Source organism: Dama dama, chromosome 17 (genome assembly GCF_033118175.1).
Source record: "Dama dama isolate Ldn47 chromosome 17, ASM3311817v1, whole genome shotgun sequence".
Classification (NCBI taxonomy): Eukaryota; Metazoa; Chordata; class Mammalia; order Artiodactyla; family Cervidae; genus Dama; species Dama dama.
Genome location: NC_083697.1, coordinates 23,878,946 through 24,150,675, shown reverse-complemented (window position 1 = coordinate 24,150,675; position 271,730 = coordinate 23,878,946). Strand labels below are relative to the sequence as shown.

The window sequence follows — 271,730 nt, the reverse complement described above, 5'->3', positions numbered from 1 at the left end:
TCCAGGCAAAAACACTGGAGTGTGTTGCCATTTCCTCCAATAGAACATAATTACTGTCATGCACCTTAGCCTTACACAGGTTGCAGGGTGGGTGGGGGGGTTGGTTGGGGAGTGCATAAGGCTTTATCTCTAAATATGACTCTCAGGGATTAGTCTCGAGGGGAAATCAAAAGGAGAAAGTGATACAGTGACCTGCTTTCAAAGGACAGCAAAGCTCTGAGGAAATGGAACAGAGTCTTGGGACATATAGTAGTCTGGGTTGATTCTGGACTCCCCAAGGGACCAAAGTGAAGCCATAGGATTGTTTGGCCCTAGTGTGAACTGGTGAGTTCTCCGTACTAAAAATCTGCCCAACACATGTGCTTGCATCCAACCAAGTGTCTGAGCACACTTTACCTCAGTTCTTGTATCCAAGAAGTTACCTCTTTCTCTACCTAAGTGCCTTTAAGCTACCATGGATCAGGCATTGCAAGTTGGTGTCCTCTTGTTTAACACCAGGCAAATCTCATTATGCTCCTTTTACGCTTGAAGGAATTCTGACTCAGAGAGATAAATGGGGCAAGGAGCCCTGCTGATGGGCACATGACTGCCCAAAGCCCGTAATTTTCCCATTGCACCAGTGGGATGGAAGAACCACCCCACGCGGGAGGAATGAAGGAGAAGAAGAATGGCCTCTTGCAGAAATCTTGACAACCAAGTTTTGTGTTGTTGAGAGCAAAGTAAAGGTGTGTGTGACCTTGAGCTCTGTAAGATGCTATGACCCACATTCTGCAGATGTCCTGTCTCCACGTTAACTCTAGTCCTTTCATCTATATGTTCTTGTCCTCTTTATAACCCCATGCCCTGTAACCGATGTGCAATGATAGCATCTTCCCTCTCCCCTCATCACACACCTGCCTCCGGCAGATGGCAGGAGCCGGGGGTCTGCAAGGAGACTCACCCCCAGAGCACACACCCCAGGGTCCCCAGGCACACAGGGCTTGGCAGGGAGGAAGCGATGCTTTTTGAACGTACTTTGTATTACATCTGGTCAATTTCCCAGTCCATGGTTTGAAGGGAATGTTTACATTTGACACCAGGGGAAAGACATTTCCCTGATGTCCTAGTCATTTAAGCTGTTTTAACAAAACACCATAAACTGAGTAGCTTAAACAACAAACACGTCTCCTGGTTGTGAAGGTTGGGAAGTCGGAGGCCAGGGTGCCAGCATGGTCAGTTTCTGGTGAGGCCCGACTTCCCTGTTTCCTGTCACATGGGACATGGCAAGTAGAGAGAGCTCTGATCTCTTTCTCTTCTTCTAAGGACCCTCCTTTCATTACCCCTCTGACCTCCTCTAAACCCAATAACCTCCCAAAGACCACACCTTTGAATACAGTCCTCTAGAGGTTAATATTTCAACATGATGGATTTTTTTTTTTTTTTTTTGGTGGGCGGGGGGAACACAAACATGTAGTCCATAACATCTGGGTTTCTTGATTTTAGACAAATACATTTTTTAAAAGCAATGTGCACTTTTTATAAGCTCTGAAGCTCTTTGGGCTCCGAGTCTCTGATCTGTGAGCCTGTTGATGGATGCAGGGCACTTCTCCGCTGCTTCAGGGAGCAGCGCCCTCTGTCCTGGCCAGGCTGGTCTCATCCCGGTCTGCTGCACTGCAGCGCCCCGTCCAACCACGAGAGGTGCTTCCCCAGACAGCCTGTCAACTGTCTGCAGAAGGCAGGGGACACGGCGGCCCCGTGCCCTCTGGGTTTGAATCTCACTTCTTCCAGCAATGGCTGAGGTGAAGACCTGAAACAAGAAACCTCTGCGCCTTGGTTTCTTTATCTGTGGGATGGAAATCATAACAGTCCCTGTCTCTCAGAACTGTTGAAAGAAATGAAAGAGGTTGTTATAAGGTACACATTCAGTGTTAGCCAGATGCAGCTAAATCTTTTAGGTACAGTAGTTCTAGCTCTGAAATTATTCGTGTATATCCAGATCTTGCTTGTCCTGAAAGTTCAGCAGAAGTCTCGTCTCCTGAAAGCTTTGCCTTACTTCTCTGAATCTGAATCCCTCCCTAAAAGATACATACAAAAAAATTGTCAAAATGTGAGATACACTCACTGGTTTAAGATCTTAAAAGACAAGCCCTGTTAATATATCAAATTAAAGTTCCTTCAGAGAAAGCATTGTCTTAGTATTCATCCCAGTGTCTAATAAAGTTCTTACCACAGCAAGTATTTGTTGAATGATATTTTTCAACCTCCTAACATCATGTTGCAGATTGGAGGTAATGTATAGTAAAGCAGTGGATACTGCCTGATTATATACATCTATTATATATTAGACATATATAATAATGTCTAATTAGAAAATAAACTTCATGGAATTTTAAAATTTTATTGGAAGTTTTAGAATTTTTAAACTGCAAGAATTTAATAACTTTCTACTTAATACAAGATACATATGTTTGTCATGCTGTACATGCTTTTTGGATTTCAGTTGAGAACAATGTCAGGTGCTTGAGCTTATATTTCTAAAGTCCCCACTCCACCTACCTTCCCCACATTTACCACACTAGATAAAAACAAGCCCCCCATATTTATTCCGGTATAATTTTAATAGAAATCGGAAATAAACTAGGTATTTCTTAACAGAGGATTGGATTAACATTGTGACATACTTGTAGTCTTGTTCATCTCTGCCCCTTTAGAGAACAGTCAAAATGATTCTATTAAAACATCAGTGTTAAGTAAGAGCAGATTAGAAAACCAAAAACACAGTATGATGCCACTGATGGGGCAGCAGGGGGAATCTATGTAAGCATGTACGTAATCCCAGAGGAAATACATCCCACTTTTCACAGAGATTCTCTCTCAGTGGTAGAAGGACAAAGTGCATGGGTGTATGTGTGTGTATATGTGTGTATGTACTTTGTTCTATCGGTACTTTGGTCTTAGTACCAATCTATTTCTTGGTATTTATCTTACTGAAATAATCACAGGTATATATATATCACATTATTGTTCATAATAGCAAAAAAATCGAAAATAGCTTATGTTGACAATAGGATATTGGTCAGATAAATTTTGAAATATTCCTAGACAATGAACAAGATTTTTAAAAGTCCAGAAGTCAGCAGATAATGGCCTGCAGAATAAGTCTAGCTGGTTGCCTGTTTTACTGAAATATGGCCATGACCATTTATTTATTGCCTATGGCTACTAGCCAGCTCCCACAGCACAACTGTAGAGTTGTGACAGAGATCAAATTGCCAACAAAACCAAAAACATTTACTGTTTGGTCCTTTACAGGAAAGTGTTGCTGAATCCTTGGGCTAGAAGAGAGTAATTAAAAATAATTTGTGGGAGAACATGAAAAATGTTAATGACATATACATATTTACTTATAAAGATTAAAAATATCATAGATATATGAATTAAAAGACTGGAAGGATACATACAGAAATATAATAAATTAACCCTCGGTGGAAAAAAAGATTATTATTTTCTCCTTTACAGTTTCTTGCATTTTCAAATTTTCTACAAAACTATGTATTGCCATTTTAAAAATCAGAATGAAACTATTGACTTTCAAATATCTGATTTGCTATAAGTATGTTCTTGCTTAAAGGAAAGAGTAGGTAACCTTTCAAGTGAAATTTGCTCAGTCATGTCCGACTCTTTGCGACCCCATGGGCTGTATAGTCCGTAGAATTCTCCAGGCCAGAATACTGGGGTGGGTAGCTGTTCCCTTCTCCAGGGGATCTTCCCAACACAGGGATCTAACCTAGGTTTCCCACATTACAGGTGGATTCTTTACCCACTCGTGTCCCTCCTAAAACATGATTCTACACAAGACTTAGAAACTTAGAGGCTTCATTATTAGCCAAAGCATGCTGACTGCCACCAGGAAGTAAAAGCCCTATGCTGTGTTGAGGCAAAGGGCTTATACTTGACCTTGGGAATGCACTTTATTTTTTTCAGGTTTTATTAACTAAACATGTTATTAATCAAGGGCCAAATTCAAGGTCCTGACAATCTACTTAAGAGGGCAAATCTTAGGGACCGGAGGCATTTTAGAGCCTTGGATTAAGCTCCCTCATTTTACAGTGAAGAAGTCAGAAAGGTTAACAACTTGTCCACGCAGCCCGTTTAGATCTAGGCAGACTCTATGCTGAGTTCTGCAAAATAAATGGAAGTAAATGAGGGAGAAAAGAGGAACAGGGATTCCAGCTTGCTTTGGCTTACATAAAAGTCAAAGTCCACAGTCTGTAACCATATGGCCAGGCTAATTAAATTAAGGTTATGTTTATTTTTTAAGAGGAATATTACTATTTAACCACTTTCTTTCCTATCTCTACTTACATACTAAAGTACTGGTCACTCTTGTTATAACAATACATCACATAACGTTTCTTGGGCATGCATTTCACAATAGGTAGATAAGTCTTCTTACTTCACCAGTGTCTTTTCTTTCCAAGATACTGGATTTCATTTTTTTTAAAATTTGTTTTACTGAGACAAAATTTACCTTCAGTGAAATGTACAGTTCAGTTTTGACAAATGTGTATGCCCAAGGTAACCAATACCCCAATCAAGACATAAAACATTTCTACCTCGCCCCCTGGAAAAATGTTTCATGTCCCTTTCTCAGTCAGTCCTGCCCTCTGCCCTGATTTATATCACCATGAGTTAGGTGTGCCTTTCTAGAACTTGTTATAAATGAGTTCTTTCAGTATGTAGTCTTTTATGTCTGGCTCTTTCACTCAGAATAGTATTTTTTTTTTTTTTTTTAGAATCATCATGCTGCGGGGTGTACCATAGGTTATTCCTTTTTACTGATGAGTAGTAGTCTATTTTGGGCTTCCCTGGTGGCTCAGACAATAAAGCATCTACCTGCAATGCAGGAGACCCAGGTTCGATCTCTGGGCCAGGAAGATCCCTTGGCTACCCACTCCAGCATTCTTGCCTGGAGAATCCCATGGACGGAGGAGCCTGGTGGGCTACAGTCCAAGGGGTTGCAAAGAGTCAGACATGACTGAGCAATTAAGTACAGTAATCTATTTTACAAAGAGATGGAATCCCCCTCCTCTTCTGTTGAAGGACATCTGGACATCTGGACCGGTTTGGGCATTAAACAAAAATATATGCTCCGATCCTACTTTAAAAAGTTTTGAGAATTGGATTTTGTTACTATTGAGATTCTGCCTTCTATCAATACTTTTCAGGGTCCTCCCTCCCCTCATCTCCTCTCCAGGAAAATCATAATACATTCAACTAAAGAAGAATGATACAGGTAATATTGAAGATGGGCCAGTTTATTTATTCATCATACAAGTCTGAAAGGCTGAATATAGAAAACAAGTTAATATACTGGCCAGTCTCACAATCTAATTTTGAAAAAGGCAGGTAAAGTTGCAAGAGGTGAAAAAGGAAGGCAATACCACTAACCTGTAGAGTCAGGGCCCAGAGATAATTATTACTATTACAGCTTGTACTCATTGAGACTGAACTAAAAGCTAGACATTGTGCTAATTACTTCATGTAATCCTTACACTTGATGTAGGCACATTGGTTAACCCAGTTTCCTGTAGGGCAAATGGATGCTCAGAGAATGTGCACAGAAGTACCTATATACTATATGTGGAAGTATGCATGAAGGAGTATATATGAAGCAAATCATAGGAACTTAAAGGAAATGAAGGAATTAATTTTTAAATGGCTAGTAGAGTTGTGCAACTAAATAATATAATTAGCATTTCAACTTTTCCTTTCATTAGCATTTTGCAAACTCTTCTTAAGCCATAAGCTCTCTCTGTTCATGCTCACTGACTCTGGATGGGTATCCAGTGTAGCATTTACCTCCCAGGGAACTACAAGCCAGCTGGACAATTGTAGTTTTACAAATAGAGTAATTTAACACCTCTCTTTTAAAGATTTAACACCACTCTTGATAACAAAATAATAGTACTTAGATATTTTGGATATACTGTTACCAACAATTCTGGCTGAAATCCAGCAAGAAGGATTCCAGTGGGAAGGTGAGTGGTTTAAATGATCTTTGGGGATTCTATTTAAAAATGTTTCCCTTAATACTCCTCTCCTCTTCCTTTCCCTCTCTCCCCACCCCCAAAGATCTTTTGGTATTCCTTTCCTTTACTGCCACTGATTATTATATTATTCCTCTATTTAAAATAGGATGGATGATGCAGAAAGTATTCCTTTTTCTGACAAGAAAGGCCTGAGTATCATTTGGGAAAATTCATCCTTAAGAAGCACTGGGTGAGCTATATGTTTCATGTTAAAATAATTTATCCATAGTATGTATTATGAACAAGGTGCCTTTCTGAATTGGTTTGCAAGGGCTGCCATAACAAAGTACTCCAGACTTATTTCCTTAAAGTTCTGGAGGTTAGAAATCTAAGAATCAAGGTGTTGGTAGGGTTGATCTCTTTTGAGTCCTTTCTCCCTGTCTTGTAGATGGCCATCTTCCTCCTGTGTTTTCCCATGGTCTTCCCTCTGTGTCTGTCGCTGTCCGAACCTCTTCTTCTTCCTACCGGGTTAGGGTCCACTTACAGGACCTCATCTTACTCTACCTTTTTTAAAGGCCCTGTCTCCAAATACAGTCACATTCTGAGGTACTCGGGGCTACGACTTCAATACATGAATTTCAGGTGAACACAATTCAGCCCATAATACTTCCTATCTGCATCACAGAAATAAGAGACTTACTTAGGAAAACAACGTGAATGCAATCATGTCCTGTGTAATGTCAGAGAAAAGGGAGGAGCCATAATTACGGAAAATTAAAGACAGACTTCGAAAGCATTACACAATTCTTAGTATGTCAACCTCAGCATTTCTGGGTCGGTATCATAGCGAGAACGATACTGTCACCCCTCCTCGCCCAATTTGCTGTTTATATTGTTAGCTACTTAAACCCTCCAAGCAAATTTCTGGATTAGGTCTCGTGCTTTACCTCGGCCACACGCTGAAAAGCACGCTGAGCTTTCACTTTCCGCACAAAAGAGATATTACCACTGTCTACCGCAAGTTCTAAGCGCTTTACTCCATCACCCGCCCTCCCCCACCTTCTCACGGCTATTCCCCACCCGTCCTTTCAGAGCGTTGGTCACCTACATCTACAAATTCTACCCACTGCATTTCCATCATCCTGCTATTTCTGGGTGGAGGAAAGGGGTCCTTTCTTTCTCCGAATCCCGATTTAGATAAAGCAGCAATCCTGTCTTTTTGCTGCAGGAGACGGGGCGAGGACCTCTCTCCCAGCTCAGGGTCAAAGTGCTAATGTTCAGGCTGAGTCATATGAGCGGCCTATTGAGACCTGGCACGGTTCAAGCACGCAACTGACAATGGACACAGGAAGTCCGACAACCAATCAGAGCGTAAATATGTGCGAGCATCTTTTTTTCAGGGGTAGGTCATTGCCCCAGCGGAGGGGCACGACCCGGCTAGAGCAACCGACTCAGACCGCGCGGCCACCCTGGGCCGCAGACGCCAGCAGCGCGGTCGCGAGCGCGTCCCCGTTTCCGCTCGGGCGCCGCTGATTGGACGGACAGGCGGTGGGCGCAGCCAATCCGGAGTGGCATCCGCGTCTCCTCCCCGCCCCTGGGCGTCCCGAGGAGTTGGCTCTGAGGCCGGGCACCAGTGTCGGGGAACAGGCTCGTGGGGTCTGCGGCAAGAGCCCGGGGCTGCGGACACCGGCGCTCAGGCCATGGCCTCCCCCGGGCTTCCCCAGCCCCCCACCGAGGACGCGCCCTGGCCTCTGCGCCTCCTGCACGCGCCCCCGGGGCTGCTGCGGCTGGACCCCACGGGCGGCGCGCTGCTGCTGCTCGTCCTCGCCGCGCTGCTGGGCTGGAGCTGGCTGTGGCGGTTCCCGGAGCGGGGCATCCCCCCCGGGCCCGCGCCCTGGCCCGTGGTGGGCAACTTCGGCTTCGTGCTGCTGCCGCCTTTTCTCCGAAGGAAGAGCTGGCCGTATCGCCGGGCGAGAACCGGAGAAATGAATACCTCGGGCCAGGGCGTGCAGTGGCTCCTGACCGACCTGGGCCGTGTCTACGGCAACATCTTTAGCTTCTTCATCGGCCACTACCTGGTGGTGGTCCTCAACGACTTCCACAGCGTGCGGGAGGCGCTGGTGCAGCAGGCCGAGGTCTTCAGCGACCGCCCGCGGGTGCCGCTCACTTCCATAATGACCAAGGGGAAGGGTGAGCTGGGCCGCGCCTTGGGGGTCACGGGCCGTGTGAACGCGCGGATGGGGCTGCAGGTGCGCGGAGGCTGTGGGTTCTGGGCCCCTGCGGCCGCGCACCTGGTCCGCCTCACACCCGGAGGTGGAGGGAGGCGCGCCTCCCACTCCCGGTGCCTTTGAGATCCCTTCCGTCCAGCTGTGATAGGCTCCATCCGCCCCAGGAGTATTCACTCCTTCCCAGAACAAGGCCTCACTCTTCAGGCTGTGTTCCCGACGAGAACCTTTGGCCTGGTTAAAAAGAGAGAGAGGGATATTTACACTGTTGGCCTTCTGAGTGCAAGAATTTAATGTGATTATTTTCCCATAAGATAGGAGCCAATTGACAAACCTAATACATAAGGTTCAGAGCCTCACTGATTCCTGCTTATGGAAGTCTAAGTTGGGCAGTTTTGAGGGTTGGTAAACACCTTATCTGCTGCTGTCGAATAGCACAGTTGCCCTTTGTTTATCAGTGTTCCCTCTGTTGTATTGGCCGGCACGGGTCCCAGGCTATTTTTCCTTCTGTGCCAATCCTCACCTTAACTCAGGTGTTAATTTCAATGCCTTTCCTGCAGGGAGGTTTGGTTTTGTATTTTTTTCCCCTCTCTTCTGCTCTAGGTAAGTTAGGCTCCCTTGTTAGAACTTGTTTAATTGCAAAAGAACTTTTCCTTCGCTGAAGTTATCAGTCCTGAGGCTTCAGAATTTTGTAACCTTGGGCTCAAAGGTGTGTCTTCACCACTAGACTGACGTCTAGGAGGACAGAGTACTTCCTTGTCCTCCCTAGCACGCAGTATCGTAGTAGTGTGTGTGTGTGTGTGTGTGCTCAGTTGTGTCTGTAGCCCACCAGGCTCCTCTGTCCATGGAATTTTTCAGATAAGAACGCTGGAGTGGGTTGCCATTCCCTTCTCCAGGGAATCTCCTGACCCAGGGGTTGAACACCTTGTCTCTTACATCTCCTGCAGTGGCAGGCAGATACTTTAGCATTGTGCCACCTGAAAGGAGGAGTCAGTAACTGTTAAGTAAGCTTCTTGGAATGTGGCATAAAGAAATTCAGGCTTTTTAGACCCTGATGAAGCCAGATTTTTGCATCAGGATTTTAAATGAATAGTAAAGATGACCTTAATATTTTAATGTTTAAAACATTAATTTTGATATTACTGAAAAACAAACTACACACATCATAGTCCATACATCTCCCTCCCCACGTCTTCACACAGCCTGCTGCTTCTACCTGGAATTCTCTTCTGATCTCATGACCACCTGGAGAACTGCCTGCTTTTCTTCTCTCTCTCTCTCTTTTTTTAGTGTGGTGAAGTACAGATAGCATAAAATTTACCATCTTAATCATTTTTAAGCATACAGTTCAGCGGCATTAAGTCAATAACATTGTTTGTGAAACCATCACTGCTATCTCCAGAACTGTCTTCATCTTTCAAAACTGGAACTTTATACCCATTAAACAAACACTAAACACCCGCTAAACATTAAAGTCTCTAACCTCTGGCAACCACCATTCTATTTTCCATTCTAGGTAATTTATTTAAGTGGAATCATGCAGTATTTATCCTTTTGTGACTGATATATTTCACCTCATATAATGTTTTAAGGTTCACCCGTTTTGTGGCATGTGTGAGAATTTTCTTCCTTTTTAAGAGTGACACCTGTTCCATTTAATGTTTGCACTGCACTTTGTTTATCCATTTCTCCTTGATGGAATATTGGGTACTTCTGTCTTTAGACTATTGTGAAAATTGCTGCTTTGAACATGGTATATCTACAAATGACCGCTCAAAGTCCTGCTATCAGTTCTTTTGGGTGTAAATCCAGAAGTGGAATTGCTTGATCATAGGTAACTCTATGTTTAATTTTTGAGTAACTGTCATACCATTTTCCATAGCAGCTGCACCATTTTCCATTCCTACCGGCAATAACCAGTTTCTCCACATCCTCACCAATACTTGTGCTCTTGTTTTCTCATACCTGCTTAAATGTCTCCTCTCTGAGAATATGTTCTATGGCATATTTCTCTACCCTCCCAGGCAGAGGTGAGCTACTCTTTTCTCTGTGATACCACTGTTTTCATTTAAACTCTCATCCCATTCCCTACCAGTCCGTCAATAAGTCTTGTCAGTTCCTACTGCAGCAGATACATCCATGTGCTGTATCCATTCACTTTTCCCCATCTCCATCTTATCCAAGCTACAATCAGTTCTCATCTCTTACTGCAGAAACCTCTTAACTAGCCTGCTTGCTTCTGCTCCGATCATTCATATATAAAGCAATCAAAGGGATCTCTTAAAAAACACGAATCAGAACAAATCATGTCACTCTGCCACTGAAACTAATTGCTTCTGACCCCGTTCTTGACCTGTATGCCCTAAAGGATCTGGCGTCTGTTTGCCTTTTGTACTTTATCTTTTTCTACTCTCCCTTTGCTTGTTCATTTCAAGTACAGTGTCTGTTCTGGATACCCTAAGCTGATTCCTGGCAAGTTGGTGACTGCCTCAGGCTACTGGGTTTTGTTACTCTTGGACCTGGAATAGCTTTTTACTTGGCTGACTCTTTCTCATCTCTTAGGTCAGATGTCACCTTTCACTCCTGTTTTAGACATTGACCAATGTCATAACTTAATCTCATTCATATTTCCCTAAACTCATTCATTAAACCTTTTGAAAGCATTTAGCCTATTACCAACCACACCTACCTCCAGAATGTGACCTCTGTGAGGGTAAAGATTTAGGTCATCTTCTTAACCACTGTACCCCCACTAATTGGCACACAGTAGGTAGTCAGGAAATGAATGAATGCATGCACCCAAGCACCTATTGTTGTACTTACCACATTGTATTGTCACTGTTGATGCTTGCCTGTCTTTTCCTCCTGATTTTTTTTTTTTTTTTTTTTCCTCCTGATTTTTTAAAGGTAAGAATTAGATTTTCTTCGTTGAGGTCCTTCTTGGTGGATGTATAGTTTGGTCAATAATCCATAATAAGGCAGTTTTTTTTTTAATTGGAAGATAATTGCTTTATAATACTGTGCTGGTTTCTGCCATACATCACCGTGATTCAGTCACAGGTATACATATGTCCTCTCCCTCTTAAACCTCCCTCCCATCTCCCCCCTCATCCCACCCCTCTAGATTGTCACAGAGCACTGGGTTGAGCTCCATATGTCTCCAGCAAATTCCCACTGGCTCTCTGTTTTACATACGGTAATGAATATGTTTCCATGCTACTCTCTCAATTCTTCCCACCCTCTCCCTCCCACACTGTGTCCCCAAGTCTGTTCTCTATGTCTGTGTCCCCATCGCTGCCCTGCAAATAGGTTCATCAGTACCATCTTTCTAGATTCCATACACATGCATTAATATACAATATTTGTCTTTCTCTTTCTGACTTACTTCACTCTGTACAATAGGCTCTGTCTCTTGGAGGAATTAATACTTTAAGTGAAGCACCAAATTATCCCGGACTCTCAAGACTTTCCTAAATAAGGAGGGATCTAATAACAAGCTGTGATTTGACTAATACTTAAAAACTGCTTTATTATATATAATAAGGCAGTTATTGTTATATGTAATATAATAAGGCAGTTATTATACATAAATACATTGTAAGGCTGTTATTATTATACATAATAAGGTAGTTATATATAATAAGGTGGTTGTTATTACATATATAAGGCAGTTGTTATATATAACAAGGCAGTTTTTAAGTATCAGTTGGATCACAGCTTGTTATTAGATCCCTCCTTATTTAGGAAAGTCTTGGGTGCCCAGGATGATTTGCTTTAACCTAAAAGTGTTAATTCCCCCAAGACACAGTTAGGACTTCTCAGGTGATGCTGCTCTGGTGTTCTGGTGGACACATGTTGGGCAAATGTGCTGGAAGAAATTTCTGTTGCTAGTGAAGGTGATTGACAGGAGACGGTAAAGCAAGAACCATATGTAACAAGGGAAATGCTTATGGATTTTACTTGGAATAAACAGTAGGCCATCTGCATAGGGATATGTAGATAGTCAAGGAATCTTTTAATGGAATTGTTTCAAGGGCGAAGAATAAAATGGGAGAAGGTGAATTTTTCTCAAGATGCCCATCAAGGGACAAAGGAGCAGATGAGTTCTGGGTTGACTTCATAGATCTAGAAGTGGATGGCATGGTCAGCTTGCAGGAGATCGGCCACAGGAGTGAAAGGCTGAGAGACTCAGCTCAGCAAGACTTGAGGAGTGCCCAGGCAATCCTCTCTCCCTTTGGTGCTCAATCCCTTCAGTGTTTTTTCCAAAGGCAACATTATACAATGTGAAATTGTCCAGAAGGAGGATGTGTAGGCTGTAAGAGAAGGTGATAGTAGGAACTGGAGACCAATAGTGTTATTAAATGTTTCTTACAAGATGTTTTTTAAAGAATTTTGCTACTAAAGTTGGTGAGACTAGCAGAGAAGGAATGTTTCATGAACAGTGATGTGCTGGAAATTGTTCACTTAACACATTGTCAGCGAATTCTAGCATGTAGGGAAGTTATTTATTTGAGTTTTTCAAATGATTGTGCTTGGACAGGTTGATGTTCTTTTTAAGCATAAAAACTATAGTCAGCTAGATTTGCCGTAAAGATGTTCTACATTAGCTATGCCCATCAAACCTACTGATCCATCTGATTCTGTTCCTGAGCAGGAATAGTTAATAAAGCTACAAAGTCAGGTTAAGAGGTACAAACTACTAGGTAGGAAATAAATAAGCTACAAGGGTATATTGTACATCACAAAGAATATAGCCAATGTTTATAATAATGTTAAATAGAGTATAATTTTAAAATACCGAATCATCTTGTATACCTGAAACTAATTTTGTATACCTGAAATTAATATAATATTGTAGATCAACTCTACTTCAAATTTAAAAAGTTTATTAAGTCAGAGCCAAGGCTACCCAAGAAGTACTTTAATTACCAGAATGGCATAGTTTGAAAACCTCAAGGCAAAACTAATGGATGTTAATTATTCCAAAGTGGTGTCACCATGGAATACCTGACTGAAACATTTGAGTTCTTCTCCAGCATTTTTCAGGTTATAACTAGAGAATAGAGGGTTTTAGAAGGGCTTTTCTCTCTAGCGGTGAAAATGGGAGAAGGGGCATCTCAGGGTAGCTCCTGATCCTTGGAGGAGCTGGTTCACAGTAAGAAAGAAGAAAGGCAGGCAGAAAGAAGTGAAAGTGGGTGTGGAGAGAAGGAGTTCTGTGACATTTAGTCCTCTCTGAGGTGGTGATACCCACCTCTTTTTGCTTTTTGATTCCATCCACAGCCTACTTGGCCTTTTTGCCAAACTAACTTGAGGGTATGTTTTGTCATTTCCAAACCAGAGTCCTCATTTTGCTTTGGAGTAATTTTTATTTTTCAGTGTTTTTTATCCCCCTTGAGATGAAGTCTTTGTAGACAACCATTGTATACGTAAGAATGGAGATGTCAAAAAAAAAGAAAAAGAATGGAGGCGTCAGCAATTGGAAGATGTGCCTGAACCTCTTCCAAACACTCTCAGACTCTAAGCCATTCTGGCTTCCCGACCAGGGTATTTTACAAGGTTTGAAACCCTGATGCCATTAATTCTGTCCATGCCTCTCATCCCTGGCATTCTCAGACACTGTCTCCTTGATCACCTCTGTCTTGCACTTCATAGCTGTCAAAGTGTTAGTCGCTCAGTCGTGTCTGACTTTTGCAACCCCATAGACTGTAGCCCCCCAGGCTCCTCTATCCCTGGAATTCTCCAGGTAAGAATACTGGAGTGGGTTGCCATTTCCTACTCCAGGGGATCTTACTAACTCAGGGATCAAACCCGGGTCTCCTGCATTTGAGGCAGATTCTTTACCATCTGAGCTACGGGGGAAGTCCTCATACCTGTTAAGTTGTTGTCAATACCCAATGCCCAAGTACCAGCCTCTCTTGAGAGGGTTCCCTCCTTTTCCCTGCCTTATCTAAACCTGAATTTTTCCCTAAAGATAATCCAGCCCCTCTTTAACTTTCCCCAAGTTCTTTTTTTTCTAAAATATGCCTTCATATACATCCTTATTTACAAATGAAGTATCACTCAGATGTCCTGAGAAGTACTGCTTTCACTCAGCTGACGGGGTGCTCTTTCCTCTGTCTACATTGAGACCTCAATAGCCTCCGACATACATTTAATACAATGTATCCCAACAGTGGAACATTCAGTATAGTCCAAAATATAGCGTCCAATCCTGTACAGTCCAACAATGCAACATTCAATACTATACATATGAATTATGCAACTTTAGTGCGACCCACCATACAACATTCAATATGCTATGCAACTTCAGTAGAGTCCCGTGTAAAACAGTATATTAGAGTTGTTGATTTATCCAGTTCCTCGAAAAACTGAAAGCATCTTGAGAACAGCGACTGTGTCTTTTAAATCCATATGCCCTTAATAGCTGGCACATAGGGGACTCTAAATATTGGAAAAACTAACAGAGGGCATTTTGCTAGATAAAATGTTTCTAAAATCCAAATGTATGGATTTAAACATGAGTTTAAAGGTGAGAGTTTGAAAGATGATGAGTAGGTGACACAGACTGAGGACCTAACAAAAGAATACAATCCCTTGAGAAATAGGACAGACCGGAGATGTCATGTGTGACATCTTAAATTAGATGGTAGTTAAAATTAGGATAAAATCCTGAAGTTAGAGTCAGAGACTGTATGTTTCCAAGAAAAGAGAAGGGAGCCCAATAACACAGCCTCTGAATGCTGACAGCAGCAAAAGATTTGGGCATGGTTAAAGACAGGAAGTGTGACTAAGCTGTGGTTCCCTAGAAAATAGTTTATAGGGCTTTAGTAAACAAAGAGAGTCTAGTTTCAGGAATAGTTAATGTATTTTTATTCCCTTTTTGTCTTGAAAATCACACACTACACCAGAGGGACTTTTCACAGAAGCACTTACTCCATCCATGATGAAATGTACCACAACATCTGAAGACAAAAAGCAGAGACAGGATTGGCAAATGACTTCAAAGAGTGGTGGATGACCACCCTGAAGTTTCTACAGAGGGAGGTACTAGTGGAGTGTGGTACAGTTCTTCCTAAGGAATCCCAGAAAGGCTCGGGAATTGAAAGTACCAGTGATCACAGGAGATAGGGATGAGCCAGAGAGCTGAAAATAGCAATTGCTTGAAGTGCATATAAACTGTAGTTAGACCAGTTCCTTATCACCACCACCTTCCCTGCAGAAAATAGAAAATAGATGCTTTTGAAGAACTTTGGATTTTAGTGACCTCTTGGTCAGCCAGTGATTTGAAGTAGGGAGGGGAATGAGGGCAGAGAGGTATGACCTTGTACCATGCAAGATGAAAATCTGCCACAATGAGGAGCCTGTGCGCTGCAACTAGAGAGTAGCCCCCACTTGCCGCAACTAGAGACAGCCGGGGTGCAGAAATGAAGACCTAGCACACCCTAAAACTACAGAAATAAAGAATAAGGAAGGCATTACATGATGATAAGAGGAACCCTTTTTTTTAACCAGGCAGATAAAATATTTCTAAATTTGAATGTAGCTGACAGTGTTGTCTGGCATATATTAATATATGTACCTGATATATGTACAACATAGATACATAAATTTTTTGTGCATTTTAATTATATATTTTAATTCTTAAAATATTTTTATATGCATATATATATAGATATATAGATAGACACATAACAAAAACTTATATAATTGTAAAAAGAAATTGACAAGTACTGTTAGAGCAAAATATTTTAACGTAAGTGTTTGAATAGTTGAGAGATCAGGCAGATAAAAATTTGGTAAGGATAAAGAAGATTTGATTCTAACAGTTATCTAGCGTTCTTTGTTGGAAAGGACCACACAGGGGCATGCTTAGTGTATTTATCACCTGTAGTGGATCATTTCTTAGTGCTCTCGTCCTTCATATGAAAGAAAGTTTAATAAGGTCATGTAACAATATGCAAAAATCACTATCTTTTCAGTTTCTTCTTTAGTTTCAAAATGACAATTTTAAAATGCTGAATTTCAATTGTATCAGATACATGTATATGTATGGCTGAGTCCCTTTGGCTGTTCACCAGAGATTATCACAACATTGTTAATTGGCTATACTCCAATATAAAATTAAAAGTTTTTTAAAAATTTCAAAAAAAAGAGGACCTTATTGCTTATATAAAAATTCTTCCCTACTTTATTTGGAGATTTATTAAAATTGATCACATACTAGACTAAAAAGCTAGCCTCATCGATGTAAAAAATCAGCATAAGCCAGTTAACCTAGGTGGCAAAAGAGAATTATAATAGAACAAAAAGTTTATACTTCAAATGCACTGCAGACAATACTTGTGGACTGCAGCTAAAGCGGATCTCAAAGGCAACTGTAGAGTCTTGAAAAGTGAACGTGTTAGTCTCTCAATAGTGTCAGACTCTTTGCAACTCCGTGGACTGTAGCCCAAGGCTCCTCTGTCCATGGGATTCTCCAGGCGAGAATACTGGAGTGGGTAGCCATTCCCCTCTCCAGGGGATCTTCCCAGCCCAGGGCTGTCTTCTGCATTGGCGTGCAGATTCTTTACACTGACCCGCCAAGGAAGCCCTTGTGAAGCCTTCACTATCCTTTATCAGGATGAAGGTCTGAAAATTAATGGGCTTCCCTGGTGGCTCAGTGATAAAGAAGCTGCATGCTAATGCAGAAAATGTGGGTTTGATCCCTGGGTCGGGAAGATCCCCTAGAGAAGGAAATGGCAATACACTCCAGTATTCTTGCCTGGGAAATCCCATGGACAGAGGAGCCTGGTGGGCTACAGTCCATGGGGTCCCAAAGAGTTGGACACAACTTAGCAACTAAACAACAACAACAAAATACAGTAAAGCAGCCTAGAAAGGCTGGAAATGGAGCTGCCTGTATACGGTAAATGCATGACAGAGGCCATGTTGTAGGTCAGTTGGGAAAAGGAGGAGCTGTTCCACAAATGGTGCTTGATTATCAAAGTAGGGGGTAAAGTGGATTCCCTCTTCACAACAAGTAGGAATACCCTTCATAAGTATAAACTCCAGGTAGGCTATGGAGACTTAAATGTGCAAAAGCAAAATGTTTTAATTTTATAAGAAAATAGTTGTATTTATGAACCTGTGGTAGGAAGAGATTTTTAAAATAAGATACACAGCACAAACCACTAAGAAAAGATCGGCAAATGCAACTACCCTCATATTTAAAACTTGTTTATCAAGTAATAGCATGAAAACATGAAAAAAGCAATTCACGTGATGGAAGGCAATATCTGCTTTGCATATAGAATATGTAAGAAGAAGAAAATTGCACAGTTTATAACTACAAGTCACAGAATAGGAAACTTGGGCAATAGCTATATGAGAAGCTGTTCCAACTCACTGTAACAATCAGGGACATGCAAATAAAAATCAGATGAGATGCATTTCAGCCCTCTGATTGGCAAAAATAAAATGTTGACAATTGATTGCCAAGTGATGGCAACTATTTGATGAGAGATCATTAATATACTTCTGGTAGGCACACTTTTGGGGTCTTTCCAACTTTGGAGAGGAGTTTGGCAATATCTAGTCACATTGAAGGTGAATGTATTTTATGACACATCAGTGTACTCTTAGCAATGTTTTCAAAATTCTGATGGAGGGGGAAAGGTACAATTAATACATTTGTTAAAAGTCTTTAGAAATTTCTCTCTGATGTAGCCTTTCCCAGGAAACTGCTAGAGAATGGGCTTCAACAAAATACAGGAGTGAAAGAAGAAAAAGACATAGATTCCAGGGAAATGGGTTCAACACAGGAGGGTCCAAAAAAATTTCTATGCTGCACTAGAACGCTTCAGTTGTGTTCAGTTCTTTGCAACCCCAGGGAATGTAGCCCACCAGGTTCCTCTGTCCATGAGATTCTGCAGGCAAGAAAACTGGAATGGGTTGCCATGCCCTCCTTCAGGGGATCTTCCCGATCCAGGGCTCAAACCCATGTCTCATTATGTCTCCTGCTTTAGCAGGCAGGTTCTTTACCACTAGCACCACCTGGGAAGCCCCTAAAAAAATTCTAGATGATGACAAATGGAAGTCATAAAACACCTAAACAAAAGACCTTGAAAGAATATCATATTTGAGCAGATGTGTGGAAGATTCCAGGAAGGAAAATGAACCTGATAAATCATTCAAAACATTTGACCATATGGCTGTTTTTTTTATTGAGAATAATTTTACATAGACAGTCTTAACCACTGAGAGAGGTCTTTCTTTCATTCTCAGCTGTATTCACAGCATCCCAATGTCTGGTACATAGTAGTCATTCAGAAATATTTGTTAAGCATGTCCTTGAAGTTAGCAGGAATGAAGTAGATGAAAAATGGGAAGGAAGGAGGAGAGCTGGCTGAAACAATAAAGCACACCATGGAAAAGAGGAGGATGAAGTAAGTGACAGGAAGCAAGGAATGTTTGAGAACAATTTGATACAACATCTGAGAGCAATTCTGTTGGGTTTGATGGTGAAAGATGTAAAACATAAGTGAGAATCAAATAAGATGTAGTTGTGAATGTCCTAGAGTTCAGATGTTTTTAAATTAGGGCTGTTTGCAACAATAGACATTTTAGATTACTTGCCAGTTCTTTGATCCAAGCTTTGATGAGCACTGTTCTAATTCAGTTGGGTCATTGATTTATTCAGCTAATACTTAACAAGCTCCTCCTCTGTATGTAGCACTATGCCAGAAGTTTGGCTTTTAATGATGAGCAAACTCAGATATCGTCCCTGCCCTCATGTGCACTCTTATGTGCTGCTTCTTCTGTTCAGAATGTTTAGAATATGGGTGTACCTAGCTTGAGATATTTTCTAAGTCTGGGTTCACTTTAAGAAAATAAGATTTTGAAATTTATGTAACTCTAGAAATCGAAACTTGTTTTCTCTTATTTCACCAGTTGTAATAATAAGCTTTTTAGCAAAGTTTTCTAATGAAATTAGATATGATTTTTGTTATTAGAAACATACACTATCTGGATAACTAAATTTTGCCAGTCGTTCTTCTTGACTGGTCGTCCTTATCTGTACGTATATGAGCTTTGCACAAGTGACTGGAGAAATACAAGTCCACTTCATGGTTGGCCCTCTTCAGTATTAATTGTCAAGCTTTGCTGTCTCTCACCTTCTTTCCTTGGTTTCCTTTTGCAGGGATTGTATTTGCACATTATGGTCCAGTCTGGAGACAACAGAGGAAGTTCTCTCATTCAACTCTTCGTCATTTTGGCTTGGGAAAGCTGAGCTTGGAGCCCAAGATCATTGAGGAGTTCAGATATGTGAAAGAGGAAATTCAGAAGCATGGAGAAGCCCCCTTCAATCCTTTCCCCATCGTCAACAACGCTGTCTCTAACATCATTTGCTCTTTGTGCTTTGGTCGGCGCTTTGATTACACCAACAGTGAATTTAAGAAAATGCTTAATTTTATGTCACGAGCTTTAGAAATTTGTCTGAACACCCAGCTTCTCCTGGTCAACATATGCTCCTGGCTTTATTACCTTCCTTTTGGACCATTTAAGGAATTAAGACAGATTGAAAAGGATTTAACCATTTTCCTTAAAAAAATCATCAAAGACCATCGAGAATCTTTGGATGTAGAGAACCCTCAGGACTTCATAGACATGTATCTTCTCCATGTGGAGGAGGAGAAGAAAAATAATAGCAATAGTGGTTTTGATGAAGATTACTTATTTTATATCATTGGCGATCTCTTCATTGCTGGCACTGATACCACAACTAACTCTTTGCTTTGGTGCCTCCTGTATATGTCACTGCACCCCAACATTCAAGGTAATAAACAGATGTTTCCTTTATTCATGGCAAAACCAGGATATTTAAATCAGGATCAACAACCTTGGTGATCCTATGGCTCCTATCAATAAGCAACGTCTTCAGGCTGGAAAACAAAATGGAAATGCTTGCATCTCATAGGGAATTGGTAAGGTGTTAACAATGAAACTCCAAGATTTTAGACAGTGGCTCTAAGGTCACAGCTTGCATGCATCTGCTTTAAATCTCTACAGGTCTGATTCTGTGTGAAATCTAGGATGAAGAAAGAACTTTAGAGAAGATTCTTTTAGAGTTGAAGAGTATCATAATCATCTGAACCCATCCATCTTTTTTGAAAATGAGACCAGAGGCTCAGAGTTCTGTGATTTTCACATGGTCACAGAGCTAGTTCCACCACATCAATACTAGTAGGTAGTGAATATCAGTGGAAGTTCACAGTGGAAGGACAGGGGGAAGAAGTGTATTCATTTTCCATTGCTCCTACAACAAATAACCACGCACTTAGTGACTTAACACAAATTTGTTATATTAGAGTTCTGTACATTAGAAGTCTGACACTGTCTCAGTGAGCTAAAATCAAGACATTGGCAGGGCTGCGTGCCTTGCTGGACACTCTGGAGGAGAATGCATCTCCTTGCCATTTCTAGCTTCCTTGGCTGGGCCCCCTTGCTCCCATCTTTGAAGCCAGCAATCTTGTATCCCTCTGGCCAATTTTTTGTAGTCACATCTCCCTCTGACTCTAAACGCAACTGGGAAAAGTTCTCCAGTTTTAAAACCCATATAATTAGACTGGGCACGCCAAGAAAATCCAGCATCATCTCCCCAGCTCAAGGTCCTTCATTTAATCAAGGTCCCTTTACCATATAAGATAGCATATTCACAGGTTCTAAGGGATTATGGACATCTTGGGGGACCGTTTGCTGCCTACTATAGATGGGATTTTGCCTACCTACATTCATTAACTATTGATGAGTAGCAAATTATCCCAAAATTTAGCATCTTAAAAGAACCATCATTCATTATGTCATATAGTTTCTGAGGATCAGGAGTTTGGAGCAGCAGAGCCTGGGTGTTCTGCATAGAATTTCTTACAAAATTATCATCAAGTTGTTGGCCGGGGTGACAGATACCTGTAGACTTGACTAGGACTGAAGGATCTTCTGGCAAGATTGTTCATCCACATGACAGCTGGTGGGCCTTACCCTTCAGACCTTGACTTGGCTGCCAGCTTCTCCCAGAGTGAATGACCCGAGAGTGAGTGGTCCAGACAAAAGCCATAGTGGTCAACTCTAACTCCAGCTCAGAATGGTCATACCATTACTTCTCCCTATTCTGTTGGTCACAGAGACCAGTTTGGTATCAAGTGGGAGGGGACGGCACAAAGATGTGACCACTAAGAGGTGGGGTCACTGGGGGTCATGTTGAGCTGTCACACGTTGTCACAGGTTTAGCTTAGAGAACTGGCTTAGAGAGCCAATTCAAAGTTGATATGAGAGAGTGATTCAGGCGGGTCCTGAATCCAGTGCACCTTCCCCTGGGCCCCTCTATCTGCTCTGCCGTGCTCTGTTAAGAGACCCAGGCTGGTACGGTGTCCCTGGGACCAGCTGCCTCTACTGGGATATCTGACCGGTGCTTCGCTTCACGGAGGCTAGGTCAGGTTCTCCTGCCCACTTCCCAGCTGTGTGGGTGTGGTGATGGGAAGTGTGCATGGGAGGGCAGTCTCTTCTGGCTTATCCTTTGGATTCTGCTTTCCTCTTGTTTTTGTACAGAAAAGGTTCATGAAGAAATTGCAAGGGTCATTGGTGCTGAGCGCGCCCCCTCCCTCACTGACAAGGCGCAGATGCCCTACACAGAAGCCACCATCATGGAGGTGCAGAGGCTGAGCACCGTGGTGCCGCTCTCCATCCCTCACATGACCTCAGAGAAAACAGGCGAGTCCAGGGCCCTTGAGGGGAACCCAGCCCCCTCTCCCAGAGGACCTGAGGTGCGGGTGCGGCGGGGGTTTGGCACTGTCGTGGGTGATCAGATGTCCAGGGGATGCTTCAGCCCCACTGTCCCTCTTTGCTGTCCTGGCTGGCGTTCCAGCACTGCCTCCTGGTAAACAGCTCTCCAGCCTTCAAATCATGCTCAGGTACACTGGTCAGGCAAATTGTGCTGCCATTTAAGGTGGCCGTATTGGCAGATACAATAATTAACAAAGGTCCCTCTCGGTCCTCCTGTTCTTGGCGGTCCGAAGAGCTAGCCTAAACTTGGAATTAAGGAGTTCAACCGGGAGTTACCCTGCATTGTTTTTTTTTAACAATTCTGCAACTGAAGCACAAATGGTGAAGGATTAGAAGAGCCCATCTGATTCTGAGGGCACACGTTTCAGCCTCTCACCCTCAGTCACATACAGGCGCTCAGACTCTGTAAAGGTCCTTCATAGCCAGGGGTTGTCCTCTGGAGACAGCCTGTGATGAAATGGGCTTACATCTACTTATAAGACAATTGTAGGAGGCAATCACTTATAAATGACATTGGATCACTCAACAGTTTCCTTGGTGGAAATTAGATACGAAGTGTGTCCTACATGTGATGTCCTACATATCCCTCTACCTTCATTGCATTGTTGTGTGGACATAAAAGACTCTGTGAGCTGTAAAAGTACATATAAGAATTGTTGTTGTCTGAAGTGAAGTGAAGTGAAAGTCGCTCAGTCATGTCTGACTTTGCGACCCCATGGACTGTAACCTGCCAGGCTCCTCCTGTCCATGGAATTCTCCAGACAAGAATGGAGTTGGTAACTGTTCCCTTCTCCAGGGGATATTCCCGACCCAGGGATCAAAGACAGGTCTCCTGCATTGCAGGTGGATTCTTTAACATCTGAGTTTAGTTGCTAAGTTATGTCCGACTCTTGGTGACCCCATGGAGTGTGGCTGCCAGGCTCCTCTGTCCATGGGATTCTCCAGTCAAGAATACAGGACTGGGTTGCCATGCCCTCCTCCAGGGGATCTTCCCAACCCAGGGATCAAACCTTTGTCTCCTGTATTGGCAGGTGGGTTCTTTACCACTGAGCCACCAGGGAGGAATTTATAATTTACTTGAAATGCCACATGATTTCTATTTTAATGTTTCTCTTAATTATAATTTTTAATGGTTTGATTGAATTGATTAACTCAACATGCATCAGAGCAGCTCCTGTGCTCTGTCTTAGGCTGGGTCCAGGGACCATGTGGAGATGATGACAGTTAATAAGGTCTTTTCCCCTGCCCTCAAAGTACCTGAAAGTTTACTCTCAGAAGTTTGCTGCTGCTGCTGCTGCTAAGTCACTTCAGTCGTGTCCGACTCTGTGTGACCCCATAGACGCCAGCCCACCAGGCTCCCCCATCCCTGGGATTCTCCAGGCAAGAACACTGGAGCAGGTTGCCATTTCCCTCTCCAATGCATGAAAGTGAAAAGTGAAAGTGAAGTCGCTCAGTCATGTCCGACTCTTAGCTACCTCATGGACTGCAGTCTACCAGGCTCCTCCGTCCATGGGATTTTCCAGGCAAGAGTACTGGAGTGGGTTGCCATTGCCGTCTCCATTCAGAAGGTTAAGAACCTAGATGTGTAACTAGCTCTTTTTTTTCAAACAGTGATGTTTACCAGGAGCTATTAGTAAAAGCATGTTGAATGATTCTGTGGTTTTGTTCTGTTTTAGTGCTCCAAGGGTATACCATTCCTAAAGGCACGATAATATTACCCAACCTATGGTCAGTACACAGAGACCCAGCCATCTGGGAGAAACCAAATGATTTCTACCCTGATCGATTTCTGGATGATCAAGGACAACTTATTAAAAAGGAAACGTTTATTCCTTTTGGCATAGGTCAGTTAAACTTTTATTTTCTTAATGGTATAATTAAGAAAGAAGTAGAACCAGAAGAATCTTTCATTATTTTGTGATATTGTTTTAAAAATGTGTCTTTCTTGACAAGCTAATATATGAGAGAAATAATTTAGATAATGCATCTCCACTATGTTCAGTTCGTATTTTAAAAAATGAAAGCAGTTGATTTTAAATTGTTAAATGTGACTAGACATCTTCCTTTTTGAGTTGTCCAGGTGATTGTTTAAGTCCCAGAGACTTATTAAAGAGCAGCTTTCTACCTGCCTGAATGGTGGGTGAGAGGGTGGGATCTCTGATCTCAGCAGTTTACTCTTTTAGGTTCCTAGATGAGGGCAAGGAGGCTTCTTTCTATAGAAAAGGAATGCTCCAGAGATTCTCATGTGATGTCTCTTCTCTTCAATCTTCCAGGTAAGAGCAGGGAAAGAGATAAATAGGTATGGAGGAGACGAGCTAGCCTGCCTTGTTCGTTCCATCTCCAGTTTCTATCTAGGATGAGCCTAGATTTTTGTGAGTAGGAGTTAGCTAAAATGTGAACTTGGTAAAAATTCTGATCCACATAGACTCTGGGAAGCCCTGGGTTATGTGTGGCAGTTTTATTTCAAGCCTCTCTGTGTCTACCTTTAAAACACTCAACTTAGAGTTTTCGTATAAATGTATCCCTTTTGAGGTAGGAAAAGGGGTGGTCTTGTAATCCCTTTTTTCTGGTCTCATTTTTAGGGAAGCGGGTGTGTATGGGAGAGCAGCTGGCAAAGATGGAGCTGTTCCTGATGTTCGTGAGCCTAATGCAGAGTTTCACGTTTGTTTTGCCTAAGGACTCAAAGCCAATCCTGACTGGGAAATATGGTCTAACTTTAGCCCCACATCCATTTAATATAATCATTTCAAAGAGATAACATCTCCATGAAGAGATGGTGCAGAGAATGTAAATACACATCCTTCTAAACAGATTCTTCCTTCTGTAATTGACAGTGGATCTGGCAACTCTGAAGATCTAGGTTGGGCTCAGACTAGAGAGAGATTGGAAAGAGGGGCTTGTGGGACTTTTCCTTTTGGGGGGCGCATTCCTCTGCAGGAAACTTCAGCCATTTCAGTAATGCATGTGACTTGGGGGATGGCGACCAAAGTAGTGGATGGGGAAGCAGGGGATATGGATTTTTATGCCCAGCAGGCTCCACCAGTGGGCATTTCATCTCATCTCTCAGTGCCTCAGTCTTTCCACACGGAAGGTGGAGGTAACAAAACCTGCCTTATGTCTTGGCATGCATGTGTGCGTGCGAAGTCACTCCAGTTGTCTCTGACTCTGTGATCCTATGGACTGTAGCCCACCAGGCCCCTGTGTCCATGAGATTCTCCAGACAAGAATACTGGAATGGGTTGCCGTTCCCGTCTCCAGGGGATCTTCCAGACCTGTGGATTGAACCTGGGTCTCCTGCAGCTCCTGCATTGCAGGCAGATTCTTTACCACTGAGCTACTGCAGACACTCATCTCGGCTTGAACGATGGTCAAATGCCCCATATCTTTTCTGACATCACTAAGATGTCTGGAGAACAAATTCGGGAGAAGGAAGACCTACCTGTTTAAGACCCATGGCAACATGAAAGTGGTGTTCAGACTTTTAATACTTTATCAGAGAAGGATGTGGGCTTGAGTGACAATGAGTTAGAACTTATCTTGGAACAGAGCTTATGTCAGTTTTAGGGGACTTGTTATCGTTACCCTTTTATGATTTTAGTTTTTATTTTTTTAGACATAGGATGAAGAGAACCCTTGTTCAGTATGTTGAGGAATGGATATGGTCTGAGTGTATATGTCTGCCTTCTATTTCAACTACATGAAGAGTGAGCCTAGATGAAAAAGTGGCTTCATGGCAGGATTCCTTTCTGCTGTGTTTACCCACAAGGATGTAGCTCTAGCTTTTGACTTGAGCCCTGAATAGTGAGCTCAGGAATTTTGATACTGGGATTTATAAGGGAAGGATTCGAGCTGTACTGAATGTTCCTTTCCTGTTCTTCCTTCCTGCCACTAGACCTAACATATCTCATCCTTGAAGACTCGCAAAGACAGGAAGGCATTCTTTTGCTTATTAAGATAACTAAATTGTTTCTTAATAAATAAGCTCTTTCTGAAAGAGCAGTTCTTGAAAAAGGTAATGACCTCTTTCAGGAGGTGTTTGGAAATACAGGGTTGTGTTTTCAGCTATCACAATCATGGGGGTGCCTCTGGCCTTTTTTTGCTGCCACGAAGCCAGGATGATAAATGTCTGAGCAGTCCTTGACAATGAAGAGCAGACCTGTCCATGGAGAACATGCTCCAAAAGTGGACAGGACTTTCCTTTATTCTCCCATTATACTCTGTATATAGAAGGAATCGTGATACAGTATGAGCAGCTGTACTTTTTGAGCCTTCCTCATTCTGGCACCATACTTTATGCTTCAGTTGAATACTTATGTAATTCTTACAGACTGTCCAGTAACAGGATGATATTTTGTAGCTGATGAAGGTCAAGCTTAGAAAAGTTAAGGACTTCCTGTAGTTATTAATAAGAAAGTACCACTGTTTCAAACCTACCAGTCTATAACAGGAGAGTTCTTCCTGTACCACTTCTTAGTACCGCCTCGACTAGATCCATTGCAGCCTATCTCTCTGCATTTTCAACATGGATAAATGAACTACAGGCCAATCTTTAGGTGCCTTGAGCATTTTTTGTTAATTAAAAAAGAAAAACTAATGAATGAAATGCCTAGGCACTTAAGAGTGAATGGAGAGTTTGTCGTGCGGATCTTGGATGGATTGTGTGGATTACCCTGCGTGGTGAGCAGGGCAGTTTGTTCCTCATTTGGAATTGCATATGCTTTGGAATTGTACTATTAACTTTGCAATAGCAAATGTATTACTCCTCAACTTATAAATACATTTTCAGTATTCCCTAAACAGTTTGCAGCTAATTTGAGAAAAAACTATTCTGTGAGAAATCAGATGTTTATTAAACTTTAAAACATAATGCCTTAAACTGTAGCACTTTAAAAACATCTGTTTATGGCAAATCACTGCAAAGACTGTTAGTGCTTTCCTATGTGTTGATGTTCTACGATTTTATACTTTATGATTTACTTGAAGTGTAAAAAGAATAGTACTTTGTTTTATGAGTCTGCCTGATACCTATTTTTAGCCCTCATCATGGACATAATTTTTGATGTTTTTATTAAACTTTTAATTTTAACTGAGATAGTGTCACTTCTGGGTTTTGGGGGGTTTATTTCAGTTGCTAAGCAAAATTCTCTTTTACCAGATGTCAAGTAAGGAAGTGCAAGAGGGACAAACCTCCAGAAAGAGAGAGATGGCCACATATAAGCATGATCTCTAGGCAGAAGGATACTTCTTTTAAAATATGCCCTCTTTTACACAGTTACCCTTAGGGCTGTCTTAAAGCCCATATTTCTTACTTCCCACATCAAAATCCAGCATGATTTGAAGGATGGATGAATCTGTACAAGCCCATGGTGGCAAAGTATCAAGTGCTTGTCTTGATTACACTTCTTAGCTCAGGAAGACAAGTTTTTAAAATATCCCACCCTATGGATTTTTCCTCTAGATGAGCCAGCCCACTGCCAACCTTTTTCCATGGCCCAGTCTTCCTCCTGTAGGTTACAGCTCAGAGGTCACCTCCTCAGGCTCAGCTTCCGCTAAAGTCCAATCTAAAGTGGCCTTTCCCAAGAACTCTGCTATAAACTGAATGTTTGTGTCCCTCGGCAAGAATTCATTAGTTGAAATCTGATCCCCAGTGTGATGATATTTGGAGGTAGAATCTTTGGCAGGTGATTATGTCATGAGAGTGGAGCCCTCATGAATGATTAGGGTCCTTATAAGAGCCCGAGAACTGCCTGACCCCTTCTGTTAAATCAGAACGGAGTGCAAAGACAGCCATCCATGAACCAGGAAGCAGGCGCTCACCCGACTCTGAATCTGCAGATGCCTTGAGTTGGACTTCTAGCCTCCAGGAAGGGCTTCCCTGGTGGCTCAGTGGTAAGGAATCTGCCTATCAATGTAGGAGACGCAGGTTTGATCCCTGGGTCAGAAAGATCCCCTAGAGAAGGGAATGGCAACCTACTTCAGCATTCTTGCCTGGGAAATCCCATGGATAGAGGACCCTGGTGGGCCACAGTCCACCGTGTCACAAGAGAGTCAGACACGACTTAGCGACTAAACTACAGCCTCCAGAACCATGAGAAATAAATTTATCTGTAAGAATCTCAAGTCTATGGTGTTTTGTTATAATACCATAAATATATAAAATACTCCCTGATTTATCACCCAGTTTATTTCCTCCAGAGACGACCTCATTATTTACAGTTACCCTGTTTATTAAAACCCTCAGTTTCCATCATCTCTTCCACCTCTGGCCAGAGGACCATTGATGCAAAAGTTTTCAGTTTTGATGAAGTCCAGTCCATCTATTTTTTTCTTTTGTTGCCTGTGTCTTCAGTGTCATATGCAAGAAATCATTGCCAAATCTAATGTCATGAGGCTTTTCCCCTGTTTTCTTCTAAGAGTTTTATAATTTTAGCTTTTATGTGTAGGTCTTTGATCCATTTTGAATTGATTTTTGTATATGGTGTAAGGTAAGGGTCTAACTTTTGTGTGTGTGGATAACAATTTTCCCAACACTATTTATTGAAAAGGCTGTCTTCTCCAATTAATGATCTTGATACTTTTGTCCAAAATTATTTGACCATATACACAAGGATTTATTTCTTGGTGGATACTATCTTTTTTTTTTTTCTTTCATTGTCTTTTTATTTTGGCTGCACAGCGAAGCATGCAGGATCCTAATTTCCTGACCAGCGATGGAACCTGCATCCACTGCATTGGAAGTGTGGGGTCTTAGCCACTGGACCTCCAGGGAAGTCATTGGATAGTACTTTTAAAGTAATGAATCACTAAACAGTTTTGCACTAACACCAGAATGTTCAGATGAATCAATGAAACAAAATAGCACATCCTCTACATATAAAAGTGGCATCACGCTGTTATTCAGTCAGTCGTGTCCAACTCTTTGCGACTTCATGGACTGCAGCACACCAGGCTTACCTGTCCTTCACTGTCTCCTGAAGTTTGCTCAAATTCATGCCCATTGTGTCAATGATGCCATCCAACCGTCTCATCCTCTGTTGCCCCCTTCTCTTCCTGCCCTCAATCTTTCCTAGTATCAGGGTCTTTTCCAATGAGCCGGCTCTTTGCATCAGGTGGCCAAAGTATTGGAGCTTCAGCGTCAGTCCTTTCAATGAATATCAGGGTTGATTTCCTTTAGGATTCACTGGATTGATCTCTTTGCTATCCAAGGGACTCTTTCAAGAGTCTCCTCTGGCATCACATTATGAAAGAACAAAATATTAGAAAAAAAAACACACAAAAAAACAGTGCTAGGGTAATTGGCTGTTGCTGTGTGCGTGCTCAGTCATGTCCACTCTTGACCCCGTGGACTGTAGCTCGCCAGGCTCCTCTGACCATGGAATTTTCCAGGCAAGAATACTGGACTGGGTTGCTGTTTCCTTCTCCAGGGGATCAAACACATATCTCTTGCATTTCCTGCATTGTCGGGTGGATTCATTACCACTGGTGCAACCTGGGAAAGGCAATTGGTTAATTACTTAGAAAATTAAACAACTCTTCCCTCTTTTCCAAACACCCAAATTAATCCCAAGAGGTCTAATAAGTAAACATAATACATTTGTATGCATTTCTGAAATATGTTATATGGGAATGGGAAGCGACTTTTCCAAGCATAAAAAAGTTATGGACATTTTGAAACACAGAATTTAAGGTCAAATCTTGTTTCATCTACATTATCCCACTTCCCACCCGCCTCATTCTGTACTTATTTATTAAGAAGCAAATCTCAGATACATCACACTAGCATATTCATAATGTAAAATATGTCTTGCAAGGATGGCTCATCTCGAGTTGTAGTTGTATTTCAGAGAAATATTGATAAGGGGTATAGGTGCTGCAGTGGTAAAGAATCCACTTGCCAATGCAGGAGACACAGGTCCAATCCCTGGGTCAGGAAGATCCCCTGGAGAAGGAAATAGCAACTTACTACAGTATTCTTGCCTGGAAAATTCCACAGATAGAGGAGCCTAGCAGGCTACAGTCCACCGGGTTGCAAAGAGTCAGACACGATTGAGCACAGCACAGCACAAATATACTGACAAAATAGCCCTAGAAAATATTTTAGAATGTCAAACAGACCAGAAGAATATGGTTATTTTTCTCAAATATGTTTAAATTACTAATGCAACAATGAAAAGAATACTACTAAATGACCTATATTGTATAGTTCCTTCTTATTCAGATTTACTATTCAGTTTTCTTTCTTTAGGTTGTGCCTCATTTAAAAGAAAATTTTCCACAACAATTATACCAGTTTGGCATTTCTAATACATGACACTAATGATGGACGTTCCGCCACTGAAAACTCTCTTCTCCGTTATACCCCACTTGGCAGCGTTTGTTCTCACTGTGCTTTTTTCCCAGTCTGAGTTTGTTGAGCAATCCTCTTCCTACTTGAAATGCAAAGACTTGTAGTGAGTTGTTGATTATTATAGTTTCTGAAAGATACCTTCCAAGGATATTTGGCCCTTTCTATGGTTTCCTTGTATACAAACTCATGTTCATGGGAAAGCTGGTGCTTCAACATAAAAACAAATTAAAACTTCAATAAAGCTGTTATTGTAAAGAGGAAGAGAAAGAGACAGGAACAGTCTAGACGCATGCCATATGTGACTCTAGACTGGACTAAGTACTAGAAGAAAAAAAACTATAGAGGACATTACTGGATCAATTAACTAAACTGGATTACAGGTGCCCAAATGGATAGAAATGTTGTATCAATATTAAATTTACTAAAGTTGATAACTATCGTTATGTAAGAGAATCACCCTATCCCTAGGAAACATGCACTGAAATATTATAAAGGACCATGATGTATGTAACTTACCTTTAAATGGTTCAGAAATTATTCATCATATGTATATAAAATATCTATTATAGATAAATAAATATAGACAGTTGATAAGATAAAGCAATTTGATAAAACATTAGCAATAGGTAAATATGGGTAAGAGGTATATGGGTTTCTATCCACTATTCTTGCAACTTTTCTATAAGTTCAATTATTTCTAAACAAAAAAACTGAAAAGAACATGATTGTGATTATGATTCTCATAAAAACATCCACTCTGATCTGGCCCCTGCCTACCTTCCTTCACCCGAAAGTTCCCCAGGCTTTTGTTATTCATTCTGCATTAACTGTATTTCTAGACCACTCTCTATGCTTCGTTCCTGTACAGGCTACATATACATTTTTCTGTCTGAAATGTGCTTATAATGTCTTCTCTGCTTGAAAACCTTCTAATTATCCTCACCACTCTGCTGTAACACATCCATCATGATGAAGTAGGTTAAGACACCGGTTATAAGCAACAATTTTGCACTCGGGTAGCCTGGAGCTCAACACCTGTCTCTGTACTCTCTCCCTATCACACATCAGGCAAGTTATTTTCTGCTCTAAGCTTCAGTTGTCCCAGATGTGAAACATATACATTATGAAATATACATACACATTATGAGTATAATTAGGTATTATTATATGTAATTATATGAATATAGTGAATGAATATAAATAAACATATACATTATGAAACCGTAACGTTAGATGGGAGTGAATGAGAAGATACACATCACATGCTTGGCACAGAGCCTGGCAAATTAAGCATTCGTTAAATGCTTGTTTTACCCTTGCTTCCTCCCCTTCAATAAAATAATAAATAAATACCTGGCTCTGAAGATCTCAGAAGTATAGTTAGTCAAAATATATTTTACCCTTCAACTCATTTATAAATATTAGGATCTTTATATCAGATAGTTTCCAATTTATAAGCTAGGAAATCGACTTGGTTCTTTGTGGCTAGGATTTAAAGTATTTGAGAAGGAGTAGAAGGAAATAAGTGAGTTGAGAGTACTGAGGCCAGGATTTGAGAAGTTAGGTTATTATCCTGTGGACAAAGTTTTTAAAAGGATGGGAGTGCAGTGATCCAGTTTATAACTTGAGAAATCAGTCTGAGAAGAATGTGAAACGTTAACTGGGAGGAAGAGACCTTAGTTTCATCAAGGCATGTTAGGAATGGGCTCAGCCTCTACTCGGGAGACAGTTTGAATAAATGCAGAGGAGGACAAAAGGGAGGACTCCTGGATGAAATCAATGAGGTGGAATTGATGACATCTGACCAACCAACATGGTGGTGAGGGGGAAGGAAAATACTCTTGGTTGATGACCAGGGTCATCATGAACTGAGATGATGAATGCAAGAGGAGGCAACAAGCATCGTGGGAGGAGAAAAATAATAGGTTCAAATTTGGTAAGTTACAGTGAAGTAGCTGAGGGGTTTCCCAGTAGAGGTGATCAGTAGACAATTACCAATGGATGTTTCCGTTTGAAAAGCATTGAGTCCACGTGCTGGAAATCAGGATAGTATAAAACACATGGCCGTGTAGAGTGTTCAGGTGTAAATGCTGGAATCACTGTGCAAAACTTACAGCACTGGGGCTACTTAGCAGGAAGGTCTAAAAAAGTTAATCTGCTTAACCTTAATGATTACATCAGTATAACAGTTAAAGCTCCAAATCTAGACATACAGATGTGTTACTAGAGCCCACTCCCCAATTTCTTTCCTCTCTAGCAGCAGCAGCACTTTCTAAGGAGTATGAAATTATGAAAGGAGTGACATTAGAATGGATTCAAATCCGAGCCTAGCCAGTGATTAATCTGAGTTACATTTAACAAATGACTTAATCACTCAGAACCTCAGTTTCTTCACCTTTGGAGTTGGATAGCAGTGGTAACCTTAGGGTTGCTATGAAGGGAGGGAAAAAAACACAGTGGTCAAGAACATGAGTCCTTAAAACAGACTGTCTTGGGGTTGAATTCTAATGTGCCATTCATTAGCTGTGTGACTTCAGTTAAGTTTCTGACCCTCTCTGGGCCTCAGTTTCCTTACCTGTAAAAAGGGATACCCTTTCCTTTGCTGTTTCTGAATTAATCGGTGACCGGGGCCATGCTTCCCAATATACCACTCTTCCTGCAGAGAGAAATGAAGCACTCCCCCAAGAACAGGGTGAAGGTGCAAGTCAAGGACCACAGAAATTGTTACCAGGTGCCCAAAAGCCCCAGGCTGCACTTAGGAAAAGAATTGCAATTCTGGCGAAAAGAAGAATGCCTCTATTGTAACTGTCATCCTATCAGGACTGGGCAGGAATAGAGGTCAGTGTGGCCTTCCTGGTTCAGAAGAGCGTAAATGAGGGTTAGATTCTGAGTATGTAACAGCTGGAAAGGCACCTGTCCAGTACTTTCTTTTCAAAGATGAGGACCTGAAGCTTAGGAAGGTTGTCTGCAGATGGTCATACTCCATACCAGGGACTGAGCAGGACTCCTGACTCTCACTCCAGTGCTCCTTTCTTCACATAATACAGACGGCCTCAGATTTGCTAAAAAATACTGTGTGGTTGTTCTTTCTTTTCTGAGGAAAGGAAATCAGAGATCTGAAAATGGACCAATCACCCAGGCATTATGTTTTACATTACACACAGTAAAGCACTTCCCAGGTGGTGCTAGTGGTGAAGAAACTGCCTGCTAGTGAGATCCATGAATTCCATCCACGTGGGGAAGATCCCCTGGAGGAGGGCATGGCAACCCACTCCAGTATTGCCTGGAGAATTCCATGGTCAGAGGAGACTGGTGGGCTACAGGCCATAGGATCACAAAGAGTTGGACTGAAGTGACTTAGCATTCAGACTCATTAAAAAAAATGTATGTTGTGATGACAATATAATTAGAATATGTTTGGCTTAGCATTAGACACAACTTTGAAATGAGAACGAAAATCCACTGACAGAATCATCTGTGCAACCTCCTATTCTACCATCCTAGCTTCACCCCCAAACGTATCTAATTTCTCATCCTTTTCACATGGGCAATATTTTTTTACATTTCTACCTTTACATGTGCACCTTCCTGTGCCTGGAATGCTTTTTTCTTCATAAATTAACTCATCTGTTCAAGTTATTAGGTTTTCTGTGTAATCTACTCATTCTAATTCTAGTCTTGTTGGTTTTTGCAAGAGGAGTCTGGCAGGCTACAGTCAATAGAGTCGCAAAGACTCTGACACGACTGAGCAACTAACACATGCACACACACACACACACACTCTATAGCACTTAACAGACTTTATTTGGATGTGACAGTGTCTTCAGCCAATAATGATCTCCTTAGAAAAATGTCCCAAGCCTAATGGAGTGCTCAACACAAGCACTTCTCCCATATTTTTTACAGAATTAGAAACAGAAATGAGATGAAAGCAAAGGAATGGTGAACAAGGGATTCACTATGTAAGTTACTTCCAATAGGAAGAGGCTGACTTTGGATGGTGGGTTGGTGAATCCTTATAAAATATTTTAAAATAAAATTTAAGAATGCCGTATTACTAAGGCACAGTAACTAAAAATTACTCAGGCGAGAAGACTGGCCTATTGTTATGAGTTACACTACAAAGGTTGCTCTTTGACTAAACTGTCCACACGTTCGTTCCCTGCATTGATAAAGATGTAAAGTTGAAACGGGGAATTAAAGGTTAAACCTCTTTCGCTTAGTGGGCCTGATTTTTACATTCAAACTCGTGTGTCAGTAGACATTGCTTTGGGTGTGAGCACTTTGTTTCCTTCCGTTTTTAGCAGGAACAATACGCACTGGGTTAGAATATTCCCTAGACTTGGTTATTTGGTGACGTGAACGGAAGGTGCTCATTTTTGCTCTCCCCATCACCACTGCCAAATAGCACGTATTTACTCGGCGCCGAGTTATACACTAGGACTAACGGCGAGGATTCAACAAGGCAACACCACCGACTTCCTCTTACAAGCGGCCCGTGGCTTTTCCGAGGAAACGCTTGCCCTGGGCCGGTGCCCGAGTGCTAACCACCCCTCCGCGCCTGGCCTGGCGACGGTGACTTAGTCCAGGTCCTTGGGATTTCCAGAGGAGGGCGGCTGCCGGAACCAGCCTAACTGGGCTTGGACGCCGCGCTCGGACGTTCGAACGCCGTCCTTGGGGGCCTCGGCCAATGGGGAAAGCGGGCCCCGAGGCCACGCCCCTCCGTCGATGACGTCACGGCGACGCCCAGGGCGCGCGGGCTCCTGGGCGCCTGGGCCTCCGCCCCCTGACGTCGGCTAGCAGCTCTTTCTTGGGCTCTGTGCAGGTTGCTTCTCCGCCAGGTCTCGTGCCTGTTGCTGCCTTCGCCTTCTGCACCATGGCTTTCGTAACCAGGCAGTTCGTGCGCTCCATGTCCTCCTCCTCCACCGCCGCGGCCTCGGCGAAGAAAATCCTCGTCAAGCACGTGACGGTCATCGGTGGTGGGTTGATGGGCGCCGGCATTGCCCAGGTGGGCCGTCCGCGGGCACCAATGCCCGCTCGCTTTTCTGCCCGTCCTGACAGGAAGGCGCTGGCGGGCCGTGACACGGAATGGGGTGTCCGGCCCGAGGCCAGCGCCCACGGAGACTCGGGGAGTCTTCATCCCGACCCTCCCACGTGTAGTTTGAAATTTCTGGGCCTGTGAGTCTCCACTCCTCCGAAGGTCTAGTGTCTTTGGGCCGAGCCTGTTTCTGGGGTTTGCTTCTCGAGACCCGGACTGCGATCAGTTTTAATTTTATCAGTTATTCTGCAGTCGTTAGTCAGAGCAGTTTTTTGCCCTCCTAAATGGTCTTCTTTCTCCCATCCGAATGTTTCCTTTGCTTGCTGAAAAGAATAGTAGTCAGCACTTTTGTAGCATTTTGTAAAGTTACCTAATCGGAGCGTATGAGGCCCTGAGACTTCACTAACAGCTGCACGAGATGTCTTTGACCCAGTGCCCTCTGGCGCTGGGGAGACTGGGGGAGCGGGCGACTGAGGGCTCTGAAGAAGCCTTTAATCTCGCTGCATCTGCAGGACTCTGCCCGGTTCCAGCTGGGCTGTGATTCAGGGTCAGGTGTGCAGTTATTACCTAGGTCCTGGGTTGGGAAGATCCCCTGGAGGAGGAAATGGCAACCCACTCCAGGATTCTTGCCTGGAGAATTCCATGGACAGAGGAGCCTGGCGGGTTGCAGTCCATGGGGTCACAAAGAGTCGGACACGACTGAGCACGCGCGCGCACACACACGCTGTGATACTTGTATTTTTACTTACTGATATTTAGCGGTTATTTTCCAGATCGGATCAGGTAGCCGTGATTTTCATAGCTTAGCTGATAATATTCTCAGCATTTCAGCGCTTTGCTACTTGTATTGTGGGCGGGGAGGCATTTATCTAATTTTTCTTGGAGGAGTACTCAAGTGGCTATGATCATGAAAGAGTTTAATTTTTTTGTTTTTTTTTTAGTGTCTGTTGCTAGCCACAGCGTCTGTTTTCTGTGCTTCCTTTTTAGAAAAATATTTTATTATTATTACTATATACCTTAAACTTTCCTACACTGCAGGTTTTTTGCAACATATTAATTTGATAGCACTTTCTCCTGAAATCTGTATTTCATTAATTTTTTACCCTGAGACGCTCCTATTTCTTCTCAGATCACCCTGTTTATTGTGTACATGCCTGGTGCTGGGTTATGGAATCTTTATTATATGTGAGGTGGGAGGGGTAAGTCCCTTTAACCTTGAAAGTTCCACACTTTACATACTACATGATACTCAAGAGAAAGTTTAGGTTGAGTGCATTTGTATTTACCTGCTCCACCCAAATCTCCCAATGCCACGAGAGAGAGAGATTTATCATGGGCAGGTATAAAATACTATATTTGCTTAAAAACCTGTAAACAGCATCTTAGTGGTGAGATACTAGAGTCTAAGCTCCCAATAACAATACAGGAAAGGGGTTAGAAACTATAGTTGATGGTCCCTTCAAGACATCAGTGGAAGAGGTTTAGAAGCTAAGTTGAGTGTCACTTCAGCTTTTGTACAAATTCAAGTTGCTCAGTTCTTGGAATGTTGTATCCATTACTGGCCAAAAAAGAGTGTTATGTTGTACAAAAATGCACACAGGTAGAACCTAAAATTATAAGTATGATGTTGGAGCTTTCATCTGAGAAAGAAGGGAGGAGCTTGACACTGACACAGTTCAGACTGTGGATCACATCCTTGCATGTTTGGACCAAGGTGCGCCTTTTGCAAACCTAAGGTGTTTAAAAAAGAAAGCTATTTAACCCCTCAGAATGGAGGTATAATGGAACTGTCACTCAAGAAGTTGATAAAGACCAAAGATTTAAGTAATTCTGTCCTTACATAACAAGGTTTAAAAGAGCCTCGGCCACTGTGGGTGGCAGTTTTAATCCTGTGGAGGGGAACCACCCTTTCCTGAAGGATATCTCTGTGCCACTTTCTGCCCGTTGGTTGGCTTTGATCTGTTTTTGCCACTCTACCCTAGATCATGCTGTTTGAGGCAGTGTTGCCTCATTTTTTATGCTCCTTGACCTACAGCTTTTGGTACTGGGTAAATCTGTTTTGCTTATTTAGTGCCATAGACTTATTAGTTGACATATCTTGACTGTAGATTGTATTCAGTTCACTGTGGGGAGCTGGGATGGCCTTTGCTGGCCTGCCTCACGTTGGCTGTATCGACATGGGAAACGTGCTTCTGTGCCTTATTTTACTAATCTCTAGGGTAGGACCAGCCTCCTAGGAGAGTGGAGAGGGTTAAATGGATTAGCACACATCAAGCACTTAGCCCAGTGGCATTTAGTAGGAACTTGAATGTTAGCTGTCTTGAGGGTTATTACCTTTATAGTGTTACCCTTGTTCTTTTGCCATTGTCCCCTTGCACCATTCCCATCTCTGATCTTGCTGCTGTTGTAGGACTGTAACCTTAAGATGGAGAGTGTTGGTTGTGATTCTGTCCCTTCTTGCTTGATCTTCAAGGTGAATGCCAGTTGGCAATGTAGTTTGTTCAGGGACCTCTGAAGAGAGGGGAGGCATTTTTTATTGTCCTCAGTAAAGCTTTAAAAGCATAAGCACAAAGTAACACCTAAATTACGCCCTTAATTTGCATTTAGCTTCATTCTCCAGAACTCTTTCTGAAGTAGTTTAAATTTTAATCAAGGTGTAGTTCTATTTACATTTTTAATACTTTAAAAATGTCATTTTTGGCATGTGTTCCAGTTCATGTTGAGTAGGATGAAAAAAAAAAAAAAAAACCCTAGATTTTGTGGGAGCCTGACACATTTCGCAAGCAATTAAGCAATTTAAGACAAGTGAGTTCTGTGTTTAATAATACGTAGTTGATCAGAGCACAGACCATATGTATATTTGTTTTGTCCAAGAGTACTTTGCCTGTCATTTTTTTTTTTTTTGCTTGTTTTAAATTAAAAAAAAAACAAACTGACTCATGGTTAATATTTAAGTAAGGTTAACTTGTTTTGTGTGTTCACACATTATTCTTACTTGGGTCTGATTGCCAATTTATCTTCAGCTGGATACTTAGGCCAGCAAAGAAGCTTCCACCAGTAATTGACCCTCGAGTAGGGGATGGGTTGTTTTTTGCTTTTTAAAGAAGGGAAAAAAGAAAGTTATTAGCTGTGCATTTCTTCAGTTTGTAGAATGAGTTTAAGCTTTGCTTCCTGAATTGCCTTTTTTTAACATAAGGAGCTCAGAGAGTTTATGGCTTTCATTTAGTTACTGGTGGGCAGCCAGTGGGATTTCTGGGATGGCATTTCAGGAGTGGACTTCTTGGATTTCTGGTTTACCTTCATTTTAGTATGCCATACTTTGAGGAAGAGAGAGTTTGCATCTTGAAGGGGATTGGAGCTGGGTTTGCACCCAAAGATTTTTTTTTTGGTCCCTCTTAAAGAGCAAAAAGTGCACACTTTTTCCAGGGAGAACTCCTTAGGCTGTTAAAACAGGATGGGGTTGGGGGAGCCGTATTCTAAACTACAGATATGTTTCCCTGACATTGTATTGCTCAAGTAGGTTAGAAGTCTTCTCTCTCGGCTCTGCATTGGTTCGCCCATCTCTTTTTCCTGCCCCGCCCCACCCCCACCCAACTCTGAATTTTCTGATGCTGGATAGAAGAACGATCAGAATTGCTTTGTGTTATTCAGCTGTACGTTTCCCCTGTTGCCTCAGTGAGTTTGCCTCTGTTGAAATTTGCTTGAAAGCAGCGCAGGGGCCTAAGAGAAGTTTTAAGATCTCAGGAGACTGGCACCACCGTTAAGTTGTAAGCTGTCCTTTGGGACTCAGACTTCTTTATGGAGGGAATAGTTTTATTCCCAGGTATTAACTTCGTCCTCAGGCACATGGGGTGGGTGTGTCGTGAAGTTCTTCCCTCACTTCCTGTGTTGTCACACAGTTCTTTATTGGGCTGTTCTCTGATCTCCGTGATGTACTGGTGACAGTAAAATCAGCTTCTGTTGGCATGTTAGTCTTTGGACTTGGAGTGTGGCTGGGGATACTCTAGAAGAGATAGACCTGACAGGCAGAAAAGTGAATGCCACGCGGAACATGTTTGGACATTGTGGAGCAGAAATGGTACCTCAGTCAGGTTTTGGGTTTTCTCTGACGTGTCCTGGATGCACCTCACAATTATTTGCCCCTTTCTTGAGTTTCTAATTTTAGTTCCCCGCCCTCCGTCTTCTCCCCAGTTCTGCCTTAGGCACATACCTCACTGCCTGGCTCTCCTGGGTCCACAGGTAGGTGATGCTGCTGGTTGCTGTGCTGTAGCTTCCTCTAGGTCATGCTGAAATGTGTGATGGTTTCTGCTGAGTGTGGTTGAAAGTGAGCAAGCTGTAAGGTGCCTGCTGGAGTTGGGTTCCAGCCCTTCTGCTCCTGGCTGTGGGAATCTTTAGCGAGTCTCTTAGCCTCTCCCCGCTTCTTCCCTTATCAACAGATAATGTTACTTGTCTTAGTGTTCTGAGGGTGGAAATGAGCTAAGAGCTGTGCTAGTGTGTTCAGTGGAAGCTGTTTAATAATTGTTAGCTGCTTTTATGTAGTGTAGATCCATCAGCTCTGATCTGGTGATGACTTCTCTTAGTTTAGATTCTATTAGCAATGCTTGAAGATCTGATCGTGAGCTTGGGAGAGTTCAGGCAATTCGAAAGATTTTAAGACTAATTGTGTGGGTTGTTGAGAGATAATCTTAGTGCTTTCTTTACTTGTATTTGGTTATTACAGTAAGTTCATACTCATAGAGCATTTAAATCAGCCTGGCACTTAAAAAACACTACAGATGTGTGGTCTTTTTTGTGCACTTTTTTCCTGTTCTAAGTACTTTAATGTCTCTGTCATTTCATGTGACCATTATAATAATCATCCCAGCAGAGCTGTCACCTGGGCCCAAGGGTCAGAGGCAGAGCTGAGGCTGGAACTCAGGTCTTTTCACTTAGGGTTCTGCTGGCTGGAGATTCCTGTGGCTGAGATGACCACAGTCCTACCTGTACCTTTTGGCCTCTACTGTCTTTTGGGGAGAAGTGTGGCCTCCTTGGGCAAGGGGCTCTGTGGGTGTCTGGAGTTAACAGTTTGCAGCTTGTCCTTTCTTCAGCTCCAGGTTCAGCTGATCATCTCCATCCTCTGCTACCATCTTTCTGCCCATAATAGACTCAGGCTCCCCTGGCATGACTTCTTTGTTCTCTCCAGCTTTTCCAGAGAGCTTCCTCCCTCTGTGATTGCCACTGTTGACTTTGTGGCCACCTCATGCCCTCTGAAGACAGGGTTCCTGTTGGAATGTCTACCATTTTGCAGAAGGCTCTGAGGAGTGCTCCTGCCCCTGTTCTTTCCCTTCTAATTCCTAGAACAAGGATTGATTCCTGAATTGTTGAGGAAGCATCTTAATTGGTTCATTTCAGCAGAATCTAATAGAGGAAAAAACCCTCATCCTAATAACCATTGCCATATTAATCTTCCTGGAGAATAGTTAGGATTTGCAGCTCTCTTCTCTACTCAGAAAGTGTCCATTCTGGCAATGTCCTTCAGAGATTCTTAATATAACTGAGAGCTGGTTGATGCCACTGATGGGTCCGTCTATCCCATCTCCTTTCCAGAATTTATGGGAGATGGGAGTAGAGAGTCCAGGAAGAGAAGTTATTTTTTCTCTCCATCACCAAACCCAGATCCTTATTGAATTTTTAAAAAAATTGTGTATTTAACAGACTCATTTAAAAAATGGAGGCACATTCCTTTGGCTTTTTAGAAATACTTTTTTAGGTATAAAAATCTAAGTTAAAAAAAGAGACCAACCAATGAACTTAATGGTTTTTAGTATAAACCAGCTGTGGTGGTGGTTGAACACTTCAACAGAAGGCCTTTTTCTGATTGTTAAAGTCAGTGAACACAGCTTGTGTTGATGGCAAAGTTCAAGGCATTGCATAACCAGAGATAATCATGAACCCAGACTTGCCAGCTCTGGGAGATAAAACTGATTTATGACTTTTTTCCTCCTTGGATCAAGTCCTGAGAACTCAAGGGCAGGTCTTAATGCAGAGGTGCAGCAGCCTCAGGGGGAGGAGTGACTCAGTATACTTATTCTGGGTGAACACCTCCTCTGGGTATCAAGAAGTCAGAATTTGGTTGTGGCAGAGGGTACATACAGCTCAGTGGTTTTCAGAGAGAATGTAATGTTGAAATGCAGCCCTCCTGTAGTGTAAGGGCACTTGGAACCCCTCACTGGACCAGTTGCTGCAATTCTCACAAATTGATCACTCAAGTAATAATTCAGAGAAGGGGCTTCAAATCTCGTGGTATGTTTGCAAAAATATAGAAATCCAGTATGCTTCTGCTTGGCATGTTTCCTTGGCCCTGTGACTGGAGTACTCGGGCATTTTGACAAATGTGCTGTTTACTGGGCCTATTTTTATAGCTCTGAAGCATCCTTGTCCAAAAATATTTCTCTTTGGCTAAGCCTGCTTTCCACCAAAGCTAGAGAAGTCGTGGAGTTGAGGACATAGCCTTCAAATACATTTTTTTTTTTCCATTGCAGACTTCTTGTCTTGGAGGTCTTGTAGTCACTATCATATAAAACTAGAGTCCTCAGTAGATCTTCAATGGGTTGATTCAGATTATTGGCACTCAAGTTAAAGTGCCAGGGAAAGTCCTCCTTATTTATTGAAAGTATATCTATGGGAGATGAAAAAAGATCGCTTCTTTTTGTGATCTACTCTTCCACTGCCATCTCCTCAGGAAGTTGGGAATAATTCATTGATTAATTTGGGAAAAATTAGTGTGATTGGTTTCCTTGCATCCAAGACATGTGAAATTCTTTTCTAAGTAAGAACCTTCAATAATGTAACTTTAAAAATCAGGTGTGAATCATCAGTATCACTCTTATCAGCAGTGTTGATAAGTTGATACAAACCACCCCCAGACTTCTTAATGTTACAAAGCAACACTGTGAAGCAGTAGCTTTCACGCCTGGACCAGGGGTCACTGTGATGCGGGAACTTCAGCAGAGCTACTCGGGCTGATTCTAGACCTGCTGGAATCAGCCCTCACAGCACTGTTGCTATCCACAGTCATGGTCCTGTCTTTTGATACACACGTGTGCATGTTTCTCTTGGGTGAAACTGCTGGATTACAAAATATGAATATATTCAACTTCAGTAGGTAATGCTGAACCGTTTTCCAAAGTGGTTATATCAGTTTAGAGTTCTACCATCAGGGTTGGAAGGTCCTCCTTGCTCTATAGGATTATGTTGTTGTTCCTTTAGTCATTCTAGTAGTTTAGTGGTATTTCATTGTATTTTTATTGGAATTTCCTGTTTACTAATGAGGTGAACCCCTTTTCATATGTTTATTGGCCATATATATTCTTATATAATGTCTTATTAGATTTCATTCCTATTTTAGTATTGTGTTGTACATTTTCCCCTAATTGATTTGTAGGAAATGTTTATGAATTTTGATTATGAATTCTTATATGTATTTCAGATATCTTCAATTTCCTGCATTGACTTTAATTTTCTTTGTGGTTACCATAAGGCTAACATATAGTAACTTGTATGTGTAACAGTCTGTATTTGATTTAATAACAACTTAAGTTTGACCCTATTCTGAAGCTCAACATTAATAACCCTCCTTGGTTTATGTTTTTGATATCACATTTCACACTTTTTTATCTTGTGTATCCCTTAACTATTCTATTCCAGTAGAACTATTCGAAACCCTAAAGAATGATGCCAATGGTGTTGCATTCAATATGTCAGCCAATCTGGAAGACCTAACAGTGGCCACAGGACTGGACCTTTTCTTATCCCAATTCCCAAGAAGGGTGGTACTGAAGAATGTGCTAACCATTGGACAATTGCACTCATCTCTCATGCTAGTAAGGTCATGCTTAAAATCTTTCATGCTAGGCTTCAGCATTATGTGAACCAAGAACTTCCACATGTCCATGCTGGGTTTAGAAAAGGAAGAGGAACTAGAGGTCAAATTGCCAACATTTGCTAGATCATAGAGAAAGCTAGGAAATTCCAGAAAAACATCTACCTCTGTTTCATTGACTGTGCTAAAGCCTTTGTGTGGTCATAATAAACTGTGGAAAGCCCTTAAAGAGATGGGAATACCAGCGCATCTTATCTGTCTCCTGAGAAATCTGTACGGTCAAGAAGCAACAGTTAGAACACTGTATGGAACAGCTGATTGGTTCAAGATTGAAAAAGGAGTACGACAGGGCTGTCTGCTGTCAACCTGTTTTGTTTAACCTATATGCTGAGCACATCATGAGAAATGCTGAACGGAATGAGTTACAAGCTGGAATCAAGATAGGCAGAGAAATACCAACAACCTCAGATATGCGGCTGATACCACTCTAATGGCTGAAAGCCAAGAGGAACTCAAGAGCCTCTTGATGAGGGTGAAGGAGGAGAGTGAAAGAGCCAGCTTAAAACTAAATATTAAAAAAGCTAAGATCGTGGCATCCAGCCTCATTGCTTCATGGCAAATAGAAGGGGAAAAGGTGGAGGTAGTGACAAATTTCCTCTTCTTGTTCTCTAAAATCACCGCAGATGGTGACTGCAGCCATGAAATCAGAAATCAACTGCTTCTTGGCGGGAAAGTGATGACAAACCTAGACAGTGTGTTGAAAAGCAGACACATTACTCTGCTGACAAAGGTCTGTATAGTCAAGGCTATAGTCTTCCCAGTGGTCACGCAGGGTTGTGAGAACTCGACTGTAAAGAAGGCAGATTACCAAAGAATTGATGCCTTCGAACTGGGGTGCTGGAGAAGACTCCTAAGAGCCCCTTGGACAACAAGGAGATCAAACCAGTCAGCTTTAAGGGAAATCAACCCTGAATACTCGTTGGAAGGACTGATGCTGAAGCTAAAGCTCCAGTGTCTTGGTCATCTGATGTGAACAGGTGACTCATTGGAAAAGTCCCTGATGCCGGGAAAAATTGAGGGGAGAAGGAGAAGAGGGCGTCAGAAGATGAGATGACTGGATGGCATCACTGATGCAATGGACATAACTTGGGCAAACTCTGGGACATGGTGAGGGACAGGGAGGCCTGGCGTGCTACAGTTCATGGGGTTGCACAGAGTTGGATACGATTGGGTGACTGAACAACAACAGTAACCCCTGAACTAATTACAGTAATCATAGCCTTTTTTTTAACTGCTTTTTTGTCTTTTAACATTCATACTAGCTTTGTAAATGATTAATCTACTACCTTTGTTACTACCTTCCTAGTGAGATTTATTCTTTCATATGTGTTCTTGTTACTAATGGGTGCCCTTTCTTTTCAGCTTAAAGTCCCACTAACATTTCTTGTAATACAGATTTAGTAGTGAGGAAGTCCTTCACTCTGAGCTTTGCCAGGGAGGATGTTCTTGGTTGTAAGTTTTTGCTTTTGTTTTCAGTACTTTGAATACAGTGTTTCTGCTGTTGGTCTTATTGGGAATTCCCTTGTGTTTAGCAAGTTGGTTTTCTCCTGATGCTTTTAATATTTTACAATATTAATCTTTGTCTTTGACTTTTGACATTTTAATTACAGTGTGTCTTGGTGTGGGTCTCATTTAGTCAGAATCCAGGAGGAGGGTCTTCCTTGGTAGCTCAGCTGGAAAGGAATCCGCCTGCAATGCAGGAGACCTTGGTTCGATTCCTGTATCAGGAAGATCCCCTGGAGAAGGGATAGGCTACCCACTCCAGGATTCTTGGGCTTCCCTGGTGGCTCAGACAGTGAAGAATCTGCCCTCAATGTGGGAGACCTGGGTTTGATTCCTGGGTTGGGAAGATCCCCTGGAGAAGGAAATGGCAACCCACTCCAGTATTCCTGCCTAGAGAATCCCCATGGACAGAGGTGCCTGGTGGGCTACAGTCCATGGGGTTGCAGAGGTCGGACACGACCGAGGGACTGGGTGCTAGGCACAGGAGTGGGGGAGATGGCGCTGGAACGGGTGGCCGTAACCCAGCGTGGTGGTGCAGCGGTGAGGGTGTGCAGGCTGTTGCTGGAACACGGAGGACTCCTTGTTTGGGACTCAGAGGGTCTTGGGGGTGGCAATGCTTAGTTAATGAGGCGGGGGGGAGGAATGGACAGTACAGAGGCCTGGAGGTGAGAGGTGATAGCAGATGTAGGCACCTACACGCCTTGCGGTGGTCTCTGGCAACAGTGAGCAATGTGTCTGGAGAGGAGGTGGATCCCTTTCCTGGAGGGCCTTGCATGCCATGTGTAGGCGCTTTTATTTTGTGATCACCAGGAGCCATTGAAAAGCTTAGTTAGTAATCTAGACAGAAGTACCTTTTACAGAATTATGATTTGGATAGATATGTGATCTTAGGTGAATAATAATTTTGCTTTCGTTGCTGCTACTTTTCTCAGTAAAATGAAGGTATGCTGGATTAAAGGTTTTTGTGTGTTGTATGTGGTAAAAAAAAAAACAAAAAACAACATACAGGAAAACTTACTTTAAAATTGTACAGTTCAGTGACATTTAAGTACATGCCTGTTAAATAATAATTTCCCATCTCTCCTTCCCCCAGCCCTTGGCAGCCATCTTTTTACTTTCAGTCTCAATGAATTTGTTCTGGATTTTTCGTATGAGAGAAATCACTCAGTATTTGTCCTTTTGTGACTGCTTTGTTTCATCTGAAAATCTTAAAGTTTCATCTGTGTTGTAGCATGTGCCAGAATTTCTTTCCTTTTTGAGGAATAATATTACAGCGGGATACTTTTAGTGGAGTCATATTCCACATTTTATTTGCCCATTCATCCATCAGTGGACACTTGGGCTGCTCCCACCTTTTGGTTATTGGGGATGCTGCCGTGAACATGGTCTGCAGCTATGTTAGAGTCTTGCTGGTCTGCAGCTATGTTAGAGTCTTGCTTCGAAGTCTGTGTTAGAGTTCTTTTGGATATATATCCAGAAGTGGAATTCCTGGATAATATGGTAATTATTTTTAGTATTTTGAGGAACTCTTATAGCACGATCCACAGGGGCTGCATCAGCAGTGTGCAGGAGTTCCAGTTTCTCCATGTTTGCTAACACTTATTTTATGTTTTTGTTCCTTTTTTTTTAAAAAAAAATAATAGCCATCATAGTAGGCCTGAATAGATCAGAGGTTTTTTTTTTTTTTTTTTTTTTTTAATTTAAAAAAAATTTTAATTGGAGGCTAATTACTTTACAGATCAGAGGTTTTTAACACTATACTCTGATGGACTTTAGGGTTAGGAGTTCAGTGCGGTTCCTTGGTGGTTCCCAAACCCCTCTCCCCTGACATATGCTTTATGTATTGCTCTTCTGCATACCTTCTTAGGAGGAATAATTTCATGGCTAAAAAGCCTGAAAACTGTTGCACTGCTTTCCTGCTCTGGTAGTTGATGATCTCTGTTATCCGTAGCTACTAAAGCTGAACAGTAAATGCTTTCCCTCTCTGATCTTGCAGTAGTCGAGAGACTAAGGTGCCTCTCACTCTCTCCCCACTGTGATAGAGAAGAGAGCGGCATTGGAGGGAAAGCTGTGTCGTGTGTCTGCGGCCATCCCCGACCTGGCTCACACGTGCCCCTCACACATGACGGACGCACACAGGGTCTGCAGGTCTCTTTGCCCACAGCCCCTTGGATAAATGGTATAGGACACATTGACATGCTGGAGGAGATTAAGCATGAATCCAGTTTTGAAAGTACAGAGGTGGTCATGTCACACGGCAGTTGCGCTCTAGTTCCCCTTTGGCCTGGCATCTCCACCACCAGTGCCAGAAAATGGTTGGTCTGCCCACCAAAATAATAGAGATTGTTTGTGGTTTTTTTTTTTTTTTTAATTTGGTAATTGACTAAAGAATCCAGTTGTTATTTTTTTTTTCTGTCCTTTTTTTGTGTGTGATTTTTCATAATTATATTAATAACTTGATTGTGTAAAATTTGTTATAAAGGGTTTCTAGTAGCAAAACCAGTCATGATTTCTTGAGAACTTATTCCTGAGATAATTCACAAATTGAAGATTTTAAAAACTAGATCTGTTATTCATGCATTCTTTTCACGAAGATTAAGTGTACCTTTGTGCTAGACATTGAAGCGGGTGAGAGGTAATGTGTGGTTGCTGCTCTTGAGTTGCTCACCATCCGGAGGAGGTACAGGTATGAACAGCTAACTGTCATGAAGGCACAGATGACCTGCTTATCGTATCTGGGGTGTCAGCTGATACAGATGAAAGTTTCAGTGGGTTAAATACCTTACCTTAAGATACAGTCTTTAGACACTGAAAATATGATGTTATAGATACATAGGATATATCTTCTTAGGTAAGGAAAAAGGGACATTAAAAAGTATATGTTTAAAGAAAGGCGTATGTATGTAACTGCACTACATATATGTATATGAAATTTGCATTACTGGAAATTTTGGTTGGACTGAAGTTCAGCGTATGACAGAACTGCCCTATGTTGGGCTTTGTGGTAACAGCTACTTTGGATTCTGAAGAAATGGACGATGTGGCAGGTCTTTTGAAAAGGTTTCTAGCTATTATTCAGTATTTTGAGTTCATCATCAAAAGCTGATGGTAGTTAACTTTTCCATATCTAATTTATCTTTCACATGTGGAATTTCTCTTACATCCTCATTGGTTTATGACCTTTATTCTAAAATTTGTGAGATTTTTGCAACTTGAAATCGCTTACAACCGTTTGTTTCTTATTTCTCTCTTATATTCATGTCCTGGGGTTTGGGCTGCTGTTAACATCACTGAGTGATCATTGGTAGCTGTAACTCTCACCAGCTCCACACTGTTTTTTTTTTTTCTTTCTATATTTAGGGTCCTGCAGGAAGGACCTGCTGTATCTGTAAATCAGTAGAGGCACAAAGGAGTGACTGCCTGTGCTCGAGGTTGACAGAGCTTTCACCGAGGGAGAGAGGGCCTCTCTGTCCGATTATGGGTTGGCATCCGTGAGGTGGAGGCGCTTCCTGGTGGAGGGAACCTCGGGGTGGGGTGGTGGAGCCGGGAAGCAGCCCACAGAGCAGTGTGACGGGGCTGGGGGAGGGCACAGGCTTGGGTCACTCTGCTCTCGGCACCTGGTATTGAGCAGTTAGTTACTGGACAAGCACCGCATGCAGGTGACGAGTGGCAGGGGCCGCAAGGACCAGATCAATGCCTGCCACTAAGAGAGTCAGATCTAAGAACAGAGGCCACATGGCACCGTGGACTTTGGCATCAGGCAGCCTGGTGACAGCAGTAAAAACCTAGCTCTAAGGTTTAAAACAAGAAAAAGGACATGCGTGTGGAGAGGGTAGCTTTTGAAATGGGCCTTAAATGATGAATAGAACTTCTTTGGATGTAATTAGGGCGGAAGTTAAGAAAAAAAAGTGTTGTCCAGCAACGCTTGTGACCCTCAGGATAGTGGTAACATTAATGGAGTCAAGAGAACTGGCTTTAGGGTCACGAGGTATTGACTGCAGGCTTCCCAGGTGGCTCAGTGGTACCGAACCCGCCTGCCAATGTAGGAGACGTAAGAGACACAGGTTCGATCCCTGGGTCGGGAAGATCCCCTGGAGGAGGGCCTGGTAACCCACTTCAGTATTCTTGCCTGGAGAATCCCATGGACAGTTGAGCCTGGCGGGCTACAGTCCATGGGGTCACAGAGTCGGACACGCCTGAAGCAACCTAGCACGCCCGCACGTGGTACGGACTGTAGCCTAGGACAGAATGTGCTGGTTTCACAGCTAGCTGGAATCATGAGAATGAGTAAGGTTCCAGAAAGAAAAGGTGTAAAGCCAGAGGAGAATACTGAAGGCAGAACCTTGAGAGATTCCTTTGAGAAGATTGAGAGAATTAATATGGCTAAAAGGAACAGATAGAGATAAGAAATTGGAGAATTTAAAACAGGGGGGCTTAGTTGGCAGTGTGTAGTGCTGTGGGAAAGTAGAAGATGAGGCCGAAGAACAGGCATTGACTTTAACACTTAGAGGACCATTGATGCGTTCTTGCATCCCGTAGTGCTGGAGCTCCACATACAGCTGGGTCCCCCGGTAATTAAAGGACTTCTGTAGTGAAGCAAAGGTCAGCTTCAGGTGGCTAATGAAGTTTGTGGGTGTTCCCCCTGCTTTTTAAACGTTCTTTTTAAATGAAGAGGGATCGTAACCTGTTTGTAAAAATGTAGGGACAGGGACACAGAAAAGAAAACCTGGAAATGAAAACCAGAAAGGGGGCAAGTCGTGAGATCCAAAGATGTAATTTTAAAGGCAAAGTAAAATAGTTTCCTTTAGAGGCAGTACCTGGATCTATTATTAGGCCTTGGACTCTTAGAGAAGGAAGAAGGGGCCTGCCTAGAATAAAATCATTAAGCTGTTGTGATATCCTGGGCACTGTTCTGGGTGCCTAGCATATCACATGTTCTTTAACTCTTAATGCTCTCAGCAATTCTACTGTGTTAACTCTCTTAATCCTCTCAACAAGTATTAACTCTTTTGAACCTCTCAGCAACTCTTCTGCTCCAATTTTAGATGAGGAGACAGCCTATGAGAGTTAAGGAATTTTTCTGTCTCACAGTTGGTAGACAGGCTCCAGAGTCTGGCTCTAGCCCACTTCAGAGCTGTTTCAGACCGTTCCCCTCGGACCCAGCCATGCCTTGGCTCCCCTTGGAGGCAGCATGTGAGCTCGGGATACAGGCAGGCCTAGCTTCAAAGCCCCTCACATCCAGACTTTGTTGGCTTACTGTTACAGGGCCTCCTCCGAAGGCTATTATGAAGACCAGACAGGATAATTTGTGAGGAGTGAAAGCTGCTGAGAGCAGGGGATTTGTTTTGTTCATCACTCTCTCCCGGGGCCTGAAACAGGCACCGCGTGGTTTTGAGTCGAGAGGAGGCGGCAGTAGTGAAGGGAGTGAATGCAGAGCTGTGCCCTGCGTGCTGCCGTAAGGGGGTTCCTCTCTACCCCAGGGGAGCTCAGGTGTTGGGGTGGTGGGGCAAGAGTGCTCACCTCAGAGAAGCCAAAGTTTTTGTGTGGCCCTTGGTCATTTGGTGTAAATCATTTTCTAATAATCTGCATTTTTTTCACCCAAACTATTTGAAGGCTTCCCCCACTGTCCAGATTGTTTGTATATCCCAGTACAATTACTTGGCTTCCAAGAAAAACACAGCACTTCTTGTTATGTTTTTTCTGGCTTTAGCCTTCAAACCAGCATGTAGCTGAAGCTATGAGTGAAGATCTAACTACTGGCCATGCTTAAGGTTGCATCTGCTTATTGCGCCAGTCTGGGATGCAGTCATGCAGCTTTCAGGTCTGACATGGATTGCATGGGGCCGAGGGACAGGCTGCCTGCATGCTCACTCTATCTCGATGATAGCCTGTTAGACACAGCAGTAGGGAGGAATACCAACCCCACTTGGAGTAGATGAATAAAATCAGAACACTGGACTCATGCCATGGAAATGTCAGGTATCTGCCACATACCAGGCAGTGGGCTCCCTGTGGTTTGTTTGTTCATTTACTTATTCAGCAGATATACATTGAGTGCCTGCCGAAAGGTTGTTGTTGCGCCATGAAAGACGCTGGGATTCTTGGCCTCTGGAGGAGAAGAATTCTCTCCGGGGCCAGTGACAAGGCTTGATCGCTCAGAGCTTTTGTGTAATAAAGCTTTATTAAAGTAGAAAAGAGATAGAGAAATCTTCTGACATAGACATCAGAAGGGGGCAGAGAGAGTGCCCTGCTGCTAGTCTTTAGCCGGACTTTATACAGCTACTAGCAGGCTGCTAGTTGGAGAAAGGAAGCGTCTCAGAACTCAGAGACTGGCACCAGCCCTCACCCGCAGCATGCCTTTTGGCATAACACTGGCACCGGGCGAGTTGTCTGGGGCCATTAGGCAATGGTAAACACATAGTTCATTAACATAGCTTAAGACATATTTCCAGAGGAAAAATGCATTGGTTAGCTCAAGGTTTGAGAAAAGTTAAGGGTGGAACCACATGTTGTCATGGCAACACAGAAGAAACCTGTTTTTAAATTTGTGTAGAGACGGGTGGGGGGGGGGGAATCTAACAGTTGTTTGTTTCTTCCTACCGCTTAAGAGAGAGAGAGGGAGAAAATTCTCTGACACTTGCAGCCTATTTCCTCTCTTTGGAGACCCCTGGTCTTCCTGCCTATTACCCTCTCACCACCATGCACCAGGCACTGGGTTTGTGAAGATGAATAGGACAGGAAGTTACCCTCAAGATGTTGCCAACCTTGTGTCTCTTGGGTATGTCTGCAAACAAATGATTGTAAGGGAAGTTCTTTAGGTTGGATGGGGTTGCTGTCTGCAGATGGGTAGAATGAAAGTACTGCTTTCATTGAAATTACTTGAAGTTGTGCTAAAATGGTAGTTTATTGCTATGCAGCCAAGAACTTCATCCTAAAATGGATAATATTTCAAGAATTTAAATTTATCTTTTTCATCTGTGTTTCCTCCATTCAGTCTTAATTGTATCCCGTTTGGGTGAGGTTTTGTTGTTGTTGTAGTTTTTTTGGCCACGCCATGCAGCTTGTGAGATCTTAGTTCCCTGACCAGGGTTTGAACAAAGGCCATGGCAGTGAAATCTACCTGGAGTCCTAACCGCTGGACTGCCAGGAAATTCCTCACCAGCCATCTCTACTTTGGGTTTAAGCTAGAGTATCTTTTTCTGCCTGTGGAATAGCAATACTATAAGATTTTCTTCATATTTTATTGAAGCTTTATGAGTAAATCAAGATAAGGAAAGCTAAAGTAGAAAGTGTTCAGAGGGATAACCATTTAGAGCATGCAATTATTGCTTTCTCAGTAGTCTAGGCATTTTGAAGATCCCGAAATTGTAGAAAATGTTCAAGGCAACAGAGGGAAATTTAGGAAAAACAGTTAAACTAAGTTCCTACAAGAGCAACCTCTGTAAAGACCATTGAGGCACTGTGGGGCTGAGGGACGTTTTGCAGAGTGAGGCTGTGATCAGTGACACGCTGGGAAGGTCTGTCTGCTACCTTTCTGAGACTTGGCCCCTCCTTGCACCTCCTGTATATTCTGGTTGATATGGGAAAGTAAACAGACATTTTAGGCACACAGTAACTTTGACATGGATCATTTGACATGTGCACTTTGTTCTTCTAGAACATTGCCTAGAAGGCTTTGATTTAATAGCTATTTTTGCTGGTGTCTGCATATTGTATCACCTCCAGTGTGCTTATGCAGACGCGGGATGAAGAAAAGCAATGACTGAATTGCCCAGTGTCTCGTTATGGGTCGAAGTGGGGGTGGGGGAGCTGGGGGTGTTTATCAGAGGACTTTGGATAAGTCCTCATTTAGGCTGAAAATACTCTTGGCCACGGATTTTCCCAGTTGAATTTTAGTGTTCTTGTAAGTCTGTCTTGGTTCACTTGAATTTTTGAGGGTTGCTTCATCTCTTGGTTTGGTTCTGTTTGCAGTTTTTTAAAAAAGTAATCTTAAGGGGATAGCGTTATAGCTTATCTGCAACATAACCAAAGATGCCCCGTGACTCTCACAGTCAAACATGATACTAACTCTGCAAGTGGCTTTCTAGGGAGATGGCGTGATCCCACCTCCCTCACTGACTCCGCTCCACCTCTTTAAGCTTAATACCTTATTCCTTGGGAAAATGGCGTCTTCCAGGTGTACCCCTCCTTCTGGGTACAGAAGGTGTACCCAGCCTTCTGAGATCTGATTCCTGACAGAGTTCTTCACCATGTGGCTTTTATTTTCTTTGACATCCGACATACGGAGCTTTGTATTCTTGAGTGTTCCCCACCACCCGCCCCCACCCTGTGTTTTCTCAATGGGATTTTAAAGTTTCAAAACAAAAGGACATTGCTTTAACTTTCTCTTTTTATTTCTTTGGCCACTCGCTGTAGCTTCTGAGATCTTAGTTCTTGAACCTGGGATCGAACATGTGCCTCCTGCAGTGGAAGCACAGAGTCCTAGCCACTGAACCACCAGAGAATCCCTCTGCTGTCTTTCTTTGCCTCTGTTGCCTTCAGCTTTTTCTCTTGTTCCAAATGTGCTTGAATTTTCCTCCCCAACCCCCTGAGGGCAAAAAAGGCTGAGTGATGCTGGAAGTGGACATGAGGGAAAGCGTATTGGGACTGGGCAGGGAGGAATCTGAGGAATCCTGTCTGGCTTATTCAAAGCATGAGCTAGGGCAGAGGTTAAGAGGAACAAGGTGAAAATCACCTGTGTTATTCCAGAGGGACTGTCGCACAGAGGATCTGAGACAAGAATAGAAGGTCCCCAAGCCAGCACCTCTGCTTGCCCCCTTGTGGGGGAAAGTACCCCACTGGTGGTCATCACTCCTCCTTTCAGCTGTTGCACCTCAGGGGTGCCTGTCTCTGAGCAGTTCAGTTTCACCATTAGATGCATCTGAAATCTGAGATTTGTTTTCTTAGTTTCTATGTCAGGGTTCCCCACCAAATTCACCCCTCTTCTCCAGCTTTGGTGACCTTCTCACCTCTCTCAGTGTTAGGTGCTCAGTCCTGTCTGACTGTTTGTGACCCCGTGGGCTGTAGCCCGCCAGGCTCCTCTCTCCATGGAATTCTCCATACAAGAACACCTGAGTGGGCTGCCATTCCCTTCTCCAGGGGGTCTTCCTAACACGGGGTCTCCCACATTGCAGGCGGATTCCTTAACATCTGAGCCACCTGGGAAGCCCAGCACTGGCGTATAGTCATCGTCATGGCTATAATTTATTAAAGCAGAAGGACACAGAGCAGAATCAGCAGAGGGGAGAGTCACACGGGCCAAGGTCTGGAGGAAAGCAGGGACCAGCTTCTTGAGTCCTCTCCTGCTGATGCCCACACAGGACACACTTCGTTCCTCCAGCAGCCAGTTATGATGGGTCCTGTGAATGTCTGCCAGGGGTGCTCATCAGAGATCCAGAGCCAAGAGTTTTTATTGGGGCTGGTCACACAGGCCCCCTCTTCCTGGCCAGTGCCAAAATTTCAGACTCTCAGAAGGAAAGCAGATGTGAGTGTAAGCCACATTGTGCAAACAATTTAGATATGTCGAGCGTGGACCCTCTCCAAATGTCCGTCTCCAGACACCAGTGTGTGATTGTGGGCCCATCTCTTAATCTTCTTGTAAGGTTGTTTTGAGAGTTGTTGTCACCCATGTTAAGGATTGAAAGCAGTGCCTGAGAAGAAGTGTGTGTTTAATTACTGTTGGTTTATTATTGTGTTTATGTGGTATTTTCAGTCGAATAGTGCTAGAGTTCATGTAGAGTATGAAACTCTACCAGGTTTTGTTTGTTTGTTTTGGCTGCACTGCGCAGCTTGCAGGATCTTAGTTACCCAACTAAGAACTGAACCCAGGCCCTGGCAGTGAGAGTGCCAAGTCTGACCACTGGCCTGCAGAGAATTCCTATCTACTAATTTTTTTTTTTTTTTAATTTTATGTTTCCTTGCTTTTTTTTTTTTTTTTTTCTTGTTCTAGGTTGCTGCAGCAACTGGCCACACAGTAGTGTTGGTGGACCAAACAGAGGACATCCTGGCAAAATCTAGAAAGGGAATTGAGGAAAGTCTTCGGAAAGTGGCCAAGAAGAAGTTTGCAGAAAACCCCAAGGTGATTTTTTTGTCATCAGTATCTTCAATACCAGTTCTCTGACCACTTCACATTTGTGAAGGGGTTCTGGCCTTTGCTTGCTCTTTAAATGTTTGAATTGAAACTTGAGGCCAATAAAACAGGCCTGACTTTAGGCCAGTATAATAGCATAATCACTAAATGGGATAACAGAACAGGAGAAATAAATAGCCATGTTGTTGGTTCTTTTCACCTTGTGGCTATTGTGAATAGTGCCGTAGTGAACATGAGTGTACTGTCCCTCTTTTCAGTTCTTCCAGGTACACACCTAGCAGTGTGATCACTGGGTCATACAGCAATCCTAGGCTTAGCTTTTTGGGGAACCACCATACTGTCTTCCTCAATGGCTGGACCATCTTACATTCCTACAAGTAATGTACAGAGGTTCCAATTTCTCCACATCCTGACCTACAATTATTATTGTTATTTTTGTAAATCATAGGAGGTGTGAAGTGGTATCTCATTGTGATTTGGGTTTGCATCTTCTTAAAATCTAGTCATCTTTTAAAATCAGAGGAGCAGGGGAGGAGACCATTTTATTTTCTCCCTAAAGAAGTCTGAGCAGAATGTATCACAGCAGATTAAGATCTCCTTCACATGGCCTCACTGTCCTTAGTGATTGTGATAGAGAGGAGCTTGTTGTGACGAGGGTCTGGTCAGGTGGGATTTGAAGAGGGCTGAGGGAAGCAAGGACAGAGTGAGTGGAATCCAGATAACCCGCACTCTCACTTGTTCACTCCGCACACCTCTGCCAGTTGTCCCTCTTTGGGCCGAGGCTCTGGGCCCCATCCTGAGGGCAAAAAGGTGGCATCTGTTCTCAAGATGATTTGCTCCTGACTGGTCACTCCTCAGGAGTCTGGTCTCCTGGTGTTTCCCACCTCTGCCAGGGACGTGCCTGAAGGGTCAGCTTCCACTTGCTGAGTTGACATAAGCTGTATTCATCCAGCTCTCCACTGACAAGGACAGTTGCCACTGACTACAGGTGGCTTTTGAGCACTTTACCTGCGGCTAGTCCAAACCGAGGTAGACATCAGATTTCAAAGACTGAGTAGAAAAAGAACACAAGACATCTCTATACGGATTAGATGTTGAAATGATAGTAGCTTAGATATCTTAGGGTTAAATAAAATTACTTGGACCTGTTTTCACATGTTAAAATGCAACTGATAGAAATTTAAAATCAGCTGTCAACTTGTATTACATTTCTGTTGATCAGCGCTGATAGTTTTTTTTTTTTTAACTTTTTATCTTATACTGGAATATGGCCGATTAACAATGTTGTGATAGTTTGTGGTGGCCAGCAAAGGGCCTCAGCCACACATATACATGTATCTACTCTCCCCTAAACTCCCCTCCTACCCAGGCTGCCACATAACATTGGAACAGCTCTGAGAATTGTTTATTCCTTGATAATTTTGGATGCCTTTGCTGGACTGTTTTGAATCCTCATGGGCAAATTATATCTTGAAGTAAAATGGCAGCTAATAAGGGGACCACCCGTTTCTGCCCTGATTGAGATCTGTTTGTGGAAACCTGGAGGTACAAATGAGGAAAAAACAGGACTGCACGCTCTTCTAGGGCAGAGGCTATGTCTGGTGTGTGCTCTTGAACCACCAGTTGCTGGCACATGATGGGTGATTATTAGTTGATAAACAACTGCTGAGTCAGGCAGCTCTTCCCTGCCTCCTACTAGAGGGGAATAGTCAGCACCACCTCTCAGACTTGTGGATGGGGCTGAGATCCACTTTTACCCTTTTCTGGAAGACAGATCACAGGCTTCCAAGAAGCCCGTCATGGAACAGTACATGGCTGTCTACACAGAGCAGATAGGACAGGCCAGCACCGATGCTGTGAACAAACAGCTCAGTGACCTGAGCAGAGCCGGCTAAGAGCCTGAAAGGTTATGACTGACACACGGCAGTGTGCTGACCAGCACTTAAGGTCGTTCACAGACTGGTTCTTGCCCTAGGGTCCAGAAGTACATTGAGATGCCATCTACCCTAAGAAGAGACGTAGACAGTTTTATTTCTCGGAATTTCAGAGCACGTTCAGGTTGTCTGGAGTATTCTGGCCTATCCTCGCCCTCCTGCTTCCTCCCTCCTTTGCAGCGCATCAACCATTTTCCAGTGAGCCCAGTGACTGTTCTCTTCTCCTTCCTCCACGGCACTAGGGTGCTGACGAGTTTGTGGCGAAGACCCTGAGCAGCATATCGACCAGCACGGATGCAGCGTCCGTGGTCCACAGCACAGACTTGGTGGTGGAGGCCATCGTAGAGAATCTGCAGGTGAAGAACGAGCTGTTCAAGAGGCTGGACAAGTTTGCCGCCGAGTACGTGATCTCTCGGAGACCTCGTTGGTGCTGGGGGCTCCCTTCCTGGTGCTTGGGCTTTCCTCCTGGGAAGGAGTCTCCTGACACTAAGACTTCTTTTTATTACTCTACAGCTGTTTCCAACACTGTTTCCATTGTTCTCCATCCTTCACCCCCAGTTTGCTTCCTGAGGTGTGGGCTGCCCTGAATCTGATCCTTGTCCCCAAAGGAGGGTAGAGTTTTTCCCACGTGAATTGGAGGGTCCATCCAGGGACAGGTCTTGGTCTCTTGCAGTGTCTGTGTCATGGCCCCTCCCAGGCCAGAGGATGGAGGCGCTCGGTCCTTAAACGTCTGTGAGCAACATCAGAGCAATTTGGTGTGTCCCCTCTTTTGGATGAAACCAACAGAACAATGTAATTGAAGGAAATGCCTTCTGTTTCCATGGTTTTCCAGGATCCTCTTGCTTTGAGCCTTCTGTGGGTTAAGTCAAAACTGTTGGGATCCTTTAAGGAGCACAGAGTTGTTACCCAGCTTCCTAGCAAAGGGTGGGCAAGGAGAGCTAGCCTCGTGCAGGTCAGACACAGGGCCCCTGGCTCAGGACTGTCTGTGGCATCAGCGAGCCGTGCACATGTGCAGCTCTAGTTCTGCCTGTGGCTCCTGGTGATGTTGACCCCTGACATATTCATTCAGGCTCATCTTGTGGTTTGCTTGGCCATGCGTCACCCATCTTGATTGGGACTCAAAGTCAGATTAAGATTGTATAACAACCGTAATTCTTAGGCAGCCACCAATGAGCAGTGGCTAAAGAGAGACACTTGCAGACTGGCCTGCTGAACTGACAGCCCTTGGTGGTGTGGTCTGGGGACCCTGACAAAGAGAAGAGGGCTGTCTTTGTGTCCCCTGGGTGTCACTCAGCTGATCAGCATGCTCATGTACCTTACAGGCTTCCCTGGTGGCTCAGAGGGTAAAGCGTCTACCTGCATTGCAGGAGACCCAGGTTCGATCCCTGGGTTGGGAAGACCCCTGGAGAAGGAGATGGCAACCCACTCCAGTACCCTTGCCTGGAAAATTCCATGGACGGAGGAGCCTGGTAGGACTACAGTCCATGGGATCGCAAAGAGTCATGCACGACTGAGCAGCGTCACTTCTCTTAGGGGCTGTAGCGCCATGTGACAGAAACCAGACTGTCTTGGTTAGGGGTGTTGGCTAAAAAGGTTTTTTTTGTTTTGTTTTTTTAAGGAGAAGCCCCTTTGCCTGGCCTTTAAATCGGCCAACTTGGAAGTTGTTTGAGAAAGGTCACTGTTCTCATGCCTTAAAGGTGAAGTGCTGTTTATGTAGGAGAGTGTTATGCCCCTGTTTTCCTCCAAGAGTTTTATTGTATCTGGCCTTACATTTAGGTCTTTAATCCATTTTTAGTTTATTTTTGCATACAGTGTTCTAATTTTATTCTTTTACATGTAGCTATCCAGTTTTCCCAGCATCACTTATTGAAGAGACTGTCTTTTCTCCACTGTATACTTTTGCCTCGTCTTGTCATAGATGGAGTGACTGTCGGTGCGTAGGTTTATCTCTGGGCTTTCTGTCCTGTTCTGTTGATCTGTAAATCACAGCAAGATCTTTTTCAATCCACCTCCTAGAGTAATGAAAATAAAAATAAAAATAAACAAATGGGACCTAATTAAATGTGAAATGTTTTGCATTGCAAAGGAAAGCATAAACAAAATGAAAAGACAACCCTCAGAATGAGGAAAAAGTACTTCCATCAGATGTTATCGTGTCCGACCCTTTGCAACCCCATGGACTGTAGCCTGCCAGGCTCCTCTGTCCATGGGATTTTCCAGGGAAGAATACTGGAGTGGGTTGCCATTTCCTTCTCCAGGGGATTTTCCCGATCCAGGGATCAAACCCAGATCTCCTGCATTGCAGGCAGATTCTTTAGTGTCTGAGCCGTCAGGGAAGCCCTATGAAATGTTGGCCATCCAAAGTATACAGACAACTCATGAAGCCCAATATCAAAAAACCATTCAACCCAATCAGAAAATGGGCAAAAGATGTAAATAGATGTTTCTCAGAAAAAGATACAGATGGCCAAAAGGCACATGAAAAGCTGCTCAGCATCACTAATTATTAGAGAAATGCACATTAAAACTACAGAGAGGTATCACCAGTCAGAATGGCCATCAAAAAATCTGCACAGTTAGTGCTGGAGAGAATGTGGAGAAAAGGGAACCCTCTCGCACTGTTCCTCGGAATGTAAACAGGTGCAGCCACTATGGAGAACAGTACGCATGCTCAGTCCCTTCAGTTATGTCTGACTCTTTGCGATCCCATGGACTGTAGCCCACCAGGCTCCTCTGTCCATGGGATTATCCCAGCAAGCATGCTGGAGTGTGTTGCCATTTCCTCCTCCAGGGGATCATCCCAACCCAGGAATTGAACCCCCATCTCCTGTTTCTCCTGCATTGGCAGGAGGATTCTAGAACAGTTTGGAGGTTCCTTAAATAACCAAAAATAGAGCTATCATATGATACAGCAATTCCACTCCTGGGCATATATCCGGAGAAAACCATAATTCAAAAGATACATGCACCTCAATGTTCATTGCAGCACTATTTACAATAGCCAAGACATGGAAGCAACCTAAATATCCATTGACAGAGGAAAGCATAAGGAAGATGTGGTACATATATACAGTGGAATACTACTCATGAAATTGGTCAGTTTTTTTTCTATCAGCATTTTTAAATTGAAGTATACCAGCTCAGTGGTAAAGAATCTGCCTGCATTGCAGAAGACCCGGGTCTGATCCCTGGGTTGGGAAGATCCCCTGGAAGAGGGCATGGCAACATACTCTAGTATTCTTGCCAGGAGAATCCCCATGGACACAGGAGCCTGGCAGGCTGCAGTCCATAGGGTCGCACAGTTGGATATGACTGAAGCAGCTAAGAAGCAGCAGCATAGTGAATTTACAGTGTGTGATTTCTGCTATACAGCTAAGTGATTCAGCGATACATACATTCTCTTTTTATATTCTCTTCCGTTATGGTTTATCATAGGATATGAATGTAGTTCTCTCTGTTGTACAGTAGCACCTTGCTGTTTATCCATCCTCTGTATAAAACCTCACATCTGTAACCCCAGCCTCCCACTCTGTCCCTCTCCCAAACCCCTGCCCCTTGACAACCACTAGTCTGCTCTCTATGTCCATGATTCTGTTTGTTTCATAGATAGGTTCATTTATGCCACAGTTTAGATTCCACCTGTAAGTGATATCATGTGATATCTGTCTCTCTCTGACTGACTTCACTCAGTATGATAATCTCTAGGTCCGTCCATGTTGCTGCAGATGGCGTGATTTTCTCCTTTCTTCGTGGCTGAGTGTATTCCATTGCATGGCTGTACCGGTGCACACCACCAGCACACCAGCTGCTTTCACCTCACTCTTCTCGGCTCTTCCCAGATTGCTGGTTTCTTCCCCCTTCCCTTCTTCTCTCCTCCCACTCGCTCCTGATTTCAGGAGGACTGGAGTACTGCCCTCTGGGCAAGCAGGAGCACCCTAATCTGGCCGTGAGGAACCACTGCCCTTCCTGTGCTGTGTGTGGACAAGCCCTCGTGGTGGTTAGAAGAGTTAGGCTGTTTTGTGTAAATTTATCCACAAGGTGGTGCTCTAGGAAAGCTGACAAGTCTTGCCCATCTCTGAAGATTTGCCTGTCATGCCTTTGGCACCCCACTCTACTGAGGTCATTAAAAATTAAATTTGCTTGAAATCAGCATGGAGTTTTTAAAATTAATAATTTAATATTTTATATACACAAAAGAAGATGGTACTGCTTTTTAAGGAGATTTTATAATAAGAATAGGGCTTCGTTGGTGGCTCAGACGGTAAAAATTCTTCCTGTAATGCAGGAGACCTGAGTTTGATCCCTGGGTCGGGAAGATCCCCTGGAGAAGGAAATGGTTGGAGTAGAAACCCACTCCAGTATTCTTGCCTGGAGAATTCCATGGACAGATGAGCTTGGTGGGCTGCATTCTATGGGGTTATAAAGAGTTGGACACGACTGAGCGACTAACACTTTCACTACAATAAGAATATGTTGAACCGTGTTTATCATGCATATACAGGTATCCTTCCTTCCCCAAATCTACCAGTGTAACCTTAAAACTTCTTTTGGACCATGTTGGTTTTCTTCTGTTTTCATTTTAATTCCCAATCAGTGGGAAAGTAAAGCTTTTCAGTTGAGGGGAGATGATTTTAGTTCATGTCAGATGTTTCTCATGGAGGATTCATGTGTCTTCACAGTTTTTTGTTTATTTTGAGTGTCTGTGATGCATCCTGTCTTTCCTCAGTCTTTGTTCGCTTGCAGTTTCATCTTGTGACAGACGTTATTGCCTCTTGTGTTCTTCACGTACCATATAAACTAAATAATGCAAGTAACCAGGAGAAATTTTGTTCCCTAAAATTAAGGAAGGATTAGCAAAGACTAAGCAGACTTTTGGAGCAAGTAACTTTTAAATTAAAAATTTCAGAATTTAAATGAGCACGTCACTTGATTTCAGCCTAATGTTAGTGAAGTTGTGTCTTTTCCTTGACTGTTTCCAAAGATGGGACTCATTCCAACACTCCAATGTCTTTCTCTCCACAGACACACAATCTTTGCCAGCAACACTTCCTCTTTGCAGATCACAAGCCTAGCCAATTCCACCACCAGACAGGACCGATTTGGCGGGCTCCATTTCTTCAACCCAGTGCCTTTGATGAAGCTTGTGGAGGTCAGTGGGGGTCTGCTTGTGCATGCCTGCTTGCTCTGCCCGCTCTCAGCCCCGCTTCTGAGTGGCACCTGCCCTGCCACCGTGGATTGCACTGCACGGATTTTAGGGGGAGGTTGGCAGGTTGGTTGTGCTTATGCTTGGGTTTCTCTAGCCAGAGTCTCCTTTCAGAGCCAAAGGAAGAAACAGCACCTAATTTCTAGGAAGGCGCCTGGGCTTTATTTCTCTGCAGACCTCTTTTGACCAGTGGTGTCCAGGAGGGCTGTCAACTGTGTGGATTATCACTTACTGTTTGTGCCGTAGCTGATGAGCAGTGCAGAGAGAAGCATCAGATTGGGAAGGTAGTACTGAAGACCACTGGCCTGATGAGACCACGGAGGGGAGAACCACACGTGTGCGTGTTGTCTTGTCCAGGCTGGATGAGAAATTTTATTAGAAGCCTGGCTTCCTGCAGGAGCTGCTGTATTTCACTGTCCACTGCTGGTGGGTCACAGTGGTGTCAGCTCCAGGTGACGGGCCTTTGTGCTGTCCCCACAGGAGGCACAGCCCCTCTGTGTTGTGACCAGAGCTATGAAAGCATCTCCTCATAGCCTCGAACCTCCTGACCTCAGCCCCGGCGGGGGGAGGGAAGTGGCCAGGGAGGGCTGCTGGGCTGCTGCCGCTGGCTTGCTTGAGACTCAGGTACAAGGGAGGTGGAGTCACGGTGGATAATTTGCACTGAAATGCGGCAACTTGCCTTTTATAGGGGGGCTAATTACAGGGTCTGAGGAGCAGCTTCTATTAAAACAGCATTTGTTCTGAGGTTGAAGAGTTATTGCCGTGCGAAGTGTGGGGGCTGTGGATCCAGGCAGCCCTCCAGAGACTAGCTGGGGCTCCCTGGGAGAGAGTGGAGATGTGGTCTTCCACTGCTGCCTTCTCCTCCAGGCCCCCTTCCCTCCGGTGTCCCCTTGTGTCTGCCACGTCCTGATGCTCAGCCCCTCTGCTCTGTAAGCATTAGCATCTAGTTTAAGCATGACTGAATTTCCTTACAGTTTTCTTTCAGGTACTACTCTGAACCATCCTGTGATAGGAATTCTCTCTTCCACTCTCATTGCTTCTTGGCTTCTTCCAATTTACTGCCAACCTCTAAGGCTGTTTTTGAAGAAGTTGAGGAATGAAAGGGGCACAGGGAATAGAAAGCATTTTTCCTTATGCAGGAAAGAGCATGGAAGTGAAATGAAATTTTCCATGTTTTCGGTTACTATATCATGTACCATACGTCTTTTGAAGATAAAGACATATTCCAACTCTAATACTGTTTTCAACTGCATTTACCTGATAATGTCCATGTGTGTCTTTGGAAATATGGTACGTTGATTATTAACAGTTAATGTTTGACAAATGTTAACATTTTCTAGAAAATGTTTTCTAAAAGCCCTCTTCTTTATGCAACTTTTATTCTTAAACTTGAGCATTTGAGTGTATGTCCTTGGTGGTAAACACCAAAATGAATGGTAAGCTGAGCGGCTCTTCTCCTTCACTTGGAACTGGGCACATTTATATGTGTATGTGTGTAATTTTTCAGACCCTGCTTTGGAACAGAATATCTGCAGCACATTGTTGGATGAGTGAATAAATATGCATTCGTCCTGTTAGAAACAAAACAAAACTCCTTCCTGTTGACTCCTTCAAGTCACCAGATTATTGTTAAAACCCCCTGACCCGCAGCGCCTGTCACAGCCCAGTCTGCGTGGCCCTGATGGCGGTGGCGTTCCCGCGTCTTCTGGAACACGCCTCAGGTTGCTGCTTGCTTTGTGACACCTGCAGAGCAGCACCATTCCCACTCCTCAGCCCCGTCTCAGTGGCGCCTCTTTTCTGTTTTCACTCGTTAACTTCCCTCTCGCCATAGCATATCAGCACTTCCCAAGCTGTGGTCACATTAAAAGGTCCTCTTCATTTATATAGCGCTTTCCTTCCTGCACAGACACTAGCTCATTACACCATACAGTCCTCTTAAAGAGGGAAGATGTGTCAGATATCGTCATCCCTGTTTCACATGCGAAAGGTGAGGCACCAGGGGTTGCTTTGACTCACCCGAGCTTATATAAAGGGTCTGCTGTAGAGGCCAAGCCTGTTCGGCCTTGACTCTCATTGAAGTCCCTTAACTGGCGTTTAAATTACATATTTAGTTTATATAAATTCTGGGTCTCTCTTCATCGGCTGAAATCTAACTCCTGACAGGCGAGTTCTTTCCTGCCAGCTGACTGCCGGGCGTGGTGCTGGGTGCGGGCCCCCGCTGAGCCCCGCAGCCGCCGTGACAGGGCAGCAGCCGTGCTCCTGCCGTGCCCCCCACAGAGAGGGTCGGGGGCGGCCTGGGCCCTCCCGCGGTCCTGGCGGGTGGCGTGCCCCAGCCATATGGGATGAGCCTGTTCTGAGGCAGAGCGAGCTGCTGGCCTTTGGGGCATCTGTGTGGGAGAGGGTGGAGTAATAGCGGGTTACTCATCTCAGAGTCCACAGGACCTTGGTGGCCTGGGCGCATCACTCAGTTTTCTGGGGGCTCCTTCACTTCATCTTGTACTAAGAGAAGGTGCGTTTTCATGCAGAGTGTTAAAGGCAAGCCTTGTACTCTAGTAGACTTCCAGTTGCTTCCCTGAACTCATGAACAGCCTCAAGTAAAACCCTAGTAAGATCCAGCATTTACTGAGCATTTCCTTGGAGCTGCCCGTAATGCTTTACTTCCTAATCTAATTCCATTCTCATCTCAGCTCCTTGAGGGTAGGTAGAGTGATTTCAATATTATTACAATTTCTAGAAACATTCCCAGGATCACAGAGCCAGTAAGAGGTGTGATTGGGGTTTGAACCCAAGTCTCAGTGACAAAGTCTGTAAAACTCTCCTACACACATACACACACATTTTATATCCGTTTTTTTAGCCTTGATTTTGTGTGTTCTGTGATAATCCAGTGTCTTGAAGTGGACATTTTGTTTCTGGCTTGAGATCCTTCTTTTCTGAAACTAAAAATTATTTTTGCCACCCGTGTGGCTGTTTTTTCTCAATGTTTCCTTTAACTGTTCTATTGAAATTGTTTGCTGATTTTATGGTTATAATTCTTCTCTGCTTTGCATTTCCAGGTCATTAAAACACCAATGACCAGCCAGAAGACATTTGAATCTCTGCTAGACTTCAGCAGAGCCCTGGGAAAGCATCCTGTTGCCTGCAAGGTGGTGTATGGGTAGCGGGGGAGGGGTGATTTTTCCGGGACCCGGACTTATTCCAGGAGGGACTCTTCTGCTGTAGGCTGATGTGGGAGAGGGGCGCTCTTACTGCAGGTCTGTCCACAGGCTGTGAAGGGCAAGCTGCATCTAGCAAGGAATCCTGGTGATTATGTGTAAAATCATTCCTGGTGCTCTCACCTACTTTGCTCTGATTACCTTCAGTCTCTGCATTTGCTGTAGTTCTTGTTTAGTTTCCCCAAATTTAGGAACGGCACTTCTGCATGACCCAGGTAGTTTTTCTGTAAGGACAATTGTGTCACAAGATGCCGTTACAAATTTTTATGATGGTTGGTGGTTTAGTCACTAAGTCGTGTCCGACCCTTGTGATTCCATGAACTGTAGTCTGCCCCTCTGTCCATGGGGTTTCCCAGGCAAGAATACTGGAGTGGGTTGTGTCTCCTACCTTTCAGGTGGTCTCCTGCATTCTAGGCGGATTCTTTACTGACTGAGCCACCAGGGAAGCCCAATTATTTGTAAATATGTCATTTATCTTTTTGACCATAATTTAATTTTTTTACATTTTTTAAAGTTTTTATTTTTTAATGTAATTTTTAAAGGTTACTTTGCATTTACAGTTATTACAAAATATTGGCTCTATTCCCCGTGTTGTGCAATAATAATACATCCTTGACCTGTCTTATATCCATTAGTTTGTTTCTCCCACTCTCACCCCTATATTGTCCATACCCCACCCCCACCCCATGGTAACCACTAATTTGGTCTCTATATCTGTGAGTCTGCTCTTTTGTTCTGTTCATTCATTTGTTGTATTTTTTAGATTCCACATGTAAGTGATGTACAGTATTTGTCTTTCTCTGTCTGACTTATTTCACTTAGCATAGTACTCTCCCAGGTCCATCCACGTTGCTGCACAGGCACAATTTCACTCTTCTTTATGTGGCTGAGCAGTGTCCCATTGTATAGACACCTTGTCTCCTCACGTCAGTGTCTGCGGATGGGCACTTGGGTTGTTTGCATGTCTTGGCTGTGAACACTGGGGCGCACATAGCTTTTTGAATTAGTGTTTTTGTTTTTTTCAGATATATACCCAGGTGTGGAATAGCTAGTTGACTGTAATCTTTTCAATATCGTTGTGGTTCTTCTCATAGCATACTTTTACTTTCCAAAATAGTCTCAAGTGTGAACTCACAGTATTGTATTAATCCATGAAAGCTCCAGTTGTTTATGAATCATCTGAATAAGTCATCTGTCAGTGTGGACCCCAACAGCCAAAGAGAGCAGACTTAAGCCTGCCAGTCCCCTGCCTTCCAGGACTGTCGTGTTATATTAGGGAATCTCATTTTTTAACACTCATTTTTTTGTTGGTGTAGTTTTATGGTTTTAAATCTTCTGGATTAAAAAATATATATATCACATTAGTAACCAGAGGGTATGGTTGTACTTTGCTACCAGTTTTTGCTTTGTTCATGGCAAGAAGTAGCCATTGTGTTAGAAAAGACATTAGTGTGCAGCAAATGAAACGCTAGGTGTGAAGTGAGTGCAGGAACAAGCCAGAGGTGGTCTTCAGCAGCAAGGTCATTAATTCATGGAGTGCGATGAACCATTTTTCCATCGGGATAGCCATGGCAGCTGCAGGCCTGGGAACTGTGGTCTCATGAAACTGCACTTGTTACGTCATCACAGAACTCTCTTTTTAGGTGCTACCTTAGGCGTTCAGAGAGTCTTTTAGACCCTGATTAACTCTCAGGGTCAGTTATTCAGGCCCTTAGTGAGGCATCCAGAGAGCAGAGGAAATCACTTAGAACAAACGTCAGCAGACTTTCCTGTCAAGGGCCAGATGGTAGTATTCTAGGGTGTAGAGTCTCTGCTGCAACTACTGGATGCTGCTGCTGCAACAGGAAAGCAGCGTGGGCCATACCCGCAAGGAGTAATGTGCGTGTGCTCCGCTAAAACTTGATTTACACAATAGATGTGGATTTGGCCTCCAGGATGATAGCTTAGGAACACCCAGCATAGTAGAATGACATCAGTGTGCCTAAAATGGATCTTTCTTCATAGGAAGACTTCACAGGCAAAGTGTGCTGTGAAAAGGTGAAGGCCATGGCCTCGGGCCAGCCTGCCTGGGCCCACATCCTGGCTTTGGCACTAACTGGATGTGTAACCTGAGGCCTGTCTTGCAGCCTCCCTGTGCCTTGGTATCCTCTCCCTCGCACAGAGGCGACAATAGGAGTCATCTCACAGGGTTACTGTGAAGAATAAGTGAATGACTATTTGCAAAGTACTTAGGACAAACAATTCCTGCTATATAATAAGTATAGTATATAAAGTGTGTTTAATAAATAAGTAAATGTGTATGAAAAATGTAAGGTGTATGAGCACGTAAAGTTAAATTGCTTTATCAAAGGGCCGCGTCTTGTTTACATTCCACTGTTATGAGAGTATCTCTCTGTATCTTCAACAGCATTGAATATCATAATGGGGAAAAAGCCCCTTGCCAGTAACCTTACTGGTAACATGCTATTTTGTTCTACTGAATATTTCTTCGGTTTTTTGTTGTTTAGTTGCTAAGGTGTGTCCGACTCTTTTGCAACCCAGTGGACTGTAGCCTGCAAGGTTTCTCTGTCCATGGGATTTCCTAGGCAGGAATGTTGGGGTGGGTTGCCGTTTCCTTCTCCAGGGGATCTTCCCGACCCAGGGACTGAACCCATGTCTCCTGCATTGGCAGGCAGATTCTTTACCACTGAGCCACCAGAGCAGCCTTGTAACGATATTATATGAACACTCCATATATTGTAGAAAATATTTTTCCCAGGCTACTTTCCAATTTCTAACCCTGTGTATGGTGTGGCCTCCTGTAGTCAGGCACCCTACCCTGTCCTGAATTTCTGCAATAAACTTTTTGAAGTTAAAAAACAGGTTTGCCCTCGTTATTATTAATAAATCAGCATAATTATATTAATATAGTCTTGGTTACACAGATAAAGCCCTTTTGTGCATCTCTGTATTCCTGGGAGGTAGGGTGGGGTGGTTCCAGTGTGTCCAGTGAAAGGAGGAACGACCCTGAGGTCACAGTATGCAGGCAGGCGGGCAGTAAGAGCAGTACAGGAGCTTGGGCGTCTTCTGTTCAGATGTTCATGGGGTGCCCAGCGTGTGCTTGACACGGGACTCACAGCCTGGCCCAGGGTGAAGGTTTTTTCCTGAGGGAGGGTCACAGCCTTTTGTTAAAAGAGGGGAACTCTGTTTACCTAGGGGAGATCAACTTCCCATAAAAGCCACCGAAAAGTTACCAAGCACGCCTGCCCCACAAGCTCGCAGGAGAGCTCAGTAGGCAGAATCCGCATGCCCACCATCCCTCCAGGAGAGATGGTGAAGTGTTTGAGTGAGGAGGCACATGAAGAAAGGGGTCTTCCGGAGAGGAGTCTTGGTCGGTGAGCTGTGAGAGGCCCTCGGTCCATCGGGACCTGCTTGTTTGTCCCGGGCCCTGTCCCCAGCTCCACCATCCTGTGCCAAGCACCGGACTGCACATAGGAAAGAGCCTGAGGAAATCCTCAACAGCTGGGAAGTTGTGCTCCCGAGGCGTGCTCAGGATGGAGTGCGACTTTTTCTAGACTCGTTAAGAAATGCAGGAGAGGAGTGGAGTAAAAGGCCTACTGTTTGAGTGGAGCGTAATAATGCTGTATGCGCAGCATTTTATGTGCTTTCATTTGCCTTCACAACTAGTGAGGTAGAAATTACTGCTCCTGTTTCACAGATGATGAAACTGAGTTTCAGAATGATGCAAGGTCAAAGAGTATTTGAACCTGAGCCCAGATCCACCCGCTCCCAAAGCTGTGCCCTTTCTAGTGACCCCCTTTCTAGTGACCCAGGCAGTAGGGGCTTCTGGTTACTGTAATAGTTGGTTAAATTGTCATGTGGCCTAGAAATGAGGCTGTCTCGGCACTTTGAAACATTGAAAATGTATAGCTTGATAAATGTGTGTGATAATCCAGGGTGAGAAGGAGCGACCTGGTGACTTTACAGAAGGTAAAGTTCACAGAAATTCACTTGTTGCCTGTTTTTCTCTCTCCTCTGACAGGACACGCCTGGGTTTATTGTGAACCGTCTTCTGGTGCCGTACCTCATGGAAGCAGTCAGGCTGTGTGAACGAGGTAGCTGTCCCCACCCAGGCCGGGAGCAGCAGGCCTGTAGTCCTTCTGTGGGAAGGGCTGGGCCCTGTGGAGCAGGAGAGGCACTTCTGTTTTCAGACTCTTGTGAATCAGCCTCACCCTGAGCCTGGTCCCTTTGTCACTGTGTTCCCAGGACCCCCTCGATTCCCTTGGAGGCCCCTGGGGTGACTCTGGGGACTTCCCACTCCGCCACCTCCAACTACAGTCTCAGCCAGAGCAGTCATAGGCCAATGTGGGTTTATATCCTGGATCTCTGGCTAAGAGGTTTATTGTCTAAAACGGTGACAGTGATATAAAAATCACTGGGCTAGGGAACCTTTAAAATTCCCTAAGGTTGTAAAATTGTGACAGGAGATGGGAAATTAGTAACAAGATTGTAATGTGACAGGGAATGTTTCTGACAGTGGTGTCCGTCCTTACTGAATGATGTTATGATGCATTTTTTTTTAACCTTAAGAATGGTCCAAAATGGTTTTTCCTCACTGGTAGATTGACAAAGAATGATTTTCCCTGTTGTAGAAATAGACTTGGGACATGATCCAAGGTTAGAAAATGTCATGTATCCTCCTGCCTACCTTCCCTACGGCATTTGTGGAAAGGTAACTGTTTCATCTCTGCTTCAAAGGCAAACAGGCCTTAATAAGACTGAATGAAAAGCAACTGTAATTGTTTTCAGTTACTTCATTCACAAATGCTTGCTCCTGAGAATGTCATTTTTGAAACAAAACATTTATACCAGCTCTTCCAGAGAGATGAAAGCATATTTGCTTCCTCAAAATCTGCTTTAAATATTAAAACTTTTCTCTGTGTTTTTTGGAGGCATTTGCCTCACTTTTGCTTCAAGATCAAACCAACACTTCTGTGTTTCTCTATCAACAAATACATCTAATTACACCTCAAAGACAGCATGAAGCGTTTTGCCCTACTTTGAAAGACAGGGGTTTTCTTGGTAATGTAATGTTTTAGAATATAGCATGTGGGTGATCCACCTCTTAATGGTGTTCTTCTCACTGACACATACTGTCACTTGGATATGTTTTCACCTGAACTGTGTGTCTGGCTGTAAGTTGAAAGTCACTTTCTTGTCTTCTGTTTTCCTCCCGTCAGCAGTGGTCCTTTTCTGTACAGATGGAGTCCCTTTGACCTTCACCATCTCTAGCCACCTGGGAGATGAAACTGGGCAGGGAATCTGAGCCCACGGGGGAAGTGCTCTTAGTTTGCCCTTGGTGCTGCTTGTATCCTGGAGGTGCTGAGTTTTATGAGTGGGTGGGTGCTGTTTCCTGGAAAGCCACACTGTGGTCCGGACTCCTCAGCCTCAGGCTTCTTACTGTGTCCCTTCTGCCACCTCATGGTTCTGCCAGCAGCAAGCATGCTCACATGCCCGCCTGCCATCCCATTTGCATTCACCTCCTTGGAGTGACTGACTGAGCTGCCTCCATTCTACTTTGAAATCTCAAAGTGTTTTGGATTACCCTCTCTCACCTGCCATGTCTGTTCATTTGTCACTTGACTCCTCCTGTCATCTGGTCTCCCTGTGCCAGTCAGCCTGCCTTTAGTGCGGCTCCTCAGGCAACAAGGGATTCGCACTTATCTTGTGTCTTTTCCAAACTGGTCTCTGCAAATATTATGTTGTCTGGGAGGGTGAGGGGGCCGTGCATCCCGTTTCTGCATGGCAGCAGAATTGGACCATGAAGGCAGCTTAGCCCAGCCCTTTCGGAACTCATGGTGGAGAACGTCTCTGCGTGACATTATCTTGGTCAGCTTATGTGCTCTTAAAAAGAAATAGCAATATAGACTGGGTGGCATATAAATGACCACAGTTTATTTCTCACATTTCTGGAGACAATAGTCCAAGACTAGGGTGCCAGCACGATTGAGTATCTGGTGGGAGCCCTCCTCTGGCCGCCGACTTCTTGGGTCCTCACATGGTAGAGAGCAGAGCGAGGAAACCAGCTCTCCTGTGACTCTGGGAAGGGCTCTGATCCCTTTCATGCGCGCTCCACCCCCGTGACTCTTGTAATTGCTACAAGGTCCCACTTCCTTACACCACTGTATTTAGGGAGTAGGGTTTCAATGTGAATTTGGAGCACATAACAGATACTTGATATACCTGAGGTGAGCATGCCTCTAAGAGAGGTAGGCAGAATGCTGCTTTGAGCGGTAGGGGGTCATCAGAAGGATGCGTGGGGTGTTAGAACAGACAGTCAGCTCCACCACTGTCCAGTCGGGCCTCCTGGGCAGCTGAGCAGCTTTCAGAGTTCACAGGCCCTTAGCAATGCTTCTGCCAGCTGTCCGTGGGGTCTCGGGTGCACCACTGCCCCTCAGCACTGCTCAGTGGCTGTGGGCCTCCTTGCTTCTGGGTCAGGCCTTCCTCCCCAGTGCCTCGCAGCCTCTGTCCTCTCTCCTGGTGCTGTTGGCATTCCCACGATAATCTCTTCCCTGGGGTCGGGGCGCTCTCTGCAGACCTCTGAGCAGGCTGGTGACCGCAGCAGACAGCACCTCCTGTCGAACCCACTGAGCACTCAGAGTCAGCTCTGGAGGGTGATGGGGCTGCGTGGTTAGCTTTTCTTGGGCGACACCTGGGGTGTCACGAGCCTGTCCCCCAGTCACGTGTGACATCCTGCTCACAGTGTCCCTGCCGTGCTCAGGACACGGTCAGTGGTTCCGTCGGAGCCGACCAGATACCATGCCCTCGCCAGGGAGCCTTCTTCTCCTCACCCTCTGCCTTCTTTCTCGCCTCACGCCTTACTCCCACCTTCTCTCAGGGCCCCACGGGACCGTCCCCAGTGCTCCAAGTTGGATGTAATCTTGGTTGTTGTCAACTCTGTGCTCCTGCTTCGGGGCATGTGCCTGCCGCATGGCGCATGGCTTTCTTCTCCTACTGTGCTCCGTTTTCTGTGTTTGGGTCCTCATCTTCCTACTTCCAAAGTGCTTGTGTAAGCCAGGCTTTCGGTAGCTGTTGATGCATAAAGGAATGGTGGCTGCACTGCAGTTCTGATCCTGTTGCCTGTGACCCTGGCTGGTTGTTTTGCCAAGAATGGTCGGTAGGTGGTGGTGATGAGCCAGCAGAAGAAGCCTATTCGGGCAGGTCCCCAGTTCCCAGGCCTGTAGAAGAGCTGGGAGTTCACTGAGGATGCTTTTCTTTGTTGTTGAGAGTTAGGGGATGGGGAGGGGGGCCCTATCAACCTTCTAAGGTTGATGCAGAATTTCACGTGTATGCACATTTTCTTTGGAGAAGGTGTCAGATTTTAAGTGCTTGACTCTAAAGATTAGGAATTAATGGTCTAAAGCATGATACCATGTTTAACTCCCACTTGGCATACCAGTCTCTATTGTATATTCTCTCTCTTTTTTCCCCCCTTTTACTGTCTTACTCAGAACAGAATTTTTAGAATTGTGCTGACTTTGTAAAACTGTTCAGACTTTTTCCCCATGATGTGCCATGTCTTCATATTATTTTTTAGAAGTAAAATAGTCAAGTGAGTCTCTGAAAATAGGATAACAGTCTTGACTCTAGGGTTTATTGTCTCTCCTGAATATTGATTTGATTAAATGGCTTTAAGGTAAGTTGGAACCATTATGCTATGAGATTTCTATCCGTAGGAAGCTGATATTCTAATAAGGGGAGACAGCCTATAGCGAGTGAACCAATAGATAACATGTTAGGTGTGACCAATAATCCTTGAGAAAGATAAATATACAGTCTAGGAGGTGGCAGGAGTCCTAGCCTGGAGTCTTGATAGCTCCCAGCTTATATGCAGAGAGCAGGGGAGTCTCTGATGCTCTGACACCTGAGCAGAGGTCTGCAGATATGGAGGACAGGATCCCAATACAAGGAGCAGCAGGAGCGAGCCCCAGGAGCATGCTAGGCTTGCTTCAGCATTCTGGCGTCTGCACCGCAGAAGGCTGGGAGCCTAATGAAATCCTCCCAGCAGACTCTTTTATCAGCTGCCATGTTCTTTCTCATTCCTGCTTTGCACATGCTGTTCTTGCCGCCTGGGATGCCCTTCCCTGCCCGCTCTTCCCTGGGGATTCTCTTCAGGACCATCAGGACCCATGCCTGGGTGGTGGTTTTGGTGAAGTCATAGCATTGTGAGTAAACCTCTCCATCTTTGCCCACACAGCCATGTGAATCTTCTTGAATCTTCAGCACTTGTTAGATGAAAGTTTTGGTTTGCACATCTGAATCCTCCTATTAAATCATGGACACTGCAGTGCTTGTTTTTCTTCGTTTCATTCCAAGTCTCTGGTGCCTGATACATAACAGATATTAAACAGAAGTTGAATGAATGAGTGAGGCTGCCTGATAAGGCTAATGTCTGTGTGATCATTTTTGCTTTCTTCTGACCTGAAACTCAAATCATTCTCAGGAACCTTTGGTTGACTAATCAGAGGAGTACCGATAAAGTCACCCAGGAAAAATAATTTGTTGGTATTTTAATCATCTTGAACCACCTTGAAATCCTTTGGCATTATCTTAGTACTTCATATGCTTTTAAAAATAGAACCTTTATGCATGTTTAAGTAGTTCTTGTTCCTCATGCCTAAAATATCTGAAATATTTAGGTTGTGACGTCCTCTCTTAAGTTTTTTTAATCACTTTTTAAATTTAGTTTTGTTTTAACTGACCGTTTCTTTATGCTTTGGAACAAAATTCTAGATAGACACTTGTTACAGGCTAGTTGTGTTCCTGATTTTGGAGAAAGGGGACAAGTTGCTCTCTATAAAGACCTTTGGTCCACAGACATTATGTGAAAGATAATACTCCATGGATAAAGCACTTTGGTTCTTGTCTTCGTTTCCTCAGCACACTTTCAAACTTGAGTGGCAGTTCTAAATCAGGTTTGGGCATTTCTTTAAACATTATCTTGACTAAAGAGTTTATATGCATGGGATTCCAAAGGAATGACTCATTACTTACAAAACCAAGAAAGGTAAAAAAGAAAAATATACATACAATACATAGAAAAACATACAGCTTCATTGTTTCCTTTTTTAAAAAAGTCCCTTTATCAATCACAAACATGCTGTAGTTTTAAAGGATTTTTTAGTAAGTTATTTCAGAGAAGGAGAATCCCAATCCATTAGAAAGTAACTAATGTTTCCAGGCCACTGGGGCCTTCTCTCTCCATGAACGGAATAATAGTGCTTGCGAGTTTACCTCACAGAGTAACTTCATGTAGTAGCTTTGAAAATCTTGTGACCTCTTAGAAAAATCTTACCCAAGCTGGAAATCCTGACTCCAGAACTTTCTTGAATGTGCATTATATGTAAAACACTAGTAATTCCGGGACTAATTACGTGATTCTAATACTAATTCCGGGACTAGTAATTACGTGACAAAGCAAATTACGTGACAGGATGATCATGGGAAGGACGGTGGTGACTCAGTGCTGCCCCCTTCTGCTTAGGTGAAGCATCCAAGGAAGACATTGACACTGCTATGAAGCTGGGTGCCGGGTACCCCATGGGTCCATTTGAGCTTCTCGATTATGTTGGGCTGGATACTACGAAGTTCATCCTGGATGGTAAGAACTGGAATTCTCTGTTGTCTGTCTTTAGCTGAGTTGAGATAGTCTCTTTCAACTGTGAATTAAATTAAATGCCTATTTAAATAGATAAGGAGTCTTAGTAGACCTTCCAAAGTCCTGTCCCACCAGCTGAAAGATTCAAGTAACATGACAGAAGGAAAAATATGACCGCCTAGTCTCCTCATGAGGCAACTTTTAAAAAATCTTTTCGTTTTGAAAGAATTATAAATTCATAGGAAGTCCCACATTCAGCAGAATATAGCAGACAGGGCCTGTGTACCCCTCTCTGGTTTCCCCTTAGGGTTGTATCTCATACGGCAACCACAGTACAGTACCAGAGCCAGGAAGCTGGCATTGGTGCACAGTCATTCTGTCAGGCGTCCTGATTTGTGTAGCCACTGCATTCAAGATGCAAAACCACTTAAAAATGTGTGTTCATGTTACTGTAGTGGCTACTAAAGTTGAATGCAGCTCATAGTACCAATTTGTACAAAGAATACCTATGGGAAGGAGCAAGGGGAGGTCCTAGTGGAAGCAAGAACTTCAAAATTTTATGAGGATACAAAATACCAGTAGCAGCAAATTCAGATTTTTAACATGCCTGAAAGTCATTTCACTGTGTCACTGAGGGGTCCAGCCACCAGATTAATGGACACCTTTAGCATCAGCTATTTCCAGGAAGGGGTTGGATGAACAGAAGGGCCATGGGAGAGCTGGGCCGCAAGCGAGACATGGCCCAGTGATGACCCCTGCTTTGAGGGGTCTGCGAGTCTGGAGGCAGAGCGTGGGGAGAAGGGTTCCTACTCTGATGTGGGAGAGGCCCATGGGCCTTACTTATGCCACTTGGACCAACAGACTCACCCTGGGAATGCCGAGATGTAAAATAAACCCAGCACTTCATCCTAAGCTCTTTTTCCTTCTCTCAATAGGTTGGCATGAAATGGACTCAAAGAACCCCCTGTTTCAGCCCTGCCCATCCCTGAATAAGCTGGTAGCAGAGAAAAAGTTTGGCAAGAAGTCTGGAGAAGGATTTTACAAATACAAGTGAGCAGCTTCTCTGGCTCCAGGACGAAGCCCCGTAAGCACATACCAGCAGCTCCCCAAGTGCCCGCGGGAATGCTCTTTGGTCAGATGTTCCCTCCCACAGCACGATCTGTTCGATGTACATTTTGATTGTAATCTATCTGAATTAATCATTTACAAGAGTTAGAGTAATAGCAGATTCCTCCATTGAGAAACTAATTCCCTTTCCCTTTTTGAGTCTGTTCATTTCTGTGTATCTTCTAAAAAGCTTTACACCCTTGGTGCCTTGGAGCAAACATTTCTGTTGTTTTCATAAAGAGTGCCAGAACCTGAATTCGTTTACTTGTAATGAGAGCATCCTGTGTCCATTGTTGCCACACGGGAAAGTCGCCAGCCACCGACACACCCGTGTTGTGTCTGTGGAGGGCTGCGAGGCAGCACCTGCCTCTTGCCTTTGCCGGGTTATCTACTGCCTGCAGCCTCAAGCCTTACCCTCCTTCGGGCATGATGTCAGGTATCATGTCTTGATTCCACTCATCATTGAGATGTTGCTGCTGGATTCGTGGGAAGATCTCCAAGTGCAGGAAGATGTTTTGTTCACATCCGAAATCTGAGTGATTATTGTCTGTCTCTTTTTTTTTTGCCCATGAGAAATCATTGCCGCAAATTGACTCTAATGAAATGCTGTTTTTTTAATCTATGAAAATTTGAATTGAAATAAACATGTATAGTTTAAAATCATAATATGTTTAAATGGTTATAAAAGTAAAGGTTGGTAATTTAGGTGGAAGCTGTGCCATCTTTGGCCTGTAGTCACTTTTTTGAGTGGTAACGGTGAGGAAGGAGTGGCAGGAGACGGTGTTTATGTACAACCTGCCTGTAGCTGTCACTCCAGATTTCTTACCAGGAAAGCAGTAATAAAGGCACAAAAACCAGTTTTTAAGGAACATCTGTTTCTTCTTTGCCAACAAAAAGAAATAGTGTAACATAAGCTTCTTATAATCATTGGCTTGAGAAAGTGTCTTCCAGGATAGAATTTTGAGGCTGGAAAGACATCAGAAACCCTGAGGTCCAGTGGCCCCATTAACAGAGAGCTGACGTGATGTGCTCAGGGCGACCAGAAGTTTTGTGACAGAGCCAGGATTAGAACTAGGTTTTGATAAAATATAAGGTAGCAAATTTGAAAATTTCAAATCCAGACTTCCATATAGGACTGTCCCTAAAACGGGCATCCTTGTTTGGAATTCTTGGTCACAGTGCTCATGCTTAAGAGATTGTCCTCCACCCGTTTCATGATGGATAAAGGGGAGCTTATTAAATTTTTTTACTTGACTCTTAAGTAGAGCATAATGGAAAAGTAACTATGTACATACATTTCTACCACACATAGAACCTGGTTTAGGAAACTTGTAGGTTATTCTTATATTTCCTAACGAAAAAAAGGAAGCACCTGTGACACCATCACCATTTCCATTACTGAAGGTTACCCTGTGGTCTGACAGCCCCCTGCTCACTCTCAGGCTGGCTCCTGGCCTTTGACAGGAGCCCCAGGCTTAGGAGGGGCATTCTTTGCTTTTCATCCTCTGCCTGGACTGCCCACAGGATGAGGGCCCTCATCCTGGAAATGGATTCCAGGAAAGAGCAAACGCAGTGATGTGGCGTCAGCCTGCCCGGCGTGAGGGTGGGGGTCGCCGCTGGCTTTCCCTGGCTGCGGTGTCTCGGTGTGCTCTCAGCCTGCCAGAAAGTCCGACCACCTGGCCTCTGCATGTTCTTTTGTTGTTTTCGAAAATCCTCTTGCATGTGTCATGTTTGGGTCTGGGACGGAACTTTGAACATCTTCTTACACACAGGAGTGGAGAGTGGCTTTCTCAGCCTTGTGCTCCAGCCTCTGCCTTCTCAGGGGAGCACAGCTACTGCCTGCCAAGGGCTGCGAGGGGAGAAGGGTCTTTGCGGTCAGTCAGGTCCCCTGCTTTTAAATCAGGACTGGCTACTGTACGGTCACCGCTTAAACAACATACACTAGTTACACTTCCATAGTTTGCAAATTACACTTTTCACACTTTGAAACAAGCTTTTGTCTTGACCCACCTTGGTTTTAATCCCTTTAACATTTCAATCTAAGTAACCGATTAAGTCTTACCAAAATACAAGGTGTGGCTGTAATTTTGTGGAACCAATTTTCCTGTAAACTGGCACTGATGGCACATAAATATTAATCAAAAGTACTTTGAACAATGGAAGCATTGCTGCATTTTCAACGCATTTGGTTGTGTAAATTGTTCTTAAAATCACTCAATATTTCATAATCACAGTTTTTATTTCTATGATAGAACAAATTTTAACTCCTGAAAGAAAAATCTAATTCTATTTAATGTTTTATTTAAAATGACCAACTATGGTTGTTGCAGAATTAATTGGTATAAATGATTAACACCAAGGGCTTTGGTATTAAACAGACTTGGGATCTAGTGCTGAGCTCCACTCTTACCTATGCAGCCTAACCTTGGGGGGTTACTTGTCTTCTGGAGAGAGCTGGCAGAATGGGCAGAATGATGGGTCCTGTCCCACAAGGTGGCTGAGACTAAATGAGATGATGGATGTCAGGTGTTGAGCTCTCTGCCGGGCTTAATAGACGGATTGCGACCACCTCCCTCCTCTGCGCCCTATTTGAAAGGAAGTCACGGTTCACCTCAAACCTACAGGCTTACAGACAGCCTGAACTTTAACCCTTGGGGGAGTGGGCTGACATTGGGAACAGTCCCACTGGTCTAGTAAAAGAGAGTCATAGAAGTGAAGTCATGGGGCCACTTCCGCAGCTGCTCCGGAAGTGCTTCCCAAAGTGGTGGGAGCCGTGCTGGCCTTTCCAGGCTGACCCGGAAAAAGAAACTCACAGGAAGCGTCCAGCAAGCCGGCGAGGCATCTGTCTCGCAGGTATTTGAAATTTTGTGTTTGGTAGACTGCGGATGATTTAAGACCTCGGAAAAAAGGCTCCTAAGAGAGACGGAAATCAGGGCAGGGGTGGTAAGCGAACAGGATCAATGCGAGGGCCACTGGTCAGCAAGGCAGAGCGAAGGGCAGGCCTCACAAGGACAGGGCTGTGGCGGGGCTGGGTGTCCAGGCCTCGTGCCCGCCAGAGACACGGAGCCTGTTCTCAGGCGAGCGAGCACGTGCCGGAAGGGAAAACCTATAAGAACTCATAAATAATCACTTGCCTCGATGAGGTTTAGAAGATAGGAAACAGAAGCGTCCCCCACAGACCTGGGGAGTAAGGCGTGCTTGAGCCAAACTTTATGGTCGCAGTGTTTGAAGGGCTGAACTCTGGAGGCCTGTGGAGGTTTCACCGCCTGCTCGTGGGAGGTGGATTTCCAGAGCTTTTCCACTCGTGTTGAAGTTCCAGGGAAGCGTGCGGGTACAGCAGCAGCTTGCCTTACCACATGGATTCGGGGCAGGCCAGGCAGGCAGAGGGGGTGCGTCCCGTTTGGTCCTGTAGACTTCCATCCTCCAGCCACGTCCAGGGGAGAGGCTGTCCACCCTGAGTGCCCCCAGGTGACACTCCTGCTTAACTGGCGTCAGGGAAAAGGTGATGCGTGAGGGAGGGAAGCCGTCATCCTGAGAGGAGGCCTGCACGCCTGGCAGAGCTTCAGCGGATGCCCGCACATCCTAGGCTGAGAACCTACTCGTGTGGGGATGTTTAGAGAGAATTCTGCTGCCCTTTGGGTGGGTGGGGGGGGTTGGCTCCCAGGTGGCCCAGTGATAAAGAACCTCCCTGCCAATGAAAGAGACGTCGGAAGACTCAGATTGGATCCCTGTGTCGGGAAGATCCCCTGGAGGAGGGCATGGCAAACCACTCCAGTATTCTTGCCTAGAGAAGCACATGGACAGAGGAGCCTAGTGGGCCAGGGTCTATGGGGCTGCAAGGAGTTGAATAGGACTTCGCAACTGAACAATTTCTGTACAGCAAAGTGATTCAGTTATATATATATACATGTACATTCTTTTTTTATATTCTTTTTCATTATGGTTTATTATACAATGTTGAATATAGTTCTCTGTGCTATACAGTAGGACCTTGTTATTTATCCATCCTCTATATAAAATCTTACATCCCCTAACCTCCCACTCCATCCCTCTCTCAAATCCCTCCCCCTTGACAGCCACTAGTCTATTCTGTTTGTCCCTGAGCATGTTTGTTTCTTAGATAGGTTCCTTTGTGTTATGTTTTAGATTCCACACGTTATATCATACGGTATTTTGATTTCTCTTTCTGAATTCCATTATTATGAATAATCTGTAAGTCCATCCATGTTGCTGCAAATGACATTTTGTTCTTTTTATGGCTGAGTAGTATCCCATTGTATATATGTATCACATCTTTACCACATCTTCTTTATCCATTCATCTGTCATTGGACATTTAATTTGTTTCCATGGCTTGGCTATTGTGAATAATGTTGCAATGAACATAGGAGTGCAAGTATATTTTTTAATTATCCTGTTTTTTTCCTGGATATATGCCCAGGAGTGGGATTGCTGGATCATATGGTAATTCTCTTTTTAGTTTTCTAAGGAACCTCCGTACTATCTTCCACAGTGACTGCACCAACTTGCATTCCTACCAGCTGTGTAGGAGGGTTTCCTTTTCTCCACACTCTCTCCGGCATTTTTTTGTAGACTTTCTGATGATGGCATTCTGAGTGGTGTGAGGTGGTACCTCATTGTAGCTTTGATTTGTATTTCTTTGTTAATTAGCAGTGTTGAGCATCTTTCCATGTGCCTGCCTATTTGCCATCTGTATTTCTTTGAAGAAGTGTCTCTTTAGGTCTTCTGGAAAATGGGCCATTTTTGTAAGGGGTGCCTGGATGGGTTGGAGCTCTCTGAGATCAGGCACTGAGGAAAGAAGAATCCCAGCTAATTGGAACATTGGAATTGGAGCAGGCACAGCCTGTGCTAGATGCTGGCATGTGGGGAACAGATGAAGTTGTTCAGCAGGTACCTCTGGGCTTTTTAAAGCCCCCGTGAGCACTGCACAGGCTTTGCTTTATGTACAGCTTGATGGCTAGAACCAGGCATTAGAGTGAGCTAGATTTTAAAACCGTGGGTTGCCTTTCTCCAATTGAGCAAGATTGATAGGACCTGTCAGAACTACAGGCCACTTTGTGCTGTCAGAACTACAGGCCACTTTGTGTAAGGCTCTATTTTACTTTGCTTGTTTTGTACCTTTTTCCTGATGAGAGAAAATATTATTACAGTGTAGAACATAAGTCAGTGATTCTACTCAGGTCAAATTCTGAGACAATTAAGTTACAAACAGAAGAGACTAACTAATCTACTAATCCCTCTGTGACTACAAAGAGAAACCGTTGTGTGATTGTCTGTTTGTAGGCAGTTTTCTCATTCCATTCAGCAAATAATACATTTCCTACCAGATTTTCCATGTATTTAATGGAGATCAAAAATTAACTTAGGTGGTAACATCTCAAGGTATTATAGGTAAAGAAAAATAATAAACACAGCAGTGTAAATGACACAATAAAATCCAGACTCTGCCCCCTTTGTGTAAGTATTTCCTCTGTCTTTGGTCCAAAACAGAATAGTTAGGTCTGGTTACTAACTGCTTCCATGGATAGAAGAAATATGTTCCCATGTTCTATGGCTATAGGCATGATAAAAACAAAGTATATTTTTACATTGGGGGGGAACCTGTTTAATAATAGATTATGAGGCAATTCAAAGACAAATTCATTTGCTAGTTATTTTGTATGTGTGGAGCATCTCTCATTTTCCACTCGCTGTCCGTTCAGTGAGGTCAGTGAGGTCTCCTCCAGCCCAAGAGGAGGTGTGGACTGAGGGTTGGAGGACACTGTCCAGCTCTCCAAACCTGGGCTTTCCCCACTGTGAACCTCTTTCCATTATAAGAACTTGATATTTAAAGTTTACTATTGGAAGAGAAGGATGCCTGTGTGTTATAACAAATGCAGGTGGTGAACAAGCTTACCAACAGCAAAAAACATTTTACTAGGGGGCAAGTTATTTCAATAGAGCCTGTGGGCAAGTGCCCAGTAAATAGGTATTGAATGAGTGCATTGACCATTTGTGTTTAACGCTGGTTTACTATGCCTATGACACTGCTGAGGATCACATTCTTCTATTAGTATTAAGATGCTTAACTTAGTTCAGTCGCTCAGTCGTGTCCGACTCTTTGCGACCCCATGGACTGCAGCATGCCAGGCCTCCCTGTCTATCACCAACTCCCGGAGTTTACTCAAACTCATATCCATTGCGTTGGTCATGCCATCCAACCATCTCATCCTCTGTCGTCCCCTTCTCCTGCCTTCAATCGTTCTCAGCATAAGGGTCTTTTTCAGTGAGTTGGTTCTTTGCATCAGGTGGCTAAAGTATTGGAGGTTCAGCTTCAGCATCAGTCCTTCTAATGAATATTCAGGACTGATCTCCTTTAGGATGGACTGGTTGGATCTCCTTGCAGTCCAAGGGACTCTCAAGAGTCTTCTCCAACACCACACTTAAAAGCATCAATTCGGCACTCAAGCTTTCTTTTTTTTTTTTTTTCAAGCTTTCTTTATAGTCCAGCTCTCACATCCATAACATGACTACTGGAAAAACCATAGCTGTGACTAGATGGCCCTTTGTTAGTCTATTCAATTTCTATTAAAAAGTAGTTCAAATCTTGTGTGCATGTATCTGTATGTATCCCTAGGTTTCACAGGGCAGCTCTTAAAGTTTCTGTGTATGAACAATAACATCCTGTGGCAGATGTAATCATTTGTACAACTACTATGTCACGTGGAATTTCTCTTCTCTCCCTCGTGACTTCTCTCCTTTAAAAGGAAACCTATGCAGACATCTCATTATTGCTCATGGGCCTCTGATCAGAGGTTTCCATATTGTTGGAACCTTAGACCAAAGTATAGAGGAAAAAAGTGACATTTAGGACAGTGAAACTGTTCAAGATTTCTTCCAGCTAAACAGGTAGTTGCAAGCAAACAAACTAAAGCCAGGAGGAAAGCACCCCTCTGTGAGGGCCAGCCGTAACCTCAAGAAAAGCTGAGCCCCAACAGGAAGGCTGGCCTGTCCTTCTCTTGGCCCAGCTCCGAGCTCACTGTGGGGAAGGAGGCAGAATCACTGCAAGACTGGAGAAGCAGGGGCCGGAGTCCCTCTGCCCTGATGCCCCAGGAGAGCGTCCCGGTTCTGTGTGTGCCTCTCGGGCACTCTGGACTCTCCTGTCCGCAGAAGCAGGATTTGGGTAGAATGGGCCAGGATGGGCACTGCCAGGACATCCAAGTTACCTGGGAAGAGTTATTCTGAAGGAAATACAGGAGGGACCAAGTTGTAGGAGAAACAGCTGGCTCAGGAGATTCAAACAAGCCATTCTTCAATATCATTTATTCATTTTTTAAATGCAGAGGAGGAACCCGGGAGAGGAGACGTGAGTGGGCTTTGGCTGAGGCTTGAGTCTCACTTGTATCCTTGCTCTATTTGCTTGGTGGACAGACTTTTTACTACTAATCAGTTTCTTTCTAAAACTCAAGAAGAGACAATGTGTTGCTTCTACTGTTTTTTCCCTCCAAAGTACAGTGTCACTTCCTACAGCATTTTCTAGTTAACTCTGGAGAGAACACAGTGGCAGCTTTAAACAGTTACAACCACTTGGTTCATGTATGTTAAGAAAACAGAATTTCAAATGAATATGAAACCTTTAACAAGTAGGTCCCCTGAACATAATAGATATTTTCCCCTGGTTCAAGTTTAGGGCTAAATGAGAAGGGATTGGAGAGGTTCCAGAGGATAGTAATGAAAATGATTAAAGGACCAATGATGAAAGGTTCAAGGAATTGGGATTACTTAGCCTGGAGAAGAGAAATTTGAGGGGTGATTTAATGGCAATCTTCAAGTACAGTATGTGGAGGGTTATTACAAGTATGGTAGCCAGCTGTTATCCAGCTGTATTGAAGGTTGAAAAAAGGAAAGAGAACTAGAATTTCAGCAAGAGATTGAAGTTAGACCGGTTGTGTCAGTGGTTCTCAAACTAGCTCAATGGATTGTGGAACCTTTGTGGAAGATCATGAAATATTGATGTTTTAAACTTAAAATATGTAGGATTTGCTAAATCTGATACCAGGCTATATAGTAGTATAACAGAAACTTTTAAGGGAGGGAGAATTATGGACTCAAAGTTGGGAAACTACCGACTTGGGGAGATGCGTGGGAGTTACACACAGGGACGCCTTGACTGGGGGAGACCAGTTTGAGAAGCAGTGGGTCTGACTGGGCGGCACCGGCACACCTGCGGAGGTGCCGAGAGCTGACGGCAGAGCCCGTCAGGGTGTCCGCGGGCTCGGGAAGGAAGAGCATCACTCCCACCTGAATCCTGTGGCCCCGACCTTCACACCGACCCTGGCAGAGGCAGCGGCAGTGGTCCAGGCCGCGCACACAAGGGCCTCTGGGGACTCGGGGCCTGCGGACGGGGCGGCCGTGGGCCCGGCCTCACGCAGGCTGCGCCGGCAGGCCTTCTGTCACGAGCTCCACCCAGCTCTGGCCTGGCCTGTGGGTTCAGGTAACCATTACCAACTGGAGATTATCAGGAATTTCACTCTTTAAAAAAAAACTTTTTAAATGTTTTATTACAAAGCTTCTTTTAAAAAATGCTCAGCACGTTAACTCAAACTGGAATGACAAACGTTAGATTGACAGTTTGGGGCAAAGGCTGTGCCTTGCTACTTAGAAAAAAAAAATGGGTACATCAATGCTCATTTTAACAACTGGCATAAAATCCCACTAATTGGCTAATAAAAACAGATACAAATACAGAACATTTAAAGTAATAACAGTTCAAGTGCTGGGCTTTTTACAACAAGGGTTGAGAAGGAAAAAAATGAAAATTCACTGCAAACTGGTCTGCTGAAAGTATCTGGTAAGGTTTACCATTTAAAAAAAGAGATCATAAGAAAAATAAAGAGGACTGCCAACTGCTACCCACAGAGTGGATTGGCTGTTATGTTTATTTAGTTCTATCAGACACCTTACAAAGACAGAGAGGCCACTATTGTTACAGGTAATTCACGGAGAAGCCACTTAGCAGACGAGATCTCTCTCAGAAGAAGGAGGCTTCTTTTCATTTCGTTTTTATTTCAAACAGTTCAAGATCTTTGAATTTTACTTAAAAAGCTCATAGCTAGCAAAATATACAAGAAAAATAAAAGAAGTGTAAATTAAAAAAAATTCAAGTTTAAAAAAAGAAGCAAACAAGATAGATCCTTTTGCACTGTTAAATAAAAGCTTGAGAAGAAAAAGAAACATGAAGCCAGAAACAGAGGGAACTCTTCCCCACATCCCTGCGGGGACGCTGACCGCTGCAGCCGCGCCCAGTGTGCAGGTGCTTGGGGCAGGCGAAAGCAGCCCAGGTACTGTCCTTGCCAGAAGGTTGCAGATACGGATGCAGGGTGCTCTGGGAAGTGCACGGCGGAGACGGGAGGAAAGCGGCTCAGCTGGCCCAGGGCCTGCCAGCATTCTCATGTGCTTTTTAATTTTTCTTTTAAAAAAACCTTGTATGCTTTCTTGTGGAACTTGGCTCTTGCAGTAGATGAAAGGGGGTTGGCAGTGATTGTCTTTATGGATCAGCGTCTCTAGCAGTGACCTCAGGGTGAAGTTGGTGTTATTTTCTCCTTTGGGGTCAACTGGGCAAGCCGTGGAGACAGTCTGGGTTTTCAACAAGCTTCCATCTCCAGGAGAGGTCCCGGGGTCGCTGCCTTGGCTTTGCATGTTGGGAATGAGCTTCGTTTTCCACCTCGAGAAGGAACAAATAAAATGCTGTTAAGCATTTGCCACAGACCTTTACAGATTTTGAACCTCAGCTACATAAAACACGTCACGTCTTAAGAGCTCTGCATTTAATTAATCCTCTTTGTTGATCTGGTGATAGCTAAGACAGATTGCCCTAAGGTAGCCCTAAATCCTTAGATTACATTAGAGAATAAGTGTACTTTACTGAAGTGTTTACCTTGGTTCCATGTATATGTATATATATGTGTACAGAGTTATGATGTGAAATACACATAATACTTTGGATCATGGTTTTTAAAAATAAATCTGAAAAACATCAGAAGAGAATGGCCAAACATGAACTGTAATGGCAGACAATGGCCAGATCTCGGAAGGATCCATCATTCTGAGGTGTTTGGTCTTTTTAGTCCACTGTGCGGAGCCACTGTAGGACTCTGCATGCTTTCGCACATGCTGAGTCGCTCCAGTGGCGCCCCACTCTCTGCAGCCCTGACAGGAGACTAAGCACACTCAAGTGCGTGAGGGCCCCACACCCCCACCACAAACAGCTATGCGGCCGGGACGTCTCTTGTCCGCTCATATTCGGTCTGAGGTGTGCAAGCTCCAATATTCAGGCTTCAATTCTCAAGTGTTTTTTTTTTTTTCCCCTTTCTAATAACTGGGATCTCTAATATTACGCTTCGGATGTACACTCAACAAGTATTTAAAGATGTTGCCAATGACAAGAGCATTCAGAAAGGATAATCCCTAAATCCCCAAAGTTTTAACAATCTGAGACCTAGAGTGATTACAAATAAAACATTGCAACAGAATCAGAGACAAAAGGACAGCAAAAGCACCCCCCAAGTTCAGCTCCTCTGTGGAAAGCATCCAATGCCCCTGCTTTGCAACTGGGGAGACGGCCTCGTCCAGCTGCAGGGAAGTCACCTCCCCCACCTGGTCCCCCGGCAGCTCAGACGAATCTCAACTGTCTGTGCTGCAATGTCCTTTTATTAGCAAACATTTCCTTTAGGAAAAAATTAATTCTAAATAGTTGAGTGCATTCCTTTATGCTTTTTATCTGAGTAAAAAGAAACCTTGGAGAAGTAAAAGGCAACTTTGAAATAATTTAATAGTGAGAAACTAAACTCAGGATGGTGACTTCCAATCCACACAGTGCTGTTCAGAGAAGAGCGGTCCGCAGCCCAGGAGCTGGGAGGAGCGGTGCCGCGGCTGTGGTGAGGATGGCGCAGCCAGGACCTTGGAGGGACGCGCAGAGCGCACAGTGAGTCCCTGCGTTTAGGGCTTTTACCAGCTACCTGTTAGCGTTGTTATTACGGCAACCACCTGTGCTGTCCCTCAACATGACTCATCATCACAACTGTGAAGATGTGAAGAACTGTTTATCTGGGTGGCTGGTGACACACAAGTCAAAGCACAGCGGGAGGGAGCCAGCCACAGAACGCTGCCTTCAACGCCACGAGGTCTTCAGCGACGCTTTCAATTCCTCTTCTACAAGTTTACCCTTCGCCCATTTAACAAGAAAAGCATGCTACAGCTCTGTGGTTTTTAAAAGTTTAAGCAGATGCTTCACACAGGACGACGGGAGCGCTGCAGAGGGCCCGGCTTTCCCCGGAGACGGGGCAGAGCCTGGGCGAGGGTGAAGGCGCTGCCCACAGATGCCAGTCACAAGGCGCTGGGCACCCCTGACGCGCGGGGCCGGGGCCAGGCTGCTCTTGCTGGTGAGGAGTGCACAGCAGCCGGAGACCAGCTCTGTTCAGAATGGACTGGCCTCAGCAGCCACGAGCACCAGCCGCTGCTGGAACCTGTCCCCAGCCCAGCCTCAGGCTGACCTCAAGTCACGGGGTGACAGCCTGCCGGCCCTGTGGCACCCTGGCTCTCCGGCACTTCCCGCTCATCAAGTTGAACTCTTCCCACTTCACAGCACCCCAAGTGCCTTCTGCCCGCTCCACTACCAGTCCTGGCTGGCCAGAATGACCATTTATCACAAGGTCGTGTCCCTGGAAAGAATTTCGACATCTCCTAATAAAGCCAGTTCTTTCTGTAGTCTCACACGTTCCCACCATTATTTGATTACCTCAGTACCCTCTTACAGGATCCTCCTGGAAAGTTGGTTTCAGAGGTGCTGTGTACAACTGCCAATCAAAAAGTGACTCTTCCCCACCTTGGATGCTCTCCTAATAGTGTAACTAGTGTTTAAATAAAGTGGTAAAGAAACTATCAAATGGGCACCTTATTTGAACCTGGTTGGTCCTTTAAAATATAAGGTTGTCAGGGGAGACCAATTTTACCCACAAATGGGAAAAATGGGGGCCTTCCAGTGTTGCTATACAGATATAAAACAGGTCAAATCAAGATTCTTTTCAAGAAACCACAGGCATGAGGCTTGGGAGACTGGAGACTTCCACATCTAAGGCTTCACTGGGGGGGCTGTGGCTAAGGCTGGGCTGGCCAGGCAAGCCCCAGTGTAGCCCAACCCAGCAGCGGGGTCGGTACAATCAAAGCTGCAATTACTGTGCCCGCTTCAAAGGGAGCTTGGAGTCCCATCTTACATATGTCAGGCTTGGGCTCCCTCCGCGAGGAGTCACCACGTGGGCCATTTGTTGAGTGACTCTGAAGAAGGCACAAGAAAACACCCTCCCCCCACCATCCAGCTGAAATCCAGGACTCTCTCCTGGACTGAACTCCAATCTTGACAGAATATCCTGCTAACCAAATGGAACCAGGAGCCCAGAGAGACAGATTTGCTTATTCAGAGCCCAAGTGCTAAAGGAAAATCTTGATTTCAAGATGGACCTGCGTCAGGAGATGGCCAGCAGTGACTGAAGGCTTTTAGGCCTTGGCTTAAAAGATGTGAAGAAAGGGAAAGGAGAATATCTTCTTAAATGCAAATATCAGCCTCTAATGGAAGCCAATTGCTTTGCCAGCCCTTATCCTTGGGGTTCTGTGGCCCAGCCCCTCCCCAGTCTGTCCTCCAGCAGAAGGGGCAAGGAACCAAGCCCATCAGCGGGGCCACGGTGGAGGAGAGGAGGGCTGGCCCGCGACGAGGATCCACCCGTTGAGGGAGCCACGCGGGCACAGCACGCCGGGAGATGCCTTGTCATGTAACAGCGCCACCGCGTACAGAAACGGCGAGGCACACGCAAAGGTGGTTGGCATAAGAGATCCTTCCCTTCCCAAATGTCCTAGCAAGGAGCAGCAACTTTAAAGTGTTTTTAGTTATGACGTGAAGTTTGAGGAGAGAGCATCAGAGATGAGCCTGTGAAAGGTGAACAGAAGCAGAGACTTTGTAAAGAGCACCCGCCTCTCCGCAGCACACCACACACCTCCCGCGCACGGCCAAGTTTTCCAGCCTCAGCCCCGGGCAAAGCGACAAGCCTGCTATTTCAGGGCAGGCGCCCTTGTGCTGCACAAAGTCGTGTGTGTACGCAGAGAGCGGACTTCTAGAGCAGAAGGCGAGCATGACAGAGCTGCCCTGTCCTTCTAGAGAGAACGGAGGCGTTTGCTCATCAGTGACTGGTCTGAGGGTCCCCTAGAGATTTGCTGGGGCTCCTGGTTCCTCGTGGGTCACAGGAGCTGGGGGAGGAGGAAGGGACAGTGTGGGCTGAGCACTGCGGCCCCAGGCACTGGGACACGGTGTGATGCAGTCACGACAGCTCCGCGGACTTTGGCCCATTTACAGAGAAGGACTGGGCTGTGTGAGTGAAAGGCCTTGGCTAAGGTCACTATAGGTGGCAGAATTAGCTTTTGAGCCTTAAACTCAATTTCTTTCCACCATACTGCAGAGCTAAATTATCACTCCTTTTCTTCTCGACTGCCTGCTTGCCCATAGCCATAGCTAGTCAGCAGCACAGTTAGGACAGAGGAGGTGGCGGTGGGCTACACCTAGACCACTGCCCACCCCAAGGTGATATGCTCTCAAAGCAGGATGGGAGAACAAAGAGCACAAGAAATTAACTGGGAGGTTTAAATCTCTAAGATTTAAAGTATAATCTGCAAAAGGCAGATTCAGGTCTTTGAAAGGATTACCCAGCATTTGGGTGAAAGAAAATATGATTTGTGGCTGGGAAGGTTGGTGCTCTCTATTCTTTCTACAGTGGAGTTAGTCCTTAAGTCCAGCAACAAGCTAGCCGGCCCCCAGTCCCCAGCTATAAGCTCTGATGCAAGATGATTCCCAAACTGTGGAGGAAGGAGGGAGAGGTCAGGGCTATGAGGGGTCACTGGCCTTGGGCTTGGACCCAGGTTATATAGACCAAGGCAAGGTCACTGCATCTGTGTGTCTTCTTCCCTTGTGATTATTCAGAATGAATCATTATCCGTGAAAGCAGACTTTGGCAATGTTAAGATGACTCCGAGGCAGGCCTGTAACTATTAATAAACTGCTCTAGGGGACTTTCTTATTTCCATCTGCAGCTATTGGCTTCTCATCAGCCCTTTGCCTCTCCCTTGTGAGGATGTACATCACACTGGTTGGCTGAGCTTACAGATCCCACCCTAGACCCTTACCTCCACTGGAAACACTACAGAAATATTCTTGAGGAAAGCTTTGAATAAGAGAGCCTCAAAATCCATTTTACTTCTGTATATCAAAGTGCTTCAGGAGGGCAATATCTATGGAGACTCATATACTCATCTCTAAATTCTTTATCCAGTTCACCTTTTCTCTCTACAAGTTCTCCTACACTAAAGATGCTAACTTCGCCTTCTAAATGTGAGGCAACAGAGCTAGTGCACGCTTTTTTCCTTATTTCTGTACGTGTACGAGTCTGTGAGTCTTAACTATACGGGGCCTCGGGAGGTGACAGGGCATCATGGGTTCTGAGCATGAGCTCTGAGAACAGTCAGCCCTGGGCGGGGTGAGCCCCAGCCTTTATCACATCACCTGAATTATCCTCAGCAAGTTACCTGAATGCAGAAACCTCAGTCTCATCTGTAAAAGAGAAATATCAATAGTACATCATTACACCTCATGATGTACGATGAGGGGGATGAAGGAAGATAATTACCCATGACAGATTACATGCCTAGCATCTGCACAGTGCAGTGAGTGTTGGTTACTGCAGTGGGTGGAGACGTGAGCTAAAGAGAAGCAGAGCTAGGTCTGAACCTGACACTGCTGCACACCGACCGCACGGCCCTAGACAAATTACTGACATTTTCTTATCCCTCAAACAGCGCAAAGATCCCTCCCCATACAGGGCTGCCACAAAATGGGATGCAGAGGCCTCTGTTAGAGCATCTAGGACAGAATACGTGGTCCAGCAGTGTTAGTTCTGTTCTTGTTGTTCCGACCTCATGTGGCACGTTTGGGGGTAAACACAACTGTTGTATTATTTACAGAATTTCTGGTGGAAAATTAAGACCTACAGAGAGTTCTGCAAAGTCTCTCTTAGCAAATATCTTATAAAATATCTTCTACAATGTCTACAGAAATACAGTGATACCTGGGAAAAGTAATACCAAAGGGCAGCAAAATTTTGTTGTTATGTTTACAGAGAATATATCTAAAAATTTAGAAAACTTCAGTTTTCTAAATAGTTAGATTTGACTCAGGACTTAAGCAAGAAAAGTGGGCACTACTGTTTGACTGAAATGCTTTCATTTCTTCCCCCTCATTCTGTCAAAAAAAAAAAAGAGTGACTTTGCTAAGGCAGGATCACCTCAGATTATTAGACTTACTCCTCGGATCTAATACCTGGCAGCTTGAGACCCACAGAACACAGCTGAGGAAGTGGAAGGGCCTTTAGCTCTCACTGTAGTAACAAAAGATTCATGCAAAAAAAAAAAAAAAGACCAAAAAAGGGCACATTTACCCTTCCTAATTAGAGCGCCCTCCATACTCCAACTCAGACTCTATTTACTTTTAATGTATATATTATTCAAATAAGCTTTTTTTTCTGGTTCCCAAATCCACAAAATGGATCTGAAGGAACATATTTACTACTGTCAGGGAAAGGTACAGTCTCTAGTCAGAATGAGAAGACAGTAAATTAAAAAGAGCAGATCTTTAGAAATCCCTTATTATTTGGGGTCATTTACAAGTGTCAGACACCATCAATTCCTTGTTACCATATACCATACAGTACATTACAGAATAATGGCATGAGGTATTAAAAAATGTTTAAATTACATGTACTCTGCTGAAGAATGAGCTGTACTCACAAGAGTTAAAAAGTACGTGTTTTGATACTTAAACAGGTAAACCTAGAGTTCTCTGGGAAACTCTATTATCCAGAAGGAAAATTCTCTCAGTTTCAGACAACTCAGTGAGAAAACATTCTATTATATCAGATTTGTCCAAAACATTTTATTCTATGAACTATTCTTAAGTGCTTGGATCTCAATTTCACAGGTTTCCATGGACAATACTGAAGAGTGTGTCTCGAGGGTTGTAAGAGCCTTGTTCTTCTGTCTACTATCATTTTTTTTAATTGCACGTGGACTCCTGCTAGCCAAGGGTCCAGTTTCCTGTTTGTTTCCTGAGGCAACTTAAACCTGATTTTAGCTCTTCTGACCATTAAAGAGCAGCGCAGAACTGATGGGAAGGACACTGTAGCACTGCAGAGATTTTCAAAGGTTTCACCACAAGCACAGTCCTCTCCCTGTTCCTTCACCAGTGCACAGCTGCTGAGATAACATCACCACGTGCGCTAGACCAACAGCCCAGCCACCAGCGTATTAGGGCACCGAGGTGGGCATCTGCCTGCCTCCCTCTTGATTATACCAATGCCAACACACCCCTGGTTTTTTCACTTTCTTATTATCAAAGCCTTCATTTCTACTTTGAGCCTTTGGACAAGCCTTACTGTTTCCTAGGTATTTCCAGTTTTACTAGTCTGTAAACAGTTGGCTTTGCTTTCTAACTCAAGCCAACCTAGGAACAAATACTCAGAGGCTAACTGATAGTTAATGTGGGTGACTACATCTGTCCTCAGGGAACAGAGTTCAGGGCAAAGATTAGGCAAAAGTGTCAAACTCACTAGGGTGAGCTTCAAAAACTGTATGAAGTAAATGTTTTTCTCAAGGACATTCCTGAAAATATTTAGACCTCTCCCTGACTCAGGAGGACACAGCCAAGTCTCAGGCTTCAGGCAAGTCTCCTGGAAGACCTTCAGTCAGTTCTGAGGAGGACTCCAGTCCAATCAAATGGAAAGCTAGAAAAATTTTTTTTAAAAGATGTAAACCCAAGCACTGCACAATTAACTATTCTGCTGTCTACTATACTAGAAATTACTTCTCCCACACACCTGTTGACCCAGGAAAATAAAGGTTAAAGTTTTCATTTAGGAAAAAATATTTTAAATTCTCAGTTTAGAAAAAATGTACAAGGTAAAGATTATTCTAAGGCTAAAATCATACTGTAGTGTGTCTGTATATGAGTGCCTGTCTGTATCTTCTGGTGTGCTTAACTCAAGGTTTCTTTTTTTAAAAAAGGTAGCTTGTTTTTAAACTAGCCCTTTGCTGTTATATGATCAAAGGAAATACACTGAGATATCATAATTTCAATCAATATAATTTTAAGATAGTGGACTTTATATATATTTTGCTAAAATAAATATTAGTAAACCAATCAGTAATGTTCTTTAAGTTAGTAAACTCAGAATAATAATCTTCTTCACCTTTTCAAAAATTCTTAATTCTTTGCTGCCTCAATTCCTCATGAATCTTAAGTCAGGAAGAAAGGGAAGTATTTGATGATAATCTTTGACTTCTGACAACCTTGAGATGTTACATATTTCAAATCTAACATGTACTAGAATACTGGAAACTCACAGCTTGATCATTGTTCTTTCAAACCCAAGAATTCTTCCGTTAACTGGACAGCTCAGGTGTGACTGACTTTTCCAGGAAGCCTTCCTTGATCTTACTTTGATTTGTGTATTAATACTTCTTGTTCTTTTTAACACAGTGTGCTCTATGTGCTTCCTCTCTACTACAAAACATATTATTTTGTAATTATTCATTTATATGTCTGTATCCTCTTAAACTGGGAGTTCCTCTGGGAATGGGTAGGGTTCATTTAGCAAGGCACCCCATTGCCTAAAGCAGTTCTTGACTTGCACAAGTAGACCTCACTGGATGTTCACAGCAAAGTGAATGAACAACTGGCGTTTGTGACATTGGCCTTCACGGGAGAATGTGTGCAGTCTCACGGCCTGGGGCCCTGGCTCCCAGCATTCTCACAAGTGAAGAGTTAGTTTAAAAAAAAGCTAAGGATGAATTTGGATTTCTTGAAAGGTCCCACAGCTTGGAAATCACCTCCGATTTGGAGGAATGTCTTTTATAGATCCTAATTCTAATTATTCCTAAAGTTGGCTATAAGATGTTGAGACTGGGTTAATGCTAATTTCTTTGTTTCAACTTGATTTCACCAGAATGACTATTCTTATATAATGCACAAAAATTGAAACGCACAGGCAGATGGGGACAAGGCTGGGTGTATGAAGCAACTCCAATGGCATTTCCCACCAACAAAGTGAAAGCATTAAATGAAACTCGTGTCTTTTAAGGAGTAGAAACAAGTTCTCAGACAGTTTTTTGTTCACAGAGGAGTCTTTTCCTTATAATCCACCATCCCTTGCTAGTTCAGAGTAATGAGAGGTCCCTAGCATTTGAGCTACACCACAGACGTCTAAGCTCAGTGATCTAATTTAACGGGAATTTCTTTTAAGGAGAACAAGATAATGGCAAGTTTCATTGTACAGAGAGAAACCCTCTCAAAAATCTCTTCACGTTGGAGTCACAGCATCTTCCCCGTCTGGGCACTGCATTCCGTCAGCTTTGCCTTCCTGCAGGGATAGCCTGACTTCAGGATTTCCCTTCAGAGCTGAGAGCAAGTCCTAAGAGACCTCACACACACTGTGGGCAGGATCGAGCCTAATCAGACACTCCATCTGTCTTGGGCTCCTCTCTAAGGTGGAGCCAGCACAACTGGGACTGAAGTCTGGCAGACAAGAGGCCACGTGACGGCATCAGCATGGAAGCGAAGCCTCGAATAGTGCTTCTGTCACTCGTTCTGGGGGTGGGGAGAGATGACCTACACAGGATTGAAGAGCAAGCACTTCGTGCACAAGTCGTTTGCAAGATCATACAGGTGCCTTATTAGTTCTACAGAGCCACTCCACTCAGACATAGGATGAGGACAGATTAGGAAGCAGAAAAGGGACGTCGAGTCCCTTTACTAACACCTGGGAGGCAGGGCAGCTTGCGGACCCACAGAGCCACCCGGGAAAAGCTGGGACTGGAGGCAGCTGGGCGCTCAGAGGCCAGTCAACAGCCCTTTCACTTCTGCCTTCTGCCGAGGAACCAGAGGCTCCTGACTTAAACCTACTGCCCCAGATCATCACATGGCACAGAGGGCTAATGTGAGAGCCTGGGTGGCCTCACGCCTAGTCTAAGCTCTTTCTAACAGCAGGATGCTCTGTTGCCCTGGTCTTCCATTTAGAACAGTACACAGGATACCCTCCATGGAAATTAATCGGTAAGTACTGAGTGTCTCCTCCTCAGAAGGCCTTTTATCATCATCAGCCCAAAGCCTACCCTCCAGTCACTCTACTTTATTTGTATTATAGCACTTACACGTTTCTGTTTGTTTTTAATAGTTGCCCTGCCAGCAATGTAAGCAGGGACCTCCGGAGCCTCATTCAATGCTGTATTTCTAGGTATTACAGAGCTAACTGGCATTTATAAAATGCCCAATAAATGCTGAATAGTAACTAAACAAGTCAACTACTACACATAGAAGTTTCTGAATTCTTAAAACAAAGAAAGGGGTGAGGAAGCAGTAGGGGTAGAATCATTCCTAATTTGCTGAAATCTTTATGAATGCAAATCTGACCTTCTCTCTGCTTAGTAACTCTTTATCTAATGACTGGCAGTGCTGTTCTCTAAAATAGGATAGTGTGGAGGACAGGACTTCAAAGGCTGCATGCCTGATCCAGCACCGAGAGGGGAGAGGAACAATGAAGACTCTGATTTCGTGCAGCCCAGCTGACAAGAGCCAAGAATTTTTTTCTTGGGGTGGGGGGAAGGTAAGCTTTGTTGTGTTTTTCTGGAGCAGGGCAGAGGGGACACCCTGACCTTGACCTTAAACACAAACAGACAAAAAAACAAAAGTGACAAGGAAGCACAATGATCACTGTAACATTATTTTTAAAAAAGGAGATATCTGGGGTACATTCTAGGACAAAAAGGCATTTAGCGAATTTTTGAATCTGAAATACTATGTAATGTTAATCATAAGGGACACAAAACCAAATATCAAAGTCTGAAGTACAGAAACACATTTTTGCATGATGTTTGAATAGAAACAGCATTGAAGATGGTGGTGCAAACAGAGGACAGAGTGAATCAGACCATTATCAGTCCTTAGCATGTAGTGCTTATGAGGGTTTTCCATTTAGAGCCAAGCATTCAAGGGGCTGCTGTCCATTCCCAGGTGTTCAGTAATTAAAAGGACAATAGTCTTCAAAAAATAAAATGTGACAAAAAAGGTACAAAGGCATATGTGTTTACTACTAGAACTACTTCTAAACTATGATGCCATAAGTACCCGGGGGCTGGGCCTGTGCTCCTGATAACCAAGGTGCAAGGCCAGCTCAGAAGAGGTCCTCAGTAATAGCTATTAAGTTGAATTAAATATGAACATCAACTGTGACATTTTTCTGATACCTGTTTGTTCACCTGTATGAAAGGCTGATCTTATTTATACTTGGAGAAAAGCCTGCCACTAACTACTAGTTTATAAGACTTTTGATATCATAAAACAACAATGATGAAATTGTGAAGAACTCTGGGACTCTGAATAAAGATGAAGAAAGTCTCACAGAGGAGAGGACAGCTGAGTTGGGTCTTGGTATGGGGTGGAGGGACGAAGAGAGGCCACTGATGATAAACAAAGAACCCTAAGCGGGTGGGGCTTACTGTTCCCATCTTATAGTGGAGGGAAATGAAGATTAAGAACCTCAAGCCGGGCAAACAGTTGATATAAAATTCATATCAATTTGGTACCAAAATCTCTGCAGGCTTTCCTAGGAAAGTCCATTGAAATTTTAGCACCAGGATTAAGTTCTAAAAGTTTAAGTGGTCAGTCTGGTTCTAGTCAAGAATGAAATGACCCAGAAGCTAGTGCTCTCCTGACAAACACCATGCCCAGGCAGAGGAAACGGGCTCTCAGAGCGCAGGGGCAGTGTGCGCAGCAGCCTCCGTCTGTCTGGGGGATGCAAGTGGTTTTGTTTGGACAGAGCACAGGCCACATGGTTGGAGGTGAGGAGAGGCAGAACACGGAGCCTTGAGGAGAGGGAGACGCAGAGCCACGCTAATCTGGTCTGCACTGTGTCCTTCAGACAGCGGGAAGCACTGGCCCTTTTTAAGTAGGGAAGTGACACCATTCGTTTGTGCTTCAGCAAATCCCTCTGAGAGCAACACGAAGAACTGGCAGAAATGAAGTCTGGAAGCAGGACAGTTATCCAAAGGCTATTACAGTAACCCAGATGGAAAGTTAGAGCACCTGAGCTGAGGCTGTGGACTGCTGAGTGTGAGAAGAAAGACTCGAGACAGACCCCAAACATGGAGTTGACGGGACTGGATGCAGGTTCCTAGAGAGAAGAGAATCAAAGGGAGCGCCTCTCAGAAGAACTGAGAATTCACAGACACACTATGAATTCAAAGCCTAGCAAAGAATGAGGTAGTTTACAAAGCCAGGTTTCCACCAGGGCTGCTGGTCACATGGTCAAAAATCAAATAACTACAAAAAGCAGGAATGAAATAAATTTAGCTATAAAGATAAAAGTGAGATCTAGCAATGGTTACCAATAATGAACTTGATAGTAGAATATAGTTAATAAGTCCTGGAGCCATATATTTAAATAATAGAAAAAAAATGAAGCCTCTTTCTCCCTAGAAATAAATACATTACTTTTAAGCCTCTATATATCATCCCAACTGAGAGAAAGTCTCTACAGAGCAAAACCTTCCAAGTCCTGGGCCAGTGTGGGCTTGAGTTCCTCCAGCACAGCCCCGGGTTTGCAGAGTAAGATGCTATTTTGCTGGTTTTTATTACTTGTCTTTTAAGGAGGCAGACTGCCACTGGTTAGTAAGGAATGGTTGACAAGAGTTAGGGGAAAGGGAATGGAGAAAGATTAAAGGGGCAAAAAGGGGAAGAAGAGAGACACATACTATATTTCAAGTCTATAGCCGGTATAAAAACCATCAGATGTTTTAAAGCACTGCTTTGATTTTGGTGGTCTGTCTCTTTAAAGGAGCAATGCTGAATGGCGCCAGTGTAAGCAAGAAGATTCACAAGCAAGTGCCTCTGTTTATCAATACTGTCAGCAGTAGGACCAGAGGGTTATTCTTACCATGTTTCAGATGTAGGCAGCTGTCATTCTTGGACCTGTACCTGCAGAAAATTGTGTCTTTAACAAATTTTTATTGAAGAGGTTTTTGTACATTCCAAATACGTAGTAGCTACAATATAATGTGGACCTGTTTGCTTTATTTTTTATGGTTCTTATACCAGCCATTTTTATTTGTGCAGTACAAGTAGAGGCCTTATCTTTAATGAAAGAAAAGGGGAGATAAGTAGGACCTCACTGACTGATGCCTTGAATTACTGGACAGGAAAGATAAACCCCAGCATCACGTTTCATATTTTTAAATAACCCCAAACCATAGAACAGATCTCCAGGGGATACAAGGTGGCATACCACAGGGTCATCGTAAAAACTGTCATGTGAGGAATTATGCAACTAGAAGAACAGAAGTGTTAAAGCAAAGAGAAGACACAAACAAAAGCAAAAACAAAACCAAGGGAAAAAGAAAACAATCACAGTTAACGAAGAGGATTCCCGGTAACAGGGCTTGGGGGAGAGATTTTTAGATGTACCTTCACATAGTCACATTTAAAAGAAAGGTCTTTCAAACATTTTAAAAGAACTTCAGGAAGAAAAGCCGAGTTTAGGAATCACAGTATAGCTGAAGAATAAAGCAGTGTATAGAAAGATGCAGACTGCTTTAAAAACGTTCCTCAGAAGCAGGAGAATGGGCTGGAAAGTCACATGGGGCCTACCTGATGTGGATTCCTGCAGCTTCTCTCTCTTCCTCTTCTTTTTCTTACCCTGGAAGAAGACAGGCACACTGTCACAGGCTGCACTGTGAACACAGGGGTGAACTTGACACAAAGGGACAGGCAGGCAGTCAGCCCAGAGGCAAGATGCCTCATTATCTCTGTTTACCATCTGTACCTAGACACCGAGAGCAAGGAAAAATTCTTATCTGTGACCTTTGTCTTTTTAGCTTCACATTTAATGTCATAAGTACTGAGTTGGCAGTGACCACATGCACACAGGATAATGATGTCCTAGGGCTGTGGTGGGCTTCCCTGGTGGTTCAGGGGTAAAGAATCCACATGCCAATGCAGAAGACACAGGTTCAGTCCCTGGGTCGGGAAGATCCCCTGGAGAAGGAAATGACAGCCCACTCCAGTATTCTTGTCTGGGAAATCTCATGGACAGCGGAACATGGCAGCTACAGTCCATGGGGTAGCAGAGAGGTGGACACGACTTAGCAGCTAAACAACAACAACAACAACAAGAAGGCCTGTGGCCACAGACACCACCTCCCATTCAAGGAGAGCCCATATAAGGAGGTACTCTGCTACCCCTTTAATTGCTAACCATCACACTTAGAATCCACTTCTGGTAGAGTTAATGATAAATCTTCCTTACTGTGAATTCGACCATCTAATTAAAAATCCACAATGTTAACAGGATCTTCAGCCCCTGTGGCATAGACATGACATAACTGAGACAGCAGTAGAAGGGTAAGACAGAACCTGAGAAAACTCAAAAGGTTAATTGTAAAGACTTATTTATGCCAGCTAAAGACCTTGCTTCCTAAAAGACATAACAACATGAATATGCCTGCAACTTAAAATACATTTCAAAATCATCTTAATCACATATTTACATTTTAGGTCTATTTATACTGGTTTAATTTTCTGTTTTTCTTCACAATTACTTTCCCCTCAAAAATAATTGTAATAAGGCATAGACACAGTATGTATTTCCACTTATATGCATAGTAAATGACCAACCTAGATTAGGATGGTCTTTTCAAATAAGTGTAACAGAACACATATCACATCCAGTTTCTTTGTCTGCTGTAATAATCACATTCACAAAAAATAAAACCATAAGATTATATTGAGTATACTGTGTAAATATATAAAAAGTATGTATTTTTATGCACCTCAAGATAGTTTTTTTTCATGTCACATGACCTGATCTTGGGAAAGTTGACTGAAACTGTCCTCATAAACACTAAGGCAAAAAACTGATATTAGTAATCTTGGGAAATAGCATACCAAAAATAGTGGAGTCGTCTTTTAAGATGATTAAGGTACTCCAGGAAGATGGGAGCAGATAGAGGAAGAACATGCTTCTCATAGGCATTTACTGTCCCTCTTTCAAATGCAATGACTTATGGTTTTCAGAAGGTGCAATAAGGTAGTTTCATGTACACGGAGCTTTCTTCCTTACCTCGTCCTCCTCCAAGCTCCCATTCACCCTTTTAAGATTCATCTTGTGTCATTTAGGACTCTTCTCTGTGAGCTTCCCACCATAATCTGACTCCTTACAGGGGCCATGATGAGCTGTGTCCCTGGGCCCCTTACCACAGGCTGTTAGCACTGCCTGAATCTCAGCTCATCTCTGCCACCCAGCACATGCCTAGCACGTGCTTAGAACATGCAACTGTGGCCTGACATGTCAGACTAATGTTGCTTTTGTGAAATCACATGTACTATAGGAATACATCTATGCTTCAAGAGAACTTACATTTATGGTAGACAAAAAGACTTAAGGAGTTTGGATATATTTATGTTAATTAACACAAAAACAAACAATTTCATGTGTAGTAAATAAACTTTTCATGAAAATCATAAATAGTACTGGGGTTTTAAGCACTACATTTAAAAGCCCCAATAATACAAATATAACACTACACCTAAGAATATATGTTCACTGTTGATTTATGAAAACCAGTTACAAAAAATGGAAGTTATAAAAACAAATTGAAGCTATACAATCTGTGATGCCTTAGGGCATTTTATTATAAAATATTGAGATATATATTTAATATGATCTCAGTGAGCATTAAGATAGCATTCTGACAATGAAAAGCTAAGATACAGGACATATATCTTATTTAGACTGTATTCTTGTACTCCTAAGAATACTCTGTAATATCTTTAGCTAAATTGATACCACTTGATTGACTTCTCTTTGCCTTAGTAATTAACACGCTTATTTTGATTATTATAAAAATTTTAAGTTACAAAGCTGGGGTTTCCCTTCATTCAAAGAGATCCTAAAAATCAGATTGTGCAAACAATTTCCTTTAAAAGTTGTGCCAAGGAAAATCTTTAAAGGTAAATTCACATTACACTGGTCTTCCTTAAAAACTACTTCCTATCTCTCCACATGGAGAGAAGGGTAGAGAGAGAAAAAGAACATGTTTCTTTTATCTCTTTTTATAAGTGGCAACTCACTCTTTAAGGATCAGAAACAGAAACTTCATTCAAAGACATGATATCACTTGTATGTAGAATCTAAAATACAACACAAATGAACATATCTATGAAACAGAAATAAACTCATAGACATACAGAACAGACCTTAGGTTACCAAGGTGGGTGGGGTGGGGAAGGAAAGGATTGGTTGTTTGGGACAGATGCAAACTATAGAAGATGGATAAACAACCAGGTCCTGTTGTATAGTGCAGGGAACTATATTCAGTAGCCTGTGATAAACCATAATGGAAAAGAATATAAAAAAGTATATATATACACACACACAGACACACGTAACTGAATCACTGTGCTGTACAACAGAAATTAACACTGTAAATCAACTATACTTCAGTAACATAAAAAGAAAAAAAGAAAGACATTCAACATGCGACACTAAATCTATGTAAATTCACAGCACAGCAAAGCTCTCCCAGGGGGTTCAAAGAAGGAAGACCATTCTTCCCTACAGGCCAACCAGATCCAGAAGAGACCCAGGACAGGGTTAAAGGAGTATACATTAGGACTGAAACCCTTTAGGTAGGGGATTGATCTTGCCACTTAAAGGGCATCACAGAGGCTGTATCCAGAAAATACTATAGTCCAGAGAACAGAAGCCCAGTTCTGAGAGAAAACTCAACTAAAGCTGTCTTCCTGAGGAGGCCCTGGAAGACTGAGATGGTCTGTCTGGAGGAGGGAAATGGCATAGACTGTGCAGTCTGGGGACTTGGGTGTTCCTTGCAGCTTAGCCACTACATAGCCCCAGACAAGTTACCTAACCTCTTGACTCTTCAATTTCCCTCATCTGTAAAATCCAACAATACTGTTTATGTCACAGGATTATCCTAAGGACTAGAAAACAACACACAAAGTATTTAAGACAGTTCTAGACAATTGGCATGCGGCAGTTACTAAAACAACCAAGACAGCAATCCAGGAGAGTTGATGAAGCTGTTGCTCCCAAGTCACAAACAGTGGGACTCTTACTTCCTATGTCATACTTGTATCCAATGAGGAAGCTCCAAATTCTGACCAGTAGGGGCTTTTTCTTCCAACATGTTACAGGAGACAATGTGTTCCCAAAGTTCTCTGTGCCTCATTATATGGGATGTACGACCTCATACTTGTGGCCCCACAGGCTCATCTACAGCAATGACCACATGTTAATTTACATGTTGATTCATGACTTCACCATTCTTAAAAAGGACAACTACATCTAATAAGAAGACTGCCCTAGCTGGTACTTTGAATGTTTCACAAGAAACATGAAAATAATCTTCAGATTTTTAAATTAAGAGCTTAAGTGATCAAAAACATTCCCCTCTATAAAATATGATACAACTGATATCACTTACAATATTCTTTCTCAGAAGTAGTTTTTGCTGTGTCAAGACAAGAACAAGATGTTCAAAGTATAAAGTAATAAAATAACTGGAAATAAAAATGACGTGTTTTTTTGCCAATAAAATTCATACAACTTAAAATTATGATAATACCTACTCCATCTAAATAAAATATATAATGGACATCAGGGTATACTAATATGAAACAAAAAAGTGGATTTTTACCTAGTTCTAATTAGTCTGTGGCAAAACAGTCACATGAATACACTGTAATAAGTGTAAAATAACATAATTCTTTTTGGAAAGAAATCTGACAATATATATCAAAAGCCTTTATAATCTGTACTCAACAATTTCACTACTTTGAATCTATCCTACAAAAATAAGTCCTAAATACAGGAAAAAAAAACCTGTTATTATGCACAGTTCATTGTAGGATTATTTCCACTTATTAAAAAAAATAGCAAATATCTAAAAAGCAGGGGAAAAATGGTTAATTGTGACATTCACTCAATGAATATTGTACACCTATTAAAACTTACATACAGAAACACTATGCCATAACAGAAAAATGCTTATTGTATACAAGAGCAAGCAGCATGGTACAAAAGTGTATGTATATACACACCCACCCACCCACCCTCAAACACACATCCAAATAAAAATGAAAAAAATACGCACAGAAAATATACTGGAAGATAGTTAACTAGTTATTAATAATAATAATCTCATTATTTACATGATGAGATTGTGGGCTTTAAAAACAATCTTTTCACCAACATTTTAATGATAAGGATTTTTCTGATTAAAAAATTTTACTTTAAGATGTCATTAGCATATAGCCAAAAAATTATGACAGTGCAATTTTCAAAATGAAATATAACCATGAAGTCTTTATTATAAAGTTCAGTAACTTTCAAAAACAGAAAACAATGCCAGCATTAGTTACACTCTACAACACATTTCCCTTATGAGAGCAACACAGGGAGAGAAAACGTGAGAAGAGAGAGCTGTCGGTGTGTAGAAGGTGCTTACATAATTGTCTCTTGCAGACCAGCCTGGATAGAGCTGCATATGTAGCTGTCTTTCCTTCCGCGCTAATTCATAATATTTAGCCTGCTCTTCACGAGAGAGGGCATGCCACTGAAAAACAAAAAGGACGGAGGGGAAAAAATCAAGTAAAAGCAAAATAGCAATAGTATTATATATTTCATATTTCAGACAGTGAAGAATGGAAATGTTAAGAATGTAAACTTTGATTTTTAAATGGCAGAAGACCACGTGTTGCAGAAATCCTTCTGGAGTTTGGTGGCTGCAATGAGATTCAAACTTTGGTTTTCCTGTCCTGCTCTCACATTACATGAAACCTGTCCACGTATCCAAAATGAAATGGCCTCTTGCCCAGCCTTTCTCTTCTCCAGGACCAGTTAAAGAGAATGTTCACCAGTAAGCTTCAACACCCAACTTACCCCTTTTTCATAGCTTGTGGCATATTCTGCCATTGAGTCCAAGTGCTATTTATTAATGCAAAATTTCCACAGGTCTTTTCCACACAGGTATCTCCTCACCTCACATGCACACACTCCCACTCTGTCATATGAGGAATCTGAAACCTTCATCATATGATCCTGTCTATAAAGCCAGACATCAAAAGTCAGTCTGTCTCAGTCTTTTCACCCTTACTTCACATTTATATAAAGACTTTCTGTCCACAGGGAGAACACAGATAACACTGTATAATCACCACGCACACTTTGTGTTTTGGTCTTCTGATGGAAAACAAGGAGCATGGCCTAAATTTACTCTGACATCTACACTTGCAGACTGTAGGAGCTAATTTGGAGAATGCATCACTTGACACCTTGCAAATTTTCCATTTCCCTTTAGGTAACAGATATTTATAGACCATACAGAGCAAAACAGCAAGGCACTGTTTGGGATTTTAAGCAGCCTGAACCTTGTACGGAATAACTGACTGGTTTAAGATTGAAAAAGGGGTACAGCAGGGCTGTCTGCTGTTACCCTGTTTGTTTCAACTATACACTGAGCACATCATGAGAAATGCTGGGCTGGATGAGATACAAGCTGGAGTCAAGACAGGCAGGAGAAACATCAACAACCTCAGATAGGAGACGATGTCATCTTAATGGCAGAAAGTGAAGAGGAACTAAAGAGCCTCTTGGTGAGGGTAAAGGAGTAGATTCAAAGAGCCAGCTTAAAACTAAATATTAAAAAAACTAAGATCATGACATCCAGGCTCATTACTGTGTGGCAAATAGAAGCGGAAAAGGTGGAAATAGTGCCAGGTTTCCTCTTCTAGGTCTCCAAAAATCACTGCGGACAGTGACTGCAGTCATGAAATCAGAAGACAAAGGCTTCTTGGCAGGAAAGCGATGACAAACCTAGACAGTGTGTTGAAAAGCAGAAACATTACTCTGCCAACAAAGGTCCATACAGTCAAGGCTATAGTCTTCCTAATGGTCATGTACGTTGTGAGAGCCGGACCACAAAGAAGGCAGTTCAGTCGTTCAGTTGTGTCTAACTTTGCAACCCCATGGACTGCAGCACGCCAGGCTTCCCTGTCCATCACCAACTCTTGGAGCTTACTCAAACTCATCTCCATCAAGTCGGTGATGCCATCCAACCATTTCATCCTCTGTCATCCCCTTCTCCTGTCTTCAATCTTTCCCAGCATCAGAGTCTTTTCAAATGAGTCAGTTCTTCACATCAGGTGGCCAAAGGATTGGAGTTTCAGCTTCAGCATCAGTCCTTCCAATGAATATTCAGGGCTGATTTCCTTTAGGATGGACTTGTTGGATCTCCTTGCAGTTCAAGGGACTCTCAAGAGTCTTCTCCAACACCACAGTTCAAAAGCACCAATTCTTCACTGCTCAGCTTTCTTTACAGTCAAACTCTCACATCCATAACATGACTACTGGAAAAACAATAACTTTGAGTAGACAAATCTTTGTTGGCAAAGTATGTCTCTGCTTTTTAATATGCTATCTAGGTTGGTCACAACTTTTCTTCCAAGGAGCATCTTTTAATTTCATGGCTACAGTCACCGTATGTAGTGATTTTGGAGCCCCAAAAAACAAAGTCTCTCACTGCTTCCATTGTTTTCCCCATCCATTTGCCATGATGGGGAAGTGATGGGACCAGATGCCATGATCTTAATTTTCTGAATGTTGAGTTTTAAGCCAACTTTTTCACGCTCCTCTTTCACTTTCATCAAGAGGCTCTTTTAGTTTTTCTTCACTTTCTGCCATAAGGGTGGTGTCATATGAGTATCTGAAGTTATTGATATTTCTTCCAGTAATCTTGATTCCAGCTTGTGCTTCATCCAGACGAGATTTCACATGATGTACTCTGCATATAAGTTAAATAAGCAGGGTGACAATATATAGCCTTGATGTACTCCTTTCCTGATTTGGAACCAGTCTGTTGTTCCTTGTCCAGTTCTAACTGTTGCTTCTTCATCTGCATACAGATTTCTCAAGAGGCAGATCATGTGGTCTGGTAGTCCCATCTCTTAAAGAGTTTTCCATAGTTTATTGTGATCCACACAGTCAAAGGCTTTGGCGTAGTCAATAAAGCAGATGTTTTTCTGGAACTCCTTGCTTTTTTGATGGTCCAGCAGATGTTGGCAATTTGATCTCTGGTTCTTCTGCCTTTTCTAAATCCAGTTTGAACATCGTGGAAGTTCATGGCTCATGTACTGTTGAAGCCTGGCTTGGAGAATTTTGAGCATTACTTTGCTAGCATGTGAGATGAGTGCAACTGTGCAGTAGTTTGAACATTCTTTGGCATTGCCTTTCTTTGGGATTGAAATGAAAACTGGCCTTTTCCAGTCCTGTGGCCACTGCTGAGTTTTCCAAATTTGCTGGCATATTGAGTGCAGCACTTTCACAGCATCATCTTTTAGGACTTGAAATAGTTCAACTGGAATTCCATCACCTCCACGAGCTTTGTTCATAGTGATGCTTCCTAAAGGCCCACTTGACTTCACATTCCAGGATATCTGGTTCTAGGTGGGTGATCACACCATTGTGGTTATCTGGGTCATGAAGATCTTTTCTGTATAGTTCTTTTGTGTATTCTTGCCACCTCTTAATATCTTCTGCTTCTGTTAGGTTCCTACCATTTCTGTCCTTTGCTGTGCCCATCTTTGCATGAAGTATTTCCTGGGTATCTTTAATTTTCTTGAAGAGATCTCTAGTCTTTCCCATTCTATTGTTTTCCTCTATTGCTTTGCACTGATCACTGAGGAAGGCTTTCTTATCTCTCCTAGCTATTCTTTGGAACTCTGCATTCAAATGGGTATATCTTCCCTTTCCTCCTTTGCCTTTAGTTTCTCTCCTTTTCACAGCTATTTGTAAGGCCTCCTCAGACAACCATTTTGCCTTTTTGCATTTCTTTTCCTTGGGGATGGTCTTGATCACTGCCTCCTGTACAATGTCACAAACCTCCGTCCATTGTTCTTCAAGCACTCTATCAGATTTAATACCTTGAATCTATTTGTTACTTCCACTGTATAATCATAAGGGATTTGATTTAGGTCATACCTGAATGGTCCAATGGTTTTCCCTACTTCAATTTAAGTCTGAATTTGGCAATAAGGAGTTCATGATCTAAGCCAGAGTCAGCTCCTGGTCTTGTTTTTGCTGACAGTATAGAGCTTCTCTATCTTTGGCTGCAAAGAACATAATCAATCTGATTTTGGTATTGACCATCTGGTGATGTCCATGTGTAGAGTCTTCTCTTGTGTTGTTGGAAGAGGGTGTTTGCTATGACTAGTGTGTCCTCTTGGCAAAACTCTGTTAGCCTGTGCTCTGCTTCATTCTGTACTCCAAGGGCAATTCTGCCTGTTATTCCAGGTTATTTCTTGAACTCCTACTTTTGCATTCCAGTCCCCTATAATCAAAAAGATATCTTTTTTGGATGTTACTTCTAGAAGGTCTTATAGGTCTTCATAGAACCATTCAAATTCAGCTTCTTCAGCATTACTGTTTGGGGCATAGACTTGGATTACTGTGATATTGAATGGTTTGCCTTGGAAACGAACAGGGATCATCCTGTCATTTTTGAGAATGCACCCAAGAATTGCATTTCAGACTATTTTGTTGACTATGAGGGCTACTACATTTCTTCTAAGAAGAAAAAAGAAGGCAGAATGTCAAAGAATTGATGCCTTTGAACTGTGGTGCTGGAGAAGACTCCTGAGAGTCCCGTGGACAGCAAGGAGATCAAACCAGTCAATCCTAAGGGAAATAAACCCTGAATATTCACTGGAAGAACAGATGCTGAAGCTGAAGCTCCACAATTTTGGTTATCTGTTGTTAACCGCTGACTCACTGAAAAAGTTCCTGATGCTGAGAAAGATCGAGGGCAGAAGAGGACATCAGAGGATGTGATGGCTGGATGGCATCACCGATGCAATGGACATGAACTTGGGCAAACTTTGGGATATGGTGAGGGACAGGGAAGCCTGGTGTGCTGCAGTCCATGCGGTTGCACAGAGTTGGACACGACTGCGTGACTGAACAACAACATTGGCACTTTGTGTGTTTTTACATAAAACTTGCCCCAGGCCCCCAGTGAGCAGTTTCTCAGTACGTCCTCCTACTTTCCAAATGCCAGGATCTGTTGTCAGCAACTCCCAGACAACTGGCTGCGCTCTGGAGGACCCTCTGGCCAGAGGCGATGGCGCAGGGGCAGCGGCTGTAGGAGGCTGGGGCTGGAGGCCACACCACTCGCGCCCGCACACAAGTGTGCCCGCGCGCACTCTGGGGGAGGCCCGCTTCCTCTCCAGCGCTCCCGATTCTAGGGTGTGCTGCTTCCATTTCACTTCCTGTTAAAGGCTGGGTGGTTCTTTCTCACTCATGTCTACTGTGCATATTGATTTTAGTTACTCTCTTCTTGTTTTTTTAAATGATGGAAAGAAAGATATGACTGTACTGGAAAAAGGAAGGAGAAGTGAGCGAGAGAGGCCAGTGAGCAACAAGAGGCTGTCCTCGAGGACCGCGGTCCAGTGGTCAAGACACAGACCCGACAGCACAATGGGGACATGCCCCCTCGAGAGCACAGACACCTGCTGTCCTTGCCCATGGAGAGGAGGAGGGCCTCACCTCAAAGAGAGCACTAGAGCACCTGCGGCCTCATCCCGTCCTCCACGCCAGTCTCCAGTCCAGAGGTGGTGGGACCCACAGGCAGGGCAATGGACTCCACTTCTTTCAAACTGCCCCTTGAAGGCCAGGGCCTCTAAGTTGATAGGACAATGATTTAATTGCTTTAGAAGTGCAGAGTATAAAGTTAAGAACCGTGACACTCACTGGAACTTGGCCTGAGCCTAAAGGCAGATCAAGTAATACACTTCAACAAAAAAAAAAAAAAAAGGAAGGAGGGAGGGAGGGGAGATGGGGAAGTGACAGAAAAAATACAACGCCTGAAAGAAGTTACCTGACACAATCTTTGTCCCAGCAGAGTAATAAGAATGAGTCAAGTTGAGCCTAAGAAGGCATGTCTGCAGAGCAGTGGACAGTGAGGCAGGAAGAGTCTCACTGCTTCTGCCCACTAAATAGGAAAGAAGGAAGAATCACACTGCCTCTGCCCACTGACGGGAGAGAGAGGGAGAGTCACACCGCCTCTGCCCACTGACGGGAGAGAGAGGGAGAGTCACACCGCCTCTGCCCACTGACGGGAGAGAGAGGGAGAGTCACACCGCCTCTGCCCACTGACGGGAGAGAGAGGGAGAGTCACACCGCCTCTGCCCACTGACGGGAGAGCGAGCGAGAGTCACACCGCCTCTGCCCACTGATGGGAGAGCGAGTGAGAGTCACACCACCTCTGCCCACTGACGGGAGAGCGAGCGAGAGTCACACCGCCTCTGCCCACTGAACGGGAGAGAGAGGGAGAGTCACACCGCCCCTGCCTACTGACGGGAGAGAGAGGGAGAGTCACACCGCCCCTGCCCACTGACGGGAGAGAGAGCAAGAGTCACACCGCTTCTGCCCACTGATGGGAGAGCAAGTGAGAGTCACACCGCCTCTGCCCACTGACGGGAGAGCGAGGGAGAGTCACACCGCCTCTGCCCACTGACGGGAGAGCGAGCGAGAGTCACACCGCCTCTGCCCACTGAACGGGAGAGAGAGGGAGAGTCACACCGCCTCTGCCCACTGACGGGAGAGAGAGGGAGAGTCACACCGCCTCTGCCCACTGACGGGAGAGCGAGCGAGAGTCACACCGCCTCTGCCCACTGACGGGAGAGAGAGGGAGAGTCACACCGCCTCTGCCCACTGACGGGAGAGTGAGGGAGAGTCACACCGCCTCTGCCCACTGACGGGAGAGCGAGTGAGAGTCACACCGCCTCTGCCCACTGACGGGAGAGCGAGGGAGAGTCACACCGCCTCTGCCCACTGAACGGGAGAGAGAGGGAGAGTCACACCGCCTCTGCCCACTGACGGGGAAGCGAGCGAGAGTCACACCGCCCCTGCCCACTGACGGGAGAGAGAGGGAGAGTCACACCGCCTCTGCCCACTGACGGGAGAGCGAGCGAGAGTCACACCGCCTCTGCCCACTGACGGGAGAGCGAGCGAGAGTCACACCGCCTCTGCCCACTGACGGGGGAGAGAGGGAGAGTCACACCGCCTCTGCCCACTGACGGGAGAGCGAGCGAGAGTCACACCACCTCTGCCCACTGACGGGAGAGAGAGGGAGAGTCACACCGCCTCTGCCCACTGACGGGAGAGAGAGGGAGAGTCACACTGCCTCTGCCCACTGACGGGAGAGCGAGGGAGAGTCACACCGCCTCTGCCCACTGATGGGAGAGCAAGCGAGAGTCACACCGCCTCTGCCCACTGACGGGGGAGAGAGGGAGAGTCACACCGCCTCTGCCCACTGAACGGGAGAGGCAGGGAGAGTCACACCGCCTCTGCCCACTGATGGGAGAGAGAGGGAGAGTCACACCGCCTCTGCCCACTGAACGGGAGACACAGGGAGAGTCACACCGCCTCTGCCCACTGATGGGAGAGCGAGCTAGAGTCACACCGCCTCTGCCCACTGACGGGAGAGAGAGGGAGAGTCACACCACCTCTGCCCACTGACGGGAGAGCGAGCGAGAGTCACACCACCTCTGCCCACTGATGGGAGAGCGAGTGAGAGTCACACCGCCTCTGCCCACTGACGGGAGAGAGAGGGAGAGTCACACCGCCTCTGCCCACTGACGGGGGAGAGAGGGAGAGTCACACCGCTTCTGCCCACTGACGGGCGAGCGAGAGAGTGTCACACCGCCTCTGCTCACTGAACGGGAGAGAGAGGGAGAGTCACACCGCCTCTGCCCACTGACGGGAGAGAGAGGGAGAGTCACACCGCCTCTGCCCACTGACGGGAGAGAGAGGGAGAGTCACACCGCCTCTGCCCACTGACGGGAGAGCGAGTGAGAGTCACACCGCCTCTGCCCACTGACGGGAGAGAGAGGGAGAGTCACACCGCCTCTGCCCACTGACGGGAGAGAGAGGGAGAGTCACACCGCCTCTGCCCACTGACGGGAGAGCGAGCGAGAGTCACACCGCCTCTGCCCACTGACTGGAGAGCGAGCGAGAGTCACACCGCCTCTGCCCACTGACGGGAGAGCGAGCGAGAGTCACACCGCCTCTGCCCACTGACGGGAGAGAGAGCGAGAGTCACACCGCCTCTGCCCACTGACGGGAGAGCGAGCGAGAGTCACACCGCCTCTGCCCACTGACGGGAGAGCGAGCGAGAGTCACACCGCCTCTGCCCACTGACGGGAGAGCGAGCGAGAGTCACACCGCCTCTGCCCACTGACGGGGGAGAGAGGGAGAGTCACACCGCCTCTGCCCACTGACGGGAGAGCGAGCGAGAGTCACACCGCCTCTGCCCACTGACGGGAGAGCGAGGGAGAGTCACACCGCCTCTGCCCACTGTCGGGAGAGAGAGGGAGAGTCACACCGCCTCTGCCCACTGACGGGAGAGAGAGGGAGAGTCACACCGCCTCTGCCCACTGACGGGAGAGCGAGGGAGAGTCACACCGCCTCTGCCCACTGACGGGAGAGCGAGGGAGAGTCACACCGCCTCTGACCACTGACGGGAGAGCGAGCGAGAGTCACACCGCCTCTGCCCACTGACGGGAGAGCGAGCGAGAGTCACACCGCCTCTGCCCACTGAACGGGAGAGAGAGGGAGAGTCACACCGCCCCTGCCCACTGACGGGAGAGCGATGGAGAGTCACACCGCCTCTGCCCACTGACGGGAGAGCGAGGGAGAGTCACACCACCTCTGCCCACTGAACGGGAGAGAGAGGGAGAGTCACACCGCCTCTGCCCACTGACGGGAGAGCGAGGGAGAGTCACACCGCCTCTACCCACTGACGGGGGAGAGAGGGAGAGTCACACCGCCTCTGCCCACTGACGGGAGAGCGAGGGAGAGTCACACCGCCTCTGCCCACTGACGGGAGAGCGAGGGAGAGTCACACCGCCTCTGCCCACTGTCGGGAGAGAGAGGGAGAGTCACACCGCCTCTGCCCACTGACGGGAGAGCGATGGAGAGTCACACCGCCTCTGCCCACTGACGGGAGAGCGAGGGAGAGTCACACCGCCTCTGCCCACTGAACGGGAGAGAGAGGGAGAGTCACACCGCCTCTGCCCACTGACGGGAGAGCGAGGGAGAGTCACACCGCCTCTACCCACTGACGGGGGAGAGAGGGAGAGTCACACCGCCTCTGCCCACTGACGGGAGAGCGAGGGAGAGTCACACCGCCTCTGCCCACTGACGGGGGAGAGAGGGAGAGTCACACCGCCTCTGCCCACTGACGGGAGAGCGAGCGAGAGTCACACCGCCTCTGCCCACTGACGGGAGAGCGAGGGAGAGTCACACCGCCTCTGCCCACTGACGGGAGAGCGAGGGAGAGTCACACCGCCTCTGCCCACTGACGGGAGAGCGAGGGAGAGTCACACCGCCTCTGCCCACTGACGGGAGAGCGAGGGAGAGTCACACCGCCTGTGCCCACTGACGGGAGAGCGAGCGAGAGTCACACCGCCTCTGCCCACTGAACGGGAGAGAGAGGGAGAGTCACACCGCCTCTGCCCACTGACGGGAGAGCGATGGAGAGTCACACCGCCTCTGCCCACTGACGGGAGAGCGAGGGAGAGTCACACCGCCTCTGCCCACTGACGGGAGAGCGAGCGAGAGTCCCACGCCTCTGCCCACTGACGGGAGAGAGAGGGAGAGTCACACCGCCTCTGCCCACTGACGGGAGAGAAAGCGAGAGTCGCTCAGTCGTGTCCAGTGCTCTGCAACCCCATGGACTATAGAGTCCATGGAATTCTCCAGGCCAGAATACTGGAGTGGGTTGCCATTCCCTTCTCCAGGGGATCTTCCCAATCCGGGGATCGAACCCTGGTCTCCCGCACTGCAGGCAGATTCTTTACCAGCTGAGCCACCAGGGAAGCTACTTTTCTAAATCTGAGGTTCTAACCTAGAGCCCTTGACGGGGAGAAAAAGCCACACCAGGCACAGTGGAAGAGATCAGCCTACCTTTAAAAAAAAAAAAAAGACTCATCATTAGTATTTAGATAGGTCTGATGCTAACATGATTGGCAAGAGGCAAAGCATTATCAAAAAGGAATGAAAAGCAGACTAAGAGGAAAAAAGATAAGAAGCCTTACTTTGTAAATTTGTTCATTCATTTGATCAATAATCTCTCATACTACTGCAATATGTCAGTATAGAGATATATTTTATCTGGAATTGTAAATAAGACTTATCTCCCAAAATACATATGGAGGTTGGGTCTTCTACCCAAACAACCAGTTAAACAAGCAGGAATTTTTCAGTTACAGCAGGAAACTTAGGTTGACAAGACCTCAGCTAACAGAACTGAGCAAAAGTCAAAGTGAAAAAGCAGACCACAAACTAAACTGTTTACCTGCCTTTTCAACTGCTTTTAGTTCCAAGAGATTTATAATTCACAGACTCAACTCAACAAATGAAACATCATTTACCAGAGTAAAACAGTTAAGTAAAGTTATGATATTAAAATTTTACGTTGAAAACAAAAGTAAAGTCTGATGCAAGCTAGGAAGACAGTCTTTAACAGGCATTTCTGAAACACATATTGACTAAAAATGTTTTTCCATCTCTTTTGCTTACTGAAAGATTCATCAACTTGTTGGGAAAATACCCATTTGAAGAAACTTAACACAGTTAATTCCAAGATTTAGATATTCTGGCAATAAATATGCAATAAATGGACTTCCTTTAATAGTCTAGAAGGTCTGAAAAGAAAAACCTTAAAATAGTATTTATGTATTATTATTTATAATATGAAGAAAACTGAGTCATTCATATGAACGAATATTTCTATGTTAGAGATAAAGTAAAGGTGAGTAAAAATCAAGAGAGAAAATGTTCCAGGATGAATTTCAGTTCCACTATTAAGAATTCTAATTATCCTAGTGTAAAACTTCATGATTTTAAAGCTAGGAACTTTAAAGAACTAGCAAGAACTATCCTGCCAGAGGGGAGTTATGAAAGGATAGAAAACCTGATCTTAATCAAAGATCTCAGAGACCTATAAATAGAAACAGGTGTCCAAATCAAAGACAGAAAGAGACCCTAAATGAGAACCATCCTTTAGGACACATGCTCTGATCTGGGGATTGTTAAGGGAGCTGAGAAAGTAGCAACTGTTGGAAATGTGCATTAAAAATAGGAAGCATATATCCATATCATATCCTTAACTCTCTTGAGTAGGAAAATAATTCCCACTGGAGGACCATGGACATTTAACTTGGGGAAAAGAAAAAAAAAAAAATAAGGGTTTTACACAAGCTGAAAAAAGAACCCTTCTTTTCCCTCTAATTTCTTTTTTTGAAGGGTCAGGGAAAATTTAAAAAAAAAAAAAAAAAGATGGAAATCACTCATCTGCTATGATCTGGCTTTGAAAATCATTGTAATTCTTGTTATTAAGTGTTTAAGAATCCACAGGGAGATAGAGTATTGCACACAGGGCATCAAAAGAGCTGTAATCTATCTACCACCGCATCCTACCCCTGAAACCCTGGTGTCTTGAAGATTGGAAATAGCTGCGTTTTTATGCCGTCGAACAGAAATCTATAATTCAACAACGCCTGCTCTCCGCCATCTGCTTTCCTCACATGGACTGGAAATCTCCTAATGTTTTCTGTCATGGATGCTGAAATGTATGAGGTTTTTAACAAACATGATGAAAATGATCATTAGCAACAGCTAAAACATGACCTTTAAGTCCCACAAAGGTTGTCAAGACCTTCCTTCTCCTGAATGTTCATTTGCAAACCATGAATTTCTTGAGAGTTTGCAAAACCAAATACACAAGGTCATATTTTAAGAAGTCACCACAGAGTCTAGTGACACACACACTGCTTCGTGTGGGGAGAGTCCACCTTACCCCCTTCATCAGGGGTTAACCCCCACTCATCTCTCAACTACTTTATCAGGGGGCCATTCCCTTAGCCCCACCCCCCTCCATTATTCTCTGATTCTTGCTCTTCATATTAACAGTATTTATCACAATTTTAATTATATATATAATGGGGGATTATTTCCTATCAGTATCCTGTCACAAAACTTCAAGATCTGCGAAAGCAAGGACTACATCTATTTTACTCAGCAACAATTATGTAATGCCTACTACACTGCCTGGCACATAAAAGACACTCATGATACACTCATTTAAAGTATGATAATAGGAAAATAGTTATCATTTACAGGAAATGTTCTAAGTGCCGGATACAACCTCAGTTGTTGATACAGTGTATTATATCATTCCTCCTAAAGGTTGTCATGCTCTCTCTGTTACTCCCCAAGTGACTGGTGACTATACAGATGATTCTATGACTACCTGATATGTAAGTGCATTTGGGCAGCTCTTAATGAACCAGTTCCACAGTTACCATAAACATTTACATGCCATCCCACTACTTACCCTTCTGCCTAGAATCTGGTTGATAGCTGCACTTTCCTTTAGAGTACACTCAGCTACGACGTTCGCTCTCATTTCTTTCATGTATAACATAAAAGCATTCAGAGGCTTTTTAATGTGAGGTCTTTTTGGCTCCTGCTCCTTTCTCTGTTCATGCTGAGGCTTCCTAAAAGGTGGGAGTGGGGAAGGGGTTAGACGAATCAGAAAGAGAAGGGAGGAGCAGAGCATCTGCTTGTATCATGAGTCCACCTCAGGCTGGGACCACCCTCTGGGCTCTTTATAAGCCCCCAGGACACTGTCTACTTAAAAGAGTGACTCATCTACTGTTGATAAATAAGGATCCTTTGGTTTGAGAAAACTTACCTATAGCTATAGAAGGGTTTAAACCCAACACAGAAATGGGCTTGTGAAGATGCTGCATCTAGATTTTAGGTGCTCCCTGGTCACCTTAGGAAAAGCTGCACATACAGTGCAGGTAGTCAGTCCTTCTCTAGAACTGACGTTCTTAACTTCTGTTGGCCAGCGCTCCTCTGAGAACCTAATGAAATCTTAGACTCTCTCCCCCAGACAAATGCACACTGGATTTGCCTGTACTTGCAGGGGTCTTATGGACGATGTTCACATGCTCCCTGCCACTGCATCCTTCTGCTCCAGTACAAACCCTAGATTAAGAAATTCAATTAATCACTAGTCTTTTGGGAGAATTCAGCTGTGCTGTAACAGCCTGCAACAACCCTGGCCCAACAGGAAATCCTGGGTTTTGGTTTGTCCCCTTCAATTCAGTGCTTCCAAAGCCTTGATGCAGATGCAGGGTGGCTCTATTTCTAGAAGGAAATGCACTGAACCCCCCAATCTACTTCACTCTCATGCTCCCCAAGAATGGGAACCCAATTAAAGCCTTGTACTAAATGGCTAAACAGCTCCATTTCTTCAGTCTCTCTGCTCTGAAGATCACTTCTCTTTAGTGAGTTTCCCTTCATTTTTTGAGATCTGTGCTCCTTTTCAATCTCAGAACCAAATCAGAGCACTGAGAATCAAGCTGCTCGGTGTCCTCAGGGGCAGAGTTTTCAAGGCGGAGCTACACTGATTTTCAGGATAACAGATAGGGGTGAGATTCGACAACAGCAAAGGAGAAGCTGTGGGGTTTAAGGCCTTGGTACCCTAAGGCGTCCCCAGGTGAAGAGAGACGCACTTACACGTGCATTAGGTCGCTGTCAGCGTGGGGGTGTTCCTGTTTGACCTGAGGCGTTACGATGGCTGGATGAGGGATGCCAGTTGTGTGGGGGCCAGGAGGACCGGGAATCATATGATGAGAAAACCTAAAAGAAGGTAAGACAAGAAAACAAAATGTACTGCTGTAGCAAGAGGTGGATAGAATTTTGAAACAACTCAGTAACTGCTATTGGCTGAGAGTAAAAACACATCTTCACACACAGACATATTAACTATAAGAGCAAGCTGATGATTAATTTCTTTCCTTTCTGTATTCAGGTGGAAAATATTTATAATTACACACCACCTTACAGATTTTTTTTTCAAGCTAATGGTGGAATCTGGCATTTTTCCTGGGAGGGCTCTAGGCAATAGGATTAAAAAAAAAAAAAAAAAGTGAGTCACTTTTCTTGCAAAGCAGTTTTCAGAGAAGAATTTCAGTAACTACTGGAAATACAATATTTTATTAAGATTTAGCTTTTTAAAATGACCTTAAAATCTAAAGACATCATATTTTAAAATCTCTGTCTACATCCCTAAGTGGACCTTCATATTAAAGTCTTCTCCTATTGGCTTTTTCCCTAATATCGGGAGAGAGCAACTGAGAAGACAAGGGACAGGAAGATTTGCTCAGTCTCTAATTTAATAAGGTTGCCATCAGCATCATCCCAAATAATTTTCTACACATAAAGAAGGTAGTGTCTGAGAGATCCAGCCTCATGGAAAATTGATAACAAAATTAAGGGGAAGAATTTAATTAAAGGGACAGATACAGTTCTGCTTCAAGGTAAAAACTACACAAGCTCAAATAAAGGCTTTTTCCCAGAGTATGCTTATAGAGCATTAAAAAAATCTCAAAATATCCACCATCATCCAACACAAAGGAGGGAAACTGCCATGCAAGAAAAATAAAACAAAGACAGTACTTTCAACAAGCTCTTTGATAAATTTGGATATGCTTTAGAAATTTCTGCTTTCAAACTGTTTTAAAGTAAACATGTAGTTCAACAAAAAACATTCTCAGGTCTTTCATAACCATCTGTACAGTTAATTCCTTCTTCTGGGAAGGAAAGAAGGGACTCTACTTGGATATGTAATATTTCAGAAACAAATCTTTAAAAATTAAGGAGGCATGGGAAAAATACAAACATTTGATCAAATCATGATGCTTTGCTAAATGGACCACTTGCAAAAATATGTGATGCTGGTTATTTGCCTATGAGAAAATCCTATCACCACACAATTCTTATACAGTGTTAAAATAAAATATATATATATATATATATATATAATATATTTTGGAGGAAGGGTATTAATGTCATTCCCTCTCAACCAGCTAGGTGTACAATTTACTGAATAAAATGATTTCTGAAAAAGCTGAAATTCACCACAGAAAACTGCAAATTTCATATGTATATAAAAAAGTTAAGATTCACAACCAGTTACTAACCCAACAGTTTGACTTCCAGCATGTTAATGCTAGCTCCCTTGAAAAAGCCACATTGAACACACAGATGATACACCACAAATGTGTGTGTACATCAAGCACAGGGCACAGAAGCCGTCCTTTCCAGAGGCAAAGCGTTACACAGAGCGGTGTGGCAGCAGACCTCACAGACTTCGCCGGCCCCACCGTGTCCACACAGGGCCTGATTCACACACTAGGACACACGCCCCGCGCGGCCTGACAGCCGTAAGCACCGTTCCTTCTCTTCTCACAGCCTTGGTCCGGGAAGGCTCTGGGCTAGCTGGGCCTTTTCAGACACCGTCACAGGAAACTGAGACAACTTTCCTCACAGGAAAAGAAAAGCCAGTCCGCATTCTCCCGCTGACCCGCCCCCAGCATGTTTTGAATTGAACAAGCTCTTCTTCTGAGGTCCCCTCTGGGGACATTTCTCCTCCCGCCGTCGGGGGGCAGTGAAGTCTTTTGGAGGCACGGTCTCCAGGGTGCTGAGTCCGTCTGCCTGACGGGTGTGGCTGGTGCTGTGGGGCGTGGAGTCTGGCTCCTGCCCGGGACTCCCCAGGACGCCTAGTGTGGGAGCCAGGCAGCCTGCGCAGACAGACGCCGCCCGCCGGGCCGAGAGGCAAGCAGAGGCGCGGGAGACGCAAGCACGGGAGAGCAGCCTGTCCTGGCGCCGGATCCACCTCCACCTACCTGGACATGGAAGTGTCGACTGACAGTGAGGACGGGTAGGGCTGCCTGAAGCCTCCCGTGATGGGATACACAGGCTGACCTTGCCTGAGGTCACAGAAGAGAGGAACCCATCAATGACAAAACATGAGTTACCAACCAGCAACAAGCGTTTGATGAGCAGAGGCCCTCAACCAGAATCTGGGGCGAGTTACGAGGGCACTGCTTCAGGCACCCAACTGCTCCCCTTCCTCACCCTCCCACCCACCCAAGGCATCACCGGTGCCTTGAAGGACCTCTCCCACTGCAGGCCATGAATGACTCGTTTTCTACCCCTGCCCCTCTCCAGCCCCACTGATGCTTTGAACAGCTCTTGCTGAATATAACAGAACCTGAGAATGGTGAACTATTCTATTTAGGTGAATGAATTATCAAAATCTTTCAGACTTCAGGGAAGGGAAGAAAGGAGGAAATAAAAGTTTACATAAAAATGAACAAATTTTTGAAAACCCTGCACCCCACCTCCCACCCTTACACCCATGCTGCAGGCAAGAAATAAAAGATCAATTCATTGGAGTTATTTTCTCTCTGCTCTGAGAATTCCATCTCTCCCTCTGTTTTTCCTACATGTCACATTTTTCATTTACACAGTCTTTATTTCCAGATGCCACTGATGGAACTCAGCCCAGGATTATTGCCCTTAAGTAGCTAAGTTCAGACAGAATAATTGATGTAGGTTTGGAAGTGTTCGCATAATCAATTAAATTCAAACAGAGTTATTGACTGAGAGATTTAATGCCAAAGAGAGGAGAGAAAGCTGGAATATCCACGGCAGGATAAGCCCTCCTTATGAAGAAGAGATAAGGTAAGGATGTGAGGGAGGGAAACGGGCTTTCACCAGGGGTCTGTAAGGACACAGAGTCAGTAAAGAAAGGAGAGAAAACGTTTGCTGAAGGTGCAGCACTTTGTCCATAGAGTGAGCAGTGGGGAGAGAGGGATGGGAGTGAGGGCAGGGAAAGCTACATGCTAAAATGATAAAATGATAAAAATAGGCTCCACTGTATGAAGTGATTCTTTCTTCCCTAAATACATTTCTTTTTCTTTACCTTTATAATTAAAAAAAAACAACCTGAGAACAGTGGTATGGATCTTTAAGAAACAACAAAATAGAGAACATTTGGATTCTGAAAGGATAAAGTCCATTCATCAGTTTTTCACTCCTCTGAACTCAAACTGGTGCTTACTTTATTAAAATTCAAAAGATGCTTTTGTATTTGTTACAGTTATTTGTCATTTACATCACTTGCCCATTTATAAGCAAAGATCGATATTCAATATATCTAAGGTTATGCTTCAAAAATATAAGTTGTTCATAAAGAACTAGAAAAGAAAAACCACAGTGAACACTTTGTACAGGCATGGCAAATGCCCAGAGCCACAAATTGAATCCATAAAACTATAAGCTTCAAAGCAAATGCTACACAGTCATTTTCTACACATATTAGCAAACGGACTGAGTCCATTTCAAAGTCTGTATGTTTTTTAATCTTTTAAATTGAAATGAAATAAAGTTAGCACCTTGTGTGTTGAAGTTTCTTCAACTCCACAAGTGTTATTATTCATAAAGCTAATTTCCATAAATGGGGAGTAGAAGAGTATGTGTTCAGACGCCTGGCTGCAGGTTGCAAAAAGGATCTTACCAGCCAAGAGGTGGGGTAATCTGTCCAACACCACCCGGAGACAGGGGATAAAACGTAGGAATCTCGGGAGCTGGAGGATGTCTGGACATGCCTATTAAAAAGAACAATGGAGAGGCAGATTCACAGGACATTCGATTTCTGAGAGAAATAAGAAAGGCAAGAAAATGCATTATGTCATGAGTACTTAAGGTGTAGAATGAGACAATATTTATTTTTCTGATTTAACAGAAGTCAGTTTGTTATCTTTACTCAAAATTTCAGCATCTAAGAAAACACGTCTGACGGTGGTACATCTTGAGGGGCTCCTAAAACAGTAAATATACTGCGAGTAAAACAGGCATCAAAATGAGTCTATGAAACTACTTAAGTTTGCCCTCATTATTTCACTTCGCTTAGGAAAATGGTAGACAACTGTTTTTGTGTAGAATGACAGCACTTCATAAGCAGAAGGCCTGCCATGGTGTTCAAGGATTAGGTAAATTGCTCTTTTCAGATCTTCATTGGCTCCCCTATGGACACATAATTTGGGAAATGTGATACCTCAGAGGATCAAAGATTAATTGGAAATAATCTTCAGCCCCATAATGGTCGCACTTGATATGATTCATTTGGTCTCTGGCACTGCAGCTCCAACTAAGCTCTTCATCGGGTTGAGTCCTCTGGGCTCCGAGGTCAAGCTGGTCTGGATTAGTTGTATTCCACAGAAAATGAGTGTGCCACCACACTGTTTCTTGAGCTCACACTCCCTGGAGTACACTACCCTATAACTGTAAAAACCACCTAGAGATTATGCCTAATCCTAGTCCCACTTGACATCTCTGTTTACATCTTACCTTGGGTACCAAAAAGAAGGGGTACGATGCATACATAAAAATGCAAAACAAAACATTACATTCATATTTGGCGGAAAGTGATTCTGAACAGAAGAAAGCCACATGAGTTTCTTTACACAGTTAATCTGGCTTTAAAAGAGCATTATCATGTATAAACATATATCCCCAGGTTTAACAACCCGAATATACATTCAGTGGCTATAATTATATTGCCCAGTATGCAAAATCAGGTGAGTATACAGATGTTCTTTACGTATTCTGCTTTTTTACTATTCAAAATGTCTGTGAATTTCATTTGGATATTAAAAGATATTGAAGGCCTTGAGCATATGGGAATGGCTTAAGAAGCGTTGTCTTCAAAGTTGATGTTAATTTGACTTTGAAGTTAGGACAAACTATTCTTCAACTCTTAGAAAAAGTAGCTAGGAAGGGGAAAGGCCTTTAATCTCTTTCGACAGAGTTTACCTGAGATCATCTCAGGTTTTGCTGTTTTTAAGAGGAATCTAAAATCTTCTTTTTTGGTCTCTTTATCACTTTCAAATTTAATGAGTGTTTTTTTAAATTCCTTTATATCATCAATTCACCAAAAGCATTGCTCACAATAGGACCGAAGGCAATTCTGTGGATCTACTCTCTCTCACTGAAGCAGAGCCCCTGGCAACTGTTTTTATGGAAGCTGGAAGTTCACTTTAGCAGAGTTACCATAAACATCTCCCTTTATAAAAAAGCTGTCAATACTGCTTCTTTTGATCACAGAGGAGCCCTTGGGATTTGTTTTAATTTGGGCCTGGGGAGGCAGGGGCACCAGGGGGCCTGCAGTAGTGATTCTTGACATAGCAGAATCATAGGGCAGTTTCTCCAACTTGCTGCCTCCCTCATCCCCAGATTCTCCAAGCTCTCATTATGCAGGGGGGTTGCTCAGTCTTGAAAAGAAAAACCTGACCAACACAGAACACTGGAAACTTTGTGGAAACTTGAACTTGAAAATCATAATTAGAGGCTGAATTGTATGAATGGTCTACTTTAACCCCTTTGTTAGGGAGGTAAAGTGACTGTTCACGCACCTAAAAAATATGATTTGTCCTGGGATCTTATCTCTGGGATGCAGAGAAGTAAACTGTCTCTAAGTCACATGTTTCAGTCACATGTCTCTAAGCAGAGGAGCTGGAAACCTTGCTCTCCACACTAGTCTATGTTCTAAGTACACTGAGAACAGTGCATTTGTGATCTGGTGTAGGAATAATTTGACAGAACAAAAAATACAATTTTTTTCATATTTGGATTTGATTTTACTGCTTAAAAACAAACAAGGGAACTACTGTTTACTTAGCACCTGCTACATGCTAGTTCCTATGCTGGGTATTTATTTATTTACTTTTATGCTGGGTATTTAATTTGACTGTTTCTATTAAAATTCTACTCATATTTCGGATAACTTTCTCTCATGAAATATTCTCTAACTTTTGCTGCTGTGAGAAATCTTTCTTCTTAGGATCTACATCATTTTATTTGTACTTTTAACATGGTACTTAAGATGTTCTTCATTATGTTTTACAGTGAGTCTGTGCAAATGATTTCCTGTGTGAGCTTATACACTGCTGGGAAAGAAGAGACCATTTTGTCCCTTATCTGTGTATCAAACCATGGCTGTCTCCCAGAGAAGGCTCTGAATATCATTCTGAGTGAGGAAACAAATGAACAAGTGAAACAAATGGACACAATACCTGTGGTCAATACTATAAGCCATTTGCACGTACACACCTGATGTGGCTTAGGTCATTACACGAGCAGAAGAAAGTGGATCTGTGTTTTCTAAATAGCTCACTGTTGTCTTAAGATCCTGTTTCTGGTTTCCAAAGACTCCTAGAAGTATGTGCCTCTCTACCAACTCCTGTGCGACACATCATTTATTTAATGACTGTTTATTGAGCACTTATTACATGGGCTTCCCTGGTGGCTCAGATGGTAAACAATCTGCCTGATGTGGGGGGAAACCCAGGTTGGGAAGATCCCCTGGAGAAAGGCATGGCAACCCCACTGCAGTATTCTTACCTGGAGAATCCCCATGGACAGAGGAGTCTGGAGAGCTACAGTCCATGGGGTCACAGAGAGTCGGACACGACTGAGTGACGAAGCACAGCATATGCTGGAGGCTATATGCGGTATATCCTTACATTTTTTAAACTTTTATAAATACAGCTAACATGATTCTGGTGTCAGACTGCATGAACACAGTAGTTCTGCCACTCACTAACTGTATGTTTTTGAGGAAGTTATTTAATTATTATTCTGCAGAATCAGAATAAAAATGAAACAGAGGTTCTGAGAAGTAAATGCATTCATATATAATAAAGAAAAGTGCCTGTTAAGTGCTATGTTGAGTGTTTGCTGTTATTTACAAGGATACAAATACATAAACAGGTACACAAACCCAATATTTCCTAAAAGCTCTTCCTCTTAACATTTTTATCAGACACAGTGAGTGGAACAAAATGATGGATATCAGCTTCCTTTCTTCTTCTTACAACAACCTGCACTCACCACTACCCCAACACTCATGCATAAAAACTAGTGTGATTCCTAACAGGAAATTAACCTAAAGTTATTTTCTTACAAATAAGAATGGGTTCTGCTGACAGACTGTTTATATTTATTGAATAAGCCCAACTAGAGTGAGAGTAAGAACATGATTTTCTTTTTTTTTTTTTTAATTTCAGGGGATAAAGCTAACCAGCCTCCCTGGAACTTTGAAATCAGCAGCTTAGTACCACCATGCTGTAACCAGTTGTACGTGATAGAACCAAAAGGCCGGCAGAGGCGAGAAGAATAAAGGCAAGAGACCCAGTAAGCCTTAGACTTCTTTCCCTCATACTTATTTTTTGGTGATGACTGTACCCAGGTGGAATAATATAAACTCAAGATCATGTAAATTAATTCTTCCTAAACCAAGGTTTTATATCCCCCTACCTACATAGTGATGGGACACATTAAGTCTATGACAAAAAAAGTAATTAAAAACAGGATTTTTATAATAAAACAAATGCAAACAGTGTTATAGAGTAGAATGCAAAAATCACAAATTTTTAGCACAAAATATTACAAGGAAATTTCAAGCAGACGATTTCCAGTCATGCCCACTAGTCCCTCCTCTAGTTCTGAAAAGTCTGTTTAAAAGAAAAGGTTTGAGGAGTAACGATAAATTACAATTATTAAGGTAAAGCAAGGTAGGGTAGCAGTAAGATATGGAAACAGAAGAGAAAATGCAATTGTAATTGGTAGCCAGTTGGAAAAATGTCTGTTTTAAAAACTAAACTCTCCTAGAATCTGTGAGAGAAAAACTACTGAACCCATCCCTGAATTTCAAAATTTTTTATAATGTTATTCTTTTAAATAAGTTCATTTCAAAGTGCTCTGAACAGGAACTGGGAAAAGGTAAATACTATGTAATTGTTATGTAAATAAATTAATTTAAAACTAAATAAAACATACTCTTGGATTCTTTTTGATATAGCCTGTCTGGGGCTTTTATATCTATCTTTAACTGTCATCCGCATCTTTATGGTCCCCAGACATATATCTCTAGCTTAGACCCTGCTCTGGGATTGTGACCTGCACATTTAAATTGCAGACCTCACATTCCCTTCAGATAACCCAAAGGGACCTCGGCCAAGGTCACATTCTCGAGCTTCCCTCTCAAACTCAGCTTTCTTCCCAAGACGCTTGTCTTAAGTTTCCTTTCTCACTATATATTCACAGATCTGCCTCTGTAGTTGCTGATTATTTGGAGGTCCTTTACAAAAGGAAGTAGAGGAGAGAAAGGGCTGGGAATGAGAATAAAACAGACAAACCCAGAAACATCCGCCGCAATGATTCTTGCTTTCTCTAAGAAAACGTACTGGGGCTCCAAGCACGCAAAGTCCTACTAAGTTGTCAAAGAGTTGTCTTTTTAATTAAGGTGGGAAATGAAGATGATATATATTTAACCTCAAAGTGTTCACAGAGGTGGGAAAAACACCCAACCTCTGAACTTCACTGCTGTTTTACACCCTTACTAAATACTGTTGTTAACGATCCATCAAAGATAGGGCTGGACAAAAGGGAGAAGTGCTGGAGATGGCATGTTTGACCCCTTTTACATTCTCTGCCTTCACATGGTTTTACAGGATCTTTCATTTTGAACATCTCAAGATCCTGCTGAGGTCCAAGTGTGTATGTCCACGAAGAGAGCAAGGGCTCCCCTGTGAACAAACTGCCCCTCTCTCAAGGTCTGCTCTAGGATGCTGGGACCAGGAGGCTCGAGAACCTGCGCTTTGTGTCCATCGGACAACCAAACCACACCCTCATGCCTCAGGTTAGAAACAGGCATTTTCATTTTTGAGACTTCTTATGATGCATGTGTCTCTGTAAATGATACAGAAGCAGAACTTGGCTAACAGCATAGAGAAGCAAAATAGGATTCATGTTGCTTTGAATGCCGACCCACTCCAGTATTCTTGCCTGGAAAATCCTATGGACAGAGGAGTCTGGTGGGCTATAGTCCACGGGGTAATGAAGAGTCGGACACAGCTGAGCGATCAACACTTAGTCTGTTTTGACTTTAGACAGAAATGGTTTTGTACTTTATGTGTGTATGTGTATTAAGTCGCTTCAGCTGTGTCTGACTCTTTGTGACCCCATGGACTGTAGCCCACCAGGCTCCTCTGTCCATGGGATTCTTCAGGCAAGAATCCTGGAGTGGGTTGCCATGCCCTCCTCCAGGGGATCTTCCTGACCCAGGGATCAAACCTCTGTCTCTTAGGTCTCCTGCATTGGCAGGTGGATTCTTTACCACTAGCGCCACCTGGGAAACCCTTTGAACTTTAAATATAATTCTTGTTGAGAAACAACAAAAAGAAAAGAAAACACAACAGGGATATAACTGAAACTAAAGGAAACCACAAGTCTCAAAAATATAACATTCAAAGAAAAACACCTCCTACTTTGTCCCTTTTCTGACTTTTTTTCAGCATTATTATCAACACGTAGTACATGCTAAAATAAATGAATATGGCAGGGGGCGCTGAGGACTGAATTATTTTCACAGCATATTGGTTTATATTGTGATCATAGCTCTTCAGAGCTGTCACTTTGAAAATGACCCTTCACTATTTTTCCTGGTTTTTTTTTTTTTTTTTTAATCCCGGAAAAGAAAAGGCCAATAACAAACTCTTGTATGCTTATTAAAAAGTTGCTATCAAATAAATTATTCTTATCTCCTACAAATGTATCATGACATGGGCAGAGTCGCTGGGGAGGGCGCTCAGACTGCTGAGATGAGGCTCTTCCTCATCCAAAGAGGCCGGGGCGGCGAGATGCTCACCTTGTTTGGAGTTGACATCTGATGGGATGTGTGACGGGTGTGATCCTGGAGAAAAGTGCTCGTCGCTGTAGGTGATGAGAGGGGTGAGAGGATGGACCGCATGGGATGGCTGCACCACGGGCACTTTATTTGACTGCAAAGTAACCACAAGGACAACAGTTAATATGGACTCCCAGCTCCCGTCTCCTCTCTCCTCAAAAGTCAACCAAGAATGATCTCCAGACCTAAACAACTGAAATCATCTGCTCTACCCGCTTAAGACTGTCAGGATTTCCTCATGTTAAATACTCCGTGAGTACATGAATATCCCACCAAGAAAACGATCAGTTATTTAACCAAGGTCCCTTCGGAGATTTAGGTTGGTCACCCACTCCAGGATTCCGTGACATCAATTTTCTATACATACATATTTACACTCTCTTTGGATTATCTCATGAGCTTAAAGTCAATGAACAGTTTCTGGAGCAAAAGTTATGAATGTTTTAGTAACTCTATTCATTACATATGTTTGGCATAAAATGAGCATTCAATAAACATTATGAATAGATAAATGAATAAATATTCCAACTTAAAAGGCAACTTTTAAAACAACCTAGTATATATAAATTTGCTGTAATGACATCATCTTAGTTTATAAAATTCATAATCCTAGAGTTGTAGAGCAGTAAATCTGGCTCAGCTAGTGAAGAACCCGCCTGCCAATGCAGGAGATACAAGAGATGTGGGTTCGATCCCTGGGTCGGGAAGATACCCTAGAGGAGGAAATGGTAACCAGCCCCAGTATTCCTGGCTGAAGAATCCCACGGACAGAGGAGTCTGACGGGTCCACAGGGTTGCAAAGAGTTGGACACGACTGAGTGTGTGCACATACATGCATGTGCTCATGCACATACAAACAGAACTGTACATCTTTAAGAACCAAATTATACCATTTTTTCATGTTCTATAGTTTCGCCAATCAAACATGACCATCATTTATTATTCTTTAGAGCTGCTTAGCTCATCTTCAGTTCCTCTAGTTTCTAAAAGTATTAACAGATAAAATGGAATGTCTAATCTTGGGTTTAGCTACATAATGTGAAATATAGCTTGTAAGAACACTTCAAATTGCTGACATTTATATTTAACATATTTTATGTCTCTTATTTGTTTAAAAATAAATTTTACTATTTAATTTGGAATTCCAAGACTATATAATAGTAACACTTATTAAAGGTTCAGGTTATTTATTTGGACTTCTATTTGAAATCTGGAATTCTGTTGTTTGGTTAAAGTTGAATCTCCCTTGCATACTGCCCCCTCAATAAAGTGCTTACTAAGCAAATGAGTAATATAAACAAGACTCAGGCAGTTTAACCTAATTAGGGGATTGTTTTAAAAGAAACTACCCCCAACACACAATTCAACATAATTATATGCACAATATGTTTCTGATTTTAAACTCATCTCCTAATTCAGGCTGTCTCAGAAAAATGTCTATTTGGAAATATAATAATAAGTAACTTGTGAATTTAAAAGGAATAAACTCTAATGAATTCTAAGTATTCTCTAATTCACTAGCTCAAACATGCCTTCACCATGCTAGTTTGAAATAGGCTGTTACTATTCTACAGACTAAAATAGACGTGAAATCACTTTCTCCAGAAAAGAATATATTATTAAATTTTTTGTGTGTGAGTCTCTGAAAAGTACACAGTATAAACTGCTTAAAGTGTAGGGACAAATCTGAATGGCTGAGAACCCATGACACAACTGTGTATGATGGCTGCACCTATTACATACACTGATTATGTCACTTTTTGTTGTTGTTGTTGTTTTACAAATTAGGTATAAAAAGTACGTGGTTCCAACAGGAAGAACCATCCTCAGGAAAATTAGGAGTAATTATCCTAGTAACACTTAATTCTCTGCATAGTTAGTAATTCTCTACACCCTATCATTACAACCTCCACCCAAAGAAACTTATGAAATTAAAAAAAGTGAGGGGGGTAAAAAAATCACTTTTTAGACAATGATATGCTATCCTTGCTAGATTTTCCCCTATTTTATAATTACCAGCTCCCCTCTAACAGCGGAACTCGCACAGCTCCTATAGCCCGTGGCGTTTATTAAGTGGAGCACCATTATCAAAGCCACACGCCTTTTCTCTACACACCTCTGCACAGACATCTCTGCATATAAATGTGTGAAAGGTTAAAGAAATGTTTCAATGTTTTTCAAGTGTTAATGATACAGTGTGCCCAGTACACAGAATGAGCTTCTCAAATATTAGGAATTTAGAATGCTAGAGGAAGTAGGGGGTGGGTGGGTGTGAGGATATTATTATTATAAACCCTTTTAAATATGAAAGCAAAAATCTCAACACTCAAATGCTAAAATGAATGCATTTCAACTATACTTGAGAATAACTGTTTCGAGTTTCCTTTCAGAAGTCTCATAAGAAGCATAATTGCCAAATGATCTACAAAGATATTTTCTTAGGGTAGTTAAAAAGAGTAAAGCATTGCAGAAATCTTCAGCAAATATATATATACACATATTTATATATATATTTAATATATATATTTATACACACACACACATACATTTTACGTGCCTTTCTTATTTTCAGAGCACCACCTTAAGGAACTTGCATTAGCAGGCTGCATCTTCTTAATGTCTGACCTATCCCTCCAGTCATATAGCTCAGAATCTGGTGCCATGAATTTTTGCTAAATTATGCTATCCTTGCTCTCCTCTTAATTTTACGGTTTTCAACACAGATTTGCTTTCCTGTGGGAAGGAGATAAGAAGCTGAGGATTTTAATTTAAGCTCTGGCCTTGTCTTATATTTTGCAAGATGGATAGCGAAAGCAGCACTGGTAGGTGTGTTAAAGCCAGCAAGGATTATGTCCATTTTTGTGGCCAAATAATAAAAGCAATATGAAATCTCAATAATAGGAGCGAGCACAATTCTAAGGTTTAGAGTTTGCCTCCTGCTGACCACCTCCACTGTGGATATAAAAGGATCCCGCCAACACCACACACGCTCGGCACGGCGCCCTCCCAATCAAGTGTCCTCAGCCCTGAACTGTGGGCTTCCTCTGACGTCAGGAGTTACTGTCCCTTGAGACTACCTGCGCACACAAGCTGAGAACCTGGGCACTGCTACTTTGTGTAAGTTTTAAGACAGAAAATATAACCAACCATTGCTTCCCCAACTGCCCTTGGGTTTGCTTTTAATTTTTTATTTTATATTGGAGCACAGTTGATGAATGATGTTATCTCAGCTTCAGGTGTAGAGCAAAGTGAGCCAGTTACACATACACATATATCTCTTCTTTTCCAAACTCTTTTCCCACTTAGGTCATTACGTAATACTGAGCAGAGTTCCCTGTGCTACACAGCAGGTCCTTGTTGGTTATGCATTTGAAATACAGCAGTGTACACATACCAATCCCAAACTCCCTATATAACCATTCTTAATTCTAGTCTTCTAATCTCCAAATAACAATATGCTGTATATTGGGGAGGGAGGTATGTGAGGACAGAAAGAATAATTGGTCACTTAGTTTCTACAGACAGATTTATGAAACTGTATTATAATGCCTGGTTACAGGTGTCTATGTGGGCACATGCGTATATTCATCAACACCTAAAATGTGTCAAACGTGATCCAGTGCTGCTGTCCTTGTACACAGCAGCTTCCTTTCTAGGTGCCTGAAGATGGGGATGCAGGTGTTGGAGACACAAAAGAAGTATGTAAAAAACAAAACAAAAAACCCAAAGCAAAGTCTAAAAACACTGCATCAGGTACTACGAAGAAGAAGAACCAGGTGATAGAATAGACAGTGCATATCTGTATACCTTTGTATTATATTAAAGCTGAAAGAAATCAAAAGTTCATTTGGTCCAAGATTTTTATTTGCCAAGACAGGAAGCTGAGAAACAGAGGTCAACAGGGATGGGTGCTCACGCCGTGAATACTGTCAGCATTTAAAATCAGACGGCTCCGCTCACTGCACAACTCCAGGAATACAGGGTCACCGCGAAGACAACGGGAACAGAAACCCCGAGTGCACTCAGTCCCGGGAGACCAAGCGGAGGGAAGCTCCAGCTTTTTTTGGCTCCTGCTCTGCTGGGTCCTGCGCAGCTGGTCCGGCACCAGCGGACCCCAGTCTTCTGGTCCCTCCCCCCACCCCGCCCTGAACGGGAGGGAGGATTCTTTTTCATTCACAGGGACAATCAGGTAAGTCTTAGCTTCCAGAGGAGAATCACCAGATATTCTCAACAAGTGTTCCTTCCTTGATCATCTCAGGAAGACAGAATGCACAATTACTCCAGCTTTACAAGATACCCGGCAGCCCAAAGGCGTCCCAAATCCTCCACGCCTGCTCAGAGAGGGGTTCAGCACCCTGTCTAAGTTCACACAGTGGCACATGGCCGAGTCAGGCAACAGACCCTCATCTACTGATTCCAGCTACACATCCCCGGCAGGGAGCAAAGGTAAAAGATGGAGAGAGCAGGTACTGGGAGGGGAGTACAAAATATCAAGGATGGATTCGAGAAGAAAGTTCTCCTGGCTATACTCAGCACCCACACAGGAGGAAGCCTGCATTACTTTCCCAAACTGGAAAACCTACCATCAGACCACCCTACCCATGTAGCACGTAGTAATTACAGCAACTCACACTTAGCCAAGTACTTCTTATACACTAAACACTTTACAGGTGCCATTATCCGCCTTTTCCAGAGGAGGAAAATGAAGTACAGAGAAGGTAAATAACCTTCCCAGAGGCCCAGAGCTAGTCAGTGGCAAAGCCAGGTTCAGATGCAGGACGCCTGGCTCTAGAGACCATGTTCATTACCAGTACACCATGCGGCCTCCCTGAAGAGCCCAGTTCATAAAATCTTGGATGCTGAGTGAACCACAGCTGACAGTGCATGACATCCGTGAAATGAGCGTGTGGTCTCCATCCCCGGCACAGGAATCACGTCAGACAAAGAGGCACCTCAGCCGAAGTGGTCAGAGCTGCACCCGCTCAACGGCCACCTTTCTGTTGGGGGTTGGAAAACACTCTGAGAAAGCCAGTTTGGCTGCCACCCAGGCTGGTCCCTGCAGGTAAAGACTGCTCTGACATCATAGCCAATAAAACCCACACCTCCTGTGGACACCAAGTGGGTGCCACTTAGGGACCCTGAGAGCCACCCCCAAAGCAGCATTCCCAGAAATGACCCACTCGCCGCTGGCAGTAACTCGGGCTCTCGTACATGCCATCAGCCTCTGCGGATGTGGTTCTGGGAAGGGCTAAAAAGTAGTTTAGCTTCCTCCTGGCTCAGGCCTTGGGCCTGCCAGTAAGTGAAGTGATTCAGGGAGAAACCTGCGGGCCAGGGAGCCAGTCCCCATTTTTCACGTAACCAGATTTCCACTGAACTCACCATGCAGGAACAGGCTATGCGTGAGGGTCCTGAGTTCCATTTCAACTGGCTGTACATTTGATCAATAGTTGTTCTGGTAATAACTGAAGCCAGGGGAATTTTAACGCTCCAACAACTTATTGTGATAAGGAATTTCACCTGGCCTGAACTGTTACGGTGGCACTTTACTTTTTATTAAACTCTAAAGAAGTCTGGTGTTCATGAAATAGAAGCCAAATTATTTCATATCGTGCTTTCCCTTCCTCTTCTGAGAATCAGCTTCTCAAGCCTTCCCACAAAGAACAGATTTAATTTACCCCAAAAGGACACAATTCTCGTGTTAATGAGAACTCTAAAGTAACCTGGAAAACTTTCCTAAGCTCCACCACAGTAAACACCTGATTCAGATCTGATGTGACTGTCACATCTAAGACCATGACTGGTTGTGATTCAACAGCTTTCTTTTTTTTCCAGATAATGATGAACTCCAGGACTTTGCAGACTTTTTCCAGTTCCTGCTTAGTTCTGCTCAAGAACTGAGCAGGAACTGGAAAAACTCTTAAAGTTCACAAAGGACAAATATTCCATGAGCCCAACTTTGGAGGCAAAGGAATAGTCTCTATTGGACATCTGGAATATTCTCCCAAAGAAAAGAAGGAATATGTTGTAGGGAAAGGAATTAACGAGCACTGGACACCCAGGAAGTGCCTTCCTTATAGCCGTGCCTCTGTATCTGTGGCACTCATCCACAGAGGTGGGCGGCGTCATCTCCATGTTTATAGATGAGAAGGCAGAGTCCTTCTGGACACAGCAAAGTCATAACCAGAGGGGAGAGAACTTGTGTTGGCGCGGTCAGGCACCCATGTCCTGCTCATCCTGCCCCACACTACTCACCACTCAGCCCCTCTCTCCACTGCTGCTCCAAACCACCCTGCCAGCTGAGTGTGGCCTGCCCTGGGCCCTACGGTAATGAAGAGTCTGGAAAGGACAGTGGGCCACTTGGAGAAGGCTGATGCCACCAGCAGACTCCAAGCAGAGCACTGGAACTGCCGCTAAAACGAAACGGTGTGGCGGGCCCTCCATGTTCCCACTTCTCTATACGGTGATGATTTCCGTATGTTTCCTCACTTAATCCAGAAGTTACCCTTAAGTCAGGCGTTAGGATTTATGTTTTACAGAGAAGAAAACCAAGGTTCTGAGAGGGTAAGCAGTTCATACAAGATCACACAGGATGTTAAGTAGCAGAGACAGGATTTGAACCCAAGTTGGTGACTCTGAAGTCCACAGCTTGTGTCCCAAGGAACTAACAACGGACAGTGCTGGCATCCTCTTGTTGCCAAGTGGATGAAATGAGTAATAATACAGTTTAATATTCAAGTACATGGGAACTGGAGGCAGAGTCCAAATCCCAAACAATCAAATACCTCTCAGTAGCTGTGCTTAGGTACTTCACGTAGTTTTTCAGAATCTCGGTATTCCCACAGGTAAAATCGGTGGAATCATATCTCACAAGATGAAGGTGAGGATTATTGAACAATGCAAATAAAACGCCTGTCAAGTCCTGGAATATATGTTCAATAAATATTTGTGGAATGGATAAAGGAAAGAGGAAGGGGAAAAGAGGGCCAGTAAATGAATTACTATGCTCCTCAAAATTGAAACCACTCATCTCTAAGACACAGCACATTTTAGAATTTAGAACTGTGCTTTCTTTCAGGTGAATTACCGCTCAAACTCTCCCTTGTGCAACTGGTTTAATAGAAGACAACTGGATTATTTTTTTGTTTTCTTGACAACTGGATTCTTATATCTTGCTTTTACATTCAGATCTCCATTTTGATATGTTATCTTGACTGAAGTATAGGAAGACAATCTGACCCCACAGATACATTGTTGAAAGGGAAGGATTATTTTAATAATTTCTTCAGATAATTGTGGATATACTTCTTTGATACTAAACCAAAACTTAACAAGTGGTAGTTTCTTAAAAGCTAGTTGCAATGTAGAATCAAAAACCTTATCAATACACTTTTCCTACTTTTTTTTTCCTTCACTTTTTCTACTCTTATATTAAAATTGATTGTTCTATCGAGCACTTTGAATTTATCCATGTATCATTTTGCACTGGGTATATGGAAAACAGTGTTCACTGAGTTGTCATATTTTGTTATACAATATAAAAATCACATTCATTAATATCATCGCTCATCAGAAAAGCTTGAAGGATTTGAGAAGTTATCAAACCATGGGCTTCCCTCATAGTTCAGTTGGCAAAGAATCCACCTGCTATGCAGGAGACTGGGGTTCAATCCCTGGGTCGGGAAGATCCCCTGGAAAAGAAAACGGCAACCCACTCCAGTATTCTTGCCTGGAGAATCCCATGGACAGAGGAGCCTGGCGGGCTACAGTCCACGGGGTTGCAAGAGTCGGACAGGACTTAGTGACTAAATCACCACCACAAGCAGTAGCTACATGTTTTCTCATATTTTAATTTTTGCTTGAAAACTCAAATTTTATCACTGGCAACAAACGCTATCAACTGTTTTCACTGAGGAGAGAGACTTACCTTGCTCATTTGTGAGAAAGTATCTGCCAGGTACCAATGTCCAAAGAGCCACAGTCTGTCTGTCAGTTATGCAGTCAAAGGATCAAGAGATTTTTTTTTTTTTACTGCTTCATCAAGGATATTCCTAAATGACTCTGGCATTTTTTCCTCTAGGAGGGTGTTGTGATGTAGAATTCAATGACTGTTAGTATCATTTGGTGCCAAAGCACCAACAGTTTTACCCACTATTGCTCCTGGGCCATTGATGCAACTGCCACACAGCAGAAAAGACGAACGTGTTGCCGTTGGCCTTCGAGCAGTTCTGCCCTTCGGACCTCCTATCTCAAGGAGTCCTGGGGAGCCATGCATCACACGCTGAGAACGTGGCCTACAGCGGGGTAGCAGTACAGAGACAGTCGCTGACTGTGGATGGTCTGAGCTAACAAGGTGGAAAGTACCATATTTGGTAAGTTAAGTTCAGAAAGAAACTGACTCATGAGGTACAAAGGTAAAGTGTTTTCATGATGTACTAAGTTATCATTTTTTCCTTTCTATTTGCTAGTGTTATACAAGAGAAATTTGAAAAGCAAACAATGAAACATAATATACACCACATCTCTTAAAATGACATTAAAATTTTTCACACTCCTTCAACTCTTTTAACTCAATATAAAACCCTAAACTTATGTTCTTTCATTCAACTTGAATTATTTTCTTCAAAGGAATCCTTGATACATACTGCCTGGGAATACAGATTTGTACCCTTTGGTGTAAGACACCCTCGTCACCGTCCCCGGGTACACCCAGCTATCACTGGCTCTGTGCTTGCGGCCCCAGGACAGGATGCCAGGCACTTGCCACACTGGACTGTTACCTCTTGTCTTCTCTCACTAGATAGAGGGTGGGTCTTGGTAACTCATCCCTAGCATCGAGCACAGGTCCTGGTGAAGTGGAGACATTCAATACCTACTTCTTGTGACTTCAACTCTGAATGAGGCTTTCAACACTAAGAAGTCTGTTTAAGAAAGAATTCACGCCCTTAAGTTAAAAACAGGGATTGATCCTCATGTTTTCTATTGCTGCCTAAAGTTACTGCAAATTTCTTAGCAGCTTAACACATCACAATGTACTGTGGGGGTTTAAATCACAGATTCCATGGGGACCAATCCTGGTAGGGTGTGACCAGGTACTCGGCTCAGAATATCACATGTGTCGACCGAGTTTCTGCCTGGAGGCTCTGCAAGCTCACTCCTGCTGTTAGTAGAAGTCTGTTCCTTGCGGTGGTCCCATGTCCCTTCTGCTTGTCAGATGGGGCGACTCGTATTCCCTGTCAAGCAGCCCATACACTGACTTCCTCTCCCACAACCACTGGGAAACCTGCTTTCCAAGGGTTCCTGTGACTGTGTCAGGGCTGCCCGCCCCATAACCACTCTCTCCTGAAGCCAGCAGTGCACGTCAGAGAGCGGGTGGAGGATGGCTCTGATCAGCTCAGGGTGCTGCAAGGCCTGATGTCATCAGATAACCTGCTTCACTTTCTCCTTTTTTTCCTCCGTTTGCAAAATGTTATCACCGACTGATTTTCAGCAGATAAAAACAAGGCACCATTACAAATGCTATTATCTGGTGTTACAGTTATTCTGGTTACACTGGAGAGTTCTGAGATTTAGTTTTGTGTTTTCCTCCTCTCCTTTTTACTTTTGTTAACCTGGGTACTATGTCATCAACAGTGTGTTACTCACACACGAGAGCTGACAGGGGTGGTGGCTCAGAGGGGAAGTGTTAAGAGAGGATTCTCACATCTCCCCCTCGCCTTCTCTCAGCGTCAGGGGAATCAGGGAAAACTATGTGCAAGGCAAGTTCCACATTAACAACAGGGTCATGGCTTTAGGATCAGAAAACAGCAAGCACTAAACAGAGTTGGGGCTCTGAACAGACTTATTTTGAATACAATGATAACAACCAACATATCAGATTCTGGACAATTATTTGCCTTTTACGAAAATTTTTTAGAGAAATCATTATTTTAAGTGCAACTCTTTTATCATAAGGTTCTGTCTAACCTGAAGTTTTCGGCTTAATTATCTGACCCTTTAGGGTGAATAAAGAGTCAGATAACTCCCATACCATTTATTAACCACTAATAATGCACTAAATTCTATAGAAAATAAACATGGTAGAAGGGAAATACATCACAGTTATAGGTTAAAACTTGGATGCCTGGGTGAAAAAGACAAGAGAAGGGACGTTCACTGAGTGTCTACTGTATTCTGGGGATGATCAGTGATACTTTTATACTTGGGATCTCCATATTCAAATAAGGAAACAAACTGAGACTCAAAGTTTAAGTTTTGCCCAAGGTCACACAGGTTAGCCTGTAAACGGTTGAACCTGGATTAAATACAGATCTGTTCTACCCCAAATAGATGAACCGATCACTGTGAATTGCTGAAAAGAATGGCAACAAAGGGCAATAACTCATTCTGGAAGCCTAAAGGGGACCCACTTTTCAGTAACTGGAGTCTATAAATAGATGGACTGGGGTGAAGCTGAGAAAAGATCAGAGTAAAAGGGAAAATGACTTATAATTATGTAAAGTTGCCACATCCTATTATTTGATTTCACAACACCTTCACCACACCCCTAATCCGCTGAACACTGCCTTTACTTTTCATGTTAAAGATTGCTCTTTGAAAAGTAAGAGGAAGAACTAGAGTCGTTCAAGATAAACCAAAAAACAAAACAAACAGGTTTGAGATTTACTGTGCTAGTGGTAAAATACTATGAGCAAGGCCTGACAGTGGCTAAGTCAGAAATTGAATAAAGGGATGAGGCCACAGGTGAAAGGAAGGATCACTAGATTCCGAGGAGGCAGAATAAGGAGGAGGAACCTGCTGGGCTACTAGAAGGGGGAGTGTGGGTTCTATGGGTTGCATGTGTGTACGTAACATCTTACAGAGGAAAGTCATGGGTAGAGCAAGATTCCAATGGATCATAACATGTTCCGGATCACAGACATCGCGATCTGAGGAAGGCTTTTATACAAAAATAGAAGCACATATCAATGCACTAGGGCGGGAGGTTTCTGTGTGTGCAGGGGAGGAGAGGGAACAGAGTTGTCCATGCACCCAAGATTAAACACTGCTACCCCTATTCTAAAAGAGAAGTGCTTCAGCAATCACTGCATAAAAATCTATTATTATTACGAAGCTGGAGTTTAATCAGCTTGTTGAAAATGGTGTCTGTGTAGGTCACTGGGAAGTAATGGAATGCAACCAAGTCAGTGAGGGCAGCTGAGAGGCAGGGCAAGGGCCTTCTGTGTCTACCACGGAGCGCGTGGAGCAGGGGTGGCAGGCGGCGTCTCCTCTGCAGTCGTGACAAGGCTGTATGAGGACGACAGGCAACAGGGGAGGGCGCAGTGAGGCAACTCCAGGAACCCCGAAACCGGAAAGGGTGCATACTGCTTTGGGGCAAGTGGATCCCCAGAACTTCTCCTCTAACCTCATTAGCCATCTATTCTGAACAGACTCCAGCAGGTTTTCAGAGCTGGTCTGAGCACAGGCTGGTTAAAGAGACTCTCCACCCACTGCCTGAGGGAAAGCATATGTAAAGGGAAGGTAAGTTCCCACTGTCACCACAGAAGAATCTATTATCCAGTTTCAGGGGGCTGGAAGATTTCCCCACAGCACTCAGAAGAGTGAGCCTGGGTGACTCGAGATCTCCTTGGGGGAGGAGGCAGTGGGGAGACTGCGTGGGGTTGAGGGCAGGGAAGTCCCACAGCTACCCAGGAGGGTAGATGAGTTGATTTGTGCTTAGGCTGCAAATGGAAGGTACAAAATTCCATAGGAGCAAGGGCCAACAGGCTTAAACCTAGTATTTTCATACTGAAAAGGGATCCTTCATACTTAAAGTAACTATGAAAAGCATTGGCTTTATTTTAGTTTAAATAAAATTGACTTTTGTTTTAAGATCAGGTTTGAAGCATTTACACACAGTAGTAAGAAGGCTTATGAGCCAATTTTGTCCCACCAGGTGGTCTGATTTCAGTAAGTACCATATGTGTAAAATAGTCTCAGCTTAAAAAAAGAGGAACATTTAAGTCTGTGGCAATTCTCATTTTTCTATAGAATTTGCTTTAGAGTCTTTCAGAAATCAAAGGAAAAACTACAGATTATTTTGGGTTTGGCTACTAACTATATAACTTGAATTGAAAGCTAAAGCCTATTAGGAAAACAACTCATTTTCTATGAATGGATGACGGTCACATTGATGCTCTATGATAAGCATTAAAGCTATTCTATGGAGCCATGCTGTCCAACATGGTAGCCAGTGGTCACCAGCTTCTGAGGGCCTGAAATGTAGCTAGTCCAAATGTAGATGTGCTATCATTATAAAACACTGGATTTCACACATTTACTGTGGAAAAAAGAATGTAGAATATCTCAGCAATTTTTCATATTGATTATATACTGAAATAACATTTTGGTTATACGATATTAAAGTTATTACTAAAATTAATTTTACAAGTTCTCTACTTTTTTGATGGAGCTACTAGAAAATTTAAAATTACATGTATGACTTACAGTTGTGGATTTGCATTATATTTCTAACAGGCATCTCTACTTCACAGTTTGAAAATCTGTAGGTAACAATGCACCTTTCCCTACTATACTCCAATGTGACTTAAGACAAATAAACAAAAAAGGGCATATTTGTTAACAAAAGTTCCTTTTATGGAAAAGGAAACTTATGGATAAGGAAACTGAAAATCAGAGAAGTTTTATGGCAGAGCTGGAAATCAAACATTAGGTTCTAATACCTCATACTGAGGGCCAAGTCAGTAAGTTTAAAACCAAATATTTAGATGACATAATATAAAACTATAGCACTTCATTTTATATAGCACAAAAGCAATTACTAATATCTATGTTTTATCGGTCAGTGAGCCTTTTGAATAAATGGTGATTTGCACAGCAGTTATATATAACTTCAACTTGTCAGCACAGATTGTTTTAAAAAACACCTAATACACATTTTCAGATTCATTGCAAGTTAAAGATTAACTCAGTCTTTGATAGGTAACCATCTTTCTCATCTCACATCTGAGTATATTGTCTGAAAAAAAAAAAAAAAAACCACTAGAATTTATCTTGAGTGAAAATGATGCTATAGACATCACTATTTATAGGATATACTTATATGAGTCAAGGAAAAAGAACCTTTTGTTTTGGATTTGAAGACAAAATCTTGAAATGAGTTGAAACTGAAGCATAAAACCTGAGTGACAAACGAAGTAGATTACATTAAGAGGATTTTATTACGTAATTTGCCACATTTTGATTCATCTAAAAGCCCCCAAATAAGTCAAACTAGAATAGCAAACTTTCCTTGAAAATATTTGTCTCAATGGTATAAAAAGAGGAAGCAAAATGTAAAGACTCTTTAAAAACTCAGTTCTATTTATTTATTATAAAAGAGAAATATCCTATAGCTGGTGGAACAGTAGAGTAGCAGCGATGACAATAATTATTTTCTGTTGGTGAAAAAGGATACTCCCGTGAGTATAAAATCAAAGATAAACTACATTTTGTAGCATCTACTTGAATACTAAATGTCCTTTATGAAATTTATTTTGCATCTTTTTTGGGAAAACTTGCTGATGAACTCAAGGCAGATACTGAATGCCTGACCTACAACCTCTCTCAAGAGCAACCTAGGTTACTGTTAATTTATAGCAGTGTGTTGGAGTTGGCTTCTCCTAGCTCTCTAGAGCTGACTGCTGTATTTTCAGGAATTTTGAGAACCTGTTAATATTATGTTGGTAGCTTGAAATTGGCCATGGTGGGATTATTTATACCATGAAAATTGGCAAATGTGAAAAGTCAGTGCCACTTCCCCGCAAGCTGGTTGTTAAACACGAAACAGCACACCACTGGCAAACACTGAATCCTTTCCTAAATTGCCAGGTGAAACAAACTTTTCTTTCCTTATTTCTCTTTGCAAGTAACAGGAACATATCCTTTGTCTGAAACCATTGCAGGATAAGAAATTCCAAAAATTATCATTTTATATGATCAAAGGTGACCCGATCCATGTCCCCAGGCCCTGCGAACACTTGGAAAACATGTGGCCACTGGTCATCGATTACTCTGCCTGGTTCCCCACCCCTGGGTCTCAATAGCACTGGGTGTGAGTCAGGAGATAGGAGTGAGAAGAGATTTGTGGAAGATTTGTGGGCATCTTCTTCCTTCTTCTCATGGAAATAGTTCATGTAGCCCAAAAATGTATAAAATGCTTAATGTAATTATTTTTGAAAGTTATCCGTAACAGATGAATTTTACACAGAAAAGCAAATAATTGAAACTATGTCATATGTGCATTAACAAATGCATCTTCCAGCATGAGGGCAGCATCTCAAAGTGCAACCATCCAGGTCAGCTGCACAGAACTGGCACTGGGCTAAATACTAATGAAGAGGGAGATGAGAGGCTGCTGTCTTTACAGCATGTTCATTCAAGAAGTAGGACATTAATTCTCTGTAGAGAATTGAGAATCAACTTAGGGATACTGGAAAGCAATTATGAGTTTTAGGGAGAAGTATAAAGGAGCAAAAATAATTTAAGGGTTAACTAAGGAATATTCTTAAGACACTCTAGTCTTTGCTTTTAACAAAGCTTTGGCCTGGGTTTCATTCTCACGCAGATCATAATAGCACACGGGATTTGAAACCAAAAGACCTGGATACTATTCCATGTCCTACCTGCTAATTGCTGTGTGAACTTAGGCAGATGACATACTTTTTTGTTTTTCAGATTGCTCACTAAATGAGGCTAATATTTTCCCCAGCTTAGTCTGTGTAAGGATCATATGAGATCATGCATGGAAAAACACTTTACAAATGATACAACACTATGTAAATACAGTATTAATTCCACTTTGCAAAAAAAAGAAGTCATTAATCTCATTTCCTACACTGAGAAAGTTATTACCTGAGTCCACATGCATGAGTTTGGTGAATACCAGATGAAGCTAACTTAGAAATTTGCTGAAACAATTAATAATGGCCTCAAAAAATTCTCTCAATCACTGTGTTTCATTTCTGATTTGCAGCCTTAAAAAATCTCTACTCCCTATTAAGACAACTTCTTTGGGGTTTCCCTTGTGGCTCAATGGTAAAGAATTCACCTGCCAATGCAGGGGACGTGGGTTCAATCCCTGATCTGGAAAGATCCTGCATGCTGCATAGCAACTAAGGCTGTGCACCACAACTTTTGCAGTTACACTCCAGAGCCCGCTAGCCACAATTACTGAGCCCATGTACTGAACTCCTGAAGCCCATTCACCCTAGAGCCCATGCTCTGCGACAATAGAAACCACCTAAATGAAAAGACTGTGTACAGCAACAAAGAGTGACCCCCACTTGCTGCAACTAGAGAAAAGCCCACACAGCAACAAAGACCTAGCACAGCCAAAAATAAGTGAATAAAAAAATTTTATAAGAAAAGATAACTTATTTAAGAATGTTTTTTCTCTGATGCAAATATGCTACAATATGGTCCATCTAAGCGCATGAATATTTCAATTTATAAGTATTTCAATTTAACATGTGTCACCTACTCCATCTGAACACCAATATTTTAATCATGTTTGAAGTTAGTGATTGACCTGATAACACAGAAAGTGCAAATATATATACTGGGGGGCCAAGACAGACCAAAGATGGTTCCCAACACAGGAGGTAGCAAGAAAGGTGAACACATGTGAGGGGTGGGCAGACAGGAATCGGGTGCAACAGCTTAATGTTTTTGAGTCTGAGGGTTGGATTCTTGCCATCAACAAATGATAAAAGTGTGGGCCTGAGTATCTTCAATGCTCACTCCAGCACCACTGATTCTGTGATCCCTAGGGTTCTAAAGCTTTGAATTTCAATACTTTTATATTTTGGAGTTCTGTTTCTTTTAGGAGTAAACAGGAGAAAGGAAGAAGAATGTCAAGAAGCAAAGAAAGAACTGTATGTGATCAGAGATGACTTATTTACCTGAACATTTAAAAAACCAGTTTGAAGATGGCTCTGTGTCACACTTCTGATTGGGCATGGGCTTGCTGGCAGTGTGTACTGGTAATCTGAAGGAACATTCATAGAGCTTACAAAACACATGTACTTAGAGGACTGGAGCATTTTAGTTGTCTTTAAACCAATTTCTCCCAGGCCAAGGACCTGTAAGATTGTGCCAGTTCCGATTAAGAAACAGAACTTCCAGATGAGATGAGTCGTCCTGCCAAAATTCCACTGAGGGCTCTCCCTTCCCGCGGCAAACAGAGGTACCACTGTGTACTCCTGCACCCCAGTCTACCTTGGCTCTCCACCACTACAGTAACCTCCAAAGACAAACCCAGCTGACGTAAGAAGTGGCAATCCCCTGTCACTGGGCAGGGAGATGGTGGCCTCCTGACTTGGGAACACAGGCACCAGAAGGCCAGCCCAGAGTCCGCACTGGCAGTCTGAGCTGATATTCAGTACTTGTAAGCGCTGCTAGTCATACGGCTACAGAGTGATGGTCCCACAAAGCAACAAACGGTGAAGAACCCTGGAATCTAGACTCCAGGTATCCTTTAAGTACTTTACTGCAAAGAGGATGCAGCACTGGCAGTTTGGTCTAGCTATGAGTAAGTACTCTAAGGAAAGGCTGATATCCTGGGGGCGGGTGGGGGAAGCCCAAACTGTACTATGACAAAACAAATTTACATGAGTTTACAGAATGTCTTCATGTTCCTTGTCTCATCTGGATCTTGGCATCACTCTGGAATAAAAGTATTATTAATATCCCCATTTTTCAGACAAGGTTAAGAAAGCTCAGGGAAGACACAAAGTAAATAAGAAAGGCAGGACTAAATCCTATTTTCTTTCATCTAACCATGATGCAGACCATTTTCTGATTATCCAGTTGGTTAATAACTTCTCTCACTAGGTTGGAAACGTTGACCTGGAACAGGCCACAGGGCCTCAGACGCAGGCGTGAGAAAAGTCAAGCAAACAGCCAAACAAGAAAGCACCACAGAACCTGCTCCTCCCTCCCCCCATCATCATCTGTGTTTATGTTTTAGGAATGGTTATGCAACATACTAATGAATAGCATAATCAATCAATACATTATCCATGAACCTTGCAATTTCCCAAGCCAAGCTGATGAACAGAACATCAAGGAAGAATATAAGCTATCACTCTATTTAGAAAATTCCTGCCTATAAAACAAAAAATCATCATTTTAGGGAACCTACGTGCCTCTGTTTTTCACCTTCCTTTTAACTTTCAGTTAATGTTAACAAGGGTCATTTCCTCAGGTTCTCAAGTGTTTCGGTTAATTAGCAATGCTTAGGATACCTTCTCAACCTTGATTATTACTGCTAATTCTTGAAAATAATTAAGCTTTATTTCACCAGAGTTTGAATATGTCTATTAAAAAATCCATGAAAATTCATTTTCTCCATCAACCCTATTTAAGCCAGTTTAACATAGAGATAACATAAATCATTGTAAATAATACGCTTTCTTGTATTTAACACAACCTAAAATTTTCCTACTCAGCTTATTCCTATGTTCAGTTACACTTCCTCTAACAATATATATTAACTTGTTTAACTCCTACTTCTCTTAAAAATGTTTTAATTGGGTGATATTTAGGCCTTTAAAAATATTTCAAAGAAATAGGTAAGAAAATAGTTTTTCAACTCCTCACAGTTAAACACAGGATTACCATATGACCTAGCAATTCCATTTCTAGGTATGCACCTAAGAGAACTGAATGCATATGTTCATATAAATATTGTATGCAAATATTCATAGCAGCATTATTCATAATGGCCAAAATGCAGAACAATCCAAATGTCCATCAACTGATGAATGGATCAACAAATTGTGGAACATCCATACAATGGAATGTTATGCAATTAGAAAAAAAGAATGAAGTTCTGATATATGCTAGAATATAGCTAAACCTTAAGAACTACATATGAAGTGAAATAAACCAGCATATTTCTATGAAATGTTTAGAACAGGTAAATCCAGAGACAGAAAGAAAAGTGGTTGTCAGGGGCTGAGGGGAGTTAAAAATTAGGAATGACTGCTGGTAGGTAAGGATCCTTTTACGTGATAGGAATGTTCTGGAATTAAACAGTGGTAACAGTTCCACAACTTAAGAGAATATACTAAAACCCACTAAACTGTATAATTTAAATAGTCAATTTTATGTTATGTGAATTATACCTCAATTCAAAAAATAAAATAAAGGTGCAATAACTGATATGGACTGAATGAAGGCTAATTTGACTACATATGTAAGGCAAATACAAGTGATATTTACTGTGTATGTGTTATACCTCTGAACCTTGTAATTTTACATGCAATGATGACAGGGCAGTCTCAAAAGGCTAAACTTGGAATTATACATAACCAAAGCAGAGCCCACAGCATAACACACCGTATGTGTGCAGGGACACAGATGACACCTACATAGTCATGTTGAGGACACACACAGCAAGGAGTGAGTCTCCCTTTCCCTCACAGACACACTCCTGGGCCTTTCTTACAAGCCATCAGGAGGGCTGTTATCGGTCCCGCTGTGCCCCTGCCCTTCCAGGACCTCTCTCTGGGGTCAGTCCACAGAAGGCATCAGTCTGACTTTCTGTGAGCACCACTGCACATGGACACTAGTGACCTGGAGAATTTTCCAGGCATTCTCCAACCTGCCAGAGGATGATTAGGGTCCAGGGGAACTGGCACGAACTTCTCAGGCTGCACTCAGCTGCCAGGCAGACAGACAGGCATGCTTTATGGGCGCTGAAGGGAGCATACCTTTTAGACTCAGAATCAGGGCAGGCATGGAGGGAAAGCCTCCAGGGGCTATCTCCAGGCCCAACCAGCAGGCCAGGTTTACAGGCAGCAGAAACCTGGGAAGCCTGTATGTGCAACCTGGAGTTCTAAGTACTGTGGGAGATACTTTATACTATACTTAAAAAGGCAGTGAGTTTTAAAGTTACAGGTGTGTAAATAATCCATTGCCATGTATTATCCACTCCTTAAAAGGACTACTGGGGTTATAATGGGGTTATAATAAAAAGTTTAAAGGCTACACTCTAATTTTAAAAAATTGTTTTCACTTCAAATACTTCCATTTTCCCAATCCCAAGTGGTTTCAAAATTAACTTCAATAATGTTCAAATCATGGTTTTTAACATTGTGTATGAAAATTTTAAGTCTTCTCATTTCTCTATGGAGGATCTGGCCAAATGTTTACGAGAGAACAATGGAAACAGCCCACTCTTCCAATGTGGAGTCTCTGTCAGGGCTCTCATTAGCCTCCCATCACCGGATATGTGCAGAGTGACTCCTGGGCTTGAGATGAAATATTCATTTTATCTCATATGAGAGGGGAAAATTGCCACTTCAAAGTGATCAAGAGGAAAGCAGTTTATTAAAGTGGGATTTGAGAGCTGGAAGAAGCCTAAGGGCTCCAAGTTTGACTGCCCTCAATCAGTCTGTTTGAAGAGCGAGTCGGGGAAAGCTGGGGACGTGGTTGTCTACAGCCGGGATCCAGATCCTTCGCTCCTCCTACGAGAGCACGAAGCCACCAACTCCACCAGAAAGGCTCGAGAGTGAGCCAATCTGGGTCAGGGAATAAACAGTTCAATCAGTTCACTTCTACTCAATTCAGTAAACTTTAAATTGAGCACCTAACATGTTAAGGCGCAGGGCCAGACAAGGAAGGATGGCAAAGGCAGCCAACACAAGAAAACCTCATCTCTGTTCTCAAGGAACTCAGAGGTAAGATCCGTATGTGCGCAACTATAACATGGAGCGTTCAAAGCAGAGCTAGGTCAGTGTGGAGACGAGCGAGTCTAGCAGGAGGCGACAGGATGGAGGGACGGCAGTGACCAAGGAGGCTCAGCAACGAGGGCGCCTCAGAGGAGGCAGAGGACGATGAGCGGAACCCGATGGCAGGCTGCGTGCGGTGCTGAGGGGCGAGGCCAGGAGAAACCGCCTTCCAGATTTCTACACCAGACGCCTCAGAGAGTGGGGAGGGTGCCTTTGTTGTCGAGGATGGGGTAGGCAAGTGGATGAAGAATGATGTTGGGCTCTGTCATCACACACACTTTCTGAGAACATGTTAGGTCCACTGAGGGAAACAAAATGACTACCATGAAGCTCAACTGACCAGGTTCACTCCTCCACTGCCCCCCACTCCCCCACAGCCTCTCAGCGCCACTTCCCCTGTTACACAAGACCACACGCTCATGTGCCAGTTAGGGTATTCACTTTGTTGTCCTTTAATCAAACAAAATTAATAACAAAGCGATTTTCATGAGGTCACTGGGCTAGAAAGTGGTAGAGACAACCCCAGACTCCAAGCGTGGCCCAGGATCTGGGTTCTGGCCCCAGCCATCCTGTTCCTCCATAATGCTACCTCTACAGTGAATGAGCTTCAAAGATCAGTTGCAGAAACAGTACTCATTTTCCCAAGCCCACTTGGAAAATGGTAGAAAAATAGATAAGAAAAAGCGACATCACAAGATCATCAAAAAACACTTGATAATGAATGGCAGCTTGCATATTTGTATTTGCTTTCAACTTTTGTTGAGTGATCAGAGGGGAAACCCACCTGACTGGGTAGGCTGAAAACTGAGGACTAACAGAGGGACAAGTAGAAATCAGACAGCAAGCCAGACACTGACAATGTGTCAGCCAGAATCCAACTTGAGCCTGATTAGAAAATTAAAAAAAAAAAAAAAAAAAACCCACATCTCACATGCCTCTTATAATAAAAAGACCACTGGTCTTGGTGAAAAGGCTGACTGGCCTTTAACCTGTCCACTCTGTCTGCTTAATGCCCCGTGCCATTCCGCATGGATACAAACACATGCCTGGAAGAGGGGCTGAGGTCAGCGACCTCTGTGGGCAAACCTGACGGAGCTTATGGGCACCGACAGGGAAAGGGGTTTTTAGAAAATGTCCCACAGATTTAACAGTCTTTGTACTGGGAAAAGTGACATTTCCTATAGTATCTATGAAGAGAAAAAAGACTGGAAACACATGCACTGAAACGCCACCTCAATGTTAACTTGTGACGCAAGAGGTGATCTTGTCTCTGGTGCTTTTCTGTTCGCTCTAAAATTCCCACTAAGAATGTTATGTATTAGTGTTATAGTCAAAGAAAAACAGTTTTATAACAAAGTGAAATTTTAGTGTTACTTGAGCTTTCCTGTATAAAAGAAATTGCAGGGACTTCCCTTGTGGTCCAGTAGCTAAACTCTGCACTCCCAAATCAGGGGCCTGGGTTCAATCCCCTGATCAGGGAACTAGATCCCACCTGCTGCAACTAAGAGTTAGCATGCCAACTAAAGATCCCACAAATGGCAATGAAAATCTCACAGGCTACAACTAGGACCCGGTGCGGTCAAATAAATTTTAAAAAATAAAAAAAGAAATAGTATATTATGAGTTCTATTTTGGAGAGCCACTAAAGTCAGTCTCAGGTGTAAATGTTTAGATTTTTCACAAAAATTTCCCCTATATTTCTGTCAAGGAAATGATGATCTTCACACAAAAACATACTGAGAACATGAAAAGAAAAAAACTGGGGTGTTATACCCTTTGACTATCATGGAATTCTTCATGGGAAATAGATGGGGAAACAAAGGAAACAGTGAGAGACTTTATTTTTCTGGGCTCCAAAATCACTGCAGATGGTGACTTCAGCCATGAAATTAAAAGACGCTTGCTCCTTGGAAGAAAAGTTATGACCAACCTAGACAGCATAATAAAAAGCAGAGACATTACTTTGCTGACAAAGGTCCGTCTAGTCAAAGCTATGGTTTCTCCAGTAGTCATGTATGGATGTGAGAGTTGGACCATAAAGAAAACGGAGCACCGAAGAATTGATCCTTTTGAACTGTGGTGCTGGAGAAGACTCTTGAGAGTCCCTTGGACTGCAAGGAGATCAAACCAGTCAATTCTAAAGGAAATCAGTCCCGAATATTCACTGGAAGGACTGACGATAAAGCTGAAACTTCCAATACATTGGCCACCTGATGCAAAGAAGTGACTCATTGGAAAAGACCCTGATGCTGAGAAAGATTGAAGGCAGGAGGAGAAGGGGACAACAGAGGATGAGATGGTTGGATGGCATCACCAACTCGACAGACATGAGTTTGAGTAAACTCTGGGAGTTGGTGATGGACAGGCAAGCCTGGTGTGCTGCAGTCCATGGGGCTGCAAAGAGTCAGACACAACTGAGCAACTGAACTGAACTGATCATGGAATTCAATGCTCCACTTTCATTCCTTCCACCCCAACCTCGCTGCCTCCCACTGCCACCTCTCCTGTTATATTGACAAGAGAAAGAAGAAGATTCAGAAAACCTAATACAGGCACAGAACCCATGAGGACAGCTACCACATGAAGGTCTTATACTGGGAGCCAGGATATCCTCAGAAAGCACAACTCTGACAACGCAGAGGCAGACATCCACAGCCAAGCTGGCTACAAAGGGCCAGCTCCCCGGGAAGGGGTAGGGGAGACAGAGAGCCATGAAGTGAAACTCAATGGCACTGAATTCTAGAGAGAGCTGCAAGTATTGACTGAGACCCAATCACCTATTCAGTCACTCTGGAAAGTGTACAGCGGCAAGGGACCTCAACCGTGCTCTGTGGCTTTATAACAGTGTGCTTCAACTTTGAGGTTTCCTCTCGGAATAGCTCAGATTTTCCACATCAACCTTCAGGTGCTTTGCAAGAGATGACAGTTGTGTAACAAGCCATCACATCATGCTGGTAATGAATAGGTCTCAGTTTATCATCTTATCTGCATCAGTTTGTCATAGCACCTCTTTCTTACTTTCGACTTCTTCCAGATTGACTCACTCACAGCACACCCTTTTCTCCTTGTAACCTGATCTGGTTAAGAGGTGCTGCAGTAATGTGCTACTGGGCTCCGTTTTTCCTGCCCAAGTTAAAGCAACAGCATGCGGAACAATTGGTAGTTGCCTTCTGAGTGTGTATTACAACACGGGAGATGTCTCATGGCCTTGGCACTGGGACAGTTCCATCAGAATACGAACAGTCACACGGTCAGGAGAAACACTTAGGTGACTGGAAAGACCTCCCACCTCATCCCACCAGTTCTTTCTTTCCCATGAAGTAAACAGGATCACCCGTAACACTTGTACAAATCACTACCTTCTTAATTTATTTATGAGGTACAGTTGCACGAGGTTAGGATTAACTGTTAAATATTAGGTTTGAAAATAAATAGAAAACAAGCAAACAAGTCCTTCCTGTTGAGCTGCAAGTTTCTCTCTCCCTTCCCTCGCACTCCTCTCTCTGTTAAACCTCTTAATTACATTAAAAGGATCTGGAGTAAAGATCTTGCTCATAATTAGGGGTGACTTATGTGTGTTTTTCATTATTTGTGAACCAAGAATACAGGATCGGATCCTGACCAAGATGAAATGCAATAGGTCCCTCCTGTCCCCACCTTAGCATACAAACTTTGATGTGTAAAAACTTCCATTTCTACCTAAGGATGTAGTTTGGATAACAAAGGAGGTTGGCAGACAAAAGATAATTTGTTACATCTGCTAGAAGCTACTTCTCTGCTGTGGGCATTCGATCTTTGGGCATATTTGAGTGAGTACCTGTGTGGAAGAACTAATTAAATTGGAAGAAAGAAGAGAAATCCACTCCCTGCAAGGCCATCAACTATTCCCCCTTAGTGTTTTTTAGCCTGAGCACTTCCTCATTGCTCAATTTGTTTCAATACTTAGCAGATGAAAGCTAAATGCTAGTCTGCTGCTGGAGGCTGTCATCTAGAAAGGCCTCTAAGAAGAGAAACAAGTTGTCTTCTAGTATACAAAGGGGCTGAAGTGCAGACTTTGGACCAGACTGATGTCACATCTGTCTCTTAACAGCTGGATGATCTTTGGCAAGTCACTCCATCTTCATGAGCCCAGTTTCTTCACATGGAAAGTGGGAACCAGAACAGGAGCACCCGTAAAAGGCCGCATAAAGAGTGTGTGCATGCTAAGTCACTTCGGTCATTTCCAACTCTTTGTGACGCTATGTACTGTAGCCCGCCAGGCTTCTCTGTCCGTGGGGTTTTCCAGGCAAGAATACTGGAGTGGATTTGCCATGTCCTCCTCCAGGGGATCTTCCTGACCCAGGGATTGAACTACTGTCTCTTATGTCTCTGGCACTGGCAGGTGGGTTCTTTACCACTAGCGCCACCTAAGCCCAGGTGCAGGACTGCATGAAGAGTACACGTGTTAATATTTGCAAGCCCCTTAGAACAGGTTCCTGGCTCATGGTAAGTAACTATGTCAATGTCGAACAGAAAGAGATGTATGTGAAGCACTTGGAATAGTGGCCAATGAGCATTAGATGCAACAGAAGCCAAAACATCCAGCCTCCTGAACACTAAGACATTCAGAGAGGTTCTAAACTACCGTCTCCCACTGTATACACATAGATTCTTAAAACTCAAGACAAGTCATTTTCCATCAAGTCCCAAGCTCTCAGGGTGGGGGTGCAGGGCAGGAGCAGCAGGTCCATGGAAATACCCAGCCCTATAATTAAAGACAAGTCGCCGTTACAGAATGCAGATTTGTTTGAAGTTCACTGGAGCTTTACCAATACAAATTACTTTTTCCCAGTATTTCAAGCAATTATCACTTTTAAAGTCTACTGGGGGGAAGCGTGTGAAAGAGAAAATAATGAGGATTTTGTATCAGAGCTGCTTTTCTCTTCAATTGTTTATATTCAGCAAGGGTGAGCAGCCTCCAGTAGGGAGGGGAGGTGGGGAAGAAAGGCAGGTGGTAATGTTGGCTGAATAGTTTTCTGGGTAGAAAATTAACATCCTCCAAACAGTACGTAATTGTTAAATTTTTCTGTCTGCTATTTTGAGTACAGCAATAGAGGTCACTAAGTATTATAATCATTTCCTTATGGGGGCATGTTTTCACTTTCTAAAATTAACACGTTTCAGTATTTTATACTTGCTTCTCTGAGGTCAGAATTTCTCACAAGCATCACACAGTATGGGTATTTACTATTTGTGCAATGTAATAGCTTCAATCTGCCCCTGGTGATGCAGCCATGTGCCTGCTGCCTAGATGGTTGCTAACAGGATGATTATAGCTGTCTTTGAGACTGACACTTGTGCTACTGGCATTTAATTAAAAAAAAAAAAAAAAAAAACCCAAAGGGTGTTATTTTTCAAGGAGATAGACACATCAGTGTTCTTTATTTCTTCACCCTTCTATGAATGCTCCCCTCTCCACTTCCCTCATGAAATCATCAGAGCTAATCTACGCCCCTCACTTTACGTGGGCACTCTGCACAGGCTTCGTGGTGTAGTGCAAGGCTGGCAGATCTGGGTTCAAATCTTGACTTTGCCCTGTTCCTAATCCTTGTCTAAATACTTAACCTCTCCATTTCCTCCACTGAAAAATGGAAATATTAACACCCAACATTAGTGTTAATGTTAACATTAAGTGTTAGTGTTATGAAAAGAATTAAGAAAAATGTATAGAAAATTCATAGCCCTTAGTAGCTGTTCAACAGGACAAGGCAATCTTTAATATTATTTGAAAACTTGGATGGGTCCTACAACCATAAGGCCTCTGAAACTTGTCCATGTTGAGCATTTATTAATTGGAAGAAAGATGAATCTTCTTTCTATGTGCTGAACTTCCTGCAAACTGAAAAAATTCCTCTAAGTTAAAAAAAAAAAAAAAGTTTATTTATTTACTTGGCTGCACTGGGTCTTAGTTGTGGCATATGGGATCTAGTTCCCTGACCAGGGATCAAACCCAGGTCCCCTGCATTGGGAGTACAGAGTCTTAGCCACTGGATCAACAAGGAAGTCCTCTAAATTCTTTTTAAACACAATATAGGTCTAATCAACACATTACCATTCCCTCACACAGTATTTCCATAGGATACACCAAAGAACATGAGTCACCAAAGGAAGAAGAGAAGATCATCAAGGTGGTGATGATCTGAGCAGACGCCTACAGAGGTAAATGAAGGACGTCCATCCCTGTGGACTCAACTCTCCACTTTCTTTCCCTTTCCATTGTCTTTTCCCGGGATGTAGCTAAGGCTCTGACGACTTCACAAGAGCGGTGTCTTCGTCTTGACCCCCAGCATACTGGCCTGTAGCTATTTTTTGAAAGCACCACCTGCTGAAGCTACCTGCGGATCCAGCTAATGAACTGCAGAGCTGGCTGAGTCACCTCTCAGCAACCAGGCCACTCCAGAGAGTCCCTGCAGACTCCTGCTTGAGGGGAAGACGGGGGGAAAACAAGAGATGGCTACAAAAAGAGATTCCCTTCTACAGCTACCGGAAGTATTCCCAGTCCTGACTCTGACATTCATCTCCACCACTTGACAAGAGGGAGAGCTGGGAAAGGATGAGCGAGAGAAGGATTAAACAAGAAAGGTGCACCATATGAAAGAGTGGCAGATGGATTTAGGTTCTACGCTTAAGCCGAACTATTGGCACTACATCTTCTTACCCACGGTATCAGTACCTAGTTCACAGGTTGTTAAGGATTAAGTAAGCTACTATCAGTTACATTTCTGGATCAGTTCCTGGCTCATAATACTGACATACATTCATATATGTTAGTTAAATAGGTAAAATGCAAAAATAAGTCAATATTTGCTGCACAGTAACCAAATGTAACTAGTACAAATGGTTTAACAGGAATGTGATTACGTATGCACACCTCCTTCTACACCTGAGCCCTTTTGTAGAAAAAACCCTCTCAGAAATGGTAGAATCAAGCCAGGGTCTAACTCCACACAATAACACAATAATATCTATCCCTAAGACATCCTCCAGAGATCCCCAAAGTACAAGGTTATGCAAAGTCAAAAACACCCCTGTCAGAAACCACCCTGGTGCGGTAGAAACAACAGTGCTGAAGGCAGGAGCCCAGGAATGGAAGCCTGGTATTGCCGTGAGCCGACGTGCTGTGGTGAGATGTTACTGAACTGAAAAATATTCCATGTGTTTAATTAACGATACTGGTGGAAAACATTCTCTTTGTTTAGTGTCACACAGGACCAAAGAGGAAGAAGTACATTAAGCCAGTAAGTCCGCCAACCTGGAACTTTTAATTTGGAAATCAGGAAAAGAGCACATAGGACAGAAACTTTCTGATGAAGGCAGAAAGGAGGCAGGTGGGAGGGCTCCATCCGGCCTCCAAGTGTAACAGGGGCCCTGGGGAGCACCTCCTGAGTGACTTGTCCCTTGACAAGTCCTATAACTAACCTGCACACAAAGAGAACTGTTGTGGGCGTGGAGGGGGAAATGGGGGCTGGAGTCAGGGAGCACCCACCCTGCCACAAGCCTATCACTTGTACAGTCAGGCTCACCTAAACATCCTGTTTTTGCCGCAGATCACAAGCACCTTAACCCAAGTCTGCACCTTGCACTGTCAAAATATCAAAACATAAGACATCTACAAATCTGCTCTTCGAAGAATTCAACAAGATTTCCCTGGCACTCTGTATAAAGGAAGGAAGGGCAGATGCAAAACAGCGATCGCTGTGTGGGGAGGTTGGGGCCATGAACACACGGCAGGGGTGTGTGTTGACAGAGAAAGGGGAGGATGAAGCCACATGTGGCTATTTCTACCCTCTGACCACTGCTGTCACCACCGTTTAGGATAAAAGAAAGGGCAGATTCGAGTTGAAGGTTGGCTTGTTCTACTTTTAGCTGCAAAAGATTTAGCTCTGGACAGTGTGTGCTAAGTCGCTTCAGTCATGTTTGACTCTTTACAATGCTATGGACTATAGCCCACCAGGCTCCTCTGTCAGTGGGATTCTCCAGGGGATCTTCCCGACCTAGGGGTTGAACCTGCGTTTCCTGTGTCTCCTGCATTGCAAGTGGTTTTTTTTTTTTTTTACTGCTGAGCCACCAGGGAAGTCCAAATATTCAAACTTGCCCAGAGTATTTAGCATTCAAACAAAACAAGAAATGTGAAGAAAAATTGTCCTTCAGAGATTTTCTTTCTCTTTTATAGTTAACCTATTTGGTAAAAGAACTAACCTTAAAAATATTTTCAGAGTCATGTAAAAGGATGTATAGTACAAGCAGGGAGGAGGACCAAGCTTGCCTACATGAAATACTTTGCCAAAAAAAAAAAAAAGAAGAAGAAGAAAAAGCCATACAAACAGTGGTATCACCATCATCATCACTGCTGTCAATATAACAAGAAAATAAGAAATATAAACTGGGCTGTTCCAGAAAATAGTTTTTCAGAAAGCAAGTTTTCATCACCCCACCATTCTAAGAATTAACTGAAGCCGAAGAATTGATGCTTTCCAACTGTGAGGCTGGAGAAGACTCGTGAGAGTCCCTTGGACACCAAGAATATCAAACCAGTCAATCCTAAAGGAAATCAACTCTGAATATTCATTGTAAGGACTGATGCTGAAGCTGAGGCTCCAATACTTTGGCCACCTAATATGAAGAGCCAACTCATTGGAAAAGACCCTGATGCTGGGAAAGATCCAGGGCAAGAGGAGAAGGAGGTGACAGAGGATGAGATGGTTGGATGGCATCACTGACTCAATGGACATGAGTTTGAGCAAATTCCAGTAGACAAGTGAAGGACAGGGAAGCCTGGCATGCTGCAGTCAACGTGGTGGCAAAGAATCGGACACATCTGAGTGACTGAACTGTGTTAAAGGGGAAAGGTGAAAATGAGGGAAGCAGCAAAAGCAGAGGTGAGAAGGCATACAATCGGGGGAAACAGCCCAAAGTAATATGGACACAAGTGTCCTCTAGGAAACTGACGGCGATTCTGGCGCACGCGAGCAGACAGACTCCATGAGCTGATGACACGGGATTTAAAGTTGAGAGAAAGACACTGAATAGCAATGAGCTGCAGCCAAAAGGGCAAGGAAAAAACCTTGTGCCCTGGAAAAGGGTTTACAGAGGACAGTTAGGACTGCAGTCAGCAGCACACATCCTGGGTGGCACATCAGTTGTCCTCATCAATGGGAATATCCGCCTCCGCAGGGAACGTGGGCCCTGAGCCACCCAGGACTGAACTACCTCAAGCAGCAGTCCTTGGCAAGGTGAGGGCGGGGTTGCCCGCCTGGGAGAAAGCCACTGGAACTGTGCCCCCTCTGGCCTGCTACGCATAACCTGAGTCTAGGAGGCTGCACTTAGAGCAGTGTATTTATTACCACTTTTAGACTGTACGCTTTCAAGTAAAGGTCCCCTTCCCATATATATATATATATATACACATATATACACACACACAGAGACACTGGTATAACTGATATACTCCTCTATTGAAGACAGAAAATCTCTATTGGCCATGCAAATACACAACTTTATATATTGGAAAATGAGCTGTCCAAAGAGATCAGACCAACACGCCCAGCTTAACATATGTGTCAATCTGATTATGAGAACAGGAGTAAGTGGCAACAGTACAAAGACCTGAGGAAGGGAAGCTGGATATGATTTAAGACTGGGAAGCCACCTCCTCTCTCGGTGGTTATGGTGAGCCCAAGTCATTCCTCTGCTTTATAACCTTGAGGAAATTTCTATTTAAATGTTACCTTAAAGTGGTTCACTTTGAGGAGATAAAGGTCTTTCCAGAAAGTTTTGCTAATAACCCCAATATTGGTAACTTTGAGCGCTCCATCAAAAATGAATTAGTAACTGATACTACTGGAAGAAAACCGCCATTAAAACTAAAGGACACAGCTGAGGTACTTAACAGACTCGAAGAGGTTAAAGAAAGGAAGAGTTTTGTGGCTGCTGCAGAAATATACAGGAAGATTTCTACCTCTATCTGCTCCCAGAATATACTAGAAAAAAAAAAAAATGTAACAGAAAATGTTGAAAGATTGCACTGAAACTTCTTCAAAGAATCAAAGTAGTGAGAGACCTTGAAATTCATTCAATCCTGTCCTTGAATTTTTCCGGTGAGGAAACTGAGGCCAGAGAGATTAGGAGGTCTGCCTGTAACACACAGACAGGGCTTCGGTGCGTCTGTGGGTTGAAGTCCTCAGGCCAGGGGTACCCTTCCCTTGTTTCCTTGCTTTCTCTCCTTCCATGAGAAGCCGTTATGGAAGAGTTATTTTTGTAGACAGAATTGAAGCCATTACGACAAAAAGAAAAGAAATGGTGGTTTCAATTCTGAGTGAAGCCACAGACTCATTGATGTGCTCACGCCCAGGTAAGATTTTTCAGCTTCAGGTAAAATGAACAGCAGACCCTGAAAACCAAGGTTGCTGTGTGGAGTTAGGGCTGGGATCCAGTCAAGAGGGTGGGAGGATATGGGCTGGACTCAGCTAACAAGACAGAGAATCAACAGGTCAGAGAAAAGGATCCAGAGAGCCCTTTACATCCACTATTAACTGCGTTTGGCCACAGCACCCCAGCTCACCTCGCCATGGCGCGCTCTCTTATGCACACACACACAGAACTTCCATGAAGCTAACAGACCCAGAGCAACCTGCTCCTTTCAGAGCTTTAAGCCCAAGCCTCCCAGAGTGGCAACAGGGCGCTTCCAGGCCTCGCTGCACACAATTCACATGCACACATCCTCTTTTCTTTGAAAAGTTAAAACTTTTCATCTGAAAGACAATTTGGTTTCTTTCTTTTAAAAAAAAAAAAAATCAGCTTTTGTTTCTCCTTACTAGAATTCTCTGCGTATGTAGAACATTTAGAAAATCCAAGTAAAAGTCAAATAAAAACTATCTGACACTGCCACCCAGAAAAAACACTTTAACACAGAGATAAAGTTCTTTCCCCTCCTATTTCTCTATTAGTTCCACACACATACATGTGAAAACTATGACTGTGATGATGTTTTGTAATCTAGTCTTTTGCTTAATATATTGTAAGCATAATCCCTTATTGTGTTTTATGACACCGTTTTTAGTGGTGGCACCTCTTGTGGCATCATTCACCACTCATTAACATCTTTAACAAGACTTGACCACCATCCTATTCTCACCTTTTCTATATCCCAGAAGAAAGCAAAAGCATAAGTTAAAGCTTTTTGATGGTGACCTCCACACAGGAATTCTCCCTTAAGTTTCTCCCCAGCTCAGGTGGGCCCCAGTACCCAGAAAGCGGCTTCCAGAAAAGCCTCTGTTGGTAGGGGTTGGTGATCGGAAGGACTGGACCAGGGAAGGGCAGCTATTAGCCAGCTGAGTGTCATGGTGCCAGGAATGCCAGACCTTTCCCAGGGCTTTGATCTAGCAGCCTCCTGCTGGGAGCTGCCTGGTCAGGGCTGCTGCGGGGAGGGGAGGAAGGGGAGGCAGGGGACCTGGGAGTGTCATGGACCCTCCACTGGGCAGCTTGCCAACCTCCTAAACCAGGCTCAGAATGTCCAGCGGGAAGAGTTACTTAGAGCTCACCCACCAACCCCATATTGTAGAGATAAGAGAACCAAGGCTCTAGAAGATAACAGGACTTAATTAGTGCTTGGGAAATACAACTAAATATTAGCAAAGATAACAGTGACAATTGCTATTACTACGATTTGGAGCATTAACTCTGCACCAAGTACTGTGCTAAACAAATGTTTAATCCCAATGACAGCCCTTTGAGATTACTATAATTATCCCCATTTTGGGAGAGGGGAATGGTGAGTCTTGGAAAGACGAAATGAGTTCCCTAAGATCCCAGAGCTGGTACACGACAGAGGTAGGAGTCAGATTCATATCTAACACCACTGTACAGGTTCCCTCCAAGCCTATGGGAGCAGTGATTATTATTTCTGCTGCATTGTTTTTTTAAAAGATGAGCTTATTCATCTCTCTCATCATCTTTTTACAAATCCACATTTCTTCACTGGTTAAACAATGACATAAAAATACTCAACAGATCTGTTGGCAGTCAACCTCCATATTTTTCATATACTGGCTCTGAACAGCTCGACTGTGAAGTACAGGCTAAATGTGATCTACCAACTACAATGCTATAGATGAACTAGTAAGAAAGGTGACAGACTTGATAAAACACTGTCTCCTATGAACAACAAATACAAAGACATTTCTTCTAATTTCCTCCTAGGCCACTTCAGGATTGGAAAGGCCTCAGGCCAGGGACTCTCCCAAGTACAAAATTACTGTGTTCTCTTAGATGATTATCAGGTACAAGCCAAAGATTTCAAATAGTTTGTTTACTTATTTTATTTTCTTAAAGGCAGAGTCTTTTCTCAGAATGACTCATGTGAGTAATTTAAACTAACAGCTGTGGCAGGAGATGGCCACTGCTGCCTGCTTTCGTGGGTAAATATGCTGAATCTGTGTCAGTTAATTAGATCAATCTTGACTCATTTACTTTAATGAGACAGTGTAACACAACGTTCACCCAACCTGTTCTCTGGGTTTTGTTTCACATCCATTGGTTGTTATGGTCAAATCTGTTCTTGAGCTTCTTGTCGGTTGAAGCAAAAACTTTTATAACTCCTTTTTTCCAAACATGTATTTTGGTGTGTGTAGATGACAGCTCTGCACCCTTCTGAGGGAGCTGTCCTTTGCCGCATGTGGTTTGTGACTAATACATTCAAGTAACTTACGCCAAGACAAGAAACATAAAAATAAAATTTAAAGAGGAGGATTTTATTCAGTTTCTTTTGCCTTCTCACCAGATCAACTATGTAGAGACTATAGATGCAAATTCTGCAGGAAGCTGGGCTTCCTAGTCTTCTTAATTTTTCACTTTCTATAATATCATATGAGTAACACGGTAAAATGATTGTTTCCTCTTTCTCACTCCCATCTCCTGATAGTGCTTGTGGAATTCTGAGGTCTAAAGGCCAAGAGAAAAGGTAGTGATCAGAGCCCCATCTGTAGAGGTGAAGGCCAACACCCACATTCAGGATGAAAGCACAAACATCAGGTTACCAAAGATCACATACTGAGGAAAAGAGCAAGTCTTTGGGTTCTAAATCCTTTGTTTTTATTAAATGAGAAAATTTTCTTTTCTACTTTCATTTAGAAAAGATCATTCTATTTTTGTTCTTTGAATCAACACATTGAAATTTTATTTTAATTAGAAAAGGACATGATGGATTCTCATCATAAATTTTCACTTAAGAAATTTCCAAGTTTACTTCAAATATATGATAGGGTTCAGATTTACAGGGTTCAAAATGTTACTTAGTAATACTACAGTCATGTACAGAATGATGGGAAAAATTACCCACACTTAAATATGCAAAAAAAAAAAAAAAAGAAAGAAAGAAAAAGAAAAGCTCAAAGCATTCAATAAAATGTTTTACGTCTTGCCAGTATGCCTATTTGGGATTATTCTGAATGGTGTGGTACATAACTTAATAGCACTAAAAAAAAAAAAAAAAAAAAAAAAAACCCAGGTATGTATCTATGCTTTTGGCAGCATACAGTCTTTCCCATGAAAGGGCTTAAAAGTCTGACTTACTAAACTAGTAGTTCTCAAATTTTCTTGTTTCAGGAGACTTTTACTCTTAAAAATTATTGAGGACCTCAAAGGGCTTTTGTTTATATAGATTATATCTATTAATAATTACCCTGTAGAAATTAAAACAGCACATTTAAAAGTATTTACTTGTTTATAAAAACAATAGCAATAAATTCATTACATGTGACTTTAAATAATATTAGTATGGAAAATAAGTGCTAGTGTTTTACCTTTTTGAAAATCCCTTTAACATCTGGCTTAATAGAAAACAGCTGCATTTTCATATCTGCTTCAGCATAAAATGCGTAATGGTATCTTGTTTTGATTAAAATAAACGTAGAAAACCTGGCCTCACACAGATATGTAGTGAAAACAGAATTATTTTAATAGCCTTTTTAGATAATTTTGAATATTCTTCTTATACTTGTAGGATAATGTAGGTATTATACTACACTGGACAAACGATGGTTTCACTTATGGGTTAGCTGCAAAATGAAATTAGAAACCATGTGAGGGAATGTTCCCTACTCTGTCAAATGAAAATCCATTAGTCTATCTTGTACATTGAATAGATTTTTCATCTACATATGATTTTATAATAAGTACGGATCATTTTGAGAATGTTGGTTTACTTTGTTATTGCAGATCTTCCACATATTGACATATTTCATTATACCATATCAAAATCACATTTTTCAATATCACTAATGATCTTATTAGAAAAGTCTCTAAGGATTCAGGTTAAAGCTTATGGAGAAGGATACAAGACTTCCAAAATTCTAATTTTTTCTTGAAAGTCTGAATTTTATTATTGGTAATAAATGTATATTTTCCTTAGAAAGTGACAGGCTCACTTAGTTCTGATAAAAAGTCTACCAAAAGTCAAGTCTAAATAGCCATATTTGATCATTAATCATTCTGTAAAGTAAAAAATCATACAGACATTCTCTTGAGAAAAGAAAACAAATATCATTTTATTAATAATAAAATTAATAACTTTTACTAATTTATCAAGGGACACCAACATTTTTTAATTGAATTCATTACAGTAAAGAATATAATCACGATCAATAGAGTCGGTGTGCTACTGCCTTGACCTGTGCTGCCACCAGTTTTATTCATTGTTACTTTCATAACACTGGTGTGCAAATGTTAAAAGTTAAGTGAAGCAGCAAAAAAGAAAAAAAAGGACAATATTATCATGACAACCATTCTGATCTCATTCGCATGGACTCCCTCAAATGTGTCTCAGGGACCCAGGGGTTCAGAAACTACCCTGTGAGAACCTATCTACCAAACCAAACCTGCTAATACTAATCCACTCAACTAAGTTGGTTTCATTTTTGCTCTGGGTAAAGAAATAGAGATACCAAAGCACAGACGAAGCACGTCCTAGTATTTTGAGTATTACAGAGTAAACACTTTCCTTTTCTCACCCTCTGGACCAGCTGTCCCCAGTAACCTGGACAACATCTTCTGGTCAAGATTTTGAAAGACTAATTTCTCAGCGTCATGAATGACTGCTAGTGGCAAATGGAGGCATCCCCTCACCTGCCCTGTGCTGCAACCACTTCTCGTGTCTCAGTCATTCTCTTTGATTCATCACATATTTACCGCACCTTTACTTATTCTTTCTTGTTTTGCTATTAGGAGCGTGTAAGGCTATAAACTTCTCTCTAAGAATCTCTTTGGCTGCGTATTACTGGTTTTCATATGTCAACTTTTAATCACCATTCAGTCCTAAATAACTTCTTTGACCTTTGAGGCATTTGGAAGAGTTCTCCGCATCGCTAAAAGACTAGAAAGGTTTTCTAGTTTTCTTCTAAATTAATATTGGATTGACCAAAAAGTTCATTCAGGTTTCCCTGTCACACCTTTATGGAGAAATGCAAACAAGCATTTTGGCCAACCCAATAACTTTTTGATGAAAGAATACAGCTGTGTGATAACTAACCCTTTGAAGTTTGGTTAACACTTGATTCCTGGCCTATTATTCTATATCACAAAGCAGCTGGATACAACAATCCACATAATTCAATCAAGTTTGTTAATTGTGTTATTCAAATATTTTATAGTTTAATTATTTTGAGGAGAAGGAACATCTGTTGATTTTATTAATTATTGAGATATGTTGAAATCCTTTACTGAAAGGTAGATTTGTCCATGTTTCCTTGTGTTTCTATCAATTTTTTCTTTATAGATTGATGTTACATTATTAAAAGCATGACAGTTTAGAATTTATCATCCTTTGTCTGATATTATCATATTCTATCAGCTTATTCCGGGTTGGTCTTTACATGTAATAACTTCTTCATTAACGTTCATAATTTTCCTTTTTTTTATCTCTTCCCTATGTATTCTGCAAAATCTCTTTAGATTTCTCTTCCATTTTAGTAATTCTCCCTTCAGCTAAGTCCAATCTGCTCTTAAACTCATCCATTTTAATTTTCAGCTTTAAATACTCAACTTTTTCCTTTCTAAAAACTGTTTCTTTTTCAGAGCTGTCATCATAATTCTGTAGTCTCTTGATCTTTGCTCATGTTTTTCAATTCCTTTTTTATTTCTTAAACATATTAAACTAAGTGTATAATAATCATATTTTCTAAAGCTGTACTGTTCCATATATTAAATTAGTCACCAGCTATATGGCTACCTAAATTAAATTAAAAATTCAGTTTCTCAGTTAAGTGCTCAAGAGTCACATACATACAAGGACTACAACCATATTGGATAATACATATAATAATGCTGATTTAAAGACTGTGGTGTCTGGCTCAACTGAATCTACTAACTATGGGGCCATATTTTCTTGTGTGTTGTGCTTTTCTTTCTTTACTATTAGTGCCTATTTCTTCTGTTTATTTATGGAAATTCTTTGAGACCTATTGTAAAGGTAGGGCTTCCAGACAGAATTTGTCTTTGCTTTTGCCATGTGCAGAAGTTAGGAAAAACGACAACTGAAGTAATCAAAACTGTAATTTAACATTTTCTTAACATATTCATCTCCTTAATTTTTATACTTAGGGGAAAAAATGAGATGGACAGTGCCATTCATTTACTTCATCATTTACTGATCTGTGTGTATGTGGCTCTATTTTAGAAGCTAATGATGTAAAGGTGGCCCCTGTCCTGAAGAATCCGTGCACAGTGTAAGAAGAGGAAGGAGATGTAAACTAATAACTTTCAATACAACGTGTAAAATGCTGTGAGGCATGAATTAAAAATAAAACAACTCTACAGGAGTGATTAAGGCCAATTAGGGACCAAGAAGGGCCCCACAGGAGAGACGATGTGTGAGCTGGTAGGAGTTTCCCTGTGTTGGAGGGGGCACGTTAGCAGAAAGAATAACAAATGGAAACCAGGGAGAGACCTGTAACTGCACTTGGGACACTTCCCATTTGACAGGTTGATTCTCTGGATTACATTTCAGCAGGGTTACTGAGGTTATTTCAGAGTCCTCCAAATTTGGGGGACTAGTAAGGGAATGAAAGACATCTAAAAACTACTTACTTCATTTATAAGGTTGTATACCTAAGGAAATGCTGACTACAGGAAGACAGCTATATAAATTGCTGACGTCAAATCTTGTGAACCTCCAGAGAGAGACTGAAGAAGGCTGGAGAAGTCAGGGTAGAGAGAAGCAAGCACTGGGGTTCATTATCTACAATTACCATTGTACTGTCATACATTTTATGTTCTCTTCTCCATGCAACTGAAAACCACCCACCAATCTACCTCAGGGACAACAGGCAGTCTCCTGAACTGGTCTCATAGTACATTTCACGTACTAGAACAGAGCATGTATTGTAGCCACTTATCACATATTTAAGCAGAAAATGTACTGTAGTATTTCTGCCACTGTGAGGAATCAGAGATTTTAGGAATATAAATACACAGAGGGAAAAAGGAAGTCACAGAGAGCTTATGGATGTATGGAGTATAACTTGTCAAGATAGTAGAGGATGAACAGTGGAAAATAGAAATTTAAAGTTTCAAATGTTTGAGGCCAGGCAAAGAGAACGAGGTCAAGGATTAGGTGCCTGTCCTTTCATCCCCTTTTCCGGTGCTTTAGACCATGGCCCTGAATCTTCTCTGCAGGGTCCAGTGCTAGACATTTCAATCCCATAAGTCCTGTTTCTTTATCTCTCCAGATACTGAAGGTTTGCAAATGTAACACAAGCAGAGTATGTTATCATAAAATATGACTGTTAGGGAAAAAACAGCAAGTGAATTACATACAGTTCTCAAGAGGGGTGGTATTCTCAAAAAGAAATATACATGCAAACCACAGTATAAAAGTGACAATATTCAATGGTTGTGGAGTTCCCACAAAAGGACCTCTTACTAATGCAGAGTCCAGCAGTTAGGACTTTCACAAAGATCTTTAGTTTTGCCCTTCAAAGATAAGTTAGAGGTTCAGTAAAAACAACAAAGAAGATAAAACTGGAACAAGAGCTCCTAAATGTCAATATTAACAATATAAGCAAAATTATTTCATTGTCATTGAAAAAAAAAAACTGTAACCATAAAAGCTTGACAAGAAGTCTGTCACTCGTAGAAAAGCAAGGTGGGATTAAAATATCAAGAAAAAAAAAAAGAGGATATATTTTTCTTTAAGGATAAATTGTTGTGACTGAAAGTAGGGAGTTGGAACTTTTTTTGCCCTTTGTAAAGATGTTACTTATTTTATCTTTTTAATTGAAGTACAGCTGATTTACAATACAGTGTCAGCTTCAGGTGTATAGCATAAAGATTCTGTGTTTTTTTGCAGATTATATTCTATCATGGGTCATTAAAAGATACTGGGCATAATTCTCTGTTATACAACAAATCCTTATAGCTCATCTATTTTATGTATAATAGTTTGATTCTGTATTTCTAATTCATCCCCTTTAGTAACCATAAATTTGTCTTCTGAAATAACTTATTTTAAAGTTGACTTTAAACTGTCCTTTTCTAAATTTTGAAATATATTTAATTAGGAAATAAATATGTAGTTTTATATATACAACACCTGTTCTTATTGAAAGGCTGTGTGTGTGTGTACTAGTCACTCAGCAGTGTCCGACTCTTTGCAACCCCGTGGACTGTAGCCGGCCAGGCTCCTCTGTCCATGGGATCCTCCAGGCAAGAATACTGGAATGGGTAGTCTTTCCCTCTCCAGGGAATTTTCCTAACCGAGGGACTGAACCCAGGTCTTCGAATTGCAGGCAGATTCTTTACTGTCTGAGCCATCAGGGATAAATATCTAAACAGATACGATCACAAAAATGTCAAAAAAATACTTGTGTTCATGGGCAAGGATTAGAAAATAGAAAAGATCATAAATAATCAAAGAGCTATTTATTAGGATAGTAAGGCTGTGTATGAATCAGTTCATTTGATTTCCTTTGCTGCTGCTTTAAGATATATTAAAAATAAAAGAGGAAAAGAACTCATAAAAATGTCTACCATAAATGGTTGTTTGTAGCAATCAAATAAATATCACAGATAAAATAAATGAAACCTTCCCACACTATGAAATCATAGGCATCACTTTTACTTCAGAAAAGAAGGCCAGGTAAAACCCCAAAGAGCACCCACTGGGCACCGTCTTCACCACTCCCTGTCCCACCTTGTTTCTGTCCTTTCTCCAGTTCCTGACATAACCAAACCTGCTGCTCTCAAGGGCAGAAGAAAGGAATACAGAAAATCCAACTTCCCTGAACACCTTGCAGGATTTGGGCCATGAACAGTCTTTCTGACCTATATAGAACTCTGGTCAGTTCCAACCAGCTCACCAGAAAGAGACAGGAGAACACAAAATCTTTCCATTCCCAAGAACCAGTGGTCAGTTAGAATGTTCCCTTTGCCTCCAGCATTATAAGAGCACTAGAATTCCAAGAAAATTATAATTTTGGAGGAAAGGGTATCTCTGAATCATAGTGTCTCTAAGCTTCAGAGTCATAATTTTTTTTCCTTTTTGGTAAGGAGCAGGTTAGAAGCTCAAACCATGTATAGATTGCATGAATGTTGAATGCTTTGTTCTCAAAAACATGGTCATTCAAGAATAAAGGAGAGGCAGAAGAGAGAACAACCCAAGTAAAATAACTCTTCTCAGATTTCGAGAAAATTTCAGATATAGAACAAAAATCCTGCCTTGGGTACTTCACTTAAAAAACAAATGACAAAGCTATCTTTGGTAGTTCTTCTCACTCTTCATAAGTCTATCCGACAACAAAAAGTTTCCAGTTAATTCAGGGCCATATCTTGGTATCTGAATTTTTTAATGAAGTTAGAAATACAATATCTTATATTATTAAAACCTAGTTGCAAATATCCTAGATAAAAAATGTTATATCAATATTGTTGTTCATTCGTGTCTGACTCTTTGTGACCCCAGGGACTGTGGCCCACCAGGCTCCACTGTCCATGGGATTCTCCAGGCAAGAATATTGGAGTGGGTTGCCAGTTCCTCCTCCAGGGGATCTTTCCAACGCAGGGACTGAACCTAGGTATCTGCATTGCAGGAAGACTCTTTATCATCTGAGCCACCTGGGAAGCCCCGATATCAATATCACTAGGGTATAATCCTAGGAATCACACTGTGTATTCTTTGAACAATTTTCTTAGCCTGACTGAAGTATCAATAAAAAATGGTAACAACTTAGGAAAGAAACACTGTCCTCTTAAACCATGTAATGGGTAGCAGTGCTATTCAAAGTGAATAGTCACTGAGGTAGTCAATAGTGATTCTATTTTTCATTTCTTTTTTCCATAACATCATCACTACCAAGATCACTTTAAAATACTTACTTCATTTCCCTTTGCTTTCCAGGATCAGTTAAAATAGCCCTTCAAATCCCTCCCTTCATACAAGAACTTTTAGATCAGTGGCTGGAATTTGGTTTAAAAAAAAGAGGAATGACAGCCTGTAACACAGGTGACCAGAACCAATTATTAAGATTGCTTATATGATTCTCTTTAAAAGAAGCCATTAAGAGCTTGACAGATAACTATCTACCTGGATAATGTTGATGAGATCCTTAAAGGCACAAGAAGGCTCTCTATGTTGACAGTCCTATGATGCAGTGTTATTAGCCTATGATTACATTATTAACTGTTTACAGTTCATCAAAAGGCTTTCTAGTTAATTTGCTATGAGTGAAAATAACATGTTCTCTTCCCTGACTTCCCAAGTTGCTTCCTGGAGCTTAGGCTTGTCCTTAACCAACAAAGAAAAAAAATGAATAAGGTATACATATTTTTTTTGTGTTAAACAGGATGAAGCTATTACATGGTGGTGGGAGGTGCTGTAGAGAAACAGGTTTTTCTAACTTAAACCACTCAAAAGTACATAGGCAATGCCTACATGATTATGCAAGAGGCCATCACAAAAACACACTTCCATATATCATTAGACATAATTCCGGCCAAAAGAAAGGCATCTGGAAGCACTGTCAACTCTTGAGCAACAATATCAAAGTCAGTCTCCACAAACTGCCTGAATGATCTACGAGGAAGTTATGAAAAACCTACTTGTGAGCCCCTATTCTGGGTAGCTTTCTGACACAATCCAATACATGCTATTTGTCACCAGAATGGTTTTCATGAGGCATGGGCTCTTTGAGAACATAAAATAAAAATTCAGAGTTTCTGACAGGCTGAAAATCAGACAAAATTCTGCCCTTGGGCAGCTGATCATATAGTGTAAAGCACATTTTATAATAAAAAGCTTAAAATGTAAAAAGTTCTCAGTAAAACATTTAGTGGTGTGTTGTTTAGGGTATGATGATTAAACAAAGGGACTTTATTTATTTATTTATTTATTTTTGCAAACCACACAAGAAATCAAGACTATTTCTTTGTAGTTCAGCAAGTGCAACTAACACGATGTTAGGATTTAGGTCAACTTGGAGGGAGATTGCAAATACAAGTTCAGAGTTTCTATTGCTTACCTGGATGAGGATCTAATTAGGCAATGGGGTTGAGAAATTCAGGAATCCAAAATATTGCAGGACTCAACTGATATGCCTATTTGAGCAAGATGAAATTTAACAAGGATAAAATAAGTTAAGGCACTTGTGTCCAACACTGATTTCACATCCAAAAGTATGTGAAAGATGTAATCTAGTATTCTGGCTCACATATTGCCTTGGTCCTCTCTTGTCCGTGCTATATCCCCACTGACAATCTGGAGAAGAGGCTTTCCCAGTGGGGAGATAACTGTTCCTTCCTCTGAGCCAGGAATACTAGCCCGTCTATACCCCGCAGTCCTACCTGTCCTAAAAGCACGCTCTTTCCAACGAGCCTTTTCTCGCTGTCCCCGTTACCGTTCCTTTACTCCTCCTGCACTCTGCCTCCTGTATCTGAGCTTCATTTACAGCCCTTTGGAAATAGTTACTCCGCACAGGACAACCTGGGCCTAGACTGCAGGCACCGTGGGGCCCTCCAGGTGCTTTTGTCATGGCAATTCAGTACTGCTTGCTGAATTAGCATGCACCAGAATCACCCGGAGGACTTTATAAAACACGGGGTTCAGGACCTCGTCTTACAGAGTTCTCAGCAGACCTGAGATGGGAATGGAAATTTGCTTTTTCCTAAGAAACTCCCAGGTGATGGTGATGCTGCTGATCCCCGGACCACACTTTGAGGACGTCTGGGTCAGATCAACCTCACGAAACAGGAGTTTATCATACAATTTTTATTTAGAATTTAAACTTTACAATGACTATCACATTTTAAGTAATCATGAGACATAAGTAATAAATGTAAAGCAATTATGAGCTTCTCTGTCATTAGGTGCTGGCACTCTGGCATGCAGGGTTGTAAGACTTTATAGGTCCAGTTTCCTACTCATAAAACTCCCTTGACAACATTTTTAAGACATGGTTGCACAGCCCCTCCCCACCACTGCCACGAATGACCTCAGTGCTAGAGATATCATCGTGTTGGAAAATAATCCCAGTTTACTGTCAAGTATGTGAAAAAGTCTTCCCTAAGCTAGACTGGGATTCTTCTAAAATTTTTATTTACCCTTTGGTACAGGTCTACAATCTATCTAAAACCCTTGGGATCATATGTTTTATAACTCAATTTTTCAGATTTTAGAAAAGTAAAATGGGACACACACTACAGATCATGTACTGTCCTCAGTGGGGTCCAGGGCAATGCTCTATAATCAAACATGTTTTTATTTGTGCAGTGAGGCATATGAATATGCACACTCAGTAGAATAACGATTATAAATAACTTCATATCAATTAAGAGTCAGATTTTGCCACCAAATTTACCAAAACACTCAATTTTTAGGTATTTTTAATTCCAAATTTATGAATAAAGGACTGTGGGCTTGTATAATTTTGCCCTTTATGATTTACACAAGGCAAGTCTACTTCCTTCTCCATACTCCTCAACTACCTGAAGGCTGCTATCACACTGCTCCTTCCTACCCACTATGTCTCCTCCTAGGCCACCTTTCTTCCAAATTATCAACTGATAAATTAATCCAGTGTAATGAAAGAGGCCTAGGTTACAAGTCAACTACTCATCCAAAGTTCTTTATTTAAGGTTCAAATGTGCAGTGATATAGAGCACCAGAGGAACAGTCAAAAGCAGCCCTCAATCCTATAAAAGAGAAGACTTGTGAAACTGATGGGGAGACAATGAATCAGTTAATCCACGACATAAGGATGGAGGATTAAACTTAATGATTCCATAGCCAAAGAAATCTTGAGAAAGAAGAAAGGAACTGGAGGAATCAACCTGCTTGACTTCAGATAATACTACAAAGCCACAGTCATGAAGACAGTAGGGTACTGGCACAAAGACAGAAATATAGATCAATGGAACAAAATAGAAAGCCCAGAGATAAATCCATGCACCTATGGACATCTTACCTTTGACAAAGGAGTCAAAAATATACAAGAGAAAAGACATAAGAAAAGAATATACAGAGAAAAGACAATCTCTTTAACAAGTGGTGCTGGGAAAACTGGTCAACCACCTGTGAAAGATGAAGCTACAACACTGTCTAACACCATACACAAAAATAAACTCAAAATGGATTAAAGGTCTAAATGTGAGACCAGAAACTATAAAACTCCTAGAGGAAAATACAGGCAGAACATTCTGACACAAATCACAGCAGGATCCTCTATGACCCACCTCCCACAGTAATAGAAATAAAAGCAAAAATAAACAAATGGGACCTAATGAAACTTAAAAGTTTTTGCACAATGAAGCAAACGCAAGGTGAAAAGGCAGCCTTCAGAATGGGAGAAAATAGCAGCAAATGAAACAACTGACAGAGAATTAATCTCCAAAATATAAACAAGCAGTTCATCCAGCTCAATACCAGAAAAAAAGAAAAGACCCAATCAAAAACTGGGCCAAAGAACTAAACAGACATTTCTCCAAAGAAGACATACAGATGGCTAACAAACACATGAAAAGATGCTCAATATCACTCATTATCAGAGAAATGCAAATCAAAACCACAATGAGGTACTGTCTCACACCAGTCAGAATAGCTGCTATCCAAAAGTCTATAAGCAATAAATGCTGGAGAGGGTGTGGAGAAAAGGGAACCCTCTGACACTGTTGGTGGGAATGCAAACTAGTACGGCAACTATGGAGAAGAGTGTGGAGATTCCTTAAAAAACTGGAAATAGAACTGCCATACAACCCAGCGATCCCACAGCTTGGCATACACACTGAGAAAGCCAGAATTGAGAGACACATGTACCCCAATGTTCATTGCAGCACTGTTTACAATAGCCAGGACATGGAAGCTACCTAGATGCCCATCAGCAGACGAATGGATAAGAAAGTTGTAATACATATACACAATGGAATATTACTCACCTATAAAAAAGAACGCATTTGAGGCAGATGAACCTGGAGCCTATTATACAGGGTGAAGTAAGTCAAAAAGAAAAATATCAATATAGTATATTAACGCATATATATGGAATTTAGAAAGATGGTAACAACAACCCTATAGGCAAGACAGCAAAAGAGACACAGATATAAAGAACAGACTTTTGGACTCTGTGGGAGAAGGTGAGGGTGGGATGATTTGAGAGAAGAGCATTGAAACATGTATATTACCATATGTGAAATAGATGACCAGTCCAGGTTGGATGCATGAGACAGGGTGCTCAGGACTGGTGCACTGGGATGACCCTGGGGGATGGGATGGGGGACACAGGTACACCCATGGCTGATTCATGTCAATGTATGGCAAAAACCACCACAATATTGTAAAGTAATTAGCCTCCAATTAAAATAAATTATTTAAAAAAAAACTTTATGATTCCAAAGCAGAGGAAAAAAAGAGAACTAATCTTTGCTGACCACTATTGACATACATGATCTCCAATCTTCACAACTGTTCTGTCAAGTGGTATCATCATTTTACATATAAGGAAATTAACATCTTGAGAAGTTAGCTGCTCAAGGTCACACTGTAAGCCAAAACTAAAACTAGGATTCTTACCTGATTCCAAAGTCCAACCAAGATCCTTCCAAAATACCCAAAGGGTACTGATGAATGGCTCGGTAAGTCTGTTCTTAGCCCTGTCTCCACACAATTTTAATCAGTGACTTAAAGAAAATGAAGATGCTTGCCTTTCAAGTTCCAATAGGACACTTCAGTTCAGTCCAGTCACTCAGTCGTGTCTGACTCTTTTCGACCCCATTGACCACAGCACGCCAGGCCTCCCTGTCCATCATCAACTCCTGGAGTCCACCCAAACCCATGTCCATTGAGTCGGTGATGCCATCCAACCATCTCATCCTCTGTCGTTCCCTTCTCCTCCTGCTCTAAATCTTTCCCAGCATCAGGGTCTTTTCAAACGAGTCAGCTCTTCACATCAGGTGGCCAAAATATTGGGGTTTCAGCTTCAACATCAGTCTTTCCAATGAACACCCAGGACTGATCTCCTTTAGGATGGACTGGTTGTCCAACAGGACAAGAAAACAGCAAATGTAAAAAACACTATCACTGAATCCAAAATGACCCCAAATGGCTAGAAATGACTAAGTAACACTGAGAAGAGAGGCTTTAATATGGATTAATATGATGGGTCCATATACCAACATGTTGGAAGAAGACAGGAATTTTAGTTGCCCCAAATTAGTTTGAGTCCAGATGTCAAGAAATGACTAAAACCTATGGTTACATTGCTGTTCATTGTTCAGTTGCTAAGTCATGCCCAGGGACTGCAGCACACCAGGCTTCCCTGTCCTTCACTATCTCCTGGAGTTTGCTCAACCTCATGTCCATTGAATGGGTGATGTCATCCAACCATCTCATCCTCTGTCGTCCCCTTCTCCTCCTGCCCCCAATCTCTCCCAGCATCAGGGTTTTTCCAATGAGCTGGCTCTTCACAACAGATGGCCAAACTATTGGAGCTACAGCATTAGTTCTTCCAGTGAATATTTCAGGGTTGATTTCCTTTAGGATTGACCGGTTTGATCTCCCTGCTGCCCAAGGGACTCTTCAAGAGTCTTCCCCAACATCACAGTTCAAAATCAATTCTTCGGTGCTCAGCCTTCTTTATGGTCCAACTCTCATATACGTACATGACTACTGGAAAAACCATAGCTTTCACTATATAGAACTTTGTTGGTAAAGTGATGTCTCTGCTTTTTAATATGCTGTAAAGATTTGTCACAGCTTTTCTTCCAAGGAGCAAGTGTCTTTTAATTCCAAGGGTGCAGTCACCATCTGCAGTGATTTTGGAACCCAAGAATATAAATATGTCACTGTTTCCACTTTTCCCCCATCTATTTGCCATGAAGTGATGGGACTAGATGCCGTGAACTTAGTTTTCTGAATGCTGAGTTTCAAACCAACTTTTTCAGTCTCCTCTTTCACCCTCATCAAGAGGCTCTTTAGTTCCTCTTCACTTTCGGCCATTAGAGTGGTATCATTTGCATATTTGAGGTTGTTGATATTTCTACCATCTTGATTCCAGCTTTTGATTCATCTGGCCCAGAATTTTGCAAAATGTACTACAAATATAAGTTAAATAAGCAGGGTGACAACATATAGCCTTGATGTATTCCTTTCCCAGTTCTGAACCAGTCTGTTGTTCCATGCCAGTTCTGTTGCTTCTTGATCAGCATTCAGGTTTCTCAGGAGGCAGTTGAGGTGGTCTAGTATTCCCACCTCTTTAAGAATTTTCTGCAGTTTGTTGTGATCCACACAGCATAGCCAATGAAGCAGAAGTAGATATTTTCCTGGAATTCTCTTGCTTTTTCTATGATCCAAAAGATGTTGGCAATTTGATCTCTGGTCCTTCTGCCTTTTCTAAATTCAGTTTGTACATCTGGAAGTTCTTGGTTCATGTACTGCTGAAGACTAGCTTGAAGGATTTTGAGTATTACTTTACTGGCATGTCAAATGAATGCAATTGTACAGGAGTTTGAACATTCTTTGGCATTGCCTTTCTTTGGGATTGTATTGAAAACTGACCTTTTCTAATCCTGAGTTTTCCAAATTAATGGCTGCGTTAATAGAACTCTAACGCCTAGAATGAGGGACCCCACATGCCAGCCCTATGCTGCAATGGCCAGACCCAAAATGAAGCACTGAGGCATTAAAACCTCAAGCCTTTATTGAACCAGAACAAAGCATGTAATGAGGAGGCGGGGCCAGAACAGCAGTAGTTCTAAAAGCAGATGCTTAGAGGAACTAGGAATGTTCAGCCTGAAAATGGGGAAAAGAGTGAGAGGAAGGCAAATGACAGTGGTCTCAAATACACATGCAAGAGTGATTCCATTTATCTTCAGTGATGGCCCTAAAAGGTAGGTGCCTCTCCCTGTGGGGGTGAGAGCTGTGGGATAGTGAGAGGTGATGGAGTTACTCTTGCAGAGGGCTGGGCCTCACTGGGGGAGAGGTGTAAAGCTCTGTCTACCAGCCAGAATGTTTGACCATCCCACCTCTAAGGTGCTCCCCATCCCCAGTGTCTGGGGTAAGGGCACACAGCAGGGGCCTGAGGCAGCAGCACCCCTGCTTGTCTGTGAAGAACCTCTAACAGTGGGAATTGGGAGCAAGTAGGTCAGCTGAGTGACACTTCAATGGGCTGCCAGCAGGGGAGAGATTTCTAGGCAAGCAGAGACTTGTAGGCCTCCTCAAGCCCTACAGTGTAGGTAATTATCCACTCTGAATCCTTCAGGGGCTAACCCCACTTGGAGCCTCCCACTCACACCACGGGCTGGCTCCAAAAAATCTCTTCTTTTTGGCTTCATCACTGCCCTCCACCACCCTACCCAAATGTACATCAAATGGTATGTGTGATTAAGTACATCCTTTTAAAATTCCTTAGGTTGACTTCTTCCTTACCATTCATAAAGAAAATCAATTACTAAGTTATTAGACAAATAGGCCACCTGAACAAAAACCAGTCTCATTTTACCTGAAAGCAGTGATCACTCATAGGAAGGTGACGATGTGGGGTGAAAAGCAAATCTTTTTTGCTTTCAGGTAGGAAAACAAAACACGGGAGACAAGAAAAAAAGAAACACTTCTGAATTTAAATGCAAAATGATTTCCAGAAGATGACATTAAAAACTCTAAAATTATAAGGCATAGTTTATCTTTTCTAAGACACACAGGAAAACACTATGTGCTCATGTTCTTTGAAGAACCCTTACCTTTTAAATTTCAACGTCCTGTTGACTGAGCATTTTCTACAATTTATAAATTATCTTTCTATTATGTCTGCTTTGTCCTTCTACTACATATATCCCCCCAAACTTTCAATACTTCAGTTGTACTGGCTAATCAACCAAATATTCCAAAATTCAAAGCATTAATCTCGATAGAAATATGTATGTTAAATTGCCAGTTCAATACTTCTAATGAAATAATGCACATCTCCTTCATTTCCTTTTTTATTTCTTTTTAAATTTTAGATGCCTATGTTGCATAGTAACATTCCAACTCAGGAAAACCCACTCAAATCTGGAAAGCAACACATAGGGTCAGATGCCAAAAGTTTGCCTTTTAGGAGTCTTATAACAGCAAAGCTAGAGGCAAGATTTACATGTTTCACAAAACTCGCTTTTTAATTCTTAGCGGGCCTCAAGAGTCACATAAAATCATTTAGGGTCATGTGCCCTCCAGTAAGATTTGTAGTTTTCTTTCAAAAGCATAAATGTTTGTGATTGTTTAACCTGCTATGCTTGTAAGATTTTGAAAGAATGTTCTAACTCCAAATAGCCAAGAGTAAAACGGGAGATACTGGCCAGTAACTTTTGTGAAGTTGCTACATAAGTACATAATCACTGAAAATTAAATGACTGCAATTAAGAGCTCTGAGTGTTCCTTTAAAATTCTGAGTTGACTAAAACATCATTTTTTGCACACCTTTAGTATATACAATTTTAATTTATCAATTATACCTCAAACAAGTTGGAAAAAAAAATTGAGAGATTGTCTGTTCCTTTCTGCTAAGGATAAAGCTATTTACTCACACTAAGTTTGTTTTGACTTGTCAAAAATTCAGAGGTTTTGTTTCAAATATTTAAAAATTTATGTTAATTAACATTAATTAAAATACACTTTGGCGCCCTTCTCTTGGATCATTATTCTTCTAACACTACAAAATTTTGAAGCTAAAAGGAGTCAAATTGTTAAATAAGTTATCTTCAATGGTTTTTACGAAAACAACACAAATCACTGAAACTGGAGATTTCCTGTTAAAACAGAGTGTCCAAGTAATATTTTAAATACCATATTGGTATCTTCACACTGCAACTGAGATTTAAAATTCTGGAGTTTGTCTGTGATAAAGCTGCCCTCAAAGACCTGAGAAGGGGAAAGTAAAGTCACATGACGATGGTTGGCTTGTTGGTGGGAAGCCGCGTGTGCTGGCAGGCAAGGAGCAGGCTGAACGGAGGAAGGACAGACAGTAGTTACTGTGCTGCCCAGAGTCTGCTTTTAGCCGGACTGATTTACAATCACCCAGTCACCTGAATCCTATTTATTTCATCCACCAAATCCCTAAATATTATAAATTTTACATCTTTAGCCCATTTTTCATTTGCACCTCAAAATATTTGAACATGGCTCTCCTTTTCACCATTCCAAATGCAAGTGAATGCACAGACTCTGTAGAAGAACTTAACACAGTCCTATGGAATATATCCAACTAACAAATATAGGATGTGAAAATATAACATTCATGTGGTTAAATTTTTTTCCTTTGAAAGAGATAAGCTATTTCCTGTAGTATACGAAAAAGGCTAGGAAAATGTGAATTATGATTGTTTTCCTCAACTCCAAATTACGAAACCTAAGAGTTAAACAAAATATTAGCCATATATTTTCTCCCATGATTATGCAGTCCTTAGGATCATTACAACAAAACCCCTCATTACTGCATCTTCAGTAGACATTCAAGCTTAGATGAAACATGCTGGACTCCACATTTCCCTCCACAGCCTGGGGTCTACTCTGGGAGTGGGTCATAAAGAAATTCAAATATAAGAAAATGCATAAATAGACAAAACATCTCAACAATGAGCAGCAAACTGCAAATAATGTTTTGACTGAGCGAGGAACTCAAGAACCACTAACATAGTACCTAAATGTCACCAATGCTTTGCACCTGCATTACCGTTACAGAGTCCCCACAGCAGTTACTACTATTACTCCCATTATACAGATAAGGAAAAGAAGGGCTAAAACACTTAACGTAGCTTGCTTGAGGTCTCAACCATGATGTAGTGGAGCTGGGATTCAAGTGCAGGCAATCTAACTCATCAGCTTGAAACACTGCATTATAGTACTGTACGTGTATTTGTGTGTGTGTGTGTGTGTGTGTATTCACATGGGGGTAGATGCCTGACAATTTACCTAGCGTGTACATTTCTACATCAAAGGGGCTTAGGGACAGCAATCTAGTTGGAAGAAGGGATTAGCGGTTCTATCTTGAAGAATGCTTTTACTTAGCATAGGTGTTTATTTGGGGAGGCTGAGGATACCACTGGAGATTAGTGGGTACAGTCCACCCCTACACCCTTGCCCCCCCAGTCCCTCAGAGCTGCTACTGCCTGTGTGAAGAGGGTAAAAGCTCTGAGCTCAGGATTTGGGGCTGGGGTGTCAGGAATTTAGGAGTCCTCCCACCTGGGACAGACCAGAGTCTGCCAGAGCACGGTACCCATGTGTGCACGTACATACGCCCTGACCCATTTTCCTCCTGTCGTCTTTCTTTCCTCGCATGTAAACGTGAAGACACTTATACAGCATCTGCTAAGTAGCCTGGAAGGATGACAAGATGGGATTAAGGATAGGAAATGGAAGAGAGAGACTGGAGGAGAAATGTAAGCCACATCTAGCCTGAAGGAGAGTCAGAGGACAAAGGCCTAAAAATACAGACTGCCATTCTTGACAGTAGCTTAATTATAAGAAACTAAAAAGAAACTTCACTTTTTCTCTCAGGGCCTACAGCACATACTCGCTAGCTTCAACGTTTATAATAAGGTACATTCATTAAATAGTTCAAGAAAATTGTAAGCCTTAGATGTGTGGAAGTGGCTCTGCCATTTTTCTGCTCATTAACTCTACTAGGAAATAAAAGTTGCAACCCGCAGTGTGTGGTTGTTTTCCATTTGAGTTTATTTAATTTTCAAAACAGTGAGTCATCTGAACTATGCAAATGAAAGCTATGATGATAGTACTCAAGTGATTAACTACAGTTTATATATAGAACATGTTTCTTTAAATAGCAGGGCATCCAGTTCTGTAAAGCCAAACTATCTTTTTCTCTCTTGAGATATAGAGACTTACTACCTTGCAAGGGACAGGTCAGGCTCTACGGTGGTTAAGGAGATGAGCGTGGTGGCTCCCTGGGCAGAAGCTCAGGTACACTATCACTGAGGAAATAAAGGGAAGCCAAGGAGAAGGTAAAAATAGAATCTGTGCTGCCACTTATTAAAGACCTTTAGGGAAGTTAATGAAGGAACTGATTTCAGAAATGTTTACAGCTACAAAATTAGTGAGCCAATAGGCTCAGTATTCTATAATACCTAAAAATATAAGCCTTTTAAACTCTAACTCGGGTTCATAAAAATACGTACTGGCTCATATATCAAAATGCTGGCCAAAAGGCTTCAGAAAGATAGTTAAAGTTAATCTCCAAAAATATCTGCCATTACCCACAAAAAACAGAGGAAAAACACAGATTTCTTACCTCAGAAAGAATTCATGGGGGCTTTCCAGCTCTCCTTAGTAATTTGGCTTGAAGAAAGAATACACACTATAGAGATCTGCCTTACTTTTCATGTAAATCTACAGCTTTCAATAAACATTTAAAAAAAAAAGTCTCAACTTATATTCAAAATATCAAGGGATTATTGAAACCCCTAATTTGCTGTTGAAGTCTGTGGCAAGTTTTATACCTTGAGTGAAAAGCAGTCTAATTCCTATGTGGTTATATTTAAAGGGGGGAGGGGGTGGGAAGCAACTTTATAAAAGCCAATGCTCCAGGCAGCCCTGGAGCAAGCAGACTGGATCCAGTTTGAAAAGAACTGGCAACCCTAAAACTTTTTGATAAGATAAAAATTCATTGATGTTGGCTCACACGAGGCCCACTTCAACTCTGCACTTGTCCTCCGAGTTTCCTTGGCATATCTACTCCTTTCCTCTATCTGCTTTAGCATAACTTTATTTTTCTCTTTTATCTTTTGATAACTGCACCCAGGGACCGGAGGGGATTGATTTTTTTGTTTTGACTTATTGTTTGAAGATCTGTAACTCAAAGCAGCTCTCACGCCTCTGATGTCTAAGCTGGAGCGGCATGAAAGGTAAACCCAGGCCTGGGTAGCAAGCTGAGCAGCAGCAATACCATTTTATAATCAGTCATCTAGGTTTTCGCCTTATTTTTGCCTTTTCCCGCCCTTTAGCTGGGCTAGCTGGCAAAGTGTGAAGTTACTCCTAAGCCTTTGTTAGGTGACAAGAGCAAGTTAAAATAAAAATAAATGCCTCGACAGCTTTGCATGTCAGGGCTCTGAGATTAAATATACTTCTACTTAAAGCAGAAAGCTATTTCCTACCTAGAAAAAAGGCCCTGTTTTTATTCACAATGAAAGGAAACTTCCAACGCATTTCAGAAGGCTGCTTTAGAAAAATAACATGTGAAGACAAGGGAAGACAGAACAACTGACAAAATCATTTTCCCAAAGGGTTTAAATTAAGATGAAAAAAACAAAAGGTTTTTTTGAGGTGGATTAACAAATTCAAAACAAAAATGTTCCTCAAACTAGAACATGTTTAAAGTCAGGCTCACATATATTAGGTTAGGAACTTAGTTGTGTTTTCAGACTTTGGTGTCAGCAGTATAAATTCCAAATTAGCAAATGTAATAACCCAAAGTTTACTTTCCCTTTTCCAGCCTAATTCTCAAATTATTAGGATGACTTTTGTCTTAATTCAGCTAATATCACATTCACATGCCAGTATACATACAGATAAATACCCACGAGAGTTTCTGAGGGTCTGTTCCCCGAAGTTGTTCGGCTTGCTGAAATATGGTTACATATGCAAACATTATCTCCCAATTGTAACCTCATTTTCTGCTCTGCTGGACAGCGTGACCAGCATTTGTCATCGTGCCTCCCCCGCCCGCCACATCATTCATATGTCTATAATTGTCACAGAGATGTGGCATGTCAGCAGGACTCCAGTGTTCTCTGCTCCCTGTCTCCACACAGTCACTCAGGTAACAAACCCGTAATCTCGTCCTGTTTTCATGATGGTTGAATTACACATAATTGTTTCTGCACAGTGATTGATTTCTGCCTGAATAGAGACCTCTGCCTTTTTTCAATGCAAGCGAGTGGCAGCCAAGTCTCTCCATCTAGGAGGAGGCAGCAGCCTTTGAAGAGATCAAAGCCAAGGCCGCAAGCAGTTGTGCGCCCTGGGAATATGGAAAGCCTTTATGCTCTCAACCCCATTTCCAGCACCATGTTGGATTGCAGCTGCATTGCAGTCTGCCAGCATTCTTAATGCTTTTAGTATTGACTCTGACATCACCGAGAGCTGTTTTAAAGTAACAAAAGCCGAAAGATGACTTATTTTCACAACTCTGTAATTGGAACATGCAAAGATGGGGGTGGGGAATCAAGAATGAAGGGGAGGGAAGTACATTTGCTTTCAATTTAAAGCAGCACAAAAGAAAGCCCGGCCAAAAAAAAAAAAAAAAAAAAATTATATAAGTTTCCACAAATGAAAAACATGTTTTTCATATGGAAAAACCAGCAGGGGCATTTTTATAACTCAGACCACACAAAATGAACTGATGGCTAAATACACACTTCTTCAAGCCTAAAGAGTAAAATGAAAATGATGGGGTAAGTGATTCCAATTGGGAAAGGGACCCTAACATGCATTGGGTCTAAAGACTTTGCAGACACCTGATGCAAGGTGAACCTTGAAGCTTAAGAACTGCCCCCTCCCCACTCCCGTTTATATTCAGGAGAGCTAAAATTTGCATCAGTAATAAATTACACGTTCATTTGGGAAACTGTAAATGCGTAATTCTTTACTACTAAGAGAAGAAAAACAGAAAAGTCAGAGGAAGTTTTTCAATTCTGGCTCCAGATACACAGACACATATCAGTCTGCCATGATTACACCTTGACATTTCAATCAAAACCTGAAGCCACCAAACAGCAGAAAAATCCTTAAGGATACAGCAACCAAAACGCATCAACACTAATATTCTAAGCTTTCTTATGCTGGCAAATAAGAGTGAAGGTATTTCTGATTTTTTAAAAAATTAAGGCATTTTGGACACTTTTATTAAGCACGCTGTGGGAATATCCATTACCACATTTAAAATCAACACAGAAAACAAGTAGCTCAACCATAAATCACTATACTGTATCTCCAGAGTTACACACAGTGTTATGTATGTCCAGTAATCTCTACTCATTGGCTACCAGAAAACCCCCTTGCCTTCCAATACTTAAATTTCTGCTTTTGAAAATATCTGCCCCGATTTATATCTATAAAGAAGCTCCAAACGTAATACAGGATGAGACTTTAGGTTTGAGAAAGTGGAAAAGCAGAACTTTCACAAAACTTACAAAAATGAATGCACCTCCTTTATTAAAGCCCCCTTTTCAAAAAGATTTGATGTAGTTTATGTAGTTATTAGTCATGAATCGTGAGTCTTTTGCTTTTTCAAGTCTATGAAGTTTAAAACGTATTGACATTGAAGAAATGGTCATCAAATAACTGCATCCTTTCATTCTGTACAAAATCTCTTAGTTCTGAAACACCAAGTAATTGATGAACAAAAGCTGCCTCTGTGTGTTTGACAGGATTTTGAATCAACAGGCATGGTTGTAAGGTCCCTAACTGTAAATCTTCTCTGAAAAATTTGTATGAAACTTTGTTGAATTGGAAAATTCTACCTCAGTTTACTGGGTTACAGTTCTGATGCTTGTTTTATTTGGAGTTTATTTTTTGTTTGGTTTTGTGCTTGGGAAAGGGGTACAAACTAAATGAACTTAGAATTGCAACAACGAAGTTCAGCAAGAAAACATGAATAATGACATTTCAAAATATAGACCTTTTTCTCTTGGAAAAATGCTATCTTTCCTGAATTTTACCATTTTCAGATATTGCCAGACGTAAGTTCCAGTTATTTTTTTCTATGTTGCATTCCTAATAATCTTATTACATTTTCTAGACCCCAAGGCCCCAGTCTAATTTCTGATTATCAGGAAAAATCATTTCTTTTATGATTCTGTCATTGGCCTTCTCCAGCAAATGATCAAGCCAAATAGCCACTGGAAACATGCCCCACTTCTCATTCATACCTGAGGGACAGTCACCGCAGGCTAACTGAACCCAGACCCTTGCTCAGGGCCAAGCACCCTACTTTTCCTAGGCTCTTTCTAGTGAGTCCAATATTCTTCAAGGCTCTCTTCAGAGAAAACTTGAATTTCAGAATTTCAGTCACCTGAACAGGATGTGAGATGATCTAGCATGATTTGCTCAGCCAGCAGCCTTCAGAGAGGCACCTCCGTGGCTAAGCAGAGACGCACTGAGAGCAGCGAAATCTCAGGAGCCGGGGTCTCACACACTCCTAAGACTGCCCCTCAGCAAAAATTGCCATAATTGAGAACTGGGGTGACAACACTGTAATAACACACAGGAGACTCGTTATATAGCATAATCTATACGCTGGCCTATTTATTTTTCCCTTCAGGAAGGACTATAATCTCTTGGAGGACCTGGAGGGTTTGCATGCTGCTGACAGAAAAGAAAATACAACTGCCTCAGAGGTGAAGAGTGGGGGAGGCAAGGTGGGTGAAGCCCAGGAGGAAGAGGCACAGCCCACCGTCTGGATCCCTCCAGGTGAGGCATTTAAATCGCTTCATACAAACATTTATTCTTAAAACCTTTCAATAATCAGATTCTATGCTTTTCCTTTGATAAACCATTCCAGTGTTTATTAATCCCTCCCTCTGAAGTAATTCTTCCAACCTAAATTCTTTCAACAGTTTAAGCCCATTTACTTTGGATATTTCTTCAGTGAAGAACAAAGCTGGTCACAAACTTGTTCTGAAGAAACAGTCTTACACCCAGAGATGATTTCAAACGGCCTCCCTGCCTTGTCCGAGTCAAATGACCAGTTTCTTATCGGGCATGTCCTCTGGGGACTAGCAGAAAGATCTACCATTGAGAGCCACATCAATATGTCAAGGTTTGGATGGTGCCCAATTTCCAATGTGCTTGGGAATGACTGAGAACTGCCTCAGATAGCAGAGGGCTTTCCTTTCAAGCGGTTTCATCACTTGCACACACTGTACATTTTTGGTTTAAAATAGCAGACAGCCCAGCACAGACATCTAATCTCTGGGAAGGCAGCGGGATTCCCACAGGGCTGCCAGAGGGCAGGGCCACGGGGACAAGCAGATCCTGCCCGGCTGGCATGAAGCACCACCACCAATGAGGAAACTTCGTGGGGCTCCGGTGGAGTTACACACAGCCTCATCCCCCCACCCGGGGTGCAGCAAGCCCAGGGGATTCTGAGCCATCTGCAAGTGACCTACACGGAAAAGAACCTCCCTAACAGGCCGAAAAGAGGGGGACTTTTTTTTTCCACATGTGTGCAGAATCTGCCGGTCTCATAAAAAAACCTTCACAGGAAATCCAGCAGCCAGCTCGTCAGAAATATCTCGTTGGCTCAAACAGGAATATAGCTTCCCTTTACTTTTCCCACCAGTCTAGAACAGCGGGCCACGATGTAGTACAAGAGCACACAGCATCAGCCACGAGGCCCAGGAAGAAAACACTACAATGTCAACACTCACATTCACACTCAAGCACTGAAGCTTCACAAAATATTTTCAATACACAGACTGTCTCAGAAGAGGCCTGCATGTACTCCGTATGTCAGATGGGCAAGAGCACCAAGTGCACTCAAGATGCTAATAGTGAAAGCCCAAGGAAACTCAAGAAAATGGCAAAGCTGACAGCTACCTTACTTCTGATAACAACTCTTTAAGAGCCTGCCTTAGTGCTAAAATCTATGATGAGAGCTAACAAGAAGCTAACCAAAATAATTAGAGGTTACTTTATTTGAAAGAAGAATTTTCAGCTTCCATCAATGACTATAAACAGTGCCCTAAGTGTATACTCTGAGTTATTAGATAAATGTGTAATTTAGGTATGTAATTCATAAATAATTACACAGTGGTCAACTTTTAACTGATTTGGATCTGCAATCAAAAATATTCTCTCGCACTGCCATATTCTCTCATCATTGATATATATATATATGTGTGTGTGTGTGTGTGTATATATATCTGATTTATATTTATATATATTATATTTATATATATCTGTAATATCAACTGACTTTACCTTTCCTCCTTCCCCAAATAGACTAACCCAACTCACCTTCTCTCTGTACTGATGCTCAAACCTGTGTTAGGGAAAGTATACGTACTCTGTAAGGTGAGATTCAGCCATGAAGAGCCAGAGGGTAAAAGGAATGAAGTAGTGGTAACATGCTACAACATGAATGAACCTTAAAAATACTCTGCTAAGTCAAAGAAGCAAGTGACAAAGGACTGCCTATTATGATTCCATTCTTATAAAATGTACCAAACAGAGAAATCTATTGAGACAAAAATAAAACAAGATTAACTGGTTGCTCAGACCTGGGGTGGTGGGGTAAGGGAATAGGGAGATGGGTTGTGACAGCTGAAGGGTGTGGGATTACTTTCTGCGGTGATGAGAATGCTCTAAAATTGACTGTGGTGATGATCACACACATCTGTGAATATGTTAAAAACCATTAACTGTACCCTTCAAATGGCTGAATTGTACGGCACATGAACTACATCTCAGTAAAGCTATTTAGAATAAATAATCATTGAATAAATCCTAAATACATGAATAAATTCCTCAATTAAAAAAAAAAAAGTAGAGGATAAAACCCTCCCAGACATGTTCTCCCTGCTTCAAAGTGCTGTGTGGCTTAATCCTTGTCCACAGGGCTACCCTGTGACTTTAAAATGACAAAATGCTTGCTTGTGAAATGCAGTGTCTGGGTGATAATCGTGGGCAAGGAATTCTAGGAATATATTGGGTTGTGAGAAAAGGAAAAGCAGAAAGAGGTATGAGTTGCTTCTCTGAAGGCAGACCTTTAACAATCAGCAACTCAGCTGCATGGCACTATCCAAACTAGATGCCTGAATCTTATTTGTGTGGTCAGTCTGCACCGGGGGTGCCCCCAGAACTTACTAATGGACAACAGGGTGCCTTCCCAGAGCCAGGCAAAAGCAGCACTGGGCCAGTTTTCTCCAATTCTCATATCATCAGACCTTACTGTGCTCCTAGGGCAGAAAAACTCCTTTGCCAAAGCACTGATGTTAGTTCTGACGCTTTCAATACTGATAAAGCAATGCAAGAGAGAGACGCAAATATGATGCAGCTCAGGGGTCTGGCACCCAGAAGCCCAAGGGCTTTCGGACAAAGAAAGCACACGGATGCGACTGTGCCCCGCTCAGGCCATGCAGCCCTATTCGTTACCACTTCTAGACAAGATAACCAAGACTCGAAAGTGTTAGCAACTCCTTCAAAGACCAGTAGCCAGTAAGTGCCTTGCCTAACTTCTTGTCAATACCACCCCCACCCAGTTCCCATGAAATTAGCAACAGCAGAACTTAAAGAAAAAATTAAAAGCCTTTTAAAATGTATTTTTCCACAAGCAGCCAACTATTTTCAAATTCCTCACTGCATACACATTACTGAATTTATTCAGAAACTATTCAGACAACCAATAAATATTACATACACACCTCACATGTCCCTGAATTATGAACCAGTTTCTCAATTGTAGGATAAATGTCACATTTTTCTTGCTCTTTCCATTTTGGGAGGAAACATTTCCTTTTGAAAAATTTAATCTCTAATTTCCCCAATTAGATACATGAGACTGCCTCAAAAATCTAGTTAATAAGATCTTACATTATTTAAATGTGGTTTTAGTTTAGAATTATTTCATAAATAGTATGGAAGACATGAAAACAAATATCCCCAGGCCTATAATTTACAGATCTATCCTGATACCTATTCCTAGCAGATAGTGAGTACTTGCCATGGATTTTGACCAGTATTTCCTATATGTGATAACTAAGTAACATCATTTTCAAAGCAATACATTCCTGCTGTGTTTCCAACTATTAGGAAAATCTTCAAACTGTGAATAAAGAAACAGAAACAGAGAGGTAAAAGTAATTTTCCCACTGGACAGCCAGCAAGTAGCTGATCCTGGATTTGGGTTCAGGCATTCAAGATCCAAGGCATGTGTTCTTAGCCCTACATGATATAAGCAAATGTAAACTTGTCTGCCTTCCTGAGATCCTGCTTCCCTAACTCTAATTGTGGTCAAGTCCGAAAATAACTCTTTAAAATGTCCTTAGAGAGTACACAGAGTGAATGTAAAGGTTTCTGGGGATGGTGCTAATGAAACAGAGACAGTACCAACAACTGAAGAGGAGGTCGAACTCCTAGCCTTCATTCCTACCAACCATCAGTTACCTTGGCAGCAATGTTGATAAACTTGCCAATTTAAAATGCTTTTTGATGGATGTCCTAACTTATTTTACATTAAAAATAAATACAACAAAATGCTCTATAAATTATTGATTTCTTAAGTAGTCTTAGATTACTATGTATAACCTTTTAATTTAAAAAAGTGTTTATTAAAGCAACTTCCCTGGCCCAACCCAAATAAAACTATCTACATAACCATTTTAAAACAAGTTAATCAAATACTCTCTACCATACTTCAGATGGTCCATACTGAACTGAAAGCAGATCAAGAAAGGCTGGCACATGCAAAAACTACTGTCTTCAGGAACTGCTGTCATATACTAACAATGGGGCTCAGCAAAATGACTTTCAAAATAAGTACCTTCAATGAATATTTATGAGATGAATGAGAAGTCATTCCTCAAATAATCATTGTTTGGTGTTTGTCTTCATCCTACCAGGAAACTCATTTAACCCTAAACTTGAGGGTTAATTCAAAGACTGCTACAACAGGTAACTTCTTCTGATAGTGAAAGGAAATAAAATGTTTTCTCTGGTTACTGTACCATCCTACAAGAGTCAAAAGAGGATCTTCTCTTCCGAAATAAATTACATGAAATGAGCCAAGCTAATGCTGGAAAGCATTTTCTTGTTATCAAAATGGTTAATATGCTTTATATATAAACATGTGTTAGTTGCTTAGTTACATCTGACTTTTTGTGACCCACTGGGCTACAGCCCACCAGACTTCTCTGTCCATGGGATTTTTCAGACAAGAATAATGGAGTGGTCACCATTTCCCTTTCCAGGGGATCTTCTCAACCCAGGGATTGAACCCATGTCTCCACTGTCTCCTCCACCGCAGGCAGATTCTTTACCTGCTGAGCTACATATATATTTATATACAAAAAGCTCACATAAATCAAGAAAGATATGATCCAGTGATTCAGATAAACATAAATATGCAAAAACACATTTATCTGAAGTCTATTTTAAATAGACTTATTTCTATAATCTATTTAATTCTATATAACTTACAAAAATAGATTATAAATATGTATTTTTAACAAGGTTTCATTTTAGCATTGTTCAAAATAAGAAAAACAAAAAGCACCCATAATTGAGGATAAAATCAATAAACTAAAATACTCTTATAACTGGACAGTATCCAGCCATGACAATAGATGATGATATAGATCTTTACTTATTCATATGGGAAGATGAGCAACAACATATTTTTGATCAAAAATTTTAACAGTAACCTTATAGGCTCTCTTATTTTAAAAACTTGTATTATAGGTAGAGTTGGAGAAAGAAAATTTTAAGAAAAACATAAATGAAACCATTATATGAGTGACAGAAATATAGGCACTTGCATTTTTTTTTCTGTTCTTTAATGAATTTTCCCCTAACTTAAAAAAATATATATATTACCTTAAAACAACAACAAAGACATTTCCTTTTGAGAGAAAGAAGATTGTTTCTAATAATTATCTTCTTACCAAAAAAGATTTCTTCTTCTCTTTTTTTTAAAGGAAACCCACTGTTGTAACTTCTCAGGAATGATCACAATTCCAGTTACTTCTAAGCTAATTTCTCTTACTTAACCTAATATCCTGATACCACAAAAATCACCACAAACAGCTACTAGAAACAAAGCACACACCACATTTTAATTGCTTATTGTGCAAAGAACACTCTTTGGCAGCAGATTTTTGCCTGTAATACTCAGTTCTTATGGAATAAGTGGCACATCATTCACCAAGGAGATTCCAAAAATGACAAAACCTCTGGCCACACTGCTAATTGATTGATCTATTGAGTCCTTAAGATCTGTGGACAGTGGGACCCCAGAATTGAGCAATAGATATTCCCATAAAAATTAAGCATTTATCAAAATGTGGCTGATACATCCAAGAAACAAATATTTCCTGGGAATTTTCAAGAACACATTGAGCAATTACATGATTATGTGGTGAATAAACCAGAAGACAATTTTCAAGTATTCTGAGAACTTGTTTAAGCCACCACTAGAGCTGAACAATTTACATTGTTTAATAAAACAAAAATATAACAGACGCTTTTAATCTTCAAAGTAATTTATTGACACTGACTAAGCTGAAAAATTGATGCTTTTGAACTGTGGTGTTGGAGAAGACTCTTGAGAGTCCCTTGGACTGCAAGGAGATCCAACCAGTCCATCCTAAAGATCAGTCCTGGGTGTTCATTGGAAGGACTGATGCTGAAGCTGAAACTCCAGTACTTTGGCCCCCTCATGCGAACAGTTGACTCATTGGAAAAGACCCTGCTGCTGGGAGGGATTGGGGGCAGGAGGAGAAGGGGACGACAGAGGATGAGATGGCTGGATGGCATCACCGACTTGATGGGCATGAGTTTGAGTAAACTCCGGGAGTTGGTGACGGACAGGGAGGCCTGGAGTGCTGCGATTCATGGGGTCGCAAAGAGTCGGACACGACTGAGCGACTGAACTGAACTGAAGGATTATTCTTTAGAGGGAGGATCTAGCTTATAAAATGGGTCCCAGCTTCTACATCAGGGCTGTGTGGCTTTGAATCCAAGTTCTACCACTTACTAAACTCTGAGACTACAGTAAACAATGTAACCCTCTGTGTGTGTCACTATCCTGAATGAAAAGACAGGAAGACTGGTAGTGTTCCTTTCATAGTGATATAGAGCATTTAATAAGAAAAATGCAGGTAAAGTGAATTCATTAGATATTATACAGTAGTATATTAATACTATTCCTCTCCTGACCTGTGGTCAATATGCACTTCTATTTTTTATAATCACACAAAGGCTTCTAAACAAGGTTCAGGCAGCATTAGAGTGAAGTGAAGTGATACTTGTGAGGCATGGCTGACTTAAATAAATTATAGACCAAAATGATGTCCATAATGTAAAATGCTGGGTTGCAGATATGGGTTAATTTTTTTGTTTTCCTAACACAGAAGAGAAAACACAGAATAGTCCTTAAGTCAAACTCATGTACGTCTGTCCTAAAACTTGCTCCTCTTTCTAAATTTGTTTCCACTAACACTGCCCCTCCATCATCAGGCTAGAACTTTCTCCATCTGTTTTGTATCTCCTCCAGTTTCCCCTCCCTTCACTGCATCTAACTTACTGCCTTAAACTCTGTGTTTTTTACTCGCACCACAGCTATTACTACCACAAATAATGTTAAAAACATTTATAATTTCATACATTTTTTATGTTCACAAAGCCCCTATAGGTTAAAGTGTTGCACTCAATATGCAGCAAATTTGGAAAACTCAGCAGTGGCCACAGGACTGGAAAAGGTCAGTTTTCATTCCAATCCCAAAGAAGGGAAATGCCAAAGAATGCTCAAACTACTGCACAATTGCACTCATCTCACATGCTAGCAAGGTAATGCTCAAAATCCTCCAAGCTAGGCTCAACAGTACATGAACCAAGAAATTCCAGATGTTCAAGTTGGATTTAGAAAAGGCAGAGGAACCAGAGATCAAATTGACAATATCCGTTGGATAATAGAAAAAGCTAGAGAATTCCAGAAAAACATCTACTTCTGTTTCATTGACTACTCTAAACCTTTGACTGTGTAGATCACAATAAACTGTGGAAAATTCTTAAAGATATGGGAATATCCGACCACCTTACCTGCCTCCTGAGAAACCTGTATGCAGATCAAGAAACAACATTTAGAACCTGACATGGAACAATGGACAGGTTCAAAATTGGGAAAGTAGTAGTCAAGGCTGTATAATGTCACCCTGCTTATTTAACTTATATGCAGAGTACATCATGTGAAACGCCAGGCTGGATGAAGCACAAGCAGGAATCAAGATTACCGGAAGAAATATTGATAACCTCATATAAGCAGATGACACCAGTCTTACAGTAGAAAGCGAAGAGGAATTAAAGAGTCTCTTGATGAAGGTGAAAGAGGAGATGAAAAAGCTGGCTTAAAACTCAACATTTAGAAAACTAAGATCATGGCATCTGGTCCCATCACTTCATGGCAAATAGATAGGGAAACAATGGAAACAGTGAGAGACTATTTTCCTGGGCTCCAAAATCACTGCAGATGGTGACTGCTGCCACAGAATTAAAAGATGCTTGATCCTTGAAAAAAAAAAAAGCAATGACAAACCTAGACAGCATATTAAAAAGCAGAGACATTATTTTGCCTACAAAGGTCTGTATAGTGAAAGCTATAGTTTCTCCAGTAGTCATGTAGAATGCGAGAACTGGACAATAAAAAGGGCTGAGTGCCAAAGAATTGATGCCTTCGAACTGTGGTGCTGGAGAAGACTCTTGAAGAATCTCTTGGACAGCAAGGAGATTAAACCAGTCAATCCTAGAGGAAATCAACCCTGAATATTCATCGGAAGGACTGATGCTGAAGCTCCAATACTTCGGCCACTTGATGGAAGAGTGGACTCATGGAAAAAATCCTGATGCTGGGAAAACTAGAAGGCAGGAGAAGGGGGCAACAGAGGATGAGATGGTTGGATGACATCACTGACCCAATGGACATGAGTTTGAACAAGCTCTGGGAGATGGTGAAGGATAGGAAAGCCTGGCATGTTGCAGTCCACGGGGTCACAAAGAGTCAGACACAACTGAGATACTAAACAATAAATAGGTTAAAAATCTTTTACATCTTCCTGATGAGAAATACATTGATTCAACAATCATCTAGCATCTTCTGAGTACCAGTGATGGCAGTGATAGCTGAAGTTGCAGAAAGCACGCTGCAATGAGGGTCAAAGTCTGGTCTAAGCGTGGTACCACTACTTACCAGCTGTGTGATCCTGCCCAATTACCTACTTTATCTGACCGAGCGTTTCTTGGTCTAGTTTTACAGCAGTCCTTTAACCACTTGTATGATCCCTATGCCTCAGTTTCCTCATCTGTAAAACAGGGATATTCAGGATGTCACAGGGTTACTGTGAAGATTAAATCATCTAATATACAGTAAGTGCTCAGAACAGGTCCCAACACTTGCTAAATACTCAAAACTAACAGCTGATGTCTAGTCCATGGACTATATACTTCATATTCAGATCACTTCTAAGCTCAATTTCAGGTTTGTGATTCTGTATTAGTCTTTATTTTGTTAAAGGATCTCCATTTAAATATAGATTGATATCTGCTATTAATGCTCTACATTAATGCATTTAAAAAAGTTTTGCTGTATATATTCCACAAATATCTGTGGAGTAACATGCTCTGTGCCAAGTCGTATAACTGGTTGTGAGCACAGAGATGAGTAAGAGAAGCTCCCTACCTAAAGGAATTAACAGTGAGTGAGACAGACACAGAGACAACGATTATAAGCAGTGATAACAGTTATGAAGAAGGTTCTGTGGGAGCCCGCCAGGAGACAGCACTAAGTCTTACCTGGTGGTGAAATCAGGAGGAGCGTCCTGGAGGAGATACCATGTGGCCCGGATCTTCAGGGATGAACAAGACTATGCTGGCAGGAAGAGAAAACAGGGCATTCCAGGGAGAGCAAGCAATAACAACCCAAAGACAGGAATTTGGGAAAGTGATAGGATGCAGGTGTAGAAATGTAGCTTAATCTTAAGCTGCAGGGTAAGGAAGCAAGGCTTGAAAGGTAGATGAGCCCAGATTGCAGAAAGCTTTGAAAAGAATGCTAAAGAACGTGGGTTTTATTCTGCAGTCAGTGGAGGAAGGATAGAAACACCCTGAGGTCTCCATGTACAGAGCACCAGCAGTGTCCGTGAGGCATAGGGCTGAGTGGAGACAAGTGAGCTTTGGGGCCAAGGTGCCTGACTGCTGCCTAGGTATGAGACCTTGCACGAGTCACTCAGGCTATCTGAACCTCAGTTAAATTACTCAAAGTCTACCTGGTCGTTATTTTTCCAAACCTTACTTTAGGTAAGAATCACTAAAGTACCTGGGTTAAAGTGCATGTGCATGGCCCCCCTGCAGCCTCTGGTTCAGGACATTTGCAGAGCGGCCTACATATTTGCCTTTTTAATAAGAACACCAGTAAACTCAGATGCAGTTGGCCTGCCTTCCATAAACACTATTACTAATGCAGAGTGTATATTGTACTTTTGTCAGTATCAATAGAAGAAGTGGCGGTCTATGTTACAGGTTAAGAAACCAAGGTTCAGAGAGTAAGCAGCAGACACCGAGATCTAAATTTTTCTGCCTCCAACAGCAGTGCTCTGCTGCACGCATCTCACCACTACTGGCCTTGGCCATCAGTCTGCTCAGTGATCATGCCTCAGGGGATAACCACGCTCTCATTATCCCCTCCATCCTAAAGCTTGGCGCATCAAGTAGTAACTTCTGCTTCTCAGCAGCAGCTGTAGCCTCTGCCTCGCCCGCACCCTCACTCACTTTCCACACGGGAGAGGGACTCACATCTGGTGATTTGGAGAAAGAACGGAGCAAGGACAGACTGACCCTTTGTTCTCTCTTGGGGCCAGCTTGCCCCAACATGAGGTTTGTTCTGGTCTCCAGTTCTACTGGAGGTAAATTCCCTGCCCCTGTTGGGGAGGCCTGTGACTTAGTGGTGTTCCACGTGGGGAAGTCAAAGGAAGTACAAGCTTGTGTCATGGTTCAGGCCACTTTCTCCATCCAGCCGGATTAATAATGAAGCTCATATTCTGCTCCCCATCTGTCCAACTCCTTGTCTACTGCTGGACTGATTCTTGACTGGAAGAAGGCCTCAAAACATCAACCATAACCAAATGTGAATGTAATCTAATAATACTTTTAAATACTGACTTCAAATTTTTTTAGGGTTAAATCGCATTGTTGGGTTACCCCCCGCCCCTCGCTTAAAAAGGTGCATTGCCTTTGACTCTACAATTCCACTTCTAGTAATTCATTTCAAGGAAACAGAAAGTGTGCAAAGACATACTTAGAAAACTTGCATTCCATCAAATGTTGCTTAAGACAGAGGTAAAAATAAAGTCATACTATCTAAATGTCTTACCAACAAAAGACTGATTAAATAAATTAGGCAATACATTAGGCATCATTAAAAATGTTGTTACAGAAGAGTAAAAAAGATATCCACTGTATCTTGGTGGGAAAACAAGCAGAAAAAAAACTGTATATTATGTTTCCATGGCCATGAGTATATAACATATATTTATACATGTTTGCATGTATTTTCTAAATGTGCACAGGAAGAGGTCTAAAAGGTTGCATGGTGAGCTTTAAGAACGACCATCTCTGACAGCAGGATCCTAGGAATTTAGTATTTTTTATTCTTTTTGATCATCTGAGTTTTCTAGTGTATTGCTTTTTTAAATGAAAGTATTTTCTTTTTATTTTCATAAAAAATAGCTAAGCATTACTGAAAAGAAACTGCCAACAAAATCTTCAAAGTAATAATTTTGGGTTTTATATTTTAATCAACATATGATTCATTTAATCAGTGTTTTATGTTCCGAAAGGCAGTAATGGTTGGTTATTTTCAATGACAATTATCAAGTCTTCAGACCTTAAAAAGGGAAGAGCCATGACTCCACTGCGTACTGAACTGAAGCAGGTTACTGCTGCCCCGTTATAACGATGGGCTGTTATCTTTAGCATGGAGATTACTACACCCAGCCAGTTTTCATTTGTGTAAATTGCCATAGCTCAGTACCTGGCACATGGTAGTAGTTTAAAATAAAAAAAAGTTAATTGTTCTCCCTTTCAAAAGATTTGAGTTTTAAACTTTTTACTTATACCAACAAATTGAATAAAAACCAATTCAAGCAATGTCTTGGAGACTTGATTCTTTTCCTAACACTGTCAGCTACTTAGCTGGTTAGCTCAGTTGTAGTAAACAGTAAACATTTTTTACTTTGGTAAAAATTTTTACTTTGGTACTGCTGGTTTTGTTTCAGACTTTAAAAAAAAAATCTAAGTTTTGGAGTCTAAGACAAAGTTTGACACACTTGAGATAAGATCACAATACGTTTTTCCCTTGGTCCAAGTCATATGAACTAGAGTGCCAAGATGCTATGTGTTCATAATTATTACAAGGTACAATATATAATGTTTAAAATTGAAGAAAGCTAACTCTACATTGATATATATTTACATTGATTGAATTTTACTGAGAGAAAAAGAAAAGTCTTGAAAGGATGGAAGCTGGAATTTTCCAATGAGACAAGAAAAGCACTGATTTCTCCTTGCTGCCTGGCCAGCCTATCCCCTTGGACCTGATTTTTTTAAGGTGCCAGGAAAACAAGAAAGACTTAAGTCAGAAGAAAACTCGAAGGGAAAAGAAAAATAACTCGCCTGTCACCCTCTACATTCACAAGACTTTCTTAAATCTCCTCTCTATAGATTGTTCGCGGCGGGGAGAAGAAACCCAGCTCTTAAAGGATTAAGGGGGAAAAAGTCTCCTAAATAAAAATCAATTACCCCAATCCAAGGACTTAAGAGTCATCTGGCAATTTCATATCAAATATTAGAAGGATGTAAGAATTTTAACAAATCTTTAATTTAGAAATCTGTTCCCTCACTCATCTCATTCCCTTAGTAGAACAAAGGGTGCTCTCCAAACAACTAGGAGAGAAAGAAGAGCCGAAGAGAAGAAAGCTGTCTCCCCAAAACTTTTATTTACACAGATATTTTCTTAAGGTTATTGTAAGGCCTTTACCCAGTCATCCAGATTCCAGGTCAGTATGGTGACGCGGTAAGAAACAAAAATTTCTCCCCCTTCTCAGGAGCTTCTTGAATACAGTCAAGCACCTTTTGTGGCAGGATTCCTACCAGGCTGGGATGAGACTTGTGCTTTGCTTCCTTAGCTAGAAAACTGAGTGCTTTCATAGGTCTGTGCCATCTGAACTGTACATCAATCATATAAGGTAAGCATGCCAGACATTAATATGCCTCATGATAAACAAGGAAACAAAGGCTGACAGAGGTCCAAGGCTCTTGGAGAGTGATGGACATGGGACTAGACCCCAAATCTGTTGACATCTTGCCCAGGACTTCCCTCCTCCACAGGCTCAGCCTTCACAAGGGACTGCCTAACTCCACCTAATAAGGACTCAAAAATTTTGCTCTCCATATTGCCAAAGGATATAATCAATTTACAACACAGAGTGGTCTAGGAAAGTCAGCACTGATGCTACTACATGTATTTAGAAAATACATGCAGAATTTTTTAGTGTCTCAAAATACGTCAAGTGTTACTGAAAAAAGAAATATCCTTTCTATCTAGGAAAGAATAAAAATGAATTCAGAAGCCTTAACCATATGATACTGCAACATAACTGAAGATAGTTTTCTTTTTATTATGACTTCATTTCCGTCTCAAGTACCCTTCTGAAAAAAAGCCATTTCCACCGTCTCTTCTTGTTCAATTAGGTTTCCAGGACCTAAGTAAAGATAAGTACGTCTCAGGATCAGTCCTCAAGTGAGGACCCAGTCCCATTCTTTTTCACTCTAGCAGGGAGCTCTCCAGCTGACTGTTTTCAGCTATTACTTGGAAACCTGACATTCTGCAAGCAATGACTCTGACTTCTTCATTAAAGACATGGTTTAAATTTTTTTTTCACTGATGCAACAAATCAAAAAAAGTAAAATGATAGAATATTAAGGATTATTTAGTAGACACCTTCAGATTTTCATATAGGATTTGGTTGAATAAAGACAGATCCTTTGGACATATCCGAAAACCATACATGAACATTTTCTAGTACGTTATTTATTCAGCAAATCTATTGAAGTGTCTATTCTGTGCTTTCCTAACACATAACTATCTCAAAGTTCATCAGTAATCTCTGATTAACTGATCAATTATCATTTGCAGTTGGATAGGCTTTATTGCATAAATGTTCAGGATTTTAAAAAAAAGGACTTATGAAAATACTTTTGTGTGTCAGCTTTTAACAGTTTTGCTAACTATTTCATACAGAAGCTGACAATAATAAAAGAAAATTAAAACTGCGCTAGAGCCACTCCTCTGTTTAAATTATAGCACCTTTCCTTTATCCACCCTTCATATAGCAGAGTCGACAGTTCTTACAGAAACTTCATAAGGTCACAATTAATGTTTAAAAAGTGATCATCAATCTAAAATATATTTTTAAAATTATTTAAATAAAGTCCAATGGCTGGTACAATACATATAGCTAAAATCTTTTAAGAACTGAGGCCTAAATGAAGTGTCTGAGAGTGTGTCTTTGGTTATATAAAGCACCTGCTGGGACATTACAAAGCATTACCAAGTCTCTCAATTGCTACAGTATTAGCTTTCTACAGATTGGATCAGTCTGGCATGATCAGTTAAGTGATAACTTTAAGATGCAAGTTTGAAATCAGTATCTTCTTTAAAAAAAATTCAGTTCCACAAGAGCAGCACATACATAATTCTGAGTTCTAATACTTCTGCCTCGGAATCAAACATATGTGCTTTTCTGCTGGTCCAAGGACAGTGCTGGCATATTTTCTCATTAAATTTCAAGTTTACCTTGAAATCAAAGGGAAACCAGTTTTATAAAATTCTATCTATAATATGTAAATGAGGAACAAGGGGAGTCAGAGAGAAATGGAATGATCCCATTGCTTAAAAAAATGTCAGTCACATACACCAAAAACAGTTCTGCCTAAAGAACTAACAGGATTAGTTAAAAACAAGACTCAAAAGTTATAAAAAATTTCTCAGTTGATATTATGAAGAATACATGTGAGGTAACAAGTTGAAGGCCAGATAGAGCCATTTATGAGGTCCTTACTCTGTCCTGTTAGAGTTACATGAGTCTGTCTGCAAGACAGAAATGGATCAAAATAATGGGATTGATGAGACCAAGCTGAGGACCTGCATGTGGGCAGGGGGAGCGGAACTTCAAAGAGCAAGATTTTCTGCAAGTTGGCTTAATAGTCTTGTTTTAGTGAAACTGGGTTGTTCTCATGCCTTTATGAATGAACAAGAAATTTCAAGGGTCATTTCGAAAAAACCTATCTGACTAAGGATCACACTTCTGCCGTACCAGTTATGCAAGGTAATATCAGCTCCTGAAAGGTCACCAGCATGGCACCTGGGACACTTGAATTAGCATGCCATTCAGTCATAAGATACCTAAATTATCTGAAGGGGGAATGGCAATCACTCCCAATTATTTTGAGTGTAGCAGTACAATTAAGATGAATCACAGAAGGGTTTGGGGCTTTGGGGAGCTTTCCCACATATTCTCTTGAGATCGCATTCAAATCTGAGAATACACTTCCTAAAACTTAACTTCTCCTGCACTTAAGGTAAAGAGGAAAATTTCATATACTTAGCTTCAAAAAGTAGACAACTTATAGTAGAAAATTTTAAATCATTAATCAGTAAGTCACATGAGGTAGCTCCTTAAGGAATGTGAAAAGACACTTAAAAATTCTGCTGAAAATATGAGCCAGAGTCTCTGTGAACTGAGTTAATAAATCATTGTCTTCCTATTGATGACTATTTCTGTGTTATTTTCAAAGCTATGCAATAGTGTGATGGACAGATGGGTAAGTGTTACCTTACTGATCTGACATGTTCACTTAGTTCTTTAATTCCAGATGTGAACAATGACAAAAATCTAATTTTAACTGTAAGCAAACGCAAACATGGGCGGAGGCTGGTGGGGGCAGGTTAAGATAAAGTTCTAAGAGGGATAATTCTGCTCATTAGACGTCAAATGTTGGCCCCCTCCAGGTAAAAACCATACTACAGAAGTGAGTTGCTCAAAATAATTATAAAAGAACCCTGAAGCATTTTAAGAGCAAAAATAAGAAAAATAAATCTACTAAAAATAAGAAAAGATGACGAAATTCGAACACAGACATCTTCCCTTCCCACCTGAAAAGCCATCCTGAGAAAGATCACAAAGCCAACGGTGCAGTCAGCAACACTGTCCTGACCAGGTGTCGCTGCGGTTGGTGTGAGCCGAGCAGCTGAAGAGAACCGAGATGTTTCTCGTCAGAGGTGTTAAACATTTGGGTTGCTTGAGGGACAAATGGAAGTTTGACACCTAAGACGAATAACCACAGTGCCTGAGGCCAATGGGAACTTTCACTCTGTAAAGGCAGCCAAGCTCACTGTCGCACGGTTTTCAGGCAACACCAGGGCCGGGACCCAGCAAGGAGGCAACCAACTATGTCTTCCCTTCTAATACATCGCCATTGGCCTCCCAGGGCTTTCACAAATGAGATGCAGAGGAAGGAGGTCTTGGGAGTATGCTTTTAATAAACTCTCCAGGGCCCTTGCTCTGAAATATTTAAGAGGCTACCACATCTTCTCACACTCCTTGAAAATGACCATCCCAAGCCAAGGTTTACTGTGCTTTAAGAACTCACACTGACACCAAACATGTTATCATTATAGGCTGCTTTCTTGCTAGGCCCGCCCGATTTATCTGAACAAGAATTCTTCTTTAAAATTCTATGAGACACCCATTCACAAGATTTCTAGTATAGACACACCTCTAAGAATTCCAGTTCTGGAAGGATGTAATTAGCCAATTAAAATTTTCCTTCAGATGGGGGGAAAAAAAAAGCTTGAATGGCAAAAGCGGTTCTCCTGTGCAGGGAACTGTATATTTAGGTCATGAGTAAGGGCTGTGTGAGCACACGCATGTCAGCATTTGTCTTAAAAAGAGCAAATGCATATAGAATTATTAAAATAAGCTACCAGCAGAGACACTCCTGTGCATGCCAGTTGGCCATGGCTGGTATTCTCTGGATTATCTAAGGTTACAAATAAACAGAAGATTCTGTGTGGGGAAGGGGCAGTTGGGTTTTCCCTCAACCCCAGATGTTTTTCTAATCTTAACACCTGAGGGCAGCAGATACAGTAAACAAGGGGTTGTTTGTAATGCAAATCCAAGCAACAGGGCTAACTAGGGACAGCTCCCACCCTAAGTCCAAACACAAATGGTCACCCTGCTCCTGACACTCTAGATGCAAAACCTACCACTGTGGATGACCGCCACACACTCAGTCCTGCCAAGAACAGAGTTAAAGAGTGAGAGGCAGAGTGTGGCTGGGGTGAAGAGGAGGGGGTGTCTTCCGGTTCAAGTGCTTTGGGACTCAGCACTAAAAACAGCTGTTACGTATTAAGAACCCAACACTTCGGCTGGACCCTAAAAGAGAAAAACTGAACATAGTCTTGTGGTTAAAACTGCAAAGCTTCTGGAACTGGGCGAACTGCAGAATATTGGCAAGAAAGGGTGCCTAAAATAAATGTGTTCTAAAATGGAACAGAATAAAGCAAAGCAGCAGATAGGAGGGTAAGGTAACTGTTTCCTAACCACACCCCTTTCCTCCACTCTACCCCCACCAACATTTATTTATCATGGCCACAAATCTTTCCTAAACAATGAATGACTTCAATTCACTGACCTCAAAATTTTAATATATACACTAACAATAAATACTTTCCATTCTATCAATTTAAAATGATTAGTATACTGAGGGGCTAGGGGAAAAGGCTGGTTTAAAGAGGAAGAGCAGCTTAATTTTCAATATTCTTGGGAATAACATAAATAACAATAGATTTTTATTATATTGACTTTTAAAAATTTATTGCCTTGAAAGGACAACTGGCTGAATTGAAGAATAAATTCCACAAATACTTATTAAGCACTAACTGTGTTCACAGCCTAAAAGTGTAATATTATTTTAGTGGCTTTTTTCTATTGTTACCAAGTCAGAGACTATAGTTTGATTTGTTGGAAAGATTGTTATTCTAAAAAGCCTTCAGCAGAAATCTTCAATTATTTCTTATCTAAAATATAGTCTCCTTCCCCCACCCCTTCAAAACATCAACAAGAAAAAAACAGCCCAACTTTAAATTATCTGATATGTATGCATATTTAATTCAACAGAAACAAAGTCTCCTACAAATTTTAAAACTCAGAAGCATTTATTTGGGTGGTCTCTAAATGTTAAAAACTGTATTTGCTTGTATTAGTTCATTCACTTTTTAGGTAAGAGAGTCATAAGTACCACACACACACATTTCTATCATTAAATATTTGAAAAGCCTTTTAAAATAAAATGTGAAATCACTATTTCCTATAACAACCATCATAAGATTTCCTAGATCTCCATTTTAGCTTCTATGTGAAAACTGGAAAAATCTTATTCCCTACTTAAGAGGTCAAATATCTTTTTGAAATTCGTGGGAAAAAAAATAACTTTTAAATCACAGTGCCCCCCCCAAAAGTAGTTATATTTCCTAGATCTATCTCCAACAGCTGAGGGTCACAGATAATCAAGATAACCACAAATACTCTTTTTATTTGTTCATGACTGATTAGGAAATATTTCTCTTTTCTACTTCGGAGTATCTCATGGTTCCCAGATTCTGTCCACTGAGATATCAACGACAGTACTTGCCCCAGATGTCTTCCACTGATTTTTTCTTTTTTCAGTTGGTGAAAGCACTGGGCTAACAAGGCAAAGATACAGGTTCCACTTTATGATCCTAGATTTGACTCACAGGAGGGCCAGTTAGACTGAAACATCATCCCCAAGACCCAAACATACATGTTTTTCATTGGGGTTTGGGTGGTACAGGGAGAGTGAGGCCAGAAAGAAGGTAAATATATTGATGGATCAGTAATAATCCACCACTACCTCCAAAGAGATGAACCTCAAGGAGAACTCCATTTCACATTCACATACTACACAAGTTACCCTTTAGATGTTTTCTTACTATATAAATTGAGGTTTACATGTTAAGCATAATGTATAAGGCAGTTATAATGCCTCCCCATTTTTAGAACTTAAAAGTTAACTGAGCCACCACATTAAAAAAAAAAAATTTCATTAAGAGTTATTTTCAAGAGATACTTCTTAGCAACAGACAATAAAGTAAAAATAGCTCATTGCTCCCCCACACCTAAACTGATTTTAAAGAAACATTAGCTAACACAATAAAATGAGACACTGTTTTAAAAGCTGAAGTAACATTCCCAATGTTCAGCTCCAAGTGAGCCAAAGGAATTCTGATTCTACATAGCTTACTGGCAATGAAAGCCATAGACCACTTAGTTAATTGAAAGATTAAATCAATTTCTCTCTCTCATCAGAGTAGAAAGCATAATACTCACAAAATCATGAGTTTGTTGATTTAAATTCACTTGATATCATGATAGCTCATGATCTGTTTTTTTATTCATCTTAACCAATAAACCAAAAGCTAATATCCGAAGGTCAAAACATCAAAAAGTAGCACCATTTTAAGGCAGTCATTCCTTATAGCATGTCTTATTTAGCAACAACTGGTCATATATAATGAAAGCATTTCCGGTGAGTTTAAAAAAACAAACATTTTGCCAAAAATACAAATTAATTTGCACTTCTGAAAATAATTTGCAACATCAGCATGTTACTCACTGTTCTCGGGATGGGTGGAGAAAGAGATCCATTTGACATGTATGGGTCATTATTCATATTTGGCATCATTATATATCCAGAATAACTCGAGTAAGAGGGTCCCTTATTGTAGAGACCTCCATCTGGATGCTTTCCTAAGAGAAGGCAAAGAACAATCAGTGATGCTTTGACTTCCTTTTATATCACTGTATTTTTCATTGAAAAGTTAATAGTTCTATTATAAATTAGACCTTACATAAAAGACTTGTTTACAAAATATTATAACTGGTTTATTATGCTCTATTTTAGATTGACAGTATTTACTCTCTTAAATGGCTTAGCAGTGAACCAGATGTTTTAAAAACATGTGGTTCAATTTACTTCCACTGCTGACTGGTGTTTTTACAAAAATAAGTGTTATCCATCTAACTTAATTTGCTCTAATACTAACAAACTGGACTAAGAAACAGACACATGAAAAAAGGCATACAAAGCTATAATATAAATACATTAGGCTATTCAGCTATACACACACATATATATTTATACACTTAAAAGTTATGCTCCACTTTATAGGCAAACTCAAAAATTCTACCTGTACTTCTGGATTTCTGGAAAATTTCTAGAGTTTACTGACGGAGCAAGTTGTATCTAGTATATGAGCAACTACCCAAATTTATGAAGGATTAATTCCAAGGGACTTATTTTATTTGCTACATATATATCACACGCCAAAGAAAAGTGTGTTTGCGTGTGTGTGTTCAATGTATACATTTCTTCCCTTTTATCTGTGTATCTACTTTGTGGCTCAGAAGGAAGCTTGATATTATAGTTCTCTTCCCTTCTTCCCCTGGCTAACATGTATGTGCGAACCCTTCATTCTGGTCAGGCCAATTGTAAATAATTAAAGGAGCAGAGAAATGCGGGCTGTTCAAAAAGGGAACCCTACAGATCACAGATTCTTTTAAAGTCACAAGGAGTTCTCCTTATGTTTCAAAAAAAATATGCAGAATCTTTACAGTTTTGAGCAAGAATCAGAAATAGGGAGAAAATCTATCATGTTTCAAATGCATAATTCTTAATTTTAAGATTAAAGTGTTATATTTTTACACATTAGATTCTTCTTTATTGAGCTATATTTAGTCTGCACATATAGTGCCTGCCTTCTCACTAAAACAAGAAACAGCAAACAAACGAGTCCCACCTGAAACTAATCTTGTTGGAAAATAAATCTGTGTAGACTGTCACTCTTTGTAAAAATGCATGAAAAAATACTAAAGATGACAATTAGAATATTAGGTAAAATGAGGAAAAGAAAAAAACTCATTATAGACATTTCTCTTCCATAAAGAATCTGGAAGGTAAAGGAAATTCAAAGGCCCGAACTCATTCAGTTTTATAATTATGGAAATATGTATTACAGGTAAGCAATAAGTTTTCTGGGTTTTCTTTACCATTTTGCTCAAACAACGGGCACAATCTTATTACATATGCTTCGAGTTTCTTGGATGTAAATAAAAATAGCAAAATGTACCAGTATTCACAAATTGTACATGTTAAATGATAAAGTTGGGAGAAGCAGAATAGCATCTTACCATCATCAGGATGTTCTCTGGCCTTGTCATGGTAGGACTCCTGAGAGGTTTGTCCTTGTCTGGCCACCTACCAGCACAAATCCCCACCCCCAAAAGAAAGAAAACTGCTTTAGAGTTTGTGACAATAATGATATAAGTGCGTATCCACTGGTAACTCAAAAGAGGGGCATTAGGTGCAACTCAATCTACCTGTTTTATTAATCTAAGAGGACAGGCTAGGACTGAGTCCTGGGAAATCTTTTCAATGTGTTCCTGAAAACTACCTCTATGGTACTAGAAACTACAAATGACAGTAACAACTGAAACGAACTTGTCAACAATCCACGTGCTGTTCTGACCACTGTTTACTAAAATACATCAAGACTACTTGGATGCCTAATATGAGAGGAATTTCAGTTACGGGGGTTGATCATTTTGATAGCTTCTTCAACCACTGTTTACTTCAGTCAGAGCTGATTAAAAGCAGGCTGAAATATCATTTTGCAACTGAAAATGGCATTTTAAATAAAAACAAGCCCATGACTTACAAGCGGGGGTCTTGGGCAATTGTCCCAAACCAATTACAGCAGGAGCCCCACTGCTCCTAAGCTACCATGGCTGTCAGTGCGAGCTTACAAGAGAAAAGTGAACTATTCTGTGGTTAAAGGGAGGAAAACTTGAGAGTCGAGCTACAGACATCTAAAAGGTAGCCCAGCTAATATCAGTTCTGGTAACCACCATCCACCCAGACTCAACCACGTGCAAATCGGTGGTATTACCCCTTCACCATCTTCCCTGGGTCTGCCCCATGCCCACTTACTACCAGGAAAGATTAACAGAGCCCTAATACCAGAGTTCTGGGGCTTCAAACGCAGCGCCCTTCTCCCCAAGGCAAAAACATGGAGAAAATCTGAAGTGGGTGGCAAATTTATTTATAGAAAAAAGGAAGGGCAAGGAAAAAGGGTAGAAATTTGAAAAGGCTGGTCTACAAATACGAGTTTGGCCTCAAGTGTTTCGGAGGCTATTTGGTTCCTTGGACATGTGTCCTCCCAGTGACCTCCTCTCCCCGCCCGATACACAGTCACAAATCTTTTAAGTGGAGTTAGGTATGCTCTGGGCAACCTCAGTTTCCCCCTTAAGTTGGCATGTTGAGATGAAAGATTCAGGGGAGAGAGAACACCCCATTGTTTTCCTTAGGACCCAGGCCCTGGGCCTTCCAAAACGCGTTACTCACCCCTGCCATTGGGATAAAGAAGGTAATTCTGAGGTGCTCTTAAACTTGCTGTTTAAAACACAAAATGTCTCCGCCCCCAAAACCACAGGCTTTCTTTTGGGGGGCAGAAGGATGCCATTTAAGGAAAAAGAATATACCCTCCAAATTTCTTTGGAGGGAAAAAGCGTTGGTGAAACCATTGAGTGTCAGGACTTTTCTACCGGATTTCCTCCAAAGGGTCTCCCAGTTGTTGAACAACGGTGGCCAGTGGAGTGTCGGGTATCAGGGTCCATCCGCCTCCCCCACTTCTGAAGCTCTCTGCGAGGCCTGAAATAGCCCTTCCGCGAGGTCCCGCTCGCGGCTCGCTCTCGCCAGCACCCACGTGTCTCTATTTACTCTACTCGGGTTACCAACGCTATCGCCCGCAGCGGGCCAAGAGATCTGATAAGCGCTTTCCACCCTCCCCTGAGTGGGTGCCCTGGCTTCCGCTGCCTCTCTCTGAGTCGCTCTTCTGCATAGATTTAAGGCCTGATTCGGGCCCAAACATAAGCGTGCTTTTTTCCCCCTTTAAGTGGCGATGGATGGGGAAAACCAGCCTTGCGGCCGGTAGTGCGAGAGCCCTCCCTGGGTGGCTCAGCTCGGCGCGCCCACGGCTCCGGCAGCTGGCCCGGCGGCCGCGAGGACCCGGCTCCGCACCGCCCCCGCCGCCCGGGCGCGCGCCCCCTCCGCGGGCCGGCCCCGCGCGAGCCCCGCTCGGCGGCGGTTGGGCCGGCCCCGCCTGTACCCTGCCCACGCCCGCCACCCCTTCCTCTCTCCCTGCGGCTCTGCTCGTCTGTACCTAAGCCTCTGGTGGTGTACGCACTTTTGCAGAGACATCTACCGAGAGATAGCGGGTGCACTTTGTTTTCCGTCCTACGGAAGAACTTCTCAGGAGCGCTGTTCAGACATCCTCGCCTTAATGCACCGCACCCTCTGAACCCCACCAAAAAGGCCGAAGGCGAAACGTCATGGGTTAAAGGCAGGTTCTCCTGGCCGCAAACCAACGGTTTAGTCACCGAACGCCAAAACTGAAACACTTGGACGCTTCCCTGCACACCCCTCTACCCCACACACAGGAAGAACGCTGACCAGAAGCCCAGCCACCCCCCATCCCGCTCCCAACAGATCCACCCGGGACCCGCGAGCCCGGGCGGCCCGGCCCCTTCCCTCCCTTCCTCCCTCGGCTCTTCCCCGGGACCCGGCACGCCTCTCAGGGATGGGGCAGCGGCCAGCTCACCTCGTGTCCGTTGCTCGCCGGGATGATTTCGGATTCGTTGACCAAGGAAGACTTGATGTCGGCTAAGTCTCCTTCCTCTTCAGGGTGACTGATCTCGGCGAAGATCTTCTCCTTCTGAGGATCGCCCTCGTCCTTGAAGGGGATCATCTCGTCCGTGGCGCAGAGTTCCGGGTCCCCCCCACCGCCGCCGCCGCCTGCCCCGGAGAGTTGGGGCATCCCGACCACTGTGTAATCTCCGCTCCGCGGGGGGAGCACCCCAGGCAACAGCAGGAAAGAGAAGGGATCAACGAAAAGGGGGAGAGGAAAAGGAGAACTGGAAGGATGCGTCAGGGAGGAGAGAGGGCGGAAGCCAGGCTGGAGTGCGCCGGGCTGGCGGCCGGCAGCCGGAGCTGCTACAGCGGCACCCGAGCCCCGGTGGCCGCCTGCGCCTTCCCACTCGGCGGAGACCGATGCAGGCGCCCGTCCCCGAGGCCGAACAACACAGGGCGGCGAGGGCCGCGGCGGCCGGCGCCTCTGGGGGCGTCTGTGCCCCGCGCTAGGCTAGGCTGCCAGGGCGGCCGCCCCACGCCCCCGGCGCCTCCGGGGTCTGCGCGCGGAGGACGCCGGTTTTGGAGGAGATTCGACTCTCCAAAGTGCAGGGGAGGGTCTGTCGGCACGACTCTTCGCAGATCTCTCCACCTTAGCTTCCCTGGATGACGATCCAGGAGTTTGTTTCCCGAGGAAAGGAGAGAGCTGGGCAAAACGGCCCCGTTTACCCCAGTAGAGACGGTGTAAGGAGAATCAGAAGATAATGAAATGTCCACTTCCTGGAGGGTTTAAAAAAAAAAAAAAAAAAAAAAAGCCACCCGGGTTGGAGATGTCCGTTTCAAAGCTTCTTATTTCCTTCCCTTTCGCTTCGCTTTTCCTTCTCCAGGCGCATTCAATCTGCCGGAGGAGAAGGTGGGGGGCGGAGGAGGGGAAGAGAAAGAGAAGAAGTTTGCCAAGAATAAAGTTTGTGCCGGCGAGCGCAGGGAGTCGGTAGTGGAGGGTACTACTGGGTCTCCGGGCGTCAGAGCAGGGACCTCGGACCCAAAAGATTCTGCCGGGAGCTGGAGCCGGCACACACACACACTCACACACACACACACCCCGACTCCTCTTTGTTCCCGGCTCGAGTTTCTTCAGTCTGGCTCGCTCGCTCTTTTGCTCGCCGCTCTCCACGCCTCCGCCGGGCCGCTTGTCAAAGAGCTGTGCCCCTCCGGTTCCCCCAGCCGGGGGGTGGGAGACGCCCGGAGCTTGGCCGCGTGCGGGTCTGCGGATGCGTCCCAGCTCCTCCGCCGCCGCAGAGCGCGCAGCCTGGTCCCTCCTCCGCGCCCTGCCCCGCAGGTGAGCGGCTGCGCCTCCCCGCCGCCTCTCCTCCTCCCGCGCCTCGCCGGCGCTGAAAAGCTGCCCACTTGCGTCGCTTCTCCTCCCCTTCCCCTCCCCCGCCTCCAGCTCTCCTTGGCTGCCCGCTGGGGGGGTGGGGGACGGCGAGAAGGAGGTGGTGATTGAGGACTTTTTTTTCTTTTCCCAGAGCCTGTAGGACGAGTCCTAGGTTTTTTGGCGGGGGGGGGGGTGGGGGGGGTGGGAGGTGGGGGGTGTTTGTATGTGTGTGTGTTTGCGTGCGCGCCCGCGCGCCTAGGGGGAAGATTCAGGCAACTTGGCTAGGGATGGAAGGACCCGGCGTTTCTTGTAACCCACTAGAGGCACGCTTTGCCCGCGTGAAATCGACAAGAAACTCTGCCCCAACGGTTTAACTTCTTCATCTAAGTGTCTCTTCTCTTGTTCCCTTCCCACCACCCCCCCTTCCTCCGCCAGTCTCTTCCCCCACCTCTTTTCCGCCTCTCCCTCTCCCTCCCTTGCTCTGGCAGTGGGAAGAAGATGAAAGAGAAGCCGCCGCAGCTGTGATCGACACCACGGTGATAGATGCTCTGACAGAGGGGATGAGGCGGGAATCGGGGACACAGAGAAGGAAAAGGGGAAACATAACACATTGCTCAACTAATAAGAGAACGGAAGCAAGAAGAACAAGAAAGAGAGTTGTGGCTTTCCTAAATACATGTAAAAGGACAAGGGAACACATGCTAACAAAAATAAAACCTCCAGACTTAACGAGAAAAATAGGAGGAAGAAAAAACCGAAGACTGAATCTTAATTATCGCTTTTAAAGCAAGATCTTTTTCATTACATCCTCACCACAGGATGCTCACACGCAGTTACAACTAGGTCGCTCGTGTATTTTCCAAGATACATGCCACAATGTGTCGGAACCTCATAAAGAACGAAAAAAAAAAAAAAAAAAAACCCACCCAAGTGGGGGGTGGGGGGGGGGGAGGAAGAGGCAAAAGGACCCAGGAGAGTGAAGCGGTAGAAGGAGGGAGGACAGGGCAGTCTCTGGCACCTCAGACTTCGGGCTCAAAGAGACCCTTGAAGATGCAAATCCAAATTCAACCTCAAAAATTTCCCAGCCTCCACCGTCTCTTTGATGCATTTTGTACAAGGACAGGACTTTTAAGGAGATGCTTTGTGAAAGTTACAGTATAAACGAAGCTGAAGTTTGAAAACACATCACATTTTGTTCCTTGGCTCTCAAACTCCCTCAGTTAAAAATCCAGGCAAAATTATTATACCCAATACAGTAGCCATCTGTAAAACCTCAGAACAGTAAACAAGAGACAGGAAGAAATGTGTCTCTATCTCCCTTAAATTGAAAATGGGGAAAACATTACAGAATCAGACTTTAGCTCTATTATATAGGAATAGTATGTAAAGATCCCTCTTCTTTTGTGTAAGGGAGAAATTGCATTCTGCTAGACATCGTATAAGTAAAGACGTTAACAATGCTCTAAATGAGCACTCAAAATATCGCTTATTGATCATTACTTGAAATGGGAATTCACTAGGAAGCAATTTTTAAAGCTATCATTTAAAGCATTCAGTTGGTCTCAGAGAGCATGGCCACTAGTCACACGGAAAATTTCTATCCCAGGTTAGGGTAACATTAAAGGGCTGATAATGGGAGCCAGAGAGAGTAAAGCATTAAATCCTCTGCCAATAGCTGAGAATGCTCTGCCTTAGAGAAAGAGTAATTTTCTACAATGTGTAAGGCAATACTAAAAAGATCGGGGGAAACCCAATTTTACTTTTTGGTTGGTAGCATTATGCAACTTCGCTAGGCACCAGTGAGTGTAATGTCTCAGAGATATGAACATGTAGCTATATCAGACATTTATTCCCTCTGTTCTGGAGAAGGATATGGCAACCCACTCCAGTATCCTTGCCTGGGAAATGCCATGGACAGAGTAGCCTGGAGGGCTAGTCAGTGGGGTCTCAGAGTCAGACACGAGTTAGCAACTGAGCACACATACCCTCTGTTCTAAAAGAAATATGGGAAAACAAAGTAAAATGCCCTCCCATAAAGGCGCCAATTCGACGGACAGGAAAAGAACTGGAAAATGCAGTTTCACCAAAACAGCCAGAGTAGAGATTCCTTTTCATCAGACTGTCAAGGGGTGGGGGTAGGGGGATTTTCTGGAAGCCAAAGAGATTAAATGACGACTCCTACATCTGCCCCCCCTCCCCGTTAAAGTGTCGCAACTAATTCGAATCCCATTTACTCCTTCATGTTAATTATCTGGACTCCCTGACTCATTTGGAGCTCAGCTCCAGGTGTCCTGGAGATTAAGAGCTGGAGAAGATGGGAATTTTTGGAACAATAACCAGTGGGAACTGTTGACTAGAAGGGCCGAGGGTAGGTGGCTGCCTTGTGTATTTTGCGGCAAACCTCCCCTTTGGAAACAGTTTCTAACGAAATCACCCAGCGTCTTACTCTATTTGCGTGACTGTTTTCCCTCCCCGTGGCGCGCGGGGTGTTTCGTTCGCTGATTGTCCTTAGCATTGCTGCAAGTCTTCTGATGAGGTGCATTTAAAAGGGGCTTTTCTAGAAAGCATTCATTCATTTTTTTTTTTTTCTTTTAAAAAGCTTTGTCTGGGAAGGAGATTGACATTTCCACGCGAAGTCTGTCTCTTCAGGGAGGAAAGCTGGGAGACACTAGACGGGCGAGGCAACCCCGGGGAAGACGTTCCTCCCTCCTTTACAGGTTCAGTGAAGTTCCTGGCAAAGGTATTTGTGTCGCGGAGAGGTCCCTTCTAATTCGTGTGGGGGCTGCTAGTAACATACACAGCCGCCTTTTGGGGCGCAAGGTCCGGGACCTGGTGGGTGTCGCGAGCGAGAGACACCGCCGCCCCCTTCTCTCGGATGTAGAGGTTGTTCGTGTGAACTCGAGCGAACGACTGGAGGTTAGCTGCTGCAGGTTCACTCCTTCAGGATGTGGGTTTCAGGGGGCGTTTTGATGTGATTTAATTCCGACCGTGAAACAATTGCTCAGGACTGGATTGCTGTTGGTTTTCCCCCTTTTGGTGGCTTTGGTTGGTTGGCGTTTACTTTGGGAGCGAACTGTGACTTGTTTTATAGCAACACTTCCTTCTGCGCCGGGCGCCGACGCCCGCGCTGCGCGTGGGGGGCGAGGTGCCCACCCTGCGCCGGGACAGGGAGAGAGGGGGGCCGCAAAGACGGTTCTCGAAGTCGGCAGGGTACATACAGCCCAGCCCCCCGCGGGTGCGGACAGCGGGGCTAGACTGACCCCCACCCACCCCAGAGACCCCTCCTACCTGTGGGGGGAAGGGGTCGCTGCCAAGTCAAGTCAGCTGCAGACACGCCAATGAGTACTTAATTACAGGCAAGAGGGGAAAGCGCGGTGCCCTTCAGAGCCCTCTCCGCCTCCTCAGCCCTAAGCCCCCGCCCGGGCTCCGGGTCTCCCCCTTTGTGTGGCCTGGACTCTCTCCCAGCGACAACTTTGGTGGGATCCCAGAGGAAGGAGGTGGCCGGAGGAGGGGGTACGGAAGAGGATGCTGGAAGAGAGAGACGCGAGGGTGAAGGACTAGAAAAACGAATAATGTGATTCCAGGGACGGAACTCCAGCAGCCCTCCATTTCCCACCCGGCGTCACCAGGGGACTAAAGCTGTGGGCATCTTCAGTTTAACGGACTTGTCGGAAAGCGGGGGGGCGGGAAATGGCAGTTTGTGTCCCAGGGGTTCTTCCGCCTCTTCTCGCCTCCTCCTAAGACAAACAAACTCAGCCCCCCAGCCTCCGGGGTAACCGAGAACTCAGGGGACCGTGAAAACGTCCTTCCCAAATCCGGCCGCCTGCGGACGCCCGGCTCCACCGGGGCCCGCACCCGTTGGCGCCCGCAGCCTAACGCAGCCCCGCGGGGTCGGCTCCAGGCGCCCGCGCGCCCCTGGAGTCCTCCGGCGGCGTCTCCCCGCGCGAGTGCGGGCCGGGTCCTCCCGCTGCCCGCGAGGGAGGGCCGCATCCCACCCTATGACCTGTGGGCTCGGCCGGCAGACCCTCTGCCCACGCGCAGCTAGAAGAGGCAAGTCGGGGTGTTAGCGGACTAGGACAAGGGGACTAGGGACAAGGCTCAGAGAAGCGGCGGAGGCCGGGGAGAGGCCTGCCACGCGCCCTCGCGGCTCAGCTTCGAGACCGGATTCCCCGACAACCCGCCAAGGGGACCCGGCCTCCGGCGCAAAGGAGTCGGCGTGAAAGTCTGGAAGGGGATCCCCAGGAAGGGTTGGGACGGGTGTAGGAGCTGGAATACAACTGGGCCGCCGGGACGGCTCGCCTCCTGGGCTGGACGTGAAAGTCTTTTCCCTCCTTTCTGAAAACTTTTCACAGGCGCCTTTCACTTGCTGTGCGGACCTGTCTCGGCCCGCCCTTCGGCCCCTCCTTCAGCCGCCGGGTCCCCAGTCCACCCGCCCTCGGGCCGGGGACGCGCGCGGAGCCGCCGCGCAGAAAGGCCGCCCGCGCGCGCGAGCCGCGCCTTATATCCGCGGAGGGCGGCGCCTGCGCGGGGCCCGGCGCGGCGGCGCGGCCTTTGAAGTCCTGGCGGCTGCCGCTTTCATCCTTTCTTTTTTCCCTTGCAGGCCCCTTTGTGTGACTAAATTTGGAAAGAATATGGATCCGAGCCAGTCATTCCACGTGTGCTCCCAGCTCCCAGCTGAGAAGGCCAAGGGTTCTCTTCCGGGTAAGGAGACAGGGAGAAAGATCAAAGAGTTTGGGGAGCTGGATCTGAAATGTGAATTGAAAATAAAAATCAAGCCTGGACACATTCCAGTTTCTAAAGCAAAAGCAACCCTCAGCAGAGGCCGTCTGGCTAGGACTTTTGTGCCTCTGCTTGCTATACTCTTTCTTTGCCGCAACCATTTTTGAGCACATGGAGTGAAATAAAGAAGACATAGGGAAACACTTAGTTTCTCCAGATTTTGTTTTGCAGTAATTTTATTAGGGAAAATACCTTCTTCATAATTGCCATTATGTGAAGTCGAATTTCTTCAGCCATAAATATTATCTTATTTCAGTATGCTTAGCACTTTCTTTTGCAGTCACGTTTGGGGAGAGAGCGTTGACACACACGTGTGCACACGCTCCTTGTGCAGTGCTGCTTTTTCTACACACCGTACAGTGTACCGCGTAGTTTCCTTACAGAGAAGTCTGGAAAACCAGTGTTAAGACTTATTTTACCAAAGCACTCACTATCAAAACTGGTGTCTATGATCGGATGTCCTTTTATTGATGGACTTTGGAAATCTTTTCTGACACGCTGACTGGCCAGAAAGTTTCTGTCTTTATATCAAAAACAGCAACAAAGAAAAACCCTCTAATGTCTCTTATTGAATGGACTTCTTGAGCAATATTCTGTTTTTTGTTTTTTTTTTTTTCAGAACAAACCAACATAAAGAGACAGCTTTGCAATGGTGTACTGTGAAGAGTCGGAAATCCTGGGTTGGAGGTGGGTACCACCACTTCCCCTCATGCTGTGCTGACCTCAAGCAAGCCATTTAACCTCGTCCAGGCTCAATTTCCTTTCTGCAAAATAGGTATAATAATAGTGACACGATTGTTGTAATGATTCAGTGAGGCAATGCATGTGAAGTACATGCAAATGTCAGGTATGAAGCAAAGATGACTTTTGAGCCGTCCTCTAAGTTTCAAACAAAAAACTTTTAAAGCACGAGCAATCTTTACCACAGGACCAAATGGGGATGGTTTCACACTTAGATATCTCTTGCTGTGACCCTTGCCACATCTGCAACAGTTGTGTTGTAAAGGCATCAGAATCACTTTAGGGTTTGTCATCCCAGGAGTGAGTATAGTGGGAGAACGAACATTCCAGGAAGAGACGGAATGTGCTTTAACTCTTCCTAATGTTTATGATGGACTCTTAATGAACTGATAAATGGATGAAGAAAAATGGCACTGGTATAGACTTTATTCTGTTTTGGCTGCAACTACGGCATGCTGGTTTCCCCAGCCAGTGATCTGTGCCCTCTCCAATGGAAGTGAGGGGTCCTAACCTCTGGACCACCAGGGAATTCCCTAGATGATTTTTTTGTGAGGCATTTGACACAGCCGACAATGACTCTAAACAGCTCTGTTAATGTGATGGCCTATGAGAGGAGCTTCCCTGGTAGCTCAGATAGTAAAGAGTCTGCCTGCAGTGCGGGAGACAAGAGTTCAATCCCTGGGTTGGGAAGATCCCCTGGAGAAGGAAATGGCAACCCACTCCAGTATCCTTGCCTGGAAAATCCCATGGACGGAGGAGCTTGGCAGGCCACAGTGCATGGAGTCGCAAAGAGTCGGACACGATTGGGCGACTTCACTCACTTATGAAAGGAGCAATGTGTACGTGGATAATATACTCAAAACAACAGAAGTAAGGACACAAGGAGAGTGACTAGAAGGGTGTATAAGAGGTGTTCTTGGGACACCAGAAATTGTTTCAGAATTAAATGTGATTGCATGTCTTAGATTGAGGCATCTCAAGTTTGCAAGGCAATAAAGTTTATGGCTGGGGCTGGGTGTGAAGTGACAGGAGTGCCACATGTGTAGCACTTCGGGCATTTAGCTGAGTGTGGTTCATGCGTGATCCTAACCCAGAGTAATCCCACCGATGGAGTGATTTCCTGGGCTCTGCCTCCCAGTATAAATTTTTCACTGTGACCTGTATACAAAGTGATGAAAGCAGGAGTGAGGCGTGTTTTCCAGTGTTCTGGTCTCCTTTTACTGTGGCCCAAGGCTGCTCAGGTATAGCACCCTTCTGAGATGTTCCAGCTCTTCTGACTGTCTCTTCTAGCAGCAACATGCAAATTTCACAAATAGTATTGAAGCGAGTCTACAGCAATGTGGGGGTGGGGGAGCACTTAGGAGGGGAAACCTTCAAATTATAACATATCCTTTCTCCAAAGTCCCAGATGAGACAGAAATACTGAGCAAGTGAACTTCAGTCCTTCCTTTCACTCTTCTTTATGGATGCAGCCATTTAAAAAATTTATTCTTGGCTGAAAGAGGAACATGGGGCCAAGGCGCTGAGGGCTCTGTCTTATTTTGGGGGGCTCAGTAGAGAGGCCCTGAGAATACTCAGGGAAAACCTGGGGCCCTCTGGAAGAAAGTAATTTCTCTGAAGGTAGTGGGGGGCGGGGCGGGGCATGACTAAAGGATTTTTTCCTATTTTTATAAATCTGTTTTCTCAGTGAATATGATAATAGGGGTGTTTCTTGAATCGTGGTAAACGTACTTCTTAAGATGGACAGCCTCTGTAGTCTGCTCAGGCTCCCTGGGCTGTAGGAGCAGGACTCTGGGCTCTGTCAGCATTGGGCCAGCGCCTAATCCCTGGTTTGAGGCTAGAAGCCAAAGCCACAACCTTCTTGCCTAAAGGCAAGAGCAGTACCAACAGAGCCATATGGAGATTAATGCAGAACAAGGTCATTAGTCTCATTGTTTATCCAGTTACTCGTAGCGCAGATTTGTGTAAATTTCAACTACAGTGGTTGCAGCCTGCCTTTGATGTGTGTAATCTGTACATTTTAGTGCTCCAGGAAAGTGCCTGACTGACAGGAACTACATCCAGTACCCAGAAAACACATCTACACAGGCACAGTGAAGCATATAGCTGAACGATTTTCCAATGAGTTCCATCAAAGTAAAGAAACCAACCTGGAGGGTTAGGATTGAGCCTCCTTTTTATTATGACATGACTTTTGGGGTTCCTTGTGATTGATTTTTTATTTGTTTTCATTTGAAACTGGGTACCTATTTTAAACCTTCATCTACCTCTCAGAAGAGGAAGGACTTGGCCTACCTAACACTTAACCTTGAGGATGCTTTCTTTTATTTGAACTACTTCCATCCATAAAAGCAAACTTAGTGGAGTTATTCAGACTAATTTATACATTTATCCAAGATACAGCTCCTAGTTCTTTCCTTAACTCTGTCTTGTGTGTGCTGTTATCCTTAAACTCAGAATTAGCAATTATGAGAGTAGTTCAGAAGGTAGACAGAGCCAGTACAAATAGTTTAGGCTTCAAAATTGTCATCTGGCTCAACAAAACACTTTTCTTTGGCAGAAATGAAACTAATTTGCTTGATCTGAATTTGACTTAAAGATCATGCAGTCCCACTCTGCCAATTACAGATCTCAAGTCCACTTCCCTTAGGTTAAATTGGCAGAAAGCAAAGGACAGAGATAAATTACTATTCTATGAAGTTTGATAGTGATTTTTGACTGCCAAAAGATAACTTTACAGACTCTTAAATATGCTTTGAGGCTTAAATTGCCCAGATATTTGACCTTTGCTGTTTAAATTCTCTGGATAATTTTTAGATTATTTTACTTTGTAATGCAGGAACAGCAAATCTCCAGTGGCTGAGTCAGACAAGATCTGACTTCGTAAGATCTCTCTTGCCCTCCTGCAGTAACCTCCTAACATGCCCCACAACAGCCACGCGTCACAGTGCAGGCAGAGCCATTTCCTAGTTGTCGTGGCTTCCAGCTTGCTCCATTGTCAAGTGCGTGCTTGTGCACACATGTGCACTCACACACACACACACACACACGCCCACCCCTTGGTCATTTACCTGTTCTTGCCTCGGCCCAGAAGCTTCTGACCAGGTCAATATTCACAGGACTCCCTTTTTCACTTCATGTTTCTGCTCAGATGACAACTTCTTAGATCTTGTCATCTGAAAAATAGTCCAATCCGATCTCACCCCAATTCTAGGCACTGCGTCTTTTTACAGGTTTCATCTTTCCTCACTCCCACTCCCTGACATATTTTTTATTCTTATTTATTACCTTTCTCTCCCACTAGAATATAAATTCTATGAGAGTAGGGACCTTGTTTTGCTATATCTCCACTGCTTCCAACGGCCCTTGATGCACAGAAAATATGCCAGGTATGTATAGAATAATGAAATAATATAGGAACTTCCCTGGCAGTCCAGTGGTTGGGACTTCACCTTCCAATGCAGGGGTGTGAGTTTGATCCCTGGCCAGGGAGCTAAGATGCCACATAAAACAGAGACAATATTGTAACAAATTCAATAAAGACTTTAATAATGGTCCATAAAAAAATCTTTTAAAAAATGAATAAAATGAATTATTATAACCTTTGAACCTTCAGTTTCCTCATCTGTAATACCTCCTTTGTGGAAGGTCACATGTATTTGGTATAAAGTTAACTGACATAATGTTATAAGCACTGAGTAGGTAGTAACTATAATTATGGAGATCAGCACTGCCGATACAAGTATCATGCAGTTTAATTTTAAATTAAAAAAGTAGAAGAAACATGTTAATTTTAATAGTACATTTTATTTTAAGCAACATATCCAAAATATTACCATTTCAATGTATAATGAGAGATCTTATATTCTTTATTTTATATTAAGTTTTTAAAATTTGGTGTGTTGTCCACAACACACCACAACACCAAGTTTTTGAAATTTGGTGTGTTGTCCACGACACTTGAGAGTGTGACTCTCAGGTCACAGTCTCGGGGCATCTGGAGGGCTCAGAAGAACATCTGTAGTAACAGGACTGTAGTCTGTCAACCCTTTAATGACAGGTTTCGTCTGAATCATGTTTGTGAAGCACCCCCTCCCCAATACCTTGCACAATTCCCTCAAAACAGTAGATGAACAAAAAAGGTATCAAAGACTATTATAACAATATGTTGTTATATACTTTTTTCTTTGCAAATATAGGCTTTCAACTTCATTGGAGAGTGAAATAAGTCTTTGTGAACCAGACTGAGATTGTGATCATCATCTTAAGTGTATTATAACAGTGCTTTGCACGTAATAGGGGCTCAGTGAAGAGTTGTTGTTCAAGTGTGTTGCTGAATTGTTTCTCTGAGTGTTTTTTTTTTTTACATTGTAAATAATAGATTTGCTATTGAACCTTGGGAAATATGTACGTTGAAGATTTCCTGTATCATATTTTTGAGAATGACTTTCTCCTCCCCTGCAAAATTGCTAAGCTCAAAGTTCTGTAGGATCAAAGGTTTGTCCGGAAATGTGGAGAGCTCCCACTCCCACCCAGACTGCGTTTTCAGCTTTACTTCCTCAGCGGCTTCTTGACCATACATGGGCCAGATAGTAAATCTCCCTCTGTCCTGCGCCTGGAGTTTTCAAGCAAAACACCTTCATAAGGCTCTAGCCCCGGGCTTAGGCGAATGCTTTATAGTTGCAAAAATCATTTCACCCATTTCAGAGATTTAAGCTCTGATGCAATAACGAGAGCAGGGTAATTTCCTGGAAGAACTGGATAAAGAACCTTCTGGTGCGGTATCTACAACCAAGGCCTTGGTGTACCTTTATAGTAGAAAGTGTTTTTGGGTGTAAATACATGAACACATCATCCTTTTCTCTGACTTTGAAAATGACCTATAGACTCTTTCCTCAAAAGTCCAGAAAATTAAGGCTTAAGCTATGCCACCACTGAAGTGAAGGGTATTGAAAGGAAAACAGTTATGTTAGCCATGATTCCTAAAATTATTTTACCAGCAAGATCATGAAATATATATGTTTTAAAAATTGTCATGAGATGTTTAGAGAAATGTAAGTTATAACTTTGAAACGTCTAGTTGTTTGAATTAGGGGATTTATTAAATGAATTTTAATATAGCCATACCATTGTGCAGCTATGAAAATGACATCATACAATTTTTGTTCACTTGAAAAAATATTAGTGGTGTATTGCTAAGTGGGAAAATCAGATTATAAAGGAATAAGCACAATCCTGCCTCATTTTTTAACAAGCCCTCTGTATATATCATTTATTAGCATGTTAAGTTCTGTGATGGCAGGGTACTGTTTGCTTAGCACAGTACTTGGTGCCTGGGACAAGTCTGCCACAAAGTGGGCACTCAGTCAGGGTCTACTGAAGATACTCAGAAGTGCAGAAACTGAAATACTGAGAGTAGTTTTCTCTGAAGAGTAGAGACATGGATGGCTTTTATCTTCTTTGTACTTTTAGAAACATTTATATACAGTGAATCAGTATTTATATGCAGTAAAAGAAGAAGATTAAAAAATGTTAAATGTAATATGATACAAATATTTTTAAAATGAACTGATCCTAGAGAATTTTGACAATAATAATAAAAAAAGAAAGAAAATAATTAATCAGCAAGGAAAAGAAGAGGATGAGGCGCTCATTTCAAGGCCAGCTAGTAGGTATGAGGAAACCAGTACAAAGGGGGCTCTGATCATTTACAGCAGTCAGAAAGGTGGGCTTGTTAATTGCTAAGCTAAAAGTTAAGCAGTGAAGTGAACAGGTCTTAAGTGTACAATTCAGTGAGTTTTTATAAATATATATATATATATATATATATATATATACACACACACACTTGTGACATCATCTTTCCAATCAAGATATAGAATGCTTCAATTGTCAGAAATTCCCAGAGATACGGGATGAACTTTTTTTAGATTTATTTCTGCTTGGAGGGTAATTGCTTTAGTATGTTGTGTTGGTTCCTAATGTACGACGTGACTCAGTCCTGAGTATACATATAGCCCCTCTTCTCGAGCCTGCCTCCCACCTGCACTCCCATCCCACCCCTCTAGGTCGTCACAGAGGACCAGGCTTGGTTCTGTGCATACGGCACCTTCTCACCAGCCGTCTGTCTTACATGTGGCAGCGTGTATGTCCGTGCTACTCTCCGTTCCTCCCAGCCTCTACTTCCCTGATCTGTCCCCACGTCCATGCCCTACGTCTGTGTCTCTATTCCTTCCCTGCAAACTGCTTCATCAGTACTCTTTTGCTAGATTTCACATATATGCATCAATAGACAATATTTGTTTTTCTCTTTCTGACTTACTTCAGTCTGTATTACAGACTCTAGGTTGGGATGAACTTATTTTGAAGCAACTTTGGAAGCTACATTTTTGGTGACATGTCATGTGTCGTTAGACTTCTTACTGACTGCTTTGCACATTTCCCTTAAACTCTATGATTTCATTTCTCCATTTGAAAAACTTGTCAGATTGAAATATGCCTTTCCAGAAAATGTATTGCTAATGTACATTATAGGAAGGGAAGAAATGAAACTCGTAGTATTTGGTTGAAATACAATCGAAATCCTGAATTGAAACACGGACCAAGTGAATTTGTTGAAATATTTGTGTTGCAGATTGTTTTTCAGTGTAATGGATGAAATGATACTTGTGGTGCCAGCAGACACAGCAGTCAGAACAGGTCTGGGGTGCTTTAGACATGGACGTTTGGCGGAGGAGGCTGTGGGGTACGTTGAGAAGGAAGTGATGGGGTGATTTGCAGGGGCAGCTGGATCCCAGAGACTGGGAACAGGGGGATCTTTGGTGGGTATAGAAACACAGCAGCGCAATAGAGCAGATTTGTGTGTCCCCCTAGCCCACGCCTGGTGAGTTTACCATTCCTCCAGCCTCTGATCTAGTCTAGTGGATACATGCAGTTAAGCTCAGCTAACAGGAGGGTCTCTTGGCTGTGGCACAAAACTGTACTCCCTGGGTTAAAAAAAAAAAGCGTATTTCCTGGATTTTGCTTATAGGAAGTGTTAAAATATACAGACAGGATGTAGTCTGATGTTTTTTCCCCTTATTGTGAAATAGTTGACGTTTTTGTCTTCTTCTCTGTTTCTGTCTCTGTCTTTCTTCCTCTAATATGAAGATAAACCTGGACTTCCAGGAAAGGGAAATTTTTATCAACTACAATATGGGTTCAGATGCCCATGCCAGAACAATCCAACCAGTAAACAGGTCAAAATTGTACAAAGGAGGGCTGTGGCATGAACTGCAGTAAGTTTCAGGTCAAATGATTTCCTAACTGTCAGAACTTCTTGGGTTACTATCCTGGTAGTCCAAAGAGACATGGCATGCTGTGAGGGAAGTAAAAACAAAAATGTGGAAACAACGTTCAGGATTTACCCCAGGTATGTACTGCAGAACACTCCCAGTTGCCATCTTGCTTCTCGCTGCCTTCATCGGTCCCCCTCTTGTCGTAAGCCCTGCAGCATGTGGGTATGAAATCGCTTGATAAACTGTTTGCACTGGTGAGCTATGAGAATTTCATAGTTTGATCCCTGAAAATGAAGGGAATTAAAAGCTGACAAGAAGGATGATTCGGTGCCTAAGGTGGTCAGTTGGTCACCGCAAAGAGTCACTTAGGAAAGAAAACACCTTTGTATAGTGTCTGTGTTGGTAATAAATTATAAATGAGCCGAAAATTAAGATAATGAACAAGATCCATGTCTATGAGAAAGCCAGTTGGATAGAGAGATAGACAGTAAAAATTGTCATAATCTGTGAAAAAGAAGTTTACTTATTAAATACTTTTTGTCTCTCCTGTTCACTAATAAACCAAAGTGGGAATATTTGGTTTGTTTTCTATGCAAGAGTTAATGTTCTATAATTAATTATATTCATTATTCCAACAATAGCAACAGCAAAAATGATCTTCAAATGAAAATCATCATCATATCTATTTATTTTTTGATGAAAAAGGATTGAAAATCAAGTGGGCATTATACTACATTAGTTACTGTGAGTATCTCACTTACTATGGTTTATTTTTTTAAGAGCCTATTCTGTTTCACATAATGCTTGAAGTAAATTACATTTTCTACCTCTCACATTTGAATACAGGACTCTTATCTTAGGATTCCCAGCACTGTGGAAGAAACATTTTATGGAAATAACTCTATTTCAGCTATACTGTCTCTTTCTGTTCTTTTTTTTTTTTTTAATCGCAGGGGGAAAAAAAGAAGGAAAAGGAAAAGAAATAAAACAATAATTTATAGCCTTGGACTATGATCCTTTGAATAAAACTGCTCTCACTTCTAGTTAACCAGGGAGTGAATGAAATCCTGTTTCCTTGTGGTTTCTTCTAAGATGAAAGAAGAATTCAAAATCAAATAAAAATGATACTGCAGACATTACAACTAATTTAAATAGTTAAAAAAAAAACTCAGGACTGTATTCAGATCAACAGGACACAGATTTAATTGAAAAGGAAAGAGAAATTTCTCTCTTTATTTTGGTAACTTAATTCACAATGTACACAAGTCAGGTAATTTTACTCCCAGCCTCTGATACTGTGGACACTGATGATTGTGACTTTGTTCATCTGATGTGTTGATACTGAATTTAAATGGAGCTAACTCGATCATCAGGCTGGAGAAAATTCAGAATATTGTTTGCTTCTCTTTTTCTTCTGATCATCTCCTTTTTCCTGTCTTCTAGATTATGTTTATTTATTCCTTTATATTTTTGACCGTGCTGGGTCTTTGCTGCTGCACGGGCTTTTCTCTAGGGGCTTTTCTCTACTTTGCAGTGCCAGGGCTTCTCATTGTGCTGGCTTCTCTTGTTGTGGAGCACAGGCTCTAGGGCACACAGGCTTTAGAAGTTGGGCTCCCGGCCTCTGCAGCCCAGGCTTAATCAGTTGTGGATCAAGGGCTTAGTTGCTCCTCAGCATGTGGGATCTTTGCGGATCAGGGATAGAGCCTGTGTCTCCTAGATTGGTGGGTGGGTTCTTTACCACTGAGCCACCAGGGAAGCCCCTCTTCTAGGTAATGGATGCCCCACCAGATGGGAAGAGAAAGAGATACATATTCACTGACTTATGTAAATGATATACTTCAGGTCGCTTACTACAGAGACTACATATGAAGAATATTTACCAGACATACCACACATATTATAGTGTTTAGCCAGTGTTTTTGTTCATGTAAAATTAGCAGAAAATTAAACCAATTATAAAAATCTTATGCAAACACCCTACTGTGGAAGAAAAAGCTATTTGGTTTTTTTTTAACCTGAGCTAATAAATTAAGCAGAGTTAATACTCAATTATACTTAATTTTGTTGGGGGGGAAATCAGACATTTCTTTGGGCTCCAAAATCACCAACACAAAGAGGGTGGTAAATATAATACATTTCTCTTCACCCCTTCTCTCTTGAACACACTGTGGACTTGTATTTGGTCCCAGCTCTTCACCAAATCTGCTAAATCTAGTGGTCAGTTCTCAGTCTCCTTATTTGATTACCATCAACATTTGACACTGTTGACTATTCTTTCTTCAGAGCTTTCTTGTTTCCAGGATACTGTCAGCTTCTGGTTCCTTCCTGGTCTTCTGGGCCACCCCTGAGTCTCCTCTGCCTGTCCCCCATGTTCTCCCTGACCTCTGGTAGGTGGACTGCCCCTGTGGCTCCGCCTCTCAGCCCCTTCTATCTGATTTCTTCGCTTGTTGACCTCATCCAGTATATTTAAATATACTGTAGATGCTAGCAACTCCCAGAGTCTTTTCTTTGACCTAGACCTAATCCCTGACGTACAGACTTGCTCCAAGTGCCTACAGACCCTCCACTGGGATGTCTGATAGGTCTCTGAAGCTTCACATGTTCAAAATGCAACTTCTGATCTCTCCCCAAATCTGCTCCTTTTTAGTCTTTTCTATCTCGGGAAACAATAGGTCTGTTTCTCTACTGCTCATGCCAAAAGCCTTAGCGCCATCCTTCACCCTAACATTTCTCTTGTTTCCCATATCTAATCTATCTCCAAAGCCTGTACTTTGTGACCTATAAAATGAGACCAGAACCAACTACTTCTCACCAACCTGGTTCCAGTTGCCATCACCTTTCTGGATTTTGACAACAGCCTCCCAACTAGTCTCCCAGTCTCTGTCTGTCATCTGCAGAGCTGCCAGGGGGATCCTCTTAAACCTGAGTCAGGTCAGGTCTTTGCCTTGCCCCGAACTCTCCGGTAGTTTGGGATTCCACAATGGTCTACACGCCTCTACGTGACCCCCCACCCCTTTTTCCTCTCTTCTCTGCCTCCTCCTGCTCTTCCCCTTTCTGACTCTGTACCAGCATTCCCAGTTTCCTTGCTGTTTCTCAAATCTCAGGCGAGTTCTTGCCCCATGGATCCCTACATAGACCATTTGCTCTCTTTGTAGTTATCTTTCCCAGATCTTCACATGGCTTACTCCCTCCCCTCCTTTGGGTCTTTCTGAATACTTCTTGTCAGTAAGGCCTTCTCCGATCACCCTGGTTAAAATTAGAATGTGTCCCCAGTCGAGGGTCCCCCCTATACTCTTTTCCTCCTTTGTTTGTAACACTTATTGCCAGCTGACATCCTGTACATATTTTTCATTTATTTATTGACTGTCTTCCTCACTGGGGTGTAGTTTCCTGGAGGAAAGGGATTTTTGTATTTCCTTCATTGCTGTATCTCCAGACACCTAGAACAGTTCCTGGTATACAGAAACAGTCCCACAATTATTTGTTGAATGAAAGAATATCTATAAAAATTACAAACACTGGTAGCACCTGGAACTTGTATACTTTACCCTTAGTTATAGCTGTGAGCTATGGCTGTTATGAAGTTTGATATTTATAAGTAAATCATATTTTAAATGAATCCAGGGAGCTATTACTGGAAGGAATTTGCCGTCTTTTCTTTTAAGGGTAAAAAGTCCTTTTTAGAATGACTGAGCATACTCTCATTTGTCTATGTTGTCAACACAAATTTTCATCCTAATGACTTGCTCCCATGGAGAAGACACTTTTTGACCCCTCTGTTGGGCAGGCAGATAGGATGAGGCTATTTCTAACTGATAGGGAGGAAAATAAATTTAATTTTAAAATATTGTAAAAGGTTTGTTTTTTCAGCAAGCTGGTATGGATGAGATTTGACCAGGCTCCTTAGGACAGTTACTGGGTTAGGCTCAGTACCTTCTGAATTACTTCAGGCTTACCAGGTTATCTGCTTTCCTGGGCTAGGGGAGTCTTAGCTTGGTGGTGTGGGAGATGATTTTGAGTGATTAATAGGTTCTCCATAAATGCCTTTGACTCAAGTAATGAGAGAACTTCCTTTCATTTATTTAAAAAAAAAATGTTTTTTTAAATTGGAGTATAGTTGCTTTACAGTGCTGTTTTTTTCTGCTGTATGGCAAAGTCAGTCAGTCTAAGTATACATATATCCCTTCTTCTTTAGATCTCCTTCCCATGTAGGGTCATCACATTGAATCAAGTTCTCTGTGTTATACGGTAGGTGCATTAGTTATCTGTTTTATACATGGTAGTTGTAAATCATCTCAATGTCAGTGTCAAGGGGGAAGGTGGGTGTGGGGTGAGTTGGATTGGGATTGACAGATGTACCCAGTTTCCTTTTGTCTTATCTTTCAGCCTCAGTTTGGTATCTAGCAGCCTCTTTTGGAGCCCTGTCCCATGTGGCCACCTTCATCAAGTCAGTGTCCTCCTGCCAGCCTTCCAGCTGCAGCACTTGTATTCTTTGCCTGAGTTCATCTCTTGCCTCTGTGGCCTGCTTTGCTGCCCTCAAGACAGCCTGGTAATGCTAGGAAATTAATATCCCCACAATCAACCTTTAACAGTGGTTGGTGTTCAGATACCCCAGCTCTCTCACCCACTGTGTGGGTTTTTTCTGAGGTGTGTTCTGCACTGGTTCCCAGAGTTTGCCCAGGGGGATTAAGCCCCAGTTGCCCAGAGTGATCACTGGCTTGATAATACATCATTTATTGGCTTCCTTCCCTTTTCTCTCTCGCTTCCCAACTGTTTTATTTGTGTTTCCATGTTTCCTTCTCCTTTCAAGTAAATGATTTGCAATGGAATTCTTAAGCCCAAACTACACTACCAGTAAGGCTTTAACCACTTCTAGTACTGTTAATTGTTGTTGTTGTTTAGTCACTAAGCCATGTCCAACTCTTTGCAACCCCATGGACTGTAGCCCGCCAGGTTCCTCTGTCCCTGGGATTTCCCAGGCAAAAATACTGGAATGGGTTGCCATTTCCTTCTCCAGGGGATCTCAGCCACCCAAGGATGGAACCTGTGTCTCCTGCATTGGGTGGCAATTCTTTACCACTGACCCATGGAAAGCTGAAGCTCCAATACTTTGGTCACCTGATGTGAAGAGCCCACTCATTCTTACCCTGATGCTGGGAAAGACTGAAGGCAAAAGGAGAAGTGGGTGGTAGAGGATGAGATGGCTAGATAGCATCACCGACTCAATGGACATGAATTTGAGCAAACTCCAAGAGATAGTAGAGGACAGAGGAGCCTGGCATGCTACAGCCTCTGGGTTTGCGAAGAGTTGGACATGACTTAGCGACCGAACAACAGCAACAAGTGTTGATCTTCCTTGTTACCAGAGAGCTAGTTCAGGACTCAGGCTGAACATCCTGGGTTATGGAGAGCATCTTGCTAGAATTACTAACAATTGTTTTGTTTTCAGTATACTAATTTTTCAGTTACCTTCTATATATTATGCTAATTATTTTATATTTACTGTTGTGATAGAAATGAATCCATTTAAATTTAAAAAATGAGTTGGTTTAAATGCAGTGTTTATTAAATAGCAGGACTAGTGGTAAAGGAAATTGACAAAATTCATGGACTAAATGGCTGAAATTTGGGGAACACCCTGCTGTGGGTTCCTGAGTTAACTTTGTGGGATCTTTTGGGAGAAGCAGAGAGTTTCCCACCATACTTCATGTAGGGAGTTTCCTGCCATGCTTCATGCTTCATGCTTTGCAAAACAGCAACCAGTAACGTGGTGGCAATATTATTTTATGCTGTTTTCCCCGTAAAGTTATTGTCTTCCCTTACAATTTTAAATGCTTGGACATGTTGAATAAATTTGCTTTAATGATATAATTTTTAAATGTTTCCTTTTGGAATACTGTACCTCTTCTTCCTCCGTTAACCCCTCATCTTTTTTCTAGGAACAGAAGGAAATAGCTATCACCCATAACCTCAACATCCAGAAATAATTACTGTTGACATTGTGTTATATTTCCTTCCTGCTCTTTTCTAATAATATATGTAAATGATGTGCTGAACCCATTCCAGTAAAGCTCCCTGACTACTATGAGCAAAGCTCATTTTTACTTGAGTCACATTACTCACGGCATTAGACACTGCAGATCCTTCTGGAAGGAGCCTCACTGTGATATGCTCGCCTGTCTGCCCTCCTGGGTCAGCTCCTTTTCGTCCTTGTAAAGGCCCCCATCTCTGCTCAGTTCTTAAATGTGGGCCTTCCTCTGCTACCTGAGCAATCTCACCATCACACGAAACCTCCTGCACGCCTGCTTCTTTAAGTCTGATTCCTATCCTTAACCCCAGATGTACAACTTCCTTTCCTGGATGTCCCAGGCCACATCACCCCCCACACCTGTGTTTCTTCTGTAGATCCAGTCTCATTAATTTAAGCAGAAGCCAAGATGTCCTGCTTGACTCCCCCTGTCTGTCACTCCTGCAGCTGATGAGGACCCACGCTCCCTCCTCTCGCCCCACAGCACTGTCTCCACACGCGGCCTGTGGTGTTTGTGCCCCTGGCTCTGGGGGAGCCTCCCCACCTTCAGTCACCCTACCCACCACCTTATACCAAGAGTGATTTTTATTTTTAAATAAAAAATCAGATCTTTTTTTAATATAAAAAAAATTTTTTTTAAACACACTGAAGAGTGTTCCTAAAACACTCTTCAGTGAATAGTCCAGGATAAATACTAAACTGTTAAACCTCTAGGGAATGGGGAAGGATGGCTTATTTTATTGCTTTTATATGACTGGATTCTTTTCTTAAACAATGAGCATGTTATTTTTCCGATTAAAATTAATAAAGAGAAAGGGTTTCAAGAGGAAGCGCAATTCAATGCACACCCCCTGTTGCGTGTAAGTAAGGGCTAAAAATTCACTCTACTCTGCCTCTGATTCTCCTCAGGCTTCCTGTTCCCCACCCTGCAGGCTCATGCCATGTGACTCAGGCTTATCCTATAGGCCCCAGGTGTTCTAACCTCCAGGCCTTTGCTCATGCTGTTCCCTCCATCTGCAGTTCGATTCCAGTCTTTGCTTGTCCTTACTTAAACATCCTTCATGGCCCAGGTTGTGTGACCTCTTTTTTTTTTTTTTTCATTCTGGCCAAGATGTGCAGCATATGGCATCCTAGTTTCCTGAGGAGGGTTCGAACCCACGCCCCCTGCAGTGGGAGTGTGGCGTCTTAATCATTGGACTTCTGGGAGGTCCCTTTGTCACCTCTTCTGTGAAGGATTTCCCCACCCCAAAAGACAGGACCGTGCTTCCTTTGCTTCCCATCCTGGGGCTTCCCCCTGTGGAGAGGTCTGTCCTGGGGCCTGTGTAATATTTACACATTTGCCGCTTCCACTTATGTCCCTACGTCTCTTGAGAGTATGGGCCATGCATCTCAGCAAGCCCTTAAAAAACAACATAACTAGACCTCTTATTTACCGAATCTCTCCCTCCCTGCCGTCCATCCTGTGTGTCACATGTCATGTCTAATCCTGGAAGTAATCTGCAAAGCAGAGTAACAGCATCTCAGGGAATGAAAACTGAAGCTCAGAGCTAGGCTACAGGTCATCCAGATGGGTTTATGGCAGATCTGGGACCTGGGGCCTGTGCCCTCTGCCGCCTCTAATGAGGGACATTGAAGGTGGGGGTGTGTCCTACATTTGACTCACTGGAAGCAACTAACATATGATGGCTCAGTAGTCCAGCAATATGTATGTGTCCCTAAATACTTTGGTGGTATAGTAATCCATCTCGCTAAAGCAGTTTACCAAGTCTGTGTGTGTACGTGTGTGCTAAATTGCTTCAGTCTTGTCCAACTCTTTGCGACTCTATAGGCTGTAGCCCCCAGGTTCCTCTGTCCATGGGGATTCTCCAGGCAAGAATACTGGAGTGGGTTGCCATGCCCTCCTCCAGAGGATCTTCCCAACTCAGAGATCAAACCCATGTCTCTTAGGTCTCCTGTGCTGGCAGGCAGGTTCTTTACCACTAGCACCACCTGGGAAGCCACCAGGTCTATGACTTAATCTCCATCCTCTCTTCTGTACTCTCTGAAAGAGATGCTCCAGGGCACTTGAAAGACAAAGCAGTTTGCAGGGGTAGGCACATGTATCTACCCTTGACTAATCTGCCCTGGCTGGAACCTCCACAGTCATTTTAAAGTTGTTTGCCAAGTTCATCACATAAGACCATGTCCCCAGAGAAAACAGCTTTGTCCCTGAACAAGGCAAAGACACAGACAAAATTTCTGGGAACAGGTACTTCTCAGGGAAACACAGGGCTCTCAGGGGACCAGCAGAAAGGTATATACACCATGGGACTCCTTCTGCAAATCTGGATGGAAAGCCAGGGGCTGTCTGGTTGTCTGAGCGTGGCAATTGGTGCATATGTGTGTGTGTGTATGTGTGTGTGTGTGCCCGTGTTGGGGGGGCACTCTCAAGGGGCACCACAAGTCAGGGAGGACAGTGAGGCTCTGGCAAGTCAGAGCTGGCAAGGGTGGGGATGGTTTGTGTCCTTCAGGACTGGGGGTAGGGGACCCTCTTCTCGGAGGTTCTCAACAGCTCTCTGCAAATGTTCAGCCTAAATGGAGCTGGCAGAGAAGTAGGAATGTGGCAGGGAAGATGGAGACCCCAGTTCCCTTTTGCTGGGGAGTGTGAGTGAGGGCCCATAACAGTTTTATGAGCCCAAGAAAAGAATAAAACATCAGCCCTCTTGTCAGTTTAAAAAATGCATGTGGTTCCTGCTCTGAGATTGCTCGGGTAGAATAGACCTAATTTCTCCCTGGAGTTTACATTCTGGTAATGGGAGGCAAACACGGACAGACAACACGGCGGTGGATGCCACAGGCTTTGTTGCACACTGGCATGCTGTACGTTAAGAGGTAAGTGAAATGATATTTAGCTTCCCTGGTGGCTCAATGGTAAAGAATCTGCCTGCCTAATCAGGAGACCCAGGTTCTATCCCTGGATCGGAAAGATGCCCTGGAGAAGGAAATGGCAACCCACCCCAGTATTTTTACCTGGGAAGTCCCACGGACAGAGGAGCCTGGCGGGCTACAGTCCATGGAGTCAAAAAAGAGTTGGACAGGACTTAGCGACTAAACTACAACAACAAACTATATTCACAATGTTCTATGCAAATGTGAAGTGCTAATCACATTCTTATGTTTATACCTAGCACACCAGTACTTAAAAGATAAGTGGAAACCAAACTTGGTCAGGTTGCTATTGGGAAGTTGAAGGCTTCCTGCTGAACAAACAGCATTACTTTTTGCTATTCAGGATTTGGGCCACACAGGACTTTGATCTAAAAATTTTGGTAGATAAAGAATGAATATTTATTGTTTTTATGAGCATTGTTTTGTATGAAACAAATTTGGGGGAGTGGGAAAGAATAAATATTTGGGACAGCAAACATTTAAATGCCAGTGGTTAATTTACTTTCTTACCTTGATTTACAATGATAACTTTTGGGTGGAGAGCTGAAGAGAAGGAACACTCTTTGTTCTTGTTTTAGTTAGAATTTCTAACATCTAAAGGAATGTTTTTATTGCAAGTACATAAAGTAATGAAAAAAACCCCAAGGATTTAAATGCCATTAGAGAAACTTAACCTCAGTGTGTTAAACGAGCAAAAGATATTCTAGCAAATTTCTTTTGAATTGTTTTCTGTTTTTTTCCTTCTTAAATACCTTCCAACTTCAAACTCTTTGCTATAAGGAATTGAGGTGAAAAGGAGTGTTACAAAGGGAGAAATGACAAAGAAGCACCTGAAGCTCCAGGAGGGTAGACTCAGGACCCCACAAAGTGAGGACTGACTGATCCCTGGGAGGTTTGGAGTTGGAGGAGACCGTAGGTGTCCCATTGACCAGAGTGCTTTATCTGGATGAGTCGAGTAGTTCATCTAATAGGGCAGGGATGGCTCTGTCTTTCCCCTGTGTAGATCCAGTCAGCATGACTACACAGCCATCAGCTTTGGAGTCTTAGGAACCTGAAATCCTAAACTCATATTTAGAGCTGAGGTGATGTTTAACAAGGGTCACCTAGAGGGAAAGCATCTGATAGGCTCAGGTGGCGCAGACACTGGCTCTTACTGTTTCAACATACCATTTGCCTTGATCAGATGTTATTTTCAGGAAAGAGAACGGTCTTGTATCTGGGATTTGGTCATGCTGGAAAATTGTTCTGAAATTTTTAAAACACTCCACAGTTTCATAATCTCTGCAAGTGTTCAAAGGGCAGAAAAATCCCCATAGCTTGTGTTTTTCAGGGCTCATTTTTATTTCAGATTAGTTTTTCCTTACATTTTGTTTGTTTTGCATCACGATCACAAGCAGTATGGTGTAGCTATGGCAATGCTTATAGAATTTGTGCATCGGGCTTTGTATGCTTATGGAATTTGTGTATCAGGCTCTGGGCCATGGTGCCTTGGGCTGTGGAGTCCCACACTGGGAGCAAGGAGGAAGATGACATCAAAGAACATGAGGACTGAGCACGTTTACTTTTCTGATTCTAATGACTTTGTTTGGAAAAGAGTAAACACAATTACCTTAACAACTGAGCTGAGAGGCTTTGAGGGTTTAACACTGCATTGTTTTCCTAGGGAGAGGGTGGGGACTGCTGAGGATCAGAGACAGGGGCCTGAAGAACCAGGTGGTTTTGTTTGTTTTCACTTTCTTCTCAGAAATGCATTTATGTAGTTACAGAGCATTTAATGGAGTTTCATATAAAATTAACTTTATCTTCTTTATTTAAAATGGACTTATTGTTCATTATAAAATAATTCAAGAGGCCGAAAGAGTAACCTTACAGAGTACTGTCACCAAATGTCTTTCTACATTTGTCCCCCTAGCCAGCTGTTCTCCTACACAGATTTTATATCCATTTATAAATATATGACCCCTTCACCCCAAACAATAGCATGTTGTTCAATTGTTTGCTTTTTTCACTTAATATATTTTGGAGGATTTTTTCCCTCTCAGTCCTTATAGAATTGCTTCATTCTTTTTATCTGCAGCATAGCATTCCATTATATGTACTCTAGTTTATTTAATCTGTTCTCTATTAGCAGATATTTAGGTAGTTTCCAGTCTTTTGCTATCACCAACAATGTGGCAACTAATATTCTTGTAGCTGTGGAATTTTGCAGTTGTGAGAGTGTGCCTAGAGGATAAATAACTAGAATTGAACTTAGCAAGTCAGAATGTGCTTTTGTTTGAAATTGTACGGCCTTGCTTTAATGAACATCATGTATACTCCCTCCAGTTACCTATAAGAGAGTGCTTGTTTCTTCACATCCTTTGTAACATTGTAAGATATTAAACTTCTGGATCTACGCCAGTCTATAAAGTGAAAATAGAAGAAAACAATAGAATGGGAAAGACTAGAGATCTCTTCAAGAAAATTAGAGATACCAAGGGAACATTTCATGCAAAGATGGGCTCAATAAAGGACAGAAATGGTATGGACCTAACAGAAGCAGAAGATATTAAGAAGAGGTGGCAAGAACACACAGAAGAACTGTACAAAAAAGATCTTCACAACCCAGATAATCACGATGGTGTGCTCACTCACCTAGAGCCAGACATCCTGGAATGTGAAGTCAAGTGGGCCTAAGGAAGCATTACTACAAACAAAGCTAATGGAGGTGATGGAATACCAGTTTAGCTATTTCAAATCCTGAAAGATGATGCTGTGAAAGTGCTGCACTCAAAAGGAATCCAGATAGGAAAAGAAGAAGTGAAACTCTCACTGTTTGCAGATGACATGATCCTCTACATAGAAAACCTTAAAGACACTACCAGAAAATCACTAGACCTAATCAATGAATATAGTAAAGTTACAGGATATAAAATTAACACACAAATCCCTTGCATTCCTATACACTAACAATGAGAAAACAGAAAGAGAAATTAAGGAAACAATACCATTCACCATTGCAACAAAAAGAATAAAATACTTAGGAGTATATCTACCTAAAGAAACAAAAGACCTATACATAGAAAACTATAAAACACTGATGAAAGAAATCAAAGAGGACACAATTAGATGGAGAAATATACCGTGTTCATGGATTGGAAGAATCAATATTGTGAAATGAGTATACTACCAAAAGCAATCTATAGATTCAATGCAATCTCTATCAAGCTACCAACGGTATTCTTCACAGAACTAGAACAAATAATTTCACAATTTGTATGGAAATACAAAAAACCTTGAATAGCCAAAGCAATCTTGAGAAAGAAGAAAGGAACTGGAGGAATCAACCTGCCTGACTTCAGGCTCTACTACAAAGCCACAGTCATCAAGACAGTATAGTACTGGCACAAAGACAGAAATATAGATCAATGGAACAAAATAGAAAGCCCAGAGATAAATTCACATACCTACGGACACCTTATCTTCGACAAAGGAGGCAAGAATATACAATGGAAAAAAGACAGCCTCTTTAACAAGTGGTGCTGGGAAAACTGGTCAACCACTTGTAAAAGAATGAAACTAGAACACTTTCTAACACCATACACAAAAATAAACTCAAAATGGATTAAAGATCTAAATGTAAGACCAGAAACTATAAAACTCCTAGAGGAGAACATAGGCAAAACACTCTCTGACATAGATCACAGCAGGATCCTCTATGACCTACCTCCCAGAATATTGGAAATAAAAGCAAAAATAAACAAATGGGACCTAATGAAACTTAAAAGCTTTTGTACAAAGGAAACTATAAGCAAGGTGAAAAGACAGCCTCCAGAGTTGGAGAAAATAATAGCAAATGAAGAAACAGACAAAGGATTAATCTCAAAAATATACAAGCAGCTCCTGCAGCTCAATTCCAGAAAAATAAATGACCCAATAAAAAATGGGCCAAATATCTAAACAGACATTTCTCCAAAGAAGACATACAGATGGCTAACAAACACATGAAAAGATGCTCAACATCACTCATTATCAGAGAAATGCAAATCAAAACTTCAATGAGGTACCATTACACACCAGTCAGGATGGCTGCTATCCAAAAGTCTACAAGCAATAAATGCTGGAGAGGGTGTGGAGAAAAGGGAACCCTCTTACACTGTTGGTGGGAATGCAAACTAGTACAGCCACTATGGAGAACAGTGTGGAGATTCCTTAAAAAACTGGAAATAGAACTGCCATATGACCCAGCAATCCCACTTCTGGGCATACACACCAAGGAAACCAGATCTGAAAGAGACACGTGTACCCCAATGTTCATCGCAGCACTGTTTATAATAGCCAGGACATGGAAGCTACCTAGATGCCCATCAGCAGACGAATGGATAAGGAAGCTGTGGTACATATACACTATGGAATATTACTCAGCTGTTAAAAAGAATTCATTTGAATCAGTTCTAATGAGATGGATGAAACTGGAGCCCATTATACAGAGTGAAGTAAGCCAGAAAGATAAAGACCAATACAGTATACTAATGCATATATATGGAATTTTAAAAGATGGTAATGATAACCCTATATGCAAAACAGAAAAAGAGACACAGATGTACAGAACAGACTTTTAGACTCTGTGGGAGAAGGCGAGGGTGGGATGTTCAGAGAGAATAGCTTTGCGACAAGTATACTATCAAGGGTGAAACAGATCACCAGCCCAGGTTGGATGCATGAGACGGTTGCTCAGGGCTGGTGCACTGGGAAGACCCAGAGGGATGGGATGGAAAGGGAGGCAGGAGGGGGGATCGGGATGGGGAACACATGTAAATCCATGGCTGATTCATGTCAATGTAATGCAAAAACAACTACAATATTGTAATTAGCCTCCAATGAATACAAATAAATGGGAAAAAAATTAAAAAAAAAATAAAGCTCAACATTCAGAGAACTAAAATAAATAAATAAATAAAAATTTTCTCATTAAAAAAAAAAAAAAGTGCTGCACTCAATATGCCAGCAAACTTGGAAAACTTAGCAGTGGCCACAGGACTGGAAAAGGTCAGTTTTCATTCCAATCCCAAAGACAGGCAATGCCAAAGAATGCTCAAACTACCATACAATTGCACTCATCTCACACGCTAGTAAAGTAATGCTCAAAATTCTCCAAGCTAGGCTTCAGCAATACGTGAACTGTGAACTTCCAGATGTTCAAGCTGGTTTTAGAAAAGGCAGAGGAACCAGAGATCAAATTGCCAACATCCGCTGGATCATTGAAAAAGCAAGAGAGTTCCAGAAAAACATCTATTTCTGCTTTATTAACTATGCCAAAGCCTTTGACTGTGTGGATCACAATAAACTATGGAAAATTCTGAAAGAGATGGGAATACCAGACCACCTGACCTGCATATTGAGAAACCTGTATACAGGTCAGGAAGCAATAGTTAGATCTGGACATGGAACAACAGACTGGTTCCAAATAGGAAAAGGAGTACGTCAAGGCTGTATATTGTCACCCTGCGTATTTAACTTATATGCAAAGTACATCATCAGAAACACTGGGCTGGAAGAAGCACAAGCTGGAATCAAGATTGCTGGGAGAAATATCAATAACCTCGGACATGCAGATGACACCACCCTTATGGCAGGAAGTGAAGAACTAAAGAGCTTCTTGATGAAAGTGAAAGAGGAGAATGAAAAAGTTGGCTTAAAGCTCAACATTCAGAAAACTAAGATCATGGGATCCGGTCCCATCACTTCATGGCAAATAGATGGGGAAACAATGGAAACAGTGGCTGACTTTATTTTTCTGGGCTCCAAAATCACTGCAGATGGTGATTGCAGCCATGATATTAATAGATGCTTACTCTTTGGAAGGAAAGTTATGACCAACCTAGACAGCATATTAAAAAGCAGAGACATTACTTTGCCAACAAAGGTCCGTCTACTTAAGGCTATGGTTTTTCCAGTGGTCATGTATGGATGTGAGAGTTGGACTATAAAGAAAGCTGAATGCTGAAGAATTGATGCTTTTGAACTGTGGTGTTGGAGAAGACTCTTGAGAGTCCCTTGGACTGCAAGGAGATCCAACCAGTTCATCCTAAAGGAGATCAGTCCTGGGTGTTCATTGGAAGGACTGAGGCTGAAGCTGAAACTCCAATACTTTGGCCTCCTGATGCAAAGTGCTGACTCATTTGAAAAGACCCTGATGCTGGGAAAGATTGAGGGCAGAAGGAGAAGGGGATGACAAGGGATGAGATGGCTGGATGGCATCACCAACTCGATGGACATGGATTTGGATGGACTCCAAGAGCTGGTGATGGACAGGGAGGCCGGGCGTGCTCCGGTTCATGGGGTCGCAGAGTTGGACACGACTGAGCGACTGAACTGAACTGAACGAATGCAGTTTAATGTTTACTCCCCTTCAGGATGAACATATTCGCCTCAGTTGAAAGGGTTCTTTGTATTTCCTGTTTATGAACTGTATGTTTATATCCTTTTGCCCATTTTTCTATTGAATTTTGTTCATTTCCTTATTGATTTGTGACAGCTCTTTATATATTAATAATGTTCATCTTCTTTCCTGGAATATGAGTCACAAACACATTTACCAGTGTGCTGTTTGTATTTTACTTGGTTTATCCCTCTCCCTTCAGTATGCAGAAAATTTTTGTTTTCATGTAGTCAGATATCCAGGTCTTCATTTTTTATGACTTAAGAGTTTTTTATGTTATACTTAAAGAGACTTTTCCCAAAATATTGTCATTTATTTTTAAAAATCCTTCCATGTTTTTATCTATTTGTTTATGAATTAATATTTGGTGTATCTGGAATTTAATTTGGTGGAAGGTATAAGGTAGAACGACTGAAGTGACTTAGCAGCAGCAGCAGCAGCATAAGGTAGGAAACCAGCCTACCTGGTATTTTACATATTGCCATCTGTTTGCCTCAGCATCACTTATTAAGTAATATATCTTTCCATTAATGTTTTGACAAGTTACTATTATATGTATTAAATTACTTCAGGAATTTAGTTCTGTTTCTAGGTATTCTGTTCTATGTCATTGATCAGTTTTCTAGTCAAAGTCAGTACCACTTTGCTTTTAAACCTGTAGTTTCTTTATGTACTTTTAAATCTTGTAGAGTTGGTTCTCTCCTATTACTATTTTTTCTCCAGATTTTCATGGCTATTACTGCTTGCTTATGGCTGTTGAAATCAGCTTGTCTAGTTCCCCCACAAAAAATAGTTAGCCTTTTGTTGGAAGCCTATTTCATTTACAGGTTGATATAGGGAGAATTGAATTTTAGCATGTTAAGTCTTTATCTCAGGACATGGTATTTTTTTTTTTTAATTTTTTTATTAGTTGGAGGCTAATTACTTCACAACATTTCAGTGGGTTTTGTCATACATTGATATGAATCAGCCATGGATTTACACGTCTTCCCCATCCCAATCCCCGCTCCCACCTCCCTCTCCAGCCGATTCCTCTCAAAACATCCCACCCTCGCCTTCTCCCAGAGAGTTCAAAAGTCTGTTCTGTATTTCTGTGTCTCTTTTTCTGTTTTGCATATAGGGTTATCGTTACCATCTTTCTAAATTCCATATATATGTGTTAGTATGCTGTAATGTTCTTTATCTTTCTGGCTTACTTCACTCTGTATAAGGGGCTCCAGCTTCATCCATCTCATTAGGACTGGTTCATATGAATTCTTTTTAATGGCTGAGTAATATTCCATGGTGTATATGTACCATAGCTTCCTTATCCATTCATCTGCTGATGGGCATCTAGGTTGCTTCCAAGGACATGGTATTTTTTGCTGTTTTTTCCCAAGTCTTCTTTTATGTCTAGTGGCAGATTCTTTTAATACTCACTCCTGTAAAGAGAATTCCTGCTAATGATTTAACTAGCAAGAGGATAAGCTCCCCAGAGAGTTATTCAGACAAAGCAAGATTTTGACTTACTTAACATATATAAATATTTCTGATCTTTGAGAATCATCTTCTTCTTTATTTAAATATACACAATCAGGGGTTTTGCATCCGTATGATATTATTAGTAACATAAAAAATGAAAAACATTTGCAAAATCACCCTGCATAGTTTTCCCCTTTGAATATAGTAAGAGGAAAACAAGATAATTTTCTAGTCTCTAGAATTACATTCTCTCTTTCTCTCTCTCATTTTTATATTTAAATTTTACTTACCTTTTTAAAAGCATATCTTACATTTTGCAATAGTTTTTTATTTTACAGAAAAGTTTCAAAAGTAGTACAGTGTCCTTGTATTCCCTTTAGCCCGTTTGCCCTAATATCAATCATTGTAAATAACTATGGAACATTTGTCAAAATAGAAACTAACATTGGTACCTTACTTTTAACTAAACTCTGGACTTGGTTTTTGGGAGAAGGAAATGGCAACCCACTCTGGAGAATCCCAGGGACAGAAGAACCTGGTGGGCTGCCGGCTATGGGGTCGCACAGAGTCGAACACGACTGAAGCGACTTAGCAGCAGCAGCAGCAGCAGACTTTACTCAACTCTCACTGGTGTTTCCATTCATGTCATTTTTCTGTTCTGGGATCCCATCAGGAAACCACGTGGCGCTTAGTATCACTGCTCTTTGGTTAACCCACAGAAGGAGGCAGCAATCTTGCTCTTCACAGTCTCTGGGGTTAACCATGCAGGCTCTTGTATGGCTGGAGGAAAACCCTTATGACCACAGAATCAGATCATGTGATCATGTGATTCATGATCTTTCTGCCCCACATGTGCCTTGCTGTGTTCACACTGTTCCGTTCGTCTCACCTAATTGTGTGTGTATGTATGTGTGCGTTTTTAATACAAAGGCAAACCAACATTTCTTTGTGCCTTTGTTAATGTCTTGCCTTCACATGCTGTTGTTGTTCGCATTTTGATGAAACTATTGCTTGTTAAATCAATAAATGGGTTCTTTTTCTTACTGTCCACATTTGCGTAACCTACCAAGATAAGCAGGATGGGTGTTTTTTTCCCCCCCCCAGTGGTTAAAGGCATGGGGTCTTACAAATCCAGGTTCAAACCTAGCTCAGATACTTACCAACTGTGTGATCTTGAGCAAGTTACTTAATGTCTCTGAGCTTCAATTATGTAGAATAGAGTGATCACAGAAACTTCCAGAGATAATGTATGCATAGCCCTCAGTACAATAAAATTTCTAATAAAAGGTAGCTTGTATCCCTGGCCAACTCGCATTCTCTCTGGTCTCACACAAGCTTTATGTCGAGCACGTCTCTTGAGACCACAGCTTGGTGTGAGCGGACACTTGCAGCGCTGTGAAGGGAAAGGTCTGGGGGGAAGTCTCCGTAACCGCGGCTCTGCGAGGCACAGACACCACGCACTGCTCCCCGGTCTCGTCTTTCCGTGCGTCGCTGTTGGATTCTGGACACGGCTCGGTTTCCCCTGGTGTGGCGGTGGGAAGGGCGGACGTGGCTCGGGTACGCCAGGCGGTGGGGGCGTGTGGAGCAGGAAGATCTCCCTTCTCTCGGGTGGCGCCGTGTGTGGCGGCAGCGCGTGAGTGTCTGCCCGCAGGGGCGCTGCCAAGGGGCCGGGTGGCCCCGGCTGGGCCCGAGCTCACTGGCCTGGTTCTGGGTGAATCTCTGGCTCACTGTTCTGTGTCTGGGGAACCCTTAAGGAGCTTCCAGTAAGGGCAACTGAGGGCCCTTCTGGGTGCCACTTCCAGGCTCTGCTGCCAAAGGGGAATTTTCTAGTTCACCTGGGAACATTCAGAAAGATTCAAAGAATGGGAGAAGAGGGCAGGGGCAAGCTCCTTAATCTGCTCCACAGATCCTCCTAGGCTAGAGGGAGAGGTTCTAGCTCAGGGTGTTTCTGGAGAATTAACGTTTTTCAGTCAGTGCTGTTACCTCAGCAAAACTTGATCCATTTTTCAGTATGGAAAAAAGTATTCTTGATTTTACATAGTCAGGCCTTCCATCTCAGCTCACCTTTTTTTTTTTTTTTTTTAACCCGGAGGTGATGCTAATGATTCCTTTTTTTTTTTATTTCATTTTTTTCTACTGTAGTTATAAAATCCTGCTCTCTCTATATACATATAAACTGTTATTATTAATGTTATTTCAGGTTTTCAGTGGAAGAATATCAGTGAGGAAAATAGAAACTTAAGTTATTTAGTTGCTCTCTTTTCTAATGATATATCCTTAGTAATGTTTGGAAATAGCTTATAGATAAACATAGTCTTCCTCAAACCTGTTTGTTGTTTAGTCACTAAGTGATGTCCAATTCTTTGTGACCCCATGGACTGTAGCCTGCCAGGGTCCTTTGTCCTTGGGGTTCTCCAGGCAAGAATACTAGAGTGGGTTGCCATGCCCTCATCCAGGGGATCTTCCTGACCCAGAGATTGAACTCTAGTCTCCTGCACTGGCAGGCAGATTCTTTACCACTGAGCCACCAGGGAAGCCCTTCAAGCCTGTTTAGCAACAAAATAATCCCCAATTTCAGTAATAAATAATCCATGTAAATAAATATCTGCAGGATTCTAACCCATATGCATACTGTTCTGTTTTGGAGTCAGGGGACCCAGGAAGGAAAAAGGATAATTTTTAGTATACTATGTCTTTGGGTAATAGACTCACACATTTTTTTTTTTTTTTTTTTTTTGTCTTTGCTGTGGTATATTTAGTATAGCACTAATTATACATGGTATATTTAGTTGAGGACTCCTTTATGTTTTGACTACTTCTGTACAAAGCTAGTGTATGGATCTTTATATCTTTGAATATGAATGTAAATTATCATTACAGTATTATGGAAAAGAATGAAGTCTGATACATACATTTCTGTCACTACTTTCTTTTCCGGGAGAACTAGTTTGGCTATTAAGGGAACCTCTCAACCCAGAGCAGAGCAAGAGAAAGCAAGGTTTTAGAGAAAAGAGCTGTTTACCATCAAAGCAAACTGGGTCCCACACAGACATGGTATATTATACACGAAGACAGAGGTAAATGCCCATGGTTTTTACGAGTAATTTGCTGCACTTATATAAATGCAGAAGAGCCTTCAGAACCCTTACTGATCATACTATTTGCTTTTTTATTGTTAAAAAGGGCATCAGATAATCAAATGTAATTTAAAAAATCAATTGTCTGGATTCTGTACCCTCCTCATCCCCAGAGACTGATGCTTCTGTGTACCTACATTTATCTATTAGAGAGGAACGATTCGTTCCATGTGATAAATGCCAATTTGGTGATGCTGCATGATGAACATTTACTAACCTTTTATTTATCAAAGTGTCTTTCTCTGTTCAGTTTTAAAAAGCTGGAATTTCACTTGGAGTTATACATTTCTTGGGTTAATTTATATTTTATAAATACATGAAATTATTAATTCATTCTGTCTGTAGCTTGCGTGGCCCCTGAAGCTTATGGCAGTGCTGTTATCTGTTGTAGGGATGCAAACATGCTCTTTGATGTGTTATTCTTGGGGACTGGGAAGGATAAAGACAGAATACTCATTGGGCCCAGCTCTCCAGATGGGCTGAAAATGCAGCAGTGAGTTATGTGCATTTCCTGAGAGCAGGGTCGTAACTTCCCCATCAGGACCATGTTGGAGATAACAGGACACTTCAGGGAGGAGCAGCCTCAGCCATTCCTGCCTGGTGCCCCTCTAGGATGGGGCTCTGTACACTGCCCGCCAGTCCTCAGACTCCCCTTCCTGCGCATGCATGCTTTAGTAAGCTGCTCCCGCATTTGCTGTGTGGAATGAGTTACACCATCCAGGAAAAATGCCCCATGTGAATAATGAAAATAATAATCATGTACAGTGCCAGCATATGTCACATCCTGTCCTAAGTGCTTTATTCCTGTTGATTCGTTTAATCCTCACAACAGCCTTGTAAGATAGGCTTTTCAGTGTCCTCAGTTACAGATGGGGAAACTGAGGCACAGGGGGGCTACCTGTGTATCCCTCTTATTCTCTGCTCCCCCTCTGTTTTAGTGAATGCAAATTTATGCTTGGCATGGAGACTCATTTTTGTTTTGTTTTTTTTTCTTTTCCATTTGGGACTTTATTCTTGAATTTATTAACTCATTCTTTCAGTCAGTGTGTTGAGAGACACTATGAGCCGGGCACTATGGGAGGCTTCAGGATTCCGCCAAGACCAAGGCAGGCATGCTGGTGCCCCCACCAAGCTTATACTCTGTTGGGAAAGACAGACTTTATTATTTTTTTTAATTTATTTATTTTAATTGGAGGCTAATTACTTTACAATATTGTAGTGGTTTTGCCATACATTGACATGAATCAGCCATGGGTGTACATGTGTTCCCCATCCTGATCCCCCCTCCCGCCTCCCTCCCCATCCCATCCCTCTGGGTCATCCCAGTGCACCAGCCCTGAGCACTTGTCTCATGCATAGAACCTGGACTGGCGGTCTGTTTCACATATGGTAATATACATGTTTCAATGCTATTCTCTCAAATCATCCCACCCTTGCCTTCTCCCACAGAGTCCAAAAGTCTGTTCTTTATATCTGTGTCTCTTTTGCTGGAAAGACAGACTTTAAACAGATAATTACAACAAACTGCAGTGATGGTGGGGAAGAGCTAGATGCTGTAGGAGAGCGAAGCAGGAGAACGTAATCTGGTCTGGGAGTCAGAGTGTTCGAGGTGGAGTGAGAGCTAGCCAAGTGAAGAGAAAAGAGAAAACGGTCCAGGCAGGGGGAACTCCAAGGTAGAGGCAGGCAGGAGGTCTGTGGATAAAGAGAAAGTGCTGCTTGGAGAACGGACAAAGGTCAAGTCTAGAGTGTGGACTGGGGTGGGCGGTGGCGAGGGAGCCAGTGGAGAGCAGGCTGGGGCAGAAGGCCGAGAGCTTGGTCAGCTATTGAGGATTTGTCATTTAAACTCAGAGAGAAGCCTTTCAAAAGATAATCACGGAAGTGATGTGACCTAATTCACACCTTCGCAAAGATCTGCCCACGGCTCTGTGGAGGATGCCCTGAAGTGGGGGCAATGCTGGGGCAGGGGAGGCCAGTTAGATGGCTGTTGCAGTCGTCTCCCACCCTTGGGACGCTGACAAGTCCTCTCTCCAGCCAGCAGACACTTGGCAGGGTGAGAAACCTTCAAAGCTCCTGCGTTCCGCCAAAGGCCAGGAAACACCAGCATGCTGGGTTTATGTGGCTGGGGCAGACTGATGTAGGGTTCCCACAGCTGGTGCTTGGCGGAGGAGCACTGCAGAGAAAGAGAGCCCGGAGACACGAACTCTGGATGTTTGTTCATTGTTGGTTCATTCAATCAATAAACGTGTCGGCAGTCAATTTTTTGTCTAATTAATTGACAGCTACCATTTCAAGTGTGTTCACCAGGCACCATTCTAGGCCTTGAAGTGGATTGTCTTATTTATTATTCATCACAGCCCTCTGAAGTGAGTCCTTATTTATTCCCCAGCTTCCAGTTCAGGAATCTAGGCAAAGATCTTAAATTACTTAGCTAGGCCATATAACTAGTGAGAGGAGAGGAGCCAGGATTCCCCTAAATGAATGAATGAGCAGAATCACCGCCTCCTCTCATTTGCCTCTAATAATGTGTGAGAATGCTACCTGGCTGTGAGCTTACCACCAACAGTGGGAGATCACCACTGTCTTTATGTGGATTAAGCTACTGTGTGGGGCTCACACAGTTTATCATCTGCGGCTTTGACACTAGAATAGAGAGAAGAAAATGCAGCCATGACCTTTCTGTGTTATGGGCAACATGTTGCATGTGCCAATTAAAACAAGTATCTGGTAAGAAAGTTTCTGTAGGGAAGTGAATATACAAAAAAAGGCCAGACTCACGGGAAAAGACCCTGATGCTGGGAAAGACTGAGGGCAAGAGGAGAAGGGGCGGCAGAGGGTGAGATGGTTAGATAGCATCACTGATTCAATGGACATGAGTTTGAGCAAACACCAGGAGACAATGAAGAACAGGGAAGTCTGGCATGCTGCAATTCATCAGGTCACAAAGAGTCAGACATGATTTAGCAACTGAACAACAACAATGATTTTTTTAAAATTTTTTTTTCTTTTTTGGCCATGCCATGAGGCAAGTGAGATCTTATTTCCCCAACCAGGAGTTGAACCTGTGCCCTCTGCAGTGGAAGTACAGAGTCTTAACCACTGGGACAGCCAGGGAAGTCTAGGCAATACTCATTTTTAAGGCATTTATAGTTAAGTTGAAACATTTACATGCCTACAGAAGATGATAATATACTAAAAACCACCAGGATAGCATTATGACTTTTGGTTGTCTTAGAAATTTTTATCTTTGTGGGCCTCTTCCTCCATTAAAGAAATATTAAAATATATATATTCTACAAACATAGGGAACAAAGAGGAATATAATCCAGGCTGGATTCATTATTGTATCTTTATTATTTTTCTTTTTTTTTTGGTTGCACCGCATGGCATGTGGAATCTTAGTTCCCCAACCAGGCATCAAACCCATGCCGCTTGCGTGGGATGCGTGGAGTCTTAACCACTGGACCACCAGGGAAGTCCCTTTTTACGTAAAAGTCTGTGGGCCTCTAGGTCCCGTGCTGCTGTGCCTCCTGGGTAAGTTTGTCCTGTTTCCAAGTAAGTGACAGAGAAAAAAGTCAGAAGATTGTTTTGATCTGAACTATGGCTATAACTGACTAAAGTGAGCCCCAAAGATGATGCTGAGTGGTCAGTTTCCAGGACAAGGCAGAGATGGAAAGGGCAGCTGAATAAAGTCTGGAGTGCAGTGGGAGGGAGATAGGTACATAGTGAGAGAGCCTGGAGATTCCCTTTTATCTGATGCCGATGTGGAGTTGGGGAGGAGATTGCTAAAAGGCACCAAGCAGAGTGGGCGAGACCACTCTGGGCCAATGTGGGCAGGGAAGGGCCCAGGGGAGAGGTGGGATCCTGGCCCAGACCCTGAGAGCCAGAGAGCGGGGCTGGGGAGGCAGAGACCATGGCAGGTATAGGGCAAGACTGTGCAAGGCAATCTGGAAAGGCACATTAGATCAGGAGGACGTGGCGATACCATGAATTGGATTGTTCTCCATTCACGGACAATTTTGCAAAAATAAAAGCCGCTAAATGCTGAAAGCCATTTCCAATCTCCTCTTGATCATATCTACTCTGCAAAACATACCGCTGAGCCCAGAATCAGAGGGGTGAGCAGTTCACTGCAAAGTTACATAGCAAAGGACATCAGTACAGGGAGAAGTAAAGAACTAGGGTCATGGAGATGATCCACTGTTAGAGAGTGACAGGATGCAGTCCTCATGTGAAAAGGACTATGCCAATGGTTGTGGGGAGAATAGATCTGGGGAGCAAGAGTGGGATGAGAGAGAATGGGCAGAAGCCTGTGCCAGGGTCCAGACTGGAAGTGACAGTGGCTTGGAGTTGGCTGGTAACAGTAGAGATGGTCAGAAAGGTTGAGTTCTGAGTATATTTTGAAGGTAGAGGTGATAGGACTTGCTGATGGCTGAGATGTATGATATGAAGGGTAGAAAGGAAGGAAAGATGGCTCCTGGGGTTTTGGCCTGAGCAAGTGGATATCACGTCCTTTGAGGCCCCAATAACCCAAGAAATGATTGGTGGCATGGTGATCACATGGGCATGTTCCTTTTGTGATTACTCATGGAGCTGCACGGTGTGCATTTGTTCATGTGGCTTTCTGTGTGCATGTTGGCTCTTACTTTTAAAACTAGGGAAAAATTGGTAGAAAAGTGCTCAATAAACGCTGAGAGTCAACCTCACTGCTTCCTCTGATTCAGTCCTCTGTGACTCTGCTTTCAGTATCTGTTGAATTTGTTCTTTCTACCTCTGTTGTTCGCTCTTCAGTTCAGACTTCTTGCCTGGACAGTTGCAGTAGCACAAGCTTACCCCCATGCCTCTGGTCCCTTGTCCATTCTTACACTGTGGCAGTAAAACTTTTATAAAATACAAACACGATCATGGCTGCTTCCTGCCAAGAAGTACCTCCCCACAAAGTCAAGGTCAAACTCTGCTGTCTATGTTGTAAACCCCTCCCGGGTGTGGCTTCTACCAGATCTTGCGCTGCTGTCTCCTCAGGCAGCAGTACTGCCATCTCAGCTGTTTCTTATGTAACACCCTGGGCTCACACGGCCCTTCCTCTGGCTAGAGCACCCTTTTCCCCTGATGGTCCTGGATAAGACTCCCCTCAATTTCCCACTCCTCTGTGATGCTCACCCAGTGTTCCCAGCAAAGCCTCTCCATTCCTTTCTGCCAGCCCTCGGCTTTACACTTCTTTCCATGTATTATTAACAAATAGCATGCTGCATTGTAATTATTTTTTAAGCAAAGTTTATTTTCTTTTTCCTATCAAGGAGACCTTAATAAAGTGAAACAACTAGCCATTTGAATATGACTTATACAAAAAAGTAATAGAAATAAGGAAAAAAACACCCTAGATCTCACCATTGAAAAATCTTTCCTTTTAATCTTTTTTTCAAGGCTTATTTTAAAAATCTAGGTGGAAACATACTGATACAGTATAAATTCTGTGTCTTGCTTCTTCATGTAGTATTATAACTTAATGACTTTTGATATTTAAAAATGTTTCATGTATTTTTATGGAAAACCCTGTTTCCATGATATTTCTTAGCATCTTAACTTCCTGACATGTAGGTTTTATCTAATATGTGTTGTCTTTCCATAAATGTATTATTAGATTTGCTGTTTTTCATTGATTTATATAAGATTTTTCTATATCAAAAATATAAACCATTTTCAATTTAAAAGTATCATTTAAGACTGAATTAGGCTGAAAGGAACAGAAAAGCAGGTGTATTTTTTTGGCTCCTCAGCCTTATTGAGGTATAATTGACAAATAGAATAGTATACATTTAAAGTGTACCATATGATGATTTGATATATGATACATTGTGAAATCATTACCATAGTTAAGTTAAATAACACTTCCATCGTCTCACATTACCATAGTTAAGTTAAATAACACTTCCATCGTCTCACATCGTGACTCTTTTTGATAACACTGAAGAAAATTTCAAGTATATATAGATGTTGTAGTTTTCCATTATTGTTGCAATAAATTATTACAAACTTAGTTGCTTGAACATTGCCAGTGTTTTCTCTCATAGCTATGGAGGTCACAGGTCCAAAATGGGTCTCACTGGGCTAAAATCAAGGTGTTGGCAGGACTGTGTTCCCTTCTCGAGGCCCTAGCATAGCGTGCATGCTCAGTCACGTCTAGCTCTTTGCAACCCCAATGACCGTAGCACACCAGCCTCCTCTGCCAATGGATTGTCCAAGCAAGAATACTGGAGTGGGCTGCCATCCCTCTTCCAGGGGGTCATCCTGACCCAGGAATTGAACCCACATCCCCAGCGTCTCCTACATTGTATGCTGATTCTTTACTGCTGAACCACCAGGAGGCCCTAGGGGAGAGGGTTCATTTTCTGCCTTGTCCAGCTTCTAGAGCCTGCCCGCTTTCCCTGGTTGAGACCTCTTCCTCTATCTTCAAAGCCAGTGATGGCAGCTTGGGTCATTCTCATGTAGTACAACTCCCATGTCTGCCTCCATCATCACATCTCCTGCTCTGGCGCTGATCTTGTCTGCTTTTAAAGACTCTTGTGACTACATTGGGCCCACCTGTGTAATTCAGAATACTCTCTCTGTTTTAAGGTTAGCAGAATTGCAACCTTCATTCCATCTGTACTCTCAATTCCTCTTTGTCATGTAACATAACATAACCACAGTTTCAAAGGATTAGAATATGAACATCTTTTGGGGGCTAGTGTTATGTGCCACTCAGGCATATAAACCAGTTAGATGTTACCTATCTAATGAAAAAATAAATCTAAGGGTATCAGTTCAGGATTGGTATGACAACTAATCATGCCATTTGGTATTCAGACTCTTCTCATCTTTCTGCTACGTCACCCTTAGTGTACGGACTTTTGACAATGTGCTTATTGTCTCATGGTTGCCAGATGGCTGCTGAACCTCTGGGCATTTCTTCTCTGCTTCAGGAAGGAAAAAGGTGCCACTGTAAAGGGTAAAAGAACAAAAGATAAAAGGGAATGTGTTAGGTCAGATTCCCCAGAAGCAGACCCTGGTCTGTTCATGTGTTAGTGATTCACTGAGCAGGTAGTTCTAGGAGAAGCCTCTAAGTGGATGGAATGTGAGAAGCAGTGCAGAGATTATACAGCCAGTCAAGGGAGCGCTTCAGCCTGAATTCAAGGGGGACACAGCAGGAGTTACACACGTTTGTGTCATTTCCATCTCCAAGAAAGCAGCAGACCCCTGCCCCAGTCACTGGGGGAGGCATGGGGATGTGAACACCCGGGCTGTCTGACACACAGAGGCTCTAGTAGCACAAAGATTGTTGTTTGAAGAAAGTAACAGGTGCCAGCTGTTAGAATCGGGATGCACAGACACAAGCCCGGGGTGCACGGGACGGATAAAGAGTTTCTGAGAGCTCTGGCCCGAGCACCAAGCACTAGCTGTGATTTGTCTCTTCTGTGATGCCTCTCTGGACGCCCTTGGTTGCCAATCTCCAATACATTCTTTCTGACCAGACTTATCGCATCCCCAACCCTCACTGCAAAGATGTCTAAAGCAGGATTTTTAGCCAGATGCGTTGTTACTTCAACAAAATTAGAGTTCAGTTAGTAAGTAAAAAGGAGAGAATGGATATGGGATAGGCAACCATCAGAGTCTGCTGAAATGTATTTCTCATTTTGTTTACTTTAACTTTTAGTCATTTTTCTTAAACAGATGATTAAAGTTTTATATTGTAGGTATTTTCTTTCGTAATTTTTATCACTATTGAAAAATTAAAATACCCTCCTTAAACAGACCTGGCAAATATCAATTTATATTTTATCTGTATTTTCTAGTTTATAAAAATATTTAGCTCTTTATGTCCTATTTTGAAGAATAATTTCAAGTATTACCACAGACGATTATCTATACAAAAACACAATTTTTTTGGTGGGCCATGTATTTCATTTCACTGGTCTGTTTATTCTTTCTTCACGTTTTAAAAAATGATGTACTTTTATACCATATTTTAATTTTAATAGGCAAATACCCATCTTTATTTCTCTTCTTTTAAATTAGTAGTGGGTTTCATGAAATTACTTTCAACATCTATTATTATGATCATATAATTTTTCTAACTGATCAGTTCACGTGTATGTTATTAATTAACTCTGCACTTAACATCAGTGAGCTTCACTTTTCTCCTCTGAAAAAGATGGTGTTCAATTAGGTGACTATTAGGCTCCCACTCAGGTCTAACATTTTAACATTTTTACTGTGTTCTAAACACTGCGCTAAGCATTTTATGTGCATTGTTTCCTTATATCTTCACAACAGTCCTGCAGAGTAGGATTATTATCATTATCTTCAGTCCACAAAAGAGCATTTGCAGATCAGGGAGCTGCATTAGAATCCAAGCCTGGTTGACCTAAAGTCCAGGTCTCTCAACTAAAGCATTCACTGTAGCACTAGTTGCTTGTATTAACTGCCTTCCTTATGGGTAATTCATTAGACGTCCTAGGAGAATATGAATGAGGTTTACTCAACTGAACGTGTCGCATGAACACCTTCTTGGGACTTCCCTGGTGGTCCCATGGTTAAGAATTCGCTCACTAATGCCAGGTCCGATTCCTGGTCTGGGAAATAAGATCCCACCTGCCTCGGGGCAACTAAACCCCCATGCCAGAACCCCGGAAGCCAGTGCTCTAGAGCCTGGGAGCCAGGACTCGGGGAGCCACCACCAGGAGAAGCCTGCACCGCACAACTAGAGAGTAGCCCCAGTCCCCACACCTAGGGAAACCCTGCGGGCAGCCAGGAAGACGCAGCACTGCCAGAAAGTAAAAATCAAACAGCAACAACAGCCACACACCTTCTTAACTCAAGGGGAGAAAACAAATGTAAAGAACCTGCTACATATTCATGTATCCACAAATTCAACCCACGCTTTATTATGTTAACCAAGAAAGAGAAATCTGCAAGGATGGGAAAAGGAAGGTACACACCAGACCACCTATTTTTGTAATATATTAATTGAAAGTAATAAATACTAGCATATATTATTGTGATATCTACATTTCACTAGCTAGAAAAAAAGCACACAATTCCAGAAATGGCACCTTTAGCTCTAGAATGCACTGACAATGAAACAGTGATGACTACACCCAACAAATAAAGCAGATCTTTCTGCTGACGCTTTCAGGGTAATGGTAATTAAATAAATTTTTGGTTAGTCCTGTCCTGTGTCCTGCACTAAGTTGATTGACCTGTTTAATGAGTATATGAGAGTGACCAAAGCTGACCTCACATCAAAGAGCCCCATTGTTGCTGTGTGCTGACCTGAGCTCTAACTGTGCACTTGGTTCTTTAATTGCCCCACAGATGTGTGGAGACTAGAGTTAAGTATTTTAAGCGGCCGTGAGTCTCTTCTCCCAGATGTGTTCAGTTACTCAACATACGATTTTAGATGCTGGTCGGCATACCCAGGCTCCGAACACTCCCCCTCTTTGGGAAGAGTCAAAGCTTACCGCCTTTGATACATGTCATCGTGGTGATCAGTCTTATTTGTATTGGTAAAACTTAACTATGTATTATTAAACATCACCAAAGAGTTTAGAAAAGAAAGTCTGTAAATTAAGTCAATAGTGAGTAAATCGGAATCCAGTCTTTCGGAATCCCTTGAGGCCTCCAAGGGGCTCGTTAGAAGCAGATGAGGCTTTCTTAGAGCATTGTCATCAAGGGCCAACTGTTACTTCAAGCTGCAAGTGCTCGACTATAGAGAAAAGGAAGCTGGTTCTTAAGTGATAACACTGATTAAAAAACAAAACCAAAAAAACCCCCTAAAACTCAATAACACTTGTGGTCTTCTTTCCAGTTCCTCTGCAACGTGTTTTTGTAAGCAAGGTGAAGAGGGTGTTGTTGCTCTCTGTTTGCCATGGGATGATGACATCCTGATCTCATTCTTCATTTTGGCACTTTTTTTTTTTAAACACTTCAAGTTCATATACTTTTTGCTTAAGCCTTAAAAAAATAAGCTGTCTTAAGATCTTTTTGTGACAGGTTGTTTTCTTTTTTTTTTTTTTTTTTTTGGTGGGCTGGGGGACATGTATATAAGGATAAATAAAACAACTAGGCTCCCTTTGCTGTAGTCACGCCTGCACCCACTCCTGGGGTGGTAAGGACCCACTGTGTAGAAAGGGGCTCGAATGACTTCTGTCAGCCAGTCTGCATCTTATCATCTGTGACAGCATCCCCCGATGTAAATGTGAAGTGGCACCTGCCCCAGGCTGGGATGGAGAGAATGTATGGGACCAGCAGGGGCCAACAGGGTGCAAATGCCTTTCCTTTCTGCAGGAGCCTGGTGATGCCAGCAGTCCTGGGTTCTCAAAACTGCTGTCTGTCACCACTTTTCTATCACTGCCACCTGTCTTGCTCACTTAGTTTCTGGTCCTAACATTGTATGCTGTGACCTTGAGAGAGTCATTTACCTTCTTTGGGCCTCTGCTTCTTCATCTGTAAAATGAAGGTGTCCTACATTATCTCCAAAGTTTGTTCCAGTAAATGAGTCGTCTGCTAACTTGTGGTCATCTTATCAGGGTATTTGAGTAAGAAGATGAGTAAACTATTTCCCAAAGTCTCTTTTCTTTTTTTTTTCTTTGAGATGTCTTTGGATTTTATTTCCTGTTCCCTCACAAGCATTTTTTTTTTAAATCCACAGTTTATTGGTTATAGGTAGTTTTATAAAGAGACAAAGAGGCTGGACTCCAGATAGCCTGAAGATGATGTCGGGGATCCTCCCTCAACCTCCCAGTTTTCTGAAGAGAAGGATCTATGAGTGCATATGCTGGACCATTATTGCACCCAGAAAAGGGCCACGTAAGGAGAGTCAGGGAAGTGGGGGCAGTCAGACTGTCTGTGCCGTTGGCCAGAGCGTTACTAGTGACCCTGTGCCTGAATAGAAAGCATTCGGTTGTCTTATTGTTCAGGGTAGACGGCCAGCACATCAGCTGGACCTCTCCACGCAGTAAGTCTGCAGGAGGCTGAGGGATTTTATCTCTCCGCGTGTCTGGCTGCCACTAATCCCACGTCTAAGTGGGTCGTATTGTGTTTCTTCACTCTGTCTACTGTGTACCCCGCAGGGAAACCTTCTGTAGATGCCGGTGACAGCAGCAAATGCTTAGAAACGCTTCTGGCAGGCGGCATCTGAAGCACCTTCCTTAGGGGTGCTCAGGTGGGGAACTGTCCTGGGAAAGGAGGTTAGCATGCGGGGAGGAGGACTGATGGAGCGAGAGCCAGGGCTGAAGGGGCAGAAGGGAGGGGAGTCCACCGAGGCTAGCAGGATGCAGGTCTGTCTCTGGAAGCAGCCCTCCCAGAAATTACCTGCCTGTGAGTCGTTCTTTTTCTCTGTTATCAGCATCTCTTCTACATTTTTTTTCAGATCCCTATGTCAGAGCCCCTCTGATTCACATTTTGGTTCCTATCTAACTAGAGGGAAGAGGGGTATGAGGATTATGACAATCCACCAGTTGTCTGGTCCACGGGTTTCCCCGTGCCCTGGGCAGAGTGAAGACCCGCCCTGTCTGGGGACCACTGCCCTCCCCAAGCCGTTGTCCTCAAAAGATTTCTCTAACCCCGGAACTTAAAGAGGTGGAGGTAAGGTTTCCGATCTTAACCCAGAAAGCAGGTTCAGGAAAACAGTGCTGCCTAGACCTGAGCTGTGAGGGGGGAGGGCTTGCGACTCGGGTCAGTAGGCGTGTGTGAGGACACACCATCAGACTCATAAAACACTGGCTCTAGAACCAGACTCAGATGTCTCGTAGCCGCAGTTATTGTTACTATACTGTACTAACTGTAGGTAAAGGGGACAAATAACTATGGTACTTCAATTTTAGTTAATTATTTCCCCTCATGTGGAGAAGATGGTTCAGGTGTGGCTGATTGTGAGACCTCTCAGAACAGACTTCGAAATCAGTTCCTGACCTCAAGGCTAGCCCTGGTCCCACTCACACTCACTGCGTGAACTCAGTTAAGCTCCTTGTTCTCTCTGAGCTTCCAGTTCCTCACCTGGAACCTGCTCATAATAACATTAGCTCTAGGGAATGTCCTTTTTGAAGATCCAGTATAAGCATCTTGGTGAATGTACATCATAAAGGACTACATACATTTCATTCTTTTGCAGCAGTCATAGCAAATATGTAGCAACTCTATTATGTACTTTTTTTTGGTATTAGATTCATTCTGAGTTCCATTTATTGTCCCTGGTTTTGTTTTCTTATTTCTTTTCATTTCCAATTTATAGATCTGCGGAATATATAAACTATTCTGGGGACAAGATAGGGTATGTGTAAGTAATTGAATACATTTAAATTCTAATTTTGCTAGTAGAGTGATAAAAGAATCAGAAAGGTAGGCTAATTCCAACCTCCAGGGTCAGCTCAGCTAGCTTATTCCAGCTTCCATCACCAACTTACATCAAGTACCACCTGTGGCCCTTTACTTGCTATAAGCTTTAAGGGAAGGTGATACTTGACCAGTGTGTAACCGATTGACACAGTCAGTCATGTTACTCCCCTTACATAGCCCAGGAATGGAGAGATTTGGGCTTCAGGCCATGTACTGTACATCAAGGGCCACCAGCTTGGTGAGCTCTTTCCCCGATGCTACCACAGGCTATCTTCTTGTGGAGACATCTCTCAATTCACAAACCTAGAGACGGTAGGAAAAGTCCATTCTTTCCATAAATAGTTAACATTCCCCTGCCACTCACCAGGCACTATGGCAGGCGCTCTGGGGGCTGCAAGAATGGATAAGAGGTGGCCCCTGCCGTCTGAAGGTGCACGGCCAGTGGAGAAGCCATTGTGTAGGTAACTCAGTTGCTGGATGCAGCAGGGAGGTGTGGTAGGGTGCTTCAGTGTGCTGTGTCCCTGGAGCTGGCTGCCCCATCTTCTACCAGCCTGATGACCTCGGGCACCAATCTCTCAAGCCTCGGGGCTCTTATCTACAAAGTGAGAATAAGAATGAGCTTACTAATAAGGTCCTGGTGAGGATTACTTAACACGTGTAAAACACGCAGAATAGTGTCTGGCACCACAGAAAGCTCTTGACAGAGATGATGGGGATGTTGGCGGGGGTGGGGGTGCTGGCCCTGCACCATGGGACCGGGAGGAAGGCTTGCCAGTGTTGCCCCGGAGAGTGGGAAGGGCACTGCGGAGCTGGGCTTGCTTGGCAGAGGAGAGCGTGCCCTTCAGGTGGAGGCTCAGCACCGTGGGTACAGTTAGAGCAGAGGGAAGGATGCTCTGAGAACTCCTGAACTGTGAGCTTGGCACCAGGGTGAACACAAACACGAGGTGCCTCCATCTCAAGCACATTGTGTCAGTAACCATGAGAGGAAATTGGCCAGGCTGGAAAAACATGGTTTGTGAACAAATGCGTTTGTCAGACAGACATGACCAGTGCCCACAGTGGTGGGAAGGTTGATAACAAGCACTTAGCTTGTTAATACCAGGTGGGGAAAAACTCATTAAGCAAATAAAGCATGTAAATAAATCTGAATGATTTATACAGGTTGATACAGTGGCCTGAATTTGGCAAATTATTTTTTAGTCCTTCAATTTCCTTAAAAATAATTGCAAGCTGATTCGCCAGCCAGGATAAAATGATATCAGTTTGGACACAAACCCTGATAAAATCCCTGACATTTTTAAATCTTTCTCATTCCCAGAAAACTATTCCTTTAAAAAGTGAGAGACAAGAAGTGCTGTGTCTCCAAAATGCCAGAAATTTCTAAAAATAAAACCAATGACAGGTAGTGAGAAAAAGCCCCATTTAACTTTAGCTTGTACGTAAATAAGCTCATTTATATATAATTCAGTGTATTCTGTTTGAAAACATTGAACTCCCAAACAGAATAATCAGTTTAAAATTAATGTGGTTTATTAACAATTAAAAGTGATAACACAAGCTGAAGAAGATTGGAGGTGAAGTGTTGAGTTTCCTTTGATAGGTAGAGTAATTACAAAGTGTGCTTTTGAAGTTCAAGAAGACAGCCTTAGGACACAACATTTTTAAAGTAAAAATTGGCTTGCACTCTGTTCAAGTGATTTATTTTGCACTAAGAAATGGGTGTGAGACATGATGTGATTTAAAATTTCATCCCTTGATGGAACTGCTTGAGGGTGACATGATTTTTTTCTTTTTTCTTTTCTCAGCCTGCTCAGCCTATGAAGTTTCCTATCTAAAAACTAATCTTCTGAAGTTCCTTAGGAATTTGAGGAAACCTAATCTTTCTGTGTGTAAACAAAGGGGACTAAGTATGTTGCTTTCCCTCTGACACTTAGGAGCCTAGGAGGGTCAGAGCTGCAGTAAGCAGGATCTAGTGCTGACCGTGGCAAAGGCAACCAGCCATTCTTGTTTTGTTGTTTCTTAAGTAATTACCGTGGGAGAACTTCACCTTTACCTTTAAAAATGCTTTTTGTCTCTTTAAGACTTGAAAGGTATGGGGTGAATAGAAGAGGGCAGGCAGGATGTACTTGAAGAGGGACGTTAAAAGGAACTGGGATTTGGTTAAACCTGGCTAGAGCAACAAGGGAAGAGGTAATTGAGAGAAAAGAAAGGGAAGAACAGTTTAGAAAAAAGGTTCCTGGCAACATATTTCACCTGCTTCTGCTCTATTTTCTACAGGGAAAAGAAATACATTTAACAGATTTAAATTTTTTTCTGTAGTCTATTTATGATGAGAAAAAATACATCTATCATGGTATGCCAATAAATGCTTGGAAACTGGCTGTTGGAGGAGGGGAGAGCAGGCCCTGGTTTGTAGTGTTTGTCAGTTTCTTGGTGTAAACACTCCCACTCCGGTGGATTCTACAATGTGTTGTCACGGGATGTGAAGTTGGAAAGAGATGAGCAGTAATACGCTGTTCGTTTATCCACCACACAGATGTGATAAATGTAAATAACCCCAAGAACATAGGTAATAGTAAAACGTAGTTTAAAAAAACGAAAAGGGAAGTGATGCAGTTTTTAAGTTTTGAGTACTTATCTTTTTAAATATATAATTTAATTGTAAGTTTATATAAATTAATTTTTAATAATGACTGCATTTATCATCCAGCTCACAACTTTCCTGAAAATTTGACTCTCAACGACTGGTTCAGACTAGTTCTAGCACACTGCTAAATACATGCATGACATTGATGGGAAGATGTTTGGAAGGTGACACCCAAAATTATTGACTGTGGTAATCACTTCTTGGTGGGCGGAGTTATAGTGTGTGGAGGGAGGCCCTCACGTTTTACTCTGGATACTTTTCTTTTGTAAATGCTGGTAGTGTAATAAGAGTGAGTAGAAAACAGCTTTCATAAAATATCTGTGTTTTTTTTTTTTTTAATCAATACATTTCCCCTTCTTTCAGCTGAGCCCAAGTCCCTGAGGTAGTTATGGCTCAATGGAGGGAGTATGGACTAGGCACTAAAATGTTGGTTTTTAATTCTCGTTTGGCCTCTGGCAGTCTGGGTAACCGAGTACAAGTTACTTAACCTCTCTGAGCCTTGCAGTCTTTGCTAAATGAAGATACTTGAATTTTATCTCTAAGATTCTGTACAGTTCTAACCTTTACATTGAGTGCACTCTTTGCAGGAGACCACGTCCACACAGACTCTGTGAAGTCCCAGCTCCTCCCATGTATTACTTACCTTATTTCATAAGTTTTCAAAAGACTATGGACTTGAAACTCACTGTCACTGTTGGTAATCATAAAGCTTGGCTGGGTTGAGAAAATTGAGGTTTGGAAGCTAGCTGAAGGAAGGTCCAAGAGATGGTCTCTGGTTAGCTCTGTTGCTCGCAGAGCGCTTCCTGGTTTACTGGCTCGTGGGTGGTGTGCACCACGAGGCCTGGACCCTGGGCCCTGGAGGAGCCTTCCCGGTGCTGCCTGGCTCCCATTCTTCTGGCATGTATTGGCTTGCATTTTATGTTGAGCTGACTCTAGGAGTTTGGTTCCCAGTCAAAATAATAGCATCAATTTTTATCGTTTTTATTTTTAAACTACAAAATATCAGATACTTGTTGTGGAAAATTTAGTAAATACAGATGAGCAATAAAGCAAAAAGGAAGATTACTGATTTTAAAGTGGAGAAGTTTCCCTTTTTGCTGTTACTGTGTTTCGTATATATGTTTATGAAGTTATGGATATTTGAAGTAACATCATCCTTCTTGAGGGCTTCCCAGGTGGCTCAGTGGTAAAAAACAAAAACAAAAACAAAGACGACCTGCCTGCAGGAGATGTAAGAGACGTGGGTTGTATCCCTGGGTTAGGAAGATCCCCTGGAGAATGAAATGGCAACCCACTCTAGTATTCTTGCCTAGAGAAACCCATGGACAGAAGAGCCTGGCAGGCTATGGTTCATGGGTTTGCAAAGAGTTGGACACGACTGAAACGACTTAGCATGCACCCACGCATTTGAACTGTGGTGTTGGAGAAGACTCTTGAGAGTCCCTTGGACTGCAAGGAGATCCAACAAGTCCATCCTAAAGGAAATCAGTCCTGAATATTCATTGGAAGGACTGATGCTGAAGCTGTAACTCCAATACTTTGGCCACCTGATGCGAAGAACTGACTCATTGGAAAAGACCCCGATGCTGGGAAAGATTGAAGGCAGGAGGAGAAGGGGACGACAGAGGATGAGACGGTTGGATGGCATCACCGACTCAATGGACATGGGTTTGGGTAGACTCCAGGAATTGGCAATGGACAGGGAGGCCTGGCGTGCTGCGGTTCATGGGGTCGCAAAGAGTCAGACACGGCTGAGCGACTGAACTGAACTGAACGCATCCTTCTTGGAAGTGAGGTCCAGAACAGATGCAGGGCGTGGGCCCTGGAGCCAGGCCCCCCTCCCCCCGCCCCCCCCGGCTGGGATCCTTGTCCCACGCAGCCTCGTGCCGTTTACTGCTACTCTGTGCCTCCGTGTGCTCGTCTATGAAAAGGGAGATAGAATTGCCTTATAGCTTTGTTGTGAGGCTTGAGTTAACACATATGAAACCCTTACGAACAGTGTCCGGCAGACTCCAATAAATGATGGCTTTTAACTTGATTCTGTTGTATATCATGTACTGTAGTTTATTAAGATCCTACTGTTGGACATTTAAATAGCTTCTAATCTTTCACAGTTGATATGAAATCTTATAACTTTACATATATCCTCAGGATAAATTCTTGGGTCTGGAATCACTGAGATGTTTAAAACATTTTGGGGTTTTAAACATCTATCAGGTGGCAGTAGTGGTTAAGAACCCGCCTGCCAATGCGGGAGATGTAAGAGACATGGGTTCAATCCCTGGGTCAGAAAGATCCCCTGGAGAGGAAATGGCAACCTACTCCAGTATTCTGGCCTGGAGAGTCCCATGGGAAGAGGAGATTGGTGGGCTGCAGTTCATGGGGCACAAAGAGTTTGACATGACTGAAATGACTTAGCATGCATGCACGAAAATGAAAGTCCTCCTTATACTTAGGTAAAGACCATCCATGTCAATGTATGGACACATTCCATCTCTCCCTCATGGCAGTGCTGGTGACTAGGCTGGGCTTTCACATTCCTTATCAAGATGGGAACTATAGTCTATTTCCATAATATATACAAATCTGTGGTCTTCATCTTAAATGCAAAGTAAATGCTCTGGGATACTATTAAGCTGTGAAAATTTAATTAAATTGAAGGCAATCATTCTCCAGAAATGAATCCATCTGGTTGTGCCTAGGCATGGAAATACATCATAGGAAGGCAGAAGGGAGCTTGTTATCCCTATTTGCACTCAGGATGATTTGAAAATTACCATTCATCAGGCTTGTGTAATTAATGATTTCAGAGGAAAGTCTAGAATAGTCACTTGAAGGACTATTGGAAGCAGGAGAGGGTGAATCTGTATTTCTTTACAGAAAAACTGAAAAGCCTCTTTAGTAGGTTAACTTGAGTGGGGATTCTTGAAAGGGGCTCTGATATGCAGAATTTATCAAGATTGTGTTGTTGTTGTTGTTTAGTCACTAAGTCGTGTCCAACCCTTTGCGGACCCATGGACTATAGCCCACTGGACCCCTTTGTCCGTGGGATTTCCCAGGCAAGAATACTGGAGTGGGCTGCCATTTCCTTCTCCAGGGGATCTTCCCCACCCCGGGACCCAAACCCACATCTCCTGCATTGGCAGGTGGTTTCTTTACTGCTGAGCCACCAGGGAAGCCCCTTATCAAGCTCACTTTATCAAAAAATAGACTTTCTTTTTTTCCTGAGCATCCTTTGGGTCTAGTGTCCTTTCGTTTGGGGAAAGATGTTGTAATCAACAGTATTAGATACTCAGATTACCCGTTACGTACCAGGCATTATGGCCAGTGCTGGGAACACAGGGCTTGTAAGACCAATGCAGACCCTCATCTCATGGAGCTTATGTCTTTGTCTGGACATGTGGCCTATGAGGAAGTGACCCCCGATTCTTCAGCTATTCCACGAAGGACCCCAACAAACCTGCCATCAACCCTAGTGCACAAGTCTCCTGTAGGTTAAAGAATTATAGAAATGAGACCATGAGTCTAAACAGTCTGTACTTTGCCTGGAGAAAGGGAAATGCTAAGAAAAATCAAATCTATCTTGCCAGATAACCACATCAAAACCAGAAAGAGAATCCTTTTGTGTGGGGTAGGCAGTTTGGCAAAAAGCAATGCCTCTGAAGTTGATAGAAATAAAAGGTGGCCAATCTCCCCCTCCTGCTGCTAATGTTTTCCCTGATAGCCAAAGACATACTTGATGGAAAACTTTGAATGTGGGAAGATGCAAATAACTAAAACACTCAGGTCTTTCACTGCCATGTAAAGTTAAAAAGCCAACCAGGAAAACCCATCCCCGAGGTTCTTATCTCTAGGTTCCTGGTCGGTTCCACTTTGCTGAAGAGGAATTTTAGTTTTTCTTGGGCCTAAAAAAGAGGCCAGATTGGCTGTCTTGCACAGGATTGTTGATTCCTTGGTTAGCCTCACCCTGTGTCTCACTGGTCAAGCTGGTCGGGCCAGCTGGAGCGTATGTAGCCAGCTCCTAGCCAATCCAGCTGCAGGCTGTCTAGAGTAGGTATCCTGTTCTGGGGAGGTGTTCACTAGCAAAATGGAGGAAGTGATTCTCCAAGAGGATCACTGGGGGAGAGCAAGAAGATGAAGGGCGATCCTTTTCTTACCCTTGACATCAGTCAACACACTTGTATTGCACATTATATATTACATTACATTGTATGTAATGTGTAAAGGAAGGAGGTTTCCCAGGTCACTAAGGTAGGTCAGGTATCTTGCCAGTAGAAATGTAATTCAAATTGGGAAGAGGATGTTTTCCCAGGTTTGGAATTGGGCATGGACCTGAAAATTGTTCCTTTTATGTTTATGCTAATTTCCAGCCTCTGTGTTCTCAGCCCCTTACCCATAATGCCTTTGCACTCAGAGGCCCAGCCATGAGTGTGTGCCGAATCGCGTCTGACTCTTTGCGACCCCACTGACAGTAGCCCCCCAGACTCCTCCGTCCATGGAATTTTCCAGGCAGGAATACTGCAGTGGGTTGCCATTTCCTCCTCCAGTGGATCTTCCCGACCCAGGGATGGAACCCTTATCTCCTGCGCCTCCTGCTCTGGCAGGCGGATTCTTTACCAACGAACCACCTGGGAAGCCCAGCCCAGCAATACCCAACCCTTAAACCCATTCTGATCAGAGCAGTGAGCAGGTTTAATACCTCTGGCTTACGAGGTAGTGGGGCATGACTTAATCCTATTACTGCAAACTGTTTTGGGGATGAGCAGGGACCTGCCCATTCAGTAGCTGTTCAGTCGTTCAGTCATGTCCGACACCGTGGACTGCAGCACGCCAGGCTTCACTGGTAGCTCCCCATTCCGTAGTAGCTTTCCCCTAATACTGTCCTGCTGATTTCCACCTCATTCCATCTTGATGTTTAAATTTCCTTGACATTTCTTCTTCTTTTTTTTTTTTTTTTGACATTTCTTCTTACAGATCCTTTGGGGTCTACAAAAAATACTGCTTAACTTTGTAGGCGTTCATCTAAAAGCAAGTCAGTTTCCTCAACCAAACTCACACTCAGCCCAAGCAATATTAATCCAAGTAATAAGAAAATTTTCATTAAAGGTCGTATGTGACCACGTGGAACCTTGTAAATGGCAGTGGTCAGTAGTGCTTGGTCAGGGTCCAGTCTGTGTAGGTTCAAATCTTGGATCTGCCAGTTACCAGTTTTATAATCTTTGGCAAATCACTTAATCTCACTAGACCTCAGTTTTCTCATCTATAAAATAGATATGCAAATGTAAAGTTATTATGAGGATTCACTGAGTGGTAAAACCTTAAGAAGAGTACATTTCAAATAGTAAGTGATCAAAAAGGTAACTATTGTTATTATTGTTATTTTCTTGGTTAACCTAAGGGGGCTCTCAGTGCAATAGGAATTAAATTCATGAATTTGAGAGTATTACAGGTGTGGAAAGTGCTTATCTGGGCTACTAAACTCACAATAGCGTTTTATACTTGCAAAGAGTTCAAATTTGACCCTGGAAATGTTCACCTCCAAAATCTGCTGTAATAACTTTGAAATTAGAACTTAAATTCTGGTTCACTGTTAGCAAAGTAAAGATTATCACCACTGTGTACCAAGTCTATCATCGCTCCATTAAGCAGAGGTTCAGGGTAAGGAAACAGGCACTCTCTCACCTCGTTTACCTGCTGGAGCACCCCCTGGCTAAGTACCCCTCCCCACCTTTGAACACCAAGCTTTGAACTGTTGCCTAAGACTCTCACACCTTTTCTTTAAGAAGGCTTCTTAATTTGACTATTACCCTCAGGGAAATCTACTTGCCAAAAATTCCAACAGTAACTGTGGGCTGAGATCCTAAGGGTAAATTAGTATTGGATTTCTGGGCAATTTGCCCTAAATGCTAATGTATAAAAATGCACCTGGATAGGGACATTTTTCTTCTGAATCATAGACTCATGGTCTAATTTTTACTGACAGGAAGAGAAATGCTAGTTTTCTTTCTTTCTTTTTTTCAGCCAAGTACATTAAATAGGGCCTGTCAGCTAACAATGTGCAGGTAGGGATGCTCACCTTTCCGTCCGTCGGAGCACCTAGCCTGGTATGAACACGTAGACACTCCCGATAATGTGGTGGACTGCAAAGGGAATGTGTGCTAGAGATATACAGTTGGGTTCAAATTTGAGCTCTGCCAATTATTTACTAGTATTGAGATCTCAAATAAGTGTTTAATTCTCTGAGAACCTGTTCTAAAGAAAATAGTGTAGGTTAAGTGCCTGCTGCATCCTCTTCCGTTGCTGTTTGTTATATGATTGAACCCAGAATTCCTTCCCAACTCCAGGGACTCTCCAGGACTCTTGAGGAACTTATTTTGCAGTACTTAATTTTATACACTTTCCCTAAAACCACTGTCATTAGAAAATAATTTATTCTGCATAAACTAATTTTCTTAATCATGGAGGTTGATCACATTTGCTCTTTTCCTTCTCAGTTTAAAAACAACAACTAATGATTATACCTTTATAAAAATTAGCCATCATTTTTCTAGTAGCATATAAGTTATTCTTAGATCACTTTTATGAAATCATGAAATCCTTAGGACAGACATGAATGCTTTCTTTTTGAAAAAGTTCCTACTTCTTACTTTGAGAATTTTCAATTCATAAGCAAGCACTGTGTTCTAAAGGAAAAAGGACCATGGTCTCAGAATTCCACATACAGCCAAAGTATTAGTCACTCACTCGTGTCTGACTCTTCATGACCCCATGGACTGTACCCTCCAAGGCAAATCAGAGAGATGATTTCCATTTCTCTGATTATTAGTGATGTTGATCATCTTTTCATGTGCTTGTTGACCATCTGTGTATCTTATTTGGAAAAATGTCTATTCAGATTCTCTGCTTATTTTTTTAAGTTGAATTGTTCATGTTTTTTGAGTTGTAGCAGCTCTTTATATATTTTGAATATCACCCCTTTATCCGATATATGATATGCAAATATTTTCTCCCATTTGGTAGGTTGCCTTTTCATTTTGTTAATGGTTCCCTTTGTTGTGCATTAGTTTGATGCAGTCCCAGTTGTTTATTATTGCTTCTGTTTCCTTTGTTTTTGGTGTCAAATCTAAACAATTCATCACCCAGACTAATGGCAAGGAACTTATTGCTTGTGTTTTCTTCTAGGCATTTTCAATCTTTTAAAAATACTTTTCAGAAAGAAAAACGTGAGCCCATATTTTGAAAGCTACTTATTACGGACTTCTCTTTGCTTTACTTGGGGGTACAAAAAGAGAAATTTCTCTCTAATCTATTATGGTGGTTTGGTAGTTTAGTCGCTAAGTCGTGTCCAATTCTTGTGACCCCATGGACTGTAACCTGCCAGTCTCCTCTGCCCATGAGATTCTCCAGGCAAGAATACTGGAGTGGGTTGCCATTTCCTTCTTCAGGGGATCTTCCCAACTCAGGAACTGAACCTGGGTATCCTGCATTGCACGCAGGTTCTTTACCAACTGAACTATGAGGGAAGTCCCTGTTTATCTATTTATGGAGGTACACATATTGAAGGGCTTCCCTGGTGGCTCAGATGGTAAAGAATCTGCCTGCAGTGCGGGAGACCTGGGTTCAGTCCCTGAGTTGAGAAGATCCCCTGAGGAGGGCATGGCAACCCACTCCAGTATTCTTGCTTGAAGAATCCCCGTGGGCAGAGGAGCGTGGTGGGCTACAGTCCATGCGGTCTCACAGAGTCGGACTCGACGGAGTGACTTAGCACAGCGCACAGCACACATATCAAAAAAGGAAGCCAATAGAATTTTTAAACAAAAGTGTTTCTAAATACAGTTTCCTTCAGTGCAGACAGAAAACGGTTCCGTCACCTTGGCCGTATTTCTTAAGGCCTGTGGTCATAACCTATGTGTCTCGTCTCAGTCACATGAGACATTCCATTCCCAGGACAGAAGTGATGTGAACAAATTGGAAGTTTTCCTGATCATCCTCGCTAACACTGGATACCTGGATTTGGAGCGAGTCAGGAGGGTCTGCCTGGCTTCTTCATTCCTGTCCACTCGGTGACACAAATGGAGTGTCTGGCCCAGTGGTTGTTTGCAACAGCTGTGTGCTCCAGGTCCCTTAGTCTGCAGTGAAATCTGGGCCCAGCACCCGGCTCTTCCATGTTTCCATGATTTGCACAGCCTGCTTTCTTTGTCTATAAGCACTCTCCCCTTCCCTCTAACCTGGCTACTACTATTTCTTTTTCAGTCTTCAGTTCAGATGCAGCCCACTCTGGGAGGCTGGCCTAGCTGACCTTGCAAGCCTTGGCTAGTACCTGTCTTTGCATTTATCATAGCATGAATCCTGCTGTTTGTTTCCTGTTTGTTCACTGATCTGACTTCTCCATGAGGCTAGAGCTGTTTGAGACCAGGTTGGCACCCAGCCCAGGCTCTGACATATGGCCGGTCCATCAATCAACGTTCAGCAAATTCTTTCTGGGTCATTTCATTAATGATCGGGTGAGCAGGGATACTTCTTTTCCTGAGGTTGGAGTGAAGCGGGAGAGGAGGCGTGATGATAGAGCTGATCGGAGAGATCAGGATAGAAGCGGAAGTTGTGTGTGCTCACAGGCACCTGCTTTCTCAGCAGAGGAGGAAGTTAAGCCACCTGCTGAGAGCAGGCAAGGCAGGAATCGGGCAGGACCCTTGAGGAAAGGCATAAAGGTTTGGAACAGCTGTTACGGAGAACGGAAATGGAGTAGATGAGAAACCCTTGAGGAGCAAGTGAAGGATGGAGCTCATAAATTTATAATGGAGCCCAGCAACATGAGTATGCAATTTTCTCCAGAAAGACTTAGCATAACTGAACTAGAAACAGACAAACATTTCTATTTAGTCATGCCTTCTATGTGCCAGAAGAAGGCTATGCTATGTGGTTTAGATGCCTGTTCTCTAGTCCTCATAATAAGGCCTGTGATGTAGGAATCATTATTTACATCATATGGATAGAGAAACCGAGGCTTGTGGAAGTTAAATGCTTAATAAAGCCACACAGCTGGCAATTGGCAGAAGCAAATGCAAACTGCAGGCTGACTCCAAAGCCCAGAACCTTGTCTGGAGCCACATCATTCCACTGATTCTTCTGTGGGTCCAGTTGGGTTGAACTGAGCTGGGGATGGTCATGGTGAAGACCATGAAAGGACAAAGGAGACTAGAGACAAGGGTACTGGCTTCTGTGCTGTAACTGTGGGCTTCAGGTAAGCTAGTATCTGAATCCAGATGTGTTTTCAGACCTCTGAGTGGTGGGGAACTGAAGGTATCAGTAATATCAGAGAATAGATCTTTGCAAAGTAAAGGAATTGCAGATGGACATAGATCAGAAGATGCGGTTTGCGTTTCTGGGTTCAGGGCAACCCAGTTCCATGTGGTGATAAAGCTAAGGTGTAGCCATGGGAACAGATGTGAATGGTCATGAACAAACCAGAATGAAAGGAGGTCATAGAAGTACAAGATACTTCTGTATTATTCCTTGGAAGGTTAATGTCTAGCATATTTTAGATGTCCAACATCTACAGAGTCAATGAATAAATAAAAGGATAAACACAAAGAGAAACTGTAAAGTACTGAGGTTTTTTCCTTGTGTGGTGTGTGAGTATGCATGATCTTTTATAATCCCAGTATACCCTTAATCTAGTAAAATAGATGAAGAGAGAAGAGGGAATTTGTCATCTAAATTGAAAACAAAGTGCTCCCTTGAAGTGACTCTCTGGTTGTGGAGAATAGAACCATAGAGGCTTAAATATTTGGAAGACAGGCCTGTTTGATTGGAAGAGAAAAGAAAGTTCAGTGAAAACAAAGTTATTGTTATTATGGCTGAGAGTAATGGTGGTAAAGTTTAGAAATCTCTATATAATTTGTTATTCATTCCTGTGCTGTACATGAACACTCATGAAGGCCTTCAGAAAAGGTTGGATGACCATTCTGTGTTTCCTGTATTGTATCAGGGACCCAGGCTCAGTCAACACTTTCATGCTTTGAAACCTGTAATCTAGACTCTTGAGAGCCCCTTGGACTGCAAGGAGATCCAAGCAGTCCATCCTAAAGGAAATCAGTCCTGAATATTCAATGGAAGGGCTGATGCTGAAGCTGAAACTCCAGTACTTTGGCCACCTGATGCGAAGAACTGACTCATTTGAAAAGACCCTAATGCTGGGAAAGATTGAAGGCGGGAGGAGAAGAGGACAACAGAGGATGAGATGGTTGCATGGCGTCACCGACTCAATGGACATGAGTTTGGGTAAACTCCAGGAGTTGGTAATGGACAGGGAGGCCTGACGTGCTACAGTCCATGGGGTTGCGGAGAGTCAGACACGGCTGAGCAACTGAGGCATAGAGCTTTGCTTAAGCTAAGTCATGATAACCCTTTTCAAATGGAGTGTAAAACAGAACCCTGATTCAAGAATTAGTGTATTGTTTTCTTCTGCTGATGTCTGATTGTTAGGTATAATATATATGCATGTCAAATGATGAGGGATGAAGCGGCATGATGTAATCTTGTTGCGTTTCAAAGAGTGAAGCCTCCAGGGTATTGGTAAACACATGGCTACACAGAGCCTCACAATACGCTTCTGTGTTTTATGGTTTTGTCAAAATCAAAGGAAATGTATTTACTTTGGAACAAATAATTGTGGGAAATTTCTATAGTGTCCCTGTGGCTTGTTTTTCATGGTAACTAGAATTCCCTTTGGTGTGTGAATAACATTGTATAAGTAAGCAGTGTTGGACAAAGGACAAGATGTATTCCAGTCTTAATTACAGTGTAGAGGAGTTTTACCCTAGGCTTCTTACTTCATTTGTCAGGAAAGAGCCGTGGAAAGGTGCATTATTGTTCCACGGCTAACAGATTTAAAGTTCTTAGCTGGATATACTCCTGGTGAAATATAAGAGAAAGGCAATTTCTTAATTCAAATACTTAGATCATTAGAATGAAAAGACAGCCCTGGCTCTCTGCATTTTGCCACCTTTGTGATTTTGCAGTAAAAAGGATAACTTCTATGAGTCTTGACTACTTGGCTCTGGCATTTTCTAGGTACTCGCAAACAACATTCAGCTCTTTTCTGCTCAGCTGTGTGATGGTGAATAGTCATTGTGATGAGCTCCTTTTACTTCGGAATATACTCACAAAAGGAGCATTCTAAGAAATAAAATCTAGGAATCAAGAATTTGTATCATTCTCAAAATCATACTTTCCTCCAATCTTGCTTCTAAAATAATTAAAATCTAACACTTTTTTTATTTTTTGAAAATGACAGACACACTCTTACTCTGTTGATACTCTCAGATATCACCCTGAATAGCAAGAAGTATAAAGCAAAAGGCAGAAGTAGAAATGTCCTTAGTTATCTGAAAGTGGGGAGATCAGGCAGAGAGGCCACACCCTCAGTTTTCTGAAGGCTCAGTTGATTCTTATACTATGATTGAATGTCATTATCCTAATTATAAGGCATTTATATTGTGAAACTAGCAAGCATGGGGTTAATTGATGACACTAATAGAGATATGTCAAGGGAGAAATAATGCAACTCTTTGCAAGGCAAGAGTGCTTTAGAACAGATTGTCAGCAGAATTCCAGTGAAAGTGAGTCACAGTAAAGGTGTGGACAGAACCAACAACATGCAAACCCCCCCAAAACACAGGAAAACATGATGTTAATTTTGAAGTTTGTTTTGCCATAGCTAGAAAGGCATGTCATTGTCCTTGATTGCAAGAACTGGAGATTATAGACACAACTTCATTACAGACATGTTTTCCCCAAGATTTGTATTCTTCTCTTCAGAATAGTGGAAAAATTAGTTAAACTGATTCATTGCTATTCCTGGGAACTCCTTTATAAATAAAGAGCACTGTATGAACCTTAAGACCTAATATGGTACGTTTCATGCAAAACAGAAAAGTTATAGATTATAAAATCAAGATGGATCTATAAAACACCAAATATTGTCATTACATTCTGAAAATTAGAGTATTTTAGGAAAGAGGAAAAAGCCCACATGATTTGTAATTTACATCCTGAAGTTTCTTCCTCTTTCAGAAAAACAATTAAGAACATTTTTTTTTTTCCTTTTAAATCAACAATACACAACCATGAGAATTGGGTGGTATTTAATTTCTGTGAGAATCTCACTGAAAAGGCCTAACTCTATTCTATTTTAACCTTGGTTTCAAGGGATTCCTCTAGCATCCTGTACTTTCCTCGGTGATCTGTGTTAAAGCACTGTTATCAGAGCCACTTGGCTAGAAGCCAGGTTGCAAAGGCATAAGATATGAGTGGGTGGTCAGGAAGTGGGAATCAGTGAGTCTGTTTCTTTCAAGAAGTTGGCAGTGAAGAGAAGAAAAGAGAAAGGACGGGAGCTTGGGGGATATTATGTCAAGGGAATGCTCTTTGGGGATAGGAAGAGAGATTTCGGCTTGCTTATAGGCTGAGGGGGAAGGACAGTGGAGAGGGTGAAGGGAAGAATAAAGTCATCTGACAATTATCATGGGTACTTGAGGAGGCTGAAGTAGATAGAATCAAGGTCACAGGTATAGCAGTTAGCCTTGGAGTGCAGAGAGCCCTCCTCTGTACTGGGAAGGAAAGGAGGAGAAAATGGGTGAAAATGTAAAAATATTTTGAGGAGGAATGCAGGGTGGGGAGGGGGCCAGTTTGCAGATCCGGACACGACTGAAAGAACTCAGCATGCATGCATGCTCGGGGAAGTTGACAGGGCTTCCGGGTGGTGTTAGTAGTAAAGAAGCTGTCTGTCAGTGCAGCAGACGTAAGAGATGGGGGTTCGATCCCTGGGCCGGGAAGATTCCCCTGGAGGAGGGCATGGCAATCCACTCCAGTATTCATGTCTGGAGAATCCCACGGAGAGAAGAGCCTGGTGGGCTACAGTCCATAGGGTCATGAAGAATTGGACACGACTGCGCGCCTAAGCATGCACGCACACGGCCTCAGCTGAGGCAAAGTGGTAGGAGGATCTGAAGAAAGGGAATGATGTGGAATTGGTTTTAGGGAATGTGATTGAGTTTCACTGAATAAAAGTACTATTATTAGAGTAAGAAAAGGGGCTAGTTAAGATTGGATATATTGATTATAGTGGGATCATTCCATTTTAAAATTATTTTTAATGCCTCCATTAATCAAGGGACCTTGGGAGGAGAAAATGTGAGTAGGGATATTTTGAAGACCCAGGTTGGGGACCCTTAAAGTAAATTAAGACTAGAGAACATGGGCTGATAGAATTAGTGGTACAGATAGAGGTTGTAAGACTTAAAAGGGATCAGTGAGTAATGAGAATAGGGAATGTCTTAGAAATTGAAGGAAAATGAGGGCAAAGAGCAGGTTTAGCAGGGATTGGAGGTTATCATCAAAGAAGGGAATTTAAGAGTTTAAGATCTTGGAGGTGAGCAACTTTAAATTATGAACAACCAGGTCTAAAGTGGGGGTCTGTTTCTGAGAAGGGGAAGTAGGAGGTGGAGGTGGAGGTGATTAAGAACGTGTAAGATACGGGGCTTGGGAGGGTTGAGACCACGGGCATTGAGGTGCCTCTAGGATTTGAGCTTTCACTGCACCAGTACTGACCTCTGTGTCAGCGCTGTTCCCTTCTTACTACATGTCTGCCTTCCCACTAGACTGATTCATGCAGCTAGGATAAGGTCTTATTTACCTTTGTATTCCCAGTGCCTGACGCAGGGTTTCATGCACCTGTTAATGGAGCATAATTATTAAGTATAGGAGTAAGAACAAATTTTGAACTAGGTGTAATTTATGAAAAAGGTAAAAAATAGAGATGCAACAAAATGGAGGAAGAGTGATATATGTGACTTCAGAGGTAAGTAGATATTGGGAGACAACGGAAGAAGTAAGTTTGTGATTAGAGTATGCTCATCTCAAAGGTGATGGGTTGTAAATGAGTGGTCCCTATTAGAATGGGTTGTAAGGGAAATGGTATCCACAGGGACAGGCCAGTAGGAGGAGAAAGGACAAAGAGGATGTTTGTTTATGTTAAGACAGAGGTTCCCGAGGACATAGTAGGGGTGGGAGGTGCAGGAGTTCATGATGTGGGGATGGAAGGAGCTGAGCCAAATTGGAAGGGGAGTGTGGGAGGTGAAGACAGAGGAAGAGGATGGAAATTGCCATTTAGGGCAATATTCCAGTGATGGGAAGGAGACTGGGAAGCAGGCTGAAGATGCCATGGTGATACTGACAGAGTTTGTTGGAATAACAATAGCTAACATTTATTGAAGCCTTATTATGTGCTAGGTACTATACTAAAGTATTAATAGTCTACTATAATTTCATGAATTATCTCATTAAGTCATGTGAGATGAAAAAAAATACCATTTCTGTTTTCTAGAAGGCAAAGTAGCTTCCTCAGGGCCATACTTTAGCAGGCCTAGGATTCACTTCTCAGAGTTTGCCCTCCAAACTGCTACACATCCAGCCTCCAAAATAAACCCCCAAGTTCCAACAAGTAGTGTTGCTTTTTCACAGGCACTTTCCACATGTCATCCAAGGGAGAAAGTTCTAAGGAGATGTCAGGCCCTGTGTTGTTTGAGGTGGTAATCAGAAGGACGTTCATTTTTGTTTAGCCTGGGGTGGGTGATCTTCAAAGCTCCACAGTGAATCACTGCCCTGAAAAGCACCTCAAAGACTGAAACAATTGCAACATGTATAGATTATTGATTTGTTTCTTTTTTCCTTTCCTAAGGAAGCCTAGATAATTATGGAAAATACCTCTGATGGAAGAAAAAAACAATGCCTTGTTTAATAACAGAGTAAAAAAGACAAGGGCATTGACTAACTTCCATGAAGAGATTGTTGTCTGGGGTGCGTGCATGCGTACATGTTTGTGTATGCATGTGTTGAAGAGTGGGAGAGTTAACAGTTGTGTGTGGAGGCATGTTGTTTTGATAGCACTCGACACAGAACTAAATGTTTCCCTATGGCAATAAAACCGTAGGAAGCACAGACCATATACTCTTAGACTGTAAATTGTATCACGTGTCTGCCTGGTAAGAGGGCTCAGCAAAGACAGAGGGGCCTCTGGGTGAGCATCTGGCATGCAGCAGAGACAGTCAGACTCATCCTGTATCTGGGGGTAGAATGAGTCAGCGGTGAACAGGGCAGGTGGCAACATGGACTTCAACTGAGCACCAAGAGCTTCCTAGGGGAGCTCAAAAGGTTATCCGGAATGAAGAGGACTTTAGAATTGGGGGAATACTGTCAGGAAACAGAACACTTGAATGTGGGCTCAGGCATGCTTTCCTTGCACCTGCATTATTTCAACCACACAGTGGTCCTCACTTCCGGGTGTGTGCAAAGTGATGTTCACCCTCTAATACCTGAGGCTGCTGGGGGTCATTTGCTTCAAAAAATAATTCATAATGAACTATAGGAGACATTTTTAGTTTGTGTCTTTAGGACATGCTGTGGGGTTTGTGACACTGTCATATTGGCTTTCACTGAGCTTCAGTGTATCCCAGCGCCAATCAAGGGATTTGTTCCAGTCTAATCTGCTGCAGTTCATCCAGCTTGCACACCTTGAAGATCTTCATTTCACAATGATTTGATACAATGCTAGGTAGTACATATAAAAATCTAGATCTAGACTCTGCATTTAGCAGGTAAATGTGACTTTAGGTAGGTAGATGAATCTCCCTTACTCATCTATAAAATGGGAATAATCAAGCCGGCCTCACAATATTATTGTGAGGTTTCAGTGAGGTTCCGCAGGCAGAGTGCACAGTACAATGCTTGTCACACTCCAGTTAATATTACTTGCCCCCCTCCAAACCTCACTTGGAAGAATCCTAACCAATAGCATCAACTGGATTGCCCCTTCCACCTCCTACCCCTCCTTGGCTGCTGCTAAATCCTTCCTGCCTCTACTAGGCACAAAGCTCTCCGGGCTTATCTTCTTTCTTTCAGGCAACTTTACACAGAGTGAAACTGTGGTAGATGAAGGTAGGGCCAAAAGATGAGAAATCACCAACAAGGGCAGGATCTAGGCTTTTTCTTGTTTGACAGTCTGAGTTCTAGCTGTCATCTTGTCAGTCACCCAGATGAATGGTCCCAGCAGGGCCATGGTTGCTCACATGTGGCTATGGCCTGGCCACACACACCCATGTCAAAGATAAAGCTAGAGCAAGCAATGAATATTCATTAACCTTTAAATCATTTAGTTAATTAGCCTGTTAGCCTTGTGAATTGTAACTATTTTCTCAAATATTTCGAATTATTGCCATTTATCAAGATGTATGCTTTAGTTTGTTATTTGTTGCTTGTATAATTAATTTATTACTTTATAGTAGACCTGGTGCTAAGAGCAGACTCATTGGAAAAGACTCTGATGCTGGGAAGGATTGAAGGCAGGAGAAGGGAGCAGCAGAGGATGAAGGTCAGACAGCAAGACTGACTCAATGGACGTGAATTTGAGCAAATTCTGGAAGACAGTAGAGGACAGAGGAGCCTGGCATGCCGCAATGAAGTGGTAGCAAAGAGTCAGACAGGACTTAGTGATTGAACAACAACACCAACAGAGTAGGCCCTTATATATGGGAGCTGCATATATTTTAATTCAAGGAAAATTTACGTTAGTCACTGGGAGTGACAGGGAATTTATAATTTAGTCAGAAAGATAGACATATAAACTGTTTGTGGAAATCAATCTGAACATGGTGTCTGACTCTGTGACCCCCATGGACTAT

The 271,730-nt window shown here is 42.6% G+C and overlaps 3 protein-coding genes and 1 long non-coding RNA gene across 11 annotated transcripts; 3 read left to right on the top strand and 1 right to left on the bottom strand.

Annotated features, from left to right (window-relative positions):
• Positions 1–7,618: 7,618 nt before the first annotated feature.
• LOC133071651 (cytochrome P450 2U1) lies at positions 7,619–27,140 on the top strand. The gene is made up of 5 exons (XM_061164243.1): positions 7,619–8,201; positions 19,416–20,051; positions 21,821–21,982; positions 23,731–23,898; positions 24,637–27,140. Exons 1-5 carry the CDS (start codon positions 7,712–7,714, stop codon positions 24,810–24,812), a joined length of 1,632 nt encoding a protein of 543 aa, XP_061020226.1. The 5' UTR covers positions 7,619–7,711; the 3' UTR covers positions 24,813–27,140.
• An 8,012-nt stretch (positions 27,141–35,152) lies between these two features.
• Positions 35,153–76,344, top strand: HADH (hydroxyacyl-CoA dehydrogenase). Of its 3 annotated transcripts, none has more exons than XM_061164239.1 (8): positions 35,153–35,409; positions 54,852–54,980; positions 57,169–57,326; positions 61,949–62,075; positions 65,186–65,275; positions 69,366–69,438; positions 74,868–74,984; positions 75,917–76,344. In XM_061164239.1, the coding sequence occupies exons 1-8, from the start codon at positions 35,278–35,280 to the stop codon at positions 76,033–76,035; spliced, it is 945 nt and encodes a 314-aa protein (XP_061020222.1). In that variant the 5' UTR covers positions 35,153–35,277; the 3' UTR covers positions 76,036–76,344. The 3 variants fall into 3 exon arrangements, with proteins under 3 accessions (XP_061020222.1, XP_061020224.1, XP_061020223.1); XM_061164241.1 differs by lacking the exon at positions 35,153–35,409 and adding an exon at positions 39,476–39,517; XM_061164240.1 differs by lacking the exon at positions 35,153–35,409 and adding an exon at positions 39,544–39,678.
• Positions 76,345–84,630: 8,286 nt separating this feature from the next.
• Positions 84,631–206,213, bottom strand: LEF1 (lymphoid enhancer binding factor 1). Of its 6 annotated transcripts, none has more exons than XM_061164234.1 (12): positions 205,803–206,209; positions 203,335–203,401; positions 201,761–201,894; positions 126,932–127,064; positions 120,740–120,830; positions 119,064–119,147; positions 116,893–117,015; positions 115,700–115,862; positions 103,754–103,861; positions 98,877–98,925; positions 98,167–98,207; positions 84,631–85,811 (listed from the first exon to the last, which is right to left on the bottom strand). In XM_061164234.1, exons 1-11 carry the CDS (start codon positions 206,016–206,018, stop codon positions 98,173–98,175), a joined length of 1,203 nt encoding a protein of 400 aa, XP_061020217.1. In that variant the 5' UTR covers positions 206,019–206,209; the 3' UTR covers positions 84,631–85,811; positions 98,167–98,172. The 6 variants fall into 6 exon arrangements, with proteins under 6 accessions (XP_061020217.1, XP_061020221.1, XP_061020219.1 ...); XM_061164238.1 differs by lacking the exon at positions 205,803–206,209 and adding an exon at positions 204,548–205,195; XM_061164236.1 differs by lacking the exon at positions 119,064–119,147 and having other exon boundaries at positions 205,803–206,212.
• Positions 206,214–209,814: 3,601 nt separating this feature from the next.
• On the top strand, positions 209,815–212,691 carry LOC133071884 (uncharacterized). Its single transcript, XR_009696552.1, has 3 exons — positions 209,815–209,943; positions 211,804–211,904; positions 212,602–212,691. It is a non-coding gene; the product is annotated as an uncharacterized LOC133071884 (long non-coding RNA).
• Positions 212,692–271,730: the final 59,039 nt, after the last annotated feature.

Bases quoted from the DNA above. Each gene is read 5' to 3' on its own strand.
- HADH (XM_061164239.1), top strand. From the start codon at position 35,278: ATGGCTTTCGTAACCAGGCAGTTCGTGCGCTCCATGTCCTCCTCCTCC. The intron at 54,981-57,168 runs GTGATTTTTTTG...CCACGGCACTAG, and splicing joins AGTTTGCAGAAAACCCCAAG to GGTGCTGACGAGTTTGTGGC. The intron at 57,327-61,948 runs GTACGTGATCTC...TTCTCTCCACAG, and splicing joins CTGGACAAGTTTGCCGCCGA to ACACACAATCTTTGCCAGCA.
- LEF1 (XM_061164233.1), bottom strand. From the start codon at position 206,018: ATGCCCCAACTCTCCGGGGCAGGCGGCGGCGGCGGTGGGGGGGACCCG. The intron at 115,863-116,892 runs GTAAGTGCGTCT...CCCACCTTTTAG, and splicing joins GACAGCGACCTAATGCACGT to GAAGCCTCAGCATGAACAGA. The intron at 85,812-98,876 runs GTAGGCCCCATG...TTCCTTCTCGAG, and splicing joins GCTGCAGGAATCCACATCAG to GTGGAAAACGAAGCTCATTC.
- LOC133071651 (XM_061164243.1), top strand. From the start codon at position 7,712: ATGGCCTCCCCCGGGCTTCCCCAGCCCCCCACCGAGGACGCGCCCTGG. The intron at 21,983-23,730 runs GCGAGTCCAGGG...GTTCTGTTTTAG, and splicing joins CATGACCTCAGAGAAAACAG to TGCTCCAAGGGTATACCATT. The intron at 23,899-24,636 runs GTCAGTTAAACT...TCTCATTTTTAG, and splicing joins GTTTATTCCTTTTGGCATAG to GGAAGCGGGTGTGTATGGGA.